A 233,626-nucleotide genomic window follows, 5' to 3' on the forward strand; every position below is an offset into this window, starting at 1 on the left:
CAGCGGCACAATCTACAATGAATAAAGTATACTGGCATAGAAAACACAGCCAACGGTTGAATGAGAGTTGATGCATAGTCCATGTTAACAGGGATTAGCGACACAATCTACAATGAATAAAGTATACTAGCATAGAAAACACAGCTAAAGATTAAATGAGAGTTGATGCATAGTCCATGTTTACAGGGATCAGCGGCACAATCTACAGTGAATAAAGTATACTAGCATAAAAAACACAGCTAAAGGTTGAATGAGAGTTGATACATAGTCCATGTTTACAGGGATCATCGACACAATCTACAATGAATAAAGTATACTAGCATAGCAAACACAGCTAAAGGTTGAATGAGAGTTGATGCATAGTCCATGTTTACAGGGATCAGCGACACAATCTACAATGAATAAAGTATACTGGCATAGAAAACACAGCTAATGGTTGAATGAGAGTTAATGCATAGTCCATGTTTACAGGGATCAGTGACACAATCTACAATGAATAAAGTATACTGGCATAGCAAACACAGCTAAAGGTTAAATGAGAGTTGATGCATAGTCCATGTTTACAGGGATTAGCGACACAATCTACAATGAATAAAGTATACTGGCATAGAAAACACAGCCAACGGTTAAAAGAGAGTTGATGCATAGTCCATGTTTACAGGGATTAGCAACACAATCTACAATGAATAAAGTATACTGGCATAGCAAACACATCTAAAGGTTGAATGAGAGTTGATGCATAGTCCATGTTTACAGGGATTAGCAACACAATCTACAATGAATAAAGTATACTGGCATAGCAAACACATCTAAAGGTTGAATGAGAGTTGATGCATAGTCCATGTTTACAGGGATTAGCAACACAATCTACAATGAATAAAGTATACTGGCATAGCAAACACATCTAAAGGTTGAATGAGAGTTGATGCATAGTCCATGTTTACAGGGATCAGCGGCACAATCTACAATGAATAAAGTATACTGGCATAGAAAACACAGCTAATGGTTGAATGAGAGTTGATGCATAGTCCATGTTTACAGGGATCAGCGACACAATCTACAATGAATAAAGTATACTAGCATAGAAAACACAGCTAAAGGTTGAATGAGAGTTGATGCATAGTCCATGTTAACAGGGATTAGCGACACAATCTACAATGAATAAAGTATACTAGCATAGCAAACACATCAAAAGGTTGAATGAGAGTTGATGCATAGTCCATGTTTACAGGGATCAGCGGCACAATCTACAATAAGTAAAGAAAATTAGCATAGAAAACACAGCTCAAGGTTAAATGAGAGTTGATGCATAGTCCATGTTTACAGGGATCAGCGACACAATCTACAATAAATAAAGAAAATTAGCATAGAAAACACAGCTAAAGGTTAAATGGGAGTTAGTGCAAAGTACATGTTTACAGGGATCAGCGACACAATCTACAATGAATAAAGTATACTGGCATAGCAAACACATCTAAAGGTTAAATGAGAGTTGATGCATAGTCCATGTTAACAGGGATCAGCGGCACAATCTACATTAAATAAAGTATACTGGCATAGCAAACACAGCTAAAGGTTGAATGAGAGTTGATGCATAGTCCATGTTTACAGGGATCAGCGACACAATCTACAATGTATAAAGTATACTGGCATAGCAAACACAGCTAAAGGTTGAATTAGAGTTGATGCATAGTCCATGTTTACAGGGATCAGCGACACAATCTACAATGTATAAAGTATACTGGCATAGAAAACACAGCTAAAGGTTGAATGAGAGTTGATGCATAGTCCATGTTTACAGGGATCAGCGACACAATCTACAATAAATAAAGAAAATTAGCATAGAAAACACAGCTAAAGGTTAAATGAGAGTTGATGCATAGTCCATGTTTACAGGGATCAGCGACACAATCTACAATGAATACAGTATACTGGCATAGCAAACACAGCTAAAGGTTGAATGAGAGTTGATGCATAGTCCATGTTTACAGGGATCAGCGGCACAATCTACAATGAATACAGTATACTGGCATAGCAAACACAGCTAAAGGTTAAATGAGAGTTGATGCATAGACCATGTTTACAGGGATTAGCGACACAATCTACAACGAATAAAGTATACTGGCATAGCAAACACATCTAAAAGTTGAATGAGAGTTGATGCATAGTCCATGTTTACAGGGATCAGCGACACAATCTACATTGAATAAAGTATCCTTGCATAGCAAACACAGCTAAAGGTTGAATGAGAGTTGATGCATAGACCATGTTTACAGGGATAAGCGACACAATCTACAAAGAATAACGTAACTGTGGATTCATTTATTTTCATGGGTACCAATTTTCCTTGATAAAGGAAGAATTGGGTTTTTGTGGATACCTGACTTCGTGGTTTTGCAAAAGTCTTCATATAAGCCTTTACATAACTTGCACTTCGTTAAAGATTTAAATTCGTGGTTCTCCTTTACCCGTGAAATTCTTTAGAAAAAATGGTATCCAACGAAATATTGTGAATCCAAATTAATTGCATTTGTAATCGAAGTGATAAGATAAATGACCACTATGTCAAAAGTCACTATGACAGTTCAGCGTAATTATATTAGTATAAGGCGACATGATTTGATTGCCAACGAGACGACTATCATTTAATGTGTTGGATAATCTAGAAAAAACCATCTAACTGGTTTTTTTTTCTAAATTAACTGTTTGAAGTTTTCCTTTCATGGCACTCAATATTTACGTAGATAGAAAAAAAAACACCTTTATAAATCGAAAATTACACGAATAAACTATACAAAAAAAAAGATTTAACTAATTATGGTACAAAAAAAGCCACAAAAAAAAAAGCAGTGTATACATATAAATAGAACAATTAGCTCGAAAAAATTATAAAAGAAACATTTACAAGAATAAACAAGTTCGTTAGTAATTCGTAGAAATCAAATAAAAAAGTGTTTTAATTATGACAATCACCAGTGTCATTAAAAGTATAAGACAAGTCACCTAAGAGACCACAGTAATGTATCATACCTTATTAAGCTTGTCATAACAGAATTACAGAAATATTATGTCAGTTATTCTGGTATTTATTAAGTACAATAGAAGAGGGGCGAAAGAAACCAAAGGGACATTCAATCTCATAGATTGAAAATAAACCGACAACGCCATGGCTAAAAAATAAAGAGACAAAATAAACAAATAATAGTACACAAGACACAAAATAGAAAACTAAAGACTTAGTAACACGAACCCCACCAAACACTGGGGCTGATCTTGGGTGCACCGGAATGGTAAGTATATCCCTAATAGGTTGATACTTAGGATCAATTAAAATAGCTAAAAGAAAATATATATCACAGAACTCCAAATTAACTGGCAACTTGAACATGAAATGTTAATTTAATTTAATCAACAAAGAATTATTTATTTTTAACAACATAATTAAATATCTATTTTTCTACAATATCCTTCAGGAATCTAAGTTTTTCCTTATGTTCCATGTTACATTCCACTTATTACTCAGGGTAGTGATAAGTTGTAACATTCTTATTACATCAAATATATATTGAATAATGTCACTCAGAAGGATTATTAGTATGTTTTCTAATGGTTGCTAAAACATTACTTTTTATTGTCAAATAAAATCTTCTATTGCACTCACTGAGAAAAATAGAGAAATAATTGACACTGGTTTGCTTTTTGATCAGATATGTAATAGGCTTTGTAAATTGAAAAACTAACAATTGTTAAAAAAATTGTCAAAATATTTTTCGTCAGAAATTATAAATCCAAATAAAATCATAATTCCTTAATATTCAGTCTTTACAAATATAACCTTTTTTTGTCAAAGTTCAAGATCTGTTTAGAAATTTACGAAATTTGATTTACTAAATATGATTCACCTAAATCACTAAAGCCAATAATACCTATGCTACATGTATAACCTCTGTCACATTGACATGTAAATCTATGTAAGGAGTTTACACACTTTACAAGAACACAACGATTGATACTGCAATCTACGCAAAAAAAGATCCAATATTAAAAACAAAAGCAATAAATTCTCATGAAAACACATTTTTCAGACTGAAAGCAATCTATTCTAGTTTTTGCATCATCATGCAGCCTCTTTAAACCTAAAAAATGTATAAACTAATGAAAACTAAAAACGTTAACACCTACACTGTCTATAATCCTTGATGTCATACATATATATTCAAACTAGGTTAATGGCGGCTTAGACAAAGCCAATTGTGTTTTGTCGTTTTTAAACTGTTTGAACGTCAATTTATATAAATTTGTATTCCGTTCCGTTTCCCTTGATAATTAAAAGGCAAATTTTCATACAGAGAGACAAGTCACCCCAGGGGATCACAAAAATGTAATGTATGTGTATATGGCAGGAGTACAAGCAACAAATGTAATCAGCACGTTAAGTGTCAATAATTACTAAGCTTGTCATTACAAGTTAAAAGGCTCATAGAATTTCAAAAATATTATGACCGTTATTCTGGTATTGATCAAGACAAAAAGGTTGATACTTACGATTAACTGCAATAGCTGAAATAAAATAAATATCCCATTACTACAAATTAACTAGCTACTTGTAACGATCATGATATGTAATTTTGCTTTAACCAACAAAGAAAATCTGAATTCTCCAATATCAAATCTGTACAAATGTAACAGATGTTTTACGTCTCATCAAAATTGTGGTGGTACCAACTATTGTTTCCGTTTTCTCTCAGTCAGATTGTTGTATTGTCTACTTGTACACCTTAAATTAATGTTAATTAAAGAGTGAGATAACAAGGTTTTATAACATCTTTTGAATTTTGTCTAGTACTTTATTTATTTGTCAGATATGAATTCTAAATGTAGAATGATATAAGTATGGACAATAAAAAAAAAGAAGATGTGGTATGATTGCCAATGAGACAACTATCCACAAAAGACCAACAATGCATATTATCAAATATAAGAACTGTTACTTACGATATATTTCTGAACGAAACATGGAATATGTAAATTGGTTTTCAACGTACCAATTAATATTTCAATCCAACGCATTTAAACGATTTATTGGTCAACTTTTTATTTAATCATTTGTTGATTTAAACTTTACTTCAATTTCTTAGAAGAATTTACTGATTCAGTGCCTTTCAGATGTAAACACATTGATTACCTTAGCTGTATTTGGCAAAACTTTTAAGAATGTTGGTCCTCAATGCTCTTCAACTTCGTACTTTATTTGGCCTTTTTAAATTTTTTGGATTCGAGCGTCACTGGTGAGTCTTTTGACGAAACGCGCGTGTGGCGTATATACTAAATTTGGTCCTGGTATTTATGATGAGTTTATTTACATATCGTTTCGATATTTTTGTGTTATCTTTAATATAGCTACAAATTCCCACGATTTCTTACTTTCTTCCTCTCTCAGAATATAATATCATCCAATGATGTCTCATGTTTTTTGAAAAATGCCATTCGGTTGGTTAACAGCTCAGTTGAGCTTATGTTATGTCCTTATTTGTTTACTATACTGACTCTAAATAAACCTTATAACCTATAAATAAGGCCGTTAGTTTTCTCGTTTGAATTGTTTTACATTGTAATATCGGGGCCTTTTATAAGGGACTATGCGGTATATGCGTTGCCCATTGTAGAAGGCCGTACGGTGACCTATAGTTGTTAATGTCTGTGTCATTTTGGTCCCTTGTGGACAGTTGTCTCATTGGCAATCGTACCACATCTCTTTTTTATACTTTTTAATTTATGCATGTATTTAGATCTGTCGAAAAATCCAATTGAATAATGTATGTCAATAGATTGTTTAATTAAAAACACACATTACGATGAATACTTACTGTTTTTACACGTCAAACCGGTATACCCATGATAACAAAAACACATGAAGCCAGTGGCTAGATTTAAACAAAGACCATGGGCACAGGGTGAACCATGACAGTCTATGGTAAAATATAGGAATGAAAATGTTATTTTTTAATTTTATATCGTCTACAACTATGTGTAGCTTTATCTATTATTTGCTTCAAGGATACTCAACCTTCATATTTACTACAGTATTCCTCACATTAGAAAGATATAATTTATGTCATGTGTCACCATGGTTTAAAAACAAGTGACATCATATTACCTCCCTTGAAAAGACTAAAAACTGGGTCTTTTTATTGCTTGTACCGGCAAGGCCCTTACCAATCATAAATTCACGAGAAAACGATCTGGTAAAAATTAAAAAAAAATTTGAATAAAAACAAAACTTCCATTTAGTGTTACCATTTCTCCTTTTGATATCTAACGACTACAGCAAAATATATAAGAGCTTGATGTAAAATTGTTTCAAATGTTTGCTATTCGGGAATATTTCTGAAGAACTGACTTCAATTTTTTTTTCTATTGGCTTTTTTTCTCTCTGAAACAGGCTTATTATACTTAAATATACATATATGCGGCAAGGTCACGGAAGTTCAAGGAAAATATTCAGAATGAACGTTTTGATATTCAGCAAAGATTTTTAAAATTATGTTAAGAGGCACATTAAAACGGACCGCTTATGATGTTAAAATGTAACATTGAATGTGAATAGATCGAACAGACTGCAAATACCTGCACAAAATATGAGACGACCTTTTCTTACATTTTATAGAAAATAATACAAAAAAAGATATCGACTTTACAAATATATATTAATCTTTACTAATTTTTGAACGTGCACTAACAGATTTTTAAAGAGTTCAATACTTCTATATAGAATATTCACATCACAAGAGTACACCATATAATTTGTTTTTGGAAATTGTAACATGCTTAGGACTTTGTAAAACAATGCGAAAGTCGATTTTGTATTTCATTTTTCCCCATCAGAAAGTTTCAGATTTCAGTTTCACAAGTTTTGTTAAATCTATTTTTGCTAATATTATAGTATTGACAATTTCAACATTTTATAAACAGTAAACATAAACACCTTCGACTGTTTTGTTGATTTGATTTTTTTTTACAGTTGGTGTCCTACCTGTATTTTTGTCTTTCGTATTTTTTCGCAATGGAATTTTCAGTTATTTTCGACTCAAAAAAGTTTGCAGTTCCCTATAATATCTTTAACAATTTTACTTACAACGTACTGGACGTTGGTATTTTGCCGTGCTTTTGAGACGTTTCCGCCATTAAACCGTTCAACCTTATGCCGTTTCGGTCATACACCCGTTCAAACTTGGTCATATCGGCTCATTTTTACTTCTTTTCCTTAACATTCTAAATGTTATATTAAGGTAGTCCAACAAATGGAAGTTTCAACCAACCTTGACTGCTATACAGCCCTTGCACGATCGGCCCTGAGTTGCGCCTTATTGGGCATTAAATCATTTAATTTATGGTAGTTACAACAAGTGGATGATTTTAACGACCTTGACTGACTGGCTTTGTACAAGGTAGTTTAGGAGTATAGCGCCATTTTAAATTGCACAATCACAGTAAATAAACGGTCTAGCTATTTGCCAAAATCTAAACATTTGGAGACAGATTTGCAATCTATTGGTTACAATGTTTATTTATAGAAAAAAGAGTTAGGTATTCATTGATTTATCGAAAATGTTTTACAAATAAGCCATTTCAGGGTAGATAACTCCTTTAGTACAAAATTTATACTGCACATATTAGGAATTTTCGGTTTTTTACTTGTAGCAAGAAAACAAGTTCAGTGACACCATTTTATTTTTATTTTCTTAAAAAATATTATATAACCTATTTTCACTTATTTTATTTCAAAGTTCTGTATCATATATTTCTTTTTATGCACAAACTGTGTTTTTCATGAACAATCTAAGAAAATTTTAGCAATTTTGAACAATCCGTACCTTGAAAAATAGCACGGTAATCCATACTTTATATCATATTTTTTTAAAGCATTGTAAAATCTTAATTTTAGCAAAGTATGAGAAAATTGTGTCTTTTTTTTCTATACTCATGAACTGAATTTTGTTTACTTTTACAAATAGTAGCATGGATAGAGGGTTGTCTCATTGGCATTCATATCACATCTTCTTATATCTAGTAATTAATTCTATATCAGTGATACAGACTTTTTTAATTAGATAAACATGAAGCAGATTACGGAAAATGTCACAGTCGGCATTTTAAAGCTGTCTATATACGGTATTAGATTTAATCATTGTTGACGGCCGTACCGTGACCTATAATTGTCAACTTCTATGTTATTTGAGCTCTTCATATTTGTATATCCCTTATTAAGAAGACTCGAGGGTACAACTTTAGAAAAGCTTGAAACATTTGTTTTTTTCATTTCAAATATTATTTATGACATTATTAGTTGTTACTTTATGATATGGTACAAAAATCAACACGATTTACACTCTTTACTACCATTATATTTTAGAAACGTGACCAAAACTTTTAAGTTTAACATTATGTACGTCTTATTACACTCAAATTAAAAATTAACTAGATCTCACCCGCGAATTATCGGGCATACACAGTTGTAAACTGTTGTAGGATGATTTTTTGCCAAAAATATTATGTCTTGAGAATTTCATAAAAGGTATCAAAAGCCCTCTCACTTTTTTCCAAAGTCCGTTATCTTTTTCCTTTCTGTTAAATTCAATTATTTTCATGTTTCTGGCCTCAGACCACAATTATTCTTCCTCTTTGCTACAATGCATTTTCGGTAAGTCAATCAAATTAATCAAATTAAAAATTTGCACCCTTTCAAACATGAAATAAATCAGTGCAACTGCTTATATATACCATAATTATTCTAATAAAATCAAATATGCTTCAAGGACAATTCATGAGTGCGTTTTCTTTTGAGAGCCCTATCACGTGTATTAACATGCCAATGGTAGGATTTAAATCTTGTATAAATGACGAAGGCTAATTTGAAGGAGTCACGGGTAGGAGGGGTCCCGATCCCGAAATTCTTCACTTTAAGACATGAAACTCCGAGGTGCCGAATTTAAAGAAATTCATATCCCGACATCCCGAAATTCGAAAAAAATATTCCAAGATCACGTAAGGATCAATCCCAAAATCCCGAGCTTAAAAACACCCGATCCCGACGTCCCGAAAACGTCCGGCCTCCTTCAAATCTGTATCCTACTTTCATTTTGGCCAAATCACTACTTTCACTTTCAACAATAAATGTTTATACTCCATTTAAGGGCATTATGTTTTCTAGTATGTGCGTCTGTTCGTTCGTTCGTTCGTCCGTCTGTCCGTCTTCAGGTTAAACTTTTTGGTCGAGGTAGTTTTTGATCAAGTTAATGTCCAATCAGTTCGAAACTTAGTAAATAATTATATTCCCTATGATATACTCTTTCTCATTTGTAATGCCAAATTAGAGATTTTACCCCATTTCACGGTCCACTGAAAGTAGAAAATGCTAGTGACGATTTGGCATCCGTGTGCAATGGACACATTCTTTTTTTTTTACATGTTTTACTTATTTCAATATATATTCAACTGGTATGACCCCTTAAATAGTCATTTCAACGAAAACAGTAGACAGAATACAGAGAGTCTCTATATATAGTTCTACATCATAGTAGTATAATTGTAGTTTACAATAGTAGTATAATTGTAGTTTACAATAGTAGTATAATTGTAGTTTATGCATGTAGATAAATTGTCCTCTCTAAGAGGTATAATAGTTGTGGTTCTTGAGATTAAAAACCATGATATGGAGAACGGTCTGATTGGCTTATTTATGTTTTTCATTTTTTGTTATCAATCGTACGATTGGTTGTACTTGTGCATGTTTAAAACCGGATAACCTGTCTATAACTTAAAGTCAGTCAAATGACGGATCAATATCCGGACACCTTTTTTGTCGTTTTTCTCCCAAAATAACTCGATCCGGATAATCATAAGAATGGATGACAAATACGACTATGCATGTTACCTATAGGACACAGAAGCACGCTGATTAATTTATTGTGGAAGGAAGAGAAGCGACACACAAAATGAGGTCTTCGTTTAATAGTATAGATGGTACGTTTTATCTGCAGTCAACTTCTAATTAACTTTCAAATATTCAATTAATACAGGTGAACAAATCATAATAACAAAACTTCTTTTGATCTAAAATAAAGGTATGACTGTAGATATATTTTTATAACGAACATTGCCGTCACCTTAATTTACATACCATCATTACTTTCCTTTTGTATATTATTTACATATAATATTATTAGCTTTTATTTTGTACACTCAGTCTTCTCATTCCGTCATAACTGTACACGTTGTATGCACATTGATTGTTACATATAGTATACTAGTATATTCTTATGCATTGTACATATTAAGATATATAAAAGATTCTTTTTAATCTTGTTTAAAAAGGCGGATGAGTGAAGAGATTTAGAGAAGGTACATTGTTTGCTATTCAATTAATTAACTTGTCGATAATACAGTGTTGAAGAGGTCACTAATTGCTTTAAAGTGTTTTAACAGAGATATCATACTCATAAAGTATTCAATTGTGATTATATTAGGGAAAACAGCAATAAAAATTGACAAAAAATAAGTAAGTAAATTGAAAAAGAAAACCGCCTGTTATAAACGGATAACACGACAGACAAAGTAAAATAAACCAATGGGAAATTCACGGGTAACAAAAAAGAGTCAAAACGTGCTTTGTTCTACAGAAAGTTCACACATGTAGCCACAACTGTTATTTTAATCTATTACGTAATCAAATAGCTTGAAAGATTATGACAAACATTTAGGCACAAAATGTAAAATATTTTATGTATGCAAAAGGTTTATATATTAGCAGGGTTCAATAATCTCAATTGTTCGCCTAAATATCTGCCAATTTCTATTAAAAGAGCGATACAATCCAGTTGTGTTGTAGCTTTACTTACGATTTATTACAGTGACTGTAATATAAAACAGACATATTAGATAAGTAAAGAATAATAATGAAAATATGATTGATATTGAATATATATAAGAAGAATAAATAAAATTTGTGTTTCAATTTTTTTCTTTCGCAAAATACCTGTATCTCTTTTTGAAGCAATTTGTTAATGTAATATATTATTACTCGAGTTTAAGGGTGCATTTCTGTCATGCCACTGCTGGTGGACGTTTCGTCTCCGAGGGTATCACCAGCCCAGTAGTCAGCACTTCGGTGTTGACATAAATATCAATAATGTGATAATTTTTATAAAATTCCTGATACAAAACTTAGAATTTTTCGAAAAACTAAGGATTTTCTTGTCCCAGGAATAGATTACCTTAGCCGTATTTGGCACAACTTTTGGGAATTTTGGATCCTCTATGCTCTTCAATTTTGTATTGTTTGGCTTTATAACTATTTTGATATGAGCGTCACTGATGAGTCTTATGTAGACGAAACGCGCGTCTGGCGTACTAAATTATAATCCTGGTACTTTTGATAACTAATTACCAACAGTTCATAAACGTTGTGTGCCGTTTGTTGTCGTTTACTAAACGCTACAAGAGTAGAAAATAATACATCGTTTAATCCGTGTTAACTGACCCTGTTTAACTTTGAATAATGCATGGAAATGTTTTTAAAAACAGACGTATTATAAAAGTTTAAACAAATACATCGTTTTATCAGGCTGAAGTTAGAAACAAATGTAGCGTGTGTACTAGCAAACGACGAAGGACAAACTACAGACGCATTTTTAGAGAGTGCATAGTTTGTCAAAGTTTAGGTTAACTTTGCAAACGTTAGTAAGAAACAAATGATAAAAACATTGCGCGCTTAGTCAGTCATGTCATTTGCATCGTTTGCGTTAGAAAAAAATGCACTCTAAATTGTACTATAACTTTATCTATTTACACCAACTAAATTTATAGTTTTATTCAATATTATTAACGGACTTTTTCTGCAATTCCAATATACGCTTTTAGTAAATTCATTAATATATATTTTGTATACAGTTTATATTTTGTTTTTCAGAATAAGGTTAAGTAATTACTGAAATAGGAACTAAATGTGTTAGGGCAAAACAAATGGTCCCGTCAATTGACAACTTGTTCACGTCAGTTGCCAACGTGATGAGTACATAATTCGGAACAAAACCTTTCTAGAGCAAATTTAACCAAAACTGTAAAACTAAATACCTAGTACGTGTACATGTATAATAGAAAAATAGTATTTACACAAAACACTAACCCTATAAAATGAAACAATACATGCTGATCTTACCGGTTTCACATTTTGCTCCAGTATATCCGGCGTCACATTTACAGTGGTAGCGATGAAGAGCACCTTGAAAACACTTTCCATGGTGACACCCGCAATCCAAAACTTTAAAGCATATTTTTTAAATGAATATGGCCGAAAAACATAGGAATGAAACCGGAAATGATTTCAGAATAAATTTCATGGCGGTTTTAGTTTATTTATTTACATGTGCGTTTTTTGTTTATCATATTCCTGTTTTAAAGATCACAATGAAATTAAAAATGATTTCAAAAACATTACCTTCAGATTGGGTATAATATTTAATGTATAAGATGTTCGAACGCTTCAAGGGTAACAATGTTCGTACGATAGTTCTGTCTAACATTCGCCCTCAACAGTTACTTGCTGTTACTGTCAGATTTGTAAGTTTTCCTTACGGACACCATGTCGAGTTGGTTGATTGTTATTGAATACTTAGTGTGTGTTTCATAGATAACGACGGATATGTTGTTACCTCAATCGCGTCCTCTTTTCCTTGATTGTGACCTACTGAGTTACACTTATTCAAGATATTGTACATGCATGAGCAAATAAAGAGTTCTTAATAAAGAGCAGTATCTGCTTACACCTCCTGCGCACTTAGATCGCTCTTCTTTGTTTCAAAGGGATCCATATTTATTTGTCCTAAATCTTATTGTGCTTTTAGTTTATTTTTTCAATTGCTGTTTTGAAAATACGGTAACAATCTCGTCTTTTATTTATCGTGGAAAACGTTGATAAAACTCTACAACGCATGAAAAAGTAATGTAACTCCGAACATAGACAAGGATCAACGTATCTCCGAGGAGCATCTTGCATATACCCCGTGTTTGGTGGAGTTCATGTTGCTAAGTCTATAATTTTCCGTGTTGCAATTCGTTAAAAAAGAGGGACGAAAGATACCAAAGGGACAGTCAAACTCATAAATCTAAAACAAACTGACAACGCCATGGCTAACTATTGTTTTTGTATGTTTTTTGTGTTTTTGTATAATGGAATTATCACATGTATTGTCTTATTTCGGCGATTACGTTTGAATATTTTTTGTAGTATTTCTTATTTGTTAAAAGCAATAAATTAGACATCGTCTTCTACTTCACTTAAGCAGCAGAACTGACAAAACAAGAAAAATGGGGTTATATATCAATTGTTGCGTAATGTTAACATCAGACAATAATCATAGCTATGACATGCAGGTTAATTTGGAAATGTTAAATTTAACCATACATGTAATAAAGGCCAACGATTTTGGTTAAATAACGTAAGATGTTAACTGGGCGCCTATATTTAACATAACGCAGGTACAAAGTCAGTAATGTGACGGTTGTGGTCCATTCGTTTGATATGTTTTATCATTTGACTTTGCCATTTGATTAGGCACTTTCCGTTTTGAATTTTCCTCGGAGTTCAGTATTCTCGTGATTTTTTTTTTTAGGGATTAGACCATTACCTTGATGACAGTGAGTTCCTTTAAAGCCTGGTGGACAGGTACACACAAAATTGTGTTCCTCATTATGGCATGTTCCACCATTATTACACGGTTTACTAGCACAATCTGACAATGAACAACATGGCAAACTAGTATTTTAAGCATTGGAAGAAGTATCCGTTATGAATTCCGAGGAAAATTAACTGTAGAATATAGATCACGTTTTTTTTGTTGTTTCTCAATATAAAATAGTAGAGAGCTACCTCCAATAAATGGTCGATTTTTTAGTGCATTTAAGACAGGGTTGTGATAATTATTAACTATAATGTATGCTGTTTTTGCGTTATTTGTAAAATTGGTCAAATTGACAATGTGCTACTTGACAAGACTCATGAACGTGTTGGCAGTAAACGAATAACATTTTGATTACATTTATTTATTTTTGGTGTCTTAAGACTACTTTTAAGCAACACATTTAGGCTATTTCGTGGCGGCCAGTTTATATTGGTGGTGGAAGCCGGAGTGCCCGGAAAATACCACCGACCTTCGATAGGAAAACTAACAGTCAATTAAGATTGGAGTCATGTGCACCGGCACAAGCGGGGTTCGAATTCACTATTTTGATTGAATTATTAGAATGCTAAACTTATACTAAAAAAGGGAAATGTACAAAAGAAATCCAATTAAAATATAAACCACCAACAGGTTGGCAAATACGCCTAAAAGACATACAAAAGTTTTGAAATCAGTCCAACGAAAACTAAAATAAAGTTGCACGATCCCCACCCGAAACAGGGGTTGAAGTTTACAAATAATTTACATTACATTTTAACGAATTATAAATTACTTCAAATGTTTTTACATTTCCAGTGTAACGTTTTCTAACATTTATTGTTATTTAGTATACAACAAAAATCAACTGCTTATTATAGTTTTAATTTTCAAACTCGTGATCAAAGAACATTAACGATATATGGAATGCGCTATAACCAATTTTGTTGAGCAAATTATAAATAATATGCAGTGCATGTCATTGTAATTTTCGAGTTTTTACTTGTTTGAACATGAATTATGAGAAAAGCGAATATCTGTTCTATGGTGTATAAACAACAGTAAGTCAGATACAAAGAATATGATTAGCATATAAATAGACAATGTAGTCCAAAACTAATTAACAACTAACAGGCCTAGGAATATAATATTCCTGACCAGTGAAAACTCAAATATAAGGAAAAAATGTCAACACTTACGATTTACATGATTTACATGATCTGTAAACAAGAAATATAAAAACGATTTAATACGGAACTATATACTTGAAATGAAGGGGAGCTAAATTGATAAATTCTTACGGGATAAATTGTGTGACAACTATGCAAATAAAATTGAGAATGTGAAATTAACTTGAAAAGAATGAAAAAAACGAGATTTATTGAAAGACGCATGCCTGTAATTATGTTCATAATACAAGGTTGTAACAAAACATATTTGATAGTTTTAGTTCTTAAACTCATGATCAAAGAATATATATGATATATGAAATGCGATATAAAAAAATGTAAAGAGAAATCTTTTTTTTTTTAGATTTATTTCTTTGATAAAGGCAACAGCAGTATACTGCTGTTCGAAATTCATAAATTTATTGAGAAAAAAACCAATCGGGGTTTACAAACTAAAACTGAGGGAATCCCATCAAATATAAGAGGAGAACTACGACACAGCAGAAATACAACACTAAAATGAAGCACACACAGAAACAAACTACAATATTTCAATGGCCATTTTCCTGACTTGGTAAGGGACATTTTAAGAAAAAAATGGTGTTTTGAACCTGGTTTTGTGGCTAGCCAATACCTCCCGCTTTTATGGCAATGCTAAATATAACATTAAGTGAAAACATTACATGACAAGACTACAATACAAATAAATTGGAGAACATATAGGACAGAGAAACACACGAATAATGGCTATCAAAAGGTACCAGGTTTATAATTTGATAGGCCAGATGCACGTTTCGTCCACACTGTGACGAGCAGATAAAAAAGTTCGAAAGCCAAAATAAGTACAAAGTTGAAGAGCATTGAGGGCTAAAAGTCCCAAAAAGTTGTGCTTTAAACGTGACTTTCATAAGGACCAGTGTCCGTTTTATGATTTGTGAACGACATTTATTTAAATAAAACAATTCAATATAGGAAGCATCATTAGTGATGTCCAAGATTATATGACATTTTTCGATCATGATTATAACACTGAACTGGAAAGAAAAAAAAAAACTTTTGACACTTACGTTGTCCATACGATATAAAGTGATACGTTTCTGTAAAAAAAGAACATACGAATGTTTAACACTACTTTAAAGCAACACATTTAGGCTATTTCGTGGAGCGCGGTCAGTTTATATTGGTGGGGGAAGCCGGAGTGCCCGGAGAATACCACCGACCTTTAATAGGAAAACTAACAGTCAATAAAGATTGGAGTCATGTGCACCGGCACAAGCGGGGTTCGAATTCACCATTTTGTTTGAATGATTAGAATGCTAAACTTATACTAAAAAAGGAAAATGTATAAAAGGGGGCATCCAGAAATCAAAATAAAAAATAAACCACCAACAGGTTGACAAATACGCCTAAAAGACAAACAAAAGTTTTGAAATCAGTCCAACGAAAACTAAGATAAAGTTGCACGATCCCAACCCGAAACAGGGGTTGAAGTTTACAAATAATTTACATTTTAACGAATTATAAATTACTTCAAACGTTTTTACATTTCCAGTGTAACGTTTTTTAACATTTATTGTTATTTAGTATACAACAAAAATCAACTGCTTATTATAGTTTTAATTTTCAAACTCGTGATCAAAGAACATAAACGATATATGGAATGCGCTATAACCAATTTTGTTGAGCAAATTATAAATAATATGCAGTGCATGTCATTGTAATTTTCGAGTTTTTACCTGTTTGAACATGAATCATGAGAAGAGCGAATATCTGTTCTATGATGTACAAACAACAGTAAGTCAGATAAAAATAATTTAATATGATAATATGATTAGCATATAAATAGACAATGTAGTCCAAAATTAATTAACAATTAACAGGAATATAATTTTCCAATGAAAACTGAAATATATGGAAAAATGTCAACACTTACGATTTACAAGATTTACATGTTCTGTAAACAAGAAATATAAAAACGATTTAATACGTAACTATCTAATTAAAATTAAGGGTAGCTAATTAAGAATTCTTACGGGATAAGCTGTGTGACAACTATGCAAATAAAATTGAGAATGTCAAAATAACTTGAAAAGAATGAAAAAAAACCAAGATTTATTGATAGACGCATGCCACACATGTCTGTAATTATGTTCATCATACAAGGTTGTAACAAAACATATTTGATAGTTTTAGTTCTTAAACGCGTGATCAAAGAACATAAAGGATATATGAAAATGCGCTATAAAAAATGTAAAGAGAAATTTCATGGTAATTTTTTTTTAGATTTATTTCTTTGATAAAGGCAACAGCAGTATACTGGTGTTCAAAATTCGTAAATTTATTGAGAAAAAAACCAATCCGGGTTACAAACTAAAACTGAGAGAATCACATCAAATATAAGAGGAGAACTACGACACAACAGAAAAACAACACTAAAATGAAGCACACACAGAAACAAACTACAATATTTCAATGGCCATTTTCCTGACTTGGTAAGGGACATTTTAAGAAAACAATAGTGTTTTGAACCTGATTTTGTGGCTAGCCAATACCTCCCGCTTTTATGGCAATGCTGAATATAACATTAAGTGAAAACATTACATGACAAGACTAAAATACAAATAAATTGGAGAAATATAGGACAGAGAAACACACGAATAATAGCTATCAAAAGGTACCAGGTTTATAATTTAATAGGCCAGATGCACGTTTCGTCCACACAGTGACGCGCAGGTAAAAAAGTTCGAAAGCCAAAACAAGTACAAGGTAGAGGAGCATCGAGGACTAAAAGTTCAAAAAAGTTGTGCTTTAAACATGACTTTGATAAGGACCAGTGTCCGTTTTATGATTTGAGAACGAAATTTACTTAAATTAAACAATTCAATATAGGAAGCATCATTAGTGATGTCCAAGATTATTGACAACTTTCGATCATGATTATAACATTGAACTGGAAAAAAAAGAAAAAAAAAACTTTTGACACTTACGTTGTCCATACGATATATAGTGATACGTTTCTGTAAAAAAAGAACATACGAATGTTTAAATACTTAACTGTAAACTTGAAATTGAAGACAGTAAACAAAGGCAACAGTAGAGAGTCAAACATGGACAAAATATATATTTCTTAAACTAAACATTTAAACAATTTACGTATTTAAGACCAATAAAGTAAAAAGGAGTTGGTTTTCCCTTGTTCTGATAGTTTGGTGTTGTTCGTTTTTATAGTGATTTTGTGAAGGACCTTGGAGTTCGAAGTTTATTGTTATATTTTTTATAACAAATTTAAAGATACAAATCATTTATTCCAAACACATTCATGTAGTATAGACCTATGCTTTTATTTAATAACGTTATAGACTAACTAGTCGTCCGTATCTTATGTTAGATCACTTACCATGGTGGTGACAATGAGTTCCATAAAAGCCTGGTTTACAGGTACACACAAAATCGTGTTCCTCATTATGACATCTTCCACCATTAACACACGGTTGACTAGCACAGTCTGGCAATGAACGACAGGACAAACTAGCATTTTACAGCCGATTTCAATGATTTTGTAGATCAAGGTAATAGCTTTGTTTAGCTTGTTTGCTAGCTGTACCGTGAAGTCATTATCATATTAAGTAAGCTGCCTTCCTTTAAGAGTGGACTAGTCCGGCAGATAACCTATTTATCTTTCTGTATGCCTACTTCAACAGTATGGTAGTATACCGTACATAATAATGACTTCACAAGTAAGCCTACCTAAGATATAAGCTTTACCTACACACTCAATGGAAACGGCTGTAAACATTTGAAGGAGTATCGGTTATGAGGTTCACAGAGAAAAAATGCCTAATATAGATCACGTGTATGTTGCTGTGACTAAATATAAAAATTATAGACTGTTACCTCCTATCAAAGTCCGATTTCTTAGTGCATTTATGATAGGGTTGTAATATTTATTTACTATAATTTTTTGCGTTACATGTAAAATTGGTCAAATTGACACTGTGCTACTTGACAAGAAATATAATCGTGTTTGCAGTAAATGAATTACATTTTGATTAAATAATTAGAACGCAAAAATTTTACTTAGGATCGAAAAGGTACAAAAGGTGGCAACCAGAAATCCAAATCAAATTTAAACATATAAGCAAACGCGTCTTAAAAGAGGGACGAAAGATACCAGAGGGACAATCACACTACAATTAAACAAACAATCAATTAAAGACATTCAAACGTTCAGAAATCAGTACAACGAAAACTAAAATCAAAAAGCACGATCCCCACTCGATATAGGGATTGAAGTTAAAAATAAAATTTGAATTTCAACGAATTATAAATTACTTTAAACGCTTCCATAAGGCTAGTGTAAAGATTTTTAACATTTATAACTTTGTAATATATTTATACGATTCATTGTACAGGTTCAAGAATTAAACAGTAAAATATATTAAGTTTTCAAATCAGTGGATGAATGAACGTTTCCACTGCCTGTGAACTGTAAGTTTCTGATGGTATCCTGTTAGTTTCTGATGGTATTCTGTTAGTTTCTGATGGGATCCTGTTAGTTTCTCATGGTATCCTGATAGTTTCTAATGGTATTCTGTTAGATTTGGGTGGTAATATGGGGGATTAATCGTCGAACTTTTCATTGTTTGTGAATGCAATACAGTAATCAATCTCTTTCTTCTTACTGCTTTTTCACGGGCACTTATTTTGATAAATCATTTCGGGATAAATTATGTGACAAATATGCGAAGAAAATTAGTATGTCAAATACGCTTGATAGCCATGCAAAACAAGGTTTCTTGATAGAAGCAAGTCACACATTTCCCTCATTATGTTTGATATTTTGTTCATTATAACAACAAAACTTGATTATTTTAACTCTTAAACGCACAATCAAAGGGGACAATACCTTTTTATGCTAACCTGTTTTAGCCTTTTTTAAGGTGTTGTTAACTGTTATCTGAGATAAATTTAAACTGTTAACTGTTTCCAACCCACTGTGTAAGCTGATATTAGAATGTTTGCATTTGTTGTTAACCGTTTTTGCCAAAATCGAGGTGTTGTTAATATGTTAACGGACACCCTTTTTCCACAAAACTTTGTAAAGAGAAATTATCTATGATATGCAGTGGTGCATTTCATTGTAATGTTTGAGTTTTAAACATGAATTATGATAAGTTCCGTTTTAAATTTATATGATGTTTCAACGACAGTAAGTTAAATAAAACAATTTAATATGTAAAGCATTAAAAGTGTACTAGTCATAAATTATTTACATCTTACAGTTATGTAATACTGAAATGATAACTCAAATAAAAAAGAAAACCGTCGATACTTACGATCTTCATGATGGTGAGCACGATCTGTAAACCAGAAAATTTGTTTAAATCACCAAACTCCTACTTGACATTAAGGGAAAGCAAATAAGGGCAACAATAGTATACCACTGTTCAATTATCATCAATCGATGAAATATGCAATAAATTAATTAAACAGTAACTAATCTAAGAATAATAAAGTAAAAAGAAGTCCGTGTTCACTTGTTCATTTAGTTGATAACGTTTAGTTTTATTAGTTTTGGTTGACTTCCCAATCTTTAGTTAACTTAAAGTTCGGTGTTTTGATATACTATTATAAAACAAATTTCAACATAAAAATCAAATATTTCAAACACATTTGGTTTTACGTAATACAATATTTTCCTTGGAATGTTAGAGAGGGTTGGATAAGGATAGAACAACAATACATTTAACATATTTGCGACTTCATAATGTTTCCTAATCAGTTTCAACTCGCGGAATCATTTCTATTCGCTGCTCTGGTACTAGTTCATCACATAGGCTTATAATTGCATACATCCGTTTCTTGAATATTGGATGATAGTTGTATCATTGGTAGTCATACCACGTCTTCTTATTTTTCTATATGGGGGCGGGAGCTATTCCTAATACAACCAACCAACATGCCGTAGTTTTCAAGATACAGGATTCAAATTAAATACTCCATCTTTAAACATTGACACTATGCAAACAAAATAGCATTAGATTCCTAAGTTCGAAGACAATAATAAAGCAATAATAATGAAAACAACAAAAACACTATTAAGGATGTATTCTTTTTACGTTTCACTCTCGTTGAAATCTCGTTCTAAAATTATTGCCAAAACATGTGATACAAGTGTAAAATATCAATGAATTTTAAAAATACTATAATCAAACATAACTTTGTGAACCAATTTTGTACCTACAATGAATAGTTTTTGAATATCTAAGTTTTCAAATTTTATGACCAATCAAGTAGTCTTTTTAGCCAAAATTTTGAGAAAATGGTTGAGGAGTACAAAAATGATTTTACAAGAATCGTGTACATCCCATATCATTTTTATCTTTTCAAACTTCTTAGATATGTATTTTTTCAAATGAAATAATATGCATTTTGTTCTTAAAACTGAGAAAAATCACAAATTTTAAAAAATTGACAGCATGGTAAATTTGACACAAAAAAAACATCAACATATGATAAAACTTCCTTATGTTAACACCTACCTATAGTTTGTTTAAGGAAGTTTGCTTGTCATTTTTTTGGGATTTTTGTGAGATTTTCGGAATCCTCTGGTTTTATCCATTTGATATGATCATTGACCCCCATTTTTTTTTATAAATCTTTTACATGTATAATGCTAAGCGATCTCAAAAAGTCTAATAAAATTTTAATTATTTTTTAGTAGTGTTTTAGAACTTAAACTTGTCAATGATTAAGCTATGAACAGTCAAGAGAGAATATTTTCCCGCCAACATTTCAATGGCTAATATCTCGAAAACAAGCACATTGACCTATATATTGTTTTTTTCTCTTTTTATTCCTTTATTAATCCTCTATTAATATAAAATAGCGTTTTGAAAAGTTAATGATTTTGAAACTGAGAAACAAACTCCCTTAAGTTAAATTTATTCTGATTGGTCCACTTCATCTTAATGAACGTATGCAAAAAAGTTTAATTGTGGAACGATAATAGCCCACAAAATAGGTAAAAATTGATGAAAAATGGGAAAATAATCAAAATTGGGTATTTTCAAAGGGCAATAGTTGAGAAATGTTTGCCTCCTCAGAGGTGTACATCTTTAAGCGTAAACTCATTCTGCTCAAAAGAATTCTACAAAGTTTTATGAAATCATATTTTGTGGATTGAGATGAGTTGTGATAACTAATTGTTGCAGTAGTATAGTAAGGTCAAAATTATATGTTCAAATGGGCATAATTAACTTCTAGAAAAATATTGAATCATTTTTGCCTGGCAATATGCACATATACATAGTATGTTCTTATTATCTACAGAGTTTAATGATATTCTCTTGTGTGGATTTAGATGAGTTGCGATGTCAAACTGTTGCAATCGGGCAATCAGGCAAAAAGTTCAAAGGAGCATACATGTAACCCATTGAAACAAACTGGGAATGATAATTTCCTTTCGATATGCATATCTACATACTATGTCCTTGTTATTTGCTACATGTAAGTTTCGTGAAATGTTGTTGTGTGGTTTTAAAGAAACTGCGATAAAAAGAACGGGACAAATGGACGGAATGGTAAAATATTATAAACTAAGGAACGTTGTACATTTGGAATCCTGTCTTTGGTCCGCATTAGACTCAGTCGGTATCTTTGAAAAACAAGAGACAAGTTTTGAGTGTTTTAATTAAGTTTTTGAATAAAAACAATAAAAAAAACCTTTTTGATTGACATTTTTTTTTAAATATTTGACAACATCTCACTTATCCATTGATGAACAAAGGTAGGGTGCTATTAATATCCGGGTAATTAACCCGTCACATTTCAGTTGAATAGTTTAAATAAAAGATCAGTAGGTCTGTTAGTCAGTCAGTTTATTGAAATAAAGTCCATACATTAGACTATCATCACATGAAAATATACACGTGTTTACATAATTGAACGAAATCATTATACGATGAAAGTCTTCAATATAAAGATTTATGTCTGATTTAAACCAGACCCACTATTTACTTATGTTTGTTTTAATCGACAATGAGGCTAAGAAATATTTTGATCCTCAATTTGATGAGAAAAAAATATTGTTTAAAAACAACTTGTTTGATGGCGTTGAATGACTTAAAGACAAACGACCACCACCCCACTTAAAATGGTTGATCCCTTTCAATCTAGTCAGACACTAATTTTAATATGAAAACTTATTGCTTACAGTATCTATGAAATGAACCTTAATACACGAAAACTGAACACTATCCAATGCACCGTGAAGTCTATAAGATGGAAGTTGGAGTCTTAATGTAAAACAGTTGGTTTTAAAAACAAAACTCGTATACAGCTGAAAACACATCGGTTCAAATGAAAAGGAAAGCGAAACAACGGCTTGTTTGATCAAAAATTAAACAAACAGAGAAAATGGCGACACGAACCTCATTTAAAAAAGGGAACACTCAGGTCCATGTTTGATCTTGACATTGTTTTTAGAAACTATAATATACTTACCAACTCGGTTAAATGTATCTGCGAAATAATTTTACTACATGTATGTAGAGTTTATACGAAAGATGAAGAAATAACATGACAATTGAACTACTTAAAATAATGGAAGACAAACCATAAATAGGAATGCTTAGCTAGCTATAAAACCATGTTCTTGCCTACTGCCCTAGGTTATATATGACAGTTGCTTTTCCTTTGTTTGGTGTATAATTATAATCAAGAGTTTGTTTTTGTCAAATTTCATGAACTTCTCCCTTTTTGGGGTTCGGTATTACAAAAACATGTAGTTTTAATGTTTTATTCTATATGAACAAAACCTAAAAAGCTGTCCATTGCGTTTGTTCTATAAATGTCTGGTAATATTGTATATCGCTGCAGCATGATGGTATTATTCTATGTGTTATGGTTGTGTTATAAACCACAAATAAACGTGTACTATAATCTTATTATTTTTATTATTATTTTGCCTTATGCTACATGTACATGAACATTAATCAATACTGTTGCTTTTTTTGTTACTAAATACTATAAGCAAAATGTTTAAATGTACAGAAAAGACCACTATTCAAAGCAAAGAAAGAACATTAAATTAGAAAACGAAATAGTAGTCTTTACAAGGCTAACATACCACAACACTTATCCTTGCATGCTCCGTCCTGTCTCCTGACATAAAACGTTTCTTGGTTCTATAAACAAAAAAAAAGCAAAAAAAAAAACACATGCTAGCTACAGAATGAGCACGGTACGGTCATTACCGGAATTAAATCGATATCAGATTTATTATTTGTTTTTTTGTAAATTCAATCTTCAAAGCATATAAATTCAGATTAATACACGTACGGATATCGACCCGAAGCGTTAGTTGAAGGCTGATATGGGTCGATGATTGATACAAGGGCAGGTATAAAAGGAAAATTGTTTTAACCTTTTTACCATATAATACCGATGTACTTACGCACCTAGGCTGACAAACCCCGACCACATGACGTCACATAGGGCTGATGGGTTATCAGAATGGGTGTGAATGTATGGGAAGTTATATTATCGCTCATTACACATTATGCAACAAAAATCCAATGAATGTGAAATGTTTTATCTGCACGGTATTATTTTAAACTTTAATATATTCACATGATTATTTTCCATTTTTATCGATTTGTGTCCATTTGGTGTGAAGAACAATCGATGTTTTTGAGATATTGATTTAAGGTGTAGATCACTGCTGCACAATTTAACACTATTGTTATATGCAGTTAAAAACATTGTTTGATCAAAACTTAATTTTAAAAAATAAAATTTGAATTAAAATTCTTACTTTTTGTACTTGTATCCATAGTTCCTTTCCAATAAGTTTTGAAGAACCAGTAAAGACAAGCGACTTATTGGTATAGCTACACCCATATTGCTCCCCAGGGAACTCGATGAACTCTATACACTCTAGCTCATTGTTTGGTTCATAATAACAAGGGATATTTTTACAAGAACAACCAATCCAAAATATGCACAGAAATAACAAAACGTACTTCATCTAAATGAAATAAAAAATATTTGTTTGAAAAAATAGACATTCTCATCATATTTAGTTTTCTACTGCTGATGACAAAAATGAATACATCCCTGATATATCTAGAGATTTGTTTTGTATACATTTAACGTTAAATGGCAAAAATGAACAGGGGCGGATCCAGCACTTTGAAAACGGGGTTTCAAACTCTATGTACCTATGCAAATGCATTAATTGTTAAAAAGGGGGTTCCAACCCCTACAACCCTCCCTAGATGCGTCACTGCAAAATACTTTGAAAAACGACAAAAAGACAGACAGCAGTCTAACTGTCCCAGGTTAGAGGGAGGGTTGTGATCCCGCTAAAATGTTTAACCCCGCCACATTATTTATGTATGTGCCTCTCCCAAGTCAGTTGGTTGTCGTTTGTTTATGTGTTACATATTTGTTTTTCGTTTTTTTTTTTTACATAAATAAGGCCTTTAGTTTTCTCGTTTGAATTGTTTTACATTGTCTTATCGGGCCTTTTATAGCTGACTATGCGGTATGGGTTTTGCTCATTGTTGAAGGCCGTACAGTGACCTATAGTTGTTTAGTTGAAATGTCTGTTTCATTTTGGTATTTTGTGGATAGTTGTCTCATTTGCAATCATACCAATTCTTTTTTTTTTATAAAATATACTGGTAACTAAAGACCGACCAACACAAACCCAACACAATACTAGGGGTAACTACATGCGCTCTGGAAGCTAAAATAAATCCTTCTTCTCATAGATTGTCTCAAAAGAATAAGCTACTTAGAGTAAAGGAAAAAGCCAACCTGATGTTAAAACAAATACAACACAGGCAACACGGGACAACAAGTTGTCGATTTTGTCTGAGATAAATGCAATCTTAGTATTTAAACAATTACATAATAATTCACAGTAAGCAGTTACACATGTTTTATACCATGTAAATTCAATGTTCGGAAGATAATCTCAATTTCTTATCTGATGTCACAGCAGACGCCGAGATAAAATTATTGTCATAAGGCTTTAATTCAAATGCACATGAGTTAACTGGAGCCTGGAATTCGGTGGTTGTCGTTTGTTTATGTGTAACATATTTTTTTTCGTTCATTTTCTTATATACATAAGGCCGTTAGTTTTCTAGATTGAATTGTTTTACATTGTCATTGGGGGGCCTTTTATAGCTGACTATGCGGAATGAACTTTGCTCATTGTTGAAGGCTGTACGGTGAACTATGATTGTTACTTTCTGTGTCATTTTGGGTCACTTGTGGACAGTTGCCTTATTAGCAATCATACCACATCTTCTTTTTTTTATAGATACTCAGCAAAAAAAACCAACATCAAATACATAATATCCATTTAGAGACCATAACGTGTTAATTTATATCTTATAAAGATGTAAATTCTATATTTCAAATAATTTGTTTTAATTTGTTCTAAAGAAAAGAGATTAAAACAAATTTATAAGACATCAGTAACGACTTTCTTTTAACCTCTGTTTAAAATTCATATGATGAGAGGTTGGCGAATATATAAACTTCCATGGATATGAAACTGCTTATACGATCTTATACATCTGCATACCAACTAACATTGACTTATAACCAATGGTTCTCCTTCAAACTGACATAATCAACAACTTGTATATGCAACTGAGCAAAAGTATCAAAAGCAATGGACAATGACTGACGGGGTTAGGGTAAACAAATATCCACGGAAATAAGATAAGCCAATGCTAGTACAACTGCATACCAATTATGACCTCCCTCATTCGGGGTAAACACCATAGAACGAGACCATCTAATACTTATGGTTCCCCGAGATACATTACATTTTGCATTAAATGAAGCGACTTACGTTACGAATTATTGTACACACACTGCGTTGAACTAACATGTACATTACATAATGATATGTAAGATAAGACATGTTCTAAATAAATGTACTGTTATCTCTATATGGACATAATGATTACCGGTGATGTATAGCTATTATTTCTCCATGCCAGTTTTTTCCACGGGGAAATTTTGGATCATTGTAGTTCGTCCCCTGTGGAAATTTATAGAAATATAGTAACTTAAAACGTATATTCATGAATGGGCAGGGGGTTGGGCATATCTGTTTTCTCGGTTGAAATATTTTTAAACATAATTTTGTTCAATAACAACAAAAACAAAAGTACTTTTGGAAACTCAATGTCGTGTTGTTTTGTCCCTGATATTCAATATATTGAGACAAACACATGCCTTTACTTCCTGTTTTTCCATCTGATTTTTTTTTATCTGTGAAAATTTAGAATCAATGGCACAATATATTATGATGACCAAAAACAGATACTTTTGAAAAATGACTAGTAAATGTGCATCTTAAAAAATAGAACAGAATTATTGTTTCTCCCATTAAAGCATTGATAAAGATGATGATGATGTATGGATATTTACCCTGATGATATCATACAAATAAGAAGCTGTGGTATGATTGCAAATGAGACTAATCTCAATGACTAAGAAATTAACAACTATAGGTCAATGTACGCCTTAAACAATTAGTAAAACATGATATAGATAATAGCATTCTAAGTCACCGTTTGACCTTCATCAATAAGCAAAACATATACTGCATGTTTAGTTATAAGAGGGTCCGACAAAAAAAAATAAGTTAAACAATTAAAACTGGAGAACCAATGACCTGATTTCTTTTCAAAACAACAAAATACAAAACTACAGCAAACCATAGATTTAGTTATAAACGTGTATTGTTTTAACCACTTTCTATCATTCGTTGTGAAATATGCATTAAGTAGTCTAATGATCTATGTCTTCTTGCGGTTGTACACAATTTAGCATTATCACATAAAAAAAATATTGGAGATTTGCATCAGAATAAATTTCATATATCATATCAAAGTTTTTTTAATTGATATTCAGATTTATGCTGGAGATGGTAGAATAATCCCAATAATTACATTGACTACTAAGATAATAGCTTTTGTAGATTCATAAATCAAATATTTATCAGTCTGAACTATTTACGAAGGAATGCCTGGCAATTTATTATTTGTCATAAATGGATTTAAGTTTGCTGCAGTAAAAGTTTTAAGGTATAGTGATAAAGTTTAAATTAGTAACCAATTACATTCAGCTGTCTTGTCGTATTATTTTTTATTCATGTTTAACTTCTCATGAAATATTACATTTTGGTCATTTTTATCTGTTTACAAAAGTTTGAATTTTTCGAAAAACTGAGGATTTTCTTATCCCAGGCATAGATTTAAAAACCTTAGCCGTATTTGGCACAACGTTTTGGAATTTTGGATCCGCAATGCTTTGTAATTGTTTGGCTTTATGAATATTTTGATTTGAGCGTCACTGATGAGTCTTATGTACAGCTTTTGTTTAGTAATTTTATAAATTTACTGTTTGCAAAAGTATAAATGATTCTAAATATTCTAAATAATAAGGATGTTCTGGTAACTAACAGAAAACCCTGGCTGTTTTTGGCACAACTTTTTTTTATCTTTTGGTCCTCGATGCTGTTCAACTTTGTGCTTGTTTCGGCTTTCAAACTTTTGTATCTGGGCGTCACTGGTGGATCTTGTGTGGATAAAATGCACTTCTGACGTATTAAAATTTTTAACTTGTTGCCTTTTGTTGGCTGTTGTTCGTATGTTGCTTTGTCAATTGTATTCTCCAATTTATTTATAATGTAGTCCTGTGGTGTTGAGTTGTCATTTTAATGTTATATTTCACATGGCTATAAAAGGGGAGGTTTGGCATGCCACAAAACCAGGTTCAACCCGCCATTTTTTTCTTTAAAATTGTCCTGTACCAGGTCAGGAATATGGCCATTGTTATATTATAGTTCGTTTCTGTGTGTGTTACATTTTAACGTTGCGTCGTTTGTTTTCTCTTAATTTTGAGTGTAAATTCACATTGCGATAAGACGTGTCACGGTACTTGTCTATCCCAAATTCATGTATTTGGTTTTGATGTTATATATGTTTTTCTCGTGGGATTTTGTCTGATGCTTGGTCCGTTTCTGTGTGTGTGTTTCATTGTAGTGTTGTGTCGTTGTTCTTCTCTTATATTTAATGCGTTTCCCTCAGTTTTAGTTTGTTACCCCGATTTTGTTTTTTGTCCATGGATTTATGAGTTTGAACAGCGGTATATTACTGTTGCCTTTATTTATGTAGACGAAACGCGCGTCTGGCGTTCTAAATTATAATCCTGGTACCTTTGATAGCTATTATCATTTTAACTAACAATTTTAATATTAATCATTTTTCGTTTGATTGCAAATTTAGTGTTAACCAATTTACTAGGATATTTATAAATATTTACAGAGGGTTGTATGAACCCGTCGTTACTTCTCCGTTTGATTGCAAATTTAGTGTCTACCAATTTACTAGCATATTTTATTATGCTTTTAATTTTTCGAAAAACTAAGGATTTTCTTATCCCAGGCAAAGATTATCTTAGCCGTACTTGGCACAACTTTTTGGAATTTTGCATCCTCAATACTCTTCAAATTTGTAGTTGTTTGGCTTTATCAATATTTTGATATGAGCGTCACTGATGAGTCTCATGTAGACGTAACGCGCGTCTGATGTACTAAATTAAAATACTGGTACCTTTGATAACTATTTACTTCACTGGGTCGATGCCATTGCTGGTGGACCTTTCGTTCCCGATGGTATCACTAGCCCAGTAGTCAACACTTCTGTGTTGACATGAATATCAATAATGTGGTCATTTTTATAAATTTCCTGTTAACTAACCTTTGAATTTTTCGAAAAAATAAGGATTTTTTTTTATCCCAGGCATAGATTACCTTAGCCGTATTTGGCACAACATTTTTGGAATTTTGGATCCTCAACGCTCTTCAACTTTGTAATTGTGTGGCTTTATAAATAATTTGATATCAGCGTCACTGATGAGTCTTATGTAGACGAAACGCGCGTCTGGCGTACTAAATTATAATCTTGGTAACGTTGATAACTATTATTATATATATACAAACTTTGCTATTAATCCTTTGTTCCTTCTCCGTTTTGGTTGCAGATTTTCCAGTATTTATTTATTTTTAATTACTAATGTACATCTTTAATATTTTTTATGTACAGACTGAACTATGAACCCGTCGTTCCTTCTCCGTTTGGTTGCAGATTTAGTGTTTATTAGTAAGTATTCATATCATTTTTTTTTTTATCTTTTCACATGGTGACGTGATTGTTTCCCTTAGTAAATCATCAGTCGAATGCGGTTTAGCTCTAGCTCAGTCGGTATACGCACTGCCTTGTAACACAGACGCCCCCAGATACGAGTACCAGTGGAGACAATCGAGTTTTGTAATGAAATTGATGCTCTCAGGTAACACCAGTATTGAATAAACTAATCACACGAATTGCGTAAAACAATAAAATACTGTTTCTCTATTTCTCTAATAAAGGTCTTTTGACAACTGAGCGCTACGAATCAGCCAACACGATTCAGGTTCTTTCCATAGTTATATATTTTTTCAATCAAATCTCTCAAATTCAAAAAAAGAATTGATGCAAGCATTTCGCTACTTTTGATGAATGTTTGCGGTCTCATTTGTAACCACCTTAAATAATCGAAATTGCAAATAAAAATCTCGAAAGACATTGGAGCGGTCTGCAACTCCGTTTTGTTTTTAGTAACATAATGAACAATTAATTATTTGTTGACCTGGTTTTACGACAGAAATATGAAAATCTGCAGTTTCATTTCGATTTATTTTATGCTTTTCAGACCACAATCGTCCTCCAAGTATAAAGGAAACTGGAGTAAGAGAAGTTTATTTCAAAGAAGGAGAACAAATGAAGCTAAGTTGTGTAGCAAATGGAGTCCCAAGACCACAGTATGTAATCTATAATATATAAAACTCGTCTAAACATCAACCCAACAATGTGAGATCTGTAAATTTGCTTTCGCAAATTTTTTTTTGTTCTTCCCTCGCCGGAATTCAAACCCATGCTACTGAGACATGTGAGATATCGTGAAACCAGATCGCCTGCACTGTAGCCGTCCCGCTAGACCGCACAACCACCTGGGCTTCATAAGAATGAAGCTTTCGGTGGCCGGGTGTTACCTTTCCACGTCAGTTGTAATCTAGCGTCGCACTACAGTACATGATATATAAGGCATGGAGATGTTATTGTTATAGATCAGCTAAATTATCTATAGTAAAGGATCCTTCAAATTGATGTAAGATACAGTCACAGAAAATAATTATATTTATAAGTACGTCTGAGCAAGTGACAACCCTACAACAGATTTATCCATCAGATCACCAGCAGTGATGTAAAAACATAAATGAAAAGTCTCACAAGCTTTCCTCCACCATTTGCCAGAAGATCTGAGATAAAACAAAGAACACCTTTTTCTCCTCCTAACTTTTTCCGTCTCACCGGCAGGAGCGTTTTATGAATTCTGTATCTGGCGTTGGTTTTTGGGACGATAACAACTGTGGAAGAATAGTGAAACATATCTCGATTGTAACACTTTATTTATCAATCCTTGTCATATTATCTATAATGATGTAATTTCTGACAATATGTCTTGTCATTTTCTTTTTTCTTTTAGTTTAAACAGATTTAACACACAAAATGGGGGAAAAATGGCAAGAACACATGAAATAGCATACAAATAAATTAGTTAGATTGGATGCTAAAACTAATTTGATAAGTTGCCTTTCTTTGTTGCCTTCTCTTTGAATATTGTTATTAACAGATTGAATAGCAATTTAAACCTTAAAGTAAACCAATGTTTATATAAGTTACAGGTGGACAAAGAATGGAAAGGTGTTTGACCTAAGTCGACATAAACGACGCATATTTATGCAGTCTAATACTGGTACACTTCTTATGAAAAGAACGAAACGAAGAGATGAAGGAATATACCAATGTGAGGCCTGGAATATTGAAGGTGTGTCACTATCAGACAAAATTACAGTAAAGAAAGCCAAACTGGAAGATTTTATCGATACAAAGGATGTTACTCTTAAAGTAAAACGTGGACACTCGGTAAAAATATCATGTGTAGTTCCTCACAGCACGCCTAAGGCAAATGTATCGTGGGTCCTATGGAGTCTAATCGATGCATCAGTCACACAAGTTAACTTTGACAATAGAAGGTTTACTAAAGACCGAGAAGGTAAAACAATATCTTAATGATTCAAAGAAAAAGAACAAGCATTGTATATTTGATTGTTAGGTAATTTAAAACGCATAAATATACAGCTTACATGTATCTAATGTTAGTTATTCTAGAATATTGTCTAAGCATGGAAATTATCATTCTAATGCAACAACGTTTGTAACGTTCATTTTGGTTGGATAACGTCACTTATTTTCATGGCACCAATTGACAATTGGTGCAATGGAACATACACACAAGCGCAGAAAATATATTACAGATTTAATTACAAGTTTTAACGTGGTTTTCTGTCAGTTTTATTAGAATGGAGTTACCTGTACTGTATTTTAAGCTCCAACGGCATCAATTAATTATCTGATGGTCTTAAAAACCCGTTTACTGTTAACAAATCGGCAATAAACCTCATTTGCGACCATCACATCACCAATTGATGCCGTCGAAGCTTAAAATACAATACAGTTATCTCCTATTTCGACCCATTGTCTCTACTGTGGTTGGTTTCAGTCAATCACAGAACGAACTGTCATTTTACAAGTATTTCGTTGCTGGCATAATTCAAATTATGCATTTTGTCAGTAAATTTTAAAATCACAAATTGAATTATAAAAAGATAATACTTTCAGTTTTTTTCCAAATAAATTGTATGATCTTAAAAATAACCAAGTTGCATAACTAATTATGTAACGTTATTTTTTACAGGAAATCTGTATATCACAAACGTGAAAGACGAAGATTATCAAAATGGAAGATTGTATGTGTGTATGGCAAGTAATGACGTAGCTGGGCATACGACGTTTTCTAATGGAACAGTCATTTCACCAATTGGAAAGAAAGGTTGTATAATTGTCAACAGTGCCAGAAGTAAAGTACCAGCGATTATATTGATTTTGTTTTACATAAGAAGATTCATGTTAAAAGATTTCTGTTTTTGACATCCTAGTGGTTAGTGCAGGATAGACAACGTAAAAATAAAAAGTGTGTATCGAAATTGCTTCAAAGTTTTAAATACCAAAATTGTTTGTATGTTCTTGTTGCTCTTAACGTTCAATATTTGCTGAAAAAGGTCTGGAGAAGTAATGAACAAGAAAACACTTGTACCAAAAGAACAATTGTTTAACGATAGAAATTCGAAATCAAACTCTCCAGATTAAATAAGGGTATAAAAAAGACAAAAAAGCAACCAATAGACAACTTCCTTACTTGGAACAAGAATCAGTGCATTTGTATATCGCATCCTTAATCTCGTCCATTTAACAACCAAAATAGATCAATACACCTTACTTGGAACAAGAATCAGTGCATTTGTATATCGCATCATTAATCTCGTCCATATGATAACCCAAATAGATCAATACATGAATACTAATCAATAACATTTATTGACTAATGCGTGTAACACGCATATTTGTATTTTTCTTATGCGCATATACATGTTCCCATTGTTTCTGATGCATTTAGAAAACATTTCAAACGTTTTTTTTTTTTTTGTTTTGATGTGCATATTACAAAGATAATGGTTCGTGTTGTTTATTCTTTAGTTTTCTATGTTGTGTCATGTGTGCTGTTGTTTGTTTGTCTTTTTCATTTTTAGCCATGGCGTTGTCATTTTGTTTTAGATTTATGAGGTTGACTGTCCCTTTGGTATCTTTCGTCACTCTTTACAAACTTCTTTTGTTTTGATACGTATAGAATACCGTTAAATGGCTTCCATAGTTTTGGATGATACATGATGTATAGCCATTTTCATGGATTTCATTAAGGCGTGTAATATCACATAGTTTATGGTTTATGGTGCATTTTAAAGTAAGTTAAGAAACATCTTACAAAAGAAGAAGCGGATAGTGTATTTATACATGACACAATGATACTTGCCTTGACAAAATACAAGTAACTGATCCAATTAAAAAAGATAGCATTTCCAAATACACGGTTTTGAATATTGAATTGTAATGAAAATGTTATATTCTATGTAATCGAATAGAATATTCTAACGCAGAACTTAAACATGTTGTTGACATATATTTAGTTTTTTTCACAATTTAGTATATATTTCAATCTATGCAAAGAGAATAAAAACTCTTAAAACAGGAATCCCCCCTACTGTGTTTCTTTACAAAGTTTGAAACTAAATTGTAATGCACTAAATATAATACTAAACGTTCTTGTAGCGTTTTCACGGTCAACATTAAATAGTGTATCAAATTTCAAATTATACCGTGAAGTGTGGCACCATCTTACGGTGTTTATATTTCACAGCTCGTATTTGTTGTAATGTTTTTGATTTTAACGAACGTAATCTATGTATTACTGGTAAATTATTAAACCAGGGATATCGTTACCATGAATTTCTTAACACCTTTACTAAATATTTCCATAGATATAAAGATTTGGTTTTGAAGTTTGGTTATTTCAAACGGGATAGCACATCCTCATTTTGTTAACCGTGCCCAGAAACTTAGAAATGATCCTTGTAAAGTTATCGCTCTTTTGAATAAACTTATTCTTAAAGGTTACCAATTCAACACTGTAATAAGATCATTGAATATTGTTTTTATTGGTATAAATATTTGATTCTGTTATCAGTAAATTAAAAGCAAACTAAATATTACTAGTATGTTATATACATATACACATTCATGGATCTACAATCTGTCGATACCTGTATCTTGGCATTGCACAAGGTCATGTTTTTCTCTGACTGTTTGTGACGTCTTTACACTAAATCCATTGAATGTTGGATGTGTACGGATTAATAATTTAGTTTAAGATGCATGATTTTTTTATTAGTTGTTAGTGTCTTTGAACTAGCTGTCAGATAACTGCTAGTACTCGCAAATCTGTTCTATAAATAAGGCCGTTAGTTTTCTCGTTTGAATTGTTTTACATTGTCATTTCGGAGCCTTTTATATCTGGCTATGCGGTATTGGCTTTGCTCATTGTTAAACGCCGTACGATGAACTATAGTTGTTAATTTCTGTGTCATTTTGGTCTCTTGTGGACAGTTGTCTTACCGGCAATCATACCACATCTTCTTTTTTATATATAATAACATATGTCAAAAGTACGTATACTCTGTACACAGTATGGAAGTATTGTATTTACAATACAGTTCTTCTTCTTCAGATGTTAATATATTTGTAAGACCGCATCTAATGTGGGCATCACCCGAAGAAACTATTGGAATTATGGGAGATCCTTTGAAGCTGAAATGTATATTCGGAGGAAAGTAAGTTGAAGTATTAAAGTCATTTAAATTAGGTATAAATCCTTCTATCGAGTCGTTTGTCAAGATATAGGCAACACACATTTAAAGATGTAACAAAAAAATGACGAAAACTTGTATCACTAGTAGCCCGAATTTAACTTGATCGGACAAAAATGCATTAACGCTGTTTAAATGAGATTAATCGTCATTTGATAAAGATTGACAAAAATTAAAAATCATTTTTAATGTATTTCAATGCATATCAAATCATTTTAATGCCAGTCAAATAGATTCGCTTGCAGTCGTTCAATTTAATTCAAGTTGGCGGTAAGTTACGTCAAACAAATAGGCCACGCCCCCATTAAACTATTTCAAACTGGTATTAATTCGTTTTAAACCGTGTTGAGACCCGAGCTTTTAACAGGTGAATCACTCAAGCAAAACAACATCGATGCATCTTTCGTTTATTTATTTCAAACTGTATCGACTTATATATATATAAATGCGTGTATTATTATTAAAGATCATTAAAGTCATATACTTCACAATTTAAACAAATGAATGATCAATACACGTAACATATGAGGAATTTAAATAAAACAATAAAATATTGATGCACGGTTTAAAAAATTCAAAACTTGTGAATCTGTTAAAAAAAAATAGTTATTTATATTTTTAATTTGCCCAAATGCAGTAGATCTATATCTCACATATTCGTTTCAAAACTTGCTGAGTGCTATGAAAACTTGTGACATGTAAGTAATGTATGGTCCATTGCAATGACTTACGAAACTTTAGGTATTCCTGTATATTTCCGTTTCTCTTTTTCTGTCTTACTATAGTGTACTCGTACATTAAATATAGACACGGAAATTAGAGTAACAAAAAATAGTTATTTTTCACATAGTTTAAATCGATGTATCTTATATTTTCGGTCAACATCAAATATTCCCTAGCTGTATATTGATATATGAAATAGCTTGTAATAAAAACAATGCTGTGTTAAATAATAAAAAATAAAGGTTAATTTCACCAATAAATGAGTAGTTGAACATTATTTAGAACGTGTCGGTTTTTCCTTGATATTGCCGAAAATCAGTGATCCGACTGACACGAGCGAACTGACAAAGCAACTGATTAAACAATCATAATCTCTTTTTTTTATGTAAGTTACAATTATTGTTCCTTATATTATCCATTGTTATCAAAATCGTATATGTTAATTTAGAGCAAAAGATATTATTTTGTCAGAAAATTTGATTCGTACAAATTAATTAGAACTAGCTAAGAAAATGACATTTACCAAATAATTACAAAATTTAAACATTTGTTATACCAAATACTTCATTGTATACTTCTGAAAGGACTTTTCGTCCTGAATATGCATGAAACTTTTGCCACTGGACGTTTAAACAACCACTGAATAATCAATTAATCAATGTTTTTCTCTCAGTAAAAATGAATTAAACAATATAACTGACACAATTGGTGTCTGTTGTTTGTTTGTAAAGTAAACATACTGAATTTGTTTTTATTCCTTATATACAATTTCAAGTACGTATGAAAATTCATACATATTTCGAAACATCCTGACACTTCAAATTTCTAGGGGGTGAGATTCTCGGGGTTTTACCTAAAATTCTTTGGGAAAATGCAATCTTTAACTCCAATTTGAAACCAAACGGTAATAGATATCCCATGGTTTTTTTTAAATGCAGGTCTGATTTGATAAGGATATTTGAAAAAATGATCTTAATGGTAGTTGAAATTTTACAGTGCAATCATTTTGTGTCCGTCGTTGTCTTTCATACATATCAATTGGTGTATCCACTGTTTGCTGTTCGTAATCTGTTGTTTATGGCAGTCAGGCCTCGCGATCGGTGTCCAAATTTAAGCCCCCACTTAGGTAAATTAATGATCATTTATAGGGGAGAGGCTATTTTTCTCGATGCAACATTATTTTCCTTCCTATATTTTTTCATTTAATCATAAACCGATGCATATATTAAATGATATTTTAAAAATTTAAAACCTATTTTTATGGTAAATATATCTAAATGTCAGGGTAATTTTCTTATCCGAATAATAATTTTTTTCATTTTTTAAGGTAATAGTGTTACCAGTTACCAGTTATCAGACACGTGTCTAATAGTTTAGTGATTTTCGGAAAAATTAACGAAAACCGGCACAGGCATTGTTCTATCATCATTTGTGATCTTTTATTGATTAAATTTGAATATATGTATTAAATATCAATATCTATCTAGATAAGAAATGTGTTAACATTGTACAGCACCCCTTTTAGTCCTTAGTACTATATTATAACTCATTAGTGCACTTAGGAGTCCTTAGTCGTGTTTAGACGCACCATTTTCTGCTCTTTGGTCGGATTGTTGTCTCTTTGACAAATTCTCCATTTCAATCCTCCATTTTATTCAATTAGTTTTTATTTTTATTTATCTCTCTGTTTGATGATTTTACAGACAAAAACAATTCGCAGAATTAATCTAAAAAGGCAGACATTAAACTCTTTCTTCTTAAAACTGTTTGCATTTAAACCTTATTGCATGACATTAAAATAGTATTTTATTATCAGTCTTATCACATAGTATATGACCTTAATAAAAGTTTCCTGTATAATGATTTTTGACAAAAATTTTCTTACTTGATAATTGAAGAATTCGTTCTTTTTGACACATTTAAAATTGCTGCCGTAAATGTTATTTTGCGCGACGTCAAACTGTGAAATATCGGGAAAGAAGTATTTTTTTCGAGATTTAACCATTGAACACTGGACACTTTTAATTTGCAAAACACTCATTTGCAAATCCGCCGCCGCCTCAAACAAGAGCTACAATATCATGTATATAACCAAAATGTGCGGAATTACATGGGATTCAATAATTTCATTGGTTTTATACTGTTACTTTCATATTTATTTTGCAATTTGAATTATAAAAACATGGGATTTTCAATATCCCATGGGACAGGGCAAAATCCCATGGGATTTACCATTATCCCATGGGATTTTGGTTAAATCCCATGGGATTTTTTTTGGTCCCATGGGATTATTGTAGTCCCATGGGATATTTGTTGTCCCATGGGACAAAAAAAAATCCCATGGGACTATAATTATCCCATGGGATTTTTAATATCCCATTGGACAAAATAAAATCCTATGGGATTAAAATTATAAATACATATATATATAAATATAAAGTTATGTGTATGTTACAATGAATGCTGTTTGGTAGTAAAATGTTTTAAATGTATACGAGTTTTTTTTATATTTTTTATATATACATATATATAATTTTTTTTTAATTTTGTCACAAACATGTTTTTTATTTGTTTATATGACAATAAAGATTATTCTTATTTTGGAATGTATAATAATAATATTTTACAGTCAAAGAATAAAGTCCTTTCACTGAAACAAAATGATGAAATTTCTAAATAAATGAAAAAATATTGTTTTGAAATCTTTGTCTTGTTTATTCTATTATGAAAAATAGAACTGAAAAAATATTTCATATTCTGACTGAATAGTTCACTCTTTTCATGAGGTAAGATTTTCTTTGTTATAGGTTCATTGCAATACTTGTATAGGCAAACGATTTGAATTATAATATATAACTTTGTGGTGTACATAATAGTATGCTTATATTTGCAAATTTATAATATAAACACTTTTTGTTAAAGTTTTTGCTTTCTTTATTCACAACTTGCTATGTACAATTATTCAGTCCACTTTATAAGAGTGAAGTCAATAAATAATTTCATTCACTAGAATATTCCTGCAATTCTTAGACAAAACATTTTTTCAATCTGTTCTTCAAAGATCTTCCTCTGTACATCTTTATTGAATCGAGAGATTCAAATGAGAAGACAAAGCAAGTTATTTGGACAACAACATTCTAATATCTTGTTCATTCATTCCATCTTTCAATTGATAATTACATTGTTGTATTTATATGATCAAGTTCTTGTGCATCAATGATCGTGATGATATGACTCCTTTTTGTTTATAGTCATCATGTTGAAATTTCCTCTTTCAAATAAATGTAGGAAAAAACATGTTCCATTTCAAATTAATAAAAAAGTCGCACTATGGAGAAAAATATCAGCTTTAAGTTTTCCGTTCAGTATTGATCTGTGAATGATGACCATGAAAATCCAGATTTCTGACCTACAAATACACAAACTCAAAAATTATCAGTGAAGAGATCAATAAAATGGCTATTTTATCATGTTTATGATTAATATGATAAACTTTCATTTAAATATTCAAGTACTAAATTACAGAAATCGCTTAAATTTTATAATAGTTTAGTTAGAGTACAGCTTATTTAAAATTATAAAAAAAAATATAGGCCACCGTTGAGTTAAATAAGATATTACATTTTTAATGCCAAAAAATGGCATTTTTGCACCAAAGGGAGATAATTTGGAGCTTTTTCAATGATATATGCATTTTAAAAGTCATCTGGGGCCAAACCGAATTGATTGTTTTGAATGATTTGGTGTACCATATGATAAAGATATAAATAAATTGAGTTATGAAAAAAAAATATTAAAACATTTTTCTGAAATTGTTATACCCTAGAGCCTCCTTAAATGTCATTTGATCTCTATTGGAGAAATGTCTTATTGGAAATCAGACTGCTAAGTGTTTCTTATTTTTATATCAACCCAGCCATATTATACCTGTCTAATATCAGGAGCTTGTACATAGTTCAGTGGTTGATGTTGGTTCATACCCGTCATTTTTATTTTTCATAATTATTTGTTTTTATAAATTAGTCTGGTATATTTGACGTTTGAATTGATGCTCTGTTTCAAATTTGGTTAGTGTTGACTTTTATAGATTACTATAACATGTATAGGGTATGGGTTTTCTCATTACTTACAGGTCATCAATGGCCTCTAATAAGTAATTACAATGCTTACATCCACTAAATTGAACTCTGATGGATAGTTTTCTCTTTAATCATACCACATCTTATTTTAATAAATATTTAATTATTATTCAAGGACAAAATTTTTTATAAAAAATATAACAGTGGACTTACCATTTAGGCTTTGTTGACCTCTGTAAATCTTATTTTGTTGATAATTTCTTCTGTTTATAGTTTCCCCTTTATCTTTCATGTTCTTGCCCTACACATAAAAGGGTAAACATCATTTAATGACAAAAATAACTACTACATGTATTACATAATTAGTAGGCAACTGAAAATTTTGTCTTATTTGTATATAACATCAACTTACTCATCATTCTTGCTGTTCAATATCATGAATATTATCATTATTCTATGAATATGAGGTCACAGTAAAATTAACCTTGACAGGCAGACATCTTTTTTTATTTGATACCTTGTAGTCATTCCATACAACAAGTAGACCTATGCTTAAAAAATTTAAGGCCAAAATTAAAAATATGTTTGTTTCCCCTCCCCCCACACGGGTCAAAAATAAGCGCCCGGGTCAAAAAATTATTTTCCACAAAAAAATCGAAATTATTTTTTTCCTGAAAATAATTTGTTTCCATTTTTGGAAAGTGCTTGAAAGCAGAAGGATTGATAATCTAAATAAATACACTCAAATTGAGCACAAACAACTGATAAGTGGCCTGGACTGGACAAGTCAAACCATTCATGTGACCATGCTATGACAATCACATCCAGTTAAAAAAAACTAGAGGCTCTCAAGAGCCTGTGTCGCTCACCTGTTAATGTGTTTACTGATGTCGGCCATCTTCGTTGGTAGGCGGGGTCATTAGACACTTTTTTTTTAAATAGATACCCTAGTATTATGATTGTAGCCAAGTTTGGTTAAATTTGGCAAAGTAGTTTTAGAAATGATTTTTATATATACAAGTTACAAAAATGACGAAAAGTTGTTCAATATTGACTATAAAGGGCAATAACTCCTTAAGGGGTCCTCTAACAATTTTGATCATGCTGACTTATTTGTAGATCTTACTTTGCTGAACATTATTGCTGTCTACAGTTTATCTCTATCTATAATAGTATTCAAGATAATAACCAAAAACTGCAAAATTACCTTAAAATCACCAATTTTAGGGCAGCAACCCAACAACAGGTTGTCCAATTCAACTGAAAATTTGTGAGGGGATATATCTTATTCTGATGGACATTTAAATCTTGAAAGATTTGCCCTAAATGTCTTAGTTTCAAAGATATAAAGCAAAACCTGCATTTTACCACTATGTTCTAATTTTAGCCATGTCGGCCATTTTGTTTGGTAGGCTGGGTCAGCGGACACATTTTTTAAACTACAAACCACAATGATAATTGTGGCCAAGTTTGGTTAAATTTGGCAAAGTAGTTTCAGAGAAGAAGATTTTTAAAAAAGTTACAAAAAATGATGAAAAGTTGTTAAAAATTGACTATAAAGGGCAATAACTCCTTAAGGGGTCGACTGACAATTTTGGTCATGGTGACTTATTTGTAGGTCTTACTTTGCTGAACATTATTGCTTTTACAGTTTATCTCTATCTATAATAGTATTCAAGATAATAACCAAAAACTGCAAAATTTCCTTAAAATAACCATTTCACAGGCAGCAACCCATCAACAGGTTGTCCGATTCGTCTGAAAATTTCAGGGCAGATAGATCTTGACCTGATCAACAATTTTACCCCCCATGTCAGATTTGCTCTAAATGCTTTGGTTTTCGAGTTAAGCCAAAAACTGCATTTTACCCCTATGTTCTATTTTTAGCCATGGCGGCCATCTTGGTTGGTTTGACAGGTCACGCCACACATTTTTTAAACTAGATACCCCAAGGATGATTGTGGCCAAGTTTGGTAGAATTTGGCCAAGTAGTTTCAGAGGAGAAGATTTTTGTAAAAGTTTACGGACGACGGACGCAGGACGACAGACGACGAACGCCAAGTGATGAGAAAAGCTCACTTGACCTTTCAGGTCAGGTGAGCTAAAAAAAACCTGCCTTCCTGGTCTGTTTACAAAGGGTAGACCCGGGGGAGGGGAAACAGACATTCTTTTAAATGTGGCCTGATAAAATGACAAAACCAAGAAAACTTATCATTGACCAAAGAACAATAAAATGCGGTCATGGTTTATATATGAATCTGCCATTCAGACATGCACACCTTACAATTGTTTCATATCTACCAAATATAATCTACCTGTAACTTTAAACATATGATAAACTGACAAAACAATGCAGTGTTTCATTGACCAATGAACCATGCATGAAAATGAGGTCAAGTTCATATAAAATATGACAGACAGCTAAGTGCATCTTACAATTATTTCATTCACTAAATAAAGGGGCCTTATTGCTTACAGTATCCGGAAAATAGACCAAACCACAAAAACTAAATATTTTCAAAGTTCCTTATACCCTGCCAATTTGTTATGGTTGTGCCTGTTCCAAGTCAGGATCCGATAATTCAGTGATTGTCGTTTGTTTATGTGTAACATATCTGTTTTTCAATTTTTTTGTACATAAATTAAAGCACAATACATTTGTACATGAAACACAAAGCTCATCACTGAGATAGTAGTCTCAGATAGAGGGAGGCGGGGTCAACCAAACTCCCCTATTCAATCTGAATGCAGGACAGAAAGTCACAGTCAAAAAGTCACACACTGTCACAGGACAAAAAGTCACAATTTAGTTTTGAGATTATTTTTCTTTGAACAAGAAAACACTCTTTTTGTATTTTTCTTGAAGTTTTATACATGAACATGATGTAGCAACTTTTAAATTAAAATTTATTAAAAACAAATAAATCAGTGCATTAGGTTTGCGCACATTACCATTACATTTGCACACAAAAATCATTACGTTTGTGTGCAGCTTTTGATTACATTTGCACGCATTTTTTAACATGTAAATATAAAAAAAAAGATATAGTATGATTGCCTTTTACAGCTGACTATGCGGTATGGGCTTTACCTCGGGCTTTGCTCATTGTTGAAGGCTGTTTGGTGACCTATGGTTGTTAATGTCTGTGTCATTTTGGTCTCTTGTGGACAGTTGTCTTATTGGCAATCATACCACATCTTCTTTTTTATATTATGAACAATTTCCTAAAATTTAAAATGAATATATGTAATAAAAAGAAGATATTTCAAAATCTTTTTTCATTTATATTCAATCAATTGTCAACAAATTGTTTGTGACTTTTTGTCCTATCAACTTTGTTACTTTATGCCTGAGTTTGACATGTGTTTGACTTTTTGTCCTGTGACTTTTTGTCGGAATGTCCTGTGACTTTCTGTTCGTTTACCTTCCATCTAAATCAGTGAACTGAATAATTGTTTTTTTGCAGAAGTCCGGGGAGTGTTAAAAAATCACATGTGCAAGTTGAGAGTCAACACTTACACAGGGACTACACAATACTTTTTTCAGAATGTCAGCAAAAAAGAATCACTGGTGACAGGGGAGTGTAACCGATGAATTGATCCTGAATCAGATAAGATTTTCACGGTACGTCTAAACACCGCTCAGGAGGACCTCCTGGGTGCACACATGCAGGACATACAAAGTGCACTCATGGCAGACCCTATATAGTCGCCGTCGTATCTGCACACATGATGGATGTATATATTCGTTATAGATCGTCATACACTTCTCATTTTAGAGTTAAATTTGCAAGCAACCTCTTAAGATTTTAAAATAATAATGCTACTAAAAATATATTATTTCCCCCAATTTTCGCAATTTTTTCGCCATATAAAATATTTAGGCGACTGTGCTTTTAGTGAATATAAACGATTACGAGGCCTCACGAATAAATATAAATATGAAATATACTGGAACATCGATTAGCATAGATCGAGCAGCAGAGTAAACTTCCACATAAATCTCGAAGTTATTTACGCCGGATAATATAGACTGTGCTCCTGAATAAAGTTGTCAAATACATTAATTTGTGTTTTTTACTTCTACAAGAAATTTGATTCAAATGCTAATAACGCACCATTTGCTGAGCAGAGAATCATTCTAAGCCAGGAACCGTCTATACTAACTGATAACAGTAAGAATAGAACTTGAAGTCTCTGTAAAAAGGCAGTCAATCCTAACAGAACTGTATTAACTTAATGATACATGTACATCAAGTTCCAGCACCTCACCAAGCACCCTTGCCTTGCATACTGAGATGGCAAACTGGTGTGTGTCAGTATTTTAATATAAAACTGCGTAGGTTCATATCGTTTGATTCAACGTTTGTTTGGTTATTTTTTAAGGATCGTTGTAAAATTATATCTAAATCTTTGTTAAAATACGATTTTAAATTGTTCAATTCTTTCTATTTCATAATTTTGTCAAAGTCTACTTTTTAAAGTTTTAAATTTTACAGAAAAAATGAATATTCCATTTTGATTTGAAGAAAATCTTTTTGAACTGTCATGACATGGTGTTGCAAAGCTGATTACAGGTAACTATAACATACAGTAATTTTCCATTTCGACAGTGCGTGTATTCTCGGGTGTGTATAACGTATAGTTTTCTAGAGAACATCCTGTCTACGTGTAATACAGATTGATGACATTATACAACATTTCTTTGGTTAAATGTGATAAGGTATCTGTGTCCATTCCCTATTTCAACACCACTATTTTTTCGAAGAAAAAAAATCAAAAAAAAAATTATATGAAATTAAGAAGAAAAGTAGCAAATATAAACTTCAGTAATTGCGCATTGAGTAAACATAATTCCAATATTGCATGAACAAATCCGTGAGAAAACGTATATATACATGTATGAATAAAGATGAGTTTTAAAAGACCTATTGGCATTAATTCACACTAGGACCTAAGATAACTAGAACTAAGCAATGGTTGATCCAGAAATTTTCATAAGTGGGGACTCATTGACTGCCTTAGAGTGTTCACGTCCAGTCATGCTTCCGTGATTCCCTATATAATCTACCATTTGTTTCCAAAGATTTAGGAGGGGGGCTGGTACACACATATATATATAAATATACCTCTGCGGCGGAGCCAGCCATTTGAAAAGGAGGGGGGTCTCAACCCAGGACAAAAGGGGGAGGGGGTGGTTCCAACCATATGTCCCCATTCAAATGCATTGATCGTTCAAAAAAGGGGGAGGTTCCAACCCCCGAAACCCTCCCCCTGGATCCGCCACTGATACCTAGTATGCATATAATTAAGAACAGCTTTAAATATATGCATATAAAATAATGGTACGTTTAAAAACCGTTCAGGATCTCCTGGTTGCACACAGGACATTAAGTAACTTAGGACATATATATATAATAGTAAGAGTTCAGGGTATACATTCGATAACTAACATATTTTATAATTTTGTTATTTTTGTTTTGATAAAATCAGAGACATATAATACATGTATTGAGACATATATATATATGTGTGTCTCTGAAAAAATCAAACCATCTTTAAAGAAGTTATTTCAGTTTGAATCGACTGTCTTTTGCATTAGAATTCCAAAACGTTAATGTTATTTACAAATGCCAAAACCTGCAAGAAAGAAACATTTATATTCGGTGATTTTTACACTAAACGTTTTCGTAATTTGTTTTAAAAAATATTAAAAAGTACATGTACATCGTTTTTTCAAGATTTGTATAGTAACTGGTTTAATTAAGTCCCCTTGATGAAATTTAAATTGCGAGACGCTAATTAATAAACTATGATCTATCTATCGGCATGCGTCGTTATTTGGGATACGTCACGGATGACCGATGATCATATTCAATACGATATACCAATCATCATTTGAATTTGGTCAATTGATCTTTAATAATTAGGACTAATTGGTGATGGCAGAGAATAAGTCGCTGGTGATGGTTAAAAACACATAGAAGTAAACTTTGCAAAAAAAAAAGGTTTCATCGGAAAAAATTATGAAAATATATGAATATGCTAAATATTTTTTTTTTCCGAAATAATAATTAAAGACGTTTAGAAATAACAAATTTTCACAGTTGGGAAATTTTCAATTCAAGTTATTTCATTTTGAAAACGTTGAGAAATATAGATCTTATTATATGTTAAATGTGGGCCGCTTGGAGATCAACTTGTGAAACCCTGCATAATTAGGGTTTGTCTACTCTCGTCTTTTTCAATTGCCAAACATTCTATAATCAAGGATTTGTACAAGGCCTTGTTATAATGAATATTAAATGAAGAACAGATACAATATTCGCCTAAAGAGTTTGCCATCTAACAATTCAAAATGAAATGTTGAGTCGAAACTGAGGTACCAAATCTATAAAAAGAATCAATATTTTAGTCGAAATTAAACTGTATATATTCTTTTTTTCAAAACTCCTGAAATAATTTAACATTATCTATAGAGAGCTTACATATGCAAATCTGTTTAGAAGTATGTGAGCGTAAATAAAATTTGTTTATTACCCCCCCCCCTTTTTCCTTCTATAAAATTTAATTGTAAACGATTTTCGTTCTTAATTTGTGTTTGCTCATTAACTGGGGTTCATGCTGTCAAAAAACAAAAATGTGTCCTTGTGTAATTATGTTGTGTTGTTAGTATTGATAAAAAAAAAATTGAAGCTTCCAGAAGAACAGTACGTCTAAACACCGCTTGAAGGACCTCCTGATTGCACTCATGACATACGAAGTGCACTCAGGACCCTTTATAGTCATCGCACACAGGATGGATGCATATATTCTTTATACGCTTCTTATTTTAGAGTTAAATTTGGTAGAATTTGAAATCGAACTTAGATAGATATGTTACATTTGTAATTCTTAGAAAATAATAAGGGCACGTGTCACTGATTACACAACTACTGAGCCATGAATTATCCAATCAACAAAATTAATTGGATTATCTTTATTGTTGTTTTATACATTGTGTTGTTAGTACAGTGTGACCATGCGGGAAGTAATATTGTGACGTCTAGAATGAATATCACGATGTTTTAAGATTTTCGTCTTTTATTAAGATTTCGTTCCATAAATTTTTAAGTTTTATTCTTAATTTTATTATCATGTCCTGGACCAGTAATTAATTCTTTGCACGAGTTTGAAAAGGGAAATAAATGTTCATACTTTAAAAGAATTTATATTAATTAAAGTTTTGTATATGGAATCCGTTAAAAAGCCGTACTTTTCAAACAATCAAACTCATATACATGTAGTTAGATGTTATTTCTCATTTTTATCGAACTTGTCCAGGAATTTTATTTTTGAGTTATACGAATATTTTAAGAAATCCGTTTTTATTAAGTTTTTTTTCTCTAATTAAAGTCGTTTTGTCCAGTTTCACAAGCCTGAAACGAATTTCAATGCGAAAATAAATTCTGAAAATGAACTTGTCTCCGTTTTCGTCTCCGTTTTTTAAAAATTATGATATTTTGGGTATAATTATTTCTAAAAAAATATGTAAGTTAGATTGTAGTAGCGAGAAATTATAAAAAAGAAGATGTGGTATGATTGCTAATGAGACAACTATCCACAAAAGACCAAAATGACACAAACATTAACAAAGAAAGACTATTTCGAAGACAGTTTATTGACACGAAATCCGTTCAAACCACGACTAAGTCTTCGTGCACAGATTTCCGTTAAGGTTAAACTGAATATTGTACATAATTGTCTTCTCTTGTATAATGGTTTGTTGAGAATAAAGATATACAAATGTAATAAAATTGATATTCATTCAACATTGTGTTTGTTTAAAAACTTGATTTAGATAGAGAGAGAGAAAGAATCACACTGAAAAACAAAAATCGAACTTGTTACAGAAAAAAAAACTATAAAATAATTTTCTTTATTCGTGAACTGCAAAACACAACAAATTAATTTACCCGTCATCATGAAAAATAAACTGAAAAAGCACATCGAATGAGATATATATTTTATTTTTTCTATATGCAAATTCATGTTAAAGGTAAAACTGAACTAAACAATACAATTCCTAAAAAACAATAAAGATAATCCAATCAATTTTGTTGATTGGATAATTCATGGCTCAGTAATCAGTGACACGTGCCCTCATTATTTTATAAGAATTAACATATCTATCTAAGTTCGATTCAGGCGCGGATCCAGAGGGGGGAGGGGGTTCCGGGGGGGGGGGGGTTGGACCCCCCCTTTTATTGGCCGATCAATGCATTTGAATGGGGACATGTAGTTGAACCCCCCCTTTTTTTGCCCTGGGTAAGGACCCCCCTTTTTAAAATGGCTGGATCCGCCCCTGCGATTTCAACTTCTACCAAAATTTAACTCTAAAATAAGAAGCGTATAACGAATATAAACATCCATCATGTGTGCAGATATGATTACGGTAATGGGTCCTGAGTGCACTTTGTATGTCCTGAGTGCACTCAGGAGGTCCTGAGCGGTTGTTTAGACGTACCCGAAGAATAAATCATTTCCTGAACCTAAAATACATTTATCTGTAATTAAAGAAAATTCGCCTAAAACATTCTCTCATATAAAAATTCGCCTAAAACATTCTCTCATATATTTAAACAATTAATTGTAAAATAATTAATTCAACGTCGGACTTTCTGTCTGTTTACTAATACTTTTCTTGTTCAGTTTAGTTTATACCCATAATAGATGAACGGAAATAAGTACTTTTTTTAGGAAAATTTACAACTAGATGAACGGAATTAAGTACTTTTTAGGAAAATTTACAACTCAAATTTTCAAAAACAAAATTCTACACTTTTTACCTGGATGTTTTTCTCTGTCTCGAAGCCGCAACCTTTGACCCCGTATCAAAACGTAGCGACCAACACCTCACATGACGTATTCTCGATGTTGAGGTATTGACAATATACAATCACATTTATCAATATACAGCAAGTAAGTAATTTGGTGTTGAATGCCAGTAGATCAGAATTTGTTAATTGAACTTTACCTGTTTAAGGGGCACTAGCTGCCAAATTCATGTTCTTTATCGATTTTAATAAAATTCACATTAAACGTGTATATAGTGTTGAATTGTTTATTAAAATGTTGCGCACAATCTTGGCTGATATGCATAAAACCATTATATTTCATGACACTGCATGAAAAAGAAATTGACTTATCGTATAATACCAGAACCAGAGACATATATATTGTATCTAATATCTCTGCCAGAACTAAAAAATAAACTACAGTAAGTCCACATAAGAGGGTATGGATGTTAATTAACAGAATAGAGAACAAAGGACAAAGAAAAAAAAAGGAATAAAGAATAGTGAAAGAAAGAGAATAATGGAAAAAAGTGTAAGTTATTAAAAATATAACTAAAAAAAGAAGACAGAAAAAAAAAGACACCCCTCCGAGACGAGCCTTACATGCACTGTTATTACCCAAGGTTAATTTTACGGCGGCTCATTTTATTTTGGCTTAAATAAACATAATTGACAAGTTTCCTTCCCCTGCATTCTCGATCCCACATGTAAATAGCACGGTGATTTTCAAAAAGACATTGATACATCATTACAACACACACTTGCCGTCAGTATTTGAATATATTGATTAAGAAGGTATAGAAGATTAATGCACGCACACTATTATCCACCACTGGCCTAAATAGTAGTTAGTCCGCAAACAACGAGGGTAATAAAAACCCAGCACTTTGAACACAGCCACCGGCATGGTGTGAATCTGAAAGCTTCCCACTATCCATTTCTACCCATAGAAAACTTTTGCCTTTCATTGATCAAAAATGAAATATGTTGATATTAATGGTATATAAGAATTATTGGGGAATTCAAACCATTCCTATTGTAAGTGATAAAACTAAATTTATATCAGGGTGATTGAAATGAGGAAAAAAAAGGGGGGATCAGGAGTTCAGGGCCCCCTGTTTGGGAAAAGAATTGGTTGATTATATATGGAATCACTGAGTCATGGCAGGAGCAGGCCCCTCTTAGGCAGTCGGTGGGCCCCACTTATGAAAAATTCTGGATCCACCACTGTGGTCAGGGTGGTCTTCAGAACTTTGTATTATCTTTTTAAAAAAAAAATACACCTGTATAGTGTATATTCTTTAGTGTAAATCAAGGGAAAATACTGTGAACTATCTGTGCATTGGGGCTTATTAAAAGGTATTTCGGGGGGGGGGAAGAAAGAAGGGAGGGTGAGTCCATGGGAGGTAATCCCCACCCCTTTCAATTTGAGAATATGCTATTATCTTGTAAACGGTCCAAATCCCCATCCCTAAACCATATATATTCTTGAATGGGACGATAAAACAAATCAAATGAAATTAAAAGGAGGTCTTTGGGGGTTTCACCACTCTGTTCAATTTGAGAATGTGCTATTATCTTGTGAACGATCCAGATCCCCACCCCTAAACCATATATATTCTTGTCGGGGACAATAAAATTAATAATGAAATAAAATAAAAGTGAAGTCCCACCCCCTCTAGTTTGAAAACTTGTAAACGGTCAAGATCCCCACCCCTAAACCATATTTATATATTCTTGTATAGAACAATAAAACAAATAAAAGGAAATATAGGGAGAGTCCATGGGGTTCACCACCACCCACACATGTTTGAGAAACTTTTAAAGGGTTGAGATCCCCTGTCATCCAGTGGTTAGGTGAAAAAATTTCAGGATCCCTGATCCCCACCGTCAAACCATATATATTCTTGTATGAGACAATAAAACAAATCAAATGAATATAGGATCATCCCCTTTGTCTTGGGTTGGGAACCCCCCTTTTTAAAATGGCTGGATCCGCCCCGGCATACCATCTAGCTAGCTATAAAGGCTTTAAAAATATGAAATCAAACAAGGAAATTAACAGTGTAGGCAACTGTTTTGAATTTAAAAAAAAGTCTTTTACATATATATAACAATGTTAAATTTTTTGTGCATTTATTTTTGCTTATCGTATTTTCAATAATGGACAAATTGCATGATTGAATATTGTAATTTAAGAAAAATCAGCATACATGATATAAAATGGGAAGTGGAAACTGGGAATTTGACAAAGAGACAACAACCCAATCAAAGAGCAGACAACGGCCGAAGGTCACCTATGAGTCTTCAATGCAGTGAGAAAAATTCGGCACTGGTCTTCAGCTCATAAATATGTATCAGAAATGAAAACGAGATACAGCTTTCAGTTGTATTAATAAAAACCTCACAATAAGTTCTGAATACCAGAATATACAGTATTGCAAGATTCTCTCAAAATGTACACATAGAGCTGAAAAACTGTCAGTGACTGTAAAATTAATCATGCTAACATTAAAGTCCATGGAGTCCATCTTAATATGCATACTCTCGTACAAAGGAATATAAGTATGCAATAGACATCAAGTTTTCAAAAATAAGAGTATCTATGCCATTAATTTACGACAAGATCTTAATCAAGTAATAATTTCGGTTTGTTTAAATATTTCGGAGGTTAGTATGACCTCCTCATTGGTGATGATGTTTTCGTTTTAAAGTTGGGAAAATTGTTTGTACATGTACCAACAAAAATAAAAACACAAAGTCAATCTAGAATTATGTTTTTATCATTTTTTTATGTTTAGGTTGTCAGCAAGATGAAAAGGACAAGTATGCAGTTCAAAATTCAAAATGTGGATAAGTTGAGGTTCTAGGTCTTACCTTTGCAGATTTTCATATTTTGCATGAATGAAATCAAAGGTTATATGATGGACAGCAGAGAAAGAAAAAAAAACAACTTTTCAATTATCCTGCTCCTGGATAAATGTAAAACATCTTGTTTTTCGGTAAGTTTTATGCTCTGTTTTGATAGTGTTAGTGCATTCATCTTTCCAGTCTTTCCTCTAAATTGTAAGTTTTTGGTGAGTGTTCACCATGAATTTCAGTAAGTAACTTGTGGATTTACATGTATATACTCAAAATTTAGTACTAATATTAATGGGATTTTAGCATGACATCCTGCCAAATGCTTGTTAATCATGTTTATGTTCCAGAACAAACAAGTATTTGGACTGTACGCTTGCCCAATTTTAAGAAGTTGGTCAAGTTTATTACAAACAAATGTACAGTACAGATCAACATAACTGAAATCTTTAATAGATTAATACAAAAAGTTTAATTGCAGTTAAAATAAAAACACAGGTTTGGTCGAGCTGGTACCAGACAGTACAAATATACTTAAATGGTCTGACTGTACACATATGGTGGGACTGTAAGTTCTGGACCGTAAAAGTAACATCCGAATACTGATATGGTCTGGAACATTTATACATGTCTTGAAATTAATATCAAACACATTGGTGTTTGATAGAACTATAATGTTTTGGGATATCAAAATCAAAAATATCCCATTTTTACTTTTAATAAAGAAGAAGATTATTGATGTATGTTTAAATGTATATTAAAATGAGACAGCAAGCCAACAACACAAAAAATAAGGATAAAACATACATATTTTTTTTGTATCAATGTTATAATTTCTAATATGTTCAAGGTATTTTTTCATTGAAATAAAACACAAATTGAAATCTGTCTGAACTTCAAAAGCTTAAAGAAATATTGTTTCTGTTGTCTGCATTTTGTATAATATATTGCAAATTCTTGTGAATAATGGAATGTTATTATAGTTGTCTAAAGTTTTAACATTGATCTTTATACTGTAAATTCATAAATTATTGCGTGCATTTATTATTGCGATTCTGTCATTTTAGACTTAAATGCGATTTTAAATTTTACGATTTTGAGAAAAATCCTGTTTAATCCATATAAAATATTTCATAATGCGAGTTTAAATTATTGCGTTTACAACTCCGTTGCATTTTTCGCAATAAAAAAAAAACTCGCATTAATTCCGAATTTACAGTATATATATATATTATGTATATAACTTGGGAAAATACCCAAATGTTATAAAGAAGAATAAATTAATTGATTGTTATATGGTATTAGAATAGGAAGATGTGGTATATTGCTAATTTGACAACCCTCCATCAGAGACCGAAGGATGTAGGCCGTTAGCAACTGATGACACTGGACAACCTTTAACAATCAGTAAAATCCATATCGCATAGCTATTTTTATTGAAAATCATATTATTGCTACATGTATGAAAACAATTTTGTATAATCCATTACTTTAGATTTTATTGGTTCTTTTTCAGAAGGATTGAAATTCACCACCTAGAATAAATGGAGAAAACATAGAAACAAGACCAGAATAAATTCAAAGACAAAAGTTGGATCAGTTATTATTTTCATCACTCAGTCAATGATTTGAAGTTCTTTTAAATTCAAAAAAATATTGAAACCACAATAATGTCAAAGTTCTGTGCTGAATGTCCAAAAAGTGGACTATACCATCAAACAATGCTGGATGATAAGAAACTATTAATGTTTTGTGTTGAGGGATATTGTGAAAAAAATAGATTTACTTAAATAGCTACTAGTATGTTAAGCCTAACAATAGAGTTTTTATTGATTTCAAATGGCAAATAATTGTGTTTCAAGAAAGTATTCTATAATTCATGAATAAACATATATTGATACTTACATTATCTGCTTTGTTGTTTAAAAGTTTAGTTTTGAACAGTTAAAGAACAATATGCTAAATTAACATTTCCCAAGAAAAAAAGATATTCAATTAAAAAGATTCATCTTATAATAATTTACTACCAAATAGAAAACATTGTAACATACACATTACTGTTTATTTATATCTATATATTTACAATTAGAATCCCATAGGATTTTAATTTGTCCCATGGGATATTAAAAATCCCATGGGATAATAAAAATCCCATGGGATTTTTTTTGTCCCATGGGACAACAAATATCCCATGGGACTACAATAATCCCATGGGACAAAAAAAAATCCCATGGGATTTAACCAAAATCCCATGGGATAATGGTAAATCCCATGGGATTTTGCCCTGTCCCATGGGATATTGAAAATCCCATGTTTTTATAATTCAAATTGCAAAATAAATATGAAAGTAACTGTAGAAAACCAATGAAATTATTGAATCCCATGTAATTCTGCACATTTTGGTTATATACATGATATTGTAGCTCTTGTTTGAGGCGGCGGCGGATTTGCAAATGAGTGTTTTGCAAATTAAAAGTGTCCAGTGTTATTAGCTTAAAGGGAAACTCCGCAAAAAAAAGAAAATTGATAGTATGTCCATTCTGTATAAAAATGCTCAAATTCATTGATATTAAATTTTATTCTGCTAGACAAGAGATCACCATCAATTTTAAAATTAAGAGTATCAATACTCTGCGTGCCGCCAATTTGACCATCTTTTCCGTTTTTAGCCACGATATGTCTATGAACCACAAAAGACCGAAACAGTAACCTATTGTAGTCGTAATTGCGAGTGGATGTACGGTTGTATTATCCGACTTACTAATTTGATACGGAAAATGTTTTTTTTTGTAAGTAACCAAAGTCTGCATGTCGTTTTTAACTGTTTATATGGGAATTGGTTAAAAAGTCATAGTTCAAAGTCATTAATGATCATTTAAATAAGTGTTCCGTGAAAATTGTTTTCGAAAATCTAATTTGTTCATAATTCTTTTATGTAATAAACTTATTTTAATAAATTCGGACCTTCCCTTGTTTGATCACCTGCATGGCTAAAGGTATTACTCCCAAAGGTATTGTGAGGTGACACGTCCAGGTATTCAAGCGATTTCCTGTCGAATGTATAATATACATCTCTGTCTTGCGTGTCCGATAGTGATATATACTAGTCAATATTACTAAAACTCATACGCTTGTTTATAAATAATATTTCTGGTGTAAAGAATATTTTTTATAAAAATCTAAATAATTAAAAAAAAAAGATTTGATAAAATAAAAATCTGTTTACACATTTTTTTCCAAGGGTAAATTTGGGATAAGTACTCGTCTCGTTGTCAAAAGTGAAGGACAGTTTGAAACATACCAGAAATATTGATTTAACAAAAATATACGCACTTGTCTGAAATGTTACTGTGATAATTATACTTTCCTTTAAAACTTTCCTATTTAGGGAACCGTCGTTTAGTAAACTGACTACAAATTAGAAATAAAAAGATACTCGTCCAATTAGCATTAGTCACAATTTGCTTGGTGTATTTGGTTTTGATTTAGTTAAATGACTAACTGTAGCTATTTTATAAATTGCATATCCCATTCTAACAGCAAACTGGTGTACAAATAACATGTTACATATATATTTTTTAAATCTATTTGTCATGTGTTTGTACTTGTACTTTTTATAAATTAAGTCTCATGTTACCCCACTTCCATAATGAGCAAGCGGTAACGTATATATTCTTTTTGCCTAAATGTTCGTAAAATTTGTCAATTTCTTTGAAAAAATTAGAGGCAATGATTTAAATTTTAACAACTTAAGTTTCAAGTGACGGGTATAAATTGTAGGATTGATTGTTGGTTGCTTAACGTCCAGTGGCAAATATTTCATGCATGTTCAGGACGAGAACAACTTAACACTAACTTGAATACATTACTAGGTAGGTTTTGTAATAGAACCGATCCGGGAAGATGTCTGAGAAAAATGTGGACTGACACTGGACAATGAGGGTATATTATGAGCAACATGTCCCTCATGGCCTAACAAGGCAACTATGTTAATTCTCTTTTAGTCGTTTTGTTTCCAAACTTGTACATGTACATCATTTCCAACTCAAATCACACACAAAAAAACTACACTACCAGCGAGTACCCATGCAAGCGGAAATTACCACGAATTGAAAATCTAAATGATTTCAAGATCTAGCTATTTCAGTCTCTTTCTGCTGTTTGAATACAAATTAGTCAGTCTTTTGCTTGTAAATTTCGAGAAAATTTTTTGTAACGGAACCAGTCTTACTCAGTGACTAAAGCCAGTCCCAACTATTAGCTTGCGTTTATAGACGTAAGTGGGTACTTGGGACTGTCTTTAATCAGACTCAATTAAACGGGACCTGATTTTTTTAATTTTGTTTTTTTCGAATCAAGTTTCTATGTATTTTTCAGCCTACGGTAACCTTCTCAGGCCTGATTCCGATGTTACTGTATGTCCTGTGTAAACTTGGTCTAGCTGGCACTTTATTTTTAAAATGTTTCCGAAACTATAACGGATTTATGAAACTGTTTACATTTGGAACACATATAATGTTATTCGGCAAAATAACCATGTTAAACCACCTTTTTTTACATTGAATTTCCATGCTAGCAAACTATTTTCCGTTTGAGTTTCAAAGTATGCTTGTATTGTACTTTTTCGCCTTATTCTATCCGTATTCTCATCCAAATAAATTTCCTTTTTCCATTTTGCCCGAGCGGTGTTTTTGACAACCATTTTAACACGAATAGTTGTACGAATTCCCGTTTTTTTTTTTTACACATCATCCTAAGTTTCTATAGATACATGTAAGACTTCTATTTTCAAAACAAAATGTAATAGGGATACAGCGTGCATCATGAAAAATATTTATTGCAAAATAAACTAAGAATGAAATAAAGTGATAAAACTCAGTCTATTTTGCATAAGAACATATAGATAAATCGTTCATTTTTATAGGTTAAAAATGAGCAGAAGAATTGCTGGAACACGATAAAGCAACCTATGTCAAAAAGTTAACCGTTACGTATTGCATAAAAACTTTGGACACTCTGCATCTCGAAAAAGGTACCATAGAAATGTCAAATAGTTTCCAAAAATATTTGTTTTTATTATCTAATCACTTTGTGATTGCAGAACCTGCTGCATTGGCTTGTATGTGTGAACGTTATTCAATAACGTCAGGAACGATAACTCGTGGCGTAACGTCATAAGTTGTGTCAACTTACTGTCAAGACAAACGCTTTGATAGAAAATAAAGGAATATGAAGGAAACGTACACGGGTTCAGTAATCGCACACAAAGTCAATGCTTAACAAAAATACGAATTATCAATGGTCAGCGTTTTTATTCCTGTTCATCTTTATAGTCGCTAAAGGGTCTTCAACAATGAAAGATTCACTTGTTTACCAGAACAACAAAAAGACACTAGGAAGAAAAGATCTGAGAGTACTTAAGTTACTGACAGCTAGTTCACACTCTTACGTTTGAAGTCTTCCTGTCCATCATAACGCAATCATTATTTTTGAAGACCATAAGTGAATGAATAATTCGATTTTCTGTCTCAGGACCTGCGCATATATATGAAATACTTACCACTGAACATTGAACCAAGTAAAATCCAGAGTTTTGCATTTACAAGAACTCGTACGAATGAGGATTAAATATAATCTCTATGATATATTCACTTGTACTTTACCCTTAGGCTGTCTTCGTGTACTGTAATTTATGGTTTAAAGGAATACGAATACTTTATTTCTCATAAAACTTCAATTACTAGTTATCAAGAAGATACATAAACATAACTATAAGGTAAAATTATTACATGCATGTGTTAACGATACAATAAAATTAACATGGAGAGCTGACTTTCACATTTATAACTTTTACATAGTTTTTCTTATAAAACAATATTTGAAGAGTTAAATTGTTAATCAACTTTAAAGATATATTAGGGTTTGACTAACAGTAGTTCCGTAAACATTTCCTTCTTTCTATAGTTTAGATGTTCTACAATTCATAATGAAATGGTACTCGTCATCAATGTTGTTTGTGTCACAGAGACGACATATTCTGTCTTCTCTGTGTAAATCCTACCACCTTCTAGACTAAAGCGGCAAGCGGCGACTACCACATCTGCGTATTTGCGTAATATATGAATTTAGTAAGGTAAAAATGAAAAGCAGTTTTCAAATTGTTAATTCTTTTTGAAAATACGACAACATTAAGTTTTATGCGATTCTGCAATTAAAACAAAGCATTCTTGTTGAAACTGGTCTTTGGTTTTTTGTTTTAAACATTTTGATACCCATTTATCACTACAATTTAATTCGAAATAGTTGTAATTTGCAATTTTTTTTTAAAGGAGTTGGTCCGGTAAGGGCCGATTTTGGCCTCAATTTTCAAGTTCATCTGACCAAATATTTTAGACACTTTTAAAACACTTAAGTGTCTATTTCAATTTTTGTTAAAGATTTTAACTGATTTAGTCATTAAAAACGCCCCGATTCAAGCTTGAATATAAAAAATCTATCAAATTTGCCAAAAATCGTCACTTTTCAGATGGTTTTTGTCAAAAATGAAAGTGGCCGCATCCGTGTTCATCCTCAACCTTTATATATATTATGTATTATCATCAAATACAACTTAAGTTTCAATATTATGAATGAACACGAATGCGGCCACTCTGATTTTAGACAGAAACCATCTAAAATTTAACTAAAATGCTAAAATTGTGAAGATTTCAGTAATTTAGCATGACTTTATGATGCTAGTACCCGATATATGTGCATTATATTGTCAAAAACAGCCCATATTTATGTAGCAGAATCATTCTACTTTCCAATAAATAGCTTAACGATTACATTATCACAACTTTGTTAAACTGCTATATTTCGGAGCCAAAAAGGGGTCTTACTGAACCTACTCCTTTGTATTTTTCCTCACTAGGTAGGTGAAATTATGTATAAAATTAAATTTATTGTAAATTGCGAAAATGCATTACGAGCATATTCTATCATTTTAAGTTTGAATTAAGAGTCTAAACTTTTTCAAATATTGAATACGCAACAAAACCTCTGTAATCTTACCCATGTATTATTTATGTTTATGTCAAAGGCGTTTGATTGGGTATAAGTTAAAGGTAGGCGTGGTTTGCGGTAACTTTCCTCCAATCAACTGACAAACATGTGTGCGCTGATGCATGTAAACTGGCTATTGTAACGGCACGTGTCTTATTCCAGAATCTATCGTGCGTGACCAATGTTTATTGTAAAATTTCTTGTCATGTGAGCAAATTATCAGACATACAAGTTCTAAAGGTTAAAACTTAGATTTGCTTTATGAAAGATTATTTTCGGCAGTGCCCCTAATATACGATGTAAAGTGTTATAAGAAAAACAAGACTTTAAATGAAGAATGCATATTAACAGAGAATATAATCTGGGACTATGCCAAATATAATACATGTATTGTATGGCTCGGATATAAACTATAACATGTTCTGGAAAAATTAAGTGTCCGATAATTTGAATTACCTGATAAGGTTATCTCGATCGCTTTCGACAAAATATTATTGCATGAATGGTAAATAGCTGATTTTTATTTCTAGAAATGATTTGTGACTGTTATAAGTAGAGACAACTATATGCATTCTGGTTTACGTTTACAATGAACACACTATACATTTTTCTGAAATATCAATCATTTTTGGACAGACTTGCTTTTTCCTTGTATTTGTAAAAAGTATAAGACGTTTCATTATAATTGAATACTTCAAAAATGCTTCAAAATACTATAGGCCTGTATTGTTGTTATTTTTAGGGTCAATGACTCCCCCCCCCCCCCAAGTAAAATAATTGTATATTTTATTTGAATAATTGTTTTAAAACGTAATAGAAATTAAGGTCAGCCAAACCCAAATTCAGCAATAAGGAGTGACATTCACCGGATTTAATTTCTTTTAGCGATTTTGAACTTCTTGTTTTGTTCAATAAATAATAGTGATCTTCTTATCTTGTTCAATAAATAATAGTAAAATTTGCTTTCCATATACATGTTTGACTTCCTAAATAACACTAGGAAATAAAATTTGTCACAATTTCGCTTTTGTCTTCTGCCCAAGTTAGTTTAATAAGGTATTGTAATATGCACGTGAGATACTTGTCACTGAATGTTGAACAAACAGTAACTATCCACCAATCCCTCAGTGATTGCAATACCTCTGTTACATACCCGTCATTTTGTCACATGTTTGGTACTATTCTTTGAACAAAGTTCGTGTTGTAAGCCGAATTTGTCCTACATTTTAATTGTTCAGTCTTGTCAAGTAATACATTCCTTGAACTGGTTTAAATAAAATGTTAAACTAAATCCTATGAAATCTATTTGGTGCATTGTTTTTTTTTTAAACACAATTTTGTTAATTTGAGCGTGTCAACACCTAGTCTAGTAGTGATTTCGGTTTGTATTTCCATACAACAAAAGTTTATATTGGTATAGTAAGTTATTGTTTTATTTTACATGTTTACCATTGGTGACATCAAATAAAATGTGTTGCAGGTTGAACTAAGCTATACGAAATTTTAATATCATATCTATATAATATTCAAACTAAAGGATCTAAAATTTAAATTATGTATGTTTAAACTATAATGAATACGGAGCGGGGGTATTGCACGAAGTCATCCAGACTAGCCGAATTATAAATCCTAGCCTCCGTACTTTTATGATACATTGATGTCAAACGGACTACAGTTAAAAGTTACATTTTTTGAAATTTACTTTGCACTAAATATCTAGTAAATGACATTACATAGGAATAACTTGTGGTGTATTCATGTATACTAGTATGTAATAATAATAAAAAGAAACCAACAGCACTATTTGACGAAGACGAAATTAGGAATTGAATTTTAACGTCCAGTGGCATATATTACAATGATGTCGAAACAGAACTTGAAATTGACAATAGGTATTCATAGAACCATCGTTTTTCCAAAGAATTCACGCTTAGTTGTGATTTCACGTGCTATTTCACAACTTCGGGTTCGCATTAGTTATATTTGTACAAAATAACTAACAATAAAAAAAATGTGATGATCTCTTTAACTGTTCTTGAACGTTCTAGTTTTAATATAAATCTGTCATTTTTCTATGCTGTATTCGTACTTTCGATCAAGCAAAGCAAGTTCGATCTAGACCTGGACATTTATGCATTAAACAATATTCATTCGTTGTACAAATTTATTGTAGAACATGTAGAAAAATCCGTCTTTTAGGATAAAAAAAATCTACTTTGTTAACTCGTATAGAAAACTTACAATAAAGTTTATCCTATTGAAACATGAACGAGGACTCCATTGAGAACACCTTGGATTGAAAGATTGCAAATCTACTGACCAATGAAATGCTTTGGATTTAGAACGCGGACCTCAACGAGAACACCTAGATCGATAACACACTGTAATATCTTGTAATATCAAAATCTTAAATGACTGGTACACGAATATGAGCTCTGCAGTTCGATGGGAAGGCAAGTTATCTACTTCGTTTGCTGAACTCCAAGGCGTCCGTCAAGGCAGCGTATGGTCTCCCTCTGTCTACAAACTTTTTGTTAATCCGCTAATAAAAAAGTTAGAAAGTGAAAGTTTGGGTTTTAAAATTGGTAATGTGTTTGTGGGTACTCCAATGTGTGCAGACGATCTGCTACTTATCTCTTCAAAACCTGATGAACTCCAGACTATGATTAGTTATACTTCCCATTTTGCAGAGACAGAAGAATATAATATAAGTAAGGAAAAAACTAAAGTTATGATATGGAACTCATCTTTGAATTGCAACCTTTGGAATCAAATGGAAAAGTTTCACATTGGCTCAGAAACATTAGAAACTGTAGAAAATTATAAACATATTGGTATTGATAGAGACTCCCGTGAAGTAGAGGCAACAAGAACAATTATTGGAAATCGTTTAAAAACTGCAAGACAGACTTCATACGCACTTATGGGCTCAGGACTACATGGTTTAAATGGACTTAATCCAGAGGTGTCATGTAAACTTTGGTCAACATATGTGGTTCCACGTTTGTTATTTGGACTTGAAATTGTAAATCTTAGTGCTAAAGATATTTCCCGCTTAGATATCTTTTGTAATAACTTTTTGAAACAAATTCAAAATTTACCTGCTAGAGCCTCCAACGCTGGAGCTTATCTACTTTTAGGTCAATTACCTATTATTGCACTTCTACACAAAAAGATTCTGATAACGTTTGGTACCATTGCCAGAAGTGACTCTGTCGAAAATGATCTTGCTAAGCGTCAACTGTCTACAAAAGGAAAAAACTCTAAAAGCTGGTTTATTAGGGCTGACAAGATTTTGAAACAATATAACTTGCCGTGTGCCTCAGAAGTTTTACTTAAACCAGAGACAAAATACAAGTGGAAAATGAAAGTAAAAAAGTGTGTTGATAACTTTTGGTCCGAAAAACTGTTTACTGAAGCCAAATCAAAACCGTCATTACGGTACTTAAATATCAAAAACTGTAAAATTGGTGTTGTTAATTCTATATGGAAAAGTGCTGGTTCAGAACAAATGTGTATACGTAAAGCCTGTTATAAGATCAAAATGCTATTGGATACATATATTCTACAGTACCACCGTTCAAAATTTTCAAATGGTCAAAAAACTTCAATTTGTCCGCTATGTGAGGAAGGAACTGAACATTTAGAACATTTTCTTGTCGTATGCTCTGCCTTAACAAGTATTAGAGACATTTTTATCTCAAAGCTTTATACAGTTATTGTACCAAAGATTGGAACCGTTGCATGGACTGACATTTGCGTTAGTAACTCGAAAATGATACAATTAATCTTGGACTGTAGTCGTTTCGAGTGGTATCATGTGTTAGAGAAAAATGACATAAATTTGGTGGAATCAATCACTAGAAGCCTGTGTTACTCGCTCCATGAAAAGCGTAGTGTGCTCCTTGAAAGTAAATAAACATTTAAAAGTTGTAAGGTTTACCAAACTCATAGGCTGTAAATAGATAAAATTGTTTAAAGATAAATGTATAGTGACTGGAAACAGATGTAAATATAAGGCAACAAAATTTTACTGGATGAACTCCAGGTTCTCCTGATAGAGGAGGGATTTACAGAAGGTAACAGGTAACAGGTGTAATATTTAGACCGTCGAACAGATAGCGATAATTCCAGACTTCTTCTTCTTTTTCTGTTAGTTCAAACAGAGACATGAGACATAACAGAGACATATGTATGTCTCTGGTTCAAATAAGGTCACAATATAGAAGAATACATGCTGCCAAGGAATTGTATATGAGGAAGTGTATATTTACAATCCCTTGATGCTGCTGTACATGCCTGATTGACAAAGATTTAATAAAAAAATTGAATTATTCATAAAAATATGTATTACAATTTAAGTGTTTCTATATTAAGATTGTGATTAAAAATATGCATTTTATGTACTTGTTTTGGTTTCGATTTGTTTATTCAAAGCTCGCGAAAACAGCTGATCTCTTAAGCCGGTAACAGTAGTGGTAGATATTCACAGATTTTTTTTTACATAAAAACACACTATTACATATGCATGTGACAATAATAATGTGTCTGTTTTTTAAACCAGTTCAGACTTAGTGTGTATATGTCTCCGCTGATAATAGTTCTATGTTAGATAAACATAATTATTTGGAATTAAAAGTTGTATATATAGTTATCAATAATTACATTTTCAAAATCATTTATTTATTTAGACTTGATGAAGATCTACATGATTTAACGAATAAATATAAGAAGATGTGGTGTACTTGCCAATGAATTAGATCACCGTACAGCCTTCAACAACGAGTAAAAACCTAACCACTTAAACATTTATAAAATTTCCCAAAATTACAAATATGAATTCAAACAATTCAAACAAGAAAACTATCGGCCTGATTGATGTACAACGCTTATAGAAAAATATAAACAACAACGACAACCACTGGTCACAGAAAAAAGGGTGTTCAAACCATATGTCCCAATTGAAAAATATTTTCGTCAAACAAACGGGAGTTCTTATCTACAGAACAAAACCCGGATCCGCCACTGTACAGTCTCCTGGCTAGTATACCTGTAGGATAGTCAAAGATAATGGCGTAAAAAAATATTTTCTTTATTTATGTTTTTATTCCATTCTGTTCTTCAATTTATCGATTGATTAATAAAAATATAAAATCAATTATTTTAGTTAATCTACTAGTAATTAATGTCAGTACGATCTTCTTGATAAGATTGTAAGGCCTGTATTGCTATATGGCTGTGAAATTTGGAGATTTAGTTTTATTGATGCAATAGAAGGTGCATTTCAAGTTTTGTAAACTTTTCTTAAACTTGAAAAAATCAACCCCAAGCTTTATGGTTTATGGAGAGCTATGCGCTTATCATACGTCAGTATTTGTGGAACATCGTATGGTATCTTTTTGGTCTAACATTGTAAACAGTTCCGATAGTAAATTATATAGATGTATTTATAAACTCAGCGTAGATGGTGGATTTACTTTCGATTGGTTGATTTGTATACAAAATATCTTAAATAAATATGGATTTTAAAATATTTGGTTGAATCAGAGTAACTATAATTTTAATCCAAAAGGGTTCGTTTTCGCGTCAGTGACCGATATTACAGTTTAAAAAGTTTATTGGGCTGTTCCTTCATTTACAATGTTGTGCAAGACTTAACTGTTTATTAAATTCAACACAAGTCAACATTATATTCATTCATTTTATTATTTAACACAACATTGTTTTTATTGCAAGCAATTTCATATATCAATATACAGCTAGGGAATATTTGTTGTTGACCGAAAATATAAGAGACATCGATTTAAACTATGTGAAAAATAAATAATTTTTGTAAGTTACTTTAATTTCCGTGTCTATATTTAATTTACGAGTACACTATTGTAGGACAGAAAAAGAGAAACGGAAATATACAGGAATACCTAAAGTTTCGTAAGTCATTGCAATGGACCATACATTACTTACATGTCACAAATTTTCATAGCACTCAGCAAGTGTTGAAACGAATATGTGAGATAAAGATCTACTGCATTTGGGCAAATTAAAAATATGTTAAACATCTAACTATTTTATTTTAAACAGATTCACAAGTTTTGAATTTTTTAAACCGTGCATCAATATTTTATTGTTTTATTTAAATCCTTATTTGTTACGAGTATTGATCATTCATTTGTTTAAATTGTGAAGTATATGACTTTAATGATCTTTAATAAAATACACGCATTTAAATATATAAGTCGATACAGTTTGAAATAAATAAACGAAAGATACATCGATGTTGTTTTGCTTGAGTGATTCACCTGTTAAAAGCTCGGGTCTCAACACGGTTTAAAACGAATTAATACCAGTTTGAAATAGTTTAACGGGGGCGTGGCCTATTTGTTTGACGTAACTTACCGCCAACTTGAATTAAATTGAACGACTGCAAGCGAATCTATTTGACTGGCATTAAAATGATTTGATATGCATTGAAATAAATTAAAAATGATTTTTAATTTTTGTCAATCTTTATCAAATGACGATTAATCTCATTTAAACAGCGTTAATGCGTTTTTGTCCGATCAAGTTAAATTCGGGTTACTAGTGTATTCAACTTGCATTTTGTCTATAAAATTATATCGAAGTGACTTCGATTTACACATTTACTCAAACTGAAAACTATAAATAATAGTACAGGATGTACAATGTAACTACAGTTTTGAAGTACTTTCACAAAGATCTCCAAATATTTTTTACTTTTCAGTCCATCCCCAATCATACAATGGTCATTTTCTAACAATAACAATAATTTGTTGGTGAAAAACAAAACAGGAATCAGCATTGATGGTCAAGAATTAGGCTTTTATCGATTGCAATTGACTGATAGAGGAAAATATACATGCTACGTGGAGGATCCAACTGGTGACAGAATAGAACACGTGATAAACCTTATTGTCAAAGGTTTGTATTTTATTTTCTGTGCATATCTGATAAAGCACCAATTATTTACTTGTTTAAGAAAAGAAACATAATATGATGGCTGAATGAATGAATTATTTTTTACGTCAATTGAAAAATACTACTTGCATCTTAAACAAAAACATATTAATGTTATATAATATTATAGTTCGTTTCTGTGTGTATTACATTATAACGTTGTGTCGTTTGTTTTCTCTTATTTTTGAGTGTAAATTCACATTGCGATAAGACGTGTCACGGTACTTGTCTATCCCATATTCATGTATTTGGTTTTGATGTTATATATATATATGTTATATTTGTTTTTCTCGTGGGATTTTGTCTATATGTGTTACATTTTAGTGTTATGTCGTTGTTCTCCTCTTATATTTAATGCGTTTCCCTCGGTTTTAGTTTGTTATCCCGATTTTGTTTTTTGTCCATGGATTTATGAGTTTTGAACAGCGGTATACTACTGTTGCCTTTATATAATAAAACTCTGATCGCAAACACGAACCCAAACCAAATATTGGGGTGATCTCAGGTGGTCTGGAAAAATATACAAATCCTCTTCTATATGCAACACACTCCCTGTAATAAATCAATTTGGTTGGTCACATATGTGGAAAAGGAAACGGATTTGTAGTAACGACAATTTGAAAAAAGAACTTTGTACATGATATCACCATTACAAATCAATATGTGTTATGAGAGGTAGAAATAAATGTCAAAATTTTAAATAGTTTTTAATTACACTATTTTTGATTACATTAGCTAGGCCGTTCTGGCTTGAGGGAGGTCAGCCAAGTGATATCCATGTTGAGAGTCGACGAGGAACAGTTGCTACCTTTTCTTGTAAAGCAGGAGGATTCCCTACTCCGGATGTACACTGGTATATAAATGGTGTGTCACTCAAAGGTTCGAATCTATTATCTATCTTACTGTTTATGTATAACGTAGTTTTATTACACGAATGTCCTTGCCTGCTTCTATTGTAAGAACACTATTGATGGATACACTTGACATTATATTTTAAACTGTTCTCTTAGGCCACACCAATTTAATTCCTTGTTCGACGGACCCGCCCGCACCTATTTTTTTCAAAACATTTTTTTTTATTCCCGCTTCCCGCATCCGTAAATGTAATCATGTCCATTTCCCGCGCCGTTTATTTGTAAATATTATAAATCGATATAAACATGTCTTTAGATCAAAGTCTTTTAAACCTGTATATAACGATTTTAAACCTATTAGCACCCCACCACACTGTACATATCTTTGATACCGATTAATCCCAAGTTGGAGTACTCCGAAATATAACAGCTGAAATACCTATACAGAACAAAACATAGGTTTCTTTCCCCCCTTACTTATATTCCCTATCACAAAATGTTCGTTATTGGAATAAAATAAAAGGAACTTCTGAAATAGTTGCCTTCAACTGCAATTATATTGTATGCTGGCGAAACAAAACTATCCATAGCCGCTGTTTATGCACCTGTCCTGATTGATTCAGGGATCTGTCGTTCAGCAGTTGTCGTTTGTTGGTGTGGTGCATTGGTATTTTCCCGTTTGGATATATAAATTAGATCGTTGGTTTTTTCGAATTATGTACACTAATGATTTTGGGGTCCCTTATAGCTTGCTGTTTGGTATTGATCAAAGCTCTATGTAAAAGGCCGTATTTTGACCTGTGTTTGTTATAATCAGGTGTGGAACAATACCCCCCTCTTTTCCCCTTTCAGACAAGGGGTCATTTTACTGTTGTAGAAAAGAAAATAGAAATACCAAGGATTTATAAAGTGTTACTATACAAAACTTTGATAACTTAGAATTTTTTACTCAAAAAGAGGTTTAATACAACATATTTTTAACGACTTTTCTAAAAGAGAGGTCCACTTATTTTGAATAATATTAATCTGTTAAAGTAAATGTGTTAACATGGTTAAAGTCCAGAAATATTACAAAATTCTTGGACCATTTAATACCAGATAGATATATAGTTTTTTGGGAAAATATGAGCTTTTTTGTACTAAAAAGTGTTTTTTACAAAAAAATATATTCTAAAGTTATATTGACCCCTCATTAAAAGGGATATTTATAACATTAAGGGGTTGTTCCCAACCTGATTATGACTTGGATGGAGAATTGTCTCATTGTCAGTCACACATACAAAGACCAGATTTAATTATTTAATTATTTCTTGGTAAACAGTGGAAAAATACTTCATAAATTAAAGAAATGTCAAAGTGCAAGTGATAAATCAAGTTTTAATATTGTCAAATCCTACTATTTTATGTTTACAAAAAAAAATTATAATCGTTCGCCTTTACTTTTCAAGCTCCGCCTCAAAAATTTGCAAATTAAAAAAAAAATTATTAAAATTTTCAAGTCGCTCGCTCGCCCCAATTTTTGGAGTCCAAAAGTCCGTAGAACAAGAAATTAAATTGGTGTTGCCTTATATGGCTATCTCACAACATATTAAGAGTTGCAATGGAACTGTGATTTCTAAACATGTAGTTGTCTGTTTTTATGTTTGCTTATGGTATTCATCTGTCAACATATATTTGATCCGCCTAACAGAGGTTCCAATGGAAACTTTGTTATACACATTGTCATAATATCTTTTCCTGTTGGAATAAATATCCTATACCATTTATTCCGTTAGGAACATATACTGTAATATTTATTCCTGTGGAAATAATATTCCAGAATATATTTTCCTTTTGGAACTTATATTATGAAGGAACTCCTATTCCGTGTTATCTATTTTAGGAATGTCTAAAAAAGACAACAGTAGTATAAAGCAAAATCTTAAAAATACTGAACTCCAAGGAAAATACAAAACGGAAAATCACTAATCAAATGATAAAATCAAATTATAAAACACACCAAACGAATGGACAACAACTGTCATATTCCTGTATACCGCTGTAAGAGCGTTGTAAACCGATTAGGACAAAACAAATCTAGGCAACGAACTAAAACCATGGGAATTACATCAACTATAAGAGGAAAACAACGGAACAACAGAAACTATAAACTACCACAAAAACAAACGTCAACATGCATAGAAACGAACTAATTCATAACAACTGTCATATTTCTGACTTGACACAGGACATTTATAGAAAAATATTGTGAGTTGAACCCGATTTCATAGCTAGCATAACCTCTCACTTGTATGACAGTCGCATGAAATTCATTATATTGACATTATTGTGCGAACAACACAAATATACACAAGTGGTAAAAATGTTAAACATAGTTGTATGGCAATCAAAACTTCCCGCTAATATACCAATGTTAAATATCTCGCTAAAATGACAACACTATTCGACAGGAATACAGTAAAAACAAACGCAAGAACACTCAACACAGAAAACAACACAAAACATAATATATAAGTACATTGCCAACCACAGAATAACAACGGACATCTCCCATGAATGAACGACAGTACACTAGGACACCACACACGAAATATAAACTGCGCGTCTAATTGTCATTGTCGATTTTCAAAAACTGGCAAACACATGTCGAAAGTGTGACTGTAAGTGTGTGTAACTTTGAAAAGATAGTGCATTATATACTTAATTAAATGATCAGTTTAGTTCGTGTATGTTAAGAACAACACGTATATGCATGTATTATAAAGATATCAGCATAATTATTTTTGTAGAATCTAACATCTCAGCAATGTCAGAAAATAGATTTCAGAATCCAAATGATTGCACCGTCACTATTACTGACATAAGACTTACCGACGCTATGGTACTTCAATGTAATGCTTCAAATATGTTTGGTTATTTGTTCTCAGATTTCTATCTTAACGTCTTTGGTAAGATATTATAAAGTCTTTATATAAATTAAACATCAAATGAAAGACTGTGCGCAAAAAGTATAAAAAAAAAAAGTATGAATAAATCGGAGCAGCGTCTTTGTCAGTGTTATATATCTTACCCTTTAAATATTAACAGAATGTCTTGTATATATATATATATATATATATATAGTTTGATATTCAAAATGTATGTGATGCTTTGAAAACTTTAACTAGACATCAACTAAATTATTCGAAAAAAGACGTTAAGTTTATAGTTCAATAAATTGTCTTCAACAATGATTGAACTGTCTTTATTTGAATTATTGATCATCAATTTACCATTCTTTGCATGGCAGAACCTTGACGATCATATAACAGGCAACTTACATAATGTGTCATGCCTAAAAGTCTGGACTCATTTCTTTAACATGTTATATATCTCATTTAAATCCTCTCTGTTTAATTTGTTGAAAAAAACTAACCTCCTCCTACATGAAAAACATTTTAATCAAATACATTATTTTTCATCTATAGATATAAAAAGATATTTATCAAAGTACGGTCTTCAACACGGATCCGTGGCTCAAATTGAAAAGCAAGCTTCAAAAGGCCCATAAATGACTAGTAAAAACTATTTAAAAAGGAAAACGACATTCTAATCTATATATAATTTTTTTATATATAAGTATGAATAAAACAAACGAGAAAATTTATGAACCACATCTATAAATGGTAACCACTGTACATCAGGTGCCCGACTTAAGACAGGTACAAACAAATGCTGCGGGTTTGCATGTTTTTATAGATACCAACTTTCACCTTACCTGAAACAATAGCGCGTAACATCACAACATTGAAATACACACTGGAAATATCAATTGAAATAGATATATTAGAAATATAAGAGTAAAAACCATGAGATTTTTTTATTGATTTGCATACCACAGATTAGAACTACATATAAGATATCGAATGATTCAGGTCCGAAAATGTTTTCTCTTATTCAAGACTTTCTCACATAGTCTTTTGCAATACAGGTGTCAACATTTTCGATATTTGTTTCGATATTTCATTTCATCAATAAGATACAAACTACTCTTGTTTGATTACATTCTGAAACGTAAAAGAAGTTTAAAACGTTTCTCGCTATACCATGACATATGACGGTATATGCAAAATTCTAGATCAAGTGTAGCAGACGTTTCTTGTCAACAAATGGAAAATGTTTACCGAAAGAGAATTAAATAAACTTATGATGATTTGATATCGTTTGATAATATCTGTCGTTATTTAAAATACCTCTTTTTATTATAAATATAAATCAAATAGCTGGAGTTGATATCAAGTGATTTCATATTCTCACTCGTTATAAAACCTATAACTATTCATTTTTTTATTTCAGAATTTAAACAAAGGGATACATAATCTTCAAGTGCATAAACCGACAGTGTACTAAATGACAGATACATGTCTAGAGACAATGTGAAAGTGATTTTTTTCAAAACTGTGTGTTTAGAATTGTTAGAATACTATTCAATACACTTATGGGTATTTCTATATTGCAATTTTGATCCGGTTTAGTCTGTTTAATGTTGAAATAAGCCCACTTTATAAATTAAAAGTCTCATTCCCCATAATCAATCATGTCATCAATAAGGTTAAACGCCAAACATTATAGGAGCAAACAAACAAATATTGCTTTACATATAATAAGAGTATAATATTATTAACAACGTAATATAAAGTCAACTAATAACCAATTCCCCATTGACGAAAAACAACAACCAGCAGTAGACGAAAAATGCAAACAACCTCCTACAAAATGCATCAGTTACGAGAGATGTTTCGTATTCACAACATGTGCTCTACAAAAAACGGGCATCTGTCGTATATAGGATGACTTATATTCCAGAAACTTTTGAATTACGTACGTGAAACATATAAACATGGTTTTTAAAGCCGTATTAGTTATCAAAGGTACCAGGATTATAATTTAATACGCCAGACGCGCGTTTCGTCTACATACGACTCATCAGTGATGTTCAGATCAAAATAGTTATAAAGCCAAACAAGAACAGAGTTGAAGAGCATTGAGGACCCAAAATTCCAAAAAAAATGTGCCTAATACGGCTAAGGTAATCTATTTTTTGGATAAGAAAATCCTTAGTTTTTCGAATATTTCAAAGTTTTGTAACAGGAAATTTATAAAAATGACCATATAATTGATATACATGTCAACACCGAAGTGCTGACTACTGGGCTGGTGATACCCTCGGGGACGAAACGTCCACCAGCAGTGGCATCGACCCAGTGGTGTAAATAGTTATCAAAGGTACCAGGATTATAATTTGATACGCCAGACGCGCGTTTCGTCTACACAAGAATCATCAGTGACGATCAGATCAAAATAGTTATAAAGTCAAACAAGTACAAAGTTGAAGAGCATTGAGTACCCAAAATTCCAAAAAGTTGTGCCAAATACGGCTAAGGTAATATATTCCTGGGATTAGAAAATCCTTAGTTTTTCGAATATATCAAAGTTTTGTAACAGGAAATTTATAAAAATGACCATATAATTGATATTCATGTCAACACCGAAGTGCTGACTACTGGGGTGCTGATACCCGCGGGGACGAAACATTGTAAATAAAGGCAACAGTAGTATACCGCTGTTCAAAACTCATAAATCTATGGACAAAAAACAAAATGGGGGTAACAAACTAAAACTGAGGGAAACGCATTAAATATTAGAGGAGAACAACGAAACAACATTAAAATGTAACACACGCAGCAACGGAATAAGCATTAGACAACATCCGATGAGAATAACCAATATAACATCAAAACCAAATACATGAATTTGGGATAGAAAATACCGTGACACGTCTTATAGTAATGTGAATTCACACTCAAAAATAGGAGAAAACATGACAATATGTAAAAGCATTGAAATTAAGATTTACCTAACTGTGGCATTCATCAAGATTATTGCTTAAGACTTTTGTTGTTCCAGGTACTTGTGTTAATTTGGAATATAAAAGATCAAATAAACAGTCAATTTCACTTAATAAAATATTCTTTATTTTACTGTGCAAATGTTATTTCTTATCTTTGTCTGTGTCATATTAAGGTTCCATGGAAGATTCCAATATCTACACAACGTTAATACTTAACTTCACATTGAAAGATATAAGATTTAAGAAATATACTTTGCATTTCCCTAGAAATAAGCAACCACTAAATCTTATATTTTATGGAATTTCTAGCCGATTTTGCTATATCAAGATATAACCATTATAGCATTAATATGTATCTATTGCTCATATCAAAAAATAAAACCAGGTTAAATCAACTATATTAAAAGTAAGGAAGCTATGTACAGAAATATGGCAGTTGTTTTCGATTCTAGTCATGTGTTTTATCTTTTGATTTTGTCATTTGATAAGAAACCATCCGTTTTTAATTAACTTTGGCGTTTAATTTTATAATAGTGTTACTTTTTATATTGTTGATATCGCCCTAGAAAATATCTTTTCTTTAAATAATATTAAACTCTGAAGTTCAGCCAAACTTGTTTTGTATGGCATTATTTTATTTTAACAAATATGTTCCATCAGCCTCAGCTTATTTATAGTAACTATTATACAAGTATTGACTTTTAATGAGGTTGATACAATGATTTTATTAACCCAAGAAATATGATATCCACGGAGGACAACGGTCGAGTGTGGATGTCATTATCTCTTGGGTTGACAAATCTGTGAATCAACTGTAATCGAAAGTCAATAATTTCTATTTTTAAATGACTTTTCTAATATTTTCTCTATATACTGTTAAAACTGCTAACTGTTTTTATACTAAATAAAATCTGTGCTTTTCAGTCAAACAAAATAACTAAAAATAAATACACTAAAAATAAAAAATTCACCGAAAACAAGAAAAGAAAGAAAAAACGAGAATTTACCTAACGTAAAAAACCTACGTCATTGCCCTTACCTTGTACAATCTATATTTAGGAACAGAGACGCTGTTTATATTAACCTCTCGTAATTTTTGCAGCGGTGAATATGACGTTTTATAATAAAACGGATTTCCTTTACTTTTAGTTAATGAGAAAACAGAAATTTTATAGTCATGTAATAAACCTGTATACTGTATTTGATATAATCGATGTGCTTGCTTATGTTTTTTCACTTTAGAGCTAAGTTTATTTACTTCACTTACTGATAATGTATGTATTCTATGTGTCTTTTATTTTCCCCTTGAATGTTTGAATAATAAAACAAAACGAAACATAGGCATTTGCATGACACAGGTCGGGAATCAGATGAAGTGTTCTGTTAAGTTATTATGTGTCAATGTGTGGATTTGGGGAGTTTGTTGATAGCTGAATCTATTGACATCTTGCGTAGACTCAAGCCAGTTTAGAATATCAAATAGTATGGACAGTTGGCTGTGGCTTATTACCCTTTGTGGATCTCTATAAGTCTTCTAGTTTTATTTTGTTTGTTTTCTGTCACTAAAACTTATATTATACTTTGAATCCTATTTAATTTCCGAAATATATAACAACAATTTAAAGAATTATACACCAACACGAATTGGTTGATCCATACGATATGTCTTTGTTCAAACTAACTAAGGACATTTTTACCATGTTTTAGATAGTGGTTTGTCATTGCGTCGTCTGATCTTTTAATTACTAACCATGACCTATTCCCGATTGTGAATGTTTTGCTGAGTGTGATCTCGCATTGCTATAAGGCGTGTCACTATATTTTTCAATCCCAAATTCGGTATTTAGTTTTAATGTTATATTTGTTATTCTCATCGGAATTTGTCAAATGTCTTAACGTTTGTAGTTGTAAATCTTATTTTGTTTCTGTTATATTCGTGTGTTATACTAAATATAATTAATCATCCAGATCATTTATTAGATTTTAGTTTGAATCAACGAAATTTACACTATATATTTGGTTTACAGTTTGATTCAGTAGAAAGACCGACATAGCTAGATAATACAATTTTAGAATAACATTTATTCCTATGAAGAATAAATCCTGTTATCGGAGGAAAGTGGGTTTGGGAGTTGTCTGGCTTTGCACACGTTGTGGAATAAATGTATTATAAGTTGATTATTTTAACCTTGATAACTGTGACGTCATTCTTTCTTTACCACGGTTCAGCAAAGAGAAGACGTAGAAAATTGGGTTCTGTATGATTTAACAAATGTTGTTTCAAACGATTTTCACTAATATTATTGTAGTATTTTTTCAGTTTTAAAAAAACAAACATTCTACAAAAATGGGGAAAATAGTGCGTATTTCACAGAGATCGTCTAAAAGTCCTTACGCAGCCAAGAAAAGGTTACGGTCTAGGTAGCAAGCATCTTTTAGTGATAGTCAGCAGTCCGAAGGGGTTATTTACCAAAGAGTACAGCAGAGGGACGTACCAACACAGTTGGGAAACAGATCTAACAATGTCGTTGGACAGCATACTTCCAATCAAGTTTCAGCTCAGATGACTTAGAACTTAGGAATAAAGTTGTTCAGACTGTCCATGACCTGATTCACTCTCCAGCTTCTGTTACATCTCCTGATTCAACCATTGAAATGCAACAATCGAATTCAGGTATAACATAAGGTTCTTATATTTTGCCAGTAATTAGCATAAATGATAATCTAGGTTTGAATGTTTCACAAAAAACTCAGGACAAAATAATTGGATAATCAGCTGTCCATTTGTATCTACAGTTAGACAATTTGATTGATCTGTGAATGAATTTGTAGCAAAATACCTAAATCTACTTATTCACCAAGTAAAAAGATTACTGATATTAACACATGGATAGATGCTTTCCTTATTTACACAAGTATTTATGTTGATGTGCATTTAGAAAATACACAAAATATTTTAAAATATATGTATTCGGTTAAGTTGGGTGCAAGTCGTTCCATTGGGCTAGGTTGGAAGGACTATGATCAACAGTTTCGTCTAAAGAAAGCTAGAAATCCAGCTATGTCATTAGCTACAGTTGACCTAGCTGTTATATATCCATACAGTACACCCAAATGCACTTAGTTATGGTGTTAATATGGTTAGCACTAACGGGAAATGTTACGAGTTCAATAATAAAGGTGCATGTATGTTACCACAATGTCGATACATTCACAAATGTTTGAGATGCAATGGTCCCCATCCTGCCATGAATTGTAGGATCCCTCAAAATGTGGATGGTTCACGAATGGGTAATTTTTGAAAGATATGATATATAGAATTTTTTTATTTTTTTTTTAGAACTTATACCACTACTCTTGGCCTTTGTTATATTATTTACGTTCGAATTGAGGGATAAACAAATTATGTTTCACACAGATAACTGTTCTTTGGTTGCTATTTTAATTAAAAAGTCTTCAAACCCGACACAAGGTATGCAGTTGCTTCGACTGCGCGTATTGCAGACAATGGTGTATAATATGCAATTTAAAGCATGCTTTATCGAAAGAGAGCTCAACTGCAATCTTTCGTAAATAGTTCTTAGGAAAGATTCAGAAGCATAGCTCTAGCGGCAGATTCATTACCAATACTACGGGATTTTCAGAGGCTGTTATCGATGTTGAAATTAACACCTATGTCAATTCTTCAGTATCACTTTAGGAACACTAAAGAGACGTATTGTACAGGTTTGCTGACTTTCGAGGCGTTCCGTAAATTGTATAATTATGATATTATTAAGCCACCACTTAAGGCACTTTTATTGCATGTAACTATATACGAGTATAGCTTATATGTCACTCAATAAATTAAGAGAGCTTATAATACAGCTTACTGTTATTCGTGAAGAAAAATCACGTTAAAATTGATAATATTGTTATCTCATTCTCAAAAACTGGTCAATATCATTGAATATGGTCATGGTACATGTATAGAAATAACAGAAACTAAACTAAAAGATTGTCCAATCTATTGGTTCGTAAATTATTTAATGCAAAGAGCAAAGGTAAAAGGCCCCATGTCTGTGACTTTTGAGGAAGTTCAGTGACAAGTATCAGTTTTCATGTGTTCTATTAAAGTAAGGTTTTACTACATGTAGGAATAACGGATTCAGTTTCATTTCGAATTGGTGATATGGAAAAAAACAACTAGCAATGAATGAAGCAGTCACAATGAACAATTTGGCTATGTATACAATTGGGAGGGTGTTACATAAAATAGCCTGAAATATCATATAATAATCCCGGAATGTTCACTTCTGACGGCGTAACTTTATCATCTGATTTGAGCAATTGCTTGTTCTCTTATTTCATTACAAGGTAATTTTGATATAAATACATGTATGGTCATATTGATATATAAGGAAATGACATTATAAGGAATAACAATAAGGTGGAAATAAGGAATAAGGATAATGTGGAAATAAAGAATAAGGAATGGACAATAATGTGAAAATAAGGAATAAGGAATGGACTGTAAGGTTTAATTATCTATACTAGGGAGTTGCCAATTATGTTTCTCGGCAATCCCATTCTTTGTCAAGCCGTGGCCGTACAATTTTGTACTTTTGCCAAATGAAATATTTCTGACTTTATATTTGTATATCATTTGGCCACACGTTGTCTCAGATAATCATCTAATTACTACCACAATTTGATAGTAATGAGTATTGCAATTTTCATAGTAATTAATAAATGTTTTATCAGTCTTACAAATCTAATCTTGAATTTTATCCTAATTCTATCTTATTTTGGGGAAATCTTTTTTAGAAATTCAAATGGGACATCACCAAGTGCGTTGATGACTTTGGCTAACTCGGTGATGTGCTGGTTTAAGTTGTTAAATGTAATGTATCCGTTTTAACATCGAGATGACCGTGGGGTCATTGCAGATTAATTGGTATCGCCTATATTTCCATTATGCAAATTCGTTTTGGGTTTTCAACCGATCTATAAAAATTAAAGATCCGCGGACATTATCTAATGTAAAAATAAAACATTACTTATCGCTTGCTTTTAATTCATTTTTTTTCAAATGATACTCCTAAACCCTTTTTTTTTAAAACACAAATTAGTACATTTTGTAATATGAAAATGTTTTGTCGTTATATATATATATATATATATATATATATATATATATATATATATATATATATATATATATATATATATATAATTAACAATTACATTTTAAACCTGATACCTTTTGTTAGCTATTATTCGTGTGTTTCTCTGTCCTATATTTTTGTAATCCTGTCATGTAATGTTGTCATTTTAATGTTATATTTAACTTTGCCATTTAAGTGGGAGGTTTGGCATGTTACAAAACCAGGTTCAACCCACCATCTATTTCTTAAAATGTCCTGTACCAAGTCAGGATAGTGGCCATTGTTATATTATAGTTCGTTTCTGTGTGTGTAACATTTTAATGTTGTGTTTCTGTGGTGTCGTATTCCTCCGTTATATTTAATGCGTTTACTTCAGTTTTAGTTCGTAACTCGGATGTTGTTTTTTTTTTTCAATCGATTTATGAATTTCAAACAGCGGTATACTACTGTTGCCCTTACAGATTGTCTTGTATATACGTTTAAAAAGGTCAAATAATAAATAATAAAGAACTGACAAAAGGAACCGACAAAACGTCAAAAATCCAAACAACGGAAAATAATAATCTGGAAGGGCCCACATACATATTAATTATCTTATTAAGTACTTTCTGTGAATCGTTTATCCAAGCTTATCCGGAAGTAATTTTAATTCTGATTTTTTTGTGATATATTTAACTGATTAGTTTCTCGGAAGCTATAATAAAGTTCCCAGTATAAGTGCACTAGTAATATGAATGTGTATACTTTTGCTAAAGTAGAAAAAAGTCTCAATAGAGTGTAAACTAATGTTGCAGTTAGCAATAGATTTATGTCCGTTGTGAATTCATCTGTAACATATTACACTGTCAGCAATTTGTTACAATATTTTAAATATTTACAATTAAAACCTAGATATTTTGTCAGTTTGTTACAGAAAATAAGAAAAGGTAAGAGCTATTAAGAGTTATATATAAAATTCTATATAACAGAAAGGCAAACTATTAAATTTTTGACGTCGTAAATGAGTAGAGCTGGAATTGTCATATATAAATTATTATATTCTAATACGTATAAATAACACACTGAAATTTATGTTCTGTCATTTTATTACTTATTACTCTTCAAATGTATTGATGTTGATTTTTTATTTTAATTTAAATCAAATTCCAGTTTAACACTAAATGATAATCGTATTGGCCAAATAGATTCTAGGTACTGACGTTGTTTATCATCCTAAAAATTTGTTATAGTATTTCTTAATTTGTCATTTTGAATACTAGTTTTCCTGTTTAGTGTAGATTTCGTGATATCCATTTGACTTCGCCCGGTACTTGTACATCTCATCATTGTGTTATTGTGCTATGGTAATTTTTTTTTCATTTTTGCTTCTGTTCTTTATCTATATGTTCTTTTGTATTTATTTTATTACATATGTGTTTGTTTCTAGAATGAATATAGGGGCATTAGCCTGCTCTTATTTGAAATCTACAAGGGTGTCTATTATGTGCAAGAGATATGGCGTTTTCTCAACACGGGTCAGCCATTTATTGTCCACTTCCGACGCCGTATCATCGTTTCTCAAGACCATATTCGCAAATGTAATCCCGTTGTTTGATGTGCTTGGGCTTTTGATTTCGCCATTTGTTAAGGGACTTTCCATCATTCAGAATTACATTTAGAGGAAATATTAGTTGACAAATTTTTAAATTGATAATTTCACGTTGAATACACAAATACAAGCGAAAACACAGAGATGGCCCTGTAAGTCTTATTAAAGCATTACCACTGAATTTCCTCTATAACACTCATTAAAAAATATGACCTATTCAGTCTAATATAAATTGATGTTTTTTACATATTTATCATGCAATTTAAAAAGTATGATTCAGATAGAATGAATTAACCCAACATTGATGTAGCTGTGCCAATATATAAAGATCACGTATTTTGTGTTTTTTGACCGTGATATAAAAAACCTTTTGTATTTTCCAAAAATGTTTGTTTTCCTTTTGGGGATTATCATTTATAAATTCTGTGAAATTTATTCACAACCTTTTTAGACATTGGGCAATTTGAAATCTGATAAACATCGATATCTAAGATCATATGCTGACCTCTATTTGTCGCCTGGTTTTATTTTGTTCGAATGACGTCTCTGAGACGGGTAGCATTCGCTTTTAATCAAACAAATTTTGGTTTTCGATGATTATATGATTTTAAAATGATTTCACTAATAAAACATAGTTTTGTAATTTTCATTTTACCTTTTTCGATTATTATGAAACGCTCCACTAATTTTGAATTTTTTAACAAACTTGTTTATCTGTAACTAAAATGAAATTCGCAGCACAAGTTTATTTGTTTACCTCCTGCAAAGTAATATTATATTAAATATTTGGTAAAAGCAGTGATGCAGTAATCCTTATTACATTTGTAAATTTATATATAATTTAATATATAGTCTTTAATATAAATAAGCATTGTCAAACCGTCGATACTTTACCCGATGGTAAAAGGAATTAACCAAAATGCTATTATACTGTAATACTAACTGTATTCCAGAACAGAGAATCTCTTTAGTTGTCTTTAAAAGATATGTAAAAAAATCTTGTACACAGGGCATCGGAAGATTCCCATTTTGCAAATGATTTTTTTTAATGAAATTTGATTGAAGTCAACAACAAAGATAAGAAAAAAATAACTTTTTCCCAGGCATCTAAATCACCTCCAGGTATGCTCATATATATATAAATATAAACATGAACGAAAAAGATACCAAAGTGGAATCACCAATGACAATTCCTTTCATTTCTGTATGTTTGGCTATCGATATTTGTATTCAATAACATTTCTTTCGTAGATTAATTGTTACATTAGATATAACTCGTAGATTAATTGTTAAATTGATATAACTGTAATATACCAATTTTCAAAATTTTGATTTTGAATAAACGAACCTAGAAAACACATAGCTGTAAACGTTGCATTTGTTAATAATAGTAAGATTGCAGAGTGTAATTATTGTAAATGAAAGTATAGTAGAAGACAATGGGAAATTTAAGTAAAAATTTAGATTTAACAGATACATTGTTCCCAGCTCACATTTTACGTCAGCCATCATTATTGTTCCCTTTGGAAAATCCAATTTGAAAGTGATCGTTGTCTTAAAGGACCTTGGAATTAAATTTATCCAGGTAAACGTCATCGTTAAACTTGAAAATATATGCTTATTGCGACAACACGTACTTTGTAAATAAATTTCTGACCCTTAGTATCTTCGGGTGAGTATTTATGTATGTTATAACACTTTTTATTTTCAAAGAGGTGCTGGGTATAAAGAACTATTTCCTTTTTAATCAAAATTACTCCACAATGTATCAGAAAACAGTCCTTTTATGAACTGATCGTTATGTTATGCTTATTTTGGTGTTATTATACAATGTATATTACTTTATTTATTTCATTGAACGAGATTTAAAAGATGGCGTTTAGGTCTTAACTACTTTGCTTGCTACAAGTTACAACTTTGTTTTGCTATTTGTTTAAATGTTTTATATATGACACGAAAGAAAATTATAAATTGGAGAATGAACCCCAAGAAAGACAACACATGTTAATATTACTACAGTAACATATAAGGTAAAAAGTGTATTTTTTTTTTTTAATGAAACCGTACTATAGTTGAACTTTCAGTAATAGATTCGCAAGTCTGGGATAGACAAATGTGATTGAAACAAATTTGCTAGAAACATTTCTAAGTCTAGATTTCTGATAGTGTTGTTGGTTTAAACATGAAAGTCTTAAGTTATGATAGGTAATTATTGTTCTAATTTCAGATTGACGTAAAATATTAGACTTTCAGCATGGGATCAGGATTTTCACAATGTGATATATGCCATAATCGAACTGCCGATCATCGCTGTAAGGAATGCAATAAGGATATTTGTACAAAATGTTATAAACGTCACACTCATGGATTAGCTGAAGCAATTTTTGAAGGCGTACTTACAATCATAGAATTTTTGGTTGAGCTCTGATGTTATGATCGATTTACCAGTTCTACAATACTGTACAATACAATACAAAACATATTTTCAAACTTATACTTTAAAGACAACAGAGATTAGTGAATTTCATTTTGCGATGATTAACATTTTTGAATGGATTGTGTAGATGACTTTTTTTCATTTGTAATGCGTCATATATATGTTTTGGTTTATTATGTTAATATCCTTTATTATATTTATAAGCCAGTAGTAGTTACAGTGGTTTGATTCCGTTAGATAACTTTATTTTAATGATTTTTTTTAATCCTTGAAAAATATCCTTTATTCGTCTAAAACGAGGAGCGAAAGATACCAGAGACTTTTCAAACTCACAAATCGAAAATACCCTCACAACGCCATGGCTAAAATGTAAAAGACAAACAGAAAATCAATAGTTCATAAATCACAACATAGAAAAACAAAAATCAACCAAAACTGGGGTGCTCCGGAAGGGTAAGCAGATCCTGATTCATATGTGGCATCCGTCGAGTAGCTCATGTTAGTACAAACCAGGTAAAAGTCTAATTTGGAAGGTCACTTTCTTGAAATATGAACGTGATTGGCATCGGAAGATTCCCATTTTGCAAATGATTTTTTTTAATGAAATTTGATTGAAGTCAACAACAAAGATAAGAAAAAAATAACTTTTTCCCAGGCATCTAAATCACCTCCAGGTATGCTCATATATATATAAATATAAACATGAACGAAAAAGATACCAAAGTGGAATCACCAATGACAATTCCTTTCATTTCTGTATGTTTGGCTATCGATATTTGTATTCAATAACATTTCTTTCGTAGATTAATTGTTACATTAGATATAACTCGTAGATTAATTGTTAAATTGATATAACTGTAATATACCAATTTTCAAAATTTTGATTTTGAATAAACGAACCTAGAAAACACATAGCTGTAAACGTTGCATTTGTTAATAATAGTAAGATTGCAGAGTGTAATTATTGTAAATGAAAGTATAGTAGAAGACAATGGGAAATTTAAGTAAAAATTTAGATTTAACAGATACATTGTTCCCAGCTCACATTTTACGTCAGCCATCATTATTGTTCCCTTTGGAAAATCCAATTTGAAAGTGATCGTTGTCTTAAAGGACCTTGGAATTAAATTTATCCAGGTAAACGTCATCGTTAAACTTGAAAATATATGCTTATTGCGACAACACGTACTTTGTAAATAAATTTCTGACCCTTAGTATCTTCGGGTGAGTATTTATGTATGTTATAACACTTTTTATTTTCAAAGAGGTGCTGGGTATAAAGAACTATTTCCTTTTTAATCAAAATTACTCCACAATGTATCAGAAAACAGTCCTTTTATGAACTGATCGTTATGTTATGCTTATTTTGGTGTTATTATACAATGTATATTACTTTATTTATTTCATTGAACGAGATTTAAAAGATGGCGTTTAGGTCTTAACTACTTTGCTTGCTACAAGTTACAACTTTGTTTTGCTATTTGTTTAAATGTTTTATATATGACACGAAAGAAAATTATAAATTGGAGAATGAACCCCAAGAAAGACAACACATGTTAATATTACTACAGTAACATATAAGGTGTTGTTGGTTTAAACATGAAAGTCTTAAGTTATGATAGGTAATTATTGTTCTAATTTCAGATTGACGTAAAATATTAGACTTTCAGCATGGGATCAGGATTTTCACAATGTGATATATGCCATAATCGAACTGCCGATCATCGCTGTAAGGAATGCAATAAGGATATTTGTACAAAATGTTATAAACGTCACACTCATGGATTAGCTGAAGCAATTTTTGAAGGCGTACTTACAATCATAGAATTTTTGGTTGAGCTCTGATGTTATGATCGATTTACCAGTTCTACAATACTGTACGATACAATACAAAACATATTTTCAAACTTATACTTTAAAGACAACAGAGATTAGTGAATTTCATTTTGCGATGATTAACATTTTTGAATGGATTGTGTAGATGACTTTTTTTCATTTGTAATGCGTCATATATATGTTTTGGTTTATTATGTTAATATCCTTTATTATATTTATAAGCCAGTAGTAGTTACAGTGGTTTGATTCCGTTAGATAACTTTATTTTCATGATTTTTTTTTAATCCTTGAAAAATATCCTTTATTCGTCTAAAACGAGGAGCGAAAGATACCAGAGACTTTTCAAACTCACAAATCGAAAATACCCTCACAACGCCATGGCTAAAATGTAAAAGACAAACAGAAAATCAATAGTTCATAAATCACAACATAGAAAAACAAAAATCAACCAAAACTGGGGTGCTCCGGAAGGGTAAGCAGATCCTGATTCATATGTGGCATCCGTCGAGTAGCTCATGTTAGTACAAACCAGGTAAAAGTCTAATTTGGAAGGTCACTTTCTTGAAATATGAACGTGATTGTAATTGCGACATAAGGAAGGTATCTGCTATTTTCCAAAACAGTCAACCAACTCGTGATGGCGTCCATAAAATGTACGAAGGGATTATTTCCACGTTCCCATTTCGATCATTTGGTTTAATAGCGTCCTTGTGAGCAGCAAACCTCTATCAAGAAAATCATTAAAGAAAATAAATGCACGGAAATATCGTATCAATAAGGAGATACACACGCCGTATGCAGGCACTGCTGGAATGTTGCTTCATAGAAATAAAAGTTCACAATTGGGAAGCTGCAATCGTCATATTTTTGTCATAAACTTTTGTTATGAAACGACCCTCATTGCCAATTTCTAAATGTAGGCCAAGCTACGAGGCATCCCTGGATAGATGCGTTCAACATAGTCACCAAACTGAAAATTATTTAGTGAGAGAACAGTATATATAACGGAAAGTAAAGTTAAAGGATACTTACTTTCTTCTTAAAAAGTTCATGTATGAAGTAAGCATCATAAAAATAAAGAAACTGTTATAATATATGTAGGACTCTAAAGTGTGATGGGGACGCTAAAGTACGATGGTCAGGCTAAAATGCGATGGTCTACGCTAAAGTGCGATGCTACCATACGCTGAAGTCCGATGGTCTGCGAAAATATAGACATTAGAAACGTAGTTCGATAATGTCGTTAACAGTCGATTAGATACAAACCAAAAATGAGCATGCCGGAAGATAGATTAGGAATATTTGATTAACAATATTTACACCAAATGTCCATGACTTACGATTAATTGATTTAATTTAACCGTTCTTTGTCGGCTGAATCACAATGTTTATTTTTTCGAGTGCTGGAAAAGGGACTTGTATCCACCATTTTACTATATAGATACTAAATAGTATACGCATACTTATACTGCTTCTAATTGAAGCGAATGGATACATTCGAATCATTGTGTATGTGGCAGTTACTTTGAATTGCCCGTTAAAATGCCGTCGATTTTATTGAAAAGTAACGTCGGTAAATTAAAATAGAGATACATGTTTGCATGATGCGTGAACTATAAATTGTCTGCTAAAACATTAGTTCGTTCTGTGCATTGTAGGAAAATAAAACATGTATTTGTACTCGCTACGAAAAAGGAGAAAGATCGGCGAACATTGCATTTCTCTCGCATTTAGATTAAAACTTATACAAATAAATGTTGCATATCCCGACAATGAACGAATTTTGTATTTTTGATTTTCAATGACAAATGTAAGGGAGGTTGTAACATTAGTGTGAACGGCATTATACACCAATTAGCTAAATATTCAATACGCTCCGAATTGTTAAAAATTTATTTTACATGATTTATAATATTTGCAAAACATAAATTACCTTTATAGCAATTATTACTCGGCCGGACTTGTTAATTTAGAAACAATCACTTCAGTCAACCGGTAAATTGTAAAGCCTATCACATATGTTATACCTTAGCATAATAGCTTTTGCAAAAAGACTTTTTTAACCTCGATATTTTATTTCTTCGAACCTTACCCCCTTTGACCATCGCACTTTAGCGTGACACACCATCGTACTTTAGCGAACAAACAACCATCGCACTTTACCGTGACACGCTATCGTACTTTAGTGTAGACCATCGCACTTTAGCGTTACCATCGCACTTTAGAGTCCTACATATATACCACCAGCTGATTACTAACCTGGGTAATCAGTGGAACATCACAGGATATATCAAGAAAAGCTTGGTTTCCTGGTGTAACAATGCAACAAGCATATTTGGTGAATAAATATAGAATGTCATTAAAAAAGAATGAAAAAACAAGTCGACATGAAGTAGGACATAGTTGGTTCCAACTGGAATGCAGATAGCTGCTGAAAACATCGTCATCAAAAGGCAACAAATATTTTGTCAATAAAAAAATCATGCATCTTTATAATGTTAGCTAAAGATAATTGTATGCTTGAATCAGAGTGAAAAATAAAATCACATAAAATTATTGAACGCCGAGAAAAACTCAAAACGGAAGTCTCTTATCAAATATCAAAATCAAAACTGAAACATATCAAACGAATGGACAACAACTGGCATATTACCGGCTTGGCACATTAGGATATGGTGGATTTACGGTGATTTAAAACATAATAGTTGTATCTCAGTTGGCCATTCATTAAACAAAGCAATACCATCAATTTGTCTTTTAGTTTGGAATCGGGAATACTTGTGTAAAGTGCAGAAAGGTAAACTGTTTTACTACTATTGCAAGATAAAAGAGCCGTAGAATTTAAGTACCCTTAAAGATCTTTTGAAATGTTAGTATCTACATATGATTTTCGCCACCTTTAGCATAGACTGTTTCACAATAACTTTGAAGCCTGGCTTTGACTGCTGATAAAATTGATGTTTATAGTTTATAAAGAGGTTTCGTTGAGCAATTTGAAGACCCAGCAACATACCGTTGTTTGTAGGATCACTTATCAAGTTTAGGTTTCCACTACACTGATGGAACATCCCGTTTTTCATCTTCGGTTGAAACTCCAAAAGATGATAGAGCAAACCTATGAGTATTCAGGATTTTCCTCTTGAGTTAATGTTGAAGAGATTGATTTCAAGTGGATTGCTAATACCTAAATAAACTCATCATAGATACCAGGATTATTTTTGTATTTACGCCAGACGCGCGCTTCGTCTATAAAAGACTCACCAGTGACGCTCGCATCCAAAAAATGTTAAAAAGGCCAAATAAAATACGAAGTTGAACATGTTGAAGAGCAAAGAGGTTGATTTGTGCTTATGATAATACAAAATTGATTATTTACACCATAGTTCTTGAAAAACTGGTCATTATCGTGTTATCTGGACTGCCCACAGGACAGTGGTATTGACTAAGATAGTGATAATGACTGAGCCGAAGGCAGAGACTAATATAATATATAATGTATTATAAGTCTCTGTTTACAGGTACAAGATATTATATTTGAAATAAAGTATGCCAAAAGGGGGGGGGGGTCCTCAAAATAAATTTAGCAAATTGAGCAAATGATATTACCTGTCAAAGAGAGGCGAAAGATACCAAAGGGGCATTCAAACTCTCAAGTCGAAAATAAACTGACAACACCATGGCTCAATCGTAACCTAAAATCTGTCTTATATCATCTTCCTTCGTTGTTAAACGAACCGAAAGGATTTGCGCCTCTAATTGCTTAATTTATGCGTTTATAGTTATCATTGACAATTCTTCCCTGTTATAACACCCTTTTCTGTTCAATTTGTTACGTTTTACATTGTAGATATTTCATTTTATCTTAATTTCGATCGTCTCTCCTTTTCATAGCGTCAGATTAAATGTTCATCAACTGCATTGTTTAGATTTAGAGTTAAATTACAATATATTGTCAGATGATTTAAGTTGTATGTTAGTAAAATGGACAAATGTATCCTTCAGTGTATGCCAGTTTTAGAGAGAACAAAGAGAATTAACGACGTTCGTTTTCAATTTTTAATCACTGGTATTCATTATCGCTAAAACATGAATAAAACATGCAAAAACAAATGAATAGACGTTAGAGTGAACAAATCTTATATTGTTATTGAAACCAAAGGTATAAATAAGTGATGAAAACTGGTTTATCTGCGTCATATATATTATCGATGTTATATGAAGTTATATTTGTTATTCTCGTGGGATTTTGTCTGTTGCTTGGTCCGTTTCTGTGTGTGTTACATTTTATTTAATTATGATTTAAACACAAAACACGGCTTTGTTTTGTGCTTTATCTGCTTGGAAAACACCACATTTGTTACGAAGAACGGATAAGTGTTTGTAACATTTTGGTCTTTAAATATTGGTGTAGTATTGATATTAATGAACCCATTAAGTGTCTTAATTCTGGCTTGAATAAACGCCTCAAACCTTAATTCATTCGGAATGGTTATTTACTCCCTCTTCTTCAAGTTTTGCATATTGTCTGGCTTAATTAGAGATTTAATCAGTATTTAAAGTATTTGTAATTGATTAATTTAGCTTCACGATATTTCGGTCCTTTGGATAACACATTTCCTAATGGTCTCCGGTAATTACATGCCCTGTGGATTATATATGAATAGGTGACAAGCATAGGCGCAATAAAGATGTTCGACATGAAAACGTGTTAATAATTAAACTTTCAGTTGCAATTGGTTTGGTATAGGTAAAAGAAATAATAGGCACAAACTGATCTTTAAAAAGAAAGCGGTATTTTTGAGTGAACTTATTTCATGGATATAGCCCAAGTTAACGAAATATGTAAACTAACACAGATATTAAACTTCGAGGGAAATTGTTAATTCAGCCCTATAAAGCTCCATTAAACCAAAACCAAAACCTTCTAGATAATTGTGTTCTTAGATATCGGATATCTGAATTACCATGTGCGTTATAACATTAAACACATGATATATATAATCAGATTGTAAATGTCACCATTATTGTTCTGACCTCTCTAGTTATAAGTATGTACGTTTCACGTGCAATCCATTGTCTTTTTAAATTGGTAGTTCATATTAAAATGTGAAATTACTCAAGATAGCTGGCATATATTTGGCACAACTTTTGGGTAATTTCCGGTCCTCAATGCTTTTTAAACTTGTTTTGGCTGTCTAACTATTTCGATCTGAGCGTCACTGATGAGTCTTGTGTAGACGAAACACGCGTCTGGCGTATCACGCTACACGCCTGGTACATTTGATAACTATTTACACCACTATATAAATACATTGACATCTTCTTTTCGTTCGTCATTAATAGGATCCCAGTTACAGGATACCAGTCCGGTACCCACGCATGAAGTTCCTTCATAAATGCATTATTTTTAAAAAATGGGATATTGTACCGAGATGAAAAAAAGATGCCTAAATTTGTAGTATATCTAAAGGGTACTCGTTAAACTTTCTAATTCTGCTACATTTTAAGTGATTATTAAATATATAGGGTGGATGATTATGTGAGTAAATATTCCAAATTTTAATTTAGATTTTAACCAGGAAGTCAGTAAAATGGCCCTATTAATACTCAAAACAGTATTGCTCTCTTTAATGCAGGTCATGACCCATCAAGAATTTTCCCAGAAACAATGAAACGGGCTACTAGTATGAAAAAGTAACTGAAATTTTCAAGTTACTTTTCGTGAATAAAAATCTACCCTTCAATTTGAATAAAATTACATTAAAGTAATGGGGGAAATAATTGGGTCCTTGTTCCATCTGTATGTCATAATTTTATATTATTAACCAAAGACAACATTGAATTAAAAACATTGACATGTTATGAACAACTGATTGATGTTTCTACGTCAACCGTTGCTCAGTTACAATTCAGAAGAAATTATTAAACAATGTGACCTTTTTGCTGGTAACAACATTACTAATAACATTCATACTGTCAATATAAATGCACTGTTGGAAAAAGGACAGTAACATAATTCTAAGTGGTGTTATTTGTGAAGTAAATGGCACATGTAATATGTATAGTAAATGATAAAACTTGAATCGTCCGATTGAGTGGAAATAAAAGTAGAAGTGGAAGATCAAAATCCTATGAATAATTCGAATTATAGAACGACGTAACTGTATTGATTTTCATATAGCAAAGGCACATGTTTTTTTTTATTAAAACAAAATATCTTCACTTCTTCCCTAAAATATGCAACCATCCTGTTGGTAATGTTTTAGATGTCGTCGTCTGTAGCCTTGAAATAGAGCTTGTACCTGTTAAATATAGTATATATAACAATTGATACTAAATTAGGCAATGGTTTATTTCTTATGATTGAGTATAATAATAATAATAAAAAGTTATCTTAATGATAACAAATCTAATTTCCACGACACAATGATCCTTTAGGTGCACATGAAAACAAAAGTTTTTTGAAGAAGTTACATTAAAAGTTAATCGCACGACTTCTTTTTTTTTACGTACATGTTTTCTCATCATAACATTTGTTTTAAATCGTCTTCCGTGATATCTAGTATTAGTATCAAATTTTGATCAATTGAGAACAGAAATTGAGGTTATGCAATACATTCGATTCGATTCGTTTACATCAAAATAAGTTACAGTCATGTTGAAACCCCTACATTTTTAGGTCTTCGAGCATTTTCAATATTAACGCTGATTAATATTTTTTTCAAAAATAGACAAAAAAATATGCTTACGTTTGATTAGTTTATGTAAGTTGAAAATGTAAAAACTCGTAAATATTCATAGGAGACATCTGAATGAAGCTTCCACATGTGTACTGAACGAATCGCCAATTCTTTTTTTCACATTTTATCATGTTGGGATATGTTAAAGCCAACTATACAGTAAGCGTTTTGTTTCATACTTGAATGCCTTCAGTGGTCTATGATCGTTGCTTACATCAATATCATTTGGACACTGGTCGATAGTTTTTTTTATTGGCAATCAAAACACATCTCTTCATATCTATAATCTATGAAAACAAGCACTCGAAAATGAGACCTAATACTATTAAACATACTGTCTTTTATTTATATAAAAGGTTTGTCGAATAAAGAATTTAATGATATGTCATGGGAAATTAGTACTTGATATGATAAATGTCTTAATGTATTCATTAATCGAAATATAGAAATATTCCTTCTTTGTTATTATTTTCTTATTATTTAGGAGATAAGAAATAGAAAAAGATGCACATAGTACAAACCACATTGGCCACAACTGTAAGAACAATGCTCCTTGTAAATCGAAGTACATACACCAGGTGCCTGGCAGTTAAAGAATGTATCATCGACACAGGGATTCCAAACTGACCCTGAAATGGGATAACATATATTCGATTTAATTATTAGTATTTCAAGTATTTTCTCTATGGTCCTCGCTTGTTTTAAAGCCTGAAATATGTAGTAATTTCTTTAATATTAAAAGCAAACAAACCCAATTTTTAATGGCAGTTTCAGTTATTCGTTCTGTAGATTGTAGTTTGTCTTTTTGTTTTAATTTATTTCCGTAATCTTGTCTTTCTTCGATATAGTAAGTTTGATAGCTTTTGACAACTCAATTAAAGCGGCGACGGCAATTAAAAATCAACCAACCAATTGGGGTAAACTTTTTTGTGATATTCAACCCTTCCACAACATGTGACAGTGCATGGTAAAGCAGGACAACTAAGATCAAACTGAAAAATATAATATTTGAAACATTGGAAAGATAGTCTGACTCATCAGATTAACAAGTTAACCTAGTGCAAAAACAACTAACAAAAAAAAAAAAACAAAATCATATACACTACAAATTAAAGTGAACTCACATCAACTCAAAGCAAGTCCATGATCTCCAAGACTTATCAATAAGTTAAGTAAAATGCCTTTATAAAAAGTGCTGAAAGAGATATACCTTTTGCAATGCCATAATAAAAGTATAATATATTGACAGCATGTATACCGATTATAAATTTTCTTCCATAAATACCATAAACAAAAGCAATGCAAGTTTTGTAACTCTTACCTTGCGTCCCTACCGTTTTCGTTATGATGGTTGTTGTTGTTGTAGTCTCAACAGTTGTACTCGGAATGTCTATGGTGACAATTCCTGTAGGTGGTGGGATGCCACATCTTGTAGTTGCTGTGAAACTAATTCTGAGATGACGTCCTGCATGAACATCTTTGTCATAGTTCACATTTGTAAGTACAAATTCTTTGTGGTCGACACTTGTAGATATGATTTTCGCATTCCATGGCTACCAGAAAAAAAATATATATAAATCTTTATCATACACAGACCCACGCACATATCACATAATTAGACATATGTGTTCAGCGCAATGTGATTTGACCAATAAATGATCGATCTTTTTCGATGGAGTTACTTGTTTGATATAATGATGTGTGTGTGTTTTCTGATTCATTTGCCTCTAGAGTTTTAGGTGGTACATTGACAATATTTAACTATTATCTGGGGAAAATATTGGCCACATTAGTTACCACAATTGAACGATGGACCGGTAAGTTCGATAAAAATTTATAGACGATATAAGCTTCTTAAAACTTAGTTCGACTGATCGAATGTCAATCAAAATTCATGTTTCAACATGTTTCAACATTCTTTTCATTTATTGCAGTTATTTGTTTAGCTAGAAGTTCATGATAAAAAAAAATAATGATACATACAATTTACCTTGCAAGCAACACAACACAAATGCGATGGAATGTAAATTCATTCTGTTATGTTCCATTGACGTCTACATTATGTGCGCATGCCCAAAATCTCACTTTATTAACATCGAAATAAATAAAAATGTATTACCTGCAGTTTGTATACTACGTCACTGAATTTCAAATGGATATTCCATCCGTGAAGATCTTCATGAGGAACTAGAGTTATTATGCCATCGTAACCACAGTTCCAGGCTATTACTGTATAAACCCCCTGTTCCTCAGTGCTTACCGATGATTGATGTCCTACAGTTGACTTATATGGTACCTGTGTACTACCTATTGCACTAGACGAATGTGTTCCATCCGAACTTGTTCTGGTTCCTACAGTTGCTTTATACGATAGCTGTGTAGTTACTATTGTACTAGACGACAGCGTTCCGTTCGAACTTGTTCTGGTCTCAGCAGTTGTGCTTGGAACGTCTATTGTTACAGTTCCTGTAGGTGGAGGGATGCCACATCTTGTAGTTGCTGTGAAACTCATTCGGAGGTGTTTTCCTGTCTGGACATCTTTGTCATAGTTCACATTAGTAAGTACGAATTCTGTATGATCAACACTTGTAGTTATGATTTTCGCATCCCATGGCTACAAGAAAAATAAATTAATTATACACAGACTCGCGTTCATAACACAAACTAAGACATATGCTTTCGGCTAAATGTGATTTGGCGAATAAATAATACAATCTTTTGACGATGAAGTTGACTGTTTGGTATAATGATGTATATGTCTTTTCTGATTCATGAGCATCTTGAGTTTTTGGTTTAATATTGACAATATTTTAACTACTAACTGGGAGAAATATGCGACCCATTTGTTCCCAACATCTTTTAAGTCTAGGATGGACAAGGGAGTGCGATGAAAATGTGAAGACGATCTAAGCTTCCCAAATACAAATAAGTTTGACTGATAGAATGCAGATCAAATTCATGTTTAAACATTCTTTTTATTTCATGTATTTCTAGCAGTTATTTGTTTATTCAAGAAAAAAAAAGATACATTCAATTTCCTTGCAAACAACATAACACACATAAAATGTTCTTCTCCTGTGTTGTTCAAACTGACGTTACAATGTCAATTCTGTCATCATCACGTGTTATATTGTTCTACATGTAGTTAGTACATGGCTTTGTTTTCAAAGCAAAATTAGAACGTCATTTAATAATGTATAGTTGTTCTGTTTCATTGGCGTCTACGTTATGTGCGCATGCTTCAAATCTCATTTTATTAACATTGAATTGAATAAAATGTACTACCTGCAAATTGTAAACTACGTCACTGAATTTCAAATGGATATTCCATCCGTGAAGATCTTCATGTGGAACCAGAGTAATTTGTCCATCGAAGCCACAGTCCCAGGCTTTCACTGTATAGACACCTTGTTCTTCACTGCTTACCGATGACAGAATTGTAAGTAGGTACAGAATGAACATTTCTTAAAATGCAAAATAAAATGAATGTATTACGCTTTTGATTTAGTTGGAGTAAAAAGACATTTAAAGAAATCTGATTATAAAAGGGTTTTCAACCGGTGATCATTAGAAGCCTGTATCACAAATATGGCAAACATATTCCATTTTGGTATTTATAACAATTTATAAAGCAATGTTTATCTTGTATTAACACATTATTCATTTTACATACATTTTGTTTTAAACGTTTCGATCCGTCAGTGTTTACTAGTCCATCAGCTGGTAGGGTAAAATTTCAGTTCTGTGTTACACCCCAGGGTACCGCAATTTTTTCGTATAAATCTAAAGAGTAATATCTGAAGAATATTTTAAGAGGTCTTATACTTTTGAAAAAGTGTCCAAAAGGGGTTAAAAGTAGCAAATAGACTGACATGTATCGGGAATAGTTTTGACACAACATGGTAACATTTTTTTCAACACATGCCAAATGAAGTTCCCAATTACCTTCCCTTGTTTCTCTTGTAAACAACAATAAAAGTTCCAATATTTTTCTATGTAAAAATTCAAGAAACTTTTTATTGATCCCTCACTTACACTGCAGTATACACTAAATTCCGAAAATAGAGTATCAACATAAGGTGACATCAGCAGGGTTTTCGGCTGTTCGATTTCGTTTAAGCTAAGATTTACAAAATTTATAAAACAAGAGTAAATTCATTGAATAGTGAAGCAATATATAGAGGTAAGAAGGAAAGAAACATAATGAAAAACACTATCAAATGAGGAACAATGTATACATTACGAAAAGCAAATAAATAGTAACCAGATGGTATGTCAAACTGACATAATTTTGTTCTTAAAAAAGAAAAAAGTCTGAACAAATTCCGCAACTGACTATTTCACCTTCGTTCCTAGCGATGTTTGTCGATTGAATCTTAACTCAATCATCACACAGCTAAAACATAAAATATAATCAGGCACACCTCTATTGAGTTCGATAGAGTGCACCCTTTTCAGATAGCAAAAATTTAACCGTAATTTGTCATTTTTTCATCAATAATTCGTTACACAGTTACTTTATAAAATAATTTGGCTCACAAAACAAAATTTAATCGACAATTTAATGTTCGTTTTCGGTTGCAAATTGATAAACTTAAAGTGCTTATGAGCGCACTCAGGTATAAATACATTGTAGACTGAATCGAAGACGGTAAACCTTTTTTGGATAATTTTTTTTAGTATAACACTTTGTATTTTATTCATAAGATAATGAAATTGAATCATATCAAAAAAAATCGCGGTACCCTGGGATGTAACACAAACTCCTTAACTATAGCGCTTTTGAAAAGTAGCTGATGGACTATACGTAAAAGCAAAGCATTCGTTTCGATGACTATTGCTTCCCTATTTTGACATTTTAACCTAATATGTCTGTTTGTTTTGTTCACACATCGATGTCAATATAATGGAACTGTATGTGACTGTCATAAAAAATAAAAGTTTACCTACAAACCGGGTTTAATACACCATTTTCTTAATGCGAAAATGTATGTACTAAGTCAAGAATATGACAGCTGTTAACCATTCGTTTGATAGGTTCTATCTTTTAATTTTACTATTTTCTAAGTGACTTTCTGTTAAATTTCCTTCGGAGTACGGTATTTTTCTTATTTACTGGGATAAGATGATTTTATCATGTAAACATAAGATAAAAAAAAAATCCCTTAAGAGCGCAACCCTAATTCCTGTGTTCCTTCATTTGGAGTTCAATTTGGAAAAATCCTCATCAAAGTACACTTTCTCTCAAATGACAATTTTATTCACTAATGAGTCTTTTGTAGACGAAACGTGCGTTAAGCGTACATATTTAATCCTGGTATATATGACCCAAACTCCTCCAAAAAATAATAATGTGGTTTCAGTAAATATTATGGCATGTTTGTAGATCATGTATAAATTGCTGATCGATTTTTGCTATGTCCTGTCGATTTTTCTTTCAGCTTTTATGGAGGTGAAAACAATGAAGTAAGAAAAAGAAAGCAGTCGCCTCCTTTTACACGGATGTTGTCAAAAATCCTATTAAAATATATAAAATGAGATTTAGGGTAGCCGCCAACCAGTTATAAATTTTAATGTAGGTTTATCTATGTGCAGCCGTTTGGCAAACAATATATTTTAATTATCGTTGATCATCTCACCGAGATTGATTTTCTCGCTCGAGCCGGTACACCGAAAGTTAGTACATCAATCGAGTTGAGATGACCAATAATAATATGTTCATCGCTGTTTTACACATGACGATGTTGTACATTTCATTCACAAAGGCCAGTGCACCCTTAGTTTTTAGCGATAATTGTTTATATCACTCTACTGTGCTAAGATAGGTTATAATCAAGTTTAAGATCAAATAAAAATGTCGTAAAATAAAGATACATATAGTTGTAGGTCATTTTTTTTATTTATGAGATAATTCATGTGAATAAATACATTCATACTATACAAAGACATCTGTCTACTTATCTCAAATTCGTCTTAATAATTCTAGAATCAACCGGTATTAATGTCGTTCTAATGTATACATAGAGTTACTTTTACTAACCTGTGACTTATCCTTATATCTCATTTATGAACTGTTGAACATCTCAACATTTCCTTATCACAATGACCTGTCATCTAGTACAGTCCTCAGTAATTAATCAAAGTACTAAAGTATTGAACATCGGATGACCGCAAGTTCTGGTGGATGATCACAGGAACTTGACTCAGAAAAAAAAACTAATCATAAACTATACCTGAAAGTTAGGTTTATGTACATAGATTTGTTTTCCTCAGACAAGTTCCTTTGTGTATAATGAATACATAACAGGTAATTCAAGTCAGTTATATTTATATTTCTTTTCCAGTTTTCATGCCTGTAAATTGACAATTTACTAATACAACAGAAAATAAAAAGAAATGTGCTAATCACTATTATACACATTACACAATATATATCACATGCAAAATGATGTGAGATCACAAATTAGCATACTGCAGAAAGACATGTGACCCTACGCTGACAAAAACGTTTAGTTCTGTTTTATAGTGATTAAGATTAAAACACAATAATGACACCATATTTTTTATAGTTGACCTGTGTGATAGTGTTTGTTCACACATCGTTGTTAATATAATGGAATTTTATGCTACTGTCATATAAGAGAGAGGTTTAGCTAGCAATAAAATCATGTTTAATCCATAATTTTTAACATAATAAAATGCCATTTAACTATGGACTTTCCGTTTCAAATTTTCCGAGGATTTCCGTTTTTTGTTTGTTTGTTATTTAACCTTTTTCCTGAACAGCGCCGGGTGCTTAGTAAAGAAGCAGTAAATACCAATTTATAAGTCTCCGATATGAGTCGTCCAGGGATTCAAATCACAACCTATTGAATCTCTGGAGAGCACGATATAATGAGAACTCTAAGGTGGTTAATAATATATCAATTTAGTAAACAAAACAAAAAATAACGTTATAATAGGAAATGAGGACTTGTTTCTTTTGTCAAAGATATCTTCTGAAAATTTAAATAAAAAAAAAAAACAATGCAAACACATGCAAGTATTTTTTAAGACTGTAAAATATTTTTTTTGTTTTGTCTGCCTTTTATTCGTCTGTAATCATGATTGGTCTTCGTTACCCATCTACATGTAACCATCCTGTTGGTGTCAGTGGTTTTGCTGTTGTTAATGATATTGGTGTTTTCGTTAGTAATTTGGAATCTGTGAAAAATATATATACTAACATTTAAATTTGTTTTAATATATCTTATCATCTAAATTAAGATACGATGCATATCCAGTTATTGGTTCTTAGAGTAAAAACATTCTACCACCCCCCCCTAACGACGTTGTCATTTTATGTTCGAATTATGAGTTTAAATGTCCCTTTTGTGTCGTTCTCTTCTCTTTGAAGTCGTTTGGAACCTGGTTTATTAATAAGTTGACATTGAGATTCGATAGAGTTCAATTAAATCAATTGTAAAAGGTAAACAAACATAATGGAGTCTGTCAAAATAATAATGTTAGTATATGGAAATCGTTCTAATCAATTGCAAGAATATATACATTATTTATGTACATGTACATATAAACATAATACAAACCACAAAGATTACAACTGACAGGACAGTATTGTTTTAATATGGAGGAGCAAACAGTGGGGTCCTGGCATTGGACTAATTTGTTATCATCACAAGGCTTTTTGGTGGTCACTGGTACTGTAATATACAACATAAATCTAAATTGTCACTTTTTTTTACCAATTCACAGCTTTTCTAGTTTCTAGACTTGTAGCGTTTTAGAGCTTAATGATGTACTAAGGTGATCTTAGGAAACATTAAATAAATTAAGAATTTAAAATTGATACTATTAGCTGGAAGAGTATAAGTTAAGGAACAGAATTAGCTAAAAATATTGATAGGTCATAGAGCTCCTTTTCAAGATATTTGATTTATAAAATATGGCGGGTAAAGGCTGACGCGGTATTTTACCTTATATTTGCATTGGTATTATTTGGGTTTCAAATCAAAAGAAAGAAAATCAAGAATCTGCTAATATTTTGTCAAATAACCTTATATGAGCTTTAAATCTTATATTAAAAGATAAATAGGTGTTATGGGGCACAATATTTTACCTTATATCGTATGAAAAAACACCAAGGAGTCCGAACATCTGACACAAATTTCAAAACCTCACCTAAGTACATCCTTAAGATATTGAAGCCGAAATTATATTATCACAGGAAACAATATATCAAAACTTTGAAAATATTTGTTAAAAGCGTTTTCAAATTATTGCATGAGCAACGCTTTAAATGTGACTTTTTGCTACTGAATGGTCTACAACTCAAAAAACGATAAAAGCCAAAATCGTGAACAAAAGAACTTGCCCCATGTTAAGTAACAGACAACAATATATCTAATATTTTAAAATATTTCCAAAAAGCGTTTCCAAGTTATTCCAGAATCAACGCTTTGTGTATCACTTTCACAATTTAAAAGTCTACTACTCAAAACTATAAAATTTATAAAGTTAAAATAAAAAAAAAGAACACGACCTTTATTTAGTTACAGGAAACAACATATCTAAACTTGAAAATATTTCGTCAAAGTGTTTTCAAGTTATAGCACGGACACTGCTTAGTAACCTCCCGGTCGCACGATTGCCGTACACCACCAAATTAATAACCGAAGATGTTCTCTAGAAATCCGGTTAGAAATGACAATAGAAATTTATTGACTAATATATATTAAAAAGAAATCACCAAAGACACCAGACATATCAAACGCGCGTTTCTAGTACAGATGACTCGTTATTGACTTTCGAATCAAGGTCAAATAAAGTACGAAGTTGAAGAGCAATTTTAAGAAATATAAAGGGAAAGGGAAGACTTTCTTTACTTTGGTAATGTACAACATGATGCAAATATCATACAACAATAACATTGTAAGATGACTGTATTGTTTCAACATACCACACATTTCACAACTTAACGGACAGCTGCCTCTAAAAGGTGAGTGACATATAGCTGGATCCTTACAGTTGATTAATGGTTCATCGACACAAGGTTTTAATGTAGTTTTGACTGTAAGTTCCTGTCCAGCGGTTGACATAGTTGCTGCTTGTAATGATGTAGCCGCTGTAATTGACATCGCTTTTGAAGAAAATAAATGAATATATGTATCTATCAAAAACAATATTTTAAAATATCGGGGATTAACCCGAAGTCTGGTTTATCCAAGTTAATCTCAATATGTAAAGTCATCTGATAAGTTTTTCCAGCAGTACATTAGTTAATATTTAAACACCTTTTGACTACATAAATATCACGTAAAATGGGTGGCCCAAACCTTAAAAAAGTAGTTTCCTAGTGTTCTATCACAATGTATGTGTCAAATAATGTTCAGCAATATTTATCTTTAGGAAAACATGAATATTTAAACAAAACTTGCAATGGTTTGCTTACAAACTCTACCTACGATCCTGTGCAATATACATTTTCTAAATTAAATAAAGTTTACACAATCACACATGGACACAAACACGTGCACAAAAAAAAACACATGCATATATTCATTCATTCATCTCATCTATTTATCTATCCGTATTAATGGTGACACATATTGAAGCAATGACTTTGTGTTGTATTCTTCAATCTATAGTTTTGTATTAGTGTATTCTGAATTTTTTCTTTTCGTCGTATATTTCTTTTTTTTTTGTTTTGCCATGGCGTTGTATGTTTTTCATTAGATGTCGAGTTTCAAATATACCGTCGGTATCTTTCGACATCTTTTTTTCATATTTACATGAAATCTTAAATCATTATTGATGCCTACCTTTAGCACATGAAGGTCCGGAAAATCCCGCATAGCACACGCAATAGTATCCATTTGGTGTATTTGAACACTGACCATGAACACAAGGGTTACCGCTGCAGTCTTGTCAATATAATACATAAATTGATATGTAATGTGAAACGTTTATAATCTATCTGAACACATATGTGAATATATAACATTATAATAGTTAATAGACATCAAAACAGAAAATATAGATTTAAATGTTAACTAAAAAGTAAAACACGAAAATAATGAACTCCGAGAAAAATTCAATGAGGAAAGTCCCTAATCAAATGACAAAATCAAAAGCTTAAATACATCAAATGGATGGATTACAATTGTTATATCCTGACTTGGTACAGACATTTACTTATGTAGAAAATGGTGGATTGAATGACTACAAGATGTATTTTGTGACATATTTTAAGACAAAAACAAATCTGATCATTCTGCACTTCTTTTGTTAGCTGTAATACCAGGTTTGTGTTTGGTACATCTATGTTCCAAGTCAGGAATATGGTCTTTATGACAGTTGTTTTCCAGCCGTTTTGTTGGTTGAAAAAAAGTCAACCGTTTGTTTTTTAGTCTATACATGCCATACTGACTTCCCCTTTTTTAAATTTAATTTAAATTATAGTTTTGTTATTATATCAGTTTTACTTGCGATATGTTTTTAGCGCTATGGACAGTCAATTATCTAACATGCAATTTTCAAGCTGATATTTTCTAACAGAATACATACTCTGTAAAATAATTCGGCTATAAACTTGATTAAAGAAAACCTTGATGTAGAATGATTTTTGTTAGTACACAATGTACATACCCATTGTTACCTTACCAACGTTATGGTCCGTCTTTATAATTGAGTTTATTAAATCTGTGCCAAACTCTGCGTATTAAAATGCATAATGAATAACATTTTAAAAACATTAATACACAATGTTATTTTTTCTAATATTAATTTGTCTTAATTAACCATTTCTCTATTATACATTTTATTTAATTTTTGTTGCCTTTTCTGTATTAATGGCCCTTTATTCCCAAGTATGTAAACCACACCAGGACCGTCTAGAATACCTACATAACATCATTATCTAATAAAATTGCATAGTAAGTCGCATCTTGAACAACCCATACTGCCTAGTCATAAGAAGTTTTTATTTAGTATGTGTGTGTTGATTTTACGTTTATATTATGTGTGATATTCTATTTTATATATGTCCCATGTTCGTTTTGTATCTGGTATAGTCTTTTTTCGACCTGAAAACAAAATAAATTTCAAATATCTCATCCTGTTATTTTGTTGCATTTTGGGTAATAAAGGACTTTAAGATTTGCTAATGCTCAAGGATTAGTAAAGAGACACAAACAGATCTATTGTATGTGGCCTTATCACTTAAGAATTGAATGCTTCTTTTTGTAAATTTATTGGGGTGTAAAACCGTTGACCGAAGTACATTTAGTATGAAGCGCGGAAGCGCTTCATTCTAAAAATGTACGCACGGTCAACGCTTTTACAACCATATAAAGTTGCAAAAAGAAGCATTCAATACTTATAATTACATTATTTAGCTAGGATCCTGAAAACACGATTTTTATCAAGTTTTATTTAATTCACCTGTGCACTTTATTTTGGGACCTCGTGTCATCATGAATGATAAATGTTATTGTCTAATGCAAATGCTTACGGAATAACATGTGATGTGCAGTTAGCCAATCAGAATAACGTATTATATTGAAACATACATCTAATGTAATTATTAACTTATATGGATCGGCTGGCACTTCTTCACTTTGTCAGCTGTAACTTTATATAGACATATATAACAATAATCAAATTCCATCAAAAGATCTTCAGTCAACCCTGCTTAAAAGACCACCACCTGTATTAAGCAAAATCCTGTGTTAAAATACCACGAATTTAAGATCCCTCTATATAACATTTCATATTAATTGAATAGTTATCTACAAAGGTAACATGCATTAAGAGACCAATATTTTGCTCTCACTTAAGTGGTTTCTTAAAACAGGTTTGATTGGATATTAAAACTTTTACCTTCATATAGCTGTATGTGTTATAGTACTAAATCCAACGAGCACTCTTCTCTAAACGGATAGAATTCTTATCATTACAAGGATCATGTTACTAATTTGTCAAAAACAGATAAAATTATATTATATTACTTACGTAATCCTATGTGAAGCACTGTATATACAAAATTAGTTTATGTTTACAATGAATTCTAACCAGTGTTTGTAAACACTTAACAAATATTCCAGGCTTTATATTTTTTTGTATTTATTTTGAATTCACTTACCGGAAAAATAATTTAAAAAACAAATTGCCCTTTTTCTTTAATAATATCGTAATTGTTTTAATTTCTACAGTCGTTCGTGTCTTTTTTTAGTGTCTCTGTAAAGAAACACAGTAGTATTACTGCTTAAAGTCCTTCTTCTCAAATTTGAATTTTGGTATATATAATGTCAAATCTATATGTATTTATCTATTTTTCAAAACTGAATTAGTAATTCAAATGAATGGTATAAATAAAAAAAATAAATAATTTAGACCTTAATGTTTCATTACATGCTCTATACTAATTATGACAGTGTATGTATTGTGTTTGTAAAGCGATAAGGAGGTGTAAAATGTTGACCATTATAGTAATGCTTCTCCATGTCAAAATGAAATCAAAACCTTTGTACCTCAATGCGTATACATATGAGCAACGTTTGAAAGGCAGTCATTTTGATTTGATGAGGAAAAATTATCTGGCAAACCTACCGTTTCACGATTTATAACTAGAATGACAGATATAAACTTACTTTAAGAATTATTTCATTTTATTTCATAGTCAGCAGCACAAACGAAACTGTCCAGTTACATCTCAGCAGGCGTAAAGGTTGTTAAAATAACAACTAACGTAGACAGTTGCTATTTAAATTGGAATTACTACATTGTTTTGTTTACAAAGCCTATAAATTGGATATAAAACATGGCTTTGTTTACAAAGCCTACTGTAAATAGATTCTGAATATGGTTACAAAATTTATTCAATATAGAAAAATATAGAATATGGCCTTGCCTGCAGTCCAAAATAAGAACGTCTTAATAGAATGTGAGTTTAATATATATATCAACATTTAGTCAAATATGTTTCAAACGTATACTTACATCCTCTCTTTTCTGAAGAAATAAACGATACTAAATAAACGACATAGAAATATAAAAATCAATTTATTTATAGATAAGATTTATATGTTCTTTTATGATAAGTTTCGGATAAAACATGGAACACTGTATTGTGGTCCATGTGGAATGATAAATATTTAAATAATTGCTTCGGTTCTTTAATATTCCTTTGTCATATTGAAAAGGGATCTTGATGAAATGTCGACATTCTAACACGTTACCATGTTATAAACAGGTTGAAAAGGAAGTAGAACGAAAATGTAGCAAGTCAACTAGTCGACGGATTACTGCTAACGAAAAAGTTGATTTACGCAACCGTATTGTGTGGCTGTATCAAATCATGTTGTCTGACCATGCGTCATTCCTTGGTATTTATTATGCAAATGAAGATATGCAAGTTGTATAAAAAAGGGTCGAACTATTCCAGAGTTGCTGCAAAATAATATAGGGTATAATATATCCAATGAATGAAATACACATTTGAATAATTAAAAATAATGGTTTTACTTCGAAAAAATTTCTTAGTTTATTGCTTAATATTATCTGGAATAAAAGAATGTACAAAAAAATGTGTAGCAATGTATATTAAATTGCGAATGTGTCAACGAAAAGAGACCAAAAGAGCAGAAAACAGCTAACTGTTACACTATAGACAAAATAAAAGGCATTTAAAACACTGTAAACTACAAATATTTTTTCATCATATAGATATCTACAGAAAATACTTACCAGATCCCACGAAGTTGTCTAAAACAGAAATATATATGAAAAGGCATCAAATAGAACAATTTCGAATTCGTGAATTACGACAGAAAGCTATATAAAATTATACCATCATTGATGGAGTAGCGATTAGTAATAGGAAACATTTCCAGTGTTTGTTGAATAAACTTCGTTTATAGTAGTCGTAGACTATGTGTCTGTGAAAAGACATTTAATTCTTAGCGCGATTGTAATAAAAACAGACAGGCAGTATCAATAGTATTAGTCATAAAAGCCACTGACTGAGGAAATGAACACGACAGGCTACACTATTTGTTTAACTTTACCAATGTTTTGCTGTTTTGAATATTTCTGGTTCTTTATTACAGTATACATACCACAGCATTTATTTGAACATGTTCCATCTTTGAAACGCACGTATTCTGTCATAGTTTCCTGTAAAGAAAACATTAGCAAAGTCATGATCAGCAACTGTCATCAGCCTTGCTGCTCTTTAAATAAAAAAGCGTATTAAAATTTTCGAGCACACATCACTTGTTTTTTTTTATAAACCCTCATCACATACGATGGAGATTTTATTAGTGTGTTTGTATTTTTGTTTGATGTTTTTCATTGTGTCGATCTGATGAGTTAAGCATTTTTTAACTGACTTCTATAGTTTGATTGTATGTTGATTTGTAACATGACTGTGGCAGGTTACGGGATAGTCGCACGCTCACAAACATGTTTTATCCCGCCACATTCTTTAAGTTTTTTCCCATGTCAGGAGCCTGTAGATCGTTGGTTTTTATTGATCATGTCTGTCATATTTGTTTTTTCGTAAATAGTTTTGTTATAAGTTAGGCCGTTGGTTTTATCAATTGAATGGTTTTATATTTTCAAAGTCGGAGTCATCAATAGCCAACTATGCAGTATGGGCTTTTGAAGGCTGTACATAGGGTTGCCTAGCTATCGTCCATTTTATTTGAACTTTGTTTGATAGTTGTCCCAATGGTAATCATACCACATCTTTTTTCAAAATGTATGATTTAAATTTCTTTATCTTATATGCTACAGTAGATAGACATTCATGGCACAGGGCCGACAGTAGATAGACATTCATGGCACAGGGCCGACAGTAGATAGACATTCATGTCCTAGGGCCGACAGTAGATAGACATTCATGGCACAGGGCCGATGATTTCAAACTGTTGGAAAGACATGTGTACTGCGAGAGAAAATAAAGGAAAAACTTAAATGTAAAATCACAAAAATACTAAACTCCGAGGAAAATTCAAAACGGAAAGTTCCTAATCAGATGGCAAAATCAAAAGCTCAAACACATCGAAAAAATGGATAACAACTTTCATATTCCTGAATTGGCATTTTTATGTAGAATATGATGGAGTAAACCTTGTTTTATAGGAAGTTAACGTTCAGTCAATAATGTCTCCTATTGATATAAGTAATATGAGGTAACGAAAAGGGGTCAAACCGTGTCTTTGGTGTTTAGAGCCCATGTATTCTTATCCAGATCACCCATTCCACGAATTTGTTTGAAAATTCTGGAATCGACACTTTTACATGTAAAGGCCTAGGTTCAGCAAAACATCAGTTGGTTGCAATTGTCTTTTTTGATAATTTTAAAATACAATGTAGTAATGAAAAACGGAACATGTAACATAAGTTTAAAATAACGAAATATCGCTCGATGAAACATTATTAGTTTGTACAGAAAATTGATAAAATAAAATATGTAAATATAAAAAAAAAAGAAAAAAAGGGTCAAATATATAACAGAATATGTAAATTACCACTCCATTTATTTCGATGATCTCAATCCATTCTTTTGATATCCCGGTGACTAAGACGGAATCTTTCAAATGTTTACATCCATGTACTCCTTTTGATAGGCTGATAAACTCAACACACGCTAGTCGAGGATCAGGAATAAAGTAGCAGTCCTGGTTAACCCCATAGGCTATATTAATTAATATTGCCCATATAGTCAGACAATGCAACATGTTTTTGAGTCTATACGAAAAGAAAAATCAAAAACGTACTTGAGAAATAATGATAAATGTACATGAGATGTTAAATATATCATAGCAGCAAATCCTTTCTTCTTTTATTAAATGATGTGAACATTGTCATTTAAATATAATTGTTCAATTTTTCTTTATCCTTTTTGCTAATTATTTCTTCGTGATATTCTACTATATGTTTCGGACAATAATGTAAAACTCTCAAAGAGCATAATGACCTTGACACATAGTTTCTTTATCCTTTGTGCTGCATGTTGTCATTTAAAATAAAGTAGCTGTATTTTACGAAATGTTCTAACAACGCAAAACTTTCAAAATGGAAACTGACTTGACACATATAGTTTATAAATTATATACGTCACGTCATCAGATTTAATTTGTAACACCATTAACATTTTTGTGAAAACAACATTTTTGTGAAAACACCATTAACATTTTTGTGAAATTTGATATCGTCACAGCAAATGTGATTTTACAACATTGTATTAAGAAAGAATGTAGAGCAATGGTAGTAATTGTAAAATAAATCAGTTAGTAGATCTTGATAGCATTCAATAGATTGATACCTTTATTTCACTGTTTTGTAAATTGATTATACCTCTGGTAATGTGAACTTTGTATGTATCATCCTTCGATATTCAGGAGCGTTTCACGATTGAAAAGTGCCTAAATATATCATAAAATTACGAAATGCAGATGGCATCGAATGACTATTAACTTTTACTAGCAGAGGAAACTTATTACAATGAAACCTGAAAAAAAAACGGAACGTATATGTGACTATGAAAAAGTCGATAATTGTGAAATCATAAATACAAATACCGTAATGACTATGACTCAGTGTCTGAGTAGAAAGTTGATGAACCAGGGGTATGTCAAAGAACGTCTCGTCCTTTTTCTAAAAAAAGTTCATCGAAAGGTACCAAGACCTTGTTGATAAATATTCCGTATCAACTTCACAAATAATACACGATGGTCTTGGTATAGATTCTGCGTACTGATGTTGTTTATCATCTTAACAACGTGTTTTATAGTTCTTTCGTTTGTCTTTGTTCTATCTATAATACTACTTTTACTGTTGAATGGTTCTATGTGATATCCGTTTGACGTGGCTCGGTATTTATACATCTCGTCAATGTGTGTGTATTGTCTTTCATTTTTGGTAGTGTGTTTTGTATATGCGACTTTTTGTATTTCTTTGGTTCTTATAACATGACTCTGTACTTTAAAAGATCCCGTCAGTATGATATTGTTCTAATTTATTCCATTATGATATATTTCTATTATGAAAAACAAAATACGTTGAACCACAAAAGTCAAAATCATTCAATACGTAGTGGAATTAACTATTTGTGGATTGTTATAAATTCTATATATAAATTTTGGACTATTTAAAATCTCGGGTCTATTTCTGAAATTTATTCTTACATACTTTTGATTTTTTAACCCTATATACTAACATTGCCTACGTAAATTTTAAAATTGTTTGTAAGCACATTGAACGACAATTCTATGTGACGTATAAAATTTTCTGACGTCAGACACACAAATCAATGAATGTGTTTGTAGATAGATGTTTTTGTGTTCTGTTAAATTGTTCCTTTTAAAATTGTTATACGATGATGACTGATGTACCCATATTTTGACTATTTTATTTATTGTGTCTGTTTAGTTCACGCATCAATGTAAATATACCGGAATTTGATGAGACTGTCATCAAAGTGAGAGGGTAAGCGCTATAAAACCAGGTTTAATCCACCATTTTCTACATTTGAAAATGCGTGTACCAAGTCAGGAATATGACAGTTCTTGTCCATTCGTTTTTGATGTGTTTTGTTATTTGATTTTGCCATGTGATTATGGACTTTCCGAATTGATTTTCCTCTACGTTCAGTATTTTTGTGATTTTACTTTTTACTAGTATTATTTGATATGTGTGAATATTGTGACATGAACCGTACACGTGTTCTCTGTCCAATCAGTAAAAACAAGAAGAGCCGCTGGTAAAACATGTGTGATATAAAAAGGAATACTGAATAAACAGTTCTCGCTTCAAAGATATGCAGCCCCATTGCTTTCCTGCTGACATCTCTTGACAGGCATTCATGTGAAATTGTTCTGTACATAATTTCTTACCGCTTTATGTCGTTTGAAGTCCAAACCTTGTGATATCAAAGATAAACTGAAGTTTAAAGATTATCATACGTCATTGTTCACGATAATAAAACTATATTTATGTGCTGCCGGCATGACACAAAATTAGCAAAATCTTCGACTAAGAGTTGGATCAGATAATAAGAAAAAAAATTAAACTAGATCTAATTAGGAGTTCATTTTGTTACTAGGGTGCCATTTGCATTCGAAAAATGATTTTCATTCATATATTTACTCTATCCAAATATCCGACCTATTCGCATTTAGATTACAGACCAAGCGCTATTAAGTATGGACTTTGTAAAAAAGAACATGCTAAGTTCTTAAAAAACGTGTATCTGCTAAGAAAGAGTTGGTTTTTACTAAATCGTTTAAAGGTAATACCAAGTATAAACATACCTGTCAAAAAGATTGTTTTAGATCGCTACAAAGATATAAAGGAAAAGGGAAAAGAAACGCACAGGATTACCAGAGGTTAATATAATTGTTCATCCTTGTTTCTGTTGTATATGATACATCAAAGTCACATTACTTATGGCTGAAAATATCTTGAAAGGACTTTGCATACTTGAATGAAACATAATTATGGAACTTTAAATCTACAATACACAGAACCTGACAATAAAGAGTGCTGAGAGTTTTGCACATATATCATAATGGAATGTGTAGCGTGTATGCAGACAGAACTATTCCAAAAAAAGTTGACATTATCTTATCATTGATTTTTTTTTTAAAATGAACTACATGTGTCATGACTTATTCAAAAGGAAACCCTGTTATACAAGTAGGCCTTTATATATATTTTCAAGATGTCATAAAAGTTTACCAACAAACAGAAGGTTATAAACAACCATATGTTTCAAACATTGCTACAAAAACTGTTATTATCCGGCCAAATTCCCTTGTCATCGGAATTAAAACTAGATCATGGGTTTGACCACTGGTTCTTACCACTTACTCGTGTTGAGGCCATCTATAGCCGACAACGCAGTATGGGTTTATCTCGTTGTCAAATGCTTTATGGTGTCCTACAATTACTTACTACCACGTCCTTTAAACTCTTGTGGCGTTACTCTTTTAAGTCTTGTCTCATTGGCAACTGATCATATCTCCTCATTTTTATACAGAAATCCACATATCACAGACCAAAGATTCACGGAGGAGTATGGAATTGAGCATGAATAAAATAATTTTGATTCGCGTCACCAACGTTACCATGAAGGAAAATTCATCTTCTCGTGCTACTTACTAGGGGATTGGGTTATTATGCCTGATCCCTGGTTTTCCCCTTCAGCACGCTGAAGAAAAGAAGGGTCGTGCCAATTTTTCCGGGGATAAACTACTAGATCGATCCAGGTTTCCCCGCGGAAAAACTAGCACAAGGGAAACAGGGCTATAAGACACTGGCCTTTTTTTACCCGGACTTATCACGAATTCCCATGGGTAACAAACGCAAGTGTTTTTAATCCACAGGCATATGTCATTGACGTCATAATGAATGAACAGACGTTTAATAATAAGTTTGACATAAACTTTTCAAGTACCAGTAATCTTCCAGTTTGCTAGTGAAACAAAGAAAAATACTACTTTAAAAGATTACAAATATAACTTTAAAAAGATTATCTGATGTTCATCATATGCATTGGTTTCACACAACATGAAAGTCTTTTTGAACTTCGTTCGCTGCACACACTCAACAAAAAAATTACTCACAGTTGATATTTTACAATATCAATATGCAGACAACCTGATAATCAGTACTTATACATACTTGGGCATCAAACATTCGGCATTGATCATTCCTGATGAAAGTAAACACAGAAAATCGCTCGAGATGAATGCAATTTATGCAGTGTTGTTTTCTTTTTCATAGATATCACAACCTCCGTAGTCAGTACACCGGGACTTACTTATTTCACAACGAACCTTTTTTAAAATTTTCATTTAAAAATTTAGAAACTGATATTTTGCATTTATGAGCGTTCCTGAAAAAAGTTAAATTCAGAAATGCGCCTTTGGTTCATGAAATTAAAATTTTAATCAGCATATGTATGTAATGTATGTCGTTTATGAATGTGTGGTTTTGTATTTTAAAAGTATTTCAGTAAACATGTATAGAATATGGCTTTCAAGATTATGTCTTGTGACTGTGTTGGTAATGTTTTCTTTGTATTCATATGCTTTTTTTTTGTGCAGTTTTTTTTTATATATTGACGATACAAATTAGCACCACTTATTGACGCAAATTTTATGATATCTTGCAGCTACCCTGGTGAACATTAGGTCCATTTAGAACTGCAAGGTGAGTGTATACGCAACCGTGTAATAGGAACCATGTCACACAAATCCCATGCAGGTACAGGGTGTTTAAAGATATAGAACTTCAGAGTAAGTTTATGTCTAAAATATATACTAGTAACTCATTTTGAAAAAGGCAAGAGATACCTTGAGAACATGCAAACGCGCAAGTCGGTGAAAAACTATTAACGCCATGCCAAAAAGAAACCCTGTGTATGATAAGGACAAACCGGCCCCAAAACACTTCACAGAAAATGAAAGAATGACTAACACGAACCAAACCGAATATTGAAGGTGCTTTATACTGCTTTACAATATGATTTTCATACGAGCGAGAATGTTTGGCATTTTGTAAAAAGGAATCAAACAGACAAAATAATATTCATTGCAATATACTTTTATCATTTCTTGTGAAAATCTAAATTAAGAAATAGGAAACTATTTATATTATATTTATTTGGAACAATAATTTCTTCAATTGCTATCTGCCTACAATCCAACATACTATTTGTCGGAAAACATGCTTGGTCATCGTTACCCTTTTACTTGTAACCATCCCGTTGTGGTAGGTGATTTTGTTGTTGTCACTGCTTTAATATTATAACCTGTAAAAAAAATATGGAAAATATGATGGCAATAAATGGAAGAGGTTATTTCAATCTTATATAAAAATGAATATCAAAAAAAATTTATTATGAACTAAATTTGGAAGCGCATTGATCATTCAATTTCGTTTCGACAAGCTATTGCATTATTTGATATTATAAATTGTAAGGCTAGTTTGAATCGTACTATTTTTTAAATGACGAATTGGATTTTTGTTAATTCTTATTTCTTAAAGTGTTTGTGGGTATTGTCGTCTTTCTTAATCGTGGATTTGTCTGTCGTAGAATTTTTGAAATTTAATCGCTTCCTAATTTTTTGCACGTACATAAATGTATTTTAATCAAAATGAGAATAAAAAAGTAAAATCACAAAAATACTGAACTCCGAGGAAAATTCAAAACGGAAAGTCCCTAATCAAATGGCAAAATCAAAATGATAAAACACATTAAACGAATGAACAACAACTGTCATATTCCTGACTTGGTACAGGCATTTTCAAATGTAGAAAATGGTGAACTGAACCTGGTTTTATAGCATTCACGTAAAGAAAGCAAAACTTTGAAATGTCAGCCCAAACCAAATTATATTAAAAGAAAGTGGTTATTGTCCAATTTGAAAACTACAGGCGAAAATTATATTTAACAAACCACAAAGACCACAGGTTTCAGGGCAGTATTGTCTATATTTTGACAAGCAAGCTGATTGGTCATGACATTGTACAAATCTGTTGTCAACACAAGGCTTCCTGGTCGTTACTGGCACTATAATATAAAATATATGATTTTAATAATCTTTTTTTTTCTATATTCACAATACTTCTAACCTAGGAGCAGTTTAGAGCCTTTTGTAGAAGAAATCTTTCATTCTATCTAGTTATACCTTAGAACGTATCAGGACAATGTACATCATTTATTCAATTTCAAAATGGCGCTCTAAATGATTAAAAATTTAAGAGGATTACGAAATACCGTCTAAAAACGTTTCGGTAATTCTTTGATTTGGATCCTGAACTAAATTACTGTTCTTAGACATTTTATTTATGGTAAACTACTACAGATACAGATAGATAAAAATGTAAACTTAAGAAGAAAATTGATGGATGGATGATGGTTTAACGTTCATTGGCAATTTTTAAAAATTATGGCATTGCCAGGACGAGAACATGTCTGTGTAATAAGAAAACGAGCCCTAGGCCTACAGTTGTAGTATGTACTAGATATATGTAAAGGATGTTAAACCTGCAAGTTCTCAAGTTAACAAGAAGACATATCACCCTAATAATACAACCAGTCTTTGCTGTTTGCCGTTTGCTTTCATATGCCGCGTGCTAAGCGAGCATATATATCCAAGTCTTTGATTTTACTCGACCTGGAATCGAAACCCCAATCTCCAGTGCTCGACACTGAACAGTATAAACACATACAAAAACTATTGGTGAATTTTTCTTAAAAGTCAGACAGAAAGAATGAGTTCATGATATTATTTTGTAAATTCATTCATTAATATGAAATGATGCAAACATAAACTACAAGTAATTGTATACTAGTAAGTAAAATTAAATGATTGAACATGTAATGACATCACTCAAACGTACCACAATCTCCACAACTTAACGGACAGCTGTCTCTAAAAGGTGACTGGCATATGTCCTTGTCGTGACAGTTCACTAACGGTTCGTCGATACATGGTTTTGAGGTTGTTGGAGGCTGCTCTGGTGTGGTAGTAATAGCTAGTCCAGTTGTTGTTATCGTTGTTTTTAGTTTTACAGCTGTTGTATCTAGAATAAAACAAAACGATAAACACGTGAATAACTTAATTTTTAAAGAATAACAATTACTTCAATTCAAAATTGTTTTACCAAGAGGTGTTTTATGTAAATGAAGGGAATAAGAAGTAAAGTAACAAAAATACCGAATTGCAACGGAAATTAAAAACGGAGAGCCCTTTCTTAAAAGGACAAAGCTGTCATACTAATGACTACGTACAAACATTTCCTTAGGGGACGACCATTTGATATTCTGGGGGAGGAGGATTTTGAAAATAAATAACTCAGCTTTGATAATCCCCCCAAAAAATGGTTTGTTCTGTGGTAGTTTGAAAATAAATTACCTGACTTGCAATGTATGGAAAATAAATAACTCAGCAGGTCTAATCGAAAGTATGAGATGGCACCAGATTTTCATAAATTTTTCTTTTTTCCCCAAAAAAATCGGAAAACACTTCCCATTTTTTTTTTTAATAATAAACGTATAAATATTATTTAAATATACTTGAAATGTCTGAAAATTGGTTTCAGTTAAATTGAGGTATATTGTCTCAGGAAACATTACCTCACTTTTATCTTAAGAGGGCCGTAACTACATTGAGACAAACGCCTCATGTAGGAAATTTCAAAAGCAAACGCTTGTCTCCATCAAATTGTGTTCACGGTCGGTGCCTTGCAAGAAGCAAGTTCTGTTTTCCTTCAGATGAAGCCCTGATTTTTTGGGATTAATGTTTCTTATTTTTTTGTCTTTTGTTCATTGATTGCCCTTCTGTATTCTGTTAGTGTTGCATTCCTTTTGTAATCTAGTAATTTTGTTATGAACTTGATCATGAGTTTAAAAAAAGCAGCAGCCACAGACTTTAAAAACTATGTGAATTCCATTTTTGCTTTATCATTGCACATTGCTCTTTTGATGTTGTCCCTAGAAACTTAAGTCTTACACTGAATTTATACATTTTGCTTTGAGACCAAAATATTGTCAAAAAATTATTAAAACAAAACATGCATTTTAGATTAAGAAAGGGTCTTCGGAACACCCAGAAAGCATGTTTTGTTCTACAACTTCTTGGCCTTCAGTGGCTCCCAAACCCTTAAAAAAACTTTAATACTATATATGTATGCAATACATGTATATGCAGTTGGGAATATAAAAGATTCATTTCTTCAAAGCATGATGATTAATTCTGATTAAATGGTACTTAATGACTTGACTATACATGTATAATTTATAATAAACAAATCATTTTAAAATTGAATGTTTTCGAATATCATAAATATAGTTGTGAAAATGAATTATCAGTCCCTTGATTTGATGAAAATGAAAAATCTTGCTTCAATAGTGTAGAAAATGAATAATCTGTCCTCTTTGTTCACAAAAATAAATAACCGATAAAAAAAAATCCTCCTACCCCCCCCCCCCCCACCCCCCTTGCCAGAATATCAAATGGTCGTCCCGTTATGTAGAAAGAATTGGATTTAACCTGGTTTAATATCACTTGAATGACAGTCGAATTGAATTTCATAAAAAAATTGACAACAATGTGTGGAAATTTTTTTGAAAAAAGGGGTGCATATGTTAGAGAAAATCATTTCCCGCCAAATTTCAATTGATTATTTCTTAAGAAAAACAAGTACACGGACCTATCATATTTTTTTATTTTTTTTTAGTTCCGGTATGAATCTATATACAATCAATGTACAACAGTCTTTTTAAAAGCTTGTAATTTTGAAACAGTTGAACGCTATGAATGAATTTAACACATAGTGTTTATGCAATTTTTATTCCTACATATTGTAAAATCCGTATTCATCTAGAACGTTTATATACAATGTGCTAACCTTCCATAGTTAAGGTACCAGCTGTATGTCCTTTATGGTCTGGCTTCACAATGGACTCTATAATTTTGGCGCCTAATTCTGAATATCAAATGAAATCCTAATATTAAACGATATGACATACAAACTGCATGTAAATGTATCTTCCATGTTTTAGTATTACTAGAACACACCCGTGATATCGCGGGTCCGTGACTGAATTAAAGTATATGTAGTGCAGTGGTTGTCGATCGCCACGGTTGGGCCATGTCTGTCATATTTGTTTTTCGTGAATTTTTTGTTTAGCCGTTTGTTTTCTCAATTAAATTGTTTCATATTTTTCAATTCGCAGCTTTTTCTTTTGTAGTCGGTCGACATAAGGTATGGGGTTATCTCATTGTTGAAGGATATAGTTCCCTATAATTGCTTACATCCACTATATTTGAACTTTGGTGGATGAATGTCTCAAAGGCAATCATACCACATCTCCTTATTTTTAGTATTCGTATTGTTATCTTAGAAAGTCTTACTGATTAAAATACTACAATAGGTAACAATTTGACAATTTAGGAGTGTCAACCCTGTGATTATGACCCGGGTATATAGCATATTAATCCTGAATACACCATTTGTTGGTGCGCCTGTCAGATGCGGAACGTACAGATAAGGTAATAGATAACAGGTGAATATACTATTGGTATCGGTATCGGATTCGACCCGGAACTTCTTAATTATTGGCAATATTAATTACGTGGAAAACAAAAGGGCCTGGAGTGGTGTAATTTTTAATCTACACCTTTGTTCTATATTAGTTATATATAAAGTTGAATTCTTTGATTCGTCGTTTTAACGTGATGAAGGCTGACAAATTTGGACCTCGTAATTTTAGTATTATAGATGTTTGTTGAACTGCCTACCAATCCGGAGCACCCTTTTACGACAAAATAGATTTATTATAATTCATTTATAGCTTTCATGATCTAAAAGGTCATGTGAGCATTTGCTAGTACTTGTCGTAAATTTTTATCAAATATCTTCTCCTTTGAAACATCTGGACCAAATGTTACCAATCATTACTTTAACATGTAGGTTTCTAACGGTATTTGGTTAAAAATTTATTTCCAGGGGTTTGATCCACCAAAAAAACATGGCGACTGTTGCTTAAAATAGAACATATATATGTGTAAAATGTTGGTTTTGACTTGTATCTCATAGTTAGTGCAAATCTTGCAGTGGTTAGTAAGTTATGTTTATATCAACTGCAAAGTTTCAAGAAAAAAACACTTTGTAGTTATTGCTACTAAAATGTCAAGTTTTGTGTAGATTCCATTTTTACTGAACTCGTATACATTTTTATTTAGGGGATAGCTGATGAACTGACTCCGGGTGCGAAATTTTCTTGCTGTATATATAATGAGAAGACATTGGTTGCCTTCGGTGGTTTTCTGCTCTTTGGTCGGGTTTTTGTCTCTTTGACACATTCACCATTTCAATTCTCAATTTAACTTTCACTGGTGGTTATATATTTCTTTAAACTGTTCTGGGTAGAAATTGCAATAAAGTGAAAATTAGAATGTTGTGAGGACAAACAGATGTGTCTTTCTAAGTTTTAATCTTATACAACAGTTATAAGTTAGGGTCAAGGTTGGCGTCTGCAAAAAACGTGTAAACTCGCTGAAATTGTTTGCACCTATTTTAAGTCGGGAATTTGTTATTCAGTGATTGTCGTTTGTTGTTGCGGTTCATAGGTGTTTCTCGTTTCTCGTTTTTTATGCACAATACTAGACCGTTGGTTTTCCTGTTTGAATGATATTTTAAAATCATTTATGGGGCCCTTTATAGCTTGCTATTCGGTGTGAGCCAACGCTCCGTGTTTAAGGCCATAGTTTGACCTATAATGGTTTACTTTTTATCAATTATAACTTAAAAAAAGAGTTGTCTCTTTGACACTCATAAAACATTTTTTTCTAGTTTAAAAGAAATATTTAGCATAGTTAACTTACGTATTCCAAGTAAAGACGGGATTAGAATCACTGTAAACATATTGCTTATTTATTTTTCAACTATAAAATCTTAATGCACCAATTCAATGCCAGTTAATTTTGTTTCAAGATACAGTTATTATTGCCTTATGTCTTTTTGGTTGGTGAAATCGTAACTAATATAATTATATTTGTTAGTACAAAGTACAAATAATGTGTATAACATTTGACTTGATGTACTAAAGATTTTTTTTTCAAATAGAATATTTTAAAGAAGAGAAGCAGGATTAATTTTTTTTTTCTGCATGTTAATTTTATCATTGCTATATTCATCATTCAGTCATTTATTATGGGTTTTGTAAAATAAATTAAGTATAGAAAGATTTCAATAACAAATATAGTTATAGACTGACACATTGAGATTTTGAAATTCTTCATGAAAATGAAATAGTAAAGGCATTACGCGCGATGTTCGTACATGTAAGCGTAACACAACGTCGCGAAATATTCGCAACGTTCAAACCAAAAATTCGACTGAAACGTTGTTTTTAAGCAAGTGCTACATTATTGTAAGACTCCGCAAAATCGACGGTGCTTTTTAACTTCTTATCGAAAATTGATGTATTTTAGTTTTTTGAAAAATTAAGAAAAATAACATTTAAAAAAAGCATAAAATTCTACCATAATAAGATCACTGATAAGCAAACAATAAACGTTTTTACGTCAAAAAATGGCGGTGCGACAATGTTGTAAGCCTTTGAAAAATCGCTCATGAATAAATTACCATCATTTTTCAGGATATTTGTCTTAAAATTCATAAAATTAAGCAAATTAACATTGATATTGTAAATACAAATACTAAACTTTTTCCATTTTAGATAAATGGTTTTTGATTCTCAAATCTGGAATCCCAACTTTTTTCTCCGTGGGACAGATTTGCACTTGTAGTATGGAACGCTTTTTTTCTATGACGTCATCATAACGTCACAAAAAATGCATAAAAGACTAAATTTTAAGGAACCATTTTGTTAAATAATGGAAAAAAACGTTTTTCAAAATACTAAATAGTTTAGACGAAAATCATAGTTTAGTGGTTACAATAAATAAGATATGTTACACGGGACAACCTAAAAATAGTCGTTTTTTAAAAATGAAGTTTGTCGCATGCAGCATTAAACATAGTTTCAACAATTATATTTTTCGTTTTTATTTTTAAAAAACATTATTTTTTAAAATACGTACAATGGCAATGAATATGATATCACAAATTTATATATTTTGGACTTGCATCTTGCCAACTACACCGATTTACCAATGAGGTACGAACATCGCGCGTATAACGTCAAAACATGAACACAATTACAGTTACATGTGTTGTAGTTTGAATATCATTAATTCATTATTCAAGTAATCATACTTACAACCAAACGTCCTTTCTGTGGGTATAAAAAAAATAATAATAATATCATCGTTTATAAAAATTGAATTCTAAAATGATTTTTAATTCTCAGGAGCATTCAAATAAACCATCAGTATTTTAATGTCGAATTATTCGAAACACAAATATTTGTCTACTACACCCCACCCCTTCCTAACAGCATATTTGGCGTGACATATTGGTTTCAAAGTTTGTGAGCTTCGTATTCGATTTGGCCTTCGAACCGTTTTGATTCGAGTGCCACTGTTTATTCTTTTAGAGCCGAACATTTTATAATTTTTCAATGTTATGCACTGACCGCTGCTCGCTATAAGTGATGACTGTCGATACGATTTTAAAATCGTCTAGTTTATGGAAAGTTATTTGCCCCTACTTGATAGCATTCCAGTTATACGTTTCGGCTGATAATCTACAAGTATATTCATTTTGCACAAATTAGTAGTGCATTAGGCGTAAGGTTTTGTATTAATCGCATCAAAGTTGATCAACAGGATCAATTTTAAATCTCATTAGGTCATACAATAAAACAACCACTGAATGAAATAAAATAAGCATCATAGAATAAAATCTTAAAGCGCTTAATTTTTTTTCATGAAATTTCGAAAAATCCACCAATGTATTAATTAGATCCAAACACTAAAAGATAGAATTGTCCCCCGTTTCCCCAGGCCTTGTACTGTATCTAGAACAGCTTTTAAATTTTTTAATTACCTTCAACTTAATTTTGTTCTTTATTTGGCCTACCATTGAATATGATTCGAGGGTCACTGGGAATTAAAAAGTAAACTAAACGCTCATTTGATTGATAATTTTACAGTGCATTTCTTTTATACAAAATATGACCTATATAAAGGCTTGGCATTTAAACATTATGGCATTGACCTAGTACGATTATGTTTACGTGGTAAAGATATACTTACCAGATCTCAACAAATTATCTAAAATAAAATATTTTAAAATGTATCATTAGGAATGTTAACGACTGCATGTACAACAAAATAAAGCCATGTTTGCAAAACAATGATGCAGGAAATTCAATTTAATATATGTTTTGTGTTCTTGACCTTATTGGGACAGTAAGACAACAGAATGTGGATACTTGTTACTAAATTTAAACTTCATCTTTTTTTTTATTCGATTTGGGATTCGTAATTTAATTTCCAAGTTCTTTAAAAACTTTAGTTTTATACGTACCGCAGCAGTTTTTGGAACAATCTCCATTTCGTAGTCGTACGTATTTCGTACTTTCTCCCTAAAAGTAATAAAAAAATGGAAGTCACCAACACCCAAACTAATTTTCAATCCTCTCACAAAAAAAATCCAATCAAAACGGTAAACAGTAGAACAACAAACTTTATCCTATTATTAATATTAATTGTCTCGGTTTGAAATGATAAAATTACGATTTAAAAAATAAATGGTAACGTTAATCCAACACTATTTTCTGACCTCTATGTATAAAAATATAAATTTATCAAAATTATATAGAATAAAGTAATATATAATACTAAGTATGTAAATGATTTTTTTTTAAATATTTTTTCCAGGGCACAACAGATCTGAAATAATGTTCCAAAACAGTATTATGGTTCCTTAAATTATTCACGAACTCTTCTTTATACTGAAGTTGGTATGTACTTCATTTGCCAGACAATATGAAATTCAACCTGAGTTGACGTGTAAATTACATCTGTGCAAATAGTGGTATTTCGCATTATGAGATAGTAAAACGTCTTGTACCATAGGTATAATGGCTACTTTAATACATTATATATGGCAAATTGATAAAAACAAAAAAAGCAATTCGGTAGCTACCTTTTGGTTTTTAAGGGGGTGGGGCTCGGACGTTTGAAAACAAAGCATGACAGGAGTTTTGAGTAAAAAAGCGTGTGGAAAATTTACGTATCAATAAAAAGCAGGAGCGAAGGAGATTACAACTACATACATTGTAAGAATAAATGTAGGACATCATTTTTCATCCTAGACCCCCCCCCCCTTTCTGCCAATAAATGAAATGGTAGCAGCGTAACAAAAATACCTCTCCTTTACTTTCGATGATCTCAATCCACTTATCACCATTTATTACGTGTGCTGTCCCGGTGACTTGTACGGGATCTTTTAACGCTGTACATGCATGCTTGCCTTTTTGTATGTCGATATTTTCCACACATTCTAGTCTACTATGAGGGATGAAGTAGCAGTCCTGTGTAATGCTTGAAGCTATGTGTATGAGTATCGCCAATATAGTCGCACTATACAACATGGTTCCGCCAGTCTATATAGCGAGAGAGAAAAATACAGTAAAATAAATGAATTTGTTCGTTGGCCAAAGAACTACTCGGCCCTTTATCGGTCGCTATAAATTAAAAACAACTCTGACTCTTATTGAGGTTTCATTTCTTGTGATGAGCATAACGAGAGGTTGTAACTTGCAAAACTTTTCTGTCCCTTGTCTTCGTTTGTTCTGTACCTCTTTATGTCTACACGTTTTACAGAACAGCCGGTTTGTATCTATAATTGTTGAATTTTTCCTAATCATGATTAATATGTTAGGAATATTGTCGTCTGATATTGGTCAAAAACACCAAATTATTGAAACAGATTTCTCTTTTTTTTCCTTTTTTTTTTAAACTTCAAATATATGCATGTATACTTATGTTTTTAAAACTTATGCATGTAGGATATATAGTGTCCTACTCAACATGGTATTGACATGATAGATGACGGTCTGGGAGGTCCTTTATTTCTGTATTCTTTTTTTGCCATTTTTTCTAATCTTTACATATAATTTTTACCTTTTATTCTCTATTCTTTATATCTTACATCTCATTATGCTTTATTCGTTATTTCTTGGTCCATTTTTCTCTATTCCTTTTTGTGTATAAATACACTTAGAGGGCGCTAGCCAGGATAGGTTTGTGTATAAATACACTTAGAGGGCGCTAGCCAGGATAGGTGTATAAATACACTTAGAGGGCGCTAGCCAGGATAGGTGTATAAATACACTTAGAGGGCGCTAGCCAGGATAGGTGTATAAATACACTTAGAGGGCGCTAGCCAGGATAGGTGTATAAATACACTTAGAGGGCGCTAGCCAGGATAGGTTGTATAAATACACTTAGAGGGCGCTAGCCAGGATAGGTGTATAAATACACTTAGAGGGCGCTAGCCAGGATAGGTGTATAAATACACTTAGAGGGCGCTAGCCAGGATAGGTTGTATAAATACACTTAGAGGGCGCTAGCCAGGATAGGTTGTATAAATACACTTAGAGGGCGCTAGCCAGGATAGGTTGTATAAATACACTTAGAGGGCGCTAGCCAGGATAGGTTGTATAAATACACTTAGAGGGCGCTAGCCAGGATAGGTTTACTTTTTGTGTATAAATACACTTAGAGGGCGCTAGCCAGGATAGGTTTACTTTTTGTGTATAAATACACTTAGAGGGCGCTAGCCAGGATAGGTTTACTTTTTGTGTATAAATACACTTAGAGGGCGCTAGCCAGGATAGGTTTACTTTTTGTGTATAAATACACTTAGAGGGCGCTAGCCAGGATAGGTTTAACTTTTTGTGTATAAATACACTTAGAGGGCGCTAGCCAGGATAGGTTTAACTTTTTGTGTATAAATACACTTAGAGGGCGCTAGCCAGGATAGGTTTAACTTATTTAAGTAGATTGATAGTTTTCAAATATTTTGAAAGGGATTCTTTCAGAGATTTGACCATATGTTATTGAAAAGCATAATAAGTGCATTGCTTTCAATTTTAAAGGGGCACTAGCTGCCAAATTCATGTTCACCGATTTGACCCAAATTCTCATATTTTATTTATAAAAATGTAAAACATTTTCCCAAACTATCAAAAAAATAAAATAAACAATTTACAGGACATGGTCTAAATAAGATGTAGCTTAGTTTCGTGTGAAATTTAGCCAAGACGCCATCTAACTTATTATGACCGTATAAGCGATGTCAACATAAACACCTATATAAATAGATTATTAATAAGCAACTCGTGCAATTGGATTTTTATAGGTCTGTTTAAATTTGTATTATAGATTGCAAAATGTATTTTTATCGTCGTTTTTACTTTTATATATATAAGAATGATACTTTGTCGTCAATCAAAGGAGTATGTCCGGGAAGGACCGATTTTGGCCTCAAATTTCAGGTTCATCTGACGAAAGATTTTGACCACTTTTTAAACACTTAAGTTTCTATTTCATTTGAATCAATTAGTTTATGTGAAAGATTTTAACTGATTTAGTCATTAAAAACGATCCGAATCAAGCTTAAATATGAAAAGTCTACCAAATATGCCGAAAAATGTCACTTTTCAGATGGTTTTTGTCAAAAATGAAAGTGGCCGCATCCGTGTTCATCCTCAACCTTTATATATGTTATGTATTATCATAAAATAAAACTTACATTTCAATATTAAGGATGAACACGAATGCGGCCACTTTCGTTTTACAAGAAAACCGTCTAAAATTTAACTAAAATGCTAGAATTGTGAAGATTTCAGTAATTTAGCATGACTTAATGGTGCTAGTACCCGATATATGTGCACTGTATTGTCAAAAACAGCCCATATTTATGTAGCAGAAGCATTCTACTGTCCAATAAATAACTAAACGTTTACATTTTAACAATTTTGTAAAACTGCTATATTTTGGGGTCAAAAAGGGGTCTTACCGGACCTACTCCTTTTTTACCTTTGTTTCACTTTCAATGTTGACATTCTTTTCCTTTAAATAACCGTACACGGACAATGCATGCGTTATTCTATCTCTTTCTACGGGGTTAAATTGGAGTTCACGTGAATATTGATTTTATGAGGTCGAAGTTTTACTAATTTGACAAAATTGAACAATTTTAGCTGATAAAAGCAAGTTATTATTTCACTTTCATTAATGATTGAAAAATTTGAAAATGATTTTTTATATATCTCGTAGCTAGTGCCCCTTTAAAGATACAATGTATGTTGATGTAAATTTTTTAACAAATGAATACTGCAAAATCTTGTTAATGATTTGGATGTGTCCAGAGCGCCTTTCTGAACTTGTTTTTATCTGGATCGCTTAAAAATAAAAAAAATAAATAAAATCAAAGTACAAGAACACTTCTTTTATAATATAAATAGAATGTTAAATAAGTGATTAGTTAGGAGTGGTAGAGACTCTGTTGGTTTCATACGTTTTTAAGGTGTAACGGTTTTTAAAGTCTTGCCACGTAGATTAAAATTCTAGCGGTGCACCTTAAATCAGCGAGAAATTTACATTCACACCGCTGGAACTAATATATTTCGCACATTTCCCTTTTGATTTCAGCTGTAAAATGTTGATCATAACCCCTTATATGTAGGAGACCAACAAGGTCCCGTGCGAAAGGTCAGAAATTATCTACTTACTATGAAGCGTTAAAGAATAGAACGGCAACATAATTCTACCAATTCACGACACTAGCTATCTCATTAAAAACAAATGTTGAGGATCATAATTGCCCTCAGTCATTCTTTTATGTTTATTGTATGGAACCTTATTTTATCAATTTGATTACAGCCACCCAAAATATAATCACAAGTATAGTAACCCCAAAACAGATACAAAAATGGATTTTCAAAACTTACTTGATTTACAGTAAATACATTACAATCTCGAAAAAAAAACATGAAATGCTAGTTGTACGAATTGTTTGTATGTAAATTCTTACCGCTTTGATTTATGTCCTAATTTCAAATATGGAATCTAAGACGAATTTGATTTTTATCTTTTGACCTTTTCAACATATCATTGATAATGAGACCTTCAATATTTAGTGTAAAATAGCATGCACACACATATATACATAATATATGGTTTACGAGACGGTGTGGTTGGTTTGTTTGCTGTTTTGTTGTTTTGTGTTTTATGAAGGTTTTCCCGTCCGATGTCTAAATCAAAGCATTTAGCTGGTTTTTTTTCAGTCTAAGCTAGCTGTTCGGTGTGAGCCAAGGCTCTGTGATGAAGACAGTACTTTGACCTATAAAGGTTCATTTTTTCCATCCAAGTAACAATTTGTATAAATGAACCTTTATAGGTCAAAGTACTGTCTTCAACACAGAGCCTTGGCTCACACCGAACAGCTAGCTTAGACTGAAAAAAACCAGCTAAATCATATTGGCACTCATACCACATCTTCATCATCAACTTACTCATTGTCATTACAACTTTTAGATACTTTAACACTTGAAGAAACAATTTTCTTTTTAAACAATGTCATTCTTATAGTTTGTATAGTATAGTGACAAAGTTTAATGTATCATCTACCGCACGTTTTTTGTTGTTTTGTTTGACATGGTTAAATTAAAATCGAGAGGTCTTGTGGATAAGATTCTGCATACGGAAAAGCGAATAAGTCAATAAAAAAACGAAAGTCCCTGTATACACGTGTTTTATAGTAGAATTGAGCTTTTAAAATTAAATACAATGGGTACATATTGTTTACTGCTACTATACTTTAAACTCTGGTGGGTAATTGTCGTATTGACCATTATACCACATCTCCTCGTTTTTTTATCCTCATTTTATTTATTCTAAATATCAAATGATTTCTTATAGCCGAAAACTTCTTCTGAAAATAGTAGCAGTATTAACCCACTTATAAAAGAACGTCCAAAAATATAATTGTGTGACATCATTAATATTGCGTGTTGTGATATTTTGTTATCTCAGTATTTATGCTGTGTTTTGCTTATAATGACAATGATTCAAACAAATTAGTTCTATTAAAATTATATCTTTTTAATGATCCATGATAAACATGTACAAGACTTAGTATTGTTTGTGTTATTCGTCTTTCACAGTCACTTGTAACAGTGCAAAATTTCATAAGTCTATTATTAAGTCGCCACGAGCATTAGGATTGACTATCCTAATTCCGAAAGAGATTTGCTGTGTATGGATACATTCCGAACAGCTACACGGTCACTCCACTTTTGCATGGATTTTGTTGCAGGATTTGAAAAGTCCGGAATTATGACCATATTTCTATACCTCTGTCAAGCATTCAGGTAACTGGTTCACTATTCAAGTTAATCAATCAATCGAGTGTTTCTTTTTGACCTCAATAAATCATCTTACATGAGCAATACATATGTAATATTTATCAGTAAGATGATTGACAGTTGTTATGGGCATCTTTGTCATTGATATGCAGGACGTAAACATTGTAACTTGAAGGGAAAAGAAAACCTGCGTTGTACAAAACTGATACCGAGCGACGTATTTGTAACTCTAGGTTACACGGTATCCGTACACAGGAAGTCATACCAATATGACAGGACACATTAATCTGACTCTAACACGTTTAAAAGATACCAGTCAACAACCAGAAATACAATCCTACAAGGGCACATTACTCCGAGTCCAAAACAGACCAACAAAGTAACAATAAACAGTAAGACATGTCACCCTACCATGACAATTTGTGTTTACCATGACAAATCACCCCTGAATGGAAACCTACCGACAATGTTACTGTCAACAGGAAGACATATCACCCTGTCATGACACATTACTCCTAATAGAGAACGACCAACTATCTGACATTCGAAATGGAAAAAGGGAAAATATCAACCTACTATGGCACATGACACATTACCGAGTTGAAACCGATCAACAATGAAATAGTCAACAGGCAGATATGTCAACCTGCAATGACCTATTACCCCAATCGAGTCGAATCTGACACCCAATGTAACAGTTAACAAGACGACATGTCACCCTGCCATGACCTATTACCCCAATCGAGTCGAAACTGACACCAATGTAACAGTTAACAAGACGACATGCCACCCTGTCATAACCTATTACCCCAATCGAGTCGAAACTGACACCCAAGGTAACAGTCAACAAGAAGACATGTCACCCTGCCATGACCTATTACTCCGAGCGAGTCGAAACTGACACCCAATGTTACAGTCAACAAGAAGACAAGTCACCCTGCCATAACCTATAACTCCGATCGAGTCGAAACTGACACCCAATGTTACAGTCAACAAGAAGACATGTCACCCTGCCATAACCTATTACCCCAATCGAGTCGAAACTGACACCCAATGTACCAGTCAACAAGAAGACATGTCACCCTGCCATGACCTATTACTCCGATCGAGTCGAAACTGACACCCAATGTACCAGTCAACAAGAAGACATGTCACCCTGCCATGACCTATTACTCCGATCGAGTCGAAACTGACACCCAATGTACCAGTCAACAAGAAGACATGTCACCCTGCCATGACCTATTACTCCGATCGAGTCGAAACTGACACCCAATGTACCAGTCAACAAGAAGACATGTCACCCTGCCATGACCTATTACTCCGATCGAGTCGAAACTGACACCCAATGTTACAGTCAACAAGAAGACATGTCACCCTTTCTTGTCACATCACTCTCACTTATAAGGGCGTTTTTCAATAACAACGTATTTTCTTGTCCTAGCCACTTTAAAAAAAATGTGTTTGATCTTTGCAAGTAATTTTTTGTGCAGTCAGTACATTGAATTAGATTTAACATTTTAAAGCAAAGAAAGTTTATTTTTTAGAGGGATTGATAAGATATTGACTCCTGAATGGTCCAAAACAACCAAAATGGCATGTCCCTAGACCGCCTGTTCAACATTCATACTCTAAGATATCGTAAAAAAAAATGAAGAAATTAATGTTTTTTTACTTTACATAAGTTCTTTAATAATTCAAAAGTATGTACAGAGCCAACATATTCTAATAAACAGCTTTCAATATAGGTTTTTTAATTTCAGAAGGTGTGTCCCTCACAAATTGTCCACTACGAAACGAAGTCATTCAAATTTGCCAATAAACAGTTTTATAAAATCAATGTAATTTTTGTTTGCAAGAGATATAAACATTAGGGTCTTACAAAAGAAGTGATGCTTTTATAACGGCAATTAAATTGTTGGTAAGAAAAATTGAGCACATCAAATGGACCAGAGTGATACCGTATTTTTGATAATGTCCCTTACGAAACGGGTAAAATCTCCTTCAGTATCTGGTTTTAAAATTATGAAAAAAATATCAGTGTACAGCTTGATAAATGCTTTGATGAATACAATCAGTCTTGTTACTACTGCAATATAGGGATTGTGGGAAAAAAATAAAGCATGCAAATACGTACCTTACGAAACGGTCCCCTACGAAACAAGTATGGGAGAAAAACGTTTCGTAGTGGACACTACCACTACCATGTAGTCTTTTTTAAATCTTTTTTCAATTATATTCGTGCAAAACAAATAACAAGGGTTAGTTTCATGTAATTTTTATTATGTTTTTATTAACATATAATAGGGTTGATGTCAACTACGAAACTTTTTGTCCACTACGAAACGGTTTTGTCCACTACGAAACGCATCAAAATGTCCACTACGTAACATGAGTTGAACCTTCATATGTGAAGTACTGTCTAATCTTTATCGATAAAAATGATTTTCTAATTCAGAAAAAAAATGATATTTTTCTAGTATTTAAAGTAAACAAACTGGAATGTCTATAGGAAACATTTAAAATTGCAAAACATATGTGTGTTTAGAAAAAGTTTCGTAGGGGACAAAAGTCCCCTACGAAACAGTACACAAATTATGAAAATAATATCATTTTAAAGAATATTTAAGATTGCACTTTTTGTTTACAAACAGGTCTATTATAGAGGTATTCAAAATAACTCTTGAAATTAAATTTTAGACAAGTTGATTTTCCATTTTTTTTTAGGTCTGAAATGTACGCTTTTATTGAAAAACGCCCATAACCGACGTTCAAGGTAACAGTCATATAGACAATGTGTCACCTCCAAGAACACATTTATGTGACTCTAAAAAAACTAAAAAGGTGACAGTTTACAGAAAGACATGTCAACCGGCCAGGACACCCCACCATAATTCTTAACATACCAGTTTTTGATACTTATTATGAAATAATGTTTGTATAGAGTGTTTAAAAATACAAAGTATTAAACGTCGTTGGTATAACCTGGTCGCGGGTGGAACTTTAGACCTCTCGTACTTGAAAATACACGTCATACCATACTTTGAAACATATAATTAAAACAGTATATAATACTTACATAGTCCAGAGGCTTTTGACTTGGGACAGACGCAAAGATGCAATGGTGTTGAACATGTTTTGTGAGATATCAACTCTCCCCGATACATCTAACCGATACAGAATAAACAAGCACAGAGAAAAATACACAGTAAAACTAAGTTTAAAAGAAATCCGAGTCCGATGTTAGAATATATAACTGGTGAAACTGGCTAGGCATATGACAATAATAAGTACATGAATGAACAGTACACTTGTACTAAAAACGTACTTAATAAAAATCATATCAGATGTAAATCACTGAATCGTCCTGCATATATACATAAATACAAATTGTTGACACACAGCATTCAATGCATTTTATTTCTTCATAAATATTTGTAAATATTCACAATGTAAACCTTTTGATGTTATTGATAACTTTTTAAAACTTGTTGCAATTTTTGCAGAATAATTTCATCAGATAATTCATAAACTGAATTCATAAAAACTCTTGGGCAGTATAGGGAGGTGTGTATAACTTATGATTTTCCATCGGAAGAGGGTCAAGTCTCGATTGTTACGTAAACAATTTTAGGTTCAATCCAGTTCAACCACAGCCTTCCCCCTTTTATGTCTGAATACGCCAATGTAAATGTTATATACTACATTCACTGGATATAAAATCAGTTCGGCCACAACCTCCCCATTTTTTCGTCTAAATCCGCCATTGTAAATTTTATATATTACATTCACTGGGTGACAAATCAGTTCAACCACCCCCCTTTTTTTGTCTGATTCCGCCAATGTAAATGTTATATACCACATTTACTGGATTTCAAATCAGTTCAACCACAACCGTCCCCCTTTTTTTGTCTAAATCCGCAAAATCCGCCAATGTAAATGCTATATATACTACATTCAATAAATGTCAAATCAGTTCAGATACATAGTTTACGTTTACAACTATATTCTCACACCAAAGTACCGTTAACTTCCGAGGCCCCTCATGGGGGGGGGGGGGTCCTAGTAATCACATAATCACCATTGTTTTGCCAATATAATCACATAATCATTAAATATTTGCTTATCTTTAGTAATCAAATAATCATAAACTAAAAATACAGTCCTAGGTAATCAAATAATCATGAAATATTTGGCTTAATAATCAAATAATCATTAAAAAAACGGCCAAGTAATCACATAATCAAAAACCCCATGAGGGCCCTCACTTCCAATGCAAGTTTAAACAAATGTCGTTTTGATTGAGCATTCCTTCTTCCTGCTTCAATAATTATGGCATTTAGTTTAATAAATAACAAAGGTTGTAATAATTACTACATTGAATTAATTATAAATGAAAATATTTAAATTCAAAAAAGAAAAAGAAAACGACACGCCAATCATATCAGTTAAAGAATAACAAAAGTATACTTTAAGAATTTATCTTTTAAAGACCGTAACTTGATAAGGTAAGTACGGAATTGAAGATTAAAAAAACGGAAAAACCAAACTGTGTTCCATTCAGACACCTATCCTTCAAACTAATATTTAAAAACAACTTATAATTTATATATTATAATGTTTTTTTACAAAACAGGTTTAGGTGGTTTTATCAAAATTGGAATACAGAGAAATTCCAGAATTCGGTTATTTAAACACGAGATTGTCCGACTTATTTTACTTTTAAAATCGCAATGCTCCAAGTAACTGCACTGGCTCAATTATTTTTAGTCTTATGTACAGTGTTGATTAATTCAATATGGATCGTAAAAGGCGGAAAAAACTTCGACTGGAAACCAGATATCAATGGAACCAATGATTATACCTGTGATCTAGATTTTTGTACCGGAAACCAGTTTGACGTGAATAGATGTTGTGCTTGTAACTATATTAAAACAAACATTTCAGAGTTTTCCCCCTTGCATGTAGAAATTATAAATAACAAAGGAGAATCTGTCGTAATATTGAATAAGAAGGATATTGGCGCTGTAAATGTTTCTATCAAACATTCTAATGGATGGTTACGTTTCTTTCCGTCAAATCTATGCGACTTCAAATCAGAATTAAAATCTATAGATTTCTCTTACAACCAAATTAAGCAATGGACTAATTTATCATGTTTGTACATGCTTGATTCACTCAATCTTACAAGAAACAGTTTGGCCACAGTTTCGAACTCAACTTTCATTGGACTGTATTCCTTACGATCAGTCGATCTATCATTTAATGAAATAAGAACAATAGATTTACATATGCTGTCGGATCAATCAATACATTTATTTAATATAGATTTATCTAACAACCTCATGAAAACACTTGACGCTTCGAACATGATTGTACAGGACAAATTTTTCTGCAAAATAGACTTTTCGTACAATGAAATACGAGGATTAACCAACACAGATGAAACTCTGTTAACAAATGAAGTAAATCAAAACGGTGGTGATATTTTTTTACGAAACATGAGAGAGGAATTTTACTTCAACGAATTGTTTTCTTATTCTTTCAAAACTATTGAAGACTATCAAATTCTATTTTCTAATTTTCGTGGAACGTACGACATTAAGAATTCAAAAGCACATTGTGATTGTCACGTAGCAAGATTCCTCAAGTTCTGTCCCGATGACTTTTATCGGATTTATAAAGCAAAAAATAATAAACTAGTATGCGGCTCTCCGGAAAACCTGGTTAACGTAAGTGTCATAGACTTACCATTATATAATGAAGTCTTTGATGAAATGATTTGTGAAGTCTGGGACCATTGTCCAAGGAAATGCAAATGCATAGAACAACCAAGAAGAGATCGGCTATTCATAGACTGTTCAAATCAGAGTTTGCACACACTTCCGGCGGAAATGCCCCAATCGTTGTTCAACCTCGAAATCGATTTTAGTGATAACTCAATTATAAATATCGATAACAGGGAATACTTAAAGCGTACAGTAGAAATCAATTTTGAGAGAAACTTACTAAAAACAGTCGATAAGACATTTATAGAGAATATACCCATGATGAGTAGTGTAAACTTAAAAGAGAATCAAATTACGACGTTGGCGAAAGAAATTCAAAATCTACATCCGGATATATTTCTATTCAATCAGACAGAAGTCGTCTGTGAATGTTCTTCCGAATGGATAAAAATTTGGCGGGAACTGAAGCACGCAAACAAATCTTTTGAATTTGGATGTCGGGCTGAAAACGGACATGGCATTGTGATTGAATTGTTTTCATTTATTGACCTTTTTTGTGAAACTGAAACACCAGACAATAGTGCTATTATAATAGGTTTTCTTGTTCTTTTATCTATTTTATCTTTTGTGTTGACTGCCTTATTTTTTTTTCACTTCGAACTTTCAATTTTAGGCGCTAAACTTAGACGGAAAACACACAAGGATTGGAATCGTGACGTGTTTATATCTTTTGACGAGGAAAACATAGAGGTCTTCATATTCATACAGAAAATTCTCAAGCCAAATCTTATTCGAAAAGGCTATAAAGTTTTTTCATCCGACGATATGTTATTCGGTCAATCCAGGGATCTAAAAGATGAGCATAATGTTCAAGTAGAACCACGTGATGTAATCATCGTATTATCAGATAATTTTGATAAACCCAAGAACATTAACGACAATTGCTGGATAATGACCGAGTTTGATTATTGCTGGAAGAAGTTTATTGGATTGCATATCCGCAATTTGATTACGTTGAACTTTGATAGTCTTAGTTCATCCGATTTATCAAACAGAAAATTGAAGGCTGTTAAACGGATATGTCCGTGCGTATTAGTCCCTGATCGACGTCATGAAGTCCTTGCTCGGTTTGAAACTATTTTAGGGGCACCAATAAGAAAGCATGCGTTCAATTAGAACCCGAATATAGAAAATTGTGGAGGGCTACACAAGAGTAATGTCCATCTAAACTTATCATGTATCCTTTTGTTGATTCAATGCTAAACGTATGGACATTTTATAGAAAATCCATAGCTTTTGTCCTTGTACTCTCTTATTTGGCAATTTTGGTGACTGATAGATATAGGATTATTGCATGCAGTGCTAGCATTAATTTTCCTTAAAACAAGTTTATTAATGTAGTTAAAAACAAGTTTATTAATGCAGTTATTGGTTAAAACAAATATAAATATTAAGGTTTATGGCCCCTTCTGTAGCCACTTTTAAACTGCAATAGTTTCAAAACTACACATATAATGAAGAATAGAGATAGGCAATTTTGTATATATACCAAGGGGAAACTTGATGCAAAGCATTATTATTTAGTTTTTATATGTGTAGTTTTGAACTTATTGCAGTTTAAAAGTGGCTACAGAAGGGGTCATAAACCTTAACTTTCTTATTCCCGTGATGAATAATGTATGTGACCCTTTGTGCACATGCCTGAGGACGAATAACACAAAATCGGATGTCCTTTACTTTCAAATTGTTGCTTACTTAAGTTATCAACCTCAGTTTTGATTGGGTCCATCATTCTACATGTTCATTATTCGAATGATAGCATTTCAACTGTTTTAATTTGTATGCATATAAAAATACTTTCTTTTTTTATTCTATGTAGCGACCAATGTTAACATTTGTGTTAGTAGTGTATGCTAACAAATGTGTATACTAACTAATTCATGTAATCATATTCATGTGACCATTGTACAACTTACTGTGTTGTTTAATAACAAATAAAAACGTATGTTATTGTCAAATTTATAATATTGACATTTATTGTTATATCTATGGATATAAAAAAGTTTTTGAAGGAGGGGTGTAATGTTTTCGAAGCACCAACAGCGCTTGTATGTAGATTAACATGTTTTTCATGACTTACATCTAGAAACAGATAATGACGGTTGAAAACAAAACTTTAAGACAAAAGAGATGATTTCAGCTTCCCAATTGTAAACTTTCAATTTCAATATAACACCATTCCAGCAGCGCCTGCATACGGAGTATATATTTCCAAATTCATACGATGTTCCCGGGATTGTATTTCCTGTCATGATTTACTTGATAGAGGGTTGCTGCTCACAAGTAAGCTATAAAACCAAGAGTACCAAATGATGAAGTTGAAATCATGTAATCGTAAATATTAAGGACGCCATCACAAATTGTTAGACTGTTAGGGAATATTCGTTTCACAGATCACATAGGATATGTTCCTATGTCGTTAATACAATCCTGTCACCTTTACACGGATATCACAAACCGACTTATACTATTTACCGGTGAGGGGTTGTTGGCGAGGGGGGGACTTTCTTGTTGCTTAGTTTTTAGTTTTCGAAGTTGTGGCTTGTGTACTTTTATTTGTCTGTTTTTCTTTGTCCTTTTTAGTCATGGCGTTTTCAGTTTGTTTTCGATCTAATATTTTGAATGTCCCTCTGGTATATTCTTCCTCTTTTGAAACGATACTTTAGGTTGCGTTGTCTCTCAATGATGATTGATAGAGAGTTAGCACCTGTTTTATATACTACTGTGGATTCATTTATTTTGATGGGTATCAATTTTTGTGTATTGCTGAAATCTTGCATATTCTTGAACATTTGATTTCGCAGTTTTGACAATCCCTACAAAGCCTATTAAAAATATGTGAATATTTGATTTCGTGGTTCACCTGTACCCACGAAACCCACGAAAATGGATATTCAACGAATAATAATAAATCCACAGTTACTGTAGTATATATATCAATTTTATACGATTTGTCTTTGGTTGTGTTTCCTATCAAGGCTTTATTGTCCTTTTTTTTAAAGGTAGCTTTGTTATCAACAAATTGTTCCTCTTAGTTTCTCTTAGAAAGTCTAACGAACTCAATTATGATTAGATTTATCCTTTTTGGATTATCTGGATCTGAGATAACTATACTAGTATGTTGAAGCTACAATACCGCCCTATGATCCTACATTGTGAAACCTCGCAATGGTTAAGGCCTTTTATCATTTTCTCATATCTCACGGTATAGAGTGTAGTACGAATATACGTAAATTTGATTGGCTTATTCAGCATCACAAGACAAGGTTAAGACAGTTCGATTGGGTATTCGTTATGATATTGATTGCTTGCAAAGGTTAAGACGATGTCCATTCGGTCATGATAACAGAGAAATGCGAAACAAAATGCTCACATTTTTCTTTTCAAAATCTTCTTTTTGTCAAAATTTATAAGTAATACATTCTCAAGCATACATAAAGTGTAAAATGTTTGATGCAGACACTAGAGATAAAACAGCATATATGTAAAAGACTAGATCACGAAAAAGTGATATGAAAATGCGATAATTGATTCATTTAACCAGCACCATGAGACGAGGTTACGAAATTTACAATGGCTATTCGAACTTTCAAAGGTTATTAAAACGATGTACATTTAGACCTCACAAACTGACATATGTGTACTTTTCAATGATATACAAAACACTCACACATTTCATCAACATATTTTCTTGAATTTAAAATGAATAACATTATAAAGCGTACACAAAGTTAAAAACGCATGTTGAGAAGGAAATGGTTTTGACATGTACTGATGACACATGTTGAATAGAATATGATTACCACGGACGTCAAATGCGTAAGACGATAGGATTATGACTGATGCCACGTTAGGAGTAAGATATTGTTAGGACGTATGTCACATGATGAGTAATATATGGTTGAGATGGATAGATCATAATGAGAATGAAAATGGTTACGATAAACGGCACATGTGAAGAAAAATAGTTTTATAACGGATGCTAAAGTTCAGAAGAAATGACAACGATGAGTGGCACATGTTATATGGGAAATGACAACGATGGGTGGCATATGTTAAGTAGAATATGACAAAGATGGGTGGCACAATTTAAGTAGGATATAAATAAATTTGGTGTATTTACTGTCTTCTGATTGGTTAAAAGTATTAGTTTTATTTTCAATGTTGTCAATTTTTATGGCGACACGCCCACTCTGACTTTGTGTATTCATACGCCAACATGTGTGTACGTTGTTTTGGTTAATATAAATAATATAAAAAGTTCTTTGAGCCTTATTTTTGATAGAAATTTATTTATAATGAATGGCAATAATTTATTTTGAATTTATTGACGCATAAAATTAATTTTTGACTCTTCACATTTTACATAATCCGCTTCGCGGATTATTCAATGTGAAGAGTCAAAAATTAATTTTATGGTTCAATAAATTCAAAATAAATAATAGCCATTCATTAAATAATAACGATGAGTGGTACATGTTTTAAGTGATAAATGATACGATGGATGGCATAAGTTAAGTGGAAATGAGAACGTTGAGTGGCACATGTTAAGTAGGATAAGGTAACGATGGGTGGCACATGTTAAGTAGGATAAGATGACGATAGGTGGCACATGCTAGGTAGAATATGACAACGATGGGTGGCATATGTTAAGTAGAATATGACAAAGATGGGTGGCACAATTTAAGTAGGATATAATAACGATGAGTGGTACATTATAAGTGGTAAATAATACGATGGATGGTATTAGTTAAGTGGAAATGAGAACGTTGAGTGGCACATGTTAAGTAGGATAAGGTAACGATGGGTGGCACATGTTAAGTAGGATAAGGTAACGATGGGTGGCACATGTTAAGTAGGATAAGATGACGATGGGTTGCACATGCTAGGTAGAATATGACAAAGATGGGTGGCATATGCTAAGTAGAATATGACAAAGATGGGTGGCACATGCTCAGTCGGATATGATAAAGATGAGTGGTACATGTTAAGTGGTAAATGATATGGGTGAGAGGTACGTAAATGAACGCCTCTAGCGGAAAACGGGAAAATCGGCGTTTGTTGCTATGGGAGTTATCTCCCGTACACCAGAATAAATATTTTCAAGATGTCGGAATATATTCCGCTTCGTCGGAATAATGGTCAATATGGTGGAAAAGTATTGAATGCATCTCATCAAAATATAGCTAAAATTGAAGAATGTAAAATGAAATATCTTGTAACAGAAACTTGGCATGTCGTGATGGCCGAAGAGCGACTGAGTTGGGTTTACTAATACTAGCTGACCAACTTAAAGCTTGCATTTAAATTATGTTTCTACAAAACTGTCTAAAGTACAAAGAATGGGTCTCGGAACTATTTTGTTTTTACCTTGGGGTAACTGTCCATACATGAACTTACAACACGCCGGTACGTAATCGGCAAAGACTGATGACTTCAAAAATTGGGAATGTTGTCGTTGATATGTGACGTACAAAATGTATAAAAATCATAAACTCCCACAGTAATGAAATTAAGCTTACACTATATATTGTCATTTTATTTATTGAAATTCCATAGCAAACTTTGTCACGGACTTTAATACATTCAGTCATTTGCATTCAACATGTTCAAGAAATAAATTTTCCCAAACTGACAACTGTCAACGTGAGTGAAAACTGCTAGGACGTATTCAATCCTTGACACACACAAAAAAGAGGTTAATACTAATTATTTTAAATTTGATACTCCTGTTTTAACTGATATATAACCATTTTCTAAAATAAATATAAACATAAATCTTTCTTTACAGTGCTTTCTTTCACGTCCGCAATATGGTATATAAATAGAATTTGAAAATGAAAGTAATATAGTGCTATTTTAAAACAAATAATTTATAGTAAAACAAATATTGAAAGCAAAAGAGTATAATTGCTTTCTGTGTGACATGCAATTTTTAAAATATAATTTCGGAGTTACTTCAGACGGGTAAGCAAGAGAGAGTGACAATAAACTTGAACGATAGTCCAAATGTGTAATGGTGATGGGGCCTTCCGTATGAACAAACGGGAACTGTCTTTCAAAATGAACGAAAATTTAAAAGAAATGAATACACTTTTCAGTCAATATGTAATGAATTGAATGGAACATTGTGAATAACAAGCTTCCTGCATTAAAAAGCGGCAAGGGAAAAATATAGACTGATCCGCTGATTGAAAATTACGGCTTTACCGCCACTTCAAAAATAAAATAATTAGCAAAGTATATATTATACTGAAGATGTAGAAATTTCTGCTAGCACCAATCAATTCATTTTAAATTGCGCAAAATTTCGGAAATACAGTTATTTCGATTTCAGTTGATACTGTTTATATACATATGCAAATGCTGCTATAAAAAATTAGAATAAGAACTTTTACTTTTGCTTTACGTATTTCTTCTCAATTTCGCAAAACTTGCAAAAAAAATCTAAAGTACGAACAGGAATATTGTTGGCATAAATTACGAGGTCCAAAATGCTGTTGGCGATTTCCAATCTCTGCAACATCCAATGCATACGTTAAAATCCCTCGAAGACGGTTCTTCAAAATCACACGCAGCTTTTCTACTCAGTACATTGTTAGCTTGATCATTACAGCTCACAAAATGAAGACTGGATACATTTATCTGAACGTCATATAAAGTGTGTTCAAAGTCTATGTTGAACAATTTAAAACAACACATAGCTGAGTGGGGGATGGAGCAGATTGGTATCCCGAGAAATTATTTTCAACCGCGGCGAAGCCGAATAACCAAAAAAAAAAAGAAGAAGATAAATAAGTTGGAATTTATATGCATTTGTTTTTAGATATTTTACATCTATGCACTGTCCGCACTATAATAATGGAACAAAACCAACGATGGAGAAAAAAGTAGGAATAATATGCAACAAACTTTGAAATATTCTTTTTGTTGGTCTCTTGTCTATATTTTACATTTATCCCACATCTCCTTTCGTGTCCTATTTAACACACTACTTAAGTTTGCAAATGACAGTACTGGATCGAAGTATGTGTTCATGTTTATGTTATGTTCTCGTGTCATTGAACCATAATTTTATATATTTTATATGCATGACCTCCTGCAACTATCGGAGGATTAAAAGTTAAATATTGTTATTTTTTAAGCACACGCCGTAGAGGAAGGGACATTACTTTTAACACTTGTTTATCTGTCCGTCCGTCGTACCGTCCAAAATTGGTTTCCGTTCTCTAACTTTTGTTTGCCTCAACCAAATGTTAGAAGACTTATACACAATACTGATTACCAAAAAAAAAAGAATCACAGATTTAGTTTAAATTTTGGTGGCGTCACTTTTAAAGTTGTTTTTTTTAGAAATATCACTCTATAGCATCATATGCAAGCGGGTGCATCATTTGTGTCCCATGGACACATTTCCCCATTTATTTACCATTGTTGGTCTTTTGGCTGTTTTTCGTTTTTTTCACATGACATTGTCAGACATGTTTTCGGCTTATAAGTTTCAATTTCCCGTTGCGCGGTATATTTCGCCTCCACTGATATTGTGAATTAGAAAAGTTGTGGTCATATATGTGAACATTGAATGTATATCGTCACTCGGAAAATCTATTTTAATGATATATCTTTTATCGTTTCTGTTCAATAAGTTTATAAACATATGTCCTTAAACATTGTGTTTTTAATTATTCCAGACATACGTTATAATTACTTAGGACCTCGTATAATCACTGAAAAACAATAATAGGTAATCAATCCTTTTTCCAGGCAGGATAATATGCTCTATAGCGCATTTGAATAGCCAAACAAATTATAATGAGGCAGTCGCTGTCTTTACAATTCTGCTGAAATAGCCTTGGCGTTGCGTAATCCTTTTGGCGACGTCATGATTTTTCTCTCTTTTCCCTTCAACAACACCCTTTCAACGGCTTTTATATGAAAAAGGAGTTCAGTAACCCCATGAAAATTATATATCAAAAGAAAGGAAAATAATACCTCAAAAACATTTGATTTTTATAGAAAAATCGTAGGATTGGTTTAAACTGCAGAATAAATAAAGATTGAAATTTCTTATTTTTGGTTCAAAATTGACGTTAAGTCTATGTACTTTATGTTGTTTCATTACCATTTTCAAATGCCTGGAACTCGGAAATTAGATCAGTGACCAACTTATTTTTTTCGATTTTTCATTATCTTTTAATAAGTTCTACGTGCATACAATTTCTTTTAAAAATCCCAGGACAAGCCATTTACGTACATGTTACCTTAAGTGGATGAGAACGTTGAGTGGCACATGTTAAGTAGGATAAGGTAACGTTGAGTGGCACATGTTAAGTAGGATAAGGTAACGATGGGTGGCATTTGTTAAGTAGGATAAAATGACGATAGGTGGCACATGTTAAGTAGGAAAGGAGAACGTTGAATGGCACATGCTAAGTAGGAAATGATAACGATTGGTGGCACATGTAAAGGAGGAAATGATAATTTGTTAAATTTTATCTTAATATAGATGTGATTTACACTTGATTTACACACAACCACTTCAAATATTTTTGAGAATTGATTTTTGTCACGTTTTTTTACAGCATGGTGGAAATCTTAGCTATTAATGTAATACGTAAGCACATATTTCGCCTATAGCACTTAATTTGTTTATATAGTTATACAACTTACAATGAGATCTATCAGACAAACACATCTCCCTCGTCCGTCCACATACACAATCATCGCACCTGATTTCGATACTTTACTGTGTTGTTAAGGTATGACAGAAAAAAAAATATTTATATCAAACTGCATAAAAACATATTGTTTTACATATTGTTTTGTACTGTCAACAACCACGTTGTTTTAACTTTACACCATGGAAGTATTATATTGACAATAAAGTTAAAAAAAAACACAAAAGAAAGATTATTAACAAATTTTAATATTATTTTCAACATTATATATGTGAAGCAAATTTAATTTCAAATGTGTATTGCCATATTAACTTTAAACAAGAAGTTTGTGACATACACAATAAGTATACAATATAACTGCAAATTACATACTATATATAGCATGCATGATAAACTTACTTTGACTTATAAATACAACCGTCGTAAAAAAAGGTTTAAAATAGTTTTCATTCAATATTGATATTGATAGAACACAATTTTAAAACTAATAACAACAATATCTTTCAAAAGGAAGTTCGATGGTTTTTTCCGGGCATTCCGGCTTCCTTCACCGATAAAAACTGACCGCCACGAAATAGTCCAAACGTAGCGTTAAAACACCAACAATCAACCAATCAATCTTTCAAAAGAAATAACATTTTTATTTATTATTCTGTATCAAATTTTGTACAAAATCGTATTTAAAAATTACTCCGTATTCTATGAACGTACTTCTCTAAATTTTCGCGCGAACACTGTGTATTTTGTTTCACATTTCCATTCCAAGCATGGCTTGTTACAACACTCTTGAATTTGTTCTCCTCTTTCGAAAAAATTCTTTGAGAATCTGGAACACGTGCTGATTTTGTATTAGATAATCGATCTACCAGAGATTGAATATCTCTAGAGGACATTTTCTTCTTTCCTGTGAAACGAGCCGCTGACGAGTGTGTTTGACTAACCTGTTCGTGAGCGCTGTGACATGTTAACTGACGTTGACTACTAACATTTGATCTTTTAGGTTTAGAAAGTCTATCACACAATGCATGTATTTCCCACTTGGACACTGTTTCAAATCCCGCATACCTAGCACTCATTTTGGAAACATCTGGTAAAAGTCTTGGCGGTACAACAAGTTTTTTCTTTGGAACAAATTCTGTGTGCGGTAAACCAATTTCCACGTACAGCATAACTGAATGATAATTTCTTTTTTCTATGATCGCCCAGTCACAAATATTATATCAGTCATATTTCAATAGATCGACTGTTATAGTTCAACATTTTGCACATTACTGTATTTTCCAATCACAATTCCGATAGTACGTTTCTGGTTTGATTCATGGCTGCGGTTTGTTTTTGTATCGAAAACACAATGGTTATATATTAAACGTCTTTATTCCTTATAATAAAATAAATAAGATTTATAATACACTATTTGTACTCTAAATATTGAAAAGAATAAATCAGATAATAGAAAAATCTGGTGTAGATGATATTGATAAATGTTACACCCCTTTAAACGAATAGCAATCAATGCGGATGTCAAGGATATCAACTCATCGTTCAATTATGTAATTGTTCCTACTAAATTAATGTTTAAAGTACAATTTAAAAACAGATTAAGACAGATGACTTTTTCAACTCCTTTGTTGAAAATTTGAATATTTGTCAAAATATATATCTTGTTTAGGTAAAGCTGTAATACCGAACCATTTATCAGAAATAACCAATTCAGAGTGGGATATGAGTAGCTTGCATTTCAAAGAATAATCTACTTGTTTTTTGTTGTTTTTTTTGTTACCCTCGAAAGCTAAGAGAAATAGTTATCAAAGGTACCAGGATTATAATTTAGTACGCCAGACACGCGTTTCGTCTACATAAGACTCATCAGTGACGCTCATATCAAAATATTTATAAAGCCAAACAAGTACAAAGTTGAAGAGCATTGAGGATCCAAAATTCCAGAAAGTGTGATATTACGGACAATAACTTTTTTTTATATCACCTGTCAAAGATTTTCTTTATTCTAGAAGGGCAGCAACTGGTTGTCTTTTCTGGAAAACTTTAGTTCAACAATGTTTTGGTAGGTTTATGTTGCAACTTCTTTCTTTTTCTGCAGGATTTGTTCACTTTCGTAACTTGTTTGCCATTTGTCTATTAGGCCACTGAATTGTATAGCCTCAGTAATTAGTTATTTTTTCGCTTTTAAGTTTTTGATTGTTTTGTTCGAATATCTCCTCTTTTTTTATTTATAAGAAAGTATAAAAACCTTATGCAACCTTTATATTAGAATAAAAATGACCTTTTGAAAACAAACGCGTCATTTAATTGTGTTATTATGAGCTCTTCTTCGCCATCTTTAGTTAAACAGTAAAATGTCAGCCAGAGGTAAAAAAAAAATCACGCATTGTGCCATTTGACATTCAAGGTATGCCCTTTGAAAAGTCACAGACTTTCAGCCATTAAAATCGGAAAAGGTGTTTAAAGCTATAAATTGCTTACTTTTGAAAGTTTATTGAATTGTACTCTAGTTTATACTTTATACAACTAATGGTGTTAGATCTGCTCAATCATTCCGGAGCAAAACAAATAGGTGACCTCAGAGGTCATCTCTATTTTTATGGTGTTCGCGTTGTTCAGTCTTCAGTTTTTCTATGTTATTTGTGTGTGAGGGAAAGCTGGTGTAATGATCAATTATTGCATTACTGATCCCTGATTACAAAACATGCTATATTCGATATTTAGTACTTTTTTTTGTTAGATCATTTCATTCATTTATTAAAAAAAATGAGTTCTTTATGATGAAGTTAGTTAATGTCTGTACTCTCTTATTCTACTTCTATCTCATAACTGACAATAGAGTCACTTTTCAGCGTGGTTTAGTACATTTTTATTTTAAGTTTTTGATCTGAAAGTGCCTAATTTATAAGAAAACCGTTCACTCTAAGAGCGGATGCGTAGAAGGTACCGTATGGTATCTGTTTGACCCTTTGAATTCGAGATTCTGTAAATATAATTCACAACTTGGAAAAAGCATTATACAAAATAGGTTGCTACAAAAGTCTTAATAATAAGTATACAAAGCTGTTATATAAGCTCAAAAGTATATCATTATGGGTAAGGATGTGGCTCATCTAAAATTTTATCAGACTATACATGGAATATGGTATTTTAAGGTTAAACATGTCAGTTTCGACATTTATGACTTCATAATGAGAGTATTCTTTTAGGAACTAATATCTCTGTGAATGAAGGTCGTTAATTTCAATTTATTACTAGTATCGTACATTTGTATGTCAGAGCAATGCCCATGGAAATAGAAAAAAAACTGGGAAGGGGCTACATATGTGTTTGATGGACAATTTTGTACACAAATTAATACATCAACATACGATTTATGTACTGGGTAATATTTTAAAAAGCGTACACCAACACAATATGATTGGTTTAAAATGTACTTAACAATAAAAATTCAACCAATGACGTTTCATTTTGGTGTACGAACAATAAAATTACCCAAAGTCCTTTAGATCTTGACATACTTTATAAATATAATGCTGGACACAACCTAATTGCTTTCCTGTTAGTTTGATTTTATCACATTAATTCTTTTAAATGTTATTGCTTTGCATATCATGGGTTAAAATGTCTTACTTAATGACCAATGAAAAGGCCAGTGTTTTGATATCATTGATTGTTCGCATTCTAATGACTAAAATGCGATAGCTAACACTTGCATAACCTTTACGTAATTGTTTTTAGTTATTCAACGTACACAATGTTACATTTGGAAGCGCATTTGCACCACACACACTGCTGTTTTAATTTAATATTGCTCCCTATGTTTGTGTTATCATGCAAACCATTGCAATATCACACAAAGCTTTTTCGTGAATTATCAAGATTATGGCAAAGGTAGAACAAAGAGTCTTTGCTCATGTTGTGTTTTATACTATCTCTTTTTCGAAGCTAATGCAATTGTTTAAAATATGCCATTCGTGTAAATGGTAAATTATTTATAGTAGAGGGGCGAAAGATACCAGAGGGACATTCAAAGGTATAGATCGAATTAACATAAACTGACAACGCTATGGCTAAGAAGATAGATACAAACAGACAAGCAATATTACATAAGACACAACATAGAAAACTAAAGACTAACCAACACGAACACTTCCAAACACTTATGGTAAGTGCATGTGCTACATAAGGGTAGGCAGATCCTACTCATATGTGGCACCCCGTCGTATTGCTTGTGTTATTACAAACCCGTAAATAATCCAATTTGGTAGGTCACATTCGTGAAAAGTGATCGGGATTGAAGTTATTTCATTAGTAACATATCCAATACACGGCCGACACTCGGCTAACCGAGAGATAGGTCGGTTAATCTATATTGAGTATGCGGCTATATCGGCAGTTGGTCTGTTAATCGGGTTGGTTATACGTCTGTTAAGAGTAAAACGCACAATTTTAATATTAAAATCTATTTAATATACAGATTTTAGGTACATTATAAGAATCAAATCAAAAAAAGAAAAGTGTCTGACAAAATGATATATATCATAGAACATTTTCCAACTGTAAAAACATTTCATAGTCTGCGCAGTTTTCAGTAAAACTGAAAGGCGTCGCGCAAGTATGTAGTATTTATGCTTATACGCATAGCAATTTTTGTAATGAAAGGCGAAAAAAACAATTTTAGATATCATTTAAAGGACACAAAATCGTACTTGGGTTCTAAAATATAAATTGAAATTAGTAAATATTTCATAATTGTAATATAACGTGAGTAATACCACGTTTTAGTGAACATTATGGGAATAAAGTCTGTTAATGGGTTGGACAATTGAAATTGTGTCAGTTAAGAGTTATTTAGCCACGACAATAGTTGTGCTACCTTTATATTTTCCCTTTAAAAGGTTAAGAATGAGATGCTCTTGAGTAAAAAAAAAATGACAATACGCTGCAACAGTATCCTTCTAATAAGAACATTTTTATTTTGACTTCCTTTGCATTTTATTAAGGGGTGTGTCACTTCAATATATGGATACAACACAGGGTACATATAACGTGTTGTCGTTCTCATATGCACATAATATTTGTCACTGGACGTTAAACTCTAAATCGTCAACATCATCCGATTGGTTCTTTTCTTCTATTACTGAATCATCTGTTGTTTACAAATCAGTCTAAAGAAGTAAATGGAAAGGAGCGAATGCAGCTACATTTGGTTATCTTAAGTTTTAATTCATTTTATTCCGTTTAGTTTCTTTCTACATAAGTGCAGAGGAGAAGTGCAGTTGTCCGCATGTAAACTTTTAGCATTTATTACCAATAAGAGTACAAGGCAATCCGTTACTGTTTCAACACCCAGGGGTGATTCATGTCTTTATTCTCAAACAGTTATTATTTTTTTTCTATCTTTTTTTTATTAATGCATCACTTCCTACTGTCCTTATCTATTATTCTATATATTCTGTGTTTCCATCCAGATTCTCGTGTATACAATGAGGGTCCGGATTGGGGGTGTTGTTTATTTCTATATTCTTTAAATTGTCTGTTACTTTTCTCTACATTTTATTTTATCTTACTCATTATTATTTCTTTATTCTTTATATATTCTAGCATCCCAATATATTTTACTTACTGATGTTTAGTTACATTACGACGTGTATCTCTGATTTATATACTGGTTAATACCAATTTAGAGACAAATTAGTGTCATTCATGACAACCTAAACAGAATCCATATGATATATGCGACCATTCTTGGATGAAGTCAATATGTATAGATTATAACATGCCCTTTTCTATATTAGCCCTGGTATCATCCCGAGACTCCCATATCGGCCTCGAGGCTTTAACCGAGTGACGATATGGGTCGAGGGATGACACCAGGGCAAATATGGAAAAACATGTTAAAAATCTTTAAGCTATTTATCACATATTTAAGTGTTGCAGAAAAGAGGGAAAAAAAGTTCAATTATAACAATTTAATGAAACATAACAGGTAAATCTTAAAAATTTATCCGTATCTGTAACAAATATGTGATAAGATATAAATAACACATAGCTGAGAGGGTGATAGAGCAGATTGGGTCCCGAGAAAACATTGTCAACCGCGGCGAAGCCAAGGTTGACAATGTTTTTCGCGGGATACCGATCTGCTCTATCACCCTCTCAGCTATGTGATATTTGATTTATTATAATGAATGTCCTGTCATCATTTTCTTTAACAGATGAGTTTAATTATAAAGTATTTTCTATGTAGTCACGTACTTGAGAGCGTAACGGGTATTTGAAAAATCATCAGAAGTGAAGTAAATAGACAATAGTAGTGCATTGACTTGACATATAAACGATACAAGGATTAGGCCCAAAACGGGAAAAAAGCTCTGCTATCAAGAAACAAATTATTTTCAATTGTTGTTATTTTGTTATTGTTATTTATTTTATTTAAATTTTGGGTAAATACCCCTTTCAAAAGGCCTCATATCTGGCGAGGAATATACATCACAATGAACATGATGAAATGTACATCACCAGTTGAAACCCATCGATGGTGAACGAATGCGTTTAATATCAACAATAAGCATAACACAGAATGATTTATAGGTTTTAAAGTAAAAATATTAACAAGTGAAATACGTTTTTCCAACAATTGTAAAAGAAATAAGTTTGAGTCGTTCCACGCTTCGTTGTATAGTAAATTAGAACTTTAAGTATTTTCTATAAAATGACTTGATGTAGATTCAATTCATTGTCGTTTAAACTGCCGATTTTTGATTGGTCTAGCCGAGAGGGTGACAATTTTCGAGAGGGTGACATTCCAAAAAATTGTCACCCGCTCAGCCATGTGATAGAGTAAATTAACACCTTCGTATTAGGCAATCAAAATATGGCATTTTAACATGATATATAATAATACTTTAATATTACACTTTTTTATATCAGTTTTCAATATTCATGGCCTAAATTCATTGTTCATGTCAGTGTTTCCGTATATATTATGTTTCATTGCTCATGTGTTGTTTCAGTATATTTTAGCCACTCGTCTTGAGCCTACCCATTTGATCCGATAACACCCCATACAGCAATAAAATTATACTTTTATTGCCATTCATAACTCTTAACAGACCAATTAACAGACCGGGTTTTATACATCCGACCCATTAACAGACCAGGTTTTAAATAAAGATTGATTAATGTCACCAAAATACAGATTTTTGTGTAGATTTTTCACACAATGATATCAATTTGGTTGACAAACATAATGCCTGTCTTTGTTCGATGTTCAAAATATCGCATGCAAGTAAATTCAACCAACGTGTCTTTTTGTGTACATTTTGTGTGTGTAAAATGTGTATCAATTTATTGATGAGTAACACGCCTTTTCATTTTATAGATCGTACATCGAAGCTAGAAAAATAATAATTACACCACTGAATTCAGTACATTGAATTGTTTTGTTAGACATGAATAATTTTTATGATAAACATATATTTAAAAAGTTATACAATGAAACATGCAGAATTTCCAATGATTTCCTCGATAACACCTGATTAACAGACTTTAGCCAACCCGATTAACAGACCCACCGCCGATATAGCCACATACTCAATATAGATTAACCGACCAATCTCTCGGTTAGCCGAGTGTCGGCCGTGCAATAGCATATGTGAATAAAGTATACCGCATACTTATGTAAACTTAATTAGAGGAAATGAATTGATACATATTGTCAGTTGACCGTGAAATAGTTTTGAATATGCAATTATAATTTTGTGATGCCATTTTTGTTTGCGTATGTGTTGTATTGTTCAAATGTTTAATATTGCACATTACTTACATTGGCCTAGCATGTAGACCAATACCACACAATTGATTTTGACTAAAATATTGTTCAAAACCAATGTCGTACATTAGTACTTATATTCCCAGCGTTATCACAATAACCGTTCAGTGTCACATTACAATGACGCAGTTTAGTGCAATGAAGAAAGGAAACTGTATTACAATGATAACTGTAGGTTCATTTTAGAATCCAACCTTTGTTATACTTTTTACGTCATCCTGCATACCTATTTTTATAGCTTGTGTCATCCTTGTCTTTCTTGACATTCTTATTACTCTTGACATGCTTGTCACTCTTGACATTCTTTTTTACTATAATGCTGGTCACAACCTATTTCCTTTTCTGTACGTCAGTTTTCTTTTGTTACCTTTAAAATTCTTTTAATTCTCATTCCTTGCATATCAGGGTTTAAAATGTCAAAACAAAAGGTCAGTGTTATGATATCATTTTTTGGCCGCAGTTCTAATGACAAAACATGATATATTTAACATTGATATAACCTTTTCGTAAAGAATTTTGAGTTATTTAACGTACACAATGTTACATATGGGAGCATTAGCACCACACAAGCTGTTTTGTTTTTAGTATTGCTTCCTATGTTTTAGTTATCACTCAAACCTTTGCAATATCACACAGATCCTTCGTGAATTATCAAGATTATAGCATAGTTAGAACAAAAAAACTTTGATCATGTTATGTGTTATATTATCTCTTTTTCGCAGCTATTAAAATTGTAAGTAGCGGTATACCATTCGTGCAAAATGACAAATTCTTCAAAGATACCTGAGTGACATTCAAACTTATAGATCGAAAATTAACTTACAACTCCATGGCTAAAACAAAAAAGACAAATAGACAAACAATAGTACATAACACACAACATAGAAAACTAAAGACTAAGCAACACGAACACTTCCATAAACTTATGGTGATTCCGGGTGCTTCAGAAGGGTAGGCAGATCCTACTTATATGTGGCACCCGTCGTGTTGCTTGTGTTATTACAAACCCGTAGATATTCCAATTTGGTAGGTCACATTCGTGAAAAGTGATCGGGATTGAAGTTATTACTTTAGTAACATATCCAATAGCATATGTGAATAAAGTATACCACATAAGTTTATATACTTAATCAGAAGAAATAATGATACATATAGTCAGTTGACCGTGAAATAGTTTTGAATATGCAATTATAATTTTGTGATGCCTTTTTTTTTTCGTTTGTGTTGTATTGTTCGAATGTACCATACTGTTCATTACTTTAGCGGTCTACTATGATGTCCGATCTAATTAAGTTTATTTTGACGAAAATATTGTTAAAACAAAGGTCGTAGGAATTACAATATTCCCATCGTTTTGCAATAAACTTTCATATATATTTCACCATGAAATGACGCAGTTTTAGGAAGCCAATCATTGCTTTACTCCGTGCCGCATCTTGCATATATATTTTAATTTGTGTCATTCTTAACATCCTTTATAAAGATAATGTTGGTCACAACCTATTTGCTCTCTGTCAGTTTATTTCTGTCACAAATTCTTTTAACTTTTATTGCTTTTCGTATCATGGGTTAACATTTCTTACTTAATTACAAAAGAAAATCTCAGTGTTTTGATATCATTTATTTTCTGCATTTCCAATAACAAAAACATGCTATAGTTAATATTTGCATAACATTTTCTTAAGGAATATTGATTTAATTTACGTACACAATGTTACATACAGGAGCGTATTAGCGCCACACAAACTGAATTTTAAACATTTCTTCCTAATTCTACGTGTATCACACAAACTTTTGCGATCGCACGCAAAGCTTTGTAAAATAAAAGCTAACATTTGCGAAATAAAAAAAATCTTGATATTTAAGATCCTTGGTTAGCATCTGAATGTTGAGTATACAATTATAATAATACAAAAATCGTAATTTTATACATTTACTTCAAAGGGGTAGCTTGGTTTGATCTTACCAACATTAAACTATGCACATACGAGCGCTTTCTTTGGAACACTATTGAAATCCCCCTCCCCCCCCCACCACTGATCATTATATATTATTAAAATACCGTGAAATAATGTGTATAACAATATTTCATTATAAAAAAGTAAAAACACAAAAATACTGAACTCCGAGGAAAATTCAAAAAGGAAAATCAAAAACCAAAAGGCAAAATCAAAAGTCCAAGCACATCAAACGAATGGATAACAACTGTCATATTCCTGACTTGGTACAGGCATTTTCTAATGTAGAAAATGGTGGATTGAACCTGGTTTTATAGCTAGCTAAACCTCTCACTTGTATGACAGTCGCTTCAAATTCCATTACATTGTCAACGATGCATGAACAAAACAAACATACTCATAGAGTAAAAATGTCAAAAATAGGGGTACAACAGTCAATATTGTGTTATCATCTTAATATCACTACATAAACAACAAATGTAACAAAGTAGCACAAAAAGGCATACATCAAATTCAACATTCTCATTTTGCTTTTCCTATACGGCTGAATTTATCTATGTAAAGTCTACCCATAAATGAAAGAAGGTTTTCATTACTGGTGTAAAATTGCGCGTTTTAAATTCGCACAGGTAGACATAAAAATAATTTTGTCGTATGACGGCATACATAAATGCAGACTCACGTAAGGTAAAATCGAGTCTTTCTCTGTGATATTTTTTTTTTGTTGCTAGAATAACATTTAACTGTGAAATTCGATACACATTAACATTCCTTTATCTACTGATGTCCTCCTTCATGGGTACATGTATACATGAGATTTCTAAATGTATTCCATTAAAAGCATGTGGCTGTATAAAATGTTGCATCAACTTAGTTGTATCTGAAATAAACAAAGCAGGAAATATTTTATAAACTAATGACTAAAAATAGTTGGCAAGGCAAAAACTGTTTAACTAAAACAAATATATATATATTAAGAATTTACTCACCGTTTGAGGCCATACGGTAACCTGTATTTGTCAACTGCCCAAGGAATGTCAATCAGCTATGAAGAATTAACGGTTGTGTTCACCGCGGAAAACTAAGAATAATACTCTAAAGAACTCATCACTATATTGTAAATTTATACAAGGTTACACAAACGTACAAGAATCGTGCTTCTCATAGTTCGGATGGTCTTAATCTATGATACGGAAAGTGTTGTTCATTGGAGGAATACGCCGCCTCCCATACTGAGCCGTCTTATAACATTCCGCATTTCTCTCCTCTATAGAAGTATTGCCATTAATTTCTCAATAATGAACATTTTCCAAGTACTGCAACATAGAAATCGATCGTTATGTTGTCTTGTTTTAGGTTGAAGTAGAAGAGTACAGTCAACAGTCAAGGTATGTCATTGAATCCTGATCTTGTTGTTTTAAAATACATTCACTCTTTTTTGTAACGCATGCTGCGTGGAAAGTAGCACTAAGTCACTCATTGATTCGCCGTCAAGTTACGTCTAAGTGCTGCACAAAACAACAACAATGTATTTCATTGTCTTTCAAACATTGTTTGAGATCCTCAATGCTCTTCAATTTCGTACTTGTTTGGCTTTATAATTATTTTGATATGAGCGTCACTGATGAGTCTTATGTAGACGAAACTCACGTCTGGCGTACTGCATTATAATCCTGGTACCTTTGATAACTATCTAAAACGTACAACAGAGGAAAATGGCGTTACTCCTTTTAAAAGTAAAATAGCAAAAATGCCGAACTCCGAGGTAAATTCAAAACCGAAAAATCCCTAATCAAATGGTAAAATCAAAATCTCAAACAAATCAAATGAATGGATAACAACTGTCATATTTCTGACTTGTTACACCCATTTTCTTATGCAAAAAATGGTAGTTTTAAATCTGGTTTTATAGCTAGCTTAACATCTCACTTGTATGACAGTCGCATAAAATTCCATTATATTGATAACAATATGTGAACTAAACAAAACAAAAAGCCGTTATAGGTAGAAAAATCAAAAATAGGGAAACAGCAGTCAACATTGTATTTTAATCTAAATCACTATAAAACAAACAAATATGCAAACAAAAAACACAAAAAGGCATACATGCGATCCAGTATTAACATAATTTAGAAAAAACAATTAAAAGTTTGTAATAGTTATCACTTTGTCTTAATTTGGAGATCTGTTTTTATGTTTTTGTATTTTTAATAACTTTTTCATCGTAGCCACAATAAGAAAAAACAACCTTGATCATAACAAAGTCTGTCAATATATTAGCAAGTATGTATATTTAAGTTCGTTTTATTTTTGTCACCTATTTTAATGTGCGTATTGTTATGCGTTTACTTTTCTACATTGGCTAGAGGTATAGGGGGAGGGTTGAGATCTCACAAACATGTTTAACCCCGCCGCATTTTTGCGCCTGTCCCAAGTCAGGAGCCTCTAGCCTTTGTTAGTCTTATATTATTTTAATTTTAGTTTCTTGTGTACAATTTGGAAATTAGTATGGCGTTCATTATCACTGAACTAGTATATATTTGTTTAGGGGCCAGCTGAAGGACGCCTCCGGGTGCGGGAATTGTTCGCTACATTGAAGACCTGTTGGTGACCTTCTGCTGTTGTTTTTTTTTCTATGGTCGGGTTGTTGTCTCTTTGGCACATTCCCCATTTCCATTCTCAATTTTACTGTCCATGTAGAAAAAGTTGTTTACTATTAGGTGCTGATTTTCAGTATTTTAGTATAACGTTTTGAAATTATTTAGTTACGTATGTATTTATTAATTTTTTTTTCTCGAATGAAATGAAAACTTTTTTTAAAGTACATTAAATGAGATTTTACACTGACTTTGGTAAAATGTTGTATACAACTCTGGCTCTTTGCACTGAAACTGAAAAAAAAATATATTTATGTTTTTTTCTAAAATATTGCAGATTGAATTCTTTCAATATGGGTGAATAATTGTTTCGAAGGCACACAGAATCAACAATAAACTTGCCATAAATTTGCCTTAAAATGATAAAATTTAATCTAATTTCAGATCCATAGAATTCATTTGGAAAACTAAAAGACAGACAATATCAAACATATGACGAGACACCTCTCCACAACAGACCGAATACCATAGAACGTAAGAAACTATGGGTTAGCGGACGGCTTTCAACAACAATCAAAGCCAGCCTATACAGCATAGCAACCTATAAAAGGCTCTGAAATGACAGATATAAAACAATCCAAACCAGATCTAGAAAACTGACGGTTTGATTAATGTACAAAAGCATAAACGAAAAATAAATATGATATACACATTTGAACGACAACTATTGAATTACAGGCTCATCGGAATTTAACACATAATTTTATTCAAAAACTAGTTATTGACATGAGGTTATGTTCTTCTCATCTATACTATTAAACGAGAAGACCTCATTTTGTGTGTCGCTTCTCTTCCTTCCACAATAAATCAATCATCATGCCTCTGTGTCCTATAGGTAACATGCATAGTCGCATTTGTCATCCATTCTTATGATTATTTAGATTGAGTTATTTTGGGAGAAAAACGACAAAATGGAGTCCGGATATGATTCCGTCATCAGACTGAATTTTAGTCATAGATGAGACAGCCGGTTTGAAACATGCACAAATACAAGCAATCGTATGATAGACAACAAAAATGAAAAATAAATAAGCCAATCACAGCGTTCTCCATATCATGGTGTTAAGATCGCAAGAACCACAACTATTATACCTCCTTAGAGAGGACAATTATTTTTCGCGTTTCATATCATGGTGTTTAGATCGCAAGAACCACAATTATTATACCTCCTTAGAGAGGAGAATTATTTTCGGCGTTTATCTACATGTATAAACTCCTACGATTATACTACTTTAATATATAGAGACTCTCTGTATTCTGTCAGGGACTTTCTATGTTAGTATAGAAAGTCCCTGATTCTGTCTACTGTTTTCTTTGAAATGTTTACTATTTAAGGGGTCATACCACTTGCATATATATTGATAAGTAAAACATGCTCAACTTCATCTAAAACTACCTCGACCAAAAACTTTAACCTGAAGCGGGACAGACGGACGGACGACTGAACGAACGAACGAACGAACGCACGGATGCACAGACTAGAAAACATAATGCCCATAAATGGGGCATAAAAATTTATGGTTGAAAGGGAAAATAGTGATTTGGCAAAAATGAAAGCAAAATAGAGATTAGAGGGAGGCAGGACTTTTTTCGGGGCGTCGGGATCGGGTGTTTTTAAGCAATGGGATTTGGGGATGATCCTTACGGAATCCGGGAATATATTGTTCGATTTCGGGATATGAATAAACTCATCATAGATACCAGGACTAAATTTAGTGTATATGCTATTGTTTGTTCTGTGGTCGGATTGATGTCTCTTTAGCACATTCCCCATTTTCATTTTCAATTTTATAATCTTTCAATCAGTTTAATTGAAGTCTGGAGCTAGCATGTCAGTTAACTGCTAGTAGTCTGATGTTATTTATGTGTTATTGTCATTTTGTTTATTTTCTTTTGTTACATCTTCTGGCATCAGACTCGGACTTCTCTTGAACTAAATTTTAATGTGCATATTGTTATTCGTTTACTTTTCTACATTGGCTAGAGGTATAGGGGGAGGGTTGAGATCTCATATAAACATGTTTAACCCCGCCACATTTTTGCGCCTGTCCCAAGTCAAGAGCATCTTGCCTTTGTTAGTCTTATCTTATTTTTAATTTTAGTTTCTTGTGTATAATTTGGAGTTAAGTATGGAGTTCATTATTTCTGAATTAGTATATATATTTGTTTAGGGGCCAGCTGAAGGACGCCTCCGGTGCGGGAATTTCTCGCTGCATTGAAGGCCTATCGGTGACATTCTGCTGTTGTTTGTCCTATGGTCGGGTTGTTGTCTCTTTGACACATTCCCCATTTCCATTCTCAATTTTATCCTGACATAAGACACACTAATATAGAATGTAGCGCAAAACGCTCCACGATTGATTTTGTGCTTGATTCCAACTTACCACGTTATCTGCACGTTGATGAACCCTTGCAATAAATATCGGAGGGATGTGTAGATGGCTTGTTGCAAGGCAATATTCATACTCTCAGTGGTTGTAAAAGTGTGGTATTTATCGATCCTTTTAATACATTTATTTTCTTTAAAAACAAAATACCAATTCAACACATTTGTTAGATCTTTGGGTATTGTTTTATCGGTATACTAGTACGTATTGAATTTGTTAATAAAAATCAAAAGCTTACTAAATATTATTTAGTGTGATTATTGCTGACGGTCCTACAATATGTCAACACCTATATATGTTTGGCATTTCACAAGGTCATTTCTATCTCTGCCTGCTAACGGCATATTCACACTTAATCCATTAGAGGTTGGATTTGTATTTTCGTCTCAGATGTATGTATTATAATTGTTATTTGCTTTAAACTGTCTGTCAGTAAAAAGTAAAATCACAAAAATACTGAACTCAGAGGAGAATCCAATCCGAAAGTGCATAATCACATGGTAAAATCAAATGACAAAAAAACATCAAAAACGAATAGACAGTGATTTCTATCAGATCTAGGTCTGTATTTAATGTCGTTTACATTTTTGATAGTTTTTGTACTTTGTGCTGTTAAGTCCAATATTTTAGGAAAATTGATCACTTTGTGGTAAAAGCATGAAACTTTGCACAGTGTTAGTTATGATGCTTATAAATATTGTTGGATATGGAGCCATCACAAAAAATTCCACAATGGCCGCCAATTTCAAAATGGCCGCCAACAGTCATGAAGCAGAGTCTAAAAATATAGTATAATTTATCATTTGAAAATAAAAACACAAAACGTTGCATATTGCTAGTTATATTGCTTATTAATCTTTTATGAATATGGAACAACCAAAAATAATTCCATAATAGCCGACAAATTCAAAATGGCCGCAAACAGTCATGATGCAGAGTCCAAAAAAATGGTACAAAAGAGGGACGAAAGATACCAAAGGGACAGTCAAACTCATAAATCTAAAACAAACTGACAACGCCATGGTTAAAAATGAAAAAGACAAACAAACAACAGCACACACGACCCAACATAGAAAACTAAAGAATAAAGAACACGAACCCCACCATAAAACTAGGGGTGGTCTCAGGTGCTCCGTATAATTGATCATTTGAAAATAAAAGCGCAATTAAAACTTTGCATATTGCTTATTATGATGCTAATTAATCTTTTATGAATATGGGACAATAAAAAATAATTCCATAATGGCCGACAAATTAAAAATGGCCGTCAAAAGTCTTATTATCAGAAACCATAAACATTCTTGCTTTCAAATATGACACTGGTCCTGCATTGAAGAGAGTCTGCTTAGAAGACTTTGATAATCAATTTTGCAACATATCAAAAGCAGCTACGTTTGTTTCGTATAGATATTTTCGCATCAAATTAGGAATTTAAAGGAACCTTCCCAAAGTGATGTCAGGAAAATTCTGTACCCCAGTCATTGCTTTCTTTGGTCAGTATGATTCAGTGTGGACCAAACATTCAGGATCATTTATATTCTCAGTTGACATTAACGATAGCACAGCGCTTCTGATGTATAGATGTACAAAGAAACTATCAAACCGTCACATAAAAGATCATGAACCTACAGTTTGTGCTTATTTGGGAATCATGATCCTCTGTAAGACTAGAAAATGGGATCTACATGTAGTAGATACTTTCTTCAAACTTGGACTATTTGTCTCCTACCACCGAGTGTTGGAAATTTCTACTTCCATGGCTTATGATCGTTATGTAAAAGACGGTATAGTTTGCCCTACCAATCTACTACAACATGTATTTACTTCAGCTGCTATAGAAAATACTGATCACAATCCAAGCAGTATATCGTCAAAAGATTCATTCGATGGTACAGGTTTATCTTTATTCCAACATATTTCAGAAGATGTTCAAGGCGTTGTTCAAATATTTCTCCAATCTGAACATATGTTGAAATGCCAGACAAAGAGAGTTTCTCTTTTACCATTACAAGAGAGTTATTCAAATCTTCCACCAGCTGTACTAAGATTCAACGAACCAGATATCCCATTAGTTGAAGGAGAACTTTCAATTGATATGGCCTCATTCCCGGCTGCATTAAAAGGGAAACTCAATTGGCTGAAACATGTTGCAGAAAATTCAAGTCTTAAGGCTAAAGTAGGTAAAACTATTTTATGGTCCGCCTATCATGCTGTAGTACTGCCAGATGCGAATAAATTACCAGCAGTGTCTGCCCTTCTACCTCTGTTTCGTGAGCAAGCAAAATTTGTTGCATTGCCAAGACACTCATTGAACACTATTCGGTTTTTGTTTTTTTTTTATTCAACAGCAGTATTGAACACTATTCATAACGTTGTAAGAAAGCTAAATGCAGGACAAACTCCAGTTGTTTATTTTGATCAACCCCTTTTCACAATAGCAAAACAAATATAACGGAACTGGCCTCAGATGTTTGGCGAGGATCACTTTGTAATGATGTTCGGCGGCCTACACATAGAAATGGCTGCGTTCAAAGCATTTGGTAGTTGGCTTGAAGATAGTTAATGGACAAGTGTTTTAGTAAATGCACAGGTTACATCACCAGGTACAGCTGATTCATTTCTAAAGGCTTCCCCTATTACAACAACACGTAGAACACACCAAGTTACAGCATGCACACTTTACCGTCTATTGTCAAACGCGCACTGCCAGTACAAAAATGTTTTGAGGTATGATGAAGTAAGCTTAGAATTTAAAGAGTGGTGTTTGGAACTATCTTAACAATCTCCTCACTTTAAATTCTGGTATATAACTCTCAAATTTGAATTGACATTATTAATATTTATAAGGTCTATAAGTGAGGCTAACTTTTTATTATATATTGAAGCTCTCTCAAAGATCATTCCTTGGTTTTTTGCCTTGGATCGCACCAACTATTTACGATGGCTGCCAATTCGTCTGCGTGATATGCTTCAGTTGCCAAAAACGAATCCAGAAACCCACAAAGCAATCCTTAGCGGTAACCCTTTTTGTCACCAAGATCGAAAAGAAATTTTCCTGTATGGCTTTTAATCAAGCCGACGAACAAAATAATGTGTATGTTAAAGCAGATGGTGGTGCTGTTGGATTGACGCAAAATCCAGGAGTGCTTCATAGATGGATGGTTGCTGGGCCTGAAATGGCTGGTTTGGTAAATGAATTTGAAAATGTCACTGAATGCTTTGTATACACTAACGAATCTTATAAACCTCATCATGAACAAATATTATCCTTCCAAGAATCATTCCAAACAGACTGCAGATTGAATAGCTGTGGATAGGTTTTGGCAATAGGAAGAACTTCCGATATATCAGTTCATGGATTGTACTTTGCCCTAGCACCATTGAATTGAAAGTCTTTCCACTCACTGAGTATGCCATGCCTTTACCGGTTCAACCGTGACACAGTCTCGGCTTTTTCTGGGAAAGGTTAGACACCAGCTTGGGACACATGGTACGTATATGAGGAATTTTCAGAAGCATTTCTGCAGTTTATTCAGAATCCAAATGAAGTGGAAATTTTAAAAGTGTTGATAGTAACGGTATGTTGTGCTTTTGTATGATCGGTCTAGTACAAATTATACAATGAATGAGTTAAGAAAATAGTTATTCGCACAGAAGACAAAAACAATTGACAATATCCCTCCAACACGTGATGAACTTCTTCAACATACGACACGTACAGCTTACCAAGGTAGTGTTATTTGGGGCAATTGTTTAGGTGCAAATCCAAGTATGCCATCATCAGATTTATTTGGTTGGCAAAAACGTGATGGTTCTTGGGTACCATTCTTGTATGTGCTTGCTGACGCTTCAATGTCATGCCAAGATCTCATTTACTGTAAGAAAGGATGTCGAGGAGCATGTAAATGCTTGAAAGCAGCTTTAAAATGCACAGCATTATGCAATTGCTCAACGGACTGTGAAAGAGAAACTGATTGAATCATTGTGCTTTATTTTGATTTTCCTGCATTTTGATCATATAATTGTCATTATAATTTTAATCTATGTTTATGTTAAATAGCTACTTTGGACGAAACGCGCGTCTGGCGTACTAAATTATAATCCTGGTACTTTTGATAACTATTTGGAGTTTTTTTTATTTCTTACCTCATTTCTAAAAAATAAATTCTCTTTGTAGAATTAAATACTGCATATGTTGTTTTTGTTTTTTCATTTCAGCAAAATTGTTTAATTTTCTAAGGTTATTACCTGTAACTGTGGGAAAAAAACTCGTGAAAGACGCCATTTTGAGTTGAATTGACCATTTTTATTTCATAGCTAATGTCACTTGTTACATTAAATAATAATATGTTTGTATATACGTGCTTGTATTGAAAAAAAGATCCGTTATTTTTTAATCATTTTTATACCATATTTAAAAAGAATCGTAAAATTTTGACATGTGAAACAGCGCCATTTTGAATATTGCCGCCATTTTGGAAATATAATCTATGCATCTATGTATTGTTGATACACTGTAGGCCTTTATTTATATCAAATGATCAGTTTCACGGATTTGGTAACTTTCTATCACACACTGATGGTGTACACATACGAATATTGTCAAACTTAGACATTTTGACGCGCCATTTCGAATTTGGACGCCATTTTGATGATTTCTTTATTATAAGGATTACAAAAATAATAACTGACATATCTTAATTGTATTTCATTAAGTTTGTGACATATTCTGAACTCATTAAAATTGGAAGTCTTCATCAAATGAATGATGTTATACTTATGTCGGCAATCTTGAATTTGGCGGCCATATTGGATGTTTTTTTCGTGGCTCCATATCTGAATTTTGTCTATACCCCTTAGTCTTTCACTATGCCAAGTTTCATACTTTTACCATAAAGTGATCAATTATTCTGATATCCGTTGGACTATGTTTGTTTCGATATAATGAGATAATTCTTTTCATCTGATTTTATAGGTTGTTCTTATATGGTATGTTGGAATGCTACACGACAGCCCCATGTAAGGGGTAGTATTGACTGGCCCAGAAGCATGTTTATTCCCGCCACATTATGCACGTTCCTGTTTCAATTAGGAGCCTGTGATTCAGTGGTTTTCGTATGTTTGTTGTTGTACTTCATATTTGGTTTTCGTTATTGCTGTGTACTGTACATGAATCAGACTTAAAGGTTTCTGTTCGATTTGTTTTACATCTGACATTTATGTGCCTTTCAAAGCTTTCTATGCGGTATGTGTTTTACTGATGATTGTATAAAGGCCGTACAGTGAACTATAGTAGCTTGCTAACTTTCTGCGTCATATGGTCTCTAGTTGATAGTTGTCTCATGGTCAATCATAGCACATCAAATTTTTATATGAATTTCAAGTCCTTCATCCTGAATACCCTACCCTACCTTGCAGTTCGTACCTATTGGGAGTTTAAGTTAGAACAGTGTAGTTCTGACTTAAAATCATACAGTGGGGAAATCTCGTATAATTAGTTGTTTAGAGAAAAAGACCTCTGCACTTGGATATCAAACATATAGCTATCTCATTTTTTTTATCAAAAGTAGACAAATTCTCATGTGTCGATTGAAATATCTTTCCGTCAATCCGTTACGTAATTGCTTTAAATTAATTTCTATAAAAAAATGAATTCATTTTTTAATACATTTTATTTCTTCATTCAATTTTTCTAGTTGCAATTTGAGATGATATATTGGTGAAAAACTTTTCGTTTTCGAATATGGAATAGATATGATGCAATCGAATTTATAAGTTTAATTATTAGCCTTTAACTTAAATGTTTGAACGTCTTTATATAAAAAAAAGAAAAAAAAAAGATAAAATATCTTAATTCGTCATATCTATTATCGCTTTTATCACTATTTGACACATGCGCATTGGAAAAAAATCGGTTTCTTATAAAATAGATGACTGTTTACTTTACTTATCTTAACACTTAAAATCCGTGATGATTCCGCCAGCAGGTTTCGGAGCGTCCTTAGCACTTTTACCATTGGCAGGAATTGGTATTATTGTGAATCTGGTTTACATATGGATAACCACAAAGACTAACGAACGACGAGTTCTCACTGATGCTAGCATAATAAGTGCATGTGTTGCTTACACTCTTAGTGGTGTGCAATTGTTCATGAGGTCGGTCCTTAGCCTTCAAGGACGAATGGCACACTCTGATACTTTTGTTGTTTTTGGTAAGTAATTGTACAAAATTTAACTTTTTTCAAAATAAACTGAGTTTGAAATATATTTTAAAAAGAAAATGAATCAGATTGTATCTTTAGAGTTCTCTAATCCACAAATTCTAGGAATACTATTTTTCTATAGACTTCTGTGAAATTGAATGTTTGATCTTTTGGATATACGGTAACCATTGTATATAGTGCTGAAGTAAAAATTGATGTGTTGATGTCTTTTGACGTTTTTGCATTGAAAGGGTGCTGTTTCATTTGAGGTACATTCGTATAAACTATCTGACTCTTCATGTATATCACACTTGGTTGGTATTCCTAACGAGTTTTCAAATACTGTTTATAACGCCTGCTTGTTCTAATACATTTCTGTTTATGCTAAAAAAAATTATTAAACTGGTAATATTTTATCTTTTTCGTAATATATGTGCACTTTGGCATGTCAATTAGCATTGTCCCTTGGTCCCTCTTGCAGTTGTGTCACTTTAAATATATATATGACCGGACAATGGACATCTTAGGACCATTTAGAAAAAGTTCCGGCGACTACACACACGTTCTACTAATAGTCGATTCATTCACAAAATTTATGCAAATACTTCCTATGAAAAATACAGGCGCGAAAGATGTAGCTGACCTATTTTATAACCAGTGGATATGCCGTTATTCAGCGCCTGGTGCGATCCTGACAGACAAAGAACAAAACTTCATGTCGAATATATTGAAGGAGGTTTGCAATATCTTCGAAATCCAAAAGATAAATACCAGTAGTTACAGACCCCAAACAAACAGTACATGCGAACGGAATAACAAGACAAATAGCTGAAAAACTTCGCACATGTATTGACGTCAACCAATTAAATTGGCCAGACAAATTACCAAGTATTGATCATGCTATGAACACGTCAGTATGCACTGAATCGACACAGTACACTCCGTATTTCCTCATATTTGGAAGAGAATGCAGAACGCCTATTGACACAGTTTTAACAGAACCCTCCAAAGTCGCCAAGTAGTATATAGACAAGTTACATGAACACTTAGTTTTAGCTAGAGCAATAGCGCGGGAAAATGCACTCGAAGCACAAAAGAAGTACAAAGCACAGCACGATAAAAGAGCAAGAGAAATTTCTTACAACATGCGTGATAAAGTATGGCTGGATACTAAGAAAACGGAAGTTGGGTTATCCCGAAAACTTTGTAACAAATGGCAAGGCCCGTATTACATAACCGAAGATAAGGGTAAAGCACGTATAGACTCCGGCGCTGTTCTAACGATGTACCAATTAAAGCGTCAACAGACTAAAAAGTTTTACGTCCCACAAGACAGGCCTACAAACAACGTAGATGTTCCAACTGACGACGAAATGTCAGACGATGATGACAATGAAGAGGAAATTGCTGAGGATGACGATAAAATTGTTCATACGAATACACAGCCAGACTCCAATGACCCTGCACAAAACGATACTCAGGTACAACGGCACACAAATGATGACCGAAAGAACGATGATTCAGATCTGTATCTAGTAGAACGGATATTAAAAGCAAAACTTATAAACAATAAAATGCATTACTACATAAAATGGTTAGGGTTTAGTCACAGAGACAATACATGGGAACCGGAAGAAAATATTCCCCAAGAATTAAGACATGACTATAAAGTTCGCAAGGATCAGAATAAACGTTTAAAAGCACGTAAAACAAAGAGATAGAAATGACACCCCCCTTTATTTTTCTGTAGAATTACACAATATAATTACACATCACTTTTCAAGTTATATAGCAAAATTTACTTACACGCTGTATTTTCAATCAATTTTATAGATATGAACTTAATCAAGTACTTCATATACAAAAAGAGTCACATGTTCCCCTCAAACGGTAATGTTAACCGTATAATACTTAAATTCATATTGGGTTGTCATAGTATATTTGTCGTAAGTTTGGACCTAGTGCTAATGGTCGTTTTATCAGACAAACATCAGTGACAATTCATACATCAAGTAACAGCAATATAAAAATTGGTGTTATTTTCACGTTCTAACAATGGTATAACGGGTACAGTCATACTACTTGTTTGGCATTTCTTTCGACCCCTTTCGATCATGACTTGGACTCGTCACCCAATTCGTGTTCAAAGGAGTTTTAATATAGGAGTGACTATCCTATGCTGAAACGATCAAACCTTGTTAACTTTACTACCAGTATTGCGATATTCCATGCATACAATGCCTTTTCAAGTATCGAAATGATCTACACTTTGCGTTTTTTGTTTAAAATAGATATCAGGTATAAGCGACATTTGGATAAATGGTCACATTCAAATAGATGTATTCAATATATAACAAAGATGTGTACATAAATATTCATATAGTGCTACAGAAAAAGTTTGGACTAATGTTCCTGAAACTTAAAATATGAGGTAACAAAGTTCAGATTGAAGAGAATCTCCGTTATAGTCTTAGTGTTCATTCCAGGTGGAAAAGAGTTGGTGATGAAAACATATGTTTTTTAACAAAACAATGACTTAATGCAATGACAATGTTTCTATATACATATTACTGATTTATTTCATATTCCCAGTATAGATTCAAGTATCGAATTTCTGTGAGAGAGACACAGTGTTCATTTGTTATTTGCATGGTGGCAAATATTACAGACTGTTCGTTTTATACATATTGATTCGTGATTTATTCGTGTTGGTATTTAGACATACTTAGATTTAATTACATGAACTTTAAAGAAATTTTGAGAGAGAAAAAAAAATAAAGACGACAAATGTTCGTAATAGCGCGCTTGTAAATAATGTAAATAAATTTTGCTCTTTTTAATTTTTCGTCTATGCATTTTGAAATATTATTCGTTCATAATTTACACATGCTGATACGGGAGTATCAGATAGGGACCGACGGGGTAATATGACCCGACAATTGTTCGTTCAAAGTTTACATTTAGGATTTTGTATATATTTTTATAATATTTAATTTAGCTTTTTATTATAATTCCGAGTCCTTATTGCGTTTTAATCATTTATTAGTTTATTGTATTTTATGCTTTTCAAAAGTTACTTGTATTTTACACTTAACTATAATCCTTTCATTCAGATTAATTATCAAAGATTTATATCCGTCTTTAAGATAAAAGGTTCTGTAACAAAGAACATAGACAATTTGATACTAAGTGATAACTGCCGAAAGCCAGTCTTGACAAAATTATACGAAGCATGTTTTAATCCGTTATCCCCGCTTTCGGCAAAACGCGAATTAATATTATTCAATAAAAAGATATTTGATTGGTTCATTTTCCGTATGTCAATCAGTCTTTTGAATTTGTATTTTATATTTGTTTTTATGTTGTTTTTCAGTTATGTTTTAATGTTTGAAATATATGGATGTGAAATAAATATGAAAACTTTCCAGCGACTAGGACTTCATCTCAACTACCGCTAGTTTCCCTCAGAAACTAACTAATACGACTGAGGTGACCAACAACCCGGTCATATGGTACTGACTCCTCTGCAACAGGCACGAGGATTACATACCAGTTATGTGCAACTTCGTACAATAGCTTACCATATGATTATGTCCTGATACACATTTTTATATGCACCAACCATGCCTAATAGCACCGTCACTTGGTGCCTCCTTCAGTTAAGCTAGATAGATTTAGCCTACTCACATAATTCTTTTTTGTTACTTTCTAGAGGTGTTCCTGAGACGAAGATTTTATATATACTCCTATATATATATATACGAATACATGTATATGAAAACTGTTGTTTCTTATTTGTGTTTGTAACTATGTTTATCTTACCTCCTATACATTTCTAGGAATGTGATTGGTTAAAAGCAACCTCGTGGAGACCGTGTATATTTGATATTAGGTTAGTAGGGAGGCGGGGCTTATCTCATACACGGTTAGTAGTGGTGTTACGTCCCTTTATATACTATATAAGGGTAGTAGGGAGGCGGGGCTTATTTCATACACGGTAAGTAGTGGTGTAACGTCCCTTTATAAAAACAAAACGTTACTGAGAAAAAAACCGTACAGGTTTCAACAGACGAAGAAACTGATGATTAAGATTGAAATAAATTCATAACACACATTTAAACCTAGCAAGTTGTTATTGTTGGTTTCTGTTTTTGTGGGATCAATGGAAGTAGTTTCTTAATGCTAACAGTATTGAAGACTTGCTCATTTTGATAAGTCACTAGTCTAAATTTCACAGGTAAAGATAGTCGGTTAGATAAATTCGTTACATAGTGTGCCAGTGACCTAATACGGTATATATGGGGTCAGTAAATTCCATATAGGGATTCGAGCTTGTGGTCTCAGCTAAAATTAAGAGTGTTAATCAACGTGTTTGTTATTTTTTGTAGATACTGCTGCATTCTTGTTGGATGGTTTATATCTATGGAGCCACCTGATCTTGAATACGTTTCGATTCATAGTTCTCAAAGATCTTCACACACCACAAAACCGTACCTCTCGCTCCGACCAATCAAACAGATGTCTTCTTGTAGCAGTCGTGTTTGTAATGCTTTCGTCTATTGGCTATGGAATTCAGATGGGAACTCTAACTGTGACGTACATCGAGAACGTCCCTATCACGATACAAATCTTCCATGGTATAGTCATAGAACTTCCCTACTGTTTTATTGTCTGTTTCAGTACAGTTGTACTGATCAAACTCATTAATGGATTCTGGAACACACGAATCGCTATCGGGGTATCGATAAGGCCCCCTAGCGTTACTGTCCGAAGAGCTGATTTGTTGAGACAGTTTTTAAAGTTACTTGTCTTTCAAATCTTTTTCTTCGTTATTCCGGCTGCCTTCGTTTACTGGATTGAACTAAGGGCTATACATACCATACAACAACAAGAGTTAGAGCAGACAATCGTAGACTTGTTCTGGATCACGAAAATTCTACTTGTTATATTTAACCCAATCACCTTTGGTATTCTACTCCAGCCGCGCAGAAAATTCTTGGGATCTTTCCTCGATGTCAAAAGAATTTCAAAGGCTTGGAGATCTCGCAATACCAACACAAACACACATGAGAGAGAAGTTACCTTGTCTACAGTTTCAGAGCCAACATCTCAAGGGCGACATTCACATGCAGAAAACGTGGTAATAAACGCTATATTTTTACCAGAGCAATCAAGGTCCATCAGTCTTATCCCGTGTGTATTCGTCAGAGAATCTAGAATGGAAGATGACGGATTTCCGGGAATAATTAGATCTTTTAGACGTCAGTCGCCCAATACACTTTCACTCAAATTAAGTGTTACAAGTGCCTCATCTGCTTCAACATGTTATGTTCCAGTAACCAGAAGACCTAGTATTACATCTAATAATTATATGACACCCAAAACATCTACAAACAGTAAACGAAGACAACAAAGATCGATTTCCTTTTTCACAGGTTCAGATAGTAACAAAACGTATGATTATGAATCGGATCACTCCGATATGCTTTCTTTCTTTTAAGATGCATCGTGAATTGTGTATATATAGTTGTTCTACTGTAAAATATTTAAACAGTCGTGACCACGTGACTGCAGGAATCTTAAATAATGCCAGATTGGTGTTTAGTCCTCTCTTTTCGACAATGGTCAAAGACAGTATGATGTACTGTTTCTGCATAAATACTGTATATATCCTTTTTTCGGTAACTATATTTAGAGTCATCATGAATATAGTATGAGATTTCTGCCGTGTATAAACTTCATTGATGATCCTATGAATGGATCTGTCGTATAGTAATCACTTGTTAAGACATACTTATCAAATAATTTAATTCTGTGACTGCATCTTACGATACTTTACGAAAGATAATTTAGATAATCTGTATTCAATTCCATTTTTATGCCTTATATATCACGAACTGTGATACAAATGTAGATTCTACTGACGATGAAAGGTAACATCTGGTCACCGAAAGTTGAACTTTTAGTTCAGTCTGGTTGACCGAGTGGTCTAGAGCGCGTAAGTTGACGGCAACATATAGTCAATACTGGCACACTATTTTCTACATTAACTACATAGACAAAACTACAACAATACCATTTATGTTTCTCAATTAAGCACCAAATCCAAAGTTCTGTTTCTTAATTTATTTTTTGTCTTTATGATGTAAACCATATTTATATTGTTTTGTCCGTGGTTTTTTTTTTCACTAGAAATCTGTCAATTAATAATGTTAGATTGTAATGTACTGCGTTGAAATATTTCATTGAAAATGGCTTTTTTCGTAATTAGTGTGTTTATCATTCTTTACATCTGATTACATGCATTGATTGTTTCTTGAAATCAATCAGGCATGATTAAAAGTAGTAAAGCATCTTTCATGTTCGTTACATTGCCTTTGAAAAATATCCAACAACACGATGATGTGTTATCACTAAATGAACTTTTGCTGGTATATTTATTCGCATTACAACGTTTAAACTGTGAGGTAACAATTGTTGTAAAGAACAGATTGTTTTTCCTTAATATTTTGCATCAAAATTGGGATGGAATATATATGCATAACTGATATTTGGTTTTGTTTATTATTAATCTGTTATATTATCTAATGAAGAAAAAAGTAAAATAAATATTTCTTTTATTATTGTCATAAGCCAAATATCTAGAATCTGATTTATACAATCGCCGCATGTAGTGTAGTGGTAGTCGTTAGTTGATGTTTGTCATAATTGTTTTTCGTAAATTGTTACAAATAATGCCATTTGTTTTCTCAATTGAATTGTTTCTTATTTTGTCATATCAGGGCCATTTATAGCCGACCAGACGGTATGGAAGAGGGGGGAAAGATACCAGATGAACAGTCAAACTTATAGATCGAAAATAAACTGACAACGCCATGGCTAACAAAGAAAATGACAAACTGACAAATAATTGCAACATAGAAAACTAAAGACTAATCAACATTAACCCCACCAAAACCTCAGGTGATCTCATGTGTTCCGGAAGGGTAAGAAGATCCTGCTCCACATGTGGGTTTTTCTCATTGTTGAAGGCAATAATTTTGCCTATTATTGCTTACATCTACTTCATGTAAACTTTGGGGGTTATCTTATTGGCAATAATACCATATATCCTTATTTTTATACTTAAATTACATCATGGCAGTAGAAAGACGAAACAATATTGTGTAACATGTAATATTGAACAATGATGTACGTATTATATCACTATTCAGGCTTAAAGGTCACCTTGTTGTCACTTACTTATAACGACATACAAAAAAAAAAAACAATTGGCATTGCCAGCCAGTACACAGTATATTTAGAGAAAGAACAAACGTACATGACATTTTTAGCGCTAAGTAATTACTTTTTTTCTAGCGCAATCGATTCCTATGGTAGAAATTAAAAGATCAATTTGACGTAATTCAGAGTGAAAAGTTCAATCATTCAATTTGATAATATATCCATGAAACTGTTTGCTTTGATTGGTGTGTACTCTTGGAGTTGAAATGTGAATTTATAAATGTGCAAGCTTGGTAAGAACTGATAATCAATAATATTGATTTTAATGGAAATCAGCATGGAAATAGATATTTTCCCAACAAAATAAATTGTGTGTAAAAACTCCCTTGCGAACTAATTTAATCTTCCAGCAGCAGTGAAAATGAATAATCCGTTCCGATTATCCCCCCTCTCTCCACACACACACGTGTATATACACCCGAAATGTCCAGTGTGTTCTCTGCGAAAATCTCGTGCAAATGCCAATATCACCGACATGAAACAACGACCTTTTTTATGCCCCATTTATGGGCATTATGTTTTCTGGTCTGTGTGTCTGCCTGTTCGTTCGTTCGTCTGTCTGTCAGTTCGTCCGTCCGTCAGTCCCGCTTCATGTTAAAGTTTTTGGTCGAGGTAGTTTTTGATGAAGTTGAAGTCCAATCAACTTGAAAATTAGTACACATGTTCCCTATGATATGATCTTTCTAATTTTAATGTCAAATTAGAGATTTTCACCCATTTTCACGGTCCACTGAACATAGAAAATGAAAGTGCGGATGGGACATTAGTGTACTGGGGGACACATTCTTGTTTAATGCTTAAATTACCACTGAAGTTTATTCTACTTAGTTTGATATTTACACATATGCGTAGGTACTATTTTGTTTTATATACATACCAAAATCGAGTATGTTCTTTTCGACCGGGCCCAATTTGGTCGTGTTGAGTCTGTACAAATTATGTTTTTAAAGAATTCCATTCAAGCCGGTACATGTATTAGGGGAAGTCTTAAACGGGTGTTGCTAAACGGCGGAAACGGAAAACGGAACGGAAACGGAAACGGAAAGAACTTTATTATTATTAGACGGAGTTTAATGGGGAAAATAAAGAACTTTGAAAATCAATAGATCTTGTCTTGCTGGTAATTTTTGCTATTAAAAGTTTTATCTATTTTCCATATATTTCAATATAACAGGCGAACATGCAAGTGAGAAAATTCTTCATACAAGGTCAATAACTCCTGTAAGAAATCATTGGCTGTTTGTTACGTGAATAGACATTAGCGGGTAGAACATTCTAATAAAATTTAGAATGAAAACGGGGAGTATGTCAAAGAGGCAACAACCCGACCAAAGAGCAGACAACATCCGAAGGCTACCAATGGGTCTTCGAGAAAATCCCGCACCCGGAGGTGGTATCAGCTGGCCTATAAATAAAGTTGTGTACTAGTTCAATGAAAATGGGCGTCACACTCAACTCCAAAACATATAAATGAGATTAAATTAAAAATAAAATACAAGACTTACAAAGGAAAGAGGTTTCTGACTTGGGACAGGTGCAAAAATGCGGCGGGATTAAACACGTTTTGTGAGATCCCAACTCTCCCCTATACCTTTAGCCTATGTAGAATAAAGAAACACATATGAAACATACACACAGTAAAACTCATTTTAAAAGAAGTCCGAGTCCGATGTCAGATTATACATGTTTTCACATCAGGTTTTCGTTATTCATAGCGTTTCTTAATAGACAGCACTTGCATTTTATTCCTATGTTTTAATTTAAGCCATGTTGGCTAACTTGGCTGACAGGCAGGGTTATCCAACACAGTTTTTAAATTAGATACACCATTGGTAATGTTGCAAAGATTAACCAAAACTATCAGGCGACTCCCTAAAAGACATATGTTCAATAACATTTGGCCCAGTAGTTTCAGAGACTGAGAAATTTTGTAAATGTTAACAAAGACAAAATCGGACGACGAACGCCAAGTGACGATAAAAGCTCACTTAGCAGGGCCAGGTCAGATAAAACAGAATTCTTGCAAAGTACACCTATAAAGGCTAAAGCAGGGGTTAAGTACCAGCAGAAAACGACCACGACAAAGCAAAAACATTGAATGAACATTTCACTTTAATTTTGTCAACTAAGAAGACATCAACTAAATGTGTACCACTAAATAAACCGTTACATTCAAAATGGAAAGACATAATAATTAAGTATATATGTGTTAGAACAAAATTAGAATATGGATTCAATACATAAAAAGTATGAGGGCCAGAAGAAATAGGCCATAGAATGTAAAAAAATAGACTTAAAAAATATATAATGAATTAGCAGCTATCATATTATAATTCACCGATTTTTCAACAATCATCAATACCAGCTTAATAGTTAATGAATGGACAACAGGAGACATTTGTGCATTTCCGCAAATTAAGTATCTCCAACATAAAATTGAGAATGGAAGTGTGGAATGTGTCAAAGAGACAACAACCCTACCAAAGAGAAGACAACAGCAGAAGGTCACCAACAGGTCTCCAATGCATTCTCTGCAAGATGCTGCAGCATATAGTATAGTCCAACATAATGTGTCACCGTCTAGATTATTACAATATCATCAATGCTTTCCGTCTTAGATGCATGATTCTTTTATTAGTTGTTAGTAGCTTTGAAATAGCTGTCAGTTAACTGCGAGTACTATCAGATCTATACCTAGTGCCTTTTTGTTATTGGGATGTATAAGTACCCGGCCACATCCACTTGTATTTGTGTCCATCTGAGGAGTTACGCCTTTTTTAAGGATTTTTATAGTTCGTTCTTATGTTGTAATGTTATACCACTGTCACAGGTCGAGATCTTGTTAACATGTTTAACCCCGCCCCATTCTGTTCATTCTGCCTGTCCCAAGTCAGAAGCCAGTAATTCAGTGGTTGTTGTTTGTTTATGTTTTACATATTTGTTTTTGTTCATTTTTTTTGTACATAAATAAGGCCGTTAGTTTTCTCGTTTGAATTGTTTTACATCGTCATTTCGTGGCCTTTCATAACTGACTATGCAAAATTAAGAGGAATTGAATTTTCCGAGAAGAATTAAGCTGCATGATATTTGAAGCAGCGTTGACAATTTGATTTCGAAAACCTTAGGACATGACTACGACTAACTTGGTGAGGGCACTGTGCAAATCGTATATATCCATGTAGTCTACTAATTGTTAGCCACTTTTTGCACATCAATTTGTATTTATTGATTTAAATTCTAGGAGATATTATACAAATATAGCCTTTGTATGAGGTCGATCGATACAAAGATATATTGACCTGAAAGAAGTATATTGACTGAGGACGAAGTCCGAGGTCGATATACTTCTTTGGGTCGATATATATATCCTGTATTGACCTCATACAAAGGCTATATTTGTTATATTATTAATTTCAGACCATTATGCATATTTGAATCAAAATCGTCATTTGATTTTGTTTGAAAGATATCATATTGTCTCCTTGACAATAACAACATATTAGTTGTTATTTATTTTTATTTTTTTGTTTGTTTGACAACTTATGTATTTGAAGATTTTTTTCGTCAAATAATCGATCACAGATATCATTTGTATCAAAACGTTTAACGATATCCTGAAATTCATTACATGACGTCACAAAGTAAATCGGTTTTTAAATATTCTAAAAATAACCGTGCAATATGCTCTGTGCAATATGCTTTTTGCTATCCGCCGTTTTCTCTCTACCTTCGAAAATATAGTTTAACATGTGACTATCCCTAAACGAATCAAATTTGTTAAAATATACGAATTAATAATATAATGCTTTTCCTATGTAAATACCAAACAGCATATACTTCAGTATTGCAAGGATTTACAATACAAATCCTTGTGTATTGTAAGAGACTTTGTCAATTTGTTTTCATACAAATAAAGTATATACAAGTTTCTATTCTAGTAACCTGATTTCCATATCAGATTTTGTCAATACATCAGTGTCCTATTAGGTTTCTTTTTCGTTTTCTTTCCTTTATACAAGAAAAGATACAACTAAAATCACCAATGCAGAACAACGCAACAAGATACACCACAACACTAATCTTGATTCATGTCAATTAAAAAAGAAAAAAAAAATGATGCAAAGGACTTCCACAAAAGTTTATTACTTCACATCCTATTTATAGAATCGAGGTCGATACGAGTCTTTTTTAGGGCCACAGAGATTATTTTGTGTTGTTTGCAATTGGTTGCTATCTTATTGACATTAATAAAAAAAAAAATAAAAGTCAAACAGACTATCCTGAATCGCACGAACGACGTACACATGACTTTATCAATTATTTCAAAAACGTAGTCTCATTATCTCCTGTTTGTATTTCCATACTTTATGCTTTAAAATCTTTTATTTTATTACTAGTAATACATTAATTCCTCTGTTTTTTTTTATTGTGTGAACATATGTAATACTATATAAAACATGCCTATGTAGATAAAATAACCAAAAAGAAAAGATGTTGATTCTTTCTGTTTCCGTTTTCCGTTCCGTTTTCGGTTTCCGCCGTTTAGCAACATCCAGTCTTAAACTGGCACTGACTGAGATGAGGATTTTTTTTTTTCGTTCCGTGTTGAACGCCCAACTGTGACTCTACGATGAAGAACAGAAATATTCTTTTTACAAGTGTATCTTTTGCTGTACACGTGCCGATTTTCTGTCATGGACGGATACCTCAAATCCTTTGTTTTTCTTATTATTTCTTAGTCCTAGTTATAAGATTCATATGATATGTATTTATATTGCTATGCCACAGATAATCAAAATAAATTTAAAAAAACAAATTAAGAATTATTTCAGCGAAAGAAAACAATGCGTGAAAATGGAATGGCGTTAAGTTCATTGTATTCTTCACGCATGTATACAATAAGTGGTTATGCAAAAGATATGTTTTTCATATCTTCTATGTAACAAACTGAAATAGAATCATTCATTCGTTAACAGCTGCACATTTTTTTTTAAATTGTTATCAACAATACAAACGCCGATAATGGAACCACATTCATTTAGCATTACATGTATTTGTAAAATAGAACTTTTAATGAACAGTTCAAATGATCACTGACAAGTCTCGAGACTAGTAAAACTATTGTTATTTTCTGTTGTCAGTTATGAAATTAAACCTTATTTTTTTTTCCGAAATATGATCGTCTTTTTTTAAAAATCAATATTATTCGCCTTTGTTTTAATTTGAAAAGTAAAAAGTACAGTTTGAATAAGTACAATAACTATGTTGTTAAAGAGTTTAATCGCCTATAATTTGATATCTTAACTATGCAAATAAATACTTTCTATTGAATCGGATTTTGAACATTCACCCAGTGCATATTGTACAGCTTAACGTAATCTTAAATTAAATTAATTGATCAAGTTCAATTTTAAAACTGTGGTGATTTTTTACATGTTCAAAATAATGGAAACGACATTTTACGTTATTTATATATGGATTTAAAACACTAATTACAGTGGAAGACTTAGACTTGAAACAATCCCTGAAAGTGTTCTTGTGTTAATGAATTTAAATTGTCTGCTGGGGCGACGTAACAATATCATTTCATATACACGAACAGAAACATATCAACCAGTGTGGTGTTGTGTAAATGAAACATTGATTTTATATAAAGATGGATAATATGTCTTTTTACGAACAGTACCCGACAAAAAGTTCGAATCATTTAGTGCGTCCGTTGCCTAGCTCTAGAATAAGCTTTGCTGCTGGAACCAGATTCACAAACAGGTATGACAGGCGTATGTCTGACTTTATAAAAAAATCAACATACAACATTAAACCAGTAAAGAAAGAAAGGGACTCCTTGTTACGGTACCGGGCCCCCGCCGCTACAATTCCAGTAGGTCCGTACCAGTCGGTAACGAAGCTAGATTACACATACCCCAGTGACGATCTGTTAAAGGCAATGAATCCACAACCTAAATGGATATATCGAAGTAAAAGCGACGCTGGAATCGGGCGGCTTGTAGATACTGACTATCAGTATTTTAATAGTAGACGGGGCAGTACAATGACTGGTGAAATTAGCGAACAACGATGTGAAAGTGAAGCAAGTGGTAGGAAAACTGCGTCAAGCAGAACTGAGGATAATCAGTCGGTTTCCAAGGAAAATATAGTGTTATTTGATTATTCGGGGGTTTCTAAAGAAAGCAAGCAGTTTCCGAATGACAAGGAAGACAATTATTATGCTTTTTATAAACCACTTGTAGGAGACTGTAGAGATCGTTACATTGAAAATGCATATATAAAACGGGCTGTTGAGGGTAATATCATCCCATTTCAAATCGAAAGTACAAATATCAACCAAGAAAAACGTCATTTTGTGCCGAGACAAATTAGATTTACTGACACGTTGAATAAAGGTGCGGTGGCTAGACCAAATAGCATAGCGAAGATGCCGTCAAAACTCCCAGGTCTGATCAAATACAACACGTCAGACAATTTTCTTGTTGGAAAGACAAATCATGTTCAGCAACCCCAGACAACAGCTAGAGTAACCCTGTATCATAAACCACCAGCTGCCATAACTCTTGATAACGACATGATGAGAACATACGATAAACAAGCAAAGTTAAGAGAAATGATACAGAAATAGTTACTTTGGTATAATGCAGATGCTTTCGTGCAAAAATGTTGTTGTAAATAAGGAATATAATTTGGACTTTTCTCATATTTTAATTGGACAAAAATTGAACATGAAGAAATAAAATATCCACTGTACAATACGCAAATATGTCTTCTGAATAATGTGTTCAAAAGTAAAAAGGTGTAAAATATCTGAATATTTTGGTGCCCCGTATGCTATACAATGTATTGTTCATTTACAAAATAAATATAATAAGTCTCCCGGTTTTTGTTGGTTCGCATTCAGAACATAATATAACGTTATTTAAATTGTAATGGTGACAATTGGCACTCTCAGAATTCAAAATGTATCATGTGCTGCAGCATTTTCGAAAACGTGCACCAAAACGTTGTGATTGAATAACAACGTTCCAAATAATGGAAATTCAACCAATGACGATGTTTTGTTTTCATTTTGGTGTATGAACAAGTTGTCTACAACTGCTAAATAACTGTATAGCCCTAATTAAAGAAATATTATTATTATATTAATCAAAGATTTGTATATCAAAATTTTATTATACCAATCCTTATTATGATGTATGCAGAATTGTTAAAACTCATGCAAGTATCATAAGAAGACTCTGTTTAATTTATCAACTTCCTAAGTTTGACTATTAGTAAAAGGAGATTACGAGAGTTTCATAATTTTAACATGCTACTTGGGAACCATTTGAAGTCCGAAAAACGCAATGATTTATCTTTAAAATCCCCATTGACCTATTAAAATTTTGCAGGGGTTCCTGTTATTCAGTTCTTCTGATCGACCTTCGTCAAAAGGGAAAAAAAAATATTTAAGCACGGAATTTTAACCTTATTTACAACTATATATAATACAAGTAAATCTTGTTTTGTTATTTTTTCTTGAAATAGGGTAATATGGTTCTCCTTATGATGTCATTTAAATGTGTTTAATTTTTAAGATATGTAACAATTAATGAAAAAAAATCACTTACATTACTTGTATGTGTTCATTTTCTACTTAATAAAGTTCAAAATTTAAATTCAAATTCTATACTTCCCAAACACAGAGCCATTTTATGCATGACACAACCTGCTGTCTGAGTTTTTCAATGGAAGAGACAGTCCGCCTTATGAATAAAGAGAGATAACTCAATATCTATTTATGAATTTGCCGAGCAGATGTTGGTTATTAACATAAGATAATTATAATATAAAAATAAGGAGATGTGGTATGATTGCTAATGAGACAACCATCCACCAAAGATCGAATGTGGATTCAAGCAATTATAGCCAAGCGTACGGCCGGGCCTTCAACAATGAGAAACCCCTACATTGTTACGTATAGTCGGTTATAAATGGCCCGACATGAAAATATGAAACAATTGAGAAAACTAACGGTCTAATTTATAACCACACTAATCAATTTATATGGTCTCTTTTCTTTCAGGTTATTTATTTTTAAAAATCTCAAATCGTTGATATTTAAATGATGGGTCGTCGCTGATAATTAATATTACCCCGATATAAATGGTTTCGTCGAACTGAGATGATCATACATGTTTGCAGTATTTAAAAAGTGTTTTTGATAATTGAAAGGTCAATACCATTAGTTTTAACAGAAACATTGTATATATCAGAATTGGAGTATCAAGAGTTGTCCTTATATGGTACATTAGTATACCGGTATGCATTGTACGCCCCGGCACTGTAATGAACAACTTGGTAATTTAAATGTTGAAAGTAGAACCAGTATATCCACAGTTATATGATGTCGGTATATGAACAGGTAATGGCTGGGGCATTGGACCTCTGTTTTGTTGCACCTTTTACAAATCTTATATCTTTTTTTTCATTTTCCCAGTCCTTAAGTTTTTCATAAAGTGAAATTTCAAACAAATCAATCAAACCCTTCTTTGGATTTTACGTCGAGTTTTCGCGACTATATAAAAATTATGGAATGATTGGTTTTATGGTGTTGTCGACTATATGGAGAATACGGCTGACGGGCGGTGGTTATGATTTTAAGATCAGACTCTCGCTATGATTTGAAGCTAAATATAGCTTTTAGTTCTTTTGCAAATAGATTTAAGTCTGGCTTCTTTTTTCACTTCGGGTTGGATGTCGAACGGCACCGTATATCAAAGCATTATGTACAGCATCAAATACCTTACACACAGACGTCTATGACAAACTGATGTACCGTGTATATATATATATATATATATATATATATATATATATATATATATATATATATATATATATATATATATATATATATATATATATATATATATATATATATATATATATATATATACACGGTACATCAGTTTGTCATAGACGTCTGTGACCTTACACACAGACGTCTATGACAAACTGATGTACCGTGTATATATATATATATATATATATATATATATATACAAACTGATGTACCGTGTATATATATATATATATATATATATATATATATATATATATATATATATATATATACACGGTACATCAGTTTGTCATAGACGTCTGTGTGTAAGGTATTTGATGCTGTACATAATGCTTTGATATACGGTGCCGTTCGACATCCAACCCGAAGTGAAAAAAGAAGCCAGACTTAAATCTATTTGCAAAAGAACTAAAAGCTATATTTAGCTTCAAATCATAGCGAGAGTCTGATCTTAAAATCATAACCACCGCCCGTCAGCCGTATTCTCCATATAGTCGACAACACCATAAAACCAATCATTCCATAATTTTTATATAGTCGCGAAAACTCGACGTAAAATCCAAAGAAGGGTTTGATTGATTTGTTATTTGCGTAACAGTGCGCTTATGTAAATCTGGGGTTATTATACTAGTATAATAGTCCCAGTGTAAATATTTAAATTATTGGTTTAATTTATTTCATTTCAGCTGCGTTAGTAATGAGATATGCATGTAAGAGTACCTTTTATATTTGACACCGCTTAAAGAAATCCTTGTGAGTTTGTGTAATGGACATCTATAGGTAAACATGCATCCAAAATGCAATAACTAATCACAAATATATCCTCGTGTGATGTGTTTTCGTACTAATAACAATTTTCGCTGTTTACGGTTTTCACTGTTGAGTTTTCATTTACTTGTGTACTCAAAAATTTTCAAAAGCATGTGTTATCGAACGTTTTTATGTTTTTAGATTTTTTTTGTCCAGGCTCACTACGATTTTTCACAGTTTCAGATTATTTTGCAATTTTCGTATGTCAAAAAACGGCGTCATATGAAGTAAAAATTGGATCAGTACACGCTGTGCAATCAAAACCGATGAACTTATATGTGTTGTGTACAAGATGTAAGTTTGTACACATTATAATTTGTACAGCGTTTTTGTACAAGTTATAAGTTTTTTTGACACCTACCTTCATGCAACAGGTGATACAAGTTTGTCTTTTAAAATGTTTCAGTAAAATGTCTAAAATTCAAATCTATATACTTCAACCTAACATTTAGCGCCATTCTCATTGTCCTAAAACTGGAAATGAGGATACCTAAATGGTTTAAATTCTAGTTGTATTTTTCTCCATATACCAAATCATATCCATAGAAAGTCTTTTTAAGTTCTAATAATATTTTTTATATCAATGCTCAGTCTTAGACGACTTAGACTATATCATGTAGTTGTAGAAATAGGACAGACATTTGAGAAACAAAATACTGTTTGCTTGCATCTTCCATGTGTGTAAAGCGGTTCATAATACTCTGATAACTTGAACAAACATTTTGTACAAATTATAATTTGTACAACATTACAACTTGTTCACAACATATGGATGATACGAAAACCGTCATATGACATACGAAAACATATGACACGACGATACATACACACTGACACTTTATTTCAAAAGTACTCATTTTGATAATAAAAAAAAAAAATAGATTTCGGAATAGGGTATTTAAAAAGTTATAATATTTTAAAAGAAATACATGGAGAATCAAATCTGTTTAAATAGATAAATCTGAAAATGTTAATAATAAATGTATAAATATTTAATCATTTATATCTCATCATACATATCTATATTTAGTGAAAAATGCTTGTTTTGTTTGGACCAGGCTAACAAAATAAAAACTTTTTACATTTTTTTAAATGTTTTTACTTGATGTTGTGAAAAAAACATATGTATGATATTTTTTTCTTCAAAATCGGTGCTTATCTTTGAATTTTTATTCCAGAAAAAGAATATATGTTTGAATATGTATTTGATTGTGTTGCAATCTATTTCAATTTCTGAATTATGTCCCTTGATAAAGCCTCTGTTTGGTTTGTTTCTCTTGGATACGTTACCCTGTTTCCACCATCAAAATATTTTCACACGTTGTTTACTGATTGTTCAGCACAATACAGGTAGGTGCACACAATTAACTTATTAAGAAAGTGATTTAGAAGAAAACAGTAATTAGTTTGTAAATTGAAATGTCAAATTAACTGGTTAAAACACAATTTGTGCGTTTCGGACAGATGCCGAGATGGACGGGCACGGTTCGACGGGCACCTGCATCTCAGAAGCAATACACTGTTTTGCTTTCCTTATTTATACCAGAACAATGTGTATATAAATAATACTTCATAAAAAATAATCATATTGAAAATTACATACAAAGGCTTTTGCAAAAATAATAGTAAATGTATTTCTTCATCACTAGCAAGTTACAACAGAAAACAAATGAAAGTAATTTATACATATCCTCACCAATACACCTTATCTGTATTATTTTGAAATCTAAGCCGCTTGAACTACAATCACTTTTCCATTGATGCATCAGAATTTTGTACTCGGACATCAAAATTTTAAGGGAACCCTTGGTTAGTGATGTTTAGTAATGGAGGACAATTAGATACATATATTCTCCTTATTTTATGTGTAATTAGAGAGCATGATTCTACAGACTCGAACTCAGGACCCCTTTAGCTAAGCAGCACCTGAAAAGATTCCACTTAGGACAGTCAACTACATGTAAAGCGATGACCCCACGCTAAAAAGTCTCGGGCTAGTATCACTGATTTTATTTAAAATGTGCAATTATAACTCAAATCCAGTTAGTTAATAATTTTTTGGGGGTTCACTCCAACGAACTTGTTAATTGAGAAGGTACACATTTAAAATGATAAAAGTGTAAATCTGAATATCAAGTCAAATTGGCACCTGGTTAAATCGGCACCTGGTCAAATCGGCACCTAGTCAAATTGGTACCTGGTTAAATCAGCACTTGATATAGTCAATTCGGCACCCATGTTAGATTTGTTTCATATATATTTTTAACAGCATTTTTAGCAAAAACAGTAAAAATAAGGAATGGGTTGTCCTGAAATTTTTCAGTATTTATGCAAGAAGAGTTAATTAAGGAAGAGGTTGTCCAGAGATATTCATTTAATTTTATTCACATTTTTTTTGGGGTTGATGTAAATATTTTTTTCTCTCATATAAACTAAATGTGTATTTTTAATTATATATAAGAGATATTTTTTATGCATTTTTTAACCAGTTGAACATTTTGCAGGATTGTTGGTTTAATACTGATTAAACTTTCCTGAAAAAAACCTTTATTGTTAATTATTTCGCATGAAAGTTTGAATTATTGAAAGGGACTTATACATTTAGTTTTCCGTTTTATTGCTTCTAATTGTTTCATTGTTAAACAACAGCTTGGGTAAGGGCTTCTTTGTTTCTTATGAAGTTTTTGAAGTAACTATGTTATTAATTAATTGAAAAGAAAAATTATCAAAACGTCAGTCATAGAATGTTGGGAAAACTTTAAATAATAAACTTTTGTATTCTAACTGCTTGATGCGTTTTAATGCATGCTAAAATCCAACCCCCAAAATAGATCATGAATTAATAGATTTTTAGAATTATTTATATTTATTATATCAAATATTATTGGATGCCGAATTGACTTTAAATAGGTGCCGATTTGATTAGATGCCGATTTAACCAGGTGCCGATTTGACTTGTACCCTAATATATTTACATCTATATAGATGTACACACTGTATATCATGTATATACATTTTGTACATTTATCACAACAATAATCTGATTGTTTTTTTTTCAGTTTTGAGAGCCAATCACTATGCCACGTCCAAGATCTGCTCGATCAGATACTAGCGATGCCGACCTGGAAGGTATGGCGGAGCAAGAATTGGTCAAACTCCAAAGACAGTATCGTATTATGGAGGGAGATCGTGCAGCATACACGGAAGAATCACAGAATCTAATAAGAAAACAAAAGTAAGAAAAGGAAGTTAGATTTTTAAAAAGTCAATTAAATATTTTATTTTTTTTTGTTTGAAGCAAAAAAAGAAATCCAAAATTTTTTGAGAAAACGTTTTGACATTTTGTAAAATAAATGATATGTTAACATTGTTAATGAATGGCTATTATTTATTTTGAATTTATTGAACCTTAAAATTAATTTTTGACTCTTCAAATTGAATGATTCGAAGCGGATTATGTAAAATGTGAAGAGTCAAAAATTATGGTTCAATAAATTCAAAATTAATTATTGCCATTCCTTATAAATAAATTTCTATCAAAAATAAGGCTCAAAGAACAATTTATATTATTTATATATAAACAATAACAATGTACACACATGTTGGCGTATGAGCGTGATATGTGCACAACGTCAGAGGGGGCATGTCGCCATAAATATTGACAACATTGAAAATAAAACTAATACTTTTAACCAATCAGAAGACAGTAATTTACACCAAATTTATTTATTATCTGATGAATGTAATTGTTACAGTTATACTTTTTGTCTATCATTCATATTTTTAAATAACAATTTAATGAACTTCATAATTGTAACTCTGTGTTAACAGCTGGCAGATCTTTAACATTAAATGTAATTCTAAATTCCATTTCAAGCCAGAATAAACCATGAAAAAACGTTGATGACTAAAAAATAGATTCATTCGACAAATATGTTTTTTAACGATTATTAGAGTTGCTAATCCAGTTGGTTAATTATATCATAATTTATTGCAGAGCCTCAATTGGTCAGCTAGAATCAGAAAAACAAGAATTACTGAAGGAGTTACGTCTTGCTGAAAGTAGGAGTAACCAGGATAAAGATGATGTTAATACAGATACTCTCGTCACATTAGCTGAGGTTAAAGGTCAGTAGAAATTAATACATGTAACTTTCTAAAACAAAGCAATGTTAGATCAATCATTTACTGTTGTTATATCGGCAGAGCTATTTTAAAGGACAAAAAAAAGGTGCATCAAAATAACTTCGATAAAATAAAGCAGTTAGTATATACCTTGTCACATTGGCAGAGGTTATACATGTAGGTTAGAATAAATACCAACAATGAAACATTAAACATTGTCATTTAATACACTTTTGTCACAGAGAGTTATAACTACATAATAAATAGATGCAGTCAATTCATATACTTTTGTTACATTGGTAAATAAATTTATTTTGGATGTAACTGGTCTTCTGATTGGCTGACGTTGTTCTGTTTATCAGCTCGTAGACATAATTTTGTCATGTGACCGTGACGTCATCAACGTTTTTTCATGGATTATTCCGGCTTAGAATGGAATTTAGAATTAAATAATAAGAAATAAATGTAATATTTCTTCTGTCTTTTCAAAATAACACAAAAAATGTGGTGCACACTTTAAAATAACCTGCTACGCGAGTTATTCACTAATTTAGTGTGTACCACATTTTTTGATGTTATTTCTTCATAGACAGAACAAATATTACAGTCATTCCTTAATCATCATGATCATTGTTAATTATATAATATTCCGAGAGAAATTTTTTATTTATTTACAATGTATGTACAATATTTATTTCAGATGAGAATGAAACTGATATCGATGAAGAAAAGAAAATGCATATAGAGTTAGATGCTGAAATCAGAAAATGGGAGAAAAAGATAAAAGATCAACATAAGAATATGGGAGGTGTTCACATGAGTTCTCAACACACTGTACAGATGCAGAAAACTGTCAGGACATTAGAAAATAGACTTGATCAGGTTGGTGGAAATAACTTATATATGTATTTAACTTAAAATATACTTAATATATGTATTTAATTTAAAAAAAAAAAGAATTTGGAGCACCTGAAATGTTTTTTGCCACAGTACCTTCATTTGTCATATTAAACTCCGATTTGATTTGTATTTGATATTTAATTTATAGAATTGTGTCCATGTGTTAATATATTAACACAACTATTTAAGGTGTCATTCCCATTGTAAGGAAACTTATTTAAGTGGCTGTCTCGGCAACTCTTTAAGTTTTATATATACCTTATCATGAATTTTGTAAATTGCTTGAGATATTTGACCCCTTGTTGTTTAATTTATTTGAATTTTCTTACACATACATCATTCTTATTTCGAATTTATAATTCAGAATTTTCTTTTTTTCTAGTCCAAACAAGCATTTTGTAAGCAGTTGTCTGAAAATGCAAAACAGAGAGACGAAATTGAAAGTCTTCGTGTGGAGAGAAATAGATTTGACAACCTGTACAAGAAATTAGAGAAAGAACTTCAACAACTTCAGAAGAAGAAAGGAGAATTAATTGAAAGCTCAACTCAAGCATATGATGCAAGGTATGGTTATTCTTCATGATAAAATTATTTTGTAGGCTTCTTATCACTTGGGAGTGAGTTGTAAAAAAAATTAGAATAATCTTATAGCCTTAAAACAAACTAAAAGGACATTAATATTATCAATTTCAATTTGAATTAAAAAAAAAACCAACAACATAAACTAAGAGTAGGAAGAATAATTTTGTTTCTTTTATCTTATATAAAAATATGTATAATAATCACAATACAATTATTCTGTTTATAAATGAATGTATTTCTTACTAAATAATTGTTTTTAAAATCCCTGAGGAAGCTATAAGTAAAAATTAGAGGATGTGTTATGATACTCTCCACAAGAGACCACATGACATAGAAGTTATCAAACTATTATATGGGTTGACTGGTGAAAATCTATTTTTGCATTCTTGTTTGTTTTTCCATTTAACTAATCAAATAACATTTTTACTTTACAGAGATGAAGCCCAAGCCAAAATAATTTTACTTAAAGAGAAGGCAGACAAAGACTTACAGCAACATCAAGCTGAAATGAAAGAATTGTTACGTGTTATTGACCATGATCGTGCCCTCCGTGAATTCATGGGGATCAAAGGTCAAGAGAGACAGGAAGATCCACAACTGGTTGCATGGAGACAGAAAAAGGGTAGGTGAAACAAAAAAACACACAAAAATGATCTGTTAATTATGTCAATTTGGATAAATCATATTTCAAATTATACCCCGTGTAAGAGGAACAGTATATAAAATATTAATTCAAAGTACTGCCTGTGTTTTCACATGTGTTACGCAATATATACTATGAAATTTTAATTACTTACTAGTAGAAAAATATCCAACTCAGATATATCTATACTATTAAACGAGAAGACTTCATTTTGGGTGTCGCTTCTCTTCTTTCCAAAATAAATTAATCAACACGCCTCTGTGTCCTATAGGTACAGTGCATAGTCGCATTTGTCATCCATTCATATGATTATTCAGATTGAGTTATTTTGGGAGAAAAACGAGAAAAAGGGCATCCGGATATTGTCCCGTCATTGGACCAAATTTTAAGTCAGAGTATACTTCCGGTTTGCGTTTTTCTGTATACTTTGAACATACATATACTACGAATAAAGTGTATTTTCAGAATTCTATCTGCTATCATTTTCATGTTTACTATCCACGTTGGTCACAGAGTTTATTAAATAGAGAGGGTCTGTATACTATATCAATGACCACCATGGATCGATTAGAAAACTTAGAATTGAAAGTAAATACACTTTATTTATATAGTGAATGTTCATAATATACAGATAAGCGCTAAAATTATTCATGTGCACTTTTGATACCTTTTCTGAAATTCTCCAGTCATTAAATCTTTTACAAAATTCATTGATTACAAAAAAAAAGATGTGGTATGATTGCCACGTTGACAACTCTCCACAAGAGACCAAAATGACACAGAAATTAACAACTATAGGTCATCGTACGGCCTTCAACAACGAGCAAAGATCATACCGCATACTCAGCTTTAAAAGGCACCGAAATGACAATGTAAAACAATTCAAACGTGAAAACTAGCGGCCTTAAATATGTACAAAACATGAACGAAAAACAAATATGTAACACATAAACAAACGGCAACCACTGAAGTACAGGCTCCTTACTTAAATGTTCATAACATACTAAATGTATATTCATATTGAAATTGATAGAAAACCACAAATTGGGAATTTTGGAAATAAAGGAGGAGGGATTAAAAAAAAGATTTTCCTGTTCCCAATAACCTATGATTTATGATACTTTTGCTGAAATTCTCCAGTCATTCAATATTTCACAAATTCTTCCAACAACACTTTACATACTTTAAACTACGCTCTGAATGCCCGCGATTTCGCGGGTGTGTTCTAGTCATTTTTAAAGGAAATCTTAATCAATTTGCAACAACTTGATAAATTTGCTACAACTTGACAAATTCTTTTTCATTGGTTTTAGTGGGTTTTTTTGAGTATAGAAACATTGGAATACATCTTACACATCTTGTTCACCTTCAGCTTTTCCAGTATTAAAAGAACCAATATACATGTTTACTATGAGTAAATCTTTAATTTTTTTCCCTTACTTTTTCAGAGGCTCAGGAAGCAGAAAGAAAGAAAGAAAGTCAAGAAGATTCTGTTGAAACATATGAAATGGCATTTGAGAGAATTCGTGAAATGACTGGAGAGGAAGACCTTGACCTGTTGGTTAATCGATTTATTGAAGTTGAAGATCGCAACTTTGCATTGTTTAACTTTGTAAATGAACAAAATAATGAGATTGAGAAATTAAATGACGAAATCAAAGATGTAAGTTTAAGTTTGTTTTGGTTTCTACATGTTTTTCAATTCTCTGTATCATAGTATAGTTCATATTATAAGAATTCTGGGTAATAATTTCAAAGGAGCACTTAAGAGGTGAAATTTTACCAATGATTTCACATTCTTTTTTCATGTTTATTATTATGGTTAACAAGGCAATTATTTGTACTCCTCTTGAAAAGTTTTATAAAAGAAATTGTAAGTTCCCTTTCAAGGCCAATGCTTCAACCTGTTCACAATAAACTTGCTCTGAAAAGTGAAAAATCTTTTTTCTCATTGGTAATCATACCACATCTTTTTTTTATATACATAAATACATGGAAGGTAAATTTTAAGACTACAACTGTGAGATAAGTATTAATTTCTTGTATTTATTTTCAGATTGAAAACGAAATTGAAAAATTCAAACTAACAGGAATTGAGTTGGAAGATAAGAGAAAGAAAATCTTGAAGGAGCTTGAGGAACAACAAGCAAGCTCTTCTAAAGAAGCCGATGAGTATGAACAAAAGAATAAAGAAATATCTAAAATACTTGATCAGTTAAGAGCAGGTTAGTTAAACATGAGTTATTCCCCCTTTTTAGGAAACTTTAATGACTAATTACGTAATAAAGTATTTAAATAAAAAAAAGCAAAACTTGTGGTGGAGAATAAAATACCAAATACACAAAACCCTTTTAACAATATAAATAGAAAGATAATTTAAATAGAAAGAATGGTATTCAGCAACAATAAAATACGTAACAGGGAATGAACCCATGTATTGAGAGTGATATTCCAATTGAATATCTTCCATAATCCACTACAACATATATTTTACACACAAAAGACACTTGGAAAACCAGGTAGTTACCTATAGCTTTTGAGATGATTTTATAATTTCATAAAACAAATTAAAGAGTTTGGTACCCATCTATAGATTGTATTTTATAGTGCCTTTTCTTAGTCAAATACCAGTATGTAATTTTGGAACAGCTGTAATTCAAGTTGTCATTTGAGGCTGCATTTTAGCTAGTAAGCTGAACTGCCTGTCAAGCAACAAAATCCATGTCCAAAACACTTTTACAGAAATATTCACCTATTCACCTGACGGCTTACAAAATTACTGGTATTATCTTTTTTATCTATTTCAGGTATTGACTCTCTATTTAATAAAATAAACTGTGACAGATCAGCAATTGATGACATGTTAGGAGCAGCATCAGGGGTTACCGATAGCAACATGATACAATACTTAGGAATCATTGAACAAAGAACAAATGAATTATTAGCAATACAGTCTTACATTGGATCTAAGGTATGGAACAGCAATTTATATATATTTGAAATTGTTGGGTTGTTATATCATTTACCATAGCTATGATATGTTGTCATTGATTGGTAATGTTAGTATCTTGAAAGCATTTTAAAGTTATAAACACTGCATGAAACTTTACATACTGCAGTGCAACTGTTACTAATATTATCAAGGATCATATGCAATCAGAAATTTATAAATTAATCAAATTGATGGTTAGAACAATCAACTTTTAAATGAAGAAATAGATATATGAAAATATATGGAGTTTTTTTTTTTTTTATATATTTGATACTAATCTTCTTGCTTTTTTTGCAATATAGATCTACTTCTATAAATTTGTATGATTAAGTTGTGTTTTACTACTTCATTTTATTTGATGATTAATTTTTCCAAGATATTATTTTTACTGACTTACTATTTGTTTTAGGATACTGATCAGACGAGATTTGAGAAGACTGGTCCTGGTTTACTAGGAGAAGGACCTGCAGCACCACAACAACAATTACCCATACTTCCTCCATCAGTCGGGTAAGTAAATAACAATCTAATCATGTGACTTTGTTCAGACACAAAAACTATGTTGCACATTTATTTTAATGAAATATTTGCTACTGGACATTAAGCAACCAACAATCAATCAATCTTGCATCATCTAAAATTCATCATCATGAGATTTTCTATTTGTTACCCTGATTTGTATGTTAAACACTATCAATAAATCAAAACACCAACCCCAAAATCTTATATTCTTACCCAAAAACTCTATTAATTAGTTTGGAAAATTTGAAAATTACAATTAACTATCTGAACATTTTTATCAATTAAAGGGACCTACCTCTAGATTTCTTCCAAACATATAAGCATTTATTTCTAACAATTTACTATTGAGGATTGATTAGGATAAAATACAACTAACATATCTTTACATATCGTCGCTGGGCTTCTAAAATGTCGTATATGACTTTTTTGGCTAAAAATACTTTTTGACACCAATGATCTGGGCGGGAGGAAATCTTTTGTATTACAAAATAGCATACAGTTCGACCAATCAAAATGTGTGAAATAAGACATATTACAAAATTGCCAATGTCAGTTGTTTGTAAAGTTTGCTTCCAAAATGTTTTATGAAAACTTAAAAATCGTTGTAGAATGGCTTTGGGAAAAAAAAATAATTGTACATTTCTTTATTTCTGTGAAAATGATTTAAGTTCTTGGATAATCCAGAAATGTCAACGTTTTTATTTCACTGCTATTTACAAAAATGTTCAAGTTCACATATGACATTTTGGAAGCATGCATTTTGCCAAATGTTTCAAAGCCTGTTTGTGAGAATTTTTTTCTTGAAAAATTTGTAATTTACAACATTTTAGAAGCCCAGCGAGGATATAACTATTTGCCCTATCATTGAGGGGTGATGTGGATAAAAACTAACATATCTTTATCTGTCAATACATACACTAAATAATTCAGCCATCTTTAATTATTGTTTTATTTATTTTTCAGTGATGAATATGACAGCGAAGGAAGTGATGCAAGTGAAGATGAAGCACGACCTTTCACCCGAGCAGAGTTACAATCACGAGTAATGAAGACAGTACGAAAACGTGAATCAGCAGCTAAAAAAGATGCTCATAAATATGACTTATCAAATGCCAGAGAAAAAACACAAAAAAGTAAAAAGACAAATAAATAGTAATGAACTATGAATTTTATTCTGTTATTTAGTTATTCTGTTGACAATTTGTGTAAATAATTATTTGCTATATAAGTCTTATACGGCTACATTTATCTGTGATAATTTATGTCTCTACAATTTTAATCATGTATTTATGAATATTTTTAACATGTGAAATAGAACATGATATTAAATGAAGGCTAAACTCCTTACTGCTCACCTTTTAATCATAAAAGAAATCTGTTATTGATCATTTATGACTTAAAGAATAGTGAAGACTATATATTATAGAATATAAAGGAGAAATTTTAATTTATAACAACATTTTTATTGTAATGCGTTATGTTTCCTAAGTGCATTTACAATATTCTGAATTGAATTATAAATAAACAATGATCTATATTTATAATGGGGTCATACATATAAATTGATTAGATATTTTAAAGAAGAATATTGTCATTTAAGTGCTTGGCATGATGAGATTGAACACCAAATAAAGTGGTTAAGTGAACATTATCAAATTGTTTAACTTGTGTATCTGACCACCTGAAGACCCATTGGTTGCCTTGGGCTGTTTTCAACTCTTTGGCAGGGTTGTTGTTTTTTTTACCACAGTCCATTTCTTTCTCAATTTTTAACAGGATTTTTGAAGAAAATATCTGTTATTGAATGGGGGATGTACGTCGGTTGGCTGCCAAATGTTGTCCTTGCATTTACTCATGAACGGTTACATTCTTAACAAGTATAATAAGCAAAAGTGCAACTATATTCGATGAATGGAATTATTATTGTAAGGTGTAAATGTCTGCCTGGCAGGTATCCTCTGACCTCAATCTCATTTTTAGCTCACCTGGCCCGAAGGACCAAGTGAGCTTTTCTCATCAAAAATCTTCTCCTGTGAAACTACCAGGCCAAATTAAATCAAACTTGGCCACAACCATCATTGGGGTATTTAGTTTAAAAAATGTGTTCCGTGACCAGGTCAACCAACCAAGATGGCCACCATGGCTAAATATAGAACATAGGGGTAAAATGTAGATTTTGGCTTATATCTCTGAAAACAAAACATTTAGAGCAAATCTGACATGGGGGTTAAATTGTTTATCAGGTCGTGATCTATCTGCCCTGAAATTTTCAGATGAATCAGACAACTGGTTGTTAGGTTGCTGCCCCTGATTTGGTAATTTTAAGTAAATTTTGGTTATTATCTTGAATAATATTATAGATAAAGATAAACTGTAAACAGCAATAATGTTCAGAAAAGTAAGATCTAAAAATAAGTCAACATGAAAATGGTCAGTTGACCCTTTAAGGAGTAATTGCCCTTTATAGTAAATTTTTAACTATATTTTGTAAATTTTTGTTACCTTTTACAAAAATCTTCCTCTCTGAAACTACTGAGACAAATTTAATCAAACTGTCCACAATCATTGTTAGGATATCTAGTATTAAAAATGTGTCCTATGACCCTGCCTGCGAACCAAAATGGCTGACATGGCTAAAAATAGGACATACGGTTAAATGCAGTTTTTGGCCCATATCTCTATAACCAAAGCATTTAGAGCCAATCTGACGCGAGTAAAATTACTGATCAGGTTATTTATGATCTATCTTCCCTGAAATTTTCAGATGAATCGGTCATCCTGTTGTTGGGTGGCTGCCACTGAATTGGTAATTTTAAGGAAATTTAGCCGTTCTTGGTTATTATCTTGAATATTATTATAGATACAGATAAACTGTAAACAGCATTGATATACAGCAAAGGAAGACCTACAAACAAGTCAACATGACAAAAATGTTAAGAAGTCACCTTAAGGAGTAATTGCCCTTTATAGTCAATTTTTAACAATTTTCATAAAATTGTAAATTTTGGTTAATTTTTACAAATATTTTCCTGTGAAACTATTGGGCCAAGTTGGTTATAGATAGAAATAATTGTAAGCAACAAACATGTTCAATTAAGTAAGATCTATAAACACATTACCATTACCAAATCACAATTTTGTTAAGAATCCATCTTTGTTTAATATGCACATGGACCAAGGTGAGCGACACAGGCTCTTTAGAGCCTCTAGTTATGGTTTATTGGTCAATGTCTATTTTTTGTGTTATGGTTTGTTTTTCGATAGCATACACAATAGGTAAACTATATTTGGTGTAAAAAAAATTGTAAGGTGTATATTTCTGTCTGACATGATCTATCTGACCTTGACCTCATTATCATATGTAGAGCTTTAAAAATGTTAAGTAATTGTAATGCTTTCAATAAACCATTTTATCTTTAAGACTTTCAACATTAAATAAATTATCAGTAAAGCAGAGGCGACATTTCAGCATGTGCACTCTTCAAATTTCAAGATATCTCCTTTGATATATAAGATATCTCATATGATTTCATTTTTATAAGATATATTATATAAGATATCTTATATATTATATATTATATATAAGTTTATAAGATGTCTTCTAAAGTATATATGAAATATCTTATTAATATTTTTTATATAAGATATCTTATATAATTTATAAGATATCTTCCAAAGTTTATAAGATATCTTATAAAGTATATGAAATATCTTATTAATATTTTTTATATAAGATATCTTATATGATTTATGAGATATCTTATAAAGTATATAAAATATCTGATAAACTATATAAGATATCTTATAAACTTATATAAGATATCTTTTGAACTATATAAAATATCTTATATAATATATAAGATATCTGATATAATAAATGAGATATCTTATATAATCTGTTTTTATAAGATATCTGAAATAATATAGAAGATATCTTATATAGTTTATAAAATATCTTCCAATGTTTATAAGATATCTCATATATTATTGTTGAGCCTGCGACTTAGTTGCAGAAAGCTCAACATAGGGATAGTGATCTGGCGGCGGCGGTGTTAGCTAACTTCTTAAAAGCTTTATATTTTAGAAGGTAGAAGACCTGGATGCTTCATACTTTGTATATGGAGGCCTCATGATACGAAGATTCCGTGAGTCACATGTCCAATGTCCTTGAACTCATTTTCATGGTTCAGTGACTACTTGAAAAAAAAGTTAAAATTTTTTGTAATGTTTAGTTCTCTCTTATTATAAGTAGTAGGATAACTATATTTGGTATGTGCATACCTTGCAAGGTCCTTATGCCCCTCAGACAGTTTTCACTTGACCTCCACCTCATTTCATGGATCAGTGAACAAGGTTAAGTTTTGGTGGTCAAGTCCAGATACTATAAGCAATAGGTCTAGTATATTCGGTGTATGGAAGGACTGTAAGGTGTACATGTCCAACTGGCAGGTGTCATCTGACCTTGACCTCATTTTCATGGTTCAGTGGTTATAGTTAAGTTTTTGAGTTTTGGTCTTTTTTTCTAATACTATATATATGCGATAGGTCAACTATATTTGGTGTATGGAAATATTTCATGTCTGATCTTTACGTCAGTCACTCAGGTTTATTTGACCTTGAACTCATTTTCATGGTTGATTGCTCAGTGTTGTGTTTGGTCTGTTTTTCTTGAACTAAAAGCAATAGGGCTACTTTATTTGTTGTATGGAATAATTTTAAGTTGTACATGTCTGCCTGGCATGGTTCATCTGACCTTGACCTCATTTTCATGATTCATTGGTCAATGTTTAGTTGACTTGGTTAATGTTAAGGATATATGACAGTTGTACTGAAGCTTTATATTTAGGACTATAAACATAATATCAATGATTAATAAAGAAGTCGAGACATTTCAGTGTGTGCATTCTTGTTCTTTTACTTTTCTGAAAACATAATTATTATAAAACCTATCTTCTCATATTTTATTTCAAAATTCTTTTCTCATTGGTTTCTTTTATGCACAAGATTGTGTTTTTTATGAACAATCTAAGAAAATTATGGCAATTTGAATGACTCGTGACACTCGTAGCTTAAACAAATAGCAGGATAACCCACACTTTTTGAAAAAAAAACCAGTTAAATTTCATTTTGGCAAGTGTAAGATCTGAGGAAATATGCATACCGATGATCTTCCTCAAATCGTCATATGTACACAAAATGAAAAAAAGAACATGAGATATAATTGCCAATGAGACAACTCTCCACAAGAGACAAAACGACACAGATATTAACGACTATAGGTCACCGTACGGCCGCCTTCATCACAGAGATGGGTCCGATTACTTTCAATGTAATTGATTAAATTACAATTACTTTGTCATTTGTACGATAAAATTAAATTAATGATTACATCATTATACCCCACGCAACGGGTTGCGGAGGGTATAATGTTTTTGACCCGTCCGTCTCTCCGTCAGTCAGTCCGTCCGTCCGTCAGTCCGTCCGTCAGTCCTGTTTCTTGTCATCGCAACTCCTCTCAAACCACACAACAGAATTTCACGAAACCTTTTCAGATAATAAGGACATACTATGTAGTTGTGCATATCGACGGGAAATTGCGATTCAATTTTTTTTCTAGGAGTTACGCCCCTTTTTACATAGACAAATATAATCGTATAATATAATCAAAACGAGGATGTTAATTTGATGTATGCCTTTTTGTGCTTCTTCGTTACATTTGTTGTTTTTATAGTGATTAAGATGATAACACAATGTTGACTGCTGTACCCCTATTTTTGACATTTTTACCTATTATGTCTGTTTGTTTTGTTCACGCATCGGTGACTATATAATGGAATTTGATGCGACTGTCATACAAGTGAGAGGTTTAGCTAGCTATAAAACCAGGTTCAATCCACCATTTTCTACATTTGAAAATGCCTGTACCAAGTCAGGAATATGACAGTTCTTGTCCATTCGTTTTTGATGCGTTTTGTTATTTGATTTTGCCATGTGATTATGGACTTTCCGAATTGATTTTCCTCTGAGTTCAGTATTTTTGTGATTTTACTTTGAACTTATTTACTTTAATGTACTACTGCAACAGTTTGTCTTCGCAACTTCTTTCAAACCACACAACAGAATTTCACGAAATCTTTTCAGATAATAAGGACATACTATGTAGTTGCGCATATCGACGGGAAATTGCGATTCAATTTTTTTTCTAGGAGTTACGCCCCTTTGAACTTATTTACTTTAATGTACTACTGCAACAGTTTGTCATCGCATATTCTCTCAAACCACACAACAGAATTTCACGAAACCTTTTCAGATAATAAGGACATACTATGTAGTTGTGCATATCGACGGGAAATTGCGATTCAATTTTTTTTCTAGGAGTTACGCCCCTTTGAACTTATTTACTTTAATGTACTACTGCAACAGTTTGTCATCGCAACTCCTCTCAAACCACACAACAGAATTTCACGAAACCTTTTCAGATAATAAGGACATACTATGTAGTTGTGCATATCGACGGGAAATTGCGATTCAATTTTTTTTCTAGGAGTTACGCCCCTTTGAACTTATTTGCCTCACTATACTGTTGACTCCTCTCGCTTGCAATTTATGTACTACTTCAACAGTTTGTCATCGCAACTCCTATGAAACCACACAACAGAATTTCATGAAACTTTGTAGATGATAAGGACATACTATGTAGATGTGCATATTGACAGGAAATTATGTTTCTTATACAGTTTCCTTTTCTTACACTTATTTAATTTCTCCAATGACAATGTGGGGACGTGGGGTATGTGAGCGCGCTCACTAAGGTTCTTTAATTTCTAAAACTATCTGATTAAATTAATGATTACATTGGCAAAGTAATCATGATAACATCTGATTACAATGAATTTAAAACAAAACATTTTGAATGATGTGAATGAATAAGCGTTCAATATAACTATAGCATTTTTGAGAAAGTATTTTATTTGGTTCAATTATGAAATGATAACTTCAAATTAAACTTCATTTATTTATATAAACGCCAAATATCACTTCATATATATACATTACACTTTATCACCAATGATCTCTGAATTATTTTGAATTAAATTTAATAAAGATAAATCATAAGAGTTTTTTTGTTTGTCTTCTGACCTCTTTCATAATTTATATGTATTCCAAGTTGCAGTTTATAGAAGTTTAAATGTGGATGAAATAAAGTTACCAGTTAAAACTATGTTAAATTTTAATAGAAATGTTTAATCAAATTGTAAACAATATGTAAGTACTAAAAATCATTGCATTTTACATGTCCATTCCAAATACAAAAAAAAATTAAACAACATATTTGTCCAACTTTTAATTTAGTTTGTGCTAATTAGATAAATTTTCATGTCTGATTTATCTTTTATCATATATATTTCCCTACAGCTATACTCAATTGGTAATTGCAATAAAAACAAACCTTAATTAGTCTCCTACCTGTCAATTCAAAGTTGACAAAAATCACAAAAATTAACAAAAGATTATAATTCAGGGTTAAAGAAAAGTATACAGTTATTATCAAATATTAATATGAAGATCATTATAAAACGATGAATATACATGTATGTACAATATCTTTTACCAAAAAGGTATATAATTGTATTATATGTCTCTGCTTAGGCTAATGATGACTTTTCAATACTGTAACTTTATTTTTTACTGAAGTAGACATGCTTGAAGTAACCAAACCATTTTAGTATGTTTAAAATTTATCATATATGAATAACAAAGAGGTTCATTTAATGACCAACCACACAATTTTAGATTTTTTTTCATTGTAATCAGAATGTAATCAAAAAGTAATCATGATTACAGGGTATTTTGAAAAGTAATTGATTAAATTAAATTACTTGTAATCAGATTTTTGGCTGATTAATGATTACACTGATTACTTGCTGATTAACGATTACAATAACAATTATCCCAAGTCTGCTTCACCATGGGACAAAGCCCATACCGCATAGTAAATGTAAACGAGAAAACCGACGGCCTTATTTATGTACAAAATGAACACAACAACATATATATTGATAAGAAACACAATATATGTAAACACCGAATTTCGAATGCACGACTTCTGGATAAAAGATAAGATAAATCGGTTAACTGCACTGCAGTGCAGTTTGAATCGATAAAAACCAACAGCAACTGGATAACAATGGTAAGCGGGTTTATATAAAAACTCACACAAACAGGAAAAAATAAAAAAAAAACTAAAAAAAAAAAACAACTATAAAAAACAGTTACTGCAATATCGTCATTATTAGACTAGTTTTATAGAGATCAATTAATCAACATTAATTTCGGTTGTAATAACAATATTGTTTTTAACAACTGAAGACTAAAAGTCTGTATCTTTCATTGAGACTTTAAAAAACACGTTCTGACCCCCCATATTTGATGCTCTGATATTTTCACTTGTTTACTAATTTTGAAAATTACAACAAGTCAACAGTCAATCATTACAGGGTTCTCTGAATCTGCTATGAAATATTTTCACACTGAGATTAAATTCAAAAGTCATACTAAGAGTTAAAAAAATCATACTAAGGGTTAAAAAAACAAAACAAGCGTAAATTAAAAAAAGGTGAAATTTTATACCACACACTAAGGGTCGACATCAAAAGTTCAATGTTCTCCCTCAGAATTAAAAATGACTGAGATTAAAAAAAAAATGAAAAACACGAAAAATCGTCATGTTGACATCGAAATCGCCAATGTCTTTCTGTCAACACCCACTCCTTCGCTATGCCGATTTCAGGCATACAGAACATGACGTAATCTTGAATATCTTTGAATTTTTTTTGGAGGTCTCGTAGCTGTGAACGATTATTGCCTATGTGCGGCTTCAACGTGCATTGTTGTTCTTGACTTCAGCTAGAAAAGACGTAGTTTGGGAGGAGTACATCGTCAGTGCATCATTTAAGTGGGAACTTCTCCGTGTTTAATGCGAACTATTAACCCCGTAAAATCCTGTATGTGCCTGTTTCAAGTCAGGAGCCTGAAGTTCTGTGGTTATTGTTTGTTGCTATACATCATATTTGTTTATAATTCATCAATCAGGCAATAAGTTTTCTCATTTGAATTAATTGTTTCACATATTTTATTTCGCAGTCTTTTTCCAAAATTACTGTCTATATTAGTCTTTCGAGTTACATATCTCGAAGTCACGTATCCATGCACTGTGTGACATCATAGATGTTATTCGGATACACTCTTAAACAACCTCATGATCATGTTAACACATCAATCTGGTAACCTTAATTTTTAAACATTGTATGATTTTGTTATGTTTGCCAACAGATTATCTTCGGTATACTTGCTTTGGTGGTTACCATATGCGGATCCAACAGCATTTCTACAAATGAAACATGCGTTTGTACTCACAGTAGACAACCTGTCTTGTCTGCGCCGAGCAATTTTGCTCATATTGAAACTCACATTGAAGCTGGCTATTGTCTCAAATCAGCTTTTCCAGTTCAGGATCCATGGATTTCAGTTTTATATGACAGGCATTTAGCTTTGGAAACCTTTTCGGCGGTAAGCTTTTTAAAATACCTTTAATCTTAAAAAATAAAGGATGAAAATAAAATATTCTACTGCACAAAGTGTAGGAACCAGTCGGTTTAAGATGCAATTATATTTTTGTGAGAAAAAAGCATCAGATGAAAAAAATAGCCAATCCGAAACAAAGTCTCCTACACCAAACCAAAATTCATATCCGAGGGATTGAGGGTGCTTTAGTTTAAAAGATCTTTTAATAGGGAATGATGAATATAGAATAATAACAAAAAGCTATGATTCTTAATATTGAGAATCACTTAGATTTTCATATAAATATGTCTTTTGAAAGGTTGGTATGGTGAGAATGACCAACGAAGTGTTTGTCAAGACTGTTTGTCCACCGAACTATCCTGGTAAGTGTACGAGAATGATGGAGGCGCTACTGACTTGTTTTAAACTTTTTTATTTTTCAAACCACGTCCAATGTGACGTTGTGTTTTTGCCACAAAACGACGTCTCGATTGGTGTCTCCTCTCATCATTTGACTTGATTATATGATTTTTTGATTTTTTTATATTATCTGTATCGTGTTTTCTTTGTGTTAAGTTGCTCATAGAAACTAATTGTTTGCATATATTTTCATATGTTACGTATCATAATGACTTAGTTGACATACTAGTATGTGAGAGGGATAGCCAAAGTAGGCAATAAACTCATCAAAGATACCAGGATTGAAATTTTCAACATTTTGTAACAAGTAATTAACGAAAATAAATGGACAACAAAATCAGTAAATGACAATAAGATAAACACCTTATCGTATTACAGGTAAAAAGTAAATCACAAATATACTGAACTCCGAGAAAAATTCATATCGGAAAGTCCATAATCAAATGGCAAAATCAAAAGATAAAACACATCAAACGAATGGACAACTACTGTCACATTCCTGACTTGATGCAGGCGTGTTCTTATGTAGAAAATGATGGATTGAACCTGGTTTTCTAACGCTAAACCGTGAGCTCTCACTTGTATGACAGTCGTATTCCATTATACTGATACCGATGCGTGAACAAAATAAACATACTAGTAGGTAAAATGGTCAGAATGGTACAGCAGTCATCAACATGTAACCATCCCAACCAGATCAAAAAACAAACAAATATTAAAGAAGCACAAAAAAACATTTTATCAAATTTACTAACCACATTCATTGCAAACTTTTTTTGTATTTTATTCACGTATGTTAAATCAACCGATGAAGGATTGAAATAGTTTAAGTCCTGTGACCGAATGTCTAGATTAACATCTACTCTGGTGTAGAATCGCGTGTTTGACGTCAGAATAACGTTACACAGGTAGAAATATAGAATAATTTTGTCGTGTTCAAAGTATGCAAAAGTTATAACAGAACAATAACATAATGACGGGAAGTTTAAAAGTACAGAGCCACGTCATATGTGGGCGTTTTTCAATAAAAACGTACTTTCTTGTCCCAGCCACTTTAAAAAAAATGTGTTTGATCTTTGCAAGTAATTTTTTGTGCAGTCAGTACATTGAATTAGATATAACATTTTTAAGCAAAGAAACAGTTTATTTTTTAGAGGGATTGATTCCTGAATGGTCCAAAACAACCAAAATGGCATGTCCCTAGACCGCCTGTTCAACATTCATACTCTCAAATATCGTAAAAAAATGTAGAAATAAATATTAATTTTACTTTATATAAGTTCTTTAATAATTCAAAAGTATGTTTAGAGGCAACATATTTTAATAAACAGCTTTTAACACAGGATTTTTTATTTTAGAAGGTGTGTCCCTAACACAATGTCCACTACGAAACGAAGTCATTAAAACTTGCTTATAAACAGTTTTATAAAATCAATGTAATTTTTGTTTGCAAGAGAGATAAACATTAGGGTCTTACAAAAGAAGTGATGCTTTTATAACGGAAATTAAACTGTTGGTAAGAAAAATTGAGCACATCAAATGGACCAGAGTGATACCGTATTTTTGTAAATGTCCACTACGAAACGGGTCAAATCTCCTTCAGTAACTGGTTTTAAAATTATGAAAAAAATATCAGTGTACAGCTTAATAACGCTTTGATGAATACAGTCAGTCTTGTTACTATTGCAATTTTGGGGTTGTGAGAAAAAAATAAAACATGTGAATACGTCCCCTACGAAACGGTCCCCTACGAAACAAGTTTGGGAGAAAAACGTTTCGTAGTGGACACTACCACTACCATGCAGTCTTTTTTTACTCTTTTTTCAATTATATTCGTGCAAAGCAAATAACAAAGGTTAGTTTCATGTAATTTTTATTATGTTTTTATTAACACAGAATAGGGTTGATGTCAACTACGAAACACTACGAAACGGTTTTGTCAACTACGAAACGCATCAAAATGTCCACTACGTAACATGAGTTGTACCTTTATATGTGAAGTACTGTCTAATCTTTATCGATAAAAAATGGTTCTCCAATTCAGAAAAAAATGAGATTTTTCTAGTATATAAAGTAAACAAACTGGAATGTCTATAGGAAACATTTAAAATTGCAAAAATATGTGTGTTTAGAAGCAGTTTCGTAGGGGACAAAAGTCCCCTACGAAACAGTACACAAATTATGAAAATAATATCATTTTAAAGAGTATTTAAGATTGCACTTTTTGTTTACAAACATGTCTATAATAGAGGTATTCAAAATAACTCTTGAAAATAAATTTCAGACTAGTTGATTTTCCATTTTTTTTTTTTAGGTCTGAAAGGAACGCTTTTATTGAAAAACGCCCATGTATCAAATCAGGAATATGACACCTATTTCATTAAATAAAGTCGTGATGTCATGATTGCGTTCATGTAGCAATTGTAATAGAAGCCAAATATTGTCTCGATTAATTTATTTGTTCGGCATTAAATCTAATTACAAAAGTAGCGTATTGCCAAGTCAAGCTAGGTTCGTATGGTTTTTAGAAAAAAAAGAAGACAAAACAAATAAAAAAATAGAAATGGAGTGTGTGATGGGTGTATGTAAGTCATTAACTATTGGTCTTTTAAAAAACAAATGTCACTCGCCTATACCATACATTGTGATCAATTTATATTTGTAGGCCGTATATATTGTGATCAATATATATTTGTAGGCCGTATACATTGTGATCAATATATGTTTGTAGGCCGTATACATTGCGATTAATATATATTTGTAGGCCGTTTACATTGTGATCAGTTAATATTTGTAGGCCGTATACATTGTGATCAATATATATTTTATTTGTAGACCGTATACATTGTGATCAGTATATATTTGTAGGCTGTATACATTGTGATCAATATATATATTTGTAGATCGTATACATTGTGATCAATTTATATTTGTAGGCCGTATACACTGTGATCAATATAATTATATTTGTAGGCCGTATACATTGTGATCAATTTATATTTGTAGGCCGTATACATTGTGATCAATTTATATTTGTAGGCCGTATACATTGTGATCAATATCTATTTGTAGGGCGTATAAATTGTGATCAATATATATTTGTAGACCGTATACATTGTGATCAATTTATATTTCTAGACTGTATACATTGTGATCAATTTATATTTGTAGGCCGTATACATTGTGATACAGGTCCGTGTGTCAACGGCTATTGTCACAGTTCAAACTTTGATAGAGGAAAGCCACATTGGTGTATATGTGATCCTGGCTATACTGGACAGGAATGTAATACAAGTTAGTTGTTTTGAATTTTCTTTTAGATGTAACGTTTAAGGATGTTTGCTCCTTCATTTTTTTAATTTCTTGCCAGATTTTCGGAAACCTCTGGTTTTATCCATGTATTGTCATTAAAAACTTTTGCCCACTAACCCCTCCTTTTCGTTCCATAATTTTATTATATAAAGTTTAAAAAGCTATATTTCAAAATTTTGTAAAATTCTTGTTATTTTTTCATAGTTTTTGAAACAAATAAGGTGCCATTGTTAAATATATGAAAAATCTAGAGAGAATCATTTCCCGCCAAATTTTCAATGGCTTATATCTCGAAAATGAGCACACGGATCCTCCATTTTTTTCCTACTTTTTGAGTTTCTTTATTAATATACTATCAATTCATAATAGTCTTTTAAAAAGCTTGTTATTTTTTAACAGAGTAGCGAACATCCTTAATACTCAGTCTGGTTTATCAATTGAAATAGTATAAAGTTTTGCATAATATATAGTACAGTCCCATTTTTATGTCCCAAAGAAACATGTTATATTTGGAATGTAAATATACTCTGCTGATAAGAAATAACTTTTAATATTGCTTTTCGACAGAAATTTTTTGTACAACTAGTAGATACACGAAAATAGTCGCAGAGATGCAAGTTAGTCTTTTTTTGTTAGAATTCCCAGTTCCTCCCTTTTAATCGAATACAATCATTATTACCGCAAAAGTTTCTCGCTAACTTTGATATCATATTAAATTCTTAATGGTCATAGACGGTAAGAAACAAGACGAAAACAAAATTGCCATTATCTAGCAAACATGACCTTTGTGAATTTTTTCATCATTTTTAAAATCGTTTTAAGATAATGATGACTTGTGGCGGTTTAACGTTCAGTGACAAAATTATCTGCACGTACAGGACGATGACATATTGATACAATATGATAATGAACTCTTAGACAGACACGATGAGTTGGGTATATAACATGCTAGTTCTCAAAGTTTCATATGTAAGTCCACAAAAGACATGTCACCCTATCCTTTATAGTTTGAACTCCGAGCCAAAAGCATTACCTATTTATTTCGAAAGTTGTATGATTTACATTGTTTCTGCGCAGAGCATGTCTGTACACGAGCGAAGATTTCGGTGGCTGGAAAGTGCTATGACCTTATCAACAATAACTTAGTGCACCACAACCTCAGTCATGTAGCGGAATATAATTTTGCAGGTTAGTTTCGTACTTACTACAGTAATTAAAATTCAGAAAATTCTCTCGTTTCCATATACATAGTGATATTTTGTTTTCATTTTTATTAATGAACAAATGGACAATCCTTTAGAAAATAAATGTGTAGGACTCAAATCTATCGTGGGTTCCAAATCTATGGCAGATTCCTAATATATGGCAAATGTGACGTCATGCCATCCCAAATGTATGGCAAATTATTTTCAATCCTAATCTATGGCAAGTTTTGTAATTTCCAAATCTATGGCGAATTTTTGTTGTTTCCAAATCTATTGCAAATACAAATGTATTGTGCAAATGGAAAACAATACAGTACATGTACGACCATTAACTTGTCTGTAACAAGCGGACTTCTGGTTTCTCGTTTTAATTAAGAAATAATTCATGTGTAGCGAGGGGTAAAATATCGGCATAAAGGGACAACCCCGTGATAATATCACGATATATTCAAGCCCCCATGAATTATTTCATTCTTATAGGACAAATACGGCAATTATTTTGGATCAAAGCGCTCTAGGTGTAGGCAAATATTTGCCGTTCCCATACATACACGCACTATGAAATTGGAGTAAAAGGACGGAGCAAACTGAATTAGTGACATGCTTGAACTATTTACCACAGGGTTTACGCAGAAAAGATTTAGAATTGATAAGTTCAATCATAAATTAGTAATCTCAATACAATGATTAGCCAAATTTAGCAATTTTTCATTATAGAATACATCATCAGATAAAATTGTTTTCAATTAAATCAATGTCTTATCAAAATGAAATAAATTTATAGATTAGACCGTTGGCTTTCCAGTTTGAATGTTTTTACACTTCTTATTTTTGGGGTCCTTTATAGCTTGATGTTCATTGTGAGCCAAGGCTCCGTGTTGAAGGCCGTACCTTGACCTATAATGGTTTACTTTTTATAAATTTTTACTTGGGGAGTTGTCTCATTGGCACTCATACCACATCTTTCTATATATCTATGTACGACAACGGGATCATGTCTATAAACATTTGTGAAATGAACATTCCGTAATGGTTAACTAAAACATTTTGAAAATGATGAATTCATAGAACTTAATATAGACTTCAAGATTAAAATGATGCGCCCGTTAAAAATTAAAAAAAATAAAATCTATGCATGATACCTGTTTAGCCCATTATCTAAACCAACTAGTAAGTCCCTTATCAAACCAGACGGCAAGTTTTTTTTTATATAAAACAAAAGACAAATAAAAATGAACAGTTTGAATTTTCACATAATGTTATTTCATTTTTGATACTTTTTTTTACTTGATTACAATTTAAATCAAATTAGTATCTTGTAATTTGATCTTTCACTTTATAACTTTGCCAGTCGTAACATATTTATATTATATCCTTTTCTAACATACCAGGTACAGAAAACAAGGGTGTCTTTATTCAGCACATGTTGTCCCTCTTTCGGATAAAAGGTCACATCTTCCTTTAAACCATCCGCAAATTGTTGTCTAGGGAAATACTTTCATTTGGAAAAATCTATGGGTTCTACGATGTAATATGGCGTTATTCAATTGTGACGTTATCTGTATCTGTATTTCCCACTTCTGTATATGGATGAGTACGTCACAGATTCCTTTTGGCTATTGTGTGACGGGTTGGTCTGCGCCTAAGTTAGTCCCACTTGCTGAGGAGTACGGATTGAAACTGCTTGGTTGTAGTGACGCACACTACCGAATCATCTAGATGGTTCCAATCTACTGCAGTGCGCTCAAAGATAGAGTTTTTGTACTGGCCAGTCTTGCTGTTTGGAACTATGACCGCTCGTTTGTTGTTACGGACTTGTTGGTCTATAATGTTCTTGGATACAGAGTTATCAAATGTTTTTGCTTTTATTTGCCGTTTGGGTCTGTGAAATTTAATAAGACCGTGTTGTGGAAGCGCTGGTATCTTCCCCTCAACCAGTTTGAAAAAGAAAATCAGTCGTTGTTGTTGTCGTCTTGATTGTAGTGACGGAAGCTGAAGTTGCGATAGCATTTTAGTCATACATCCTTCATCCCTTGATTTGTAGTCTTTTGTAATAAATCTCGCTTCTCTTTTTTGTATAGATTCGAATTTCTTTCTTTTTGGGTATATGGGTCCCAAATAATTGCTCCATACTCCATAATAGATCTTACGAGAGCTGGCATTTCATAGGGCAGTGTTGTAGGTTTTTCATAAGGAAGCCTAGCGTGGAACTGGCTGTGTTGCATGTGTTTGTTGGTTGTTCCTTCCATTTTTAAGATATTCCTGAATTTGTAGCCCCAGATAAAGATTTGATGTTACTTGTTCCAGAGTGTGGTTGTTTAGGTTGTAGAACCGCTGGCTTTTACTTTTCAGGCTAATCATATAACATTTTTTTTTTTGGCGTTGAAGTGCATACCCAATCGTCTGCCCATTTTTCCAATGATTTTATGTCTCTTGTAGTTTGTTGTGGTCGTCCTGGTTTTTGACTTCCCTATACAGTTAACAGTCGTCTGCAAATAATCGGACTGACGAGTTCACTGCGTCCGGTAGATCATTTATGTGACATAGGGAGAGGATTAGTCCTAGTACCGTTCCTTGGGGGACTTCCAATTCGACTGACGCATTAGTTGAGTGTTTGCCATCAAGTTGGACTTTGGCTTGTCTTTCAGTCAGGAATGAAGTAAGCCATTTGTGTATGTTTCCTCTAATTTCGCACTGGTCTATTTTGTGCAGGAGTCTATCATGAGGTACAGTATCGAATGCTTTGGAGAAGTCAAGGATTGCTATGTCTACCTGGTTTCCTTTGTCGTATGACTGGAGCATATCGTGGATTGTGATGGCAAGTTTGGTCTCACAGGAATATCCTGATCTGAAGCCGTGGTTTAATGACGTCAATACGTTATGCTTTTCTAGGTGTTTTAGCATATGTCTGCATATTATGTGCTCAAGTAGCTTACAGGGTATTGAAGTCAGTGAGACGGGCCTGTAATTTTCAGCCGCATGTCGGTCTCCCTTCTTAAATATACTAGAGATGTTTGCATTTTCTCCAGTCATCGGGTAGTGTACCACTGTCTAGGGATAGCTGGAATATTGATGTCATTATTATTTGAAGTTATGAAAAAGATCTGCCATAGATTTGGAGACAACAAAAATCTGCCATAGATTTGATTTGTTTTACGTTTGTAACGTCACATTTTCCATAGATTAGGAATCTGCCATAGATTTGGGTCCTTCAAATATAAGAAAGAAAAGACCATACACATATTAAACGCAAAAGTAGGCAAGAATGACACCGCACCACCTCTCCACTCGATAAAACATAAGGGCGAGAAAACAAATCAAAAACAGAATAAAACAGAAACAAAATACAATACATGTATATGTAAGAGTATACAGACTATACAAAATCATAAATTGACGAAAGACAATAACATTGAACAACCTACAACCTGCCCATCTAAACAAACTTGATGGTTTCGTCTCGTTTCGGTGTTTATCTACAAACCGTGATTGATGGTACATCACTTATGAATCATACGAAATCAAACTTAAACAAAACAGAGATCGACGTAGTTGTTTTTGAGATATCGTCTTTAAGTTTTTGTGTTTCGGCAATTGAAGCCTTTATTGGCGGCTAGAACATTTTGTTTCCTCTTTTGAATCTCATTACCCTATTTTTTTCGCCATTCAAATGCTATTTGGAGTTTTATTTAAAGAAACTTTTAACTTGTTCACAAAGGAAAAACAACACTATTTCGTGACGAAAACTCAATATTTCAATTAAACATCCGTTTAGTTCTGCTACCATGTGCGTAGAAAGGTATCTCATAGACTATTATTTTATTAATGCGATCATATGTGTTTTTCTATTAATGATATATAAAAGATAGAGTTAAATTTCACTATCAGTTGACATGTGATATATAGGAATCCGAATTTTGATCAATGAAATACACATACATACAAAAGTCATTAAAGGTATAAACATATGAAATGTGTTCTATAATTCTACAGGTTCTATATACCCATTGAACGAAGATTGCATTGTGTCCACCTCCTCGAATCCTTTGGTAAGAGGAGTATATTGTTTTTGTGGACAAACACAGGCGTTGCTGTATTCCAATCATTCACTCTCCATGTGCGGGTGTCAAAGAGGGCAGATGCGAAAACTTGATGGAACATGTACAGGTAAATAATTCTAATCATGCACATCTTATAAAATACCTTGAAACAAAGAGATTTATTTCTTATTTTATTTTGTTTTTATTTGTTTTTGTAAGAAAAGGTTATGGGTTACAAAAAGATTTAAGAATTGAAGAAGAGGGGCGAAAGATTCAAGAGGAACTTTCAAACTCATAAATTGAAAATAAACTGACAACACCATGGCTGAAAAAGAAAAAGACATACAGACAAACAATAGTGCATAAGACACAACATTGAAAAACTAAAGACTTAACACCACGAACCTTGCAAATTCTTGGAGTTATCTCAGGTGCTCTGGAAGGGAAGGCAGATCCTGCTCCACATGTGGTACCCGTTATATTACTCATGTTAGTACAAACCCAGTTACATGTCTAATTCGGTAGGTCACATTCGTGAATAGGGACGGGATTGTAGTGCCGACTTTTGTACAAAATATCCGCTATTATCTGTGAAACGAATGTTCCATAACGGCCAATAACTGGTGATGGCGTCCGTAAAACTTTCATGACTTCAACTTCACCATTTTAACTTGGCCGTGTTCATCATTTGGGGGATCTTGTTTTAAAAATGTCAATAAAATCGCTTGCCAACCAAATGGCCGACATGGCTCATCATAAAAAGCAAACGTGAACAGCGAGACAACATTTACAAAACATTTATAAAGCTGAAATTGTAAGATGACTCCTTATATGTGTAACTCAACTTAAGTTACAATTCTTACCTTTGTGTCTTGAAAAATATATATAAAGATATAATCTTTAAAGAACAAATATACTAGTAAACAACAAGATTTATTTATAGTGACGTTTTTACCAATATTTAGTGTTTTTGATAATTATTGTGAAAACTATATTAAATAGACATATACATTTAACATAGTATTGTTGCAAAATGAACAATTAGACTAGATCTAAAAATAGGTGAAATTTACGAAATTGTCATTTAACTCTTTATTTTAGTTCTAACTTGCTCTTTTGTCTATGAGGACAAACAACTTCTTGTGATTTATGTCTGCCGATCCAAACGATGGAATCCTATATTTGGTGATAGACAAATCTACTGTAGGCAAGAAAAGATGGATATTTTTTACTCATCACAGAAAGATACCAGGATTAAATTTTATATTTACGTCAGACGCGCGTTTCGTCTACAAAAGACTCATCAGTGACGCTCGAATCAAAAAATGTTTAAAATGCCAAATAAATTACGACGTTGAAGAGCATAACTAAAAGTTTTGCCAAAAACAGCTAAGGTAATCTATTCCTTAAGTAGAAAGGAATCCGAAGTACAGAACAAATTTGTTCCCATTTGTTAATATAAAATGAGTTGTGTAAAAGTAACTTGTATTTCAAAACTTTGAAGATATGAGTCTTTGTATTCTGTCTGACTACTGTATACATGGTACATGTTTGAACACTACATTAATACCAACATGCGTCTGTGAAAGTGGATACACAGGATTGAGGTGTGATGCAAGTACGTATGTAAATATATCATTATCATTTTCATAGGTAGTGTATTATTTTGTTGCAGAGCAACATCAAAATGGAATCAAAGGAAACGGTCAATGATTATTATTAGATGAAGATTGAAGATTTGTTCCTTAACGATTGAATATGATCTGTATTCGTTTCAAAGTGGCATGCGAATCACAGTTCGAATACAAGAATCAATTTCTCGGTTGAACAGCATTGCAGCAAACCACAAAATGAAAAAAAGTTGTTCATCATTTATTATGCTTGTATTCTAAGAAATGAAAACCTTAGTATTTGAAAAATATTTTTAAAAAATATCAATGACATTTCCAGTCATTAAACACTAATGGACTACTGGGCGTGGACAAAACGAATAAAACTACAGATTGCTTTAAATATATTGATGATGAAGTCTCCCCAAGACGAACACAATTAGGCATTCTACCAAACTACTAGTATGTTAAAACCGCAACAATTATGTCTATTTTTCCTATAATTGTCCATTTTGTAATGTCTACTTCTATTTTGAGATGGGTATTGTAAATTTTTATACTATCAAGTATGCAAGGACAGGAATTATTCTTTTTGAATCTGTCTTTATAGCATTTAATCACTCTTGACATGAGAAGCAATATGATAAATTATACCGAGTATCTCAACCATTTCAAAATGTTTGAACGCTATCAATCAGTATACCTGGGTTAGGGAGCTACCATTTGATTTTTATGGGGGGGGGGGGGGGGGGGTGCTAGGATGAAAAATTTTGTCCTGCTTTTTTTTTAGTTGTAATCTCTGTGCTACCTTTTTATTTTTTACTCTATTCGGTCCTGCCTTTTTTACTAGTTTATCCTGACTTTTTTTACACAAATTGTCATCCTGCCTATTTTTTTTACCAAGTTGCTCATCATGCCCTTTTTTTTTTAGTCAAAACTCCTGTCCTGCCTATTTTTTTCAAATTTCATCCTACCCCCCCCCCCCCCCCCCCCCCAAAAAAAAATCAAATGGTTGCTCCCTTAAAAGTACTCAAATTTTTTTACACAGAAACACGACAATATCAAGCCTAAAACATGTTCAAATAAAACAACATTCTGATACGGAGAGGGCACAGATATTATGAATGGATTTTTTTCATTTTTTCTGACACAAGTAACAAGACAATATATGGTTTATGGATGGAATCTGAACCACTTTTATTTTACATCAACATTCGGAAATGACCGGTGAATAACAAACATACATATCTTTAATTCTATCTTGGCACGAGAAACAAGAACTTGAGACAGGATATTGAAAGTTTCTCAAATGATAGAAGTAATGGATAACTGAAGTGGACTTTTCCAACATTTCATTTGATGTTCCGTGAAATATGAAACATGTTTTATTTATTCTTTCGCGGTTTTTGTATACATTTTAAAACAGTGATATACAAGTCGGTGGTCGATGTCATAGATGACAATTGACCTTTTAATCATTTGGTCGTATTGTCCAATTACCAAAGACCTGAGTCTCTATATTTCAAGAAACCAAGAACCAAACAAACTAATTTTGAATCTAAGTTGGAAAAAAATAAAATAGGAGAAAATTGAAATTACAAATATGTAGGGGAAACATTCGGTCATAATTGAAATTTTACAACTGATAATATCGAAATAAGTCTTCGGATATAATGACTTCGAAAAACTGTTTGATCATGAGAAGTTCCTGTTTTGGTTTATGCTTCAAGTGTCTTAGACTACAGAAAATTCATAACAATGGACAATGTTCTCTGCGTGTCCATCGTATTGCGCTTACTATAGCCCTTCATTTTGAATGTTTAATGGATCCCAAGCCAGTTTCGAAGATGATCAAACTTGATTAGCGAAAAGGACGACATTTTATGTAAACTTAACTTAGAATACTATTTGGAATCAAAACCAGCTATCAATTTTGAAACTGTCAAGTGCCTTCATTCAATCATCTGGTATGATCATATACAACATGTACTAAAACTTATTATGCTTTCAAATCTGCCTTTAATCAAGGACAATATGTAAAAGTCAATTTAAGTCGAATGCTCACATTTGACACAATTCATATACATGTGTAATATTACCCCTGGGGATAGAAACCGGACAGTATATTTGAGAACGACCATTAGAAAGTGTACATTATGCACTAAAGAATAGGCTGAAACTGAGACTCATTTGTTTCATTAGACTATACATTCTGTTCTGGTATACGAGAAAAAATACCCTGTACAGGCATATTCCAGAAGATACAATTCTGTTTACAAATAACTTTCTTCAACAAAAAGATAAGTTCATGTATAATTTGTTAGTTTCAAAAACATGACAACTGTTTTTATTTATTTAATATCATCTGAGGTGACTTATGGGTCCACTGGGCCGAGTGTATTCTTATTTATCATATATTAGATATATATTTTTTTTAAATCTGTCCATATCCGTACACGTCACTATAACAAATTATTTAATTACTTGCATGCCTACTTATTTAATATTTACCCTAAAAAAAAACCTGCAGCAGTTTTTATTTTTATTTTCTTGACAACTTGATTTTCCTTTTTTTTTCTAGAAACAGTTCATCAGAATAAATATTGCAATGGGAAACTATGTGATCACGGTGTTTGTGTTGGAACATTCTGTTTATGCGATATGGGATGGGAAGGTGAACTTTGTGATACTTGTAAGTACGAGATTTTCTATTTTTCTAAATATTTAAGAATAAAGAAAAGACGTAGTAAATTAATACAAATATGTAAAGAATAATCACTGCCAAAACAGTGAAAAACTAGATATATTTTAAGTTTAAATCTAATTATAAACACTGTAAGGTACTTATCGTGTTCCGAGATAACTCTATTATAAGTATGTAGAACCCTTTTTTGAAAAAAGATTTAAGAATTGAAGAAGAGGGGCGAAAGATACAAGATACAATAAAGGAATAACAACGGTAGAATGTAAAGCACATGTAGAATAATAGCTGACAACACCATGATAAAGTGATAAACAAACAGTCAGCGAAATACTAAATGGGAAACCATTTACAATAAGCCGTTTTGGCAGCTATGTCGTAAAAAGATTTTTTGAACTAGTTAGCTTACGTTTATGATATTTTGAAGGCATCACACAATGTAATAAATAATTCGATATATAAACGTCAAAAACACTTGCAATCTCATAATGAGTCGAATATTTGTTTATTTTTCAGTACAGCAGTGTCAAAATGGATACTCTACCTTTTCTCATTGTTATCCATATGGTAATATTGTTTACTTTTCTTTTCTGTGATTGAAAGATGCATGTTGAAGGCTGTACCTTGACCTATAATGGTTTACTTCTATAAATTGTTACTCGGATGGAGAGTTGTTTCATTGTCACTCATACTAGACTTCATCTTCCTATTTCTATAAGTTAATACTAACGATACACGTTTTTATATGGCAAAAGTTGTGTTTGTTTTTTTCTGTTCTGTTTTTAATTTCCTGGTGTGAAAACAAAACACAAATAAATATATCGGAATATAATTTTAGTATTCAAAATGAATTTTAAGGGAACATTAAAACTGTAGTAGAATTTATTCATAGCAATTAATTTTAAACCAAAAGAAAGATCTCATACTGTTTATAGTCACTAAGATGGCCGTTCATAAGTTTGGGAAATGTTTTTCTCAGTTACCAGTATACTGTTTATCACATAGATGAAGGCTATCGGAACAATATGCATTAATCATGCGGGCTAACACGTATAATGTGGATCGTCTTGTCAATGCAGTTCAAAGCAAAGTATTTTCATGTCTCTAACTTGTTATACATACATTGCTATTATACGTTAATCGGCCATGTACCTGGTAATAATGTGGAAGTATCATATTTGTCTTTGGTGAGTGAATAACTTTTAATTAAAACATGACTAAAGCATCTAATTAAAGTATATGTATACATATGTAATAATAATACATACTATACCTTCATATTTATAGAATTACTACAATAAATATATATAAGTTTAACGTAAAAAAATCATATGAAATAAAATACTTTCAGATAAGGATGTAACCTTTGATTTATGTCCAATTGATACTCTTCGTAATTGTCACACATGCTGGTTGTACCCGTTCACAAAAAGTGGAGTCATATGTGATATCACTTCAGAAGGAGAAAACCATACCAACATCAGGCTGCAATTAATCGATGGCTCGTTTGTGGAAAGAATCAACAAGGACCACGGTACGTAAACACACAATTGCCCGAGGCATTCCAAATTTAAAATGTTATTTCCGCAACATGCCCTCCGTGACAACATTAACACATGCATAGAAAAAATAAGAAAGGTTTGATTTAGCTCGTAATTTTATGTTTGTAGCATAAAAATGCGCTTCAGAGTTTTGCAAACAGTTTTGGGTTTTTGCATCTGGCAGAGTTCGGTATTTTTGCTATTACTTTTTACATATAAAATGTGTTTCTGTCAGTGCTACACAACCCAAAATAGTTACAGAATGAAACGCTTAGATTTTAAATGCAAAGTAAATAGTATGTAGTGCTTGTGGCAATTTCAAGTCGTGTTTGTATATAGATTTTCAAATCGCTGCTTTTTTTACTAAGACATATACGTTTCTTATGTTATGTAGGAAGCCAACTCAACGTTAGAACCTTGTAGTGTTCATCAGCAGCTGTAAATAGATTTTTCACAATACATTATTTGTTTTATGGATAATGTAAATCTAAGTATAAAGGAAATGTCCTTATCCGTACATGCATAGTTATCAACTGAACGTTACTTTTTTATGGGTATATTCATTAACATTATTCCTTGTATTTTCTAATTTTTGTCATTGAGAAAAACAAATAATGTGTTATACCACCTAATCATAACACGTGACATCCGGTTGCACGTAAAACGGTTGAAAAAATGTTCCCTTTTAATTTGACAGTTGTAGATAAAAGTAGATAACTAAAAATTTCAGCGTCATCAACATATATGTTGGATGTTTCAAAGCAACTACTTTTTTTATTAAGTGTTTCTTTAGAATATTTTGGAAACATGAGGTTACATGGTCACTAAAGCTTGTACACAGGTAAATTAAAAGGTGAACATTTGTTTGGTTAACTTCTAGTGATGGTTTACTTACTTTCTTATATGCAATGAAAAGGTATGTGGAATTTTGTCTAAAGTACTGGACAGGATAAAACTTAAATGTAGTCAAGTCTTTATTTGAAACAAAAAAAATCGGCAAAATTTTGCAAATTTAACAAAGACCTATAGGTGTAATATCACCAAATTATGGTACGTCACGTCCGGTTGTATCTGTATCTGTATCTGTATCTGTATGGTTACGTCGTAGCTACCAATTCTGGCTTTAATACAACGGGATGAAGGCGCCGTCGATTTACTGACGTCTCGTGAGAGCAGCTTTAAAGCTCTCAACGCTCGTTTCGCGCACAATAGTGTCCTCAAGATGGTTCCAGTTAATAACTGTGGACACAAAGAATCAGTTTGAGTATTGCTGAGTTTTACTGGTGGGAATGTCAAAGCACCTAATATTGTTCCTCACTTGTTTTTCCACTATGTTTGTTGCCTGGTAATTTTCAAACTTTTTCGCTGTGATGGTTCGTCTTGGTCTGGCTGATTTTAAAAAGTCGTCTGGATCGATAGCAGGTACCAATCCCTCAACCACCTTGTACAAAAATATAAGTTTTTGGCTAGTGCGCCTGGCTTTTAGTTCTTGAAGTTCAAGTTTGGCGAGCATGTCTGTTACGCAGCCATCTTCTCTGGTTTTGTAGTCGCCTGTTATAAAGCGTGCTGCTTGTCGTTGTATACGCTCCAGTTTGTTTGCATCTATTGTACTGTAGGGGTCCCATACTGTTGCCGCATATTCCATTGTTGATCTAACTAAGGCAATGTAAACGGTTTTCTTACATTCCTGCGGGCAGTATCTTAAATTCCTTCTGAGGAAGCCAAGGGTTGAACTTGCCTTTTTTGCAACATTTGTTATGTGTGTGCTCCACTTCAGGTCTTATGATATCTGCACTCCTAGATATGGGTTGTTTTGAACTTGTTGGAGTATCTGGCCGTTGAGTGAGTAGAATCTCTGGCTTTTGTTTTTGATGCTCAGGATGTAGCATTTTTTAGCGTTAAATCGCATACCCCATTTATTTGCCCAATCTTCTAGGGTTGCTAGGTCTTCTTGCAGCAGTTTGTGGTCTTTTTCTGTTTTGATGGTTCTATACAGTAGGCAGTCATCGGCGAACAGCCGTACTGATGACTTGACAGTGTCTGGGAGGTCATTTATGTGACATAAGAATAGTAATGGTCCAAGTACTGTTCCCTGTGGAACTCCAGAGTCCACCTTTACTTCTTCAGATTGTTCCCCCTCTACTACAACTTTCATCTTCCTCTGTGTAAGAAACATATTTAGCCAGTTGTTAAGTGGTCCTCGGATTCCATATTCTTCCATTTTCGATAATAGCTTGTTGTGTGGCACAGTGTCAAAAGCTTTGGAAAAATCCAGGATTGCAGTGTCAGTTTGTAGTCCGGCGTCAAATGCTTTCATGAAGTCTTGCAAGGTGACTAACAGTTGTGTTTCGCATGAATAGCCAGATCTAAATCCATGATTAAGTGATGTTAAGACTCTGTGTTTATCAAGGTGTTTTAGAATGTGCTTGCATATGATGTGTTCTAGTAGTTTGCAAGGTACCGATGTTAATGAGACTGGTCTATAACTTTCTGCGGCGTGTTTGTCTCCCTTTTTGAAGACGCACGAGATGTTTGCATTGAGCCAGTCTTCGGGTAGTAGTCCAGTGTCTATTGATGTTTGGAAGATGGCAGTTAGTCCTGGTGCTATTTCTGATGCACATTCTTTTAGTATTCTGTTTGGTATACCATCTGGTCCAGATGCTTTTGATGGGTTTACATCTTTAAGTAGTTTTTCGAGACCTTTAGTTGTTATAATAAGTTCTGGTATTGATTCTTTGATGTATTTTGCTGTTTTAGGTATTGATGTTGATTTGTCAATTGTGAATACGGATCTAAATTGTTGAATTAGTATTTCAGCCTTCCCTTTGCTGTCACTGACCAGCTTCCCTTTGTTTTTTAACGGTGATACTCCGATGTTATCTGTTTTTCTGGATTTAATATACTTCCAGAATGGCTTTGAGTTGTTTGTTTCTAGGCCTTTGATGGTGGTATCGTTTATGTATGAGTATTCTGCTTTTCTGATTTGCCGTTTTACTTCTTTTTGAAAATGTCTGTAATTTGTCCACTTTTTAGATTTTTTAGCTTGGTGGTATAGCCGTTGTTTCTTTTTGAATAGTTTCCTAATTTTGTGGTTTATCCAGGGTAAGTTATTTTTTGAGCGGATTTCTTTAGATGGGATATGTTTGTCCATGCTTTTAAACAGCTCTTTCTTGAAGGTGTCGCTCATCTCTTGTGCGTTTAATTCGCGGTCCTGCATCTGTCGGATTTTTGTTGATGTTTTTGTTATTTCCTCTTTAATGCTGCTCCAGTTTGCCTTAGAGTAAATATAGCACTTCCTGGGCTTGCTACGTTGGTAGTACGGTTTGGTGTCACAGTCTGTGACTATCATTTCGTGGTCTGATATACCAGGTGTGTTTTTTGATGTTTTGATAAGTGATGTGTTTGTAGTTAGTACTATATCAAGGAGGTTGTCTTCTCTTGTTGGTTCTTCATGGATTTGAGTAAGATGGAAGGATGCTGTTATTTCCATGAGTCTAGTTTGTATCGCCTTGTCACTTGAGTTGTTCGGGACTGACATTGATTCCCAGTTTATATCTGGACAGTTAAAATCTCCAGTTAGCATGATGTTGGTGTTTGTATTTGACATCATTTGTAAAGATTTCTAGTTCGTCTAGGCATTTCATGTTTCTATGTGGCATGTAGAATGACCCAATTAGCAGTTCTTTTTTGCCTTTAAGGTGTATTTTGACCCATTCTGTCTCACAGTTTGTGACTAGACTGGACTGTTCAACCGATATGATGTCCTTGTGGACCAAGATGAAGACTCCCCCACCAAGTGTTCCCCTGTTGTTTCTGTATGCGTTGTAGTCATCTGGAAATACTTCGCTTGATTTGATAGCGTCTTTAGTGCTGGTTTTCCCTGGGTTTTCTCCTTTTAGCCAGGATTCTGTTCCACAGATGAAGTCATGTTTGATGTAATTTATGGCTGCTTTAAATTCTGAGGTCTTGTCTTTTATGCTTCGACAATTGACAGTTGATACTCTCAGGTTCCTTTTGGTTTTCAAGTTAAATACATTATTGCTTAGTGTTCTACTTTTGTTGCTATAATTTTTGGAATTATTTGTTGTTGAGGATTGTGTTTTTAGTCTTGGACTGCTGGTCTTTAGAGGGCTAAATATGCTTGATGACACAGATTCGAATGAGATTATATGTGTTAATGGTTCGTAGTAGTTTGATGTGTTCATTTCGTAGCTGTGGAATGTAAAAGATGAGACATTTATACTTTCACACTTGCAGCAGAGCCATTGTATGTTTGATCTTTGGAGAAGCTCGTAGTCAACTGTACATAGTTCGATACATGATCTATGGTGCCTTATGTCACAATCATCGCAACAAACCCCGTCGCACTTCCATGTTACTGGGTGGTCACATAGTCCACATGGGTATATGCTCTATTGTTTCCCTCTCGGTCCAGGGTTAAGTTCTATATCGCCTCCTAGTATAAGCAATAATAGTGTGAGGTGTTGCTTCACATTTGATGTTGTTGTTAATGTGATTGGTTTCCTGCCTGCTGTTGACATGTTTTTATTTAGTACACATGTGAGTAGTTGTTGATTTTCCCATGTTTTACTAGTTGTTAGCTTTGTTCCAATGTTGTATAATAAGCTAGTTAGAAATATGATGTTTATTATATTCATGGTGTTGTTTTACTCTTCTGGTGTTGGTGTTGATAGTAATGATGTTTGTGTTTTCCGTCTTGGTATAGCGCGGAAGAGCCCGTGCTGACCAGAGACTTAGAACACTATCTATATATCAACAGTTTTGTCTACAGATGAAGAGTTCCAGTATTAAATGTTTTGGTTGGTCTTGCTTGTGGTGTTCAAGTTTCTTTGTGTATTCAGTCCAGGTATAGCGCGGAAGAGCCCGTGCTGACCTGGATGTGAAAGACACGTGTTACCAACAGTCTGTCTGTGCTTGGATTGCTATTTTTTTTTAGCCAGGTTCGTGCTAATAGGTTTGTTGGGTGTATTCCATCGGCATATAGTTGAAAGTTGTAGTAGCTTCTGTTTGTTTCTGTTCGGTGTGCTCCTTTTTTGTACTTTGATCTTACTTGTAAGTCATTTGAGAACTTTGGAGTATATCTGTTAATTGTACTATTTATTTCCTTGACTTTGTTGTTTAATTGGACAACTTGTTCTGCTAGTTCTTTGTCTTGTGAGATAAAGTCGTCTGGGTTTTTATGGTGTTTCTTCTTATTCCAATGGTATATGGAGTAGACTGGTGTTTCTAGTATGGTTACCCTACAGTTATCAAAGTTTTGGATTAATTCAATGCATTTATGGTAGTATTGGATGGTGTTGTCTATTGCCTGATTTCCATGTGTAGTGATGGCTATGTAGCCTTTGTTGTATGTGGTAAGGTCACAGGTGCCGAACCATATGTATAACCAGATTGGTCCTAGGTCACTTATTTTTTGGCGTATGTTATTTTCTAGCCACTTGTATCTGTCTTTACTATTTACCCCACTTTTGCTCCACCATTTAATTGTGTGTTGTACTTGGTTTGTTGGGTTGACTTTTTGTTTTAGCCAATTTCCTTTGCTGTCCATTAGTATGACAGGTGTATACTTTTTGGTTGTTGTTGGCGGACTGGTGGTCTTGTCGACAAATTTGACAAGTTTAGCGTTTGACATAAGTTGTTGTTCTACGTTCTGGGTTACTTAATATTTATTGTACAAGATGATATGTTGGGAATGATAACCTGCTGACTTTTTAGCAACACATCATTATTGGTTGGTATTGTATTTATATATTTGGTAAGTATGGAAGGATGACAGAAAAACGAAGATGGCGGATCTCGGGCCGTTTGTTTTGCTTTGATATTTTACGATGTCAAAGTTCCAAATTTCACAATCAATGTTTGTTTTTGTGAATATGAGTGTTCACAGTATTTTTTATGTATGTAATTTCCTGCTTTGTACTCTCTAGATGTCGTAGATAAGTAAACTTTTTCTGTTTCTTTCGCTCCGGTTTGAAATTCGTGTCTATACTCTTGCGCATGCGCCTTCACTTACCGTAACATTGTATACGAAAATAGGTCGAAAAAAAATATTCCATTGAATTTGACAGTTGTAAGTAATTGATCCTACATTTTATTGCAGTAAAACATTTCTGTGTCATAAACATATGTATTGGGTATTTCAAAGCACCATTATGTTTTTATTTGAGGTTTCTATAGAATATTTTGTAAACTTGAGGTTGCATGGTTACTAAGTCTTGTACACAGGTTAGATAAGGGGAGAAATTTGATTGGTTAACTTCCAGTGATGGTCATTTTCTTAAATGCAATGAAATGTCATGTGAAATTTTATCTATAGTACTGGACAGGATAAAACTTAAATTACTCATTGCAAGTATTTCTTTATTTGAAACAAAGATAATTCTGCACAGTTTATTGAATAGTTCAAATTTAATAAAGACTACTAGGGGGAAATCGATGGTGGTACATGTATTACATCTATATATAGGGGAAGTCAATGGTGGTATTACACCTATGCAAATATAAGTTATTTAATCTTTCTTGTACAAATGATTTTGCAGATGAAAAGCTAGGGGGATGTTTTCCTCCGGATTCCTTGGTAATTGGAGTTAATAACAAAACCATCAAGATGAAATCTCTGAGAGTTGGCGAGACCATCTTAACTGTCGATGAACATGGAAGATACACATATACTAAAGTTATACTAATGTTTCACAACGACAGCAAAGGAAAGCTCAAATACCGCAAGATTGTAACTGAAAACGGTCATTCTATTGAAATAAGCCTTGAACATTTAATATATACAGCAAAAAGACGAAACGACAAAATTGAGGTCAAAGCTGCTGGAAAAATCAAACAAGGAGATTTCATTCATGTGTTCGATAAATACAGAGGAACCACAAAAGCTGCCCGCGTCATTCATATATCCGAAGAAGTCAAAACCGGACTATACGCACCTTTAACAGAAACTGGAAATCTGATTGTCGACGACCATCTGGTATCATCGTACGCTACGTATGAGGACCAAGACATTGTACATTTGATGTTTTTGCCGTGGCGATTAGCGTTCAAGTTCAACGCCTGGATGTGGGATCAGGAACCATATGCGCCAATGGAAAGTGGGGCGCATTGGTCATTGAAAGGTTTCTTTATGTTTGCAAATCTTCGCTGTTACCTCTTCAATGAAGAATACTGCGAGTATATGAATTTCTAAAATACCTACATAAAGCAGTATAGCAATTCAGTCATATGTTTTAATGTTGTGGAGTTTCAATCATTTAAGAAATTTGAAATGAGTTTGCCATCGATTTTTTTAATGACACCCATATACAAAATAAATAGTCTGCTTTGTATCATACAATGTATAGTTGAAGTCCATTTACGTACAAAGTAATCAAAATAGGGCCAAGAATATCGTATGGTCTTCAACAATGAGAAAACCCATACTTCTACGCAAGCTTATATAACTCAAGGTATATATCTGACAATCTTTTTTGTTTGCTTCAAATGTCTATTTGGCAATGAAAGGCATGTAACTGCTGTTTTCTTTAATCTAATTTTCCAATACTGAATGATATTAGCGAATATTTGCAAAGGGACAAAACTTTGATTTCTCAACAGACCAGGATGACCAAATAGTTTGCCGTTTACATGTTGTACAAAGTGTAATGAACCTTTGGTGAAGTATGTAGAGGAGTTATGGCTAGATCGTGCACACAGATTAATATACGATAAACTGAAAATATTGACACGGAGATGTCTAGCCTTTGTGTAATTTCGATAGTTTAAAGCAAATACTGAAATTAAATGACAACAACTGTAAACTACGCAAAACATTGAAAATGAATAGACCATTTTGAGAAAGAGGTAAACAAGTCTTCATGGAAATGAAAATGTGCCAATACTAAAACAACTGCATACAAAATATAAGTAACCTTCCACTGGTGGTTCTATATTAACTAACTTTATGTTGGTTCCCTGACATAATCACTAAATTAGGGGCGAAAAATACCAGAGGGACATTCAAATTCATAGATCGAAAATAAACTGACTTTGTTTTTTTGTTAGATGTATTTCTATTTGTATCCTATCTGATGAGTTAAGAATGTTTCAACTGATTTTTATTGTTTGTTCTTATGTTATACTGTTACACTACTGTCCCAGGTGAATGGGGGATCCCGCTTACATATTTAACCCCGCCAAATTATGTATGTATGTGCCTATTCCAAGTCAGGAGCCTGCTATTCTGTTAGCTCATCGTTGAAGGCTGCACGGTGTGTTGTGAGGGAAATTCCCCATAAATCGTGAAAAATAGCAGGTGCACAGTAGAAAATATTGCATACATAGTCAGGACGAGAATCCGCAGGAGCAGACGAAATCAATAAAAGATATAGCGGTAAGATATACTCATTATGTAAAAGAAAAAATACAACAACGTAACTTGACAATGAAACAAACGAAGAATGAATCTTCGCTATTGCAGTTCAGGATGATAGAAAACAATAAAAAATGGAAAATTTTAAAACTTAATCAGCGTACATTAATCATTATGCATGACCTACAAAAATCATCCCATAAGTTTATCAGGTAACGAAGAAATAGGTCATATAGTTAAACAAAAGCGTTGTCCGGGGTATATAAAGAATCAGACAAAATCCGTCGTTAAATGTTATGGTAGAGGGCACTCTGTACCCGCACGATGGCGAACCTTTGCAATAGTTCTTAGAGGAGGCCATATATGTCTCGTACCAATGTCAAATTATTATTATGGTTTTTTTTGTCATGACGAACGCAAACTTTCCAGACTTAACTATATTTTTCTTTAGTCGTTTGCATCGAAATTTTAATTTATTGCTATATGAGAAAATAAATATTTGATTGGTTGAGACTATTCCATGTGACATCAAAGAAACCTCGTGTTTTCTTTCACTTGCTGAACTCGCACATATTTTTTTTCAAATTTTACGATTTTATTTAATACAAAAACAAACAAACTTAATATTAATTATTGGTGTTCTAGCAATGACGTGTAATAATAAAAATATGGGGACAAGGGATTGAATGTACCTGCATGCCTTTATTAAAAGGAGGTTAAATAAAGTATTTTCTCATCTCACTTTGTTATTGTTTGATCCTGATTGTCATGGAATCAATTTTGTTAATCGTAGATCTGATAGGTTTTGGTTCGATGTCGTTTTTTTAAACATTGTGCTTTGTTGATGTAGGGCTGAAGTCATATTTAAAAAAAAAAAAAAAACAGCATAGATCAAAATGGATAATAAAGTTCGATTTTAAAAACCAATAAATATGATAACAATTACATGTTTTCCAGTCACACCACATCAAAATTGCACCACTCAAAACATATATCCAAGAGCCATATTTTCCTCAATTGAAAATGATCAGGAGATATTTAGGAAACACTTGCTGTCAATTCTTGAATTGCAATGATGTGTAAGTGTTATAAGAGTTAACAAAAAATGGTTCAAAGTGTAAGGGCTCGTTGCGATTTTGGGGTGAAAAAGAGAAAACTACGACAAGATGAAGGACAACAATATTGTGACATTAGGATGAAGGGCAGCGATAAAAGACAACGGTTATACTTTGTATTTCAATAGTTTGGTAATATGCACTCATGTAGAAACCTGTTATTTAATTTTAAGAAGACGTAGAAATTTTACATATTGTATATATTATATTTTTTCATATTGTTTAATAGTCTTATAACTCTGTACAGAATGGCTCTCGTTTTATGATATCGTTTGTACTTGTTGAGATATGTGACTGTATAAAAGTATTGAATTGTGAATTATGTAATGATTTTCTGTCTTGACCATACACCTTCTTCATGATCACCAAATTGTTAAATGAATAAATGTATTATATGGTCTATAAAAGATCAATTAAATAATCGTAAACTTTTGAAAACACATAAAACTATTTAAAAATTTGAACTAATTCGGTCATATTCGTTTACGTCAGCTAATGATTTGATTGGATATGGTAATTTGCTGTACAATACAATTTACAGTATATTACGATTATACTTATGTTTATACATGTATATTGCTTAAACTAGAAACCCTTACAAGAAGCTGACTCAGTATGTTACATGTTTTACTGCAGTTACAAGTTCTAACGCCCTGAAGACCCAGTGAAAACATATTATCTTGATTATATGACATATTTGTAAATATTTGTAATTATTACTGTACCTGTTAGATATTAATTAGTAGAATCATATACCCTGAGGTTTAAAATACATCATTGAACACCGTCAAGTTTAGATTGATGCATTAAAAACTTATTAATTAATCATCTTAAAGAAGCATTTTTTAAATCACCCGATATTTAATCATTAAACTATAGTATTTGACGTTAATTTATCCTTTCATTTCGATCTTATTTACATTTCGAGTTAGATTCTGCGGAACTCATTTGCGTGTGGTTGTGCAGAAAACTTTTAAAGAAACCAAACTAATTTAAAACAGTAACTAATTTCAAGGATGTTTACCATGGAATCGATTCTTATTACATTTACATGTAAGTATTTTTGATTATATGAAACACATGTATTTCAAAATACAATTGAATTTGCTAGAATTCGACAAGGTTGTCGTATAAATACCCTTCTTTTACACAATTTTAAAATTACTTCATGCAATCTATAATAATATTATACATACATCCAAATGATTTAATTTAAAAAAATGAGTTGAAATTTATTACGATAACACATAAAATATTTATTTTCAGATATAATTTCTTTACTATCTATATTTTACGAATTTGTAATAAGAAAATACATCCGTACAGGAGTAAAACATAATAACTACATGCCAAAAAGAAGTGTAATTTAAAAAAAAGAATAAGTTACAAAGCTCAGTTATTTAAGATTAAAGGCATTTATAAAGCGCATTATATAACACTACAATTACTCAAAGCGCTTTACATGTTAAATAATATACACAAATTCATACATATACAAAACAATAAAAAATAGAAATACGCTTAAAAGCTTACAAAATCAAATCAAATATAAAAATAAATTAAGAATCGGAAAAACTTCATCAAATTGGTTAAAAAATTGTTAAAAAGAATTTTCAACGAATTAGCAAAAATCTCAATTATTATCATCTAAAGTAACCAATAATTCTGTCATTTGATCTATTGTGAAGAGTTGTCTCATTGGCAATAATAACACATCATCATTATAAACAATTTAAATTGACTAAGAATTTGAATGGTAATACACTTATCTTTTGGAATTGCCGAATATTATACTACTACTTCGTATTCCTAAAATATGTCACCGAAATACATCGGCTCATAGTAAAAAGAGTTATATTAAAATATACAGAAACACAACAAATCAAATTAAACTGTACAACATATTATTACAGCAATCATAAATCCAGGTCTATACTATAAGCGATCCACAAATGCTACTTTGATGTGCGGAAGTTTCTTTTTTTTTTTTGCTTGATAGACTCACTGATTGTTTTATTTTTGCTTTTTTACATGATAATGTCCAGTGAAAAGTATTTCATACAAATACCATCCTGGATAAAAATTGATTAAATTTGTCTCAAATAAATATCCCCGAGGAACCAGTAATGACGCACCTAACGTTGTGTTTGTCTCTGCATTTAATCTACCATTTAAAAGAAAAAGAAACACGGAATAGAATGAAAGATTGATCACTTGTTAATGTATTTCAATCATTAAACAGTTGATTTTTGAAACAGTAAAAGCAATAAAAATCATGTTTGCTAACATTACAAACGGACTGTCAACTTATGATGGGTACCAGTAATGACGCACTATAAACAAACCAGTAAAAACCACTTGCAGTGTACCTGATGTTCGAAAAATTGCTTCAATCCGGATAATTTAAAGTTAACACTATTCAACAAATTTAATTTTAATAACAAATTTTGACATTTACAGTCACTTTTATGATCATGTTGATAGCAACACAATTTTTTTCATTAATTTAATTGTAACCTATATTTTATTTCAAATTTTATATAAAATTGTTCAAAATTTATCAAAGTGACATATATATTCCATATACTTGAAAATAAGAAGTAATTGCATTCATAAAACAACACTGACATTAAAATATTTATCAATGTATACTTCGTACAATGAATGAAAAAAATCGATAAACAATAGAAAATTATATAAGCGACGATCATTTGTTCTACAGTGATTCCCGCTTAAATGTAAAACCATGTCACATGACAGTCATATGATTTGAAAAACACAAACTGGGGCAGCATGTGCATACATACTTTTGCCGGCCAAAGTGGATTTAGGACTGATAATCATTCTGGGAAGGGTAGACTGTTTTTGACCTTAATAAAATGGCAGAAATTGCATTATCTTTACTAATTCAAGCAATAATAACATTTCTGGACAGAGTTTGAGGCATCTATGTTGTAGTCATATGACCTTCACCATCATGTTATGAATAGTAATTATCGATGACGTCACATCTTTTGTTTAGAAATATAAAACCCAAAACTAAATTGGTGCGTCATTTCTGGTCCGCGTCAAAACAGGTACCAAGACTATGTCTACAAAAGAAAGGCTACAGAGAGGGCTACAATTTTAAGTGCGCATCAACTGTATTGACAGATAATGAGAGCTGGACACTTGAGTTTTGTTTTAAGGTAATATCAGAACGAACAAATCAGTTTGTCGTTCTTCATATCTAGTCCCCGTAAGAAAGCAGTGAGCAAAAAAAGAGCGATATTTTAATTCTAAATTTGATATGTTTTAGCACAAACAAAAAATACAAATCATTGCAGTTTCTCCAGACATTTTTGAAACGTTGGTCAGTTTTTGAAATTTTCATTGTCAATTTATTTTCAGGCTTTACATTGATTTTGCAATCTGTTGCCCAGTCAGTACAACCTAGACAGCCAGGACAGCCGGGACAGCCAGTACAACCAGGACCCAGACAGGCATTTCCTATGAACACCAGACAAAATCAAGGCAGAATCCAAGCTCAGAACGTGCCTCAATCGACATTACCTGGAAACCCACCAGTCAGCCAACAGGGCAACATTCTTCGTCAGGCTGACTCATGCGTGATGGAAGTTATTTCGATTAGTTCAAATTGTTTCCAGAATGCCGGCTACCAGTTACAACTTGTTGATGCTGTTATTTCTAACGGAACAATTACACCACTGCCACCAAACGCCAACTTACTAGATCTTAGACGTGCCCTCTGCAAGTAAGTGAATGCCGTTTAGCTAGTTTCTCAATCTGCATTGGGGAATTAATATAGATTAGATGTGTTCATGAGTATACCTGAAACTGTCAACTTGAAAAGTTAACCCTTCACATCTTAAATAGAAGAACTCAGTAGTTGTTACAGAGACCTAAACTTTTTATTTTGGATAGAATGCTTTTTGTGTCAAAAAGCCAATGAAACATTTTTTTGATACAGTATGTAAAAATATATATGTATCAAATGGTTGATTGTTGTCTACTTAACGCCCAGTAGAAAAAAAATGTTTAGTTAAATTAGAATAGACTGTTTCTATTCACGCCGAAATAAAGAAATATTAATATAATTTTATACTTGTAATAAGAAATTGAATACAAACATATTGGCATATTTTATTTTTTGGAACCTTTATGTGTGTTTATCCGAAAGGTGTCAGTTATTTTGTGGTTTCTGTTGTTGAGAACAATATATGTTCATGAGTACATTCACTGAGAACTTCTTATTATCCCTGGGACAATTAAGAGCTCATCCCTCTATAAGATATGCATAATACTACCAATATCTGTATAATTATTTCAAATTATAATATCGTGAACAAAGGAGTAGTTCCGGTATTGGCCGATTTTGGCCTCAAATTTCAGGTTCATCTAACGAAAGATTTTGGACACTTTTTAAACACTTAAGTGTCTATTTCAATTGATTTGATTAGTTTTTGTGAAAGATTTTAACTGATTTAGTCATTAAAAACGCTCCGATTCAAGCTTAAAAATGAAAAATCTCTCAAATATGCCAAAAAACGTCACTTTTCAGATGGTTTTTGTCTGAAATGAAAGTGGCCGCATCCGTGTTCATCCTCAACCTTTATATATGTTATGTATTATCATCAAATACAACTTACGTTTCAATATTATGAATGAACACGATTACGGCCACTTTCATTTAAGACGGAAACTGTCTAAAGTTTAACTAAAATGCTAAAATTGTGAAGATTTCAGTAATTTAGCATGACTTAATGATGCTAGTACTCGATATATGTACATTGTATTGTCAAAAACAGACTATAAATATGAAACAGAAGCATTCTTCTTTCCAATAAATAGCTAAAAGATTTACAATTTCATAATTTTGTAAAACTGCTATATCTTTGGGCCAAAAAGGGGTCTTACTGAACCTACTCCATTGCATATCTAAAATACAAATTTGTAAATTTCAAATGATATTTCTAACAGCATTCGACCTCAAGTGATACAGTGCATTATTCCCGCCACATTAAACAAAAGAGGAGCTGGATCTTGTACAGATCCTCTGGAATTTAACTTTGCAGAAAACCAGGTTGTACGAAGATTGTCCTCTCTCCAGGATATGTGTGGAGCAGGTACATCTAATACTAACTCAGGTATAACTGGTTCTTTTGGTATCTATCTATATCTTTCGTATATCTGGTTCTCTCTATACTATCTTTCTATGCCATACACGGAATGATGATGGCTTTCTTTTAATTTTAGGGATATACTCAATACATATGTAGGATTGTACTAAACTAACCCTACTCATAACTTAATCATTAGTTATCCATATATTTATATAGATTACCCTAGTTAACACTAGTAATAGTCTCGAAACCTAACATAGACTACATACAAACCATATCATAACCCTAAACCGAACCTTAATAAAGTCCATGGACCGTTTTAGTAAACGTCGGAAGGCCAAGCTGCTTGTGTTCGAAAATATCATGTTACACCGCGTTCGAGAAAACCCCCAACAAATACCGTTAAGGTTACACAGAATTATATCACCAGGTTCTACTCTTAGAAAATCATTTCGAAATGCTTATTGAGTTTGTAGATTTAGAGTATTTCACTTATTTATACAACATCAAAAAGGACACACAGAGAACAGACAAATCCTCCTATGGTTAACATTCTAAACTCTAGTTTTATCAATAGAAAAATTAAGACAAATTCAGTATTATTCATACCAGGGTAGTAGTGCCTATATAAGTCACCAGCAGTGGTACTGATCTAGTGTAAGAAAATGACTATTTTCCAATGCACATTCGTTTTAGTTACAATTGCATAAGGGTTAGAACACTGGTACCTGTCTGCATTATTATTACTGTTGTTTTCGCTTTGCAAGTAGGAAATATAATATTCTAATAAATTTACACATCCTGTATTATATCGCAAGATGATTTATTCACTACCGACCAAGCGATATCTTTACTATGTATTCTGAAATATTGTAATACATGTACATGGAAATATTGAAAAAAGTACACATTAAAATCAAAAACAACCAATTAAAACATTTGTTTTTGGCTGGACATTAATTAACTGTATTTTAATAAGACAATGTTTTACTAAAGGTAATTTACCAACATCAAGACCATGTATCCAAACAGCCAACAGAGACTTACAAGGATGCTATGGGAAAATTGGATTGACAGCTGATATGTTTATTTCTAATGAAACTGAAATTAAAGGAGCTATTATCGGAAAGGATAACCCAGCAGCATCGAAATTTTGCGGGTATGTACAGCAAATAGTTTTCAGGTTGATGTAGAAAGCGACATGCCATTTTTGTAGTATTCATATATGATAACATTAATACTTTTTATAATGGCATTACTCTCTATTTTATTGTTGTTATTGTTGTTGCTGTTTATATGTTTACAATACAAGCCGGTTGTGAAGTTGTACTTGTTGCATCCCTGATTGGTTCGGTGGACTTGTTGGTAATTATACCGTAACTGTTCTATTTATTCAATCATATAATCTTATATTTGAGACAAAACATTATTTGTATTTTCAAAATATCAGTTTCTGTTATTTTTCTTTGTATACATATAGGACATATCTGTTCAGGTATGCGTCAAGTATTGCATTAACTTTGTCATACATTTTATAGACTTCGTGGTAAACTGTTTGGATGTATGAGAGACGTATTGGATAACTGCGCCGGCGCTGCCGAGTATCTGCTGCTGACTGGATACGACCATTCTTCAATGGAGGCCAGCATTGAGGTCCTCTGTGATGACATAGAAGGTAACTTTGAATATGTACAATCACCAGTGATACTCGCGCTCATACGGTTTTATGTTTATGTCCCACCCACCGTTCGTACGTCTGTCCCGCTTCAGGTTAAAGTTTTTGGTCGAGGTAGTTTTTGATGAAGTTGAATTTTGAATCAATTTGAAACTTAGTACACATGTTCCCTATGATATGATCTTTGTAATTTTAATGTCAAATCAGAGTTTAACCCCAATTTCACTGTCCTCTGAACACAGCAAATGATAGTGCGAGCGGGGCATCCGTGTATATATGGACACATTCTTGTTTTATATCATTTTTGTAATTCAAAATGTACGTTAAATTAATTAAAGATTTAAATACAGTAAGAACAATGTGTAAGTTGACAAAAAAATCGCTTCACTCGTCTATTGGTATGTTGTTATCTTGCGCTTTTCTTTGCCCTTTCATTGACTTTAATTCCATATTTTGAAATGTCAGAAATGTATGTGCGACATTTAATACTGGAATACAATTAAATATAGTTTTTGTTTCGTTTCAGTTTATATTGATGGTCTCCAATGTTTCCAAGAGGCAACCACGGATGTGAAAAATTGCATGGACAAAATGTCGTCTGGAATGATTGATTTGGCAGCAAGACAAATCGAGTTTGGAATGAACCAAACAGCATTTTTTAAAGAATATTGCACGTGAGTGAAGTTTTAATTTCTGGGTTTTTAATATAGAATGAAATTCAAAACAGTGTGGCTGTGGCCATTGATTGACACATTAAATTCATCCATTGACTGGGACAATTAAGGTGAACGTTTGTATATAACGACCATTGCTCACTGTGTACTTTTTAAAGACACTTAAACTATGGGGTCACCAAAGGTTCTCAACACCTTAATAAAGTAATTCGAAAAAAATAATCAGAAATAACACGATGTTTTGATTTATATCAATTATATAAATCAAAACATAAAGGTTATTTCTGATTAATTTTTCGAATTATTTTATAATAAAAGGCGTTAAGAAACCTTGGTGACCCCACAGTTTAAATGTCTATCGTAGGTACGTCGTGAACAGTGGTCGTTACAGACAAACGTTCACGTAAATTGTCCCAGTCAATGGATGAATTTAATGTATCAATCAATGGCCACAGCCACACTGTTTTGAATTTCATTCTAATCTTTGATATATTTTTTTTGATCAGTTTGTAATTTGTGAAAAAAATATCTTACTATATTCCTCTTATTAGTATTAATATATTTTTATTTTTTTTTTGTCTTTATATTATTATTATTATCATCATTATTATTGTTCTGTATTATTTAGTTTCTTTTGTTGAATTTCATTCATTATTATAATTGTATAAAAATACACATAATAAATTTATAATTATGGTTTATACATGTATTTAAGATTATACATTTATATTTCAGCATTCGTGTAAGCCATCTCCAGTGTGATATGGGTGCATGGACAAGAAAATGTTCTCCTGCCAGCGTCGGACTCAAAAATGAGTACGAGTGTCGTCTGCTTCCAAAGACTTGCCAGAATGACCAATCACTACAGAAGACATTGGCAAACGATGCCTGCAGCATTGACAACTTCGCGCGTAAACTCAGACAAGTATCAGGTGCACCATTCACTAGAGCAACAACATTTACCATCAGTATAACCACGATAATCCTGTCGGCCATTTTTATGTTGTAAAATGTTATCATTAAAACTTTGTCTTACATCGTTTGTGTTGAACAGTGCTGTTGTGTATATTATGTATAAATAAATATATTTTTTTACTTTTTTGTACAGCTGTTAAAAAAAATTTGTAAAGATTATAGAAATCCTGTATATGTAAAATGTGCAGAATTGTTTCTTAATGATGAGGTATATTTCTGAAATTCTGACCTCTAATTTAGTTATAATAATGAAGCACATGAAATGTTTATATTTTAAACAAAGCACAATTAACGCCAATAAGTATGTAAAATAAAGATAAGATCATGAACTTCAGAAATTATCTTTCAATCAAATATAATTTTCTGTTTCTTTTAAAGGTAAAATCATGTGGCGGGATACTTTATTTTACAAACGAAATGTATATATAAAAGTAATGAATTTTAAACTGAATGAAATAAGAAGGGCTTCAAAAAGAGTGTTACAATTACATTTGAAATGTATAATAGCATACAATGTAGTTTTGACAACAACATATAAATACAGAGTTTGCAGCACATTGCTTATGATAGAGCCAAGGATGTTGCAATTAATATCAGTATTTCAAATTTAGAGTTGAATTCTGTTTTGTAGAAACACATCGTCTCAAGCATAATATTTTAATAAAATGCAATCTGATGTCTTTTATTGTTTTCTTGTGTTATGTTTTATCGAGGAATACCCAACATATCCCTATTAACTAGAAACGACCATTTACTAGATTTAAATGGTTACTGAATGCGGAACCGTTTTAATCAAAGATATCCATTTTTTAAAACAAAATTGAGTACTAGTTCAGTTAAAATGGACGTCACACTAAACTCCAAAACACATAAATGAACTAAAATTAAAAAACATACAAACTTTCAAGTACAAGATGCTCCTGATTTGAGACAGACGCAAAAATGCGGCGGGGTTAAACATATTTTGCGAGATCACAACCCTTCTCCTATACCTGTCGCCATTGTAGAATTAAAATAAAAACCACAACCATACGCACCTTAAAAGTTTAAAAGAAGTCCGAGTCCGAGGTCAGAATAGGTAACAACAGAAACTAAGCAAATTGACAATACTTCGTTTAAAAGTGACGCCAATGGTTATATTGCATGCAGTGTTTGTTGGTATTGTTTGGGTCATAATTTCTCGTATAATAAACGTTTATTTAGCCAATTGCTTTTTCTGGATATCTTTTTTATTGGGCCTTCTTCTCTAAACATTTTTGAAATCAAAAATTAAAGATAGAGTATTTAAGATTGGTATGTACTAGCAAAACTGGGGTTATCGCCAGTGCTTGTCTTACTATTTGTTGTTAAGATATTTGTGGTAATATCATTAAAAATAATCTGTAATTTTCTAGTACTCGGGGCACTTTGCACCTGGCACGCAGCATGTACACCAATTCACCAGTAAAGAGAGAACTATTTTGTCTTGCAGGTGTATTTGTATGAGTAATTGCTGTCAAATTACTGTCTTCCATTTAAAAAAAATGTTTAATATGTAATCTGAATTTGATAGATTACATTTATACTAATAGTTTACATTTTTTGAAATGAACATATTTTGCCGGAAGTTATACCCATATTGTTTACCTTACCAACCTAAGATCACATTCTATATGTAAAAAAATATTTCCAACATACCCACTATGAAGAGGGAAAATAACATAAACGTATGTATAACTGAATTGCCGTTGATTTGACGAAATTTGTATTGGTAGAACTTTTGATGTGGGAAACTCGGTACGAATTTGTCCAATTATGCGTACACCTGGTTTGATATTTTTTACTTGTATTGTTCGTCAACAGTCATCTGGATGTATTTCTCTTTTGTCAATATAGAATAGAAGATGTGATATGATAGCAAATGAGACAACTCTCCACAAGAGACCAGTTAATACAGAAATGAACAGGTATAGGTACCGTACGGCCTTCAACAATAAGCAAAACCCACACCGCATAGTCAGCTATAAATGGATCCGAAATCACAAATGTAAAACAAGCCAAACGAGAAAACCAATTTTTGTTTTCAGTTTCTTTGCACATGTCATATTTCATTTTAACTAATCAGATAAGTTTAAAAAGTAAAATCACAAAAATACTGAACTTAGAGGAAAATCAATTCGGAAAGTCCATAATCACATGGCAAAATCAAATAACAAAACGCATCAAAAACGAATGGACAAGAACTGTCATATTCCTGACTTGGTACAGGCATTTTCAAATGTAGAAAATGGTGGATTAAACCTGGTTTTATAACGCTAACCCTCTCACTTTGATGACAGTCTCATCAAAATCCGTTATATTTACATTGATGCGTTAACCAAACAGACACAATAAAAAAATAGTCAAAATATGGGTACATTAGTCATCATCGTATAACAATTTTAAAAGGAACAATTTAACAGAACAAAAAAAAAAACATCTATCTACAAACACATTCATTGATTTGTGTGTCTGACGTCAGAAAATTTTATACCTCACATAGATTTGTCGTTCAATGTGCATACAAAAATTTTAAAATTTACATAGGCAATGTTAGCATATAGGGTTAAAAAATCAAAAGTATGTAAGAATAAATTTCAGAAATAGACCGAGATTGAAAATGGTCAAAAAGTTATATATAGAATTTATAAGAATCTACAAAAAGTTAGTTCCACTACGCGATTGACTGATTTTGACGTTTATGGTTCAACGTATTTTGTAATTCATAATAGAAATATATCATAATGCCCGCGTCACACTGTCCCGATTTTTACGCCGATGGCAACACGGTTATGGAAATTTTCAAAATCGGGACTGATCGTATCCAGATCGGGCTATTCGTAGTGCCATCTTTAACCATCGTAGAACCATCGGCCACTTTTTCTAGCCTTCGGGAATAACTTCGGGAAGGGTTCTAAATTTTTTAACATGTAAAAAAATCCCCGAAGGTGCATCTGATGTTGAGGGTTCGTATTGAGTTCGTATCACCATCCTCACCATCGTAATGTCACCTGGAATGCATCTTTGAACATCGTATTGCATTCGTGTTTCCATCGTTTCCATCGGGCAGTTTTGACATTACGATGTCTACACGAATGAATCACAAAGCTACCCGAAGGTCTGACGATGGCAACATGACTTCGTAAATACCTTGTAATCCCGTCGTGTTGCCATCGAATAAAAGTACGAAGGCGACAAGATGGAACTACGACGGCAATAAATCCAGCTACAGTAAGTTAGTTTTCGCGCTAAAATACATTTAAAGTGCCATGCGCGATATGCACTGGTCAGTTTAATACCATAACACCATACCAAGTTTTGAGCATTTTGGTTCTAGAGTGTCCATAACAATTTCATCTACACGCAACTCACATGTAGTAGGCGAGGAGATAATAAACTAAGTTTTATAAGAATTAGACAAAAAGATACATCGTACATGTATGGCCATCGCGCCATCATCGTAATCCATCGTGTAGCCTTCGTAATCAATCGTGTAGCCTTCGTGCTCCATCCTGAAGGCTTCGGCTGAGATATGAAGCTTAAATACTCGTCTTCGGTTAATCTTCGTATGTCCATCTTTTGCTATCGTATATAATTTCGGCACCATCGTATAGACTTCGTTATTCATCGTACTTGCTTCGGTCACTTTTTGGTATTTTAACGAGATCGGGACCAACTTCGTACGAACTTACAATTTTCGCATTTGGGTGTCCATCGTATATAAAAATCGGGACAGTGTGACGCGGGCATAATGACATAAACTAGAACAATATTATACTGACGGGATCTTTTAAAGTACAGAGTAACGTTATAAGAACCAAAGAAATACAAAAAGTCGCAAAT

The 233,626-nt window shown here is 32.3% G+C and overlaps 8 protein-coding genes and 3 long non-coding RNA genes across 24 annotated transcripts; 6 read left to right on the plus strand and 5 right to left on the minus strand.

The window, feature by feature from the left end:
* Positions 1-5,850: 5,850 nt before the first annotated feature.
* LOC143056164 (uncharacterized) lies at positions 5,851-26,804 on the minus strand. The gene is made up of 14 exons (XM_076229246.1): positions 26,760-26,804; positions 24,702-24,914; positions 24,015-24,072; positions 23,390-23,407; positions 20,221-20,244; positions 18,282-18,389; positions 17,872-17,901; positions 16,818-16,838; positions 15,952-15,981; positions 14,915-14,935; positions 13,686-13,790; positions 12,218-12,319; positions 10,899-10,913; positions 5,851-5,969 (listed from the first exon to the last, which is right to left on the minus strand). The coding sequence occupies exons 1-14, from the start codon at positions 26,802-26,804 to the stop codon at positions 5,851-5,853; spliced, it is 909 nt and encodes a 302-aa protein (XP_076085361.1).
* Positions 26,805-30,019: 3,215 nt separating this feature from the next.
* LOC143056009 (uncharacterized) lies at positions 30,020-32,068 on the plus strand. The gene is made up of 3 exons (XR_012972202.1): positions 30,020-30,081; positions 30,674-30,782; positions 31,701-32,068. It is a non-coding gene; the product is annotated as an uncharacterized LOC143056009 (long non-coding RNA).
* Positions 32,069-32,788: 720 nt separating this feature from the next.
* Positions 32,789-71,188, plus strand: LOC143057772 (neuronal cell adhesion molecule-like). The gene is made up of 6 exons (XM_076231165.1): positions 32,789-32,914; positions 35,204-35,306; positions 65,627-65,823; positions 66,595-66,738; positions 69,503-69,661; positions 71,049-71,188. The coding sequence occupies exons 1-6, from the start codon at positions 32,842-32,844 to the stop codon at positions 71,069-71,071; spliced, it is 699 nt and encodes a 232-aa protein (XP_076087280.1). The 5' UTR covers positions 32,789-32,841; the 3' UTR covers positions 71,072-71,188.
* Positions 38,757-44,874, minus strand: LOC143056047 (uncharacterized). 5 transcript variants are annotated; one of them, XR_012972226.1, is made up of 3 exons: positions 44,367-44,874; positions 40,358-40,445; positions 38,757-39,474 (listed from the first exon to the last, which is right to left on the minus strand). It is a non-coding gene; the product is annotated as an uncharacterized LOC143056047 (long non-coding RNA). The 5 variants fall into 5 exon arrangements; XR_012972227.1 differs by lacking the exon at positions 44,367-44,874 and adding an exon at positions 44,263-44,284; XR_012972224.1 differs by lacking the exon at positions 44,367-44,874 and adding an exon at positions 43,665-43,742.
* Positions 49,651-53,746, plus strand: LOC143056284 (uncharacterized). The gene is made up of 3 exons (XR_012972282.1): positions 49,651-49,776; positions 51,783-51,983; positions 53,357-53,746. It is a non-coding gene; the product is annotated as an uncharacterized LOC143056284 (long non-coding RNA).
* Positions 71,189-89,760: 18,572 nt separating the features above from the next.
* On the minus strand, positions 89,761-97,261 carry LOC143055879 (uncharacterized). Its single transcript, XM_076228923.1, has 6 exons — positions 96,392-97,261; positions 93,637-93,815; positions 92,471-92,965; positions 91,673-91,904; positions 90,873-90,980; positions 89,761-89,913 (listed from the first exon to the last, which is right to left on the minus strand). The coding sequence occupies exons 2-6, from the start codon at positions 93,811-93,813 to the stop codon at positions 89,831-89,833; spliced, it is 1,095 nt and encodes a 364-aa protein (XP_076085038.1). The 5' UTR covers positions 93,814-93,815; positions 96,392-97,261; the 3' UTR covers positions 89,761-89,830.
* Positions 97,262-97,384: 123 nt separating this feature from the next.
* LOC143055880 (uncharacterized) lies at positions 97,385-108,331 on the minus strand. Of its 7 annotated transcripts, none has more exons than XM_076228929.1 (11): positions 108,249-108,331; positions 105,882-106,101; positions 104,466-104,523; positions 104,095-104,112; positions 103,348-103,359; positions 102,361-102,378; positions 100,996-101,061; positions 100,170-100,271; positions 99,308-99,487; positions 97,938-98,051; positions 97,385-97,554 (listed from the first exon to the last, which is right to left on the minus strand). In XM_076228929.1, the coding sequence occupies exons 2-11, from the start codon at positions 106,089-106,091 to the stop codon at positions 97,469-97,471; spliced, it is 864 nt and encodes a 287-aa protein (XP_076085044.1). In that variant the 5' UTR covers positions 106,092-106,101; positions 108,249-108,331; the 3' UTR covers positions 97,385-97,468. The 7 variants fall into 7 exon arrangements, with proteins under 7 accessions (XP_076085044.1, XP_076085043.1, XP_076085042.1 ...); XM_076228928.1 differs by having other exon boundaries at positions 103,348-103,377; XM_076228927.1 differs by having other exon boundaries at positions 104,415-104,523.
* A 2,672-nt stretch (positions 108,332-111,003) lies between these two features.
* On the minus strand, positions 111,004-123,975 carry LOC143056316 (uncharacterized). Of its 3 annotated transcripts, none has more exons than XM_076229402.1 (10): positions 123,883-123,975; positions 120,209-120,445; positions 119,365-119,422; positions 119,091-119,108; positions 118,154-118,168; positions 116,754-116,783; positions 114,775-114,852; positions 112,765-112,947; positions 111,818-111,931; positions 111,004-111,169 (listed from the first exon to the last, which is right to left on the minus strand). In XM_076229402.1, exons 2-10 carry the CDS (start codon positions 120,431-120,433, stop codon positions 111,099-111,101), a joined length of 792 nt encoding a protein of 263 aa, XP_076085517.1. In that variant the 5' UTR covers positions 120,434-120,445; positions 123,883-123,975; the 3' UTR covers positions 111,004-111,098. The 3 variants fall into 3 exon arrangements, with proteins under 3 accessions (XP_076085517.1, XP_076085516.1, XP_076085515.1); XM_076229401.1 differs by lacking the exon at positions 123,883-123,975 and adding an exon at positions 123,800-123,819 and having other exon boundaries at positions 114,793-114,852; XM_076229400.1 differs by lacking the exon at positions 123,883-123,975 and adding an exon at positions 123,800-123,818.
* Positions 123,976-178,926: 54,951 nt separating this feature from the next.
* LOC143057055 (outer dynein arm-docking complex subunit 1-like) lies at positions 178,927-189,092 on the plus strand. Its single transcript, XM_076230284.1, has 11 exons — positions 178,927-179,022; positions 180,732-180,907; positions 181,670-181,800; positions 182,498-182,679; positions 183,080-183,261; positions 183,714-183,901; positions 185,371-185,585; positions 185,979-186,147; positions 186,730-186,893; positions 187,324-187,424; positions 188,400-189,092. Exons 2-11 carry the CDS (start codon positions 180,750-180,752, stop codon positions 188,587-188,589), a joined length of 1,680 nt encoding a protein of 559 aa, XP_076086399.1. The 5' UTR covers positions 178,927-179,022; positions 180,732-180,749; the 3' UTR covers positions 188,590-189,092.
* A 6,436-nt stretch (positions 189,093-195,528) lies between these two features.
* Positions 195,529-219,070, plus strand: LOC143057056 (uncharacterized). The gene is made up of 11 exons (XM_076230285.1): positions 195,529-195,627; positions 196,770-197,006; positions 197,320-197,383; positions 200,592-200,714; positions 201,810-201,920; positions 205,931-206,104; positions 207,482-207,595; positions 210,169-210,279; positions 210,805-210,855; positions 211,640-211,822; positions 218,390-219,070. The coding sequence occupies exons 1-11, from the start codon at positions 195,625-195,627 to the stop codon at positions 219,040-219,042; spliced, it is 1,824 nt and encodes a 607-aa protein (XP_076086400.1). The 5' UTR covers positions 195,529-195,624; the 3' UTR covers positions 219,043-219,070.
* A 3,130-nt stretch (positions 219,071-222,200) lies between these two features.
* LOC143056216 (uncharacterized) lies at positions 222,201-230,445 on the plus strand. 2 transcript variants are annotated; one of them, XM_076229296.1, is made up of 7 exons: positions 222,201-222,371; positions 224,709-225,072; positions 226,299-226,465; positions 227,438-227,600; positions 227,980-228,116; positions 228,643-228,790; positions 229,526-230,445. In XM_076229296.1, the coding sequence occupies exons 1-7, from the start codon at positions 222,335-222,337 to the stop codon at positions 229,797-229,799; spliced, it is 1,290 nt and encodes a 429-aa protein (XP_076085411.1). In that variant the 5' UTR covers positions 222,201-222,334; the 3' UTR covers positions 229,800-230,445. The 2 variants fall into 2 exon arrangements, with proteins under 2 accessions (XP_076085411.1, XP_076085412.1); XM_076229297.1 differs by having other exon boundaries at positions 226,299-226,444.
* The last annotated feature ends 3,181 nt before the right edge of the window (positions 230,446-233,626 follow it).

The sequence above is a fragment of the Mytilus galloprovincialis genome, chromosome 13 (genome assembly GCF_965363235.1).
Source record: "Mytilus galloprovincialis chromosome 13, xbMytGall1.hap1.1, whole genome shotgun sequence".
NCBI classification, from domain to species: domain Eukaryota; kingdom Metazoa; phylum Mollusca; class Bivalvia; order Mytilida; family Mytilidae; genus Mytilus; species Mytilus galloprovincialis.

Bases quoted from the DNA above. Each gene is read 5' to 3' on its own strand.
- LOC143057772 (XM_076231165.1), top strand. From the start codon at position 32,842: ATGGCAAGTAATGACGTAGCTGGGCATACGACGTTTTCTAATGGAACA. The intron at 32,915-35,203 runs GTTGTATAATTG...CTTCTTCTTCAG, and splicing joins TTCACCAATTGGAAAGAAAG to ATGTTAATATATTTGTAAGA. The intron at 65,824-66,594 runs GTTTGTATTTTA...TGATTACATTAG, and splicing joins GATAAACCTTATTGTCAAAG to CTAGGCCGTTCTGGCTTGAG.
- LOC143055880 (XM_076228924.1), bottom strand. From the start codon at position 106,091: ATGTTGCATTGTCTGACTATATGGGCAATATTAATTAATATAGCCTAT. The intron at 100,272-100,995 runs GTATGTACATTG...TATATTGACAAG, and splicing joins CGTTGGTAAGGTAACAATGG to ACTGCAGCGGTAACCCTTGT. The intron at 98,052-99,307 runs GTATGTTGAAAC...TGTATATTACAG, and splicing joins GTTAAGTTGTGAAATGTGTG to TACCAGTGACCACCAAAAAG.
- LOC143055879 (XM_076228923.1), bottom strand. From the start codon at position 93,813: ATGTTCATTCTGTACCTACTTACAATTCTGTCATCGGTAAGCAGTGAA. The intron at 92,966-93,636 runs GTAGTACATTTT...TTTTTCTTGTAG, and splicing joins ACGTAGTTTACAATTTGCAG to CCATGGGATGCGAAAATCAT. The intron at 90,981-91,672 runs GTAAGAGTTACA...ATCCCATTTCAG, and splicing joins GAAAACGGTAGGGACGCAAG to GGTCAGTTTGGAATCCCTGT.
- LOC143056216 (XM_076229296.1), top strand. From the start codon at position 222,335: ATGTTTACCATGGAATCGATTCTTATTACATTTACAT. The intron at 225,073-226,298 runs GTAAGTGAATGC...TATTTCTAACAG, and splicing joins CTTAGACGTGCCCTCTGCAA to CATTCGACCTCAAGTGATAC. The intron at 227,601-227,979 runs GTATGTACAGCA...TACATTTTATAG, and splicing joins GCAGCATCGAAATTTTGCGG to ACTTCGTGGTAAACTGTTTG.
- LOC143056316 (XM_076229402.1), bottom strand. From the start codon at position 120,433: ATGTTGTATAGTGCGACTATATTGGCGATACTCATACACATAGCTTCA. The intron at 111,932-112,764 runs GTACGTTTGAGT...TTTATATTATAG, and splicing joins GTTAAGTTGTGGAGATTGTG to TGCCAGTAACGACCAGGAAG. The intron at 111,170-111,817 runs GTTTGTTAAATA...TTTTTTTTACAG, and splicing joins TGAAACCTGTGGTCTTTGTG to GTTATAATATTAAAGCAGTG.
- LOC143056164 (XM_076229246.1), bottom strand. From the start codon at position 26,804: ATGTACATGTTAGTTCAACGCAGTGTGTGTACAATAATTCGTAAC. The intron at 24,073-24,701 runs GTAAGAATTTTA...TTTTGTTTATAG, and splicing joins TATGGATACAAGTACAAAAA to AACCAAGAAACGTTTTATGT. The intron at 13,791-14,914 runs GTAAGTGTTGAC...GTTCATTGTCAG, and splicing joins TCATGTAAATCATGTAAATC to ATTGTGCTAGTAAACCGTGT.
- LOC143057056 (XM_076230285.1), top strand. The intron at 201,921-205,930 runs GTTAGTTTCGTA...ATAATTCTACAG, and splicing joins AGCGGAATATAATTTTGCAG to GTTCTATATACCCATTGAAC. The intron at 211,823-218,389 runs GTACGTAAACAC...ATGATTTTGCAG, and splicing joins AAGAATCAACAAGGACCACG to ATGAAAAGCTAGGGGGATGT.
- LOC143057055 (XM_076230284.1), top strand. From the start codon at position 180,750: ATGCCACGTCCAAGATCTGCTCGATCAGATACTAGCGATGCCGACCTG. The intron at 180,908-181,669 runs GTAAGAAAAGGA...AATTTATTGCAG, and splicing joins AATCTAATAAGAAAACAAAA to AGCCTCAATTGGTCAGCTAG. The intron at 187,425-188,399 runs GTAAGTAAATAA...TTTATTTTTCAG, and splicing joins ATACTTCCTCCATCAGTCGG to TGATGAATATGACAGCGAAG.